Consider the following 281,602-nt stretch of genomic DNA (forward strand, 5'->3'; position numbering starts at 1 on the left):
GAAATTTCATTTTACATCAGAATTATTCTGTTCACAGAGAACTTGCCTCATGCAGGTTCTTTTTGTATATTCCTAATTCAAATCCAGGCTCTGGGCTTTATCTCAGATGTGAGGTGATAAGAAAACACCTCAACTGCAGTTAAACAGGGGAGGTAAGAGCCAGGCTAACCCACACTGTCCCATCCCTTCTCCAGTTTCCCAAGAAGGGCAGTGCTTATACCTCTTTTTCCTATGAATATGCAATATAATTCAGATATTTAAATGCCTTGGGCTCCTCTGAATCACAGCATTATCAGCAGGCTTCAAAATCTGTCTTAATAAAATAAATCTTTTGTCTGTTTGGGTTTGTTGGGGATTTTTTTAATCATCCTTGTTGTGCAATGTGGCGAAACGTCTGAATTCCCAGCATTTCTTCTGAAGTACTTTCTTCCTGGGAAGGAGCATAAGAGGTGAAAGAATGGGAAGAGCTGTAGGATCTCTGCTCACTGTGTGCTCTGAAGGCCTCAGGAGTGCACATGTTGTCTGTAACCAGATGGCTGCAGGCTGCCAAAACATTCCCATCTCCAGCACTGCCAATATTGCAGTGACTCCTGCTTCTCTCAGCAGTGCCTCTGGCTGCTCTGTGTCCCTGCTTTTATCAAGTGTCCCATACCAAGCTGCACAGTGGTTTCCAACCTTTCCAAACCTTCCTGCCCTTCACACCTCATCCCCACATCCCCAGCTCTGCACCAGTTCCAGCTTTCCCCACACTTGGTTACAAACCTTCTCATGGACACAGTTTTGCTGGTAGGAAAGGGTTTAATTACATCATCATCTTAATGAGCAAACCCAGCACAGAAGTGTCAGGGTTCAAAAATGATCTGCACAGCTTTAAACACAGAATCTTTTATAACTCAGAGCACAGCAGGGATGTTAGGGGAGTTCTAACAGATTTAATGTATTTAATAATTTAACTAACATATGGATTTAATAAATAACTGTTTCAGGTTGAAAGGGTGTTGAAGCTGGGTGTGTGTTCTATCACCATCTGTCAGAGCTGGGCAGTTCTCTGCTGTTCACTGGGCAGTTTTTTCTTTGTCTCTCCCACAGCCAATCCTCCCTCCAGGAGATCTCTGCTGTCCATGGGCCATTAATTATTAATTATCTTCTGTTCATGGGCCATTAATTATTAATTATCTTCTGTTCATGGCCACTGAGTGTCCCTGCATGGCTGAGAAAATTCCATCATCCCATGGGGAGATGCTCTGCCCAGGGTGAGGAGCCAAGCATTCCTACCTGGATACAATCTGAGGCTTTGGGACACCACAGCAGCCTTTGCCCACTGCATTCCCAGAGGAGCAGCTTTCTGCCCCACTGCATTCCCAGAGGAGCAGCTTTCTGCCCCACTGCATTCCCAGAGGGAGCCCAGGCCCATCTCCAGCAGCCCTGGAGCTTCAGAGGAAAACTCCAGCCTTGTCCAGGATCCTGCTCCAGCAGAAGCACAGCTGGCACTGCAGGAGGGCTGAGCCCCCATGGAATGGCACTGCTGCCACCACCCTGACCCACAGCCTGCCAGGGCCTGCTCTGACTCTGCCAGGGGTTTGTTTCCTTTTTTTGTACTATTGCATTTATTTTTTTTTTAATTTTCCTAGTAAAGAACTGTTATTCCTATTCCCATATCTTTCCCTGAGAGCCCCTTAATTTCAAAATAATAATAATTTGGAGAGAAGGGGTTTACATTTCCCATTCAAAGGAAGGCTCCTGCCTTCCTTAGCAGACACCTGGCTTTTCAGGAAAACAATAGCACTGTAAGATATGAAAGGGTTGTGATGTCCAACGTGCAAGGGCAGACCTACAAAGAAGCCCCGCTGTCCCAGTGCCCCAGCCTGCCCCACTGCACCCAAATTCCTGCTTCCCACACCTCCTGCACCCCTTCCAGCCAGCCCCACTCCTGCTCCACCACCTCCTCAGCTCTGGCTCTCAGATCCCTCTCCCACTTCTCCTCATTTCCCATCTATTTCAAATTATTTCATCGCTTCCAAGACCCACCCTGGGCAGAAGTTTCCTGGGAGTTTGGTCATTTTTGGAGTGCCATCACACTGATAAACAGAAGCTTGCAAGGTCATATCAGTTTGTCACATCCTGGCTGATGGAATTATTCATTGCAGAGGACAAATTCTGTGTGAGAGCCTCCGTTATCCAACATAATTCCATGGGACAATCCATGACAGGTCTCAGCCTCCTCTGGAAGGTGGAAATCATCCAATTCCAGCCAGTTGAAAGGGACTGAATCGTTTCTCTGATTGCCCACATCTCCCACAGAAAGCACTGGGCAGAAAAGGTGATTAGCATTCCAGTTAACAGAGCCCAAAGCTATTAGTAATAAATCCATTAGAACTTTTAATTAAAACCCCGAAACTCATCAGGCAAAATGCATGCCATACAATAAAATAAATTTATAATATCAGTAATAATTAGCAATGCATCCTGTAGGATTAAAAATCATTAAAATAATTACATTTTGAAGTATTTTTAAATAGGTAATAGACTGCTTCAAAGACACTAATAAAATTATATTCAGAACCTGTAGGCTACTGTCCAGGCAGGATATACTCTGAGCATAGTCTAAAATAATGAACTTTCAAGTAATTAACAAGTAGCAGGCACTGGATAATTATTTTTAATGATCTTGCCTTCCTTCTTGAAGATAACAAAGATTTGGGGCCCCTTTGAGCAAAATTTGGAGACAGTCACACTTTGTGTGTTGCCCAACATCCAAAAAGAAACAGGCTCTAAGTATTCCAAGATTACAGGGGCACACAAATAGTCTGGAGCCCAAAATTCCTATTGAGGAAAATCAAAAGTAAATTCAACTATCATTTGTCCAGGGTGATAAGAACTGGTTTTACCAGCAATTGCCAAAATTCAAGTTGTGTTATATAAAGGCTCAATGGGCTTGGTCGATATTGGTCTAAAGCCACAGGGAAAATGAGTCTGCAGGATGAATTCCTGAGCTGGTTGGAAGTTTAGGGGATTTTCCTTGTTCTCCGCTTCCAGAATTTTTGCAGAAAATATGCAAAAGGCTGAAGGAAGGGAAGAGAATGATACAGCTTCTATGCAATGAAAGGTTAGGGGTCAGAGCTCCACATTTCCAAAGCAGCTCCACTCCACTCTGGCTCCTTCCCAACCTTGAGCTGAGCAGGATTTCTGGAAACTCCTGGGATCTCAACTGCTCCACCCAGCCCCAGTCTGCCAGACTGGTCCATAAACAACTCCAGGCAGAGATGGATGGGGCTGCATGACAGCTCCAGCCTAAAAACCTCCCAGTAGGAAAAAACTTCCTGGGAAAATGGTCAGGTGCAGAGGAGTGGAAGTAGCTTATCAAAATTAAAGCTTAATTAAAATATGAGGAACAGACCAACATTAAATGGATAAGCTGGACCTTTAGTACAAACTTAGATGAAATGGTACCACTTTGAAACCCTCTTTGTGCAGCACTAAATCTCCAAAATTCAAAGCCCAGAAGCAATGCATTACCTTGCCCAAAATAAAGATTTGTCTCAAGATTCAATTTGGGGTTGAAAGGGAGCTACTAAATTCTAAATTTCCATTAAAAATTCCAGAATAATGCAACAGCACTGCCAAAGCTGAGCATGGCCAAGCATCCTCAGGTGTTTCTCAATATCCCCTTATCATTTAGACTATCTGCAAGCAGAACACCAGGTGAGATTGGCAGATGTTTGGGGCTGAGGTGCTGACAACAGCTCAAAAATGCACAGCCAGAATTGTCCTCAGCAAGGAGAATTTGGATAATAAAGCACCTGAAAGACATCAGCAGGTGGCTCCTCCTCCCCTGTTTAATGTGATCAATGGGAATTTGCCTGTTCCTGAAGACATTTGTCTGATTTAACCTTTTTTTGTTATCCCAGAATCATGGAATGGTTTGGGACATGTTTCACCATCCCAGGCTGCTCCAAGCCCGGTCCAACCTAGCCTTGGACATTTCCAGGGATCCAGGAGCAGCCACAGTTTCTTGAGAACCTGTGCATCACCACCCTTCCAGCCAGGAATTCCTTCCCAAGTGCTAAACTATATTCCAATCAACAACTGGGCCAAAAATCCAAATTTTTCCACACCATCATTGGTGTTTCCGGGATATCCATCCAACACCAAGGCTGCACATCCACACAGAGACTGAAAATCAACAGGCAGTGCTAATAAGAAGAATGCAAAACAGTCATTAAAGGCAAATGTAATGAACTGTTACGTCTAGACTATTCCACAAAGACTGGCAATAGGCTGGATTTTGAGCTCTTTTATGGTGTGTTCTGGAAGAAAAAGTAACCAATATAAAAATGAAGTCTAAGAAAAAAAAAATCCCTCAGAAGTTGTTGCAATTTTAAGGAAGAATGATAAAAAGTGTTTTAAAGAGGAATAAGAGAGAAAGCAAACTGATAGAACGGGGTGGAAAAAAAGAAAAACTAAAAAGAAATTTATCTGAAATGCTTCCCCATGAGAAAAGTAAAATAAATAAAAGCTAGTCATGAAGGTAGTGCTGAAGAGCAGCTCTGTGAGTGAGAACTGAGCTTGGCAGGAAAATAAAACTGAAGTGATACAAACTTGCATATGCTGAGACTCCAACTGAGAATTGTCATTACCACAAAGATTCAAATTAATGACAGGAGATTTGTGGAAGAATAATAAAAAATTTAAGTGAGCAGGAACAAATAAGAAATCATTAAAATTTTGAAAAAACCTCAGATGTAGATGGCATAGCTTAACACAACTCTGAAAAATTGGGGCAAAATGAGTTCTGCCTATTCATTTTTCAATGGGATAAATATTAGTGCTGCAATTGTATTTCACTCCCTGGAGTTCTGTTGTTGGTTTTATGGGGCAATGACTTGACTTAGAAGCGGGAAGGGAGAAATTTAATGTACAGTCAGAAAGCAGCTTCAAGTTTGACTTGTTTAATCAGAGGCAGTGGGGTATTTTGACCTGCAAAGGCCATGTAAAGGAAATTGTGGAGTTCAGCATGTGGTGCTTCCAAGGGCCTGGAAAACAGCCTGGCAAAGGCATGGCAGGTGCAGTCCTGCCCTGTCAGCTGAGCTCAGTGCTCTCAGCAAACCTCTGGGGCTGGGAAATTCTCCAGTTCTCTGCAATAAAGTTCCATAGATTGAACTTGAATATATTGAATAGATTCAATTTTTTTATTTTTTTTTCTGCAAAGTTCAATAGATTGTCCAGAGCCAAAGTTGGTACCCACCAGCACTAATTCTAAAAATGATCCCAGCCCAGCACAGCCTCTGTGCCCTTGTCCATCCCTTCTCTGTACTCCTCTGGCTCTGAGTTCAGGTTCAGTTTCCATCTCCTCCTGCCTGGTTGGGATTGAGCAGAATGAGACAGCAACACTGTTATTCAAACTACACACTTGTCATCTCAGTGCTGTTAATCAATTTTGGAAGCTTTCTCTATGGCCTCAGGTCAAATTTAGTATTCTCTTGTGGGTCTGTGCCCTTCATAACAGTAAGTTTAAAATTCTCAGCATCCAGGGTTCCAACACCTGGGACAAACTGATGGAAACTTGTGGGCTCTGCAGAGCTCTGTAAGATCCCAGCCTTTTGTTGGGACATCACAGCAGAGAAATCATTGGAAAAGAACTCCAAGATCATGGAGTCCAACGCGTGACAATTCCCACTTTGTCACCCAGCCCAGAGCACTGAGCGCCAAATCCAGCCATTCCTTTAGACCTCATGGTGCACAGGCCTGCAAGGGAATAATGGCCAAATTCCTGTCCCTAATTCCTCTTTTTCAACAGAGAAGCTCATTTAGAAAGTGAGATCTCTGGGATGATGTTGGGTATGAATGTGCTGTCACCCCAAAATGAGCAGCAGTCCCTGATGATGGAAAGTCTCCCCTGGCCCCCAGAGGACGTGAGCAGGGGGAAAGCAGCACTGCAGAGGCAAACTGGGCCCAAGTGGGAGCTTTGGAGGAGCCTCAAGCACTTGCCAGGACTCAGGCCCAAAGCTGGAAGGGCTCCCCTGACAAACACACCCAGAGCTGAGCCCTGCAGAGCTGTCACTGCGTGTAGAGCTCCAGGATGTTTCCTGGAGCACAATAATTCCTCTTTCCAGCCACTCCTGCCATTGGATCAAGTCTGGCCAGTTGAGGGACTGGAGAAAAACAGGCAGTAATCGAGCTCAGTGTGGGATTTTTGCACTTAAAGCAGAATTATATGGACTTACATCACCTCTCCACCTGAAGCAGGCTCATATTTACCAGGGTGGTGTGAAAGACCCCTGGCCATCTGGGATTTTTATTGAAAGAAAAGACCAAGCCTAAGAAGCAGCTAATACTCACTGCAGCAGCTGTGCTCTGTCTCCAAGGAGAATTATGGGACAGGCATTGCATGCGTGGCATTGCTTTGGGAGGATCTGATTAGACACACTTTGGTGAGGAGAAAAATGTTCTCCATCAAATAAACAGTTGGAGAAGGGAATTCTGGACGCATCCTCACACATTTTCCTCTGTTGCAAATACAGGGTGATTCCAGAATCTCCTTTGTTGGTTTTTGTAGAAGATAATTAAATCTGGCTATAGAATAGGCAGTGGAGCTAATTACAGATGGAAAGTATCTATAAAATGAATTAAAATTCACAAGCAAACATTGCTAAAGGAGTTGACCATTTATTTTTAATGCTTTTAGGAGCATCTACACTTGCAATGAGGAGCATAACAGCATCCAGCAAAAACTTCTCTTTTGAAGAATATAATTCCAAAAAGTGAAACACACAGTGTGAGTGAATTTAAGATGTTATCTTACACGTTCTCAAGCTACTCCTGACACATATGGTACAAATTCTGTTGTCTTTGAAGTCATAAGCTGACTGTGACACTAGAAATACACTGAGGATTTAGTTAAATTCTACTTCTACCTACATAAAGCTGTAGAAAATACCAATTACTTCTAAATTTTGTTAATTATTTATATCTACCTAAGATGTCTGAACTGAAAATAAATAAATTCTGTTGCTGAAATACAATTCTCAATTTCTGCAGGCACCACAATTAACTCCTGCACAAATATTGCAGCTGTAAAATTGTGTTACACCCCTTGTGATACAGCTGAAAACCCCAATTATTTAGTATCTGACACAATCTCCACATTCTGAATTTCTCTAATGCACAAAACCTTTTTCTGATGTAATGTTTTAAACACCTGTAAAACTTAATGAATGGACCCCATATATTGTGCATAAATCCTCATTCCTTTCTGTCAGTAGAAGGAAAGGATTTTTCTGTGGGATCGAGTCTCCAGGTTTTTGAGAACTGCTCTAACAGACAGATCCCAGCATGGAAGAATTAAGGATGCCAAGGTTTGTTGTTTTAATCCCAGCAGAAATGAGAAAAATAATAGCAATTCTCATTTATGTAATTGTTTTGTACATGAGGGTGCCTGGTGCTTACAAATGATCTTGGATGGTAGTTTTTGTTCACGTGGCACTTTTCTAAAATTGAAGAATGAACAAATGGGAACAAACAACCTGCAATAAACAAGTGGCTGCTCTTTTCTTCCAAAGATTTTATACATCAGTGGCTTGAAATAATATGGATGCTATTTCCAGCCACTTAAAAATAACTCCTAGTGCAGTATTTTCTTGTTACTATTGAGGGTGGGAGCAAGAATAGCTTTCCAAAAGAATATTTGGCATAGGAGCAGTGTGCTATATTTTTTTTAATAAAAGATCTCATGACACAAAGGCATCTGCGACTCAAGGACATGGAAATTCAACTGGAACCCTCACATGAAAAATGCACCTTATATCCCCCAAAATTCTTGATTGGTAAAGAATCATTATAAATAATGATGTGGGATTGGAAATACTACATGGACTGCAATAATTTGATTTATGGTAGCAAATAAAAACATACAGGCTGTTAACACGCTACTCAGTGTAGTGTTTACTACGCAAGTGTAAATAAATTTCTTCCAGTAGCTCTTTATTGGGACCTGCCAGTCTATTTCCACTTGAGACTCAGCTGGTTAGATCCTGACCTGGTGCAAAATAAAATAATTGACAGGATTTCTTTACAGTGAACTTAGAGAATTAAAAATAAAACAAACTGCACTGGCATTAATTCCTTTGTGGATGATTAATTAAGAAGTGCTTTCTGCCACTCTTCATTCTTAGCCCAGCACTGGATTCTTCCCAAGAATGTCAGCAAGTCCCTGCTGAGCCCCCTGATCGCCCACAAAGCTAAAAGTGTTGTGCAGGGTTAGCAGGATGCCTGCAGGGACCCTGGGCACACCAGCACCCGCCAGTGACTCCCTAAGGACAGCCCGGCTTAAAAAAGAGCCCAAAAGAAATAGGAAACTGCAGCAAGCCCCAAAAGGCTGCAGTGATCTCACCCCGCATTTCAAGAGTCTCTGGAGGAGCAGGAAAGAGAATATTGGGACTATTTTGGCCCCAGCTATGCACAGGGGGTTGGTTTGCTGTCTGCAGGGAAATCTGGGCTGTGGGAATGGCTTTGGAGTGACCCGGTGCCACAAGGAGCAGCTACAGCGCTCAGTGGGCTCAGAGAGCTGAGACAGGAGCAGGGCACCTCCCAAAATCCAGCCTGGAGATCATTGCAATGGTTCAGAGATCTCACAGGAGATCCTCCAACAATCTGACCTGGAGAACATTGCAATGGTTCAGAGATCTCACAGGAGAACCTCCCAAAATCTGACCTGGAGATCATTGCAATGGTTCAGAGATCTCACAGGAGCACCTCCCAAAATCTGACCTGGAGATCATTGCAATGGTTCAGAGATCTCACAGGAGCACCTCCCAAAATCCAACCTGGAGATCATTGCAATGGTTCAGAGATCTCACAGGAGAACCTCCCAAAATCTGACCTGGAGATCACTGCAATGGTTCAGAGATCTCACAGGAGAACCTCCAACAATCTGACCTGGAGAACATTGCAATGGTTCAGAGATCTCACAGGAGAACCTCCCAAAATCTGACCTGCAGATCATTGCAATGGTTCAGAGATCTCACAGGAGAACCTCCAACAATCTGACCTGGAGATCACTGCAATGGTTCAGAGATCTCACAGGAGCACCTCCCAAAATCCGACCTGGAGATCATTGCAATGGTTCAGAGATCTCACAAGAGCACCTCCCAAAATCCAACCTGGAGATCATTGCAATGGTTCAGAGATCTCACAGGAGAACCTCCCAAAATCCAACCTGGAGATCATTGCAATGGTTCAGAGATCTCACAGGAGAACCTCCCAAAATCTGACCTGGAGAACATTGCAATGGTTCAGAGATCTCACAGGAGCACCTCCAGCAATCTCACCTGGAAATCATTGTATGAAACCACTGAACAGTTTAAAAACTGCAACAAAGCAGCTCTGGCTGCAGTTCAATCTGGCTGTAGTTCCCCGCTCTGTCCTGTACACAGCCATTTGTCATTTCAGTACATCACCAGGTACCATTTCTCATGGAATTCCTGCCTTCTCCAGCTAAATTTCAGTACAAAAACTGTGAAATGTTTAATTTGTACCTGTGCTGGGAACCAGTTCAGTGGGATTGGTGGAGCTGAGCAGGATGGAGGCAGGAAAGAAACACTTCCATTACTCTGCCAAGGTGAATCCCACTGGAACCCTGACTCAGGGGGCTCCAAGGTAGAATCATGGAATTGTTAAGGTTGGGAAACACCTGTGAGATCAAATCCAGCCATCACCAGTGTCCACCACAATCCATGTCCTCAAGTGCCACATCCACACATTTTCTGAACACTTCCAGGGATGGGGACTCCACCACCTCCCTGAGCTGTTCCAATGTTTTAAAACCCTTTCCTTGAAGGAATTTTTCCTAATATCCAATTTAAACCTTCCCTGATACAACTTGAGGCCATTTCCTCAATTATTACCTTTGGGAAAAAATTACTTTGGAAAAAAAATTGCTTTGGAAACAAAACTGATGCTGTGGATTTTGATTTTCTTATATCAAAAGACAGCTCTTGACTTCATATTCTATTGTTAACCCTAGTTTAATAATCCAGAATATTTCTATTATTAAATAGTTATTCATAACAATCATGCTGACTCTCAATTATTCAAAGACATTTTCCTATTTAACTATTTGCATTCTGTATCTAATAATTATCAATTTTAGTGATCCTAAATACCTCATTGAAAAACAACTGGACAGAAATTGCATGGAAAAGAACATAAATTACATCAACTGATAGAATTCAGACAGAAGAGACAGATTTTGGGACCCTTCCTCAGGAGCAAAAGTATCATAGAACTTTTTATAGTGCTACAAGTGTGTTTTTCTGATTTATGGTATTTAAGATGAGATTTTGAACTGTAAATGTTGATAAATCACTTGTCAGGTATGACAATATCTGCTGTAAAGAGATAAAAGGGGAGGGCAAAACTGGGATCTCAGTGTGATTAGTAAAGTACTACAGGGAGCAAACCCCCAAGGAGTGCACACTGCCAGCAGTTCCTGTGCTAAGATGTTTGGAAGTAACAAAAAACATGGACAGGCAGGAAAATTGAAATTCAGGTCTCCCAGCTCTGAATTCAAAATTGTATCAATGGACCTGGATTGATTATTCAGACACAGCAGCCAAAAATCACTTAGCAGGGATCAGAATCTAGTGGAACATTCCTGCAGCAGCCTTTGGAATCTTTTCTCCATGGACCAAAAAAACTTCCCATTTCAAGAGCTTGTGAGAAAGACAGTTGGCCACTATTCTATTTTCTTAAGTTTTGGAATAATGAGACAATTTCTTGCCTAGAAGCAAAGAAAGGGCATTTTTATGGCAAATCATTTGATGTAAATCTGTGTGAAAAAAAGGTCTTTCATTGAACTCAGATTGCCAGCAAAAGCCCAGGGATATATCAAAACCTCTCCTCAAAAGCAGGGATTTTAATCCTGATTTATAGGATTTCTCAAGGCACAAAGCCTTAATCATTTCTTTTAATATCCCAAAAAATGGAGAATTCTTGTGAAATACATGAGGTAGAGTGTGTGGACACAGCAAACACAAGTTCAGCCCCCACCCTTAACCTACAAGACTCAGACACAAGAAAGAAATTAAGGCATGAAGCAAATGTTTCTGTCAATCCATCCCCAGGATGGATCCTGAAGGATGTTGATGTCAGCAACAGAAGTGCATAAACCAACAGAAAAAATACTGAATTTGCCACAAATTTTAAACAAAAAACTAGATTTTTTTTTTGGTGCAATTATTAATAATCAGGGGTTGTAGAGAGCTTATGGATTACTAAACTCTCACCATCCAAGCAATGGCAGATTTCAGCATTAATGGATGGAGAGAATGGATTCCCCAGTAATTTCAAGGGCAGCAGAACCCCAGCTTGAACTGTTACCCAGCCTCTGCTCTCAGTGCCAAAGGTGGTGAACTCCAGCATCCCCAGAGTGAGTCAGAGTTTGCACAATCAGGAAAACTCTTGGGATGAAAAGGAGTGGACAAGTCATTCCCAGCACCACGAGTGCTCCAGGGCTGGAATTGCATGGAAAAATTCCCTCTTACTGAAAAAACAAAGGATGCCTGTGGAGCATTTGGCTCCACATCCCAGCTCTCCCTCCACCTGTTATCTCTGTTATTTTTGGCAGCAGTGCTGGGGGAGTCCAGTTGAAGTGTGGATTTCACTGCTCAACCTGTTGGCAAATTCCATCAAGGGGGGTTTCTCCATGCCTGGTGTCATGGGCAGGGAAGTGCAACCCATAAGAAAACAGGAAAATCAGAGGTGTGAGCCCCTGTGGTGGCATTCCCTCCCAGGGTAATGTGGAACTGGGAGGAGGAAGCCACTGGGTGAATTCTGCAGTGCTGTTTGTGTGTCTCTGATCTCTCCCAGTTTGTTGCTGCTGCTCTGGGGTCATTTCCCTTTGGATGCTGTTAAGATGGCTTAAAATGAGAATAAAACCCCTGAGCTGAAGACCAAGGTAGATTTTTTTTGCACTACGGACTGATATCAATGAAATTCAATTTCTAAATGGTTCTAGTGATGCCAGCAAAGGGAAACCACGAAGTGAATATGGCCCTGACAAAATCCCTAATTGGGGCTGAATAATGTTCATCACCTCATTCTGCTGGCTGGGGATGTCACCAAGGCCTGTAACACCTCCAGCTCCTGCAATCAGCCCTTTAGGATCTTCCTGAACAGGAGTCTGTACCCTGAGCAGTGGTTTTGTGTGTGTTTTTAGGGTTTTTGTTTCACTTCAATAGCCACTGATGGTGATTTAAAAATCTATTCATGCTTTTGGCCTCCGCAATCTCCTGCGGCAGCGCATTCCAAAATTTAATTCCGTGCTATTTAAGAACACTCCACGTTTGCATACTGCCTGTTTCTTGTATATGAAAAAGGATGAAAAATGATGTTCTGTGCACCTTTCCCACACTATTCATGAATTCAGAGGCTCCCTCCATAACTCTGCATTTCGTGTTCTCATTGCAGAGTGGAAAAATCCTGAAGAATTCAATCTCTCCTCACAGAGCAGTTGCTCCATAATTTTGATCACTGTGTGTGCTCACTGTGACATCTCAAGTTACTGTCTAAGCTTTGCAAGACCACGGGGTTTAAATAAACCACAGCTTTGCTGAAAATCAGAGGTGCAGTTAAAAAGCAAATTGCAATCACAGCTAAAAACACGGTTAAAAGTTGTCCCTTTTACAAATACAGGGAAAAAGCAACACTCACAAGTGAGTAACAGTGCTGTCGTGTGAGATGTTGGTCCAAATGTCTCTCATAGAAAAGTCTAAGTTATAAAAAGACTTTTTATGGTACAAAAAGTTATAAAAAGATGCTCTCTCACACATGAGAAGGATTCTGCCCTTGTCTGTAACTAGGGAAAAGCAGCAGCTCCAGACAGGTAAACTCTGGGCAGTGGGAGGGTAGAAATTCCCGGTGGAGAAATACCCCAGGGAGCACGTGGGGCAGTAAATCAGCCCCTGGGCCTGAGGAATTCTCAGACAGGCAAAAAGCAGCAAGCTGGAACAGCTGTGCCCCAGGAAAAGCAGAACAAATGGATTTGCCACCTCCTGACTCCAGGGATCCCAATACCTCTGGAGAGAACAGCAGGGCCAAGCAGGGAAATTGGGAATTGTAATTGGATTTGCTAAACAAGTTAGAAATATCCAAAATGCCGCTTCATTTCAGTGCTAAATGTGTTTTGCTCAGAAAGGGGAGTAGAGATGACTGAAATTAACAGAACTCTGAATTGGGCTGTGTTTCACACAGGTGTCCCAGACCTGGCACTGACCATTCTCAGCAAATCCCACAGGATCTGCCTTTCCATACTTTTATTTACCACAGAGTGCAGCTCAGAGGGACACCCCAGACTCTGATGGGGTCCTGGTTTTGTGTGACACAGAGAGCAGGGCAGGTCCTTAATGCTGTGCAGCTGCTCAGAGGGACCCAAACCTCTGAGAAAACCCAAACCCAGCCCCAGAGAAACACCAGGACCCCAGTGCAGCCATGGAAAAGGTGCCCAGGCACTGGGAGGGACTGGGAAAGGAGGCAGTCACCATCTCTGGATGAGCAAGAGCTGCACGCAGCTCTTGCTGAAAATGGGGCTGATGCCAGGTTGGACTCGATGCTCTGGGAGGTCATGTCCAAGCTGGATGCTCTGGGACGCTGCTGGCAGGGCTGGAGTGTGGATCTGGGCAGCTCAGAGCAGCACTGCAGCACCTGCCACGAGACATCCTCTGCTCCCAGGGGGTCTCTGCAAAATGAAATAGGTAGGATGGGTCTTTAGCATGGAGTTGGAAGGTAAGAGGTGCTGAGCAGAGCAATTCCTACAGGGATGATGAGCTGACCGTGGCCAGTGCACGTCCTGCAGCACCCAGGGCAAATTCCACTGGAACTGTGCTGGGAGCAGAACGGGGCTGAGAATTCAGACTGCCCACATTACAGCCCATAATAAGATACATTTTGGGTTCAGCTGACTGAATGGATTAAAAGATCACTGCCTGGCTGGAGGTGTCTGCATTGCCAACTTTATTGTCCCTAAAACCTGTCACAACCTCTGTGTCACATGACTTCCCAGGTAAATGGTCTCTGATCCATCCCTATCAAAGATCCAAGTTCCCATATCAATGGGAATGATATCAATTCTATTATTGGGAATTATATCAATGATATAATCAATCAATATACTTCCAATATGTCCATAATTCACTTTGACCTCAGCAGTTTGACAGAACTGCATTAAGAAACTCCATGTGAAGCTTTGTCATGAGCTTTCAGTTGTTAATGTCTCCTTCTGTGTAACTCAAGGCCAAAACTGGCTTTTTTTTTTTTTTTTTTGTTAAATTCAAACTTCTCTTCATTCCAAAAAAGATTTTTCTTGAAAAGCTACTTAGAGTTCGGGGAAAAAAAAAAATTATGTTTTTCAAATTAAGACACAAAAGACTCAAAAATCCCTGAACAGTTCAAATTCATAAACTGAAGTAAACTTTGAAAATGCACAGAGGGGTTTATTCCAGATTGGCACATATGTTAGAGAAAATTAAGATTTATTTATAATGGTATTAGTATAAAAAAAATAGCAAGAGGAAAGAAAAGGAATCTGTACTAAATTTACTGACATTTGACTAAGATATTTTTCAAAGTGTTCTCACATAAACATCAAGTTTCAATCAATTTTACTGCAACTGTTCTCACGAAGGATGTTTGATGAGTGTTTAGACACCAAAATTATTTATTTTCATGTTTATCAAAACCAATAGTCAGGATTTAACAAGTCTCTAAAATAGTAGAGTCAGTTAAGTAATAAAATTGATCATAACAGTTTATTAATTTGCAGTTGTGATCAGGAAATGGGATTTAAATGAACCAGCTTAAATTAATTTCAAAATCTTCTCTTGCCCAACCATTAAATAAATTTTTAATGTGTCTAAAAGACTTTAAGTATTAAGATATGGCAAAAAAATTCAAGCTGAGCATTTCTGTCTCCAGCAGTACATATTTCAGAATTGAAATTCTCCTTTCCTCTTCTATTCACCCATTTTAAGCAGAAATCACAGCTGAAAACAGCTGAGTCAAATATATTTTATTTGGTCTGTAATGAGCATGTTTAAATGCTTCTCTGACTGTTCCCAATAAATTACTTTGTAATTAGACCACTGAATTTGGAGGTGATTTGCCGATATCTGTGTGGATCACAGGACATTGTGGTTTTTATCAAAATTGCCCGAGATAAGGAGCACAGCAGGTTTCCCTTGCTGTGTCTGCTGAATTCAGGTGAGGTGGAACCCTTAAACGTTATCAAAGCACTCCCAGTTTGCTTTGAAATCCAAGCAACCTAAAAATAGGCTGAAAGAGTTTCTGGAAGAAGGAAAGTGTGGAGTAAACTTATTTCAAAACAGAGTTTTCCCAGCAGAACAAATAATCTCTAAGGCAGGAGATAAGTGATGTGAAAAAGGGAGATGTGCCATTAAAAAATCTTTATTTTATACTAAACAAGGTGTCTTGTAAAAGTATCCTTTTTCTCTTAGAAAAAACACAGGGATTAAAAATAATCAGTTCTGCCAATGATAACCTAATCTTAAATTCTATTTACTTGCTGTGTATGCCATCATTGTTTACTTGAAGTGGCTTATAACAAAAATTAGCATTATAATATTAAATTAGTAATTGATCAGCAGACACATGGGATTTTCTTCTCCTCAGATCACCATTGACTTTGGGCCAGATGAAGTTGTACTGGATTTATTACAGGAAAGATTGTGGGAACGCTGAGGTTCCAGAAAACTCCCAATAGGGGAAGTTCTGTGTCCCATGTCCCATTACCTGCTGGGTGCATCAGTTTTGTGCATCCAAAGGATCCGTTCTCCTCCATGTCAGTTCAGTGGGATACTGAGATGACCCCATCCCATTACTTCCACTTGCTCTTCCTCATTTTTGGGCTGAGGATGACTCCTGTGCTTCCCAGGCAGTGCTAATAGTCCCTTCCTAAATAATCCCACGGAGGCAGATGAGGAGAGGAGAAGCAGCATTAATCAGAGGGAGCTGAAATGAGTAGAATTAGCACAAAATAGTCCAAAATAGAAAAGCTCTAGACCACAAGATGAGACTTGTTTCATTAGCTATAAGTAGCACCATGTGTAGGAGCACATAAAGTGTGGCTACATTTCAAATATAAAAATATTACCATGAGGCTTCTCCCTCCCACTCTATTATACTCTCCAAGAGAAAAGAGAGTAGGTAGACAATGAAATTCTTAGTTCACTGCCAAGAATTCCAGTGCAAACAAATTATCAAGAGAATCAGGTAAGAATAATGATGTGATATTGATAGAGAAAGCAGGAGCTCTGTATAAATTAAAGTTTAAAATAAACTGTAGGAGTGACAGAAGGAAAAGGTAAAAAGGCAGGCAGAGAGAAAGCTCAGTATTTGGACAGAGGAAAGGGATGGACACAGCAGGAATGCACAGTGCAGCCTCTCTCCTCCTTGGATAACAGGAGCAGCAGCAACACAAGCCTCTCCTAATGGAAAAAAAAAAAAAAAAAAAAAAAAAAAAAACAGAAATTTTAGCAGAAAGCACTTCCTGATTGCCAAAATCAGCCTTTGGAAAAGAGTCTCTACTATTATCTTCACTAAGCAGTGGAGAGCAGAGAGGTGACTGCGCTGTTTCCCAGGAAGTTTGGGATTTGAGCAGCTCAGTCCATTTCCCGTGGCTCCTGGGAACATTCCTGTTGGCTCCTGAGCTGAACACAGCAGCAGAGGTATTTTTACCCTGCCTGGCTTACTTTCCTTCCCAAGGTTATGCAGTGTGAAGTGATCAGGGCTGAAATCCCAACTCTGCTCCTTGAGCAGTCTCAGGGATCGTTGGCACTGACCTACTTTTCCTGCTCCTGGATGCTCCTGTGCCTTCCTCGCTGGATGGGATCTAAATCCCCAGGGAATTCCCAGGAAATGCAGCTCCTCTCACCCACAAAGATTTCCTTCTTCTGCTGGAAACCTACCTAGGAAGAAACTTGATCCTTCCCACAAAGAGAGAAAGGCAAAATGTGCCAAATTATAAATTATGGGATGATTTTGTTTGGTCATAAATTCAAATCTCATCGGTTCCCTGAATTTGTAAAAGTGTTGGACAGAATCACATTGAATCCATTTAATGCCAATTGGATCAGGAAACCAAAAGAGTTCCAAAGAATCATTGTTGAAAGTGAAAATAATGGCAAGAAAATGAAAAAATTACAGAAGAATATGTTTACCAACACACTGAATGTGCTCCCACTTAAAGATGCTCCAATAGGAAAAGTCAAGCACTTGAATAAAAAATTTCATTCAGACTCCTAAAGATGTGAACAGAACGGATCCAAATATTTTATATTATTTTCCCACACAAAAGAAAAGTCTGCCTGTAGAAATGTTCTGCTTTCCAGCTCTACAGATGGTTTTTCATACAGAGAAAAGCAAAATTGTAAAATAAAAGTAAAATAAAAAAGTAAAAGTTTAGCACTGGCCTTCATTCTTATCAAGAGGAATGACTGGAAGTGAAGTTGAGCCATAAATGTGGATAATTCTTAAAGGAAAAAAAAAGGAAAATATTTTTTAAAATTACTTTGTGCATATGTAAGTATGGGTCTATATGTACATGAAATGAATCACATGTAAATTAATGGAAAAAAAACACACATTATAACCAGAGGAAAAAATGTTCTAAAATTCTGATGACTTCCACATTTTACACACCTTAACATGATTATGTAGACATTGCTAGTTCACAAAACTAAAATTTTTGTAATTCAAAGAAGACCTGGACTAGATTTCCTAATATCAGGAGGGTTTTTGTTAAGTTTTCTTCCCTCTGTTTTACTTTGTATATGTTATTTTATTGTATATTGGGGCAGCATAACTGTTTCTCAAATAAAACAAAACTAAAGATTAAAACGCCTTAATCCCTTGAGTCAGCAATCAATAATATCAATAATTTTGATACAAATGTCCTAGAACTCAGTGCCTTAATCCCCTGTGTCAGCAGTCAATAAAATCAATAATTTTGATAAAAATGTCCTAGAATTCAGTGCCTTAATCCCCTGTGTCAGCAGTCAATAAAATCAATAATTTTGATACAAATGTCTTAGAACTCAGTGTCTTAATCCCCTGTGTCAGCAGTCAATAAAATCAATAATTTTGATACAAATGTCTTAGAACTCATGGAAATTAATGCTATAAAGAGTCTTCCTAAGCAGAGGCTGCACAATAATAAAGTTACATGGATTTGCCTAAATGGATTCTTGAGCATTTAGCATATAATTACCCTTTTCCAAATAAAAATGCCCCATATTATTAATGCTTTACACCTCTGTCCTACCATGCAATTAGAGAGCACTGCAAGACTGCACAAGATTTCTTGAACAGCCCCAGAAATGGGAGGTTTTCTGGGAGTGTCCTCCTGCCAGGGAGGGATGTTCAGGTGAGGTTTTCCCCGCTGTGTCCGTGGTTTGTTTTGGAGGAGTTACATTCTGTGATTCTTTAAGCTCTTTACAACTCCCTCATCTCATTTGCACTGCTGGAGATCTTTAAAGCCACTCTCTTCATAGTTCAAAACAACATAACAAGATTAGGCTGGGAGCCAAGGAAATCAACCCTGTGCCAAGCAGGCCTGGAATTCTAATTAGAGCATCGTTTGCATTAACCTGCATTTTCCACCAGAAGGACAATATTCTCCATATTCTTAATAGTCTCAATATTCTCAATAGTCTCAATATTCTCAATCTTCTCAATATTCTCAATATTCCCAATAGTCTCAATATTCTCAATATTCTTAATAGTCTCAATATTCTCAATAGTCTCAATAGTCTCAATATTCTCAATATTCTTAATAGTCTCAATATTCTCAATAGTCTCAATATTCTCAATATTCTCAATATTCCCAATAGTCTCAATATTCTCAATATTCTCAATATTCTTAATAGTCTCAATATTCTCAATAGTCTCAATATTCTCAATCTTCTCAATATTCTCAATATTCCCAATAGTCTCAATATTCTCAATATTCTTAATAGTCTCAATATTCTCAATATTCTCAATATTCCCAATAGTCTCAATAGTCTCAATATTCTCAATATTCCCAATATTCTCAATAGTCTCAATCTTCTCAATCTTCTCAATCTTCTCAATAGTCTCAATATTCTCAATATTCTCAATACTAAGGACAATATTCTCACCTCTGTGATTGCAGCAGGGCAGGAATTATCCATTCCAGTCGTGGATTGCAAGAGAGAAACCAGAAAATGTAATCTGAACATTTCAGGTTAGGATTAATAGGGAGGTTGTTCAGACAAAATATATATTATATAAATTAATTTAAATATATCTTAATATATATTACATATATATATATAAATTATATTATATATTATATATATTATAATTAGGGAAGAAATTCAAGTAGAAGTAGGGAAGTAATTCAAACAGACAAATTCAATAAGACAAATATATTAATTAATTATAAAATATATTCATTAATAAGGAGGTCATTAAAACAAAAATATATATTAATTAATTAAAAATATGTATTAATTAATAGAGAGTTATTCAGACAAATATATATATTTTTAATCTAAAAATGCTTCATAGAAACGATAAAATATAATCCTAACAGCACAGCTTGGGGGAGGTTATTCAGAAAAAATATTAATTAATTAATTAAAATATATATTAATTAATAGGGAGGTTATTCAGACAGAAATATATATTCATCTAAAAATGCTTGACAGAAAAGTAAAAAGGAGAGAGCCATTCTTTAGCAAGAAGGATTTGATAAACAGGAGTGTGCACAAGGGTATTGATGTCCTAATCTGGTAAAAGTCTTTCAATGGCCTTGGGATTTGGCATTTGGTGAAATGTTCAGGTTTAAATTTCACACCATCATGTGAGCCAGAGCAGTGAGGCATTAAGTAAAGGAATTTTTAGGAAAAGGGAATTTTGCAGAAGGATGTTATTTGGTGAGTGATCTCTCCAAAGCCCAACAAGTTACAAACCAGAACACTTTTTCATTTAAAAGAATACATTTTAAAGCCAAATTTTATGAGAATTTGAATACCCTAATGAACTTCCAAGACAATTCTGTGACTGAAATCACAGGTACTGTATCACTCTCTTGTATTGGGCAGTTTGAAAAGCACAAACAAATAAATATTAAAAATACACTTACAGCCCTAATTCAACCAACTACAACCAGTGAAATTCAAATGACATTCATATTTCAAATAGAAAATTGCTTAAATATCAGTATTATCAATGCCTGGGTATCCTCACTGAAACCTCGTCATTCTTTGCAAAATAAATTTAATATAAACCCAACAAAACTGGGGATGTGTGCAATGGATGTGTTTATCCCAATCTATTTACCACAGCAGAATCAGATATGAACATGAATCTCCAAGTGTGAAAACACTTATGGTGCATGTTCTAGCAGTTGTTTTGCAATGGAGATGCTATTTTTGTTTCCATATAGAGACAAACACAAGAAATGAAATTATAAAAACCCTTTGAAGTTCACTATCCTAAAAAAAAAAATCAGCTAAGCTTCAAAACTTGCATGAGATTATTAATTGTGCCTTGAGTGATGGGTGTGGAGGTCAAATCATATTTCTATGTGACAAAAAACTGCCTGAAAAAACAATGAAGTTTTTCATAGGATATCTTGAAATTATTTCTCATCTGTGAGAATTTAAGAACTTTTCTTCTCTGTTACAGAGCAGGTTAAAAAATTTTGTGCAAGGAAGAGAGTTCCTATAAAAACAGCCATGAAAATATTGTTGAGTATTTTAAGAACTCATTTCTGTCCCATGGCCCAGGCCATGCTGGATGGGGTTTGGAGCAGCCTGGAAAGTGTCCTTACCCCTGGGAGGGAATGGGAATGGGAATGGGAATGGGAATGGGAATGGGAATGGGATGGGGGATGGGGAATGGGAAAGGGAAAAGGAAAAGGGAAAGGGAAAGGAAAAGGAAAAGGAAAAGGAAAAGGAAAAGGAAAAGGAAAAGGAAAAGGAAAAGGAAAAGGAAAAGGAAAAGGAAAAGGAGATGGGGATGAGAAAGGGAATGGGAAAGGGAAAAGGGATGGAATGGAATGGAATGGAATGGAATGGAATGGAATGGAATGGAATGGAATGGGATGGGATGGGATGGGATGGGATGGGATGGGATGGGATGGGATGGGATGGGATGGAACAGAATGAGCTTTAAGGTCTCTTTTTTTCAGGTTCCTATGCAGAACTTCCCAAGTTCTGGCAGCCAAGTGGGAAATGCAGATGGGAACTTGGTGCTTTAGGCTTAAGTCAAGCTCAGCTGTAACAAAACCTTTTTCAATTATTTTTCAAGCCTTTCAGACTTTATAAAGCTTTGGCTGGTGTTTTACAAGTCACTGGGCTCAGTTTCTTTTAAGAAGTTAATTTCTACTTTGGAATCATCTGGAAGAAAACCATCTGAGAGGAACTTGATTCTCCCCAGAAGTTTCTTGCCTCTGCAGCTCTTGTGAACACTGAGCAGAGCAATCTTACATTTTAATGCCTTCAGAACTAGGAAAGTTCCTTCCCTGGGAAAATATGATTGATTGTTACAATGACAGTAATTGCATTTTAGTAAAAGTAACCATTATGGTAATTTTCCTCCAGAAAGAGACATTTAACTAACTTAAGTAACTTGTTACTTTTCAACACATTAACTTTGACAAATTTAACATTACAAACGTACAGAGTTCACAGCCACAACAACGTGCATCACTTAGGGAGTGTGCACACTTTTTATTTCTATATATCAAGCAGTGTTTCCAAATAGGAGATGCTAAAAAAACTGTGCATACATAACACAGCATTAATTAAACTGTTAAGAGCAGCTCTAGCACATCCCGTGCCAAGTCTCCTGTTGAAAAATCCTGCCTTCCAAGCAGGAAATTTCTATCAGAATTTCATTTCAGGGACGCTTCCCAAGCACCTCTTGAATCCCAACCTCACCCCCTGAACTCTCTGCACCATGAGAGAGCTCCTGCATTTTCTCCATCCTGTTATTTATAAATATTTCATGCCACTCAGGTTGCAATAACTTATTGAAAGTGTAGTTTCTATAATTTAATCACCCAGAGCTTGTTTCATACAACTTCACATGAGTTAAAATAAAAATGCTCTGCATTTGCTTGAAAGATAATAATCATTCCTTGTGCTTTAAAGGGATTCTAAGCTGGAACTCAGTGAATTTCCATACTATGAACACTTTTACGCTAGAAAAGAACTGAAATTAATCTGGATTCAAACTTTGTTTTTAAGAAATTTCCTTTAAATGGAAATATCAAAAATTTGAATTTCAATCCAACAGATTTAAGATTTTCACTTCACTTTTCCAACTTCTTTGAAGGAACTGATTAAGTATTTAGTGGAACAGTCAATGGGTTTACCTTGTTCTTATTTAAAGATCACAGGCACGTTTTTAAGGAAATTAACACAGATGCTGTAAGATGGAGGAGAGACCAAAGATTACAGAGGGGTAAGAAATAAAAAGAATATTAATCTGTATTATCTCAAAGTCTGCTGAACTGCTTTTTCAGCAGCAGCCTTCCAGATAATTTTAAAAAACCCTTCATTTTTCTTTTTTATTATTTTTTAACTTTTAAGAACTTAAACCTGTAAATTGGTTGATGATTTTCTTGGCTCTTAGAACCAAAAGTAACTCTTAGGTTGCAAACTCTTCCTGAAAGAAAAGCCAGAATGGATGGGAAATTCACACAGCTGAAGGAACCTTTAATTCCAGTGTTCTCAGGATGTGCTGGAGTCCCCATCCCTGGAGAGAGTGAAGAGCTCTGTGGATGTGGCACGCAGGGACATGTGGCAGTGGTGGCCTTGGCAGGGTTATTCCAGCTTAAACAATTCTGTGATTTTATAAGATTAAAATCTTTCCACTCTGGCTCATCATCGACTCCATGACAGTGACAGAATCTTCGAGAAAACCTCAAAATTGCTTTGGTTGTTCAAAGCTGAAGTGAAATCAGGGATAACTCAGTGGAACAGCCAGGACCCAGGACACACATTAGGAGCTGACTGCCATCCCACCATGGAATTTTGTGAGATTATTTTTGTAACACAGTGTCCTAGTTACTGTTGAGAAGAGGAGGAAACTTCCAGTTTAGACAGAATTGGCAGTCGACCTCTATAATTAGTCCTTTATCTTTCCCGTGTCTCCTGAATGACACGAGGCAAGCTCCACACCTGAATTTTGCTTGGCAGGGTGCAGAGTTAATTCTGCAATATTAGCTAGGAAATAGAGATTTGGTGGTGTCCTTGCAGGTGCAAAGGTGATGTTTTACTCAGTAAAACTCAGTCTCCATCTTTGATTTAATGATTAAAAAACCCCACAAACAAAGCATCAGCCAGTGGTGTAGTGTCACTGTTCCTGCCCATGCCCACAAACTGCCTGTTCCCTGCAAAGAAAGTTCTGTGCTTCTTTGTCTAATAACAAAATAAATGTAATTTGGGATGAGCAAACCTCTGTAAATCCTCATAATACAAGGATAAACCACTTGTGAAACTCACAGATTATTTTAGCAGAGTTTTGGAGAAAATGAGCTGCTCCAAGTGTCAGATTTTAACACTGATAAGTCACTCAAGTCCTGTATTTTCTTTCCATTGTTTTGTTGCATAAATACTGACTGAAACTACCTAATACAGAAAGTATCTGCTGTGAGAGGATAGAAAAATATTTCAGAGGGTGTGGGAATGTGCTTGCTTAGAGACAGCTTGGATCACAGAAGATACAACTTGATGTTTTTAAGAGAAAATTAGTTAAAGGCAGGCAGGTGATGGAGACAAAATCAGTCCAGAGTCACACCCTGGGTTCTCTCCAAGGTGTGCCTTGGGAGTCAGGGCATAAAAATAAGACCATTAATCCTCTTGTAGAATATCTGGCTGTTTAACAAGGAGCCACAATTTAAACTGCAAATCTTCAAGCCCTTTAAAAACCAGCCCTTGTAACAAAAAAGCAGCTCCTGGTTTTCTGCACACACTTGTTGTGGTCTCAGCCCCGGGAAGGTGCAGACCTTCAAGCCAGCATAAATATTGGAGAGGCTGGGGAGGAGCTGAGTTCAGAAATGAGTTTAAAGCTGATGTTTTTGGCTTCTTGGCTGGGCTGGTTTTAACCCAAATCAGCTCCCCAATCAATTAAATGTGCAGCTGCAAGAACATTTGTGCAGGGCAGGGCAGCATCTCTGGCTTATGCTGGCTTAAAGTGTTTGTGGAAGTGCAGCAGGAGTGTAACTGAAGAGCTGCTATAGTCTAACATTGCCAATAATCCACAAATGCCATTCCTCGACACAGGAATAGTTAAAGCATATAAATGGCCTGGCCATGTGCTTGGCAGTGGGGCCTGACAGAGGAGAGCTTGGAAATGGCTGTAACAGCTTGAAAAATATCTGAGTTTGGAGGTAACTGCTTGTTCCAAGAGCAAGGACAAACCTCTGCTTCCCAGAGTGCATCACAGGGTGGTGGATGAGAAATGTGCCCAGCAGAAGGCACAGAGCAGCTCCTGGGAGCAGCTGGGACTCACCTGGGCCATTGTCCCCACCTCCCTCAGCCCAGCCTGTGCTGCCATCACAGGATCCTCTCCCAGCCTGGCTCTGCCGCTTGCCTTCTCTTCATCAGCCACTCTGAAACCTTTCTGCTTAAAATTCCCAGTAATGATCCAAAAGTAGCAGAGAATCCAGCGGAGGGAACAGCAGCAGCACCAGGAGAATCCATCTGGAAATGACACTCCCATTTTCCATTACCACTTTGTTATAATATCAACACAAACCACAGACACTCTGATAGCTGCTTTTGTGTAATTTCACAAAAAGTTGGACTGGACATGTGCAGATCCATATTTGTTTTCTTAACCTGGAAACTCGAGCTCAGTGCCTCAGTAAATTCTACATTTTCTACTCTGTCTGAACACTATCTTCATTTCTATATTGACATAGAAATCCTACCATTAGTATTATTCCAAATATTTGAAGCTATTTATAATGGAAAATAATGTAATTGCATTCTAGTTAACTTAAAAACAAAACAAAACAAAACAACAAACTTCAGCAGAAAAGCACATCTTTATCTGGTACAAATTTCAAGTAGAATTTAACTAAACCAATAATGTAGAAGAAAAATCACCTTTAACATCTGACAGACATATGTTCTACATTGTGGTCATCCCACTGAGTTTTCTCAGATAATAGCTTTTATAGATAACAGCATGCTGGGATTTTAAAATAATAGTATTTTTAATAGGTATTTCAATATTTTGAAGCTTGTTAAACATTTGGCAATAAATTTTCAATGCAGACAGGATTCTTCCAGATAATGCCAGGTAATATGGATGGAACATCCAACCACATCTTAGTCTTCCCCTCCAGCAGCACAAAACACACATGGCTCAGGGAACTGCCTCAAATTTTATCGATAATAAAACTTGGAAACCAATCTAGATTGGGACTATTGGTTGTAAGAGGTCATTAAAATAGGAATATTAACCAAAAAGGAAAAACCTGCCTGTTTCTTTTCACTTGCCTTGGCTTGAGAACTCCCATGGCAGTGTCCATTAAACCTGGCAAGGGATCTTGTCTGAGCTTTCCCAAATCTGAAAAACTCAGCAGGACCTGAGAAGTCAAACTTGGAGCATCCTCAACAAAAAAAACAAAAAAAACAAAAACAAAAAAAAAAAAAAAAAAAAAAAAAAAAAAAAAAAAAAAAAAAAAGTCTAAACTAAGCAGTGCCATGCACAATTCCAGAAGAAAACCTGATCTTTCAACCCAAATTGCAGCCAAGCAACTGTTCCAGAGGAATAAGCCTTCAAACCCATGGGAATGTCTCTCCTGGGAGCTGTTTAAGCTTCCTTAATGCTCTTAATCCACCTTGATATCGAACTGCCAGACACTCTGGCACCCACCTTCCCACTTCCACATAGCTGCTCAAGTGCTGCAGCATTTCTTTTCCCTCTCTGGAGATCCTGGCAGCTCTAGGACACAAACTGACCAAGATTTCCCCCACTGTGTTTGTGGCCTTCCACCTCACAGGAAGTGAAAACCTCTGGTGAACTTTGAGAAAAAACAAACCATGTTTTAGGGCAGGTTAAAAACTCCAGGATCCATGTGTGTGTCCTTCAGCTTCCCTAACTCTCCACATGAAACAAAAATACTTTTCCCCTTGCAGTTTCATGAAAGTTAATTAGTTGATATTACTAAAACTGGGTGCATGCACTAGGTATCACTACAAAATTAGAAGTACATTTTCATTGCCTAAAGAATTTCAAGGCAAAAAAAAAAAAAAAAAAAGAGCCTTTATATCAGAAAGGTTGATGCTGTGTACAAAATTTTCTAAGTAAATGGAAAAAAATGTTTAAATTTTGTTCATTTAAAACAGCCTGAGCTGAAAAAACTTCTCACTCTAGGGGGTAAACAGAATTTTGCCTCAGATATTATCATTATCTGTTCAATGTCTGAATTGGAATTATTATAGAATTATTTGCAGATGAATTAACTCCAAAACTATTCAGCAGCAGAAGCTGGAGCAGGATTTAGCTCCCCAGTGGTCTGAACAATGGGTAAGAGCACCAGGCTGGGATGTTCTGCTGGTTGCAGAAGAAAGATTCTGGGTTTGAATTTTCAGGATTTAAAATCCCTGGAATGGCTCAGCCCATCCATCTTGTCAGAGCACAATCACCAGAGAGAAATCTTCCAACTGGATTGTGCTCATGAAAAAAGAAATGGGCAGCTATTAGGGGTTCCCTGAGAGACTTTCAAGCCTAGAAACTTGTCCTTCTTAAAACCTGAAATAGGTCAAATTTGGGAATCTTCCACACTTTTTCCTATGAAACCTGTAATGTGCCAGATTTTCAGGAATTACAGCACTTGGGGAGAGGAATTATTTCCGTCACAGTGAGCAGGAACAAAGGGGTGCCAGAGCTGCTGTTGGCAGGATTCTTTTAATGCTACTTAAATTCTGTACAGAAATTATGAAATCCCTAAATCAGGGATTATGGGCTGCAACCAAAACACATCGACTTAGAGCAATTCACAGCCATTGTCCCAGAGTCACACCTGTGACTTCATCGGGATTCCTGCTCCATTCCCACATAACTCCTCTAACAAAGGGTTCAGATAACAGCAGCAACAGCAGCAGCTGCATTTCTCTTAAGGAAGTGGGCCTCAAATCTTATTTCAATCATTTTCCTTTTCAGAAAGGCTTTATTAGCCTGAACCTGCTGCCTCTGGAAGCAGGACAACTGCTTGTGTCGTGTCATGTGTTTGTAAGGGTTAATTCTGCACTCCCCAGTTATCAGCAATAAAAACTATAAAATTATGAGCACTTTGTCCATTACCATGGATCTTCACCTTCCTTCTGTAAAATTCCAAATGGTAAATTGTCAGCTGCAACACCCATGGATGATTTGATAAACACTTGACTCCCTGTTCCCATCCCTTTCTGAAGCCAATTAGTCACATTCTGAATTCTCAACTTGTTAGCTTTTAGCAAAACCAGTAACTAATATTTGAGTCCCAGAATCCTCCAATCCATCTGAACCTTCCAGAATTCCACTTCCCATTATCATTCCATATCAATACTGCAGGAAACTTTATTATTATCTGTTGAAGCAAAAACTGGCATTCATTTGTCTTCCCCAGCACTCATCTTCTCTGTGACATCGATCTGAACCAAAAAAAAATTTCCAGGAATGTTCTCCTTACTGAGGTTTTAAATTACCAAAGCATCAGCCAGCTCTCCTGACCCCACCCTTCAGAAAACTTGTAGGATATTTTGAATGACACCATAAGTAATTACAGCTATTCATGTATTTGTATTCCAAAACAACCAGGAGTCATATTGACACAATAATTCTAAAGAGCACACAACTGAATACTCTGAAGATCTAACAATCTCTCCACACTTGGCCACTTCACACTCCTACTTCTTATGACTATTTAATTACAAATTGTTGGCCTAAAATATTTAAATCTCTATCAACAAATATATGTATCAATCCTTTCAAAGGCAGTGCAAAAGATCTTTAAAATCTGCTATCACTGTCAGGACGCTGTAGCAAAAAAACAACAAACACTTGTCACATATTTTAAGAATCCTTCAAAAATAACGTTGAAAACATGACAATGTTGCAGAACTTTTGCATTCTGTGATGAACACAGAGTCAGTTTGTAACTGAGTAATAAATTATGGTGTGTTCTGAGAAGGGAGATCTCTACACAGACCCACAGAATCTCATTTTCGTAGCACAGACTGGGATTTTAGGAATTCAGCTTGGACTCTTCATGGCACTCACAAAAAAAAGGATTCTACAGCACAAATGAGAACTTGAGGAAAATATCCAGAAAATGCAATTTTGCTGTGAAATATGGATGAAATCATAGCTGATAAATGCCACAGTGGTAAAACCCTGTGACACAACCAAGTGCCCCTAAGAGACAAGGGAGTGTCTGAAAGCAACCAGAAGCTCCAGTGGGATGGTCTCTTCTGACAAGACTGCAAATCCTAGAAGGAAACTTCCCAAATAGGTTAGGTAGTTTGGAATCCCTGTTTTAAGGAAGAAAAAGTCTGCCTAACAGGTCAAAAAGGAAAATAATCCTTGGTTTAAATGTAGCTTTTGTGGAAACAACTTGATGAAGCATGTATCAAAGTTAATTTCTGTGATATTTTGTATCTTTCTTTTTAAACCTGAGGCAGGGAAAAATCCCTGGTGGTGTGGGGTCTACAGGCTCCAGGTGTTTAATTGCAAAGGGAATTTGTTGCACACAAACTCACTACAAAAACAGCTTTACACAACAGGATCCAGGCCAAGTCCTGTCACTGCTCACGTGAATAAAATGATCTCACTTTAGCCCTACAGCAAAGCAGGGCTGTGATTTCAGCCTGTATTTGAATTTGTGGATGCTCAGCTGGATTCAACAACTGCATCTAAAATGTGTAAGTTTGATTTAAAACATTAAAGGAGAACATTTTGATGGTCACCTATGTTGCCCCAACCCAAAAGCATTGCAGAGGCAAGCTTTGGATTTCATTTCAGCTCGTCAGCAGTATTTAAAACATTAATTAATTCCACATTCTCTCGTGTTTTCAAGTTGTGCTACTCATATAGCTGTAAAGTATCTTAATAGTTTTGGAACAGAGTAAAAAAGTGCAAAATAATTAATAATTTGTAGGAATTTTATTATTTCTCCACAGCAAGAGAACTGAAAATTTGTATTAAAACTCTTTTGGAATATGGTGAGTTTCACATAAGTCATGCATATGAAAGTAAAAATACTTTAAGGCAGTTATTTACCTTTTCAAAAATAAAATAATTTAGGCTGTCATCCAGCACTTTTTCCCAAAGGAAAATGAAGCTGGCTGGTAAAGAGGGCAACCCTGGGGGAGATTAATTTCTTGCCATTTTGGTCTTTTTTTTTTTTTTTTTTTTTTTTTTGGTTATATAAGGACAGTGTCTGAATGGGGTCTTCTCTTCCTCCAGAGTTTCAAAGGGGGGATGACTTAGACCACAAGGAAAGATGAAAGAGATAATGACAAGGATTCTCTCTGTTGGTGTCACTCCTGATGTTATAAACCCCATGGTTCCCATTTTGCATTCAGAAATGCTTCTCTAGGTGCTCTGAATGAGTTCTGCACAAAAACTCCATTCCTACCACGTTGGGTTTTGTGTTGATTCACTGCTAAGAGTGGGAATAGCAAAGGCACAGCTGAAATCCTCAATTCCTAGCAGTGCTCCAGAGAGAAAAATGAGACATTGCTGGGTTTTAACTCTCCTCATTATTCCCTAGAAGGAAAAGTTATATTTGTGCTGCCTCTAGGCAAAGTCCCATCCCACATGAACAAAAGACTGAAGCTAAGATCACATCCATTTCATCTCCTCCTGCTCTCCACAGATGCTTAGGTCCCTGACACTGTGTCTTCAGTGCTCATATGTCACAGTAAATGATTCATTAAAAATGCAGAGACAGATTGATCTTGGAAGGGGGAAAAAAAAGATCTGGAGTTTAAGGCGAAAGGAAAATAGAAATGAGGAGCCAAAAGGTGAAAAAAGGGAAACACCCCCAAAATTCACATGAGAAAGACATTTAAAAATAAAGAGGAGACAGCAACTGTGCTGACATTTAATGTGTCTGCTTGGGATAAAACTCATCCTTTTACTAGCAATAAAACAACAGCCTAGCCCAAAGCCCTTGAAGCATTTTGCATCAAATACCTCATAAAAATGGCTGGCAATTTCTCCTAAGGTCTGTACAATATCTACACCAAACTCTGTAATTTTTTTTTAGTGTAATTAAATGGGATCAAATCCCCAGTGCAGGTAGGGAGGGCTCCCTGATCCCAGCCACCAACACTCATCCTCATCCCCAGACCTCTGGCCATGCTCAAAAGTGGCAAGGAAAGGGCAGGAATGAGCTCTGCTTGTGGTGCTGATAACCAGGTGATTGACAAGGCTAACCCCACAGAATGGCTGTGTTTGCAATATTCCCTGGATGGCCAGAAGGATTTGCTCTGCCAGAGGAATCCTGCAAGCAAAAAACAACCCCTGCCTAAGGATAAAAAGCTCCTTGAGTAAGAGACACCTCCTTGCTGTGTTATCCATGCAAATTCTCTTATATAGGTGACACATTTATTCTATTTTTATCAAAAACAACTGGTAAAATAGAAATATGGACCACAATTCACATTCTTTCAGCAAAAAAAAAAAACCCTGACAACTAAACCAAATCCCTGCAATGGGAAGTACATATATAAATATATATTCACACACACACACCAGCAATATTTTTAGCTGTGATTTCCTACTCATGTGGCAACATGACCAGTGTTCTGAAGAAGCTGAGCCAAGTGAAAACACAACCTGCAGAACAGGTCACGTTTAAATATTCTGCTATTGAAGAATATTAAAAACTACAGATTAAGTAGGAGTGTTGTAACACTTAACATTAATTAACGCTTGTAAATCATTCTGAAATACTTGGATAAAAGATGGTATAAAAGGTGTTGCCACATGTCTTGATGCTTCTAGATGTGCACAAGCCCTGACATCTTATTTTGTGTTTGGGATGTTTCAAATCATAAAAAAAAATATGGTCACTGGATGAATTTAATGTTGGGAAGTGTTGGGACATGACAGAGAAACACCAATGTTGTCTGATTAAGAGCTCAAGCAGACATCTCAATGTAAAAAAACTGAAAAAGATCATTTCTTGGATCCTGGTGGATCACCAGGTCTAGTTACTGATCTGTGAGTTACAGCTTGGCAGTGTTGCTAAGCCTTGACTTGGTTGTATATTCATGTATGTCAAATACAGATAATTTTCCTTCCAGTCTAAGAACACCAACTATTCACATCCCAAAAAAACCCCTTAGTCCATGCCACCAAACAGTGAAAAGGAATCTGGGAGCACTTAACACCTGTCTGGGGTTGGTGAACAGCATAACCAGTTCTCAAAGAGCTTGGTACTTGTTGCTTGTGCACCTACAGATCTTTATAGAATACATAAATTAAAGGCCAGCACTAAGGCTCTTGTGCTTTCCCACACAGATCTCCAGATCTAAGAGCCATGGCTTCCTTTTTTATCCAGAGACAAGAGATGTATTTTATGGCATCCAGTTTAAAAAAAAAAAAAAAAAAAAGTGTAAGGAGTGACACCAAACTCATGAAGGAGCAGAGCCAATTAGTCAATTAATGACCTGGACAGGACACACTGGGGAGGTACAGGCAGCTGTTAATGGCACATCTCACCTGGAGCCGGGGCCACAAACACACTCCAGGTGCCTTCCAGCACCTCGGGGGAGCCCACCAGAAAATGGAGAGAACAGCACCGAGTCACAGGGCAACTGGGAGGGATTGCAACTTAAAAGAGGGCAGGTTTCAATCAGATGGGATATTGGGAAGGGATTGTTCTCTCTGAGGGTGGGGAGGCTCCAGCACAGGGTGCTCAGAGAAGCTGCGGCTGCCCCTGGAGCCCTGCAAGTGTCCAAGGCCAGGTTTGATAGGGCTTGGAGCAGCCTGGGATGGTGGAAGGTGTCCCTGCCCATGGCAGGGGGTTGGAAATTAATGACTTTTAAAGGTTCTTTTCAACCCAAACTCTTCTGTGACTCTGATTCTATGCTGTGGCAGCAGTGATGCTCCTGAGGAACGTGCCCACAGCACAGACCACCACAGCCGTAGCTCTCACCCGGACTACCCGTAGGACATTTTCGAGCTGGGGTGGGGATGAGGCAGAAGACCAGGCCAACATTTAACCCCAGTGCCAGCTGCCCCAGCCTCACACCGCTGTGTACACGTTACACCGTTGTGACCCCTCCCAGCTAGGTCCCACCGCGTGGCTGCCGGCAGCGTTTTGCCTCCATCACCCGAGCCCGGGAGCATAGCACAGCCCCCCCAACACCTCGAAGGAGCCCCGCGGAGGTGAGTTACCGACACCGTGGGGGGGTCGGGGCGGAGCGGGGCGAGGGGCGCCTGAGGGGCCGCGCCCTGAGGGGCGGGAAGGGCGGGCAGGAGCGCGCCCGTGAGGCGGCGCGCGCGGGCCGCGAGGGGCGGGGCCAGCGCGGGGGAGCGCGCCCCGCCCCGCCGCCGATAGGAGGGGCGATGGGGGGTGGGCGGGGCTAAGGCACAAACCCCGCGTTGTGATTGGGTGGCGTGGCTGTCAATCCGGGGCGGCCGCCGCGGCCGTGGGGAAGGAGGGGGAGGCGGAGAGGAAACAAAAACAATCGCCCGGGCGCCGCCATCTTGGGCCGGTTCTCCACACGCCACACGGGTGAATGGGTAGATATGAGATTACCACGGGGGAGCAGCGGCAGCAGGGCACCGAGGGCTGTTCCGCGCTGCCAGCGACACTCGGCGGGCTCTAGGCACGGCCGCCGCCGCCCGGAGAGAATCCCCCGGCTCGGCCTTTTCGCCTCGCCAGCCCCTAAGCTGCACTGCTGGAGGGACAAAGTTGGGCTGAGCCGCGCTGCCTCCGCCGCCCGGGAGACCGGAGAGTTGAGCCGGGGTCAGAGTTAGGAGAGAGGGTGACGAGGGGATCGCTCCCCGCTCCGCCGTGTGGGAGGCGCGGGGAGAAGGCTCTGCCTCCCCGCCCCTGCCGTCTCCTGCTGCTCGCTCCTAGGAGGAAAAGAAAAAAGAGGAAAAGAAAAAAAAAAAAAAAAGGCAAGAACTGGATTGAGCTCGGAGGGGTGGATTTTGTGGAGTCTCCGTGTGAGCAGCGGCGGGGCGGCGAGGAGGAGATGTGTCCGTGAGGAGGGAGAGGAGCGTGGATCCATCCAGGAGCCGTGAGGAGCGAGAGGAGCCTGGATCCATCCAGCCCCAGCCCGCCGTGAGGCACAGCCGCCTCCCTTCCAAAGAAGCCCAGTTCCCCTGGAAGCACGGCACTCAGCAAAGGATCTGCCACAAAGAATATACCACCCTCCTCCCCAGCGCCTGGATACTGCATTTTATTTTTTAATTTTTTTTTTTTTTTTTGGTACCCCCTCCCCAGCCACTCTTGTGTGTTTAAATACCAAATATAGCCTCTCGCGGGGGGAGGGGATGGAAATCTCCTAGAAGAATTGGAAATCTTGCTGGGATTCGGGAGTGCTGGTGCTGGAGAAGGGCGGCGAAGGCGGGGGGGATGCACTGCTCTCGCTGCCTGGCCAAGGACTAGAGATTTGCCACTTCTCGGGAAGCCCGAAGGTTTGTTTGTTCCCAGACTGTTGTTTCCCCCCTTTCCCTCTCCTGGGCTACGCTTAAATCCCTCAGCATTTATTAAAGAAACCCCACGTGTAGCTGGTGGCTGGTTTTTAAGGTAGTTTTTCATCGACAAATTGACAAAAAAAAAAAAAAAAAAACTTCCTCTCTTCGCCCCGAGGTTCGGAACTGGAATGGAGCTGCTTTTCTCCCAAACACTACGCGAGGTGTGAAGGGGGGGAGGCAGGACGAAAACATCGCCTTGGACTGATCCCGATCCGACCCCCCGACACTCGCACCCACGAGGGATGATCCTTCACGGCGCCTGATGTGGAAAACACTTGGAGACTCAGAGACTTCGTCGCGCTCAGCAGCTTAGTCGTTGACTTACTTTGTTTTGGTTTTTATTTTTTTTTTAAGTGGATTCGTAGCATTACTTTTATGAATTGAATTTTGCCACCGTTTGTACAGAAGCCAAATGACACGTGTGTTTTGAAACACGGTTCCAAATATATTTATCCCTCCCTCAACCCGGATTCTCTCTAGAAAGAGCCGCGGGGAGGTCGTCAGTGTCTAAACAAACCTGATTTTTAGTGTTTTATGAACACTAAAACTAAACACTAAACTAAAACACTACCTGCTGCAGAAATGTTGCTATAAATTGCTTTATAACGGTTCAGCAAGAAGGGAGATTTTTTTTTTCCAGCTTGCAGGACCCAGAAAACTGGATACTTAAAGTCACTTAAATGTTTTAACAGCATTGGAAAATGGGAGCTGCTACTAAGTTGGCGTTCGCTGTTTTTCTTATCTCTTGTTCATCAGGTAAGTGAATGTTCCTGGATTTGTCACTTTAAACTGAGGGCTTTGGGGTCAGCACTTGAAAACTTGGGCTGGCTCTGTATGAATGAGAAGAAATCTTATTTTTTTCAGGTGGCAAATATTTGTGGATGGCAGCGACTGTAAAGGCAGAAGCTGCTTTCGTGTTTATTCTTAAAAATATATAACGTGAGCACTTGAAACGCTCGCAGCGCTTGGATTTGAGATCAATTGTGTGGAATAAATGTGGAGATATAACCACCTAGTGTCACATAAGTAACCTGGCAGCGCAGCTATCGGTGTTGGATGCTGGTTTTAAATAAGAATTACCCAGCTGAAATGCTCTTTGCTTCACTTTGATCTCTCTTACCCCGGACTATTCACTGGTGAATAGCGACCTTCGTTAATGCTTCATTAATTTAGAATAGGTGCCGCTCTGAAAGGCTGGGCTCGTCCTTTGGTTGATAGCGAGGGGTGTGTGCGTGTAGAGATGTACCAACAGAATTGGGGTGAAAAGCCAGGCTTGCAGTTTCTAAAGAATCATTTGTAACCATTTGTGTTTTGCTATTCCTTATGTCACTGTCTTGCAGTGCAGGAAAAAAAAAAATCTACTAATTTTCTCTGTAAAACAGCAGAATTGGGGGTTTAAACGCCAGCTCTGAGTCCTGGGAAGCGAGCGGGGTGTGAGGACTTGCCCACGCTTTTCCAAGAGGAAAATTGTTATGGCAGCAACCAGTGGTTGGGCAACTGTTGGTCCGTTCGTGCTTGGAGCTCCATCAGTCTCACAAAAACCCCTCTTACGAGCTGAGTGAGGATCTAACGCGAGTTTACAAGCCAGCCTGGCGCTCTGTGCCCGCTTTTGGAACGTGTCTTTAGTGCTCTGGCTCGGTTTTTAGCATCCTTGCAGGGTGTGCAAAGCTACACTTGTTTATCAGGCTAAAAGCTCCCAGACAAGTGCTCAGCCTCCCCGTGTGACCGAGAGAAGGGAGTAATGAGATCCCTGTAAGGATGCCTTTTAAATTTCCAGCTCCTAACGCTGGAGGATTTTGCTGAAGAGGCCGTTTTGCTGTGGTTAGTAAATGGATAAGTCTCGTCTTGTGTCTGTAGTGCTATCGATCCGCTCTGTGTGCGCTAAATGTGCTGTGAAATGGCGAGCGCTGCCAGGAGAAACCCAAAAACCCTGCCTGTGCTAACCAGGGAAACGGCACAGCGGCTTAAGGACAGCCAGAAGGGTGTTCGGGGTGTTTAATTTTTATCCTTCTTTTGAAACAAATCATGATTTCTGACAGCTTTTGCCTTGCAGTAACGACGTGTGTGTCGTCTCTTCCTAATGCCTGATTTTTCAGCTCAGCAGCGTTCCTCTTAATTCAGCAATATGTTTTGTAGGGAAACTTTTTTTCCCCCTCTCACTAACAGTTTCTGAAAGACTTGCTGCCATCTGCTCTCCGTGTCTGTCTCTCTTCCACGTCCACCTCTAAGATCCTTTTGCCTAGAGCACAGAATAGTGGTTTTTGTTGACATTACCTATCAGGCTTAATAAAAAAAGAACAGCTAAGCAATAAAGAACGTCTTTTTTCTTTAACGTTTCTCGCTCGGGTTGTCCTTGGTAAGGTGAAAAGAATGTTCCTCTTGCCTGTGAAGAATTAATCTTGGCTAAATGAGCAGGAAACTGCCTGCAATCCGGGCTGCTTCTCATGTTAATGACATTGTTTTGGTGGTTATTCCAGTATTACACATTAAGTGTTCCGGTACTTAACAATTATTATACTATTTTCTACTCACACCAGGACTGCAGACACTCTAAAATTTTAGGCAAGTCTAAAAATAAATAAACTCAACACTAAACTGCTGGGTTTTTGATGAGAACTACAAGATTATGTAAGATTTTAAGTTTGAAGTGCAGGCGTTTTAATGAGTAGTGTTTCTTAACTGACTTATTTCAGTTTAAAACCCTACCTGATGGATTGGTTCTAACATCATCACCAGAATTTTCTTTTTCAGTCTTTAGTGTGAAAATCAATCTGCCCAGGTTCTATATTTTGAAATACTGGCGATGGTTGAGAAATCCTGGAGTTCAGGTGTGGAGATGCCTCTCTCTGGTGTGCAGCTCCAGCTCCTCTCAGGCTCTTTCAGCGACTGGGGGGTTGGTTTGCTGTATTTGTTCATTTATTTTTAAATACAGCTATTTTCTGCAGATGTTTACATGGCCAATTAATACTGGGGTTCTTTTAATAGGTGAAAATGTTGTGGTTTTTTTCTGCGTGGTGGGTGTGGAAATGCTATTTACGTTCAAAGTGATTTATTTTATTCCCTGTAAACTACACTATGAAACGCTGTAAATGTACGACTACAAATGGACAGGAATTTCCAGTGAGTTTAATCATCTTTGTTAAGAGAGTGAAAATATTTCCCCGTTCTGACTAAGATATTTGAGAAAGAGCATCTGTGTTGTTATTAGGCTTTAAAATATTTGTAGATGCTTGGATAAAAGTGGGTGTAGGTTTGCACCCAGCTGTAGGAACTCCAGAGGCTGAGATGAATGCACATTAACTAAACAAGAAAACAAAGTGCCCTGGTCAAGGTTCTCCATGTGCCCTCTAATATACTTCTTAGATAAACCTGTGTGCATGTTTGATTTCAGAAGGAGCAGAAGATCCTGAAGTAATAATAAAATACTTCAGAACAAGCTTCCTGTGCCTCTGCTGTAGGTGAGGCGAGATTGGAGGGGAGCTTCACAGGAAAACTTGTGACTGAAGCAGCTTGTTCATCAAAGAAGGCTCTCTGCAGATGTTATCTGGGTGCTCCCCTCCCCAGGGAAGTGTGGCTGTGTTCTGGTGGTTTTGTGATTGCTGAGCTACACTTCAGAGCATTTCAGGAACAGAGAATGGGCACTTCCATAATTTTCTGAGCTTCCTTTGAAACAATACACCCCGTGCAGCTGAAAGTGTGGGAGATGCTGGAGGAGTGGATTTTCCTCACCTATAATCTTAGTTTAAAATCTCATCGTTCCTTTTGTTACTCACAAACTCCTCATTTCCCAACCCATCATCTCTTCTCAGATACCTGCCCTGCCTGGGTGGTCCCAAATCAAAGTAGCTCTGCAGTCTCCTACAGGGAACAAGACCCGGATTTTTTAGAACTGAAGCTAAAATCAAGCTAAAAATCACCTAAGCAGAAAGAACCATACCAGAAAAGTGTTGGTCCTCTCTATTTCTCCTAATGCCACATCATTCCCAAGCCACCCAGAAGGTCTTGAGTGATTTAGATGAAGGTACTGGCATGTCAAAGACACTTTTGTAGTTGAAGTAGTATTTTCACTGCATGGAGGATGTTTTATTCTCTGGTTTTTAATTTTTTTTTTTCCTGTCTCACTGTGATTATCAGAGAAATTATTTTTTAAATGGTATCTTAGCCCCCCCCCCCAAAAAAAAAAAATCTATTGAGACCTGCTTTCCATGGTATGACTTTACAAGCTGAATGGTTGGGTGTCCTTGGAATTGAGGGGGGACATGAGACTTTTTCTTTGATTTTACTTGTGTAATGTTTCTTTTTTTACTATTCTTTCATTATTAACTTGGTAACCCTGGAAAATCCTGCCCCAGGTTTGGGAATGTTTGTGAAATTGTTTCTGCTGATGTGTTCCTTGCGAGCTGTCCATGATTGTGGTTGGACTCTAATCACTTTATTCACTTTATTGCAGGGTTATAAACCACTTCAGAATTAGTGCTGCTTTAAAAGTAAAGATTCCTTTATTTTATCAGAGTGTACAGGTTGTTATATTAAATGTGTTTCCACTGGGCACTCCTAATGTTGCTGTTAAGAGCAGGATTTGTTTCATTAAATAAACCTATTTAATACTGTTTTCAATCATGCACTGAGTTATGGAGAGCTTGATGTTATAAATGATTACAGCTCAAAAATCTGTTAACTATTTCTAAGTAATCTGTTAATACTTAACAGTTATAAACCCTAAATCTTCTGGGCTCTGAAGAGAGCTGTAACTGTGCTGTGAGCATCGTTCTGGTGGAACTCTGCTCTCCAAACATTTCTGGAGAGATGCTGCTGTCATGAGTTTATTTGCATCTCTACCCTTCACACACAAGGCTTTGCTGAAGAAAAGGTTTCAATAAGTTTGTTTGCATGTGCTGGGTGTGAGTTGAGGGGCAGGTGTTCTGTGTGAGGGGAAAAAAGCTCTTTTCTGCAAGCAGAGAATCACTGTTTGCAGGAATAATGGTTTTCATCTGGGTTTCATGGAGAGTATTTGAATGGTTGTCTTATTTTTCCCTTTCCCACCTTTCTGGAAATTGAGAGTAGAATCCCTTAGGTGATGAGTTTGGCTGATTAGCAAATGAGGACAGACAAATACTTTTTTTTTTCTTCTCTGTTTAACCACAGACAATAATTTTTGTCATATCATTAATTCTAGGGAAGGGGGAAAAATAACAGCACCTCCAATGTTTTTCATTCCTATTCATTCCATCTTTTCTTCCAACCTTCTCCACTTGTAGTTTTTCCAGGCTGTAAAAAGAGAGAGGTTGACAAGGAATCTGATTGTGGAAGGGGTTTCTTGGTGTAGGAGAGATGCATTTTCACCACTTAATTAACTGAAAGCAACTTAATGCAAATGCCTGCTTGAACTGCTTGGTAGCATCCATGAGCTGTTAGCTCTCTGATGTTCCTGAAAATGAAAACTCCCTAAAAAGATCAAGAAAATTACGGATTTTACAGCCAAGTTCTTGTGTGATGAAATCTTAATGTGTTTTTGTTGCCTTGGTGCTTAAAATTCGGCACATCTTATTTCCTGTTATTTCCATATGGAATTGAAGTGATATTGGATGCCAGTGACTTTATGTGGCATCTCTTGTCTTCTCTCCCTGCACTGTCTGTGTGGTGGTGGAGGGGTTTTTTCTTAGAAACAGTTTGTGACTGCAGTGCCAAACAGCAGAGCATATTTAGGCTTAATCCCACAGAAAATGAATATTTACTGCCATGTTGTTTACGTTGCATATCTCTGTGGCCAGGAATCCCAAATGTAGATTAGATACATCAAATCCTTCAGTTGTTGGTGCAAAGAGAGCAGGGAAGGGTTTTTCCATTGCATAATTATCATCATGGTTTCACAATAATTTAATTCTTGATGAGGAAAATCAACATTTATGGTTTTCTTCAGAATTTCCTAGTTAAAGCTGTAACTGGAAACAAGAAAAACAGACAATTCACGTACTAACTGGAGCCATAAATCTTTGGTTATGTGGTTAGAGATACTAGAAAAACCCTTGGACAGGAGGGAAGCTTTTGTGGGAACGCTGCTTGTTCCTGCAGCCAGGAGCAGCTGGAGGCAGCCCTGGTGGTGTTGGGGTGGGATCAGCTCAGACTGGGAGGTGTGAGGTCCTGCTGGTGACAGCACCTCAGCACAGCTGCGTGCAGAAAGCTGGGCTCTTTCTGCAGAAGTTCAGTGGAAAAATGTGCCTCTCTTTCCCAGCTCCTGTTCCCCATCTCTCCCAGATTAATTACTCCTGTTTGCAGGCACGCAGTCAGAGGAGGATGAGCAGGATGGAGCCTTCACCTCTGTGCTGGTGGGACTTTTTGTGAGCTTCTCCTCATGAACTGTGCTGGGATTCCTTCATGGAGCAGCTTCGTTAGGGACAGAGTGAGCAAGGGACACCCTTGTGTTGTGTTGGCAGCAGAGGTCTGAGGGGTGGCTGTGTCACCCCAGATCCCGGGGACTTCACAGCGAGACCCTGCAGCAACAGCAGCACTTGTGGGGTTGGCACCTCTGTGTTTTGTTTGGAAGGGAAATTATGTTTCCAAATTCTAAAAACACCTTGTGAAAGGCTTGGTCAGGTCGTGTTCTGCTGGTGTTTCTGGTTAAAGTGGTGCAGGATAATCTGTTTTGCTCAGGATGCAGTCAGTACAAAATTGTAATTAATTTTGGTGTTATTCTTGAGTTACTCACCACAGTGGCTGGTTGGGAACTGTTAAACTGCACTGCTTAGCCCTGATGGGATGTTGGGGACTGTTACTTGGCAAGAGGGCTCCGAGTTCTTCAATGAATTTAAATGGTTCCATATCACCTTTGGAGATTCCTTACTTTGTTAAAGCAGAACTTCTTTTTCTAAGGATTTATATGGATCTGTAATTAGGTGGTAATTCAATACAAAATGCTGAAATGACAATGTAATTAAAAGCAACCCCCTATGTACTCTTAACTGTGATGGGCATGTAAGAAATGCCAAGATGCATTTCTCTGCTTTTATAACTCTTTAATTACATGAGGGAAACATTGTCTACAGTTAGAGAATAGATTATGAAGATGAATGTTGTATCTTGGCCAAAAAGAGTATTTCTCAAATTCTTTTGCTTCCTGAACTTTGAGATATTGATCTGCCTCATTAAAACTAAGAATTAAGATTGTATTTTGCATTTACAGCAAAATTGTATGTTGTAATTACAATACAATTTAGGCATTGCTGGCTGATCTGGTTTTGGTTTTTGCCTAAATGAGGCAGTTGCCACACTTGGGAAGATTTCCACTTTCTCTAATGATGGCAGCAAATGAGTTAAGTTTTGCTGGTTTAATTCTGAAAATTGACACTGTTAAAGCTGATACCCGAGAAGTTACTGAAGATGTTTAACCTGAAAGTTCTGTTAGAAAGTATCTGTATAATTATTTTGAAAATGCTAAGCATCTGTATAGCTCAGAATTGTGTTACTTTTTAAATAGCTTTAAATCTTTGTGTGTCTTTTATCCCTAAATGGGATGCACATAAGAAAACCAAGTTATTTTTCTAACAAATTGCAGAGGTTCTTGTGGCAGATTGACTTTTCAAGTTGGATGCTAAATCCGTCCTTTTTAGAAATGCAGGAGGGAGACAGTGCTCAAAAACATTTAGGATATGATTTGTGTATTTTCTGAAAGATACCAAACTTTTTATGAGAGCAAAACATGCAGGTTTGGTTTAGTTTTGTTTCTGCTTGTTTGGTTTGGGATTTTCTTGTTTGTTTTTTCTGGGAAAAAAAAAAATGGAAACGGTAAAGTAACTCAGTGATTGTTTTGAAATTTTTTGGTATGACTGACTGTGGATGTGAAGAATGTTTTAGGGACGATCCGTGGCTGGTCTCTTTTGCCTGTTTCTGGAATTCCCAGTGAAATGAGGCTGCGGGGGAACACAAGCCCTGCTCAGCTCCCAGTGCAGCCCTGATAGTGTTGTAGCTGGTGCCAAGTGGTGTCTAATGAGATGACACAAAGCACGGTCTGAGGGCAGTGCCAGGAGGCAGCACAGGCAGGGCTGAACCAGAATTCCTGCAGCTTCAGCACTTCAGAGTTCCCTCGTGTCCTGCCTGAGAGCTGCAGTGTGTGCCATCAGTGTGCTGTGAAAACATTGGCATCATTTACTGCCTTCCAGCTCAGCCCTGGCTTCAACTGGGAGCTGTCCCACTTAGAGAACAGCCAGCACCTGCTCTGGGACAGGGCAGCATTCCATGGAGCCCTGAGCAGGGATATCTGTGCTCCAGGGTGGCAGGGGCTGCATGGGCTCACTGGGATCAGTGGTCTGAGGGGAGGGAACAGTCTTTGGGCCAGCTGTGATCTGAGGTGTAGATGGATACATTTCTTTCCTTCAGTTATTTATTCCGTTTTCCCTTCAAGTTATCTATTTCATATTTAAAGGTGATTCCTGTTGGAGATGAGCATTGGCAGTTTGGATGCAGGCCCTGTGCAGTTGCTTTCTGTAATCTGCTGCCTGCCTGCTTTTAATGTCACTTCTTAGATGTCACTTCTTTGTCACAGCTCTGAGTAGAAATGGTCATTTCCTCTTCAAAATGACTTTTTAGTGTGGTGCCCACCAAACCTCCAGGTTGTTTTCAGCAGAGCTGGCACCCATGCTGGCAGTCCCCACTTGTACTGGTGCTGTGTCCCAGGGCTCAGGACACCACATTTGTCCTTGTGGAATTCCATGAAATTCCCATTTGCCTGGAGTGCCATCCCTGCCCCTGGCAGTGTCTGCAGACCCCTGAGCTGTTCCCCCGGATCCAGAAAGGTCTGAACCAGGCAGGGTCCCAGGGGAGCCCCCGAGGGTCCCTGTGGTGCTCCTCATCCTCCTCCAGAGCGTTCCCCACAGGAGCAGCTCTGTCCCATCCCAGGCTGGCTCTGTCTGCAGATCTCTGAGCTGATTTAGCTGGGTTTCAGCAGCTTCCTGCCTTTTGGTGCCTCACCAACTTGTGATTTAGAGGTGCCTTTTATTTAAAACTGAAGCCTGACCTTATTTTTTCAGGTTGAGAGCTCTTATCTCACCTAGATAACACTAATCTCCATTCCTTAAATGCTGCCTAAAAATTGGAGTGGTCTTCATTCTTTCAGCTGGATTTTGAATTCTTGGATTTCAATATCAGCACATAAATGGAAATTTGATCTGGTTTTGAAAGCTATTTTTAAATATGACCAATCATTTTATCAAGCCTTCTAGTATGAAAAACTGTTTCCTTCTAGGAATTTCCACATAAACAGGGAAGTGGTTTAATTTTGTTGTTGAGTTACAGTGTTGAGTGTACAAGACAAAATTAAACTTTGCAGTAACTGTTAATTTTAGAAATTTTTGCTAGTGTTTGTCAGCAGAGGGTACAGCTAGTTCTCTTTAGCTCACAGCAATTACATGATGGGAGAGTTTTCTTTAAATATTTCCATGTTTCAGGGTTGAAAAACATTTAGGCTGTGAAAGTTGCAAAATGGCACACAATTGTTTGAATTATTGTACTTTTTATAAAGAATTAGGTGATTTATTTTTCATCATTTGTTTATAAAGCTCCTTTAAAGTAGTGTAGGAAACACCACTGGTAAAATATTTTAATTTTAACTCTATGATCTTAAATTTTGGAAAGGATCTGTTTTGCAAGTTGTCCCTGGGGATAATTGAATTTTATTAAATTTAACACAAAGCCCGTTAAAAATATGATCTGCAATGGCTTTGAAAAATTGTATCAGCTCAGTTACATTTTATTTAATTTCACCTTGTGTCACGGGGACAGACCCCAACAAATGAAGGCTCACCTGACCTCGCCCATTCGGGTGATAAAGATCAGAAGTGAGCTCTTGATGAGATTTCATGTGCTGTGCTTGTACTAAAACCCGGCTCTGAAACCTTGATTAATTTGTGAGGAGGTGATTTCAAACCACAAGATGGCTTTTTCTCCATTCCTGCCCCAAACTCAGCATTTAGCACTTTTCTGGGAAAGCACCCATGGAAACAGAGCTTTCAGGTGAAAGTTTTCTTTTCCTGTTCAGCCGACAGAGTTCTGAATCACATCTTCTTGGTCAGAGGCTTCCAGGGAAGCCAGGAGAGCACAGATCCCACTTTTCATTCCAGTAGAAATGGAGTGGATCCCTCCTGAGAAATCCTGATGCTCCAGAGTGCAGCTGGACTTTTCCAGTGGCTTTAAAGTATTCTGATGGATGGCAAATCAAGCAAAATTAATTTCCTGGAACCTTGTTTGCAAAAATATTGCTCTGAAATGTAATAATCTCAGAAATTTTCCTCTTGATGTCACAAATACTTTGGTGTTGGGAGCTCTTTCATTCAAAGTGAAGATGGGAGAGAGGAGGTAAATTATGAGTCCCCATTTCTCTCATGTATAAGAGTAAAAAATGTGTGTTGGAATTTGGTTTTGATGAATTTGGGATATGTACATGCTGACAAAGTGTATTCTGGAGGAGCTTCTGTTGCCCATCTGAACTCTTTTCCCCACTGTCTTCCTTGATTCTGAAAGAGAGGTTCAGTAATGCAAAAATTTTAGAAGCAAGCTCACAACATCAACGATTTTTAGTTGTTCCTCCAGCAGTTCAGCCAGCTTCAAAAACCTGTTAATCACCTTCTTGTCCAAAAAGGTTGTTTTAATTGTAGGATATTTAAGAAAAGCTGCTGGGAGAACAGTGAGACTGAGAGTTCCTCTTCTTTGTATGTGATTCCTCCCCCACATCCCCATTTTGTCCCTCCTCACTCCAGCTCAGCCCTCGTGGCTGCTGGGTTTGGGCTGGGCTGATCCAATCTGCTTCAGCAGCAGAAATTACTGAAAAAACAGCACAGAGCTTTCTGCACTCAGGATCTGTTGGATTATGGTTTTTTTTTTGATTAGAGATGGGGTAACATAGGTGTTCTAAAAACTTTCATTACATTTTCAGTCTCATGAGAAGGTGAGACAATACAGATGTTGTAATTCATGCCATCACAATCAGAAGTGAGCTATTTATTAATTACAATACATTATAAGTGTTTCTTGGCCTATCAGCTTTTGCCACACCATGCTGTAAATGCCTTAAAGCCAATAATCCAAAATTACCCCTTGTGGGTCCCACTACAATGCATCTTTCATAGCTCTATTCCTCTAAAGTATCCAGTCTTATTTACAAGACCATCCTTTAAAACTTGTTTCTAGTTCCATTTCTCTCTTAAAAATCTCTATCCTATTCCATGGCATTTCTAAGTCAACATTTCTTATCTCAAAGTTCACACACAGATACACACTATGTGAACCTTCTGTCAAGCTTTAAGAATTTTCTACAAATCCATTTCCCACAAGGATCAAAGGCAAGAGCTGGGTGAAAGATGATGGAGCAAGGAGAGGGATGGATGGAATAAGGACTGCCTGCATTGTCCTAGGAAGGGAATTATCAAGGGAAACCAACTCAGTGTTGGTGAACGGAGCTGTTCTGTGCATGTATTGGGTGAGAAAGGGAAAACAGCACAATTCAGTATCATTTTTAATAACCTCCATCTTCAGAAAGCATTTCTTTCTCTTTTTCAGCATTCTTCTGAGGATCTCAGTACAGGCTTGTTCTCACAGGTTTTTTTTTTTTCCTCTTCCCTTGCTTTTAAAATTATCTTCATATCACATTTTTCTCTAGGGGCTCTAGACTCAAGATTTCCAGGCAGAACAGCAGAGGGGCCTGGCACAGGCTCCCAGAGAAGCTGGGGCTGCCCCTGGATCCCTGGAAGTTTCCAAGGCCAGGTTGGAGCACCCTGGGATAGTGGAAGGTGTCTCTGCCCATGGCAGGGGCATGGAATGAGGTGAGCTTTAAAGCCCCTTCCAACTCAAAATGTTCTGTGATTCTGTCATTCTAAGGAATAGGTGATAAAATTCTCTCCTATCTTGTGGGTTCTCTGGTAACAATGAGGTGAGAACTATATAAAAGATTCAGACTGACACAATCACAGAATGGCTGATACAGTGATCAGTAAAATCCAGTTATATCCCAGATTTAAGAAAACTGTTTGGAAAGACTATTTGCAGCATAATCTTAGCAGTATCTAATTTATGTTACTCAGATTTTGGCTGCAGATGTCCTTAGACATTTATTCTGAGCAGGTGGGCATCAAATTTTGTGCTAAAATCAGGCCCAAGAAGAGAACAGACAGCACTAACAGGTCTGGAAATGATGGGGGGAGAATGAGGGGATGTCCTTTAAACGTGGAACCCTGACTGATAATGCCTGAATGTACTGAATCAAAACACTTAACACAGCATCAGGAATCCCATTTACAAACAGGGGATGGTCTGGTGAATGTTGCAGATCAGCTGGACAGCCATGATTCCTGAGAGGTCTCAATCCCAGGAGCATCTTCCAGTTGCCAGGTGAGTGTGTAAGAACCTGGGCACCTGTCAGGAGCTTGTCAGTCATGAATTGACTAAAGCCATGAAGCAGGGCACCCTTCTGGAAAGAAAAGCTCTGGATGAGTTTGTGGTGCTGAGAGTTGAGCTGTTAACCAAGTCTTTGGGACAGCACCTGAGCTCTCAGCCTTTGTTACAGGCAGGGTGAAGTCAGCCTCGGGCTGTTGTTGGGCTTTGTTCAGAGTCCTGTTACTGTTAATCTTCCCTGAAATTCTACATGAGGACAACTTCTGTGCTGAAATCCAAGCCTGGGCATTGAAATGGAGATGAATTGGTCTCTAGTAGCAGTGTTTTGAAATGCTGCATAGAGTGTGACTGGAAGTCAAATCAGTTTAAAAGCACAGGGGAATCTTACCTGAGTTATTATCCCAACCATGGTCTCTCCCATCTCATCGTCCCTTGTAGGGAAGAGAGAAGCCAGTGTTCCAAAGCCCAGGCTGCTGTTTCCATCATCCTCTTCCTTTTTCAGTTAGCTGTGATATTTAAGTTGCTTTTTAATTAAAGCAGAATGTTTAAACCCTTCTTTGAGGTGGTGGCTTCTGTGGAGGGACAGTGCCACCACTGGGGAGCAGAGGCCTGCCTGTACATTGATTTCTTTTGTGCCCACCTTCCCTCCAGCAAGGCTGATCGTTCTTGGCATCCATATCCTGGGAATATAACGTTAAAGCTTTTCTGTGGAATTTCCAGTAGGTGCCTTTTGCTGGAGAGCACGTGTGTGGAGTCCTTAAAAAAGTTACTGGTGATCTAAGCAGGTGGCCTCAATCCTGGGACAGGGTTGTATAGATAAGTAATGTGATAGTTGGCTTTCAGAATTAAGAGATAGATATTATATAGATTATAGTAATGTTATTATGTCATTCCATAGTCCTCTTTCCCTCCCTCCCTTGTAGCCTTAGTAGCCAAGACATTTAGAGGAGGCTGGCTTGCTACCAGGAGGCACAGCAGAACACCTGGCCTCCAGTCAAGGTGGCAGAAGTGATCTCCACCAGTGGACAGCAGAGAAGGAGTTGACTGACAAAACTTTCAGAGGGGCTGAGGGTGTAAAAGGCAGAGCATCCATTTTGTAGATGAGCCACGTGGCTGATAGTCACGGGGGCTCCCAGCACTGTAATTTTTCTTTATTTAGTCCTTTGTTGTAGTTTTGTTAAAGTTTAATAAAATCAAACTTTAACAGTTTAGCTTGAACTTAAAATGAAACTTTAGCAGACGTTTCTCACAGGGTGGCTGGATGGAAGCATTGAGTCTAGAAATGTAATTGCTGTGGGCAGGAGTTGGTGTGTGCTCTGTGCTCCCTTCTGAGTGCCCAGGGCAGCTCCACACTCTGTGCTCAGGAGTCCTGGATTTCTGCTGTGGCTGCACAGGGAAGTGGGATACCAGAGTTCAGGGCATTACTGACCTTGGTATCTCTGCATAAGTAATGCTGTGCTTAAATAAACATCCTGAGAGGAGAGGCTGAGGCAGCTGCAATGTGCCATCCACCTGAGCTGTGGGACTGCTGCTGACTGCATCCAGCGTGGAGGGAGGTGGCAGGCTCTGCCTCTGTTGGGTTTTCAAGGAAGGGAGCTCAGGGAAGCCTGGCATTCCTGGTGTGGGCTCCATAAGACCAGCCTTGTTCTGATAGGACAGAGTAAACCACTCCTGAGGGTGCTCCACCGAAAGTTGAGTCATTGTTGCTGTTTGGCCAGTGATTTATTAAATATCTGTTGCTGTGTTGGCTGTCTAGAGGTAATCATTGTCCTGGGGGAAAAAACCCAAACAACAAAAGCCAGCCAACTGAACAACAAAAAAATCCAAAGGAAAAACCAGACAATTTTTCCTCTCCTTTGCAAAGGCAAATTCTCCTTATTGATCTTACTGATAGAACTGTTTGTGTTCACGTTCAAACACTCATCGACTACCACAGGATAAACACCTGGAGCAGGCAAGACATGAGAATTCTCCCATAAATTTTTTTGTTGCATTTGTGAAGCTTTGGTGTTCTTCTGGCCTGCCAGGAGGATTTATTGCTGAGTGAATTCCTCAGCTGTGACAAGAGGAACACCTGTTTCTGTGTGAGCACAAGCACTTCTCCATCAAACACAACATCTGGCAGTAGAAGCCCTTAAACTTGTGTTTATGACTACTTTGGGTAAGAAACTCCAAATACAACTTGGGAATTTCTCTGGAGAAAGTCAGCAATCCCCGTGACACTGATGTTTCCTATCTTAAGGGAAGTAAAGCCGTAAAAATACATTATTCTGTCCCTTCATACCTGAAAACTTTTCATTTTTCTACTAATGAAATGCATTCTTTTGGATGCATTTGTTATTTCTTTATCCCCAATAGCTAAGAATAAAGGTTCCATATGAGCACATATATAACTAAATATAAACAACTTGAAATCTGCTGAGTTATTTTCTGTTCTAAAAATTCCCAGCATCAAACTTGAAGGATTTCCTTTTAAGCCTTATTCTGGATTAAATCAGGTTGGGAATTGGAAGTGAATAACCCAGATACTGCTAAATACCTGTGATTTCTCCATCCCAATCCATGCCAACATCCTACCTTTGTGTGATCACCAGGGAAATGCATTTCAGGATGTTTCTGGGGCTGAGTACCTTGCTAACTTGTCTTTTCTTCCTGCTCAGCCTGTTGGCCAGCTGCTTCACATCAAATCCACCCAAATGATTGATGAAGGTACTTTAAACAGAAAAAGTACATCTACTAATGATGGGTAATTAAACTGTAGAACTCAATGTTTCAGAACATGTGGAAATATAAAATGATCTCACAGATGCACAAATTCAGGGAGGAATAGTTTGTTCAGAGGTGATTAAACTTGGGTCTGGATGGAACTTCCAGATCAAACAAATGCTGAATGCTGCTGCCAAAAGCCTTTAGTTCACCTTACAGTTCATATTGTCTGATGCTTTCGAAATTCTCCTCAAAAGGAGAATCCAGATTAAAATTAGGCCTCAAACCTTCTGTTTGTGCTTTCCAACACTGTGTGTGTTCAGACACATTTGTTTCCTCATCTCTTCCAAGCAGTTGTAGCCTCGGAGTTTGTGCTGTTGAGGAGCTTTCCAGAGCCCGCATTAACGCCGTGTCCCTTGCCCTGGAGATTCCCTGCTCCCTGTCCCTGGATTTCTCTGGAAGGGAGCGGCCCCTCCCCTCCCTAGGCCGGCTTTTCCTCGGGCTGGAGCCGCTGTGGGGAGGGAGGGGGCGGATCAGCCCTGGTGAGCCCGTGCAAAGTTCACTCAGCTCGGTCACCGGCTGGTTTTGTAGAGCTCAGCTGTAGCTGTGCTTGTGATTCCCTGGCCCTTCGCATTGTCCTCGGGGAGGATCCTGCAGGGCATGGAGGGGGTGAGCAGTGCAGTCTGAGAGGGGTTAGGGGGTCAGTCTGTCCCTGTGAGTTTGTGTGATCCATCCCATGGCTGAATTCTCTTCACACTCAGCGAGCCCCAAAGGTCCCTGTCAGCACATTCGGGGCTGCTGGCTCTCAGCTGCCTCCTCTGGGTGACTTTAGGCACAGTGGGACATGGCAGTGATATGGGCTAATCCAAACTGAGTGGCCTGGGCTCTGCTCAGTTGCTTTCATCTCTTGAATCCTCTCCTGCTGCTTCTTTATCAGCAGTGCTGCTTGAGCAAAACAGATCAAAATTAGTTTATGTGATTTGTACTCCTGGACTCAAATACAGATTTTTTTATTTCCCCTGGTATTAAGACTCATACATTGATAACTTCTAAGGTAAAATTCTGAATTTGTAGTTCCTACACCCTGGCCTGAAAAGTATCTTCATCTTTTTACTTATTTAAGAACTACTTGAACAGCTGCTTTCTCAAGCCTCGCTTAACACAGGGTACTCCAGGCTGGTCTGATCTTCCAAAATGCTGTAAAATCCAAAATTCATCATATTTAGTGAGTGTTAGCCCACGGGAGATTCCATGAAGAGATCTTCTTTGCCTCTTACTCACCTGCCTCCACGTGCAGTGGGTGGAATGCTATTTCTAGGGAATCCTGCATGTTGTAAGCAGCCACTTCACTTCTGGGGAATTCATACTTATCAGAGAATGGCATTAATAGTCAGAATTGTAGCTTAAATGTCTTTTTTGTAATCTTTCATGCAGCATAGCTTAAAAGTTGTCATTTTCCTCTCTCACTGATGTTCTGGTTATTTCCTAGAAGTGTTTTTGGAGACGTGTTAGCAGCTCACCTGTCTGGCAGGTCTCTCCCAAATAAACTAATGCAATATATCCACAGTCATCTTTGTCCTCTTATCTTTGAGAGGCAGGAGAGATTCACCCCATTGCCTCTGGGCACGGGGAGTTCCTGTGAAAAACGTGTTTAGGGAACCCTCTTGAGCCTTTTATTGCCGTGGAACTTGGAGTTTCAGTCATCAAATTAAGGCTGTTACTTTGTCAAAGTGTCAAGAGGCTTTTAAATGGAGTAACAGCATTCATATTCTGGCTTTAAATGTGTTCTTGAATAAGAACTAGAAGGTCAAAATCATATCCTAAAGTGCCTTCCAGATTTCAGGTCACTAGATAACATTTTCTTAATTGTTATCTAAATTTAGAAGACAAATTATCTTGTAGGTGCAAGTGCAGTGCTTTTGCCCTAAAGCTTTTGTTTGTGGTGTTGTTTTCTTGGGTCACGTACCTGAGACTCCCTAATTCATCCCTGGACTTTGGAATTCTGGTCTCTACTGGAAGTTCAGTGAGAACTGTCAGAACCTGCCTTGTCTTTAAATAGCCACAGTGTTATTTCTCCTAGGCCACGTGGTTCATTCCATGAGATGAGATAATAAAAATTGAAGTTCATGTAGCTGGAGTTAGGATTGAAACTAAATTTTATTTGCTATTTTAAAAGCAGCTGTCTAGTTCTAGTTATACTATCAAATTTACCTCATTAAAATTTTGCAGCCCAAACCAATCCCAGGGTTTTGAAGATAAATAGCCAAGCTCTGAGCAAGCCTCTGCATTATCCTACAGCACTTTAACATTTCCTGCTTTACCTAAATACTTGTAATTTGTTTTAACTTAAAGAATTATGCTGATATTGATCACAAATTGAAAATTGGCCAGAAAATAGATTGCCTTGCTGTGGCTCTGTGAGATGCCCAGTTAAATAACAAAATAACACCAAGAAATGAACTGAAATCATAGTATATGAGGGTATTTCTCCAAGCATTCCAATTTCCACAGGTGTAGGAGTCTCAGAAGGTGTGCAGAGTCTCCCTTTGTTCAACTGCTTTTTGTGGGAGGTTAAAGTTACATGAAAAAAATAAAAAAAGTGTTGTCAGTAGGCCTAAAGATAGGAAATTCTTTAAATAGCTTAGGCAGATGAACTCCAGCACTCCAGGAACGCTGCAGAGCTTCAGGAGGATGCTGCTGCCTGAGCAGGAAAATAAACCAGGTGCTTTTCCACAGAAATTCAGTGAGATCTCCACTGTGCAGGGTGGGATAGACTGGGGCATTGCTGCTGCAAAACCTCTGTTCTGGAGCTGAGAGCTGGAGCAGCAAGGTGGACAGATTGGGGAGGATGTGGGGGAAAAGGCATTCAGGAATTATCTTTTTGTCCATAAATTTGTGGAGAGACTGAGGAATCGCACACAGGAGCAGCGGGATGGCCAGCAGTGCCTGCAAAGAGTTCTCCAAAAGGGATCTGCAAAGGCATCTCCAACTGAAAGGTATCAGTAGAAATCCTAAAAATCCCTATTTTCAGTGAATCCTGCTGCAGGGGAGGCTGCACACTCTGGCTCTTCTGAACTGAGGAATTTAACACCCAGATTTTTGAATAAGACTCATAAATTTTGGATTTGCTGCTGCATTTCTCGAGCTCTCCTGTGGGATGTGGGGCTGCTGGAGAAGCTGAGTTTAGTGCAGAAATTCCCAGTTTTGTTCTTTGCCTCTGTGGGTTTATAATGTTGTAAATTGTCACAGCTGTTGCCTCAGGGTTGTAAGATGATGGAATTTTTTGGTGGGTTTGTCTCTGCCAGGCTCTTGTTGAAGGGTAGATTGTATGAAAACCTTGGCAGAGGGGAAAACTTTAATGCAAGGCACTTCTAATAAAAGAAATTAAATGATTGCTAGTGAGTAAGCAAAATCATAAGGGAGAATGGACCAGAATATAAGCAAAATAAACCAAGGTAAACAAAGAATAAATTGCTTTTGTATAGAAAGATGTATATTATCACATAAATACTCTAAATGTAGATATGCACCATCTCTCCATTTTTTTAATTCTCCACTAAAGTGCAGGAGCAAGATAAATTTTTTTATAGAAAGAAAATTGAAAGAAAGCTGATTATTTATATTCTCAAGTTATTTTCCAAAGCTAAAGAAAACTGAAGAGAACAATCTTTCACTTTATTTCTGCCTGCTGAGTTGTGGTCTGAAATGCAGAGGAGCAAATCAGAACTTAATTCAATATTTCAAGAATTCCCACTCTATACCAGCCATGTAAAATAATTGCTACTGTTCACCAGGCTTCCTTACCAATACTTTATTCCATTCTTTGTCCAGGGAGCTCTGCAAGTGTATTTCAAATTACATCAGCTTATTTCAAAGTGAACAGAACAGCTTTATAATCAGTGATAAATATCTAATTTAAAGATAATTAAAAATGCTTGTCACATAGAAGCATATGACTTTTAAGTAAAAGTTGTTTCTGCTTGCTTGGGAGGTGATAAGATTGTGGACTAAATGTGATTAATGTTCTTTGCAGATGTTGCTTTATATGCTTAGGCTTTCAAAGTAAAGCAGTCTAGACTGTCTGTCTGCATTCTCCTGCAGCTTTGATCTTGATTAAAACTGGTTGTATTACATTTATCATTTCCTTTCTCGAATGCCAGAAAGTCTCTTAACTGGCTTTTTGTATCTGTATTTGTTTGTAGAGAAAGAGACTGAGTATCTTCTCTAACTGCTAGAAAAATGACACATTTGGATACCTTCAGCAAGTGGCAAAAATGGGTATTTTGTATCTTGAAAGAGTTTAACGAGTCCTTTGGGTTATTTCAGATGCAGCAAATGTGATTCCAAACGTTAAACTGGCAGGGAGTGAGCCAGGTGAGCCCTGAGTGGGTTTTCCCCTGCTGCTGGATGCAGATCTGAGGGAGGGTGGAGGATGCTTTGATCTGGATTTGTGGCACTCTGATACTGGTGATAGCCGCTGCTTTCTGCTCCTGCGAGATTTTTCTGCCCGATTTTCCACCCTCCCAGCTCCGGGGGATGGAGCTGGATTGCTTCAGGCTCCTGGAAAGGGTCAAAGGCAGCAAAGTACCCAAATAAAGCACATTTTAGTGGAGTGCAATTTCAATTCTGCGAGGCAGCAGAAGGGCTGAAGGATGGGAGTTGCTCAGATCTCTGTTTGGGGGTTAAATCTGTGCCTGCTTAGGGACATGAGCTGCTCCTCATTTGTGTGCACCAAGTGCAACCGAAGAGATTCCTCCAAGATCTGAAATATTCACATTTGCTGTTTGTTCCCTTCTTTATTCCTTCAGGTTGTTTAGGGCCAGTTTGAGAACTTGATGTATTTTATGGGGAAGCTTGAAATGAAGGCAAACCTTTAATACTCAAACAATTTGTTGGTCGGTCAGTAAAACATTTTGGGGAGTTCTCTTCGATAAATATTCAAGTTGGATGGGGTTTGTTTTCTATTTCAATTTTTGTTGGTGCCTCCACTGAGTGCTTTATTCCAGTCTGTTGGTTAGAGATTAAAAAATATTTGTAGATTCTAGACCACAGAAGTGTCTTAAATCCAGGTTTGGGAATAGGGCTCCATGAGCTCATCCAATCCACAAAACGATGGAGAAGTTGCCAGACAATAAGTTAAATAATATTTAGCTGTCAAAAACCACTTGGAAATCCATTACAGGAGGCAGTGAGTTGTGCATTGCTCTGTATTTGGTCATTACTTAATTTTTTTTAATGAATTGTAAAACTGTTCTGGCTTTGTTGTGACTTAGCAGTGATGTGTGATTTTTAAAATTTGTTTTTCTTTAGTTCTATTATATAGTTTATTTAGTTTATTTATTTTTGCATCCAAAAATAATATTTTTATGTTACAACAGGGTTATCATTCTGGAGATCTGTAATCTTGCCTGAGTGTTGATGCAGCATGGGGGGGAAAATGAATTAAAAGAAAATATTTTAATGCAAGTCTCAGCCAGCAGACCTGGATTGCCCCTGTTTTAAAAGCATCACCCAGTACAGAACTGATGGACTGGTTGAACTGGAGTTGCTGTTCTAAATATAGATCCTGGTGTGGTTGGGATCTGTGCAGGGCCTCCTGAGAGTCAGTTCCTAACAAAATTCCTGTAAATTTTCTTAACATTCCAAACCAGCACATTGGGAAGTGAGCACTGCAGGTTTGGTACAACGTTTTTGTAACAAATGGGTTTTTAAAGCTTTCTTGCCAGGTGAAATGAAGCAAACCTGGCTCAGCTGAACACTTGAAGGCACTTTTTTCATTGATGTGCAAGCTATAAACTGAAATAGTTTGGGATCATTGTGCTGTGTCAGGTGTGGGCTGTGGGATCAGGAGGTATTTTACCAAAATTCAAATATCCAGTAGCAGTTTTTAGTTTTGGATACTTTTCCTAACAAACAGTGATGCTCCTGTTGACTTGCATTCCCCATAGCTTGTGTGAATGGCTCCTAAATGAGATTACATTAAATTAATTAATTTTTAAATGTTTAGATGCTTAAAACCTTTAAAATGTGGCTTAATTTTTTTTCATACTTAGAGATAATTATAGCAATAACCCTGAGTTTCTAAAAGGTATTTTTGTGCTGTTAAATTAGATGGTGGAGATTGACATCAAATTTGTTGTTACTCATACAGAACCAGAAATAAGAATATATGGTCTTTTTTTTCTTAGTTGGATTTTTTCCTCAATTACTTGATGTTAGAAAGTTATATATATATATAGTTATATATATTTATTTATTTATTTTAAATCCTCCAAATTTTTATTTTAAGGAATAGGGAGATCATTTACAGGTTACTAGAATTGAACTGCAATTCTTTTTAATAAGGTGTTTTCTTAAGAAGAGCACCAAACATGGAAATTTAAACCATTTTTAAGTGCTTCAGGCAGGTAAGAGAAATAAACCCCACTGTCCTGGATTACTTTTGTATTGATTTGATTCTCATGTTAGATCAGGGCTGATTTATTTAAAGCAGGTGTTGCTGAAGTGGCTGAATTTACTGTTTTAATGACAGTAAATGTGCTGGCTGGCCAATATGTAACATATTTTAAAGTCCTTACTACAGATTTATGGTCTGAAAAGAGTTTTAAAATGGTAATTTTAAATTGCTCCCCTTTCCAGTCAGTTGTCCTTAAAGCTCTGATAAGAAATACAAAAAGAGTTAAGTTCTAATATGTATTATGCTGACTTTAATAACCTCCTTCTGATCTTGAAATGCTTCTTTTTTGGATTTGTTCTTTTGGGTGTCGATCTTGCTTTTCTGGATAAAAGTAGTAATAACATTTTTTTAAAAGAGGATGAGTGGATAGCAAAATCAGCTTCATGAGAATCCATAAAGACTGGAAAAATTGAACAGAAAAATAGGTTGTTTTATTGAGGTGCATGAGGAACTTGCTTTGATGTTCCATTGCTGTTTTCTTCTTCTAAATCTTAAATAAATTATATTTTTTCTAGTTTACTTGTCACTTAGATCCAAATTTGTTCTCTGTAAAAACAGTCCTAATAGTGACTTTTAGTGAAATTTGTCAGTTCTCATTCCTGAGGGAAAGCTCACTTGGAGTGGCTTTGGAGCATGGCAAGGTGATGATGGGGCTTAAAAATGCTGAGTATTTAAATTATGAGTGAAAACACTGACTTAATGAAGACTCCATCAGGTAGTTGCACTGGATTTCCCTTCACCTATTGAAAACAAGTCCAGAATAAGAAACTTGAGACAAAAAAAAGTCTTAATCCTCTTTTCTTCCCTCCCTCAGAGGTCCCAGATCTGCTGCTAAGGCTGAGCTTCGCTGAGCCCTGCTGTTGTGTTTGGAGCTGGGGCCTGCAGAGCTGCCTCTGGGGAGGATGTGCTGGCCCTGCCAGCAGTGCTCCTGTCTGGAAACGTGGCTCTTTCGGGCTCTAGAAATGGGATTTTTCACTTAATCTTCAGATTACAGTCTGGCACAGGGAGCAAAATGAGGCAGCCTCAGAGGGGACAAAGAAAATCCATCTCAAGTGACAGCCACTTCAGCTGGAGGTAAAGAGGCAGTTGTGCTGGATTCTTAAATATAATCAACACTGATTTCAGAGCATGAGGACACAGATTTTAAAACTCTTTCAGTGTAAGCAAGGTTTGGAACTTGATCTCAACAGGAGTGGACAGTAGACATGAATAGGAATGGAATGAGTAGGAATGAAAGAGACCCAGTGAAGTTTGAGGTTATGTGGATGTTTTGCTTTAGGAAGAGAGTTCAAAAGTCACAAACATATTAGCATTTTTGTGCTGATAGGTATTTACTCAGATGTGTAGTGCTGCAGCCTGACATTTATTTAAGTTTAGTGGCTGAAGGAAGGAATTACTTCCACTCCTTGTGCCAGTTCAGCTGTTTGAGGCTGCACAGCTCAGTTGGATTTTTGATTGTGCTACAGCTCCAAAATGCTTTTCAAACTTGGCTCCTGCATCAGAGCAGCCAGTGTCATCCTTTAGTGATGCAGCTGATCCCAAAATGCTTCTGCAGGAGTATTTCCTGACAAACAAACCCAATATCCATCCAGGAGAAAGCCTTGGGAATGGCTGAAGTCCTGACTGGAGTTCTGGCCAAATGTGTGAGCAGGATGAACTTGGGAAGTCCTGGTGGGATGAGGTGGGGGAATGGAAATGAAAATACAAAATCCTGGGATCATGGGCTGTGTGGAACCAAGCCTGAAGCTCAGTGGGACAATTCTCCATAAATCAGCTGGAGAGTTGGAAGAGGGAGGGGCAAGGAAGGTTCCCAGCTCAGTGGAGTAGGAACATTGAAAGGTTTTGAATTTTTCAGCACTGGGTTCTGCCTTTTCCCCTCCACTTATCCTGTTTGCCTGCAGCTCCCAGGTAATCCCTCTGTGTGTTTACACACTGTGGGACCTGTCTCTCCTCCTTTTAGCTGCCATCTGGACAGGGGCAGCTGGAGCTTGTCTGGGTGTGCACTGACCATCCAGCCTCTGCCCATGAGCTCAGCACTTGGGAATTTTGCTGGGCCAGCTTGAAGGAAAAAGATACAGCTGATGCTTTAAAAATTAAAATAAATAATTAAAAAGAAAAACCAAAAACAAACAACAAAACTCGTTGTAAGTATGTTTAGGCTGGAGTTTTGGTTGTAACCACAGAAAAAAAAGAGAAGTATAGCGATGGCTAAAGAATTAGAATGTAAATAAGAAGCTTGATCAGCACATGTAGGAGAACTGGGTGGTGTTTTTGCTTGCAATAGCACCGAGTGGGACATGACACCCACAGAGAGATTTGTTGGAGAGCTGAGTTGAAGGCAGAATCACACTGGTCCTGTTGTCTTTTAAATAGTTACATAAGGTCCTGTAAGACAGAAAAAGAAGTGGGGGTTGGATATATCATGTGGAGGAAACATCAAATGTGGAGTTGGATGCTTGCCTCTTAGATGTCTTGACTGTGTTTTTGTTTGACTTGGTGTGTGGTTCTGTTTGCTTTGCACTCAAACTGTTACATTTGCATTGTGCTTGACTGATTTGGGAGGCAAAAGGTAGAATAATTTCTTGTAATTAGCCTGAATGAACTCTCCTGTGTGTGTTTTTGAGGGGTCAGGATGGAGTCTGTGAAGAGGAGACTCCTTCTTTGTCTTTATAAATGCAGGTGAAATATTGACACTGATCCTATTGAACAGCCCCTGGAAGGTGTGTGAAACAAAGAGTACAGGAGGAGGGCTGGAGAAAATATCATTTTCTGATCCTCTCTTACAGCCTAAGCAGAGAAGGAAATTTGAAGACAGCTAAAATTGATAGCTAAAATGAAGCTTTCTCAATGCTTTTTAATTGATTAATATGTTCAAATTTCCCATCTTCATGAGGCTGCAGGAATTTTAACCCTCCATTGGAGGAAATTCTAAATGTTTCCTAGCTCACAACTGGGAAGTTCTCAGGAAGTTTTGTAGCTCAGAGAAGAACTTCCACAAACACCAACCCCAAAAAGGATCATTTTGATCCAAAATCCTTTGGGATTCCCAGCTGGGTGTCAGTGAGAGGAGCTCCCATATCTGATGAGCTGCAGGATTGTCCTGGTTTGGGATTCTCAGATCAGAGGAACAGCTCTGACAGGTATCTGAGATCATTCCTGGGAAACTCCCTGGCAGGTCCCAAAATAGAAATGCTGCTGGTTGCCACCACCAGCATGAGACTCATCCCTGAGAAGGATTCATAATTCCTGATGCAGTCTGCGTGTCCTTAGGTGGTTTATTTAGGTGCTTAATTGGTGCCTTAATGCTGAAGGGCCTCTTTTTGAGTTTAATAACAGCATTCCAAGACTCTGGGTGGAAATGGTGTCACTCCTGTGTGCAGTGGGAGAGAATCCCTGGCTCCTTCCTGGGCAGCTGCTTCCCTGAGCTTCCTCCAGAGGCAGGAGGAGGTGATCCCTCCTGGATAATCAGGGTGCAAGTTTTAATGTCAACAAATGATTCGAGGTTTCTCCTTTATTATTGTTATTATTATTTTGTGTTTGGGGTTTTGCACTGGGGAGAGGAGGATAATCCAAATTGGGAAGTGGGTATTTCTACCCAGTGCCTGTTGTTTGATTATTCTTAGTTTTTAGAGATGGGGCAACTGAGAGGCATTTTAAATTATCAGATGAAGAGTGAGACATAAGGGATTCTGTCAGAAGCCAACTTATTTCTTGGTTGCTGTTTGCCCCTATTCTATTTTTTTCCAACATCTGAATCTTGTAGAATTGAAACTTTTCAGTTTTGAGCCCTGTGTTACTATACTGGAACATTTTAACCATCTGGTCATCATGTCAGGAAGGGGACATTGAACCAGCAGTGACTAAAAGCCACCAACGCCTGAGATGAGTGCAGCCCCAAGGCTGTGCCTCAAATCAAACAATTTCTAGGATCTTTGGAGCTTTTTTCCCCTACAAAAATCATCAGGCAGTGGCTGGGAGGTGTTTGTGCTGTGTGCTGCTCGCACCTCGCAGTGACAGCAGTGGCATGTTTGAACTTGAAAACATCAGCCTGTGTTTTACTGTGTTCCCTTGAAGTCAGGGAGTGTGAAAAATAACACTTAGCTCAAGTCTCTGGAGATTCCCAAAGGATGACAATCTTTATCTCGGGGCCAACAGCTCTTTGTGGCACTTTAATTTCTACCCAAAGAACAGAGATGGCCACTGAGCCTTTTTCTCCTTTTTCTGCTTTGCTCTGAAAGGATTCTGGAAAACTTGGGCACCAAGAGATCTGGGGGTTTTCCCACTTCCTGAAATCTAGGCTTAAATAAGATATTTGGAAGTAGAAGGCAGAAAATGGAAGTTCTCTACAAAATCCCATTACAGCATTATTAATTTCTTCTATCAGTGGCACAAACTGCTGGGAGGGACTGAGGGAACACACTGGAAAAATAATCCCAGCTTTTTTTTTTCCTTCAGCAAGAGCACCATGCAAATAAACCCAAGATATATCTATATATGTAAAATAACATCATCAAGTGGTTAGAGCAGCTGATTTATTTTCCATACTGTAAGTCTAGAAGACTCAGGGTAAAAAAAAATTGGTGTTTTTTTTTTTTTTTTTTTTTTTTTTTTGCTACTGTCCACCAAGCAAACCAGGGACTGCAAGGGTTTTTTTTTAACAACACAGATATTATTCCTCTCACCTTCCCCCTCTTCACTCTCAGTTCTATTCCCTGGTTTTAGGTGACATCATCCTCCATAGTTTCTACTCTACTGTAGAGCCTTTGGCTTGATCATCCTTCAGTTTTCTAGCACTGGATTCTTCTCTCCTCCTTTTTCAGAAGTGTTATCTCAGCTACAGAATTTCATACTTCCATGGCAGGCTCATCCCTACAAATTTTCCATTTTGAAAAGGTGTGAATTGCAAAAAAATTGAAATATTTTCCGGGTATATGATGAGATATCTTAGCAAATACAGATTTCCTGTTGCCCCCCTCACTCTAATCCTGGAAAAAAATGCAGCTCATGCTATACAAAACTACACTGAAGCTTACCAAGTTTACCCCTGTTCAAGCTGCTAACTCATTTATTTTTAAAGAGTATTTTAGAAAAAGAAAGCAGCTTTCTGGACCATCAGGTTAATCTTTACATTTTGCATATTCACAGGGCAGGGTGGCAGCAGTGCAGGTGATTTGTTACTTCACTGCCTTGTTTATCTTTTTTGCAGTTCTTGCCTTGCCCGAGTTAATTGCTGCTGTGTTTGGATTTAATGAATGTACTTTGGCTCAGCTCATCTGAAGTACAGTCCTTGTTTGACCTGGGAGCACTGAGAACAGTGATAATAGGACTAATATTAGGCTAAAAATCAACAAAATAAGTTTGGGGACATCGTGGCATGTAAAAGGAGGACAGAATCCTTGCTCTTGGAACTCAGTTTGCTTTATTAGGTTGGAAATAACTTCTTTCTTCTTCCTTTGAGAAACATTCCCCTGGGTGTTATCAGAAAAAAATAGAGAATGATAAAACCCTGCTTCCTGCTCGCAGGAACATCAAAGCTGGGCTTTTTTAGTCTATATTTGTAGTCTGTTCTTAGATATATTTGTAGGGCTAGAAACTGTTTGAGATCACTGTGGAAACAAATAGAATAACACACATGGGCAAGTACTTGAAAAAGGTACCTGTGCAGCAGCTGAAGGTTTTTTGTCTAACGTGTTAATTCTATTTATGCTGCATTTTCTGTTCTTTTCTGCTCCTCTAGAACAGCCTGTTACAATTTTGGTATTTTGGTGAATGGGCCATTCTGTCTATAAGTTACTCAGTCCCTGTGGTGCTTCTCTGCTGGTTTATTCTAATAAACTGCTCCATTTTTTGTATTTCAGTACTCAAAGAGTTCAAATTCATCTCAAATATAACACAATTTAAGTAACCTTTCTGTTACAGGCAGACTGAACCTCACCCTTTAGTTCTTTTATATATTGTAAGTTTTCTAGGGAATAGCCAAAAAAAAAAAAAGTGTCCTTGGCATCATTAAACTAATCTTTGCAGGCTTTCCATCAATTTTCATGACTTCAGCTTGAAAATGTTGTTACATTTCATAAAGCAGTGAGAGATCACAGATTCAGTTCCCTTTGCCCTTTGTGTCTTTCCATGGTGTCACCAACTAATCACGCAGCAAAAGCAGGATTTGGAATGAGGGTAGCACGTGGGAAGTGTTGAAGCATTCCCTGGAAAGGGAGGGACATGATCATTATCACATCTCAGATAAAGTATCAGGAAACCATTCCTGCAGTACAGACCCATGGGCTTGTGCTGCTCAGTTTTAGGTTTAGTGGATAAAGTTGGATGATGAACTCCCAGGAGATTTTTTTTTTTAGTGATACCTGTAAGAGACAATTCCTATTCCATCCAGCACCTTTCCCAGTGATCCCTTCCTGAGCTAAGGCCATGCAAGTCCTTAGGAGCTGTGCAGTGTTTGCCCCTTTTTAATTAAAAAACTGGTAGATTTTTTTAGTCCTTCAGTCTCTGTTTGAGAAATGGCAGCCAGTGCTTCCAGCTCCTCCTGAGGTGAGGTTTTCCAGGCTGCACTTGAACTGTCTGATGGAATTGCTCCCAGGTCTGCTGTTTCCTGTATTAAGAGTGGTTCAGAAGTTCAAATGTTGGTTTTGTTCCCCAGTGCAGCTGTGGTGGATGGGCAGGAGTGTGAGGGATAGAGCAGCACTGGAATGGGAATACACAGATATCCAATGGGATCTGGCTTAATGTGCCCAAACTAAACTCTGCTCTGTACTTAATGCCCTTTGCTTTCCCAGTGTGTTTTCCCCCTGAGCTTTCAGACCTCATGTTCTGTCCACTGCTGGAGCTTGGCTCGTGGCTTCTTCCAGCAGCACCATTTTGCCTTTTGATTCAGGAATTGGTTTCTGAGGACCTGGCAATTCCATGTGCACTCAGAATGGGTACAGAAGTTCCATTAGAGACCTGCTCTGCCTGATAAATTCATTTTATTGTAAATGCCAGCTGCCCTTGTCCCCTGGGAGCTCCGTCCCTGTGGAGGGGGTGGCAGAGCTGCTTGGAAGCAGATGGGCTCAGGGCTGCCTTCTTTGTGTGGTTCCCCTTCTCCTCTTGCCTTTCTTCCACCACGTTCCTGCTTTTGTGCTTTGAAGGATTAATCCAGGATTGTCCTGGTCTGCCCAAGCCTGGGTTAGTCTGGCCAGACCCATGGCAGGTGCCTGCTCAGGTGAGAAGCCCCAGCCAGATCCAAGGTCATTAAACCAACAGCGACTGCTGCCAGTCACTGATGAATTAAAAAATAGATGGATAAGAAAACATGACTAGAAAGAAGACAGGAATAAGGAGAATATTTATGCAAAGTTAGTTTTACTGCAGTTGCTGAATTTTATAAAATTCAGCTTGTCTGTGGTCCTTCAAAGCTGGGCTTGGCAGCAGGAGAAAAGCAATGGCACGTGTGAGAGAAATCCAGGACTTCTGCTTTATTGCACTGACAGAACCAAATTGTTCAATCTGTTGCCTCATCTGTTTCTTGCCATAGCTGAGAGCTGTAAAGGTCAGGCCATGGCAGCACAAGGAATTTAATGGTTCCCAGGCTGCCCCTCGCAGCGTTCCCAGCTGGCTCCTGCCCCTCTCCCATTGATCCTCCAGCTCCTGCCTATTTTGGGAACACTGGCAGAACTTTGGGAAGGAGCAAGGTGGGATGCTCAGGATGGGCAGTGCTGGGCTCTGCTCTGGTTTCCTGGGCTGCTCTCCCAAGGCTCAGGTGGGAATAATGCTCATTCTCAGGAATGGCTGCTTGGTCACATTTATTGTGGATAAATGTGGATAAAGGAGGTAGTGAGTGATGCAAATAAATATGTCAAAAACTGCTGTGGGAAACCTTTTCTCTTCCAGTCTGATCTTTAGCCTGCTGGGCAATGTAATGTCTTAAAAATGCTAAATGTATAGATAAATACAGGCAAAGTGCTTTGGCATCCTCCTGAGCCTTCCTCAGTGGATCCTCTGGTTCTCCAGCTCCTCCATCTCCATTTCCCCATGGTTTTGATACATGCTAAATGGTGGAGCTTCCATGGAGATTAATGGCACGCTCTGGGCAGTGTCTGACAAGAGAAAAAACAGAAGTAAAAGGCAGTTCTTGCTCCCTTCCTGTCTTTTGTTAACAGTCTTGCTTCCCAACAACCCTTCACCTTCACAGGAGGCAGGCTGGTGCTTTACATCCCATTAACTCTGAAGTGATCTCCACCCTAATCCCAGAAGGGTTTCCTAGATGGTCACTAAATGGTCTTTAAGGTCCTTTCCAGCCCACACCATTCTGGCATTCTGTAACACTTCCCCCATAACACTTCTTGGCTTTTTTGGGGTTTCTGAGATGAACTCCCTGCTCTTTTGGCTCCTGTAACAAGAAGCACAAATGCCTTTTGGTGAATTTTCCTGGCTAAAGCTTGGTTTGGCGAATATTGTAATTAAATCTTCACTGCTCAGCATTCTAAATTTTCTCTGCTATTGCTATTCATGGAGAAGTATTGCCATGACTTGTTCTTCATTTCTGCAAATCTTGCTAAGTTATGCAAGTCACTGTTTGACTTCACAGAAGATCTTTGTTTTATGTTTCAACACTTGGAATGCTGCTGAACTTTCCGTGTTTTCTCTCTTTATTAAAAAGAGGGCAGAGAGGGCACATTGGTACAAGCAGTAAATGATATTTTTATACAGCCTGAGTTTGTTCATATGCCTGATCCTGCAGAATTCCATTGAATTGTGCTTCCCATCCCTCCCAGGTGCCATCCTGGGCAGATCAGAAACACAGGAGTGCATCTACTACAACGCTAACTGGGAGAAGGACAAAACCAATCGCAGTGGGATCGAGCCCTGCTATGGTGATAAAGATAAAAGGAGACACTGCTTTGCTACATGGAAGAATATTTCTGGATCAATTGAAATCGTGAAGCAAGGCTGCTGGCTGGATGACATCAATTGTTATGACAGGTGAGTTTTCCTAGGAATTTTTGAAATTGATTTGTCACTGTAAACTCTTTTGCCTCTCCATAATTTCTACGTCATCCCCTCCACAAGCATGGCTTGAGACGAGTGAGTCTGGGAATAATTATCTTATTTTTAGATGCTTGCTTGTATTTAGGGACCAGATTCCAGGTGAGTACATTGCCTTGTTTGCAGAATACTGTGTTTTACCTTCTTAAATGAACTCAGGTATTTCATTTATTCATTTTTAGTCCATTAATAAGAGATTCTTGTTAATGCCCAACAGTGCAAATATAATTATTGCATCCAGGATGCAAAATTCTCTCATTGATTTTTCCAAAGTCTTTAGAGTTGGAAAGTCAGCACTTTGTGTCTGCAATTTACCAGATCATGGAAGTATTTTGGCAGTTTATTAATAAGCTCAATGGCAGCTCTAAGAATACTCTAAACTTCCAGTTATTTTGTTGATAACAGATGGTCCAGAAAGAACCCACAAGCAGTAACAGCAGGACTTGGGGTTTGTTAGATGCTGACTGAATAAAGGTCATGACTCTCTTAAGCAATGGTGTTGCAGTTTTTGAAATACTCTACTGGGTTTTATTGGCCCAAAACATTTATTCTTTGGGAAGGCAGAGAATTAAGAAATAGATCCACAGTGGATCATCATTAAAAAGTATTGAGGAATTATTTCAGCAATTTTTACTAAAGTCTTTTTTTGTATTTCTTAAAAGTTGAATTTTTCGAAGAAAGCCTTGCAGTCCTCTCTCCCAAATCAAGTTGTCCCCCAGCCCAGGCTGTTTTCTGCTTTAATGACAGTTTAAAGCTCAGTCCCACAATCTAAAAAAAAAAATCCTAAAATCATGAGATTAAATCCTCCCTTGAGCAAAGAAAAGAAATTGGAAGAAGAAATCAAACACAGGAAGGACTGTAAGGAAGGAGCTGGAAACTGAGTGACTGTAAGTGCTCATTAAGTGACTTGTGCTAATGACACCCAGTGCTGTGTTTGTCCAGAACAGCCCAAATCTTATCTCTGGAGCGTGGGGTGCCTTTGCTGCTCTGGGAGCTGTGGGGGTGACTCCAAACAGCAGCAGATTCAGGACATCAAAGAGAAAATGACCCCTGGAGGTCACAGGGCAAGGTGACAGCCAGAGCTGGCTCTAGGGAATAACCCCAAGTTTTGAAGATGAGCCCAAAACCTCCTTGACAATCTTCAGCTGTGTTTAAAATCCTTCAATATTTCTTCAGCCGTTTCCAGTTCTGCTGTCAGGTTGGCTCCTGGTTGCTGCTTTTCCTTTCCTCGTGGAAATAGTTTCAGCTTTTTTGTTAGCAGAATATTAATAAAGAAGCCATTCCTGTAGTTAATTCAGGGAATGAAATAAACCCTGTCCCTGAGGAGATTGTAGAAATTTTATCATTTCTTTCTACAAATATAATAAAATGTAAAAAATCTCCTTCTCACTTATCTCCAGCCTTGTTTGATCACTTGCTTGTCCTGTTTAAATCTAGCTTGTGAATTGTTCCTCAATCTGGTGGTGGTTTTCTTTAACTTTGTCTTAAAAATGACAAAAATATGTTTCTGTTTTAATAAAATTTCATTGCAGTATAAAATATCAAAATCTAATTTATTTCATTAGATTTAGCTGTTACTTTGGTCACGGTCGATTTAATAAAGTTCACTTTGGAAATCTGAAAGCTGGGCACTTTTTTTTTTTTTTTTTTTTTTTTTTGAACAAAGACAAGCCAGCTGGAGATGAATGAACTTTTTCCTCTTCTCCCTTGCAGGAATGATTGCATAGAGAAGAAGGACAGCCCTGAGGTGTTTTTCTGTTGCTGTGAGGGCAACATGTGCAACGAGCGCTTCTTCTACTTCCCGGAGATGGAGGTCACGCAGCGTAAGTTCCTCCTGACAGCAATGTTCCACATCCTGCTTTTTCAGCAGCTCAGACTTTCCCAAAAGTCCTGCCTTTCCTGCCACAGGGTTCTGGTAGAGCTCTGTGCAGTGCCAGTTCATTTATTCCACTTGGAAAGGTGCTTTCCTGTAAAATCAATAAAAAATACTTCAGCTCTTTCCAAGGGTGGGAAGGAAGGATAATCTGAAATAATTGCCTGGTTTAAGATATAGAAGTCAAATCTTACCTTAATTACATGGTTAAGCTCCTCTAAGGGTGTAAATTGTTGGGCCAAAAGCTTTCTCATGCCTGTATCCCTGTGCCAGCCTGGGGATGCTCCTTTTCTTCAATAAATCCTCTTTATCCCTCCTGGACCTTCTGAATTTCTCTGTAAATGGACACAGTGACATCTAAAAAGGGGAAAAGAATTTCCTCCCAGATCACAGGATCCTTGTGAGTTCTTCCACTCAGCATATTCTGTGGTTCTGAAAGACAATCAAATTAGCCAGACTTAACAAATAATTATTTTAAAAAAACAACAGCTGAAAGGTGATTTGATTTTTCTTGCCTGTCTTCTTCCAGTCAGGAATCTGCTGGAAAACCAAGCGATATTAATAACATGAGCAAATGTCTCATGTACCAAATAGCCAGAGGAAGTTGTTTATGAAATGAAAGAACATTTTCTGTGAGATTAAAATAGCCTTTGTTGACCCAGGAGATATTGTTGTCATTTTTGTCAGTGATGCTGCTAAGGCAATAATTGACATTCTTCCCTCTCCTGCCCCAGGGGGCTGTGGCTGCCTTGGAAGCAGCTCCTGCTTCTGCAGAGCCTTTTTTGAGGTCATGTGGAAACGTCTTCACCTGGAGAGCTCCTCCTTCCAGCCAGGCACAGAAGTGCTGGCAGGTTGTTGCCAAATCTCTGTATTGGCTGGTTTCAGTTCATCGGGTGATGAATTTTTGCAATCCCCTGGGAATACAAACACCCCTTGGCCCCTGTAGGCTGCTGGGGGTTGGAGGCCCAGAATTGCACTGAGTGTGGCTCTGGGGTCTGAGCTATTCCCCTGCTTTCCAAAGTGCTGCCTTTTAACCAGGTGTTAGTTTGTGCTGGCTAATCAGGTACTGGGAGCCTGCTGTGATGATGGCAGCAGCTGTTAGAAAATCAGGCTGCTGCACATTTCAAACACTGCCTGGTTTTGTTCCTTAAAAGCTGTGTCTTTTTTCTTTTCCCTTCAGCAACTTCCAATCCTGTTACACCGAAGCCACCTCTGTTCAACACCTTGCTCTACTCCTTGGTGCCTATCATGGGAATTGCAGTGATTGTGCTCTTCTCCTTCTGGATGTACAGACATCACAAGCTGGCCTATCCTCCAGTGCTTGTTCCCACCCAGGTGAGCCCCTGCTGCAGGATTTGGGGTTTTTTTTAAGGGCCAAACCATTCCTTAAGGGGATCTGTCTCATGGCTGGTCCCTCTGTTCCCCTCCTGATTTCTAGGTCCTAACGCTTGCTCTCCCCTAAAGCAGAGAATTAAGCTTTACTTAAACAGCCTTATTAATTATTCTTTGATGAATAGATGAGCAACTGCTTCATGTTTTTATGCATCTCTTTGTTTGGGAGGAGAAAAACTGAACACAGAGGGCAAAGACACAGTGAAGGCATGCTGAGGGCTGGGCTGTAATGCTTAGCTGGAAACAAAAAAAGAGTTGCCAGTTCATCTTGGCCATTTAAGGTGTTCAGAAAATAGCAGCTAAGAGAGGATGAGCTGGTTTTAAGGAAGCCTGGAACTGGGATACTGGTGTAGGGAATGTTAAGAAAATCTTCATAGCTCAGCTCATGCATTGTGATGATTCTTGTAATCTTTTTCCTCTTGTTTATGTATTTTCTGTTTTGTCTTGAAGCGTTTCAGTTTTAGGGGTGTTTGTGTTTTATGTCAAAAGGATGAGGTTGAGGGCTCTACACTTGAATGTAACCTGGCCATTGTGCATCCAGACAAACCTTCTGGGGCTCCTGTGTGTGCAATTCCTGCTGTTGGGAGGCTCCAGCTGATCCTGGAGCTGTAATTAGTGCTAACACTGGAATTCCTTCAGTTACATCTGGAGATCCAACTGAGATTAGGAGGCTTTTATGGAAAGAGTTAAAACAGGAAAATCTGTTTTAGAAAAGATGAAGAAAATGTGGTTGTGCAAATGAAGAGAGAAATGATTTGGATTTTTGCAGTAGGAATTAACTGGAGCTTCTAACTCAGTGCAGTGACCAGAATACATGACCTGTCCTACAGTGATGATATTTATGATTAAAATGAAAACTCTTGTTATTTTGGGTAGGATTGCCAAGGATTGATCTCTGTGTGCTCCAGCTCCTGGGATATTTCCAGTGCTGCTGCTTGACAGGAGGGTGCTGCAGGAAGCAGCATTGCCTGGGGTTGATAACTCAAGTGTTTTGGTTTCAGTTTCTCAGTAATAGATAAGAGGAATTTGGGGAGAGGCAGTGGCCATATGTTGTTGCCAAATGAAAAGAACATAATTTAGAGGAAAAAAGTCTGTTTGCTGTCCTTGCAGAGAGGATTGCAGCTCCTCAGACTCCCTGCAATCTGTCAGCATAATTAGTTCATCCAGCTCCCATTTTATGGATTTGGGACTTTACATCAACCCAGTGGTCTTTGCTGGGAGAGCAAATTCCTAACTGCTAATTGTGGGGATAATTCCAGCATAGGATTGAAGAAATCAATCCCTTCCTGAAGAAATCAAGTCATGGATAAAGCCATGGAAAAGCAAATGAATGCTAAATATGTGTGGGGTATCAAGAACTTGAATTCTGATTCTCCCTCCTTTTGCTGCAGTTTTTTCCTTGGCTTGTGTTTGGGGCAGGATGGACACCTACACTTTTAATAAACAGGATAATCAGCTGTTGTGTTCCTGCTCAGATTGTATCTTTGGGATAAATGTACCTTGGTGCTTGTGGGGCAACAACATTTTCCTATCTTGTGGTGAACAGGCATTAAGGCTCATGTGGAAAGTCAGGAAAAGCCACTTGTGCCTGAAAAACTACCCAGAATTATTATGTAAATCCAATGTATAAACATTCTCCCTTATGCAGCAGAGCTGTGGTTCCCACTTGAAATTTAATTACAGCTGGTTGGAACAGGAGACAGGGGAAGCAGGAAAGGAGGGAAAGTCTTGGGAACTTTATAACCACAAATAAACTCTGAAATATTTGTGCAATTAATCTGTTAATAGTATATTTAATAATTGGGGCATGAGTGGAGTTTGTTGGCGAATGGATTTGGTTTAATTCTTTGTGTAGCAGTGGTGGAATGGACAGGTCAGGTGTACAGCAGGAAAAACAGAGATTGCTCCATGTGAGTTATCCCTTTTTCCTTGGTTTATTCCCAGAAACAAGGGGAATACTGAGCTGGTACCAGAGTTCCAGGAAAAAATGAAAGGATGGATGAGGAATCAGCAAAAGATAAAAATGAAGAAAAATAAGCAAAAGATAAACATGAAGAATGAGAAATGGTGAAAGAATTTGGTGATAAGCAAAAGATTAGACAGCAAAGGGAAAGAAATAGTTTGGAATATTTAAAAAGAAAAAAAAGCAAGAAATACACTGTAAGAAATGTTTGAACCGGTAATGAGACATAAAGGACGATTAGTCTTGGCTTGTTTGTGCTGCTCACTGTGCCTCACTGCTGTGTGGGGAAGTACCCAGTGAAAGCTGTCAAATTCCATCAAATCTGTCACTTTCTGTGTTCTCCAGTGAGTTATTAACAAATCCATGTTTGCTGAATACATCTGTGTGTATGGAAAACACTTAGGAACTGTTCTGTCTCCTTATTTCTATTTGATTCAGCAAACATAAATCCATCATCTGATAAAATTCATCCAAAGGATCAGATTGCTGTTTTAAATATCTGAATGTGTGCAGAAAGAGGTGCTGGGGCCCGGTTCCTTTCCACTGGGGGACACTGGGTCTGGAGTTAGGTGCAATCCAGGTTTCTCCCCAAACATTCCCAGCAAAACTGGAGTGAGGGTGGCAGGGAGCTGCTCTGTGGTGCTCCCTTCCTCCTGACGAGCCTTGAGCTGGGGCCAGAGCTGTCAGTGCAGGTTCCAAGGGGCAGCTGATGGGTGCCACTGTCACCCCTCCCACAGAGCTGCCACCAGCCCCACTTGGGTTTGGCAGCTCCCCCCGTGTCCCAGCCCCCAGGAACAGGGAATCCTTCACCTCTTGGACTTCTCTGCGTGCCCAGCTTGGCAGGATTTTACTGCATCACGGTTGTTTCTTTGGCTTTGGGATGGTTTTGAAGTAGTAATTGTGTTGAGAGGCTTGAGAAAAGGTTTTGCAGATTCACTTCTTGGCTTTGTGACCTGTGTTGGGGATTTCTTCTGAAATGGTCGAACTCTCTGGGGTCAAAGAGAGAATTTCTGACCACAGGACACAGGAATTCCTAAATCTACCTGATGCACTTGAAATTTCTGGGATGATCTTTCCACCCTGGGAAAATCCCAGTTTCCTGCTGAAGAAGGAAGAATTAAATCAGCTGTTCAGGTTTTTCCCATTTTGGTCTTCCAAAAGCCACTTTTTTTTTCTCTCTTTTTGTTGTTACAGATATTTTAATATTAACATTTCAACACTAGAAAAATGCAAGGGAGAGGTGTTTTTTTTTTTTTTTTCAAGGATTGAATCCAAACCTGGGAAGATTAATGGCTACTTGAAAACACACACAGGGAGAAGCCAGGTTATAGAAAATGGGAAAAGAGATTGGAAAGTTACTGCAAATCAGGAGCCCTGAATGTGTAGTGGGTGAGGAGCTTGAAACTGGATCCTTTTTTTTATTTTTCCAAATAGGATCCATGGGCTTTTACAAGTTAAAATCTATAACAGAGGGAAAAAATTGTGTGAAAACACCCAAAAGCCACATGCAGCTTTTACAGATCAGAAAATGGTTGTGGGTAGCCCGAATTTTGGGAAAAAACCCACACTACTTAGGGTTTTATTGGTCTAATTGGTTCTAAATATTGTAATAGACCCATTAGAGTTGGTTTTCAGGCAGCATAAACAGCAGTGAGTGTGTTTATGTACATTTGTGTGGGTGACAGGGGTTCTGAGGGGGGTTAACTGCTCCCAGTTTTTGTTTATCAGAGGGAATTCCTGACATAAATCTCAGATTTGCATTTCTTTTGTAGCCTGATACCCTTTAGCTGGTGCCTCCTGGATTTCTGCTGGGAGCCTGAGGTGATGCTCTGTGGGCTGAAGGGGAGGACACTGGTTTATAATCCAGAGGTGTTAATGAGCATAAATACATCCTTGTAAAGTTTCCATGTGTGTGGAATTTATCAGAGTGTGGGGGAAGCTGATCCCTCGAGGGAGGGGTGAGAGGTTTGGGACAGGGCTCATTTCTCAGAGCTTCATTTTTGCAGTTTCTCATTATGGTCAGAGCACAAAGGTTGAATTCATACATATTTCTGCTTATTGCTGAGGAATTTCCATAATTCTCCAGAGCTGGAGAACTTTAATAATGAATAGGCCTGCTAAAAAAAAGACTTTCAGCCCCTTGGGGTGGGTTTTGCTCTGCTCTGGAGCTGCCCTGACCGATGGTGGAGGAGATTCTGTTGGATCCCAGTGCTCAGAGTTCTGTTACAGGTTTATGGAATGAATCCTCCTGGATTAATTATTGGTATTAATCTGGTATGAATTATTTGGAGAAAAGGAAGTTTGTGCTCAGCACTCTCCAGGCACAGGGAAAGGCTCCCGATGGCCCTGTGCTCTGGAGCATCCTGAGGGTTGTGAATGCACAGGGGGAGAAGGGGAAGGCAGCTGGAGACGGGGGCTTGAATTCCCCCTCTTCCAACATCCATCCCATCCGGGTGTAAAGGAGAAAGGAGATGGCTCAGGTGAGTCACAGCACCCTGGAACAGTTTGGGTTGGATGGAAACTCAAAACTCATCCCATCCCACCCCTGCCATGGGCAGGGACGCCTTCCACCGCCCCAGGGACACTTCCATCACCCCAGGGACACCTTCCACTATCCCAGGCTGCCCCAAGGCTCATCCAGGCTGGACTGAGACTCTTCCAGGGATCCAGGGGCAGCCCCAGCTTTTCTGGGAATGCTGTGCCAGGGCCTCCAGTCCAAAGTGCAGGAGGAGGAACGGAGGCATCTCCACGGAGGTTGCTCAGCAGAAGGGATGAAAGCAGCACGAACAGGGGGTCAGTGAAATCCTGGGACGAGCCTTTATCCTGGAGCTTGTTCCACACTATGAACTCCTCCCACCATTCTTGGAAGGAATCTTCAGCATTGGGACCTGCTGCGTGCAGAGTGTTGCAGTTCCCCTCTCCCTGGGGATGTATCCATCAGGTTTGGTGCTGGAGCCGAGCTCCGGTGCCGTTCATTGATCCGCTCTGGTGCCGTTCGTTGATCCGCTCCGGTGCCGTTCATTGATCAGCTCCGGTGCCGTTCATTGATCCGCTCCGGTGCCGTTCGTTGATCCGCTCCGGTGCCGTTCATTGATCAGCTCCGGTGCCGTTCATTGATCCGCTCTGGTGCCGTTCATTGATCCGCTCCGGTGCCGTTCATTGATCAGCTCCGGTGCCGTTCATTGATCAGCTCCGGTGCCGGTCGTTGATCCGCTCCGGTGCCGGTCGTTGATCCGCTCCGGTGCCGTTCATTGATCCTCTCCGGTGCCGTTCATTGATCAGCTCCGGTGCCGGTCACTGATCAGCTCCGGTGCCGGTCATTGATCCGCTCCGGTGCCGGTCATTGATCCACTCCGGTGCCGATCATTGATCCGCTCCGGTGCCGTTCATTGATCCGCTCCGGTGCCGGTCATTGATCCGCTCCGGTGCCGGTCATTGATCCGCTCCGGTGCCGTTCATTGATCCGCTCCGGTGCCGTTCACTGATCCGCTCCGGTGCCGGTCATTGATCAGCTGCGGTGCCGGTCACTGATCAGCTCCGGTGCCGGTCATTGATCCGCTCCGGTGCCGGTCATTGATCCGGTCTGGTGCCGGTCATTGATCAGTCCCGGTGCCATTCATTGATCCGCTCCGGTGCCGGTCACTGATCAGCTCCGGTGCCGTTCATTGATCCGCTCCGGTGCCGTTCATTGATCAGCTCCGGTGCCGTTCATTGATCAGCTCCGGTGCCGTTCATTGATCCGCTCCAGTGCCGGTCATTGATCCGCTCCGGTGCCGTTCATTGATCAGCTCCGGTGCCGTTCATTGATCCGCTCCGGTGCCGTTCATTGATCCGCTCCGGTGCCGTTCATTGATCAGTCCCGGTGCCGGTCATTGATCCGCTCCGGTGCCGGTCATTGATCAGTCCCGGTGCCGGTCACTGATCCGCTCCGGTTCCCGCCGGGCCATTGGCGGTCCCGTTCCCAGGGCCGGGGATTTCCCTGGTGCGGCGCTGCCCCCTGGCGGGCAGCGGGAGCACTGCAGGGAGTGGGTTCCCGTGCCGGCTCTGGAATTTCGCCTTTGGAAGTTCGCGTGTCTCTGTGCTGGTTGCACTAACGCGGCTCCTTACACCTGCAATGGGCGTTTCTCCATGCAATTAGAAAATAATTCCGTTAATTTTCTATGGAATAAGCTTGTTTTCCTCGTTTTCCTTTACTAACAACACTGCATTTCTTTGTTGTTTTAAATTACGTATTTCTGGTGTGGGAAAGTTCTGCTGTCCCCGTGAACATTCCTGTCATTAACTCACAAATAATTGACTTTGTCTCCTCTAAGCTGTTTTTGCATCCCATTCCTGGTGTAAATAGTAATTTCTCTTGCCTGTGTTTTTTCCCTCTCTGCAAGCACGCCTTTCATATAATGATTGAGGTAAGAGGATGTTTGTTCCTGGCTCTGGGGCTTTCTGGGGATGTGGGAGACGTTGTTTGCTCTGAATTGTGATTTCTCAGTATTTTGGACAAGCCATCTGTCAGCATGTGTGGTTTAAAAATGCACCTTTAGCCTGTGGTTCGTGGATCTCCTAAAATTCCCTGGAGTTCCTGATGTGCACTCAGGGATGGATCCTGGAGCACAGGGCCAGGGGGATCCATCAGCCCAGCACAGGGATTTCCCTGGAAGCAAAGGGCACATCCCTTTCTTCCCACTCCCCCTCCCCATCTCCCCCCTGGGACAAATCCTTTGGAGCTCTGGGGTCTCCACGTGCTCATCTGGGATTTTGTGTGATGCAGGAACTCACAAAAATGGATCATCTGGAGAAAAATAAAAATATCTGCTCAGCACTCAGTCTTTTCATTTTTCCCACTGACCAGGAGATATTTATATTTATATTTATATTTATATTTATATTTATATTTATATTTATATTTATATTTATATTTATATTCATTATAACTTCAAGTCACTGGGACCCCTTAATTCACAAATTGGGTCATTCCTGCTCAGCTTTTTAATGGAATATTGAAAACAATGAGATTTGAGGTGTAATAAAAATGCTCAATTCCTGTCATCATTAAAGTTCTTTAATTAATGCCTGAAATACCTTGGAAATGCAGTTTAGAAGAAAATCTAATGGTTTCAATATATTAAAAAGTTAAATATTTGGATATTTTCCTGAATGTTGTGCCTGTGTAAAGAGTTCCCAGAGTTCCTTGGATCTCTGTTCCATGTTTGGCCTCCTTGTCCCAGTCAGGGGTGCAGGGCTCTGCCTCCAAGGAGCTGCTGTTCATGGGTTTGAGTTCCACAATTGCTGAGCTGCTCTCTGATCTCCAGACCCATTTTTGAGGACACTTTTTGAGGAACCCCATTCCTGGAAGTCACCCTTCCTTAAGGAAGATTTCCCCCCAATGACTCAGTCCAAGGGGAGGGGCAGGAAAAGGGAATTGGGCCCTGGATTTTTGGACAGCTGGGAAATTTGGGAGTGCAGTTTATCCCCCTGCCATCCCTGCTGGCACTGTGGCCTTGGCACCACAGAGATCAGCCCCAAAGCCACACAGGAATAATGGGGTTTCTGGAGCATTGAACAGTTTTCCTTGGAAATATTGTCAGGGAATGTTTCTGTGTAAAATCAGTCCCTGGAGCTGCAGAGTTTGGAGTTAGATTTTAACCAAGGTGTTTAGAAAAAATCAGGGAAAAAAAAAAAAAAAAGGAAAACTTTTCTTTGCAGTTGTGTTAACAGCAGGAATTCTGCTTCCCACGTGGAAAGGCCGTGGCAGGTGCTGGGAATGTGGTGAGGAGAGCCAGGGATTTCCAGGAAATAGGGAATTTGGTGTATGGGAAGTGGTGTGGTCTTATGGGGAATTAGGAAAGCACCAGGTTTCCCTGCCACTTTCACTTCCAGCTCTTGGCAGAGATGCTGGAATTGGGTTCAGCAAATCTTGGAGGTGTTTGGTTTTCCTGGTGGTTGGGGAAGAATTCAGGCACCAAGTGCTTCCAAATCCCAGCAGTTTATTGGGAGGAGGGCATGGGAAGGAAGGGGAATCCAAGCCACCAGAGCAAAGGGGGATTTGGGGTAATTTCCCACCAATTCCTCTGCTTCAGCCAAGGCAGGAGGTTCTGAACTTGAACAGTTCATTAAATCAGGGTTGTCTTTGGGGGATAAATCTGAGCATCTCATTCCCACTTCCTCTTCTAACAACAACAAACTGGATTTACAAATATTTATTTAGTACAGTTTGTATTTTACAAATTGAGGGCACTGCTTTCCCTGGTGCCTGGAATATTCCAAGAGGGCTCTGGCAGGGAATGAAAGGCACCAAGGGAGGGAAATCTTCACTCTCAAACTTGGTTTTCTGTGCTGCAAATGTTGATGCCACAGCTTCAAGCGCCTGTCGCTGTCACATTGACAAAAGGATTTCCTCCTTTTTGGGGACAGTGTTGCAGTGTGTCTCTAATTTGAATTTCAAATGCTATTTATTCTTTTTCTGGTTAGTAATTTGTGCAGTGAGGTTGCTCTGAATCTTTCTCTGGAACTTGTTCTTTTTAATTTATTTGTTGCTGTAGAGAGTGGATGTTTATTCCTGCACTGAAACTATCAGGACTTGTATTCTCAGCACTTGTCTCCATTCTCCCCATAGGAAAGGGTTCTTAACCCCACAGTTTGTCACAAAATGTGTCTTTAACCTGCACAGGATTTTATGGTTTTGATGGAAGTGCTCAAACATTTAACTCTCTATTGAGCGCTCTCCTCTCTCTTGTAGAAGCGACTCCTCTGGTGGTTTTCATTCTCTTGAAAACAGCTTTTCTCTTTGGGGAAAAGAGAGGGGAAAGGGGGTGTTTTGGAGGGTTTTTGGGGTTGGTTGTTGGGGTTTTTATAGAGAGACAAGCTAATCCCACCTGGAGGGAAAGGGCCAGCCCAGAAGGAAGCAGAGCTTTGGCAATAAAATTGAGAATCTGCTGGTTCTGTTCAGATGATGTGACACAGCAAAACAGAAAATCCAGGGTGTGCAGTAAACTGTCCCCTCCCCTTTCCCAGGAAGGAGAATGGTCCCAGGCTGTAGTGTGGGATCTGGGAATGGGGTTATGGGTCCATGGATTGCCTTTGGGAGCTCTGTCTCACCTCCAGTTGTACAAATCCTGCAGCACAGGAGCAGATCACCTCTGCAATGTCATTCCAGCTCATTTCTGGGCGCTGGGATTTCAGGAACTCACTGGAAAAGTTGGGAGCAGGGAAATGGGGCAGGAGGGGCTGACCCCAGGTGTGCATCTGCAGGGTTCAGAGGTCCCACTCTTCAGATAAACACCAAAACCTTCAGAGCATCCATGGGGCTCATTGCAATTCCAGCTCTCAAAAATATAACAAGTAAAGCTTGATTATCTTTGTTCCTTATTTTTTGCTGAGCTTTCTTCCCACCTGATTAGACTAATCCTTAATTTCCGCTGTGCTTTCCCACCTGATTCCATTATTCCTTATTTTCTGCTGTCTTTTCTCACCTGATTCCATTATTCCCTAATTGCTGCTGTGCTTTCCCACATGATCACATTATCCCCTAACTTCTGCCTTGCTTTCCCACCTGATTCCATTATTCCCTAATTTCTGCCTTGCTTTCCTACCTGATTCCATTATTCCCTAATTTCTGCTGTCCTTTCTCACCTGATTCCATTATTCCCTAATTTCTGCTGTCCTTTCTCACCTGATTCCATTATTCTCTAATTCCTGCCTTGCCTTCCCAGCTGATTCCATTATTCCCTGATTTCTGCTGTCCTTCCCTGCTGAGCAGGTGGTTCCCTGGCTCCTGCTGTGCTGCCCATCCCTGTGGCACATCCCTGCTGAGCATGTCTCCAACCCCATTTCCCATCCCGTGCAGCAGGGCTGCCCTTTGTGCCTGGGTGTTTGGGACTTGCTGCAGTGGGCTTTGGCTGGGTGATCCCAGGCTCTTTCCATTTACAATCCTTTATCTGTAGTGCTGTCAGGGGTGATGTGAATGAATGCCATTAACAAGAGCAGCGTTAATTAATGGTCTCTCCTGATTGCAGGATCCTGGGCCTCCCCCGCCGTCTCCCCTGATGGGTCTGAAGCCGCTGCAGCTCCTGGAGATCAAAGCCAGGGGGAGATTTGGGTGTGTGTGGAAAGCTCAGCTGCTCAATGAATATGTTGCAGTCAAAATATTCCCCATCCAGGTGAGCAGAACTCTTGGGGTCCTGGATTTTTCCTCAAACTAAGCAACTTTTCTTGGCCCAATAATTCTGTAAATCCAAGTGGAAATGGCCTTGAGGTGTAAAAGATGCAGGGAGAGTTTTAGTGATTTAAAGTAAGTATTTTACTGCAGTCAACACATTACTGAAGCATAAACCCTGTGAAATGTGGGTTTCTAGTCCAAAAAATATTCTGCATCTGTAGTTTTAAGCAGCTCTCACCCAGCTCTTGACCAGTTAATAATCAAATTAAATTGTACTTAGAAGGAATGTCCTGAAATGCAAAGCCTGGAGTGATTGTTCCAATTAACCATGCCTCAATTAAGTGCCACAGCACTCATTGCCCAGCAAGTGCCCTCGCAAAGCCATGGCTTGCACTAAATGGGTTGAAGAATTTGGAGAGCACAGAGTGATGCAGGATGGTGATACTGGGATGGGTTTTACATTGATTAAAGCACCTCCTGCTGCTCGAGGTGCAGGAATTTGTTCCCTCACAGTGATCCAGGGGCTGCCTTGCAGAATAAACACTGCAGGCTCTCGTTATTTCACAAGAAACTCCACGTACTTTTTGACCGACCATTCCCAAACTCTGGTAGCAAACTCCCCCCAGGGCCAGCCCCTGATATCCCATTTTTTTGCTGGCTAACTGGGCCTGTGCTGCTGTGCTTGCAGGACAAGCAGTCGTGGCAGAACGAGTACGAGATCTACAGCCTGCCCGGGATGAAGCACGACAACATCCTGCAGTTCATCGGCGCCGAGAAGCGCGGCTCCAGCATCGACGTCGACCTGTGGCTCATCACTGCCTTCCACGAGAAGGTGGGGCTGGCCTGGCTGGGGCAGGGGACAGCAGCCCCAGGAAAGGGTCACACACCCTCAGTGCAGCTGAGGCAGTAAAGGGAGCACACTGGAAGCAGCTCTCCCTTTGCTGCCCGCTTTTCGCTGGATGTGAACTCACTGCAGTTCGTTTGCAGACAGCTGAGAAAGTTGTCGTCAGGTTTTACTGATAGAGGAGTTGTTTTAGGAGACAAACAAAAATTAATTCTGCCCTTTTTTTGGCTTTTTAGAATAGACATATTCTAATCTAAATATCCCCAATCTAAATTTGGGGATATTCTAATATCCCCAATCTAAACCTGCCTAAAATACAGAACCTCCCATCTTGCAGAGATTTTTTGGGGGATTATTTTTGGTTCACTTGTTGGTTGATAAGAATAAAAATGAAGTGATACAGATGGATTCTATTGTGACAGCAAAAGGAAGAAACACAAATACAATTAATTAAGAGTACATTCAGTTTTAAGTTGAATAATTTTAATTTCTTTATATTTGGTCAGAGTGTGTTTCACTCTGAAAATCTCTTTAGATTTGTTTAGAGTGTGTGTTTCACTCTGAAAATATTTTTAGATTTGTTCAGAGTGCATGTTTCACTCTGAAAATCTCTTCAGATTTGTTCAGAATGTGTGTTTCACTCTGAAAATCTCTTTAGATTTGTTCAGAGTGTGTTTCACTCTGAAACTGTGGTGTTGAATGATTTAATCTCTGTTTATTCAGAGTATTTCACTCTGAAACTGCTGTTGGTCCATAAAGAAGGACAACCAAAGGTCCTGCAGATGTGAATTGCAGGTTTTCCCTGGAGGAGCGAGGCTGAGCTGGGTGTGTGGCTGTTTTTCTGCAGGGGTCCCTGACAGATTTCCTGAAGGCCAACGTGGTGTCGTGGAACGAGCTGTGCCACATCGCCCAGACCATGGCCCGGGGCCTGGCCTACCTGCACGAGGACATCCCGGGGCTCAAGGATGGCCACAAGCCAGCCATCTCCCACAGGTACTGCCCTGGGAATGCAGGGACTCATGGCAATCCTGCAGGCAGCCCATCACCACCTTTTGGTCCTGCAGGAATTCCTGCATCTCCCCTCCAAGGCGCTTTTTTCCCCTGCGTTATTGGATTGCAACATTCTCATTCCATCTCTGTATCCCACATGCATCATCCATATCCATATCTCTGTGTATCCCTACATCCCCATATCCATCATACAGCTGTATTTATTTTAAAAACAAACACAGAAATGCAGTTCCAATTACTGTCTCATTCCCATAAAGATCTGCAAGGGCACTCCAAGGTTTTATGATTATTATTTTGTTGTTTAACTTACCTGTTTATTTATCATTTTCTTGCCTTTCATACAATGATGTTTCTTGTTTTATGCTGTTCCTTTTTCCTTAGAGTTTTATCTGTATTACGTGTTCTAGATCTCTAATTTGTGGTTTTTTTTCTTGAACTTGAAAGGGACATCAAAAGCAAGAATGTGCTGCTGAAAAACAACCTCACGGCTTGTATTGCTGATTTCGGTCTAGCTTTAAAGTTTGAGGCTGGAAAGTCTGCAGGAGACACCCATGGACAGGTAAATCCTGAGTTATTTCCAGGAATGATCCAGCTCTTACCTGGATGTGAATGGCAATTCCCCCCTCAAGCTCTTTGCATGGCCTATCCCCCCTTTTATCCTAACTGGACAATTTGGACAAGAACTTTAATTTCGTAATATTTTATAAATTATTTAATTACTATTCAGAAACTGAGGGACGAAACTTCCAAGGTTCAGTCCTGAGGCAGGAACAACCACGACCGCATTTAACCTGGGACAAAGCAGGGATTTTATGTGGCAGCAGGCAGGGTGGTGCCCGTGCTGGGGATGGCTCTGGGCACAACCGTGGGTGTTTTGGTGCCCTTGCAGGTGGGCACCCGCAGGTACATGGCTCCCGAGGTGCTCGAAGGTGCTATCAACTTCCAGAGGGACGCGTTCCTGAGGATAGACATGTACGCCATGGGACTGGTGCTCTGGGAGCTGGCCTCGCGCTGCACGGCCGCCGACGGTGAGCGACCTTCCCCGGGGGACTGCCCTGGCCAGCTGCAGCTCCCTGCCCTTCTGGGAGGTGCCCAGCTCATGGCAGGGTGGGACTGGACGGGCTCTAAATCCCTTCCAGCCCAAACCACTCTGGCATTCTGATCACGGCCGACATTGCCAGCATGGCAATCTTCCCTTTCCCTCTTCCCTTCCCCGTTGAACTCGTGTTTCCCTCTGCAGGCCCCGTGGATGAGTACATGCTGCCTTTCGAGGAGGAGATTGGCCAGCACCCCTCCCTGGAGGACATGCAGGAAGTTGTGGTGCACAAAAAGAAGAGGCCTGTCCTAAGGGAGTGTTGGCAGAAACATTCTGTAAGTGTGACCCAGCAGACTTTGAATCCCACGTTCTGTCCATGCCGTGTTGTGTCCATCACACTGGGGTTTGGGAGAGGTTTCATAATTCCAGTAGCAGTTAAATGGACTTAAATGTTCCTCATCTTAGACTGCTCTTTTTCAGTATTAGAAAGTGAGGGATTTTTCCATTTTTTGTGGAAGAAGAGATCCTGGAGTTATTTTGCAGTGAAGTCCCATTTGGTGGCTGAGGGATTCAGCTTTCTGAAACACGGGGAGGCTCCAGCAGTGCAGGGAAGGGTTCGCCCCTGTTGTTGTTGAACCGTTTTTGTTCAGTAGTGCAGAACAAAGCAGAGCTGAGGCCCCACGGGACACTCCAGGTTCACACCAAACATCCTGTGGGACGCAAAGGTTCCCATTTGCCAGGTGTCCCTTGAAATGCCCTTTTTGATGGGGGATGTTTCCCTGGCTGCTCTCCCGCAGGGAATGGCGATGCTGTGCGAGACCATCGAGGAGTGCTGGGATCACGACGCCGAGGCGCGGCTGTCCGCGGGCTGCGTGGAGGAGAGGATCATCCAGATGCAAAAACTCACTAACATTATAACAACAGAGGACATCGTGACTGTGGTCACAATGGTGACAAACGTTGACTTTCCTCCCAAAGAATCCAGTCTATGATAGTTGCACTGGTCATGGAAGTGACCACAGGACTCTTCACTGGAGCTGCTACAGCGCACGGACTGCTGGCGTCACTGCTGTTCCGGGTGGCAAGAACGGATGGTAAGTCTCTCTGGAACATCACCAAGAGGTGTTTCTCCTTTGTTTTCCCCCTCCTCCTCCTCCCCAACGTGGATCCATGAGACTTTCTGCATTCCCTGCTTACACCTGAAGGACGTGACTGAGAACCCCTCACGTGCTGATAAGGAACTTACAATGAAGAATCCGGACCTGAACGGGCTAATGAGCATTTTAAACACTGACATCCGATTTCTTAATCCCTGTCAGAAGAGACTAATTCCTTTAAATGAACTACTGTTATTTTTTTTAAATCAAAAACATTTCATTTCAGATTTAAAAACAACAAAAAAAAAAAAAGGGTAACTTGTTTTTATTGCATTCGTTGTTGTTTATAAAATGACTATTGTAATGCGACTACGACACAGCTTGTGAATGTTCCGTGTGCTGCTGTTCCGTGTACAGAAACAAGAGTAATCAATGGGATAGAGCAAAGAGGCTTCCAAGTATTACTTAACCTCCCTCAACCAGGTATACCTCAGTTCCACCTCGCTAAATTATGATTGACAACACTAATTGGAATAATAAACCGCTCCGTGTTTTGTAAATGATGTATTCCCAATTCCCTGTGTTATTTAAGAAGGGGAAAGCTTCATGCCCCCAGGAAGTGGCCATTCCTAGAGCCGTGTTTTTAGCCTTTTCTTGTACTCGCTTGTTGTGTATAAAAAAAAGAGAAAGTGCTGTTTATTGAAAGAAAATTTTCCTTCCTCTTTTAGTTGAAAGCTTTTCCCTCCATTTCCCAGAGTATCTCACCCATTTATTTAACTGAATACTATTTAGGTTTGCTGTGTCTGAGGAATATTTGAAACCTTAAGCATGAATTTTTTTTCTTTTTTTTTTTTTTTAATTTTCTCTGAGCTGTGACACTGGAAAGCTCTGAATTCTTGTTGTTGTTTTGTTTTTTTTTTTGAAAAAGAGTCTTTTTCCTATTTATGTTTGTGCCGAGGTCGCTGCGCGTTCCCTGTCCCGCCAGGCAGTGGGGGCTGTGTCACTGTTTCAGGATCACCTCAGGAAGCTCAGTTCCCCCAATTCCTCACCCTCTGCTTGGAGATTTGGAGATTTGCAGCTTCCCTCCACTCAAAGCTCGGTGCCATGGGAGGGGAGTGCAGCTCACTGCCCGTGAGCCACAGGTTGAGCCTGGAGTCACACACAAGGTTCTAGCCACAGATTGCAGATCCTAAACGTTACAAATTTCAGGGATAACCTAGTTCTGCTCACAATATGCAATGACCATTCCGAGGTAACGAAAGGAATTTCAATGTCCAGAGCACAGACTCACAGAAAACGAGGCAAAACATGGAAATTCACAACTCCAGCACTGGAGTTCAGGATGTCAAGCCTTGTGCTGGAATTACAGTGACTGGTAGCTGGGTGCCAAAGTGCTTCTCCCAAATCCTGTCCCACTGCATTGATTGGATCCTTCACACCAAATTCCAAGGAAAATAAATGTTGTAACCCCCTGGAGCGCAGCGCCAGCAGCGGCCTGTGGTGTGCTGTGTCCTTGTCTCCGTGTGTCCACACCCAGTGTCTCTGGAAAGCAGCAGGTGGGAGCTCCTGAAGGCTGCCTGGAACCTGGATCTGGGAACTTCATCCCTGGGAGCAGTGGGATGTGATGGATGAAGCAGAGCCAGCTCTGGGCAGGGAGGGAGGAAGGGCTGACACCAGCCTGGGCTGTGCCACTGTGGTCACAGCCGTGCCCATGGATCCTGCTCCAAGGGGCCGTTGGAGAAGGGAAAGGAATCCAGTTTGTAGGGTCCTCTTGGCTGGACACTTCCCTTTGGCTTCCATTTGTGCTCCACTTTTAATTAAACTTCACACAGAGCGGGACAGGACCGGAGTTCTGAACAAATCCCAACCCCGTCCTTCTCCATGGACTCCTCGGGGCTTCTGACCCTTCCCTGGCAAAACCGGAGCCACGGGCTGGTTTCATTCGTGCTCCTGGAAATCTGGTGCAAAAATTGAAGCTGTATCCAAGTCCCTCCTTGTGTGTGACCCTTCCCAAGGAGCTGCTGCAGGCTCGGGGCTGGCTCCTACCTTTGGGCTGTCCCTGCTCAGTTCCTGTTCCACTCCCAGCGTCCTGGGATTTACCAGCATCATGTAGCATCCCTGAGGAAAGGCTGCTCCTTCCCAAAGCTTTTAAATGGGTCAGAATGACGTCCCTGAGCTGCTCTGCCCCCAGGGCTTGGGAACGAATTCCTGTTTCCCTTGAGAGCATTCAGTGAGTTGAGCTGGGAGCAGCAAGGGCAGGATCTGGAATGCGGTGCTAGGGAGGATTCTGGCATTGTTTGGGCAGTGCCCTTTGTCCCCTCTGGCCTGGCCTCGCCGGGTGTGACTCTTGAGGGTGACAAGTTCCTGTCCCACATCCTCAGAGCTGCTGGAAGGGGCTGAACCAGCGCTGCCCTTCCTGGGCTATTCCCAAACTCCCCCCCGAGCATGGAATCACCCAGGAACCGCAGCGGTGCAGTTCTCAAACCTCACCTGCAACCAGTGCTGAGACTCGTCCTGCTCCCATCAGCATCCACACAATCAGCCATCACCCCCTCTCCTCTCTTCCAGCTTTTTGAACCTTTTTAAGGACATTTCTGTTGATCAGGAACACTTGGTACAAAACACAGGAAGCTGCAATACACGTCCCTGGGCAAAAGGACTCCAGTAGCATCCTTGATGGAACATCTGTTACCTCAGATACTCAACCAGCAGGACTGCTTTGCTTTCTCCCTCCAGTTTGTTTTTTTCAGTCCATCTCCTCTTCGTTACCTCTCGAGTTTGGTGAGCGATTACTTTAACTTTCCTCTCTTTGTATTTGTCAGTGTTTTGGGCACAGGTTGTTGTACTACTGTTAAAAGGCACTTGCTGCTTTTCTGCAAGTGCCAAAAAACCAACCAACCCCCCCCCCGCCCTCAATAAAGTGATTGTTAAATATTGTACAAATACAAATGTATACTCTGCCCTCTTCCCCAGCGGGAAAATAAAAAATGTGACTACTCTGACTTGCAAATGCTTCTTTGAAAACTTTATTTTAAAACAAACACATGGGGCTGGTCCTACAGCAGCTCTTGAGCCAAACTCTTGAGTTTTGCTCCAAAAAATTGGGTATGGGAAGATGTTACCTTGTACTTGGCACAAAATAGCCCTTGCGGCTGAAGCCTGTTGGATGAAACATTTAATGAAGTAAATTCAGTTGTGATTAAAGATTTAATTGGGTCAATTTTCCATGTCAAGTCAGATTTGACCTGATGGCGCTGCAGAAGGGGAGCCAGGAGGGCAGCATGGCCTGAGCCAGGATCCAGAGCCCTCAGCCACAGGGAGACACTCCAGAGCTTGGATTTCTCCAAGTGGGAACTGAGTGTGAGAGCAGGAATTGGCACTGAGCTGAGCTAAAGCACCTGGGCTGTGAGTGAGGCACAGTTCTGGCTGCTGGAAGGCAACAGCAGCACCGTTCTGCCTAGGAAACCCCAAATGAATCAGCAAAGAAAGCTGCTTCCAAAAACCCATTGATCTGAGCGCCTTCCTGCGGGTGAACATTCCCTGTGATGGGAGCTCAGAGCCAGCTGAGGGAGGAGGCTGCCCACTGCTTGACATCCGTGGGGCAGTTGGGGTACACCTGCAGGGCGTCCATGATCTGGCTGCTGTCCAGCAGCAGCTTCATCAGCACATACTCGCGCTGCGCCCGCACCGACGGCCGCTCCAGGGGCTTCACCAGCTCCAGCTGCAGCAGGTGCTCAAAGGCCTTGGGGAAGGCAAAGGGGGAGTGGAAGGGAACATCATTCCTGCCCCAAAACACCCCACTCCCTTCTAGGGCTGTCTGACCACCCCAGTCTGTGCTCTGGAACTAAAACCAAAGTATTTTACAACTCGAAAAGAAAAAGCGTTTCAGGCTCACCTTCATGACAACTGGCTTCTCGAAGTTGTACATAGAATGTGCCTTCCTCTGGATGAACTTCTGGAATTCTGCAGCAGTAGGGGAAGAAAAGGGGCACTTAGAAGGAAGTGCGTGGTGTAGGGTTTGTGAAGCTCAGGCATTGCTCTCACCATTGTAAACCATCTGGAAGTTGAATGGTTCTCCATCATAGACCTCAGTCAGGTGTTTCATGGCTATGATGAGGCAGATTTCCAGCACAGACAAACCTGCAGGGAAAGACAAGAATCCCGAGTATTTCCCTTGAGCACATCACAAACACAGGCAGTTCACCCACTCCGTTTATTCCTCTACTTTTATATGCTCTGGGCCTCACCCATTGGTGTTCCGTATCTTTATTATGTAAAGAAATTCCAGAGTTCAAAGTCTTAGAGAATTCACAGAATCACTGGGTTGGAAGAGACCTCCAAGATCATCGAGTCCAACCCAGCCCCAACCCCTCAGCCAAACCCTGGCACCCAGTGCCACACCCAGGCTTTGTTAAACACACCCAGGGATGGGGACTCCACCACCTCCCTGGGCAGCCATTCCAGAACTTTATCACTCTGTCCATCAAAAACTTTTCCCTAATATCCAACTTCTATTTCCCTTGGTGCAGCTTGAGACTGGAGAGGATTGATAGGAGAACATTTGTTTGCTGTCTATTTGAAGCAGAAATGTTCAGGATTGGGCTGTTCCCAGCAAAAAGCAAGAACTGGAAGTATCCAAGTTGGCATTGTTGGACCCACAGGCAGGTGTGACTCAGAGCAGACTCCACGGGCAATGCCTGTGCAGCTCACACCCACAGGGAACACTCCCTACACAGCATCTCCTGCACCAGGAGAATTCCAGGGAGGGACTTGACACCTCCCCTGCTTCCAGAACAGCTCTAGGGAGGAGCTGGGCTTTACCATGGACAATGTTGGCCTTGGAGTCAGTGCTGTGCTGCCTGCTGGCCTCCTGCAGGTCTGCAGCCGTGAGCAGGGGGTGGTGCACGGTCACTGCGCTGCCAGCCAGCATCTGCAACACAGACACAGCTCAGCCCATTCCTGCTGGGAATGGACACAACTCCCTGAGGAACCCTGGAACAGCCACGGGTAAAGCCCACACACACTGCAGCTTCACACTGGAAACCTTGCAAATAGCTGGCACTTCAATCTCATCTTGCCAGGAAAGTTTTCCAGGCTCAAAACCTTCAAGCCTCCTGATTCCAGGAGATGAATCCTCATGAACCCGTTTATATCCATGTCAATGGATCAGCACCTCAGAGGCTGCTGCAGGAATGACTTACAGCTGTTCTGCACCTGCTTTTGTACCCAGGGACACCTCCCACTGTCCCAGCTGCTCCAAGCCCCATCCAACCTGGCCTTGGACACTGCCAGGCATCCAGGGGCGGCCACAGCTGCTCTGTGCCAGGGCCTCACCACTCTCCCAGCCAGGAATTCCCAATTCCCAATCTCCCAGCCATCCCTGCCCTCTGGCAGTGGGAGCCATTCCCTGGCTCCTGTCCCTCCATCCCTTGTCCCCAGTCCCTTCTCCAGCTCTCCTGGAGCCCCTTCAGGCCCTGCAAGGGCTCCAAGGTCTCCCCAGAATCTTCTCTTCTCCACATTTTGTCCAGGAACTCCTCACTCATCCCTCCAGAATCTGTATTATGTGCTTTTCTTGGGAAGTTGACTCCAGAACAAAAGGTCTCTTTCCAAAGGAAGAACTCAGCACATGCTGCAGAGAACAATGGGCAAGCTGAGCCTCAGCTCTTACCTGCTCTCAGGGAGGCTCTCGGTTGCCAGCAGCTCCTTTGCTGGCCTCCAGTGCAGCCACAGGGACAGATTTGGGTGCCCTGCTCTAGGAATAATCTGCAGTCTTGTAACCAACTCCAGTACCCAGAGCACCAGCAAGAAGAGGGCTCGGCTCTGGTTCTCAGGGTGGCTCTGAGCACTGCAGGAGCAGCTGGGAGCACTGGAGCCAGCCCAGGGGCAGGGACAGCCAGGGGGCTTTTCACACTGACACAAGCACAGGGATAGTTTAGGATGGTTAAATAAGTGTTATTTATCCCCTGAAAAACTGTCAGTGCATTTATATGAGCTGTGTTCAAAAGCAGAATTGGGGAGGCAGCTTAAATTTAAAAAAGAACCTCCAAGAGAGCTGCAGCTCCTGTGTGGTAATGGAAGTTCAAGCAGAAAAAACAGGTTTCAATGTGAGATGTCAGGATTCACCAGGAACCAAAAAGAATCTCAGAAAGGAAAAAGTAGTTTTGAAGGGCTTCACCTACAGTTTTGTTTTCTTAAATGGAAAGGCCTGGAGAAAGTTAAACAGCAAAAGCTCAGCCCCATCTGAACTGAACAGCCCATCCTCACAGGGTAACTGCTGCAGAACTGGAGCTACCCCACTCACTGACACAGCACAGGCTGACACAGCCTGCAAGGAGCCAGCCCTGGCTGAAGTTAATAAAATGCTGTTTCAGGCAAGGCTCAGCTAAATGGCCTGAAAACGACGAGAGCTGCTCATGAGTTACTGCAAGGAGGTGTTTCATAAATACCCAAATACACACCAGGAGTGAGTGCAGCGAGCGCAGGTCTTTGCTGTGGTGGAAGAGGTTCTGCAGCATGTCCTGCACAGTTTTATCCTCTGAGAGATGCTGCAAGAAACAATAAAGTGATATTTTAACCATCTCACACTCACTTTTAATAATTTCATACTCACCTGGAAAAATAACAGGGAAATATATTTTTTTAAGAGCTCAGCTTACACCTGACAATACAATTTTCATGTCCAACCTCAACCTTCTGGTGTTTCCTGTGACAATTTTACCTCCAGACTTCAATGAGCAAAGATTCTCTATAGTAATTTAATTTATTCCATATCACACTCAGCCAGTGAAAGGAAATGCCAATTTTAGGTAAAAGCTTTACACTTTTACTGGTAAAGGCTATGTGTATACAGTAAAGCAGCTTTACACTGCTCTCACTTTAGAATTTTTCCTAAAATGAAGTATAAAATGCTTTAAGTACCTGAACATTATTATTCCATTTTTGTGCAAAAGACTCATCGGGAAATTCAGCAGGAAGAGAAAGCTGATTCTTGAATATCTTAATGTATTGTTTAAAATCAAAGGAATTCATCAAATATATCTGTCTGTGGGAGAACCTTGACTTTACTCTCTTCTCCAGGAGCTCCAGGATATCCTTGATGGGAAAAAAAAATAAAAGGAAAAACAGTAATTAAAAAAGCAGATGAATTTGGTGATTTCTTTGCTACAGCACAGACAAATCACTGAAGTGTGCTGAAAAATGAAAGAATTACTGAATTCTCAGGCTTAAAATGTTGTAACATAAGTTAAATGTTCTAACAAGCCTTTTGCTGATGATTTTAATTGATGTGCCTTGCAATGCCACCAACCATCCCAGCCCACGTGATGCTCCACATCACACAGGATCATTTGTTGCTAGGAAACCCAGCAAAATGTCTCCATAGATGATGGAAATATTTCAGCTACTTGAGGCTGAATCAAACCTTGCAGCCTATCAGGGCTCTGGACAAGTTGTTGTGTGCTCACACTGGGGCTGGCAGCTGACAGGCCACGTGCTTTCTGTCAGCCTGAGAGAATACAGCTTAAAAATCCCAAAAAATACTTAAGAGCCAAAAAAAAACCCTCGGAAACAGTGGCTGTCACTCTGGAGATACTTCCTGAATTACAGTCCAAACAGGGGATAAAAGCTTCTAAATAATGGGTGAGGAGCACGCCAGACTCAGGACAGTGATGATGCAAAAGGAAAGATTGTAATTTATTAAATCAACAATTAACTTTTCTATTAACTTCCAGAAATTTGCCCAGCTAATCCCAGTCAAACCCAGAATCAGGCTTTGATAAGAGATTTTAATTCTTCTTCCTGTCACAACTCAACTATCTCCAGCACCACCAGTTCATTGTGAAAACAGGATCACTTTTATCAAGTTTCCACAGTGGAATTACTTCACAGTGTACACACAACCTGCCCACAATTCAACATAATGCCATTGTAAAATCACAGCAAATTGAACAGGGATCCTGAACTCATTTTCTAGCAGAAGTGCCCTACTGAAGTGGTTTCTTGAAAAGAAAAAGAGATTTAAACACAGTTACTACAATTCTGTCCTTGCCAACTGCCAACCAAGAAATTCAGGAGCCCCTCCAAAGAGTGAACCACGGTCTAACATTGAATGTGTGTCCTTAGAAACGTTGGTTTGCTCCTTTAGCAGTGAGCCTGAAGGCTTTGGGCATCTTCAATTTGCTCCCAGCACAATTTTTTTTTTTTTTTTTTTTTTTACATCCCTATTCCCAATTCAAAAGTTAGAAAAATGGATAATTGAGAAAAGTCTCTTAGGAAATTAAGGTTCCAGGGAAGGAGAAGTCATTCCAAGTAAACCAAGTCACTTTAAAACTTGGAAATGCCATTTCTTACCTGCCTGCAGGTGAGCCCAATAACTGTCACTGGGGTCTGTGCAGACTGGGAGATGTCAAAGAGGTTGTACAGCAGCGTCTGATTCTTGTGGTGGACAAACAAATCAAATTCATCCAGGACAAACAAAATTGGGCAGCTGCTGGTTCGGTCTCCTGAGAGAAATTTGGAGAGTTAGCAGGGCAACTTCAGCATTAGACTTCATTGCTGCAGCTTTCTTTGATAATGGGGTTTAAAAATGCACAGATTTTCTTTCAGCTTTTCACTAAGCCCTCCTTTCCTACAGGTCCAACAGCAAAAAGGAAAATACATGGAAAAACTGGGAAGGTTTTGTACTGTTCTGCCAAAGAGCATTTCTGGCTGCAAAAAAGACAGACTTGGCCAATTTTATTTTAAAAACAACATTTTTAATAGCTCCTATCTGGATAAAAGAATCTGTCCTTCACAGCTAACATCACATGCAAGCCTTAAAAGGTATATACCAGTAGCAGGTGTATATAATATATTCAGAGAGTAATCAGTATGAACTATTTTTTATATTATTTTGTAACCATGACACATTCTTGGGCTAAGTTTCTTCATTCCACCTGTAAAGCAGAATAAAAAACTCCATTTTCCAGTCAAGTGACCCAGAGTTTCAGTTTTTAGTGTTTACCTAAGTAGTTTTCTGTAGGGGTTTTTAGTGTTTACCTTTCCTCAGAGCTTCAAGGAGGAAGGCAAGGTTCTCAGCAAAACTGCCCTAGACAGAGAATAAAGAAGTTTCAGGATAGATTTGCAGTGTCATTCTCAGAATTGTCTAATTACAGCAAATCCAGACATTCACTGGAGGCCAGTTCCTTCCAAAAGTCTGCTTTCAAAAATGTCCAGTGGTACTTCATGCTGTAGAATCACAAACTCCTCAGGACAAGAACAGTGATGGATAACTCTACATTCACCCACTTTTTCCCAGTCTGAAATCCCCAAACTGCCTCAGACAGGCAAAACCAGGAGAATGCCTGCAGTCAGCTAAATTCACAGGCAGCTCCAGCCTTCCTGAAATAGCTGTTGCATCCTCATTTTCCAGGCACACACATGGAAAAAGTGCCACCTAACGTGTTCCACTGAGAGGGAGCAGGGTTTAATGGGCAACTTTATTGAACAGATGGAAGCATCAAACACTTCTGAAAAAAAAAAAACACTGAATGGCTGTGCCCATCCTGGTCCAGTTACACAAATCCTCCCACCCTGCAGCACTCCAGGTGTGAGATGAGAAATAATGAACTGAAGAGCACAAGCCCTGTCACAGGGGGGCAGAAAAGCCAATTTAACCTCTGGATGCGAGTTACAGACAATGAGGGAAATTTATTTTCAAGCACTTTGGTCACTCTCTTTAGGACTGTCTTCAGAACTAATGTAAATCAGTTTATCTGTGGGAAAAGGGATGTAGCAGCAAATATTTGAATTGAAATTCCATGGAAAATGAGAGCTCTAGGAAGCCTGGATAGACTTCCTTTTTGGCTAGACCAAAAAAGGTTGATAATATATTAAAGATCCTGATTTTTGGTTGAATTCTTTGTTTTGAAATGTTAAAAACAACATTTCCAAATTCCCCACCCCTCTGAAGTATTTCACTGGAATACTTAAGTTTGGAATACTTTGGAATACTTAAGGAATACTATTAATAATAAATACTTAAGGAATACTTAAGTTTGTTTTTCTAGGGCTTATGAAGACAGATTTCCCTTTTTCCCTCCTTTAAGGCACAAGTTGATGTGTTTTTAAAAAATAATAAGGAACCCCAGCTCCTGTGTGGAGCTGCTGGCAGTCACAGCCCCTGCAGTTCCTGCAGCTCCACCCCACAAAGCCCCAGTGTCCCAGGAAAGGGTTTTGGAGGGGTGAGTGAAGTTACTCACAAAAACTTTGTCCCCAACCACATTTTCCAGCTGCAGCTGCCTGGTGATCTCCTTCAGGGCCACTTTATCATTTGTCTGCAGAAGCCCTGAAAGAAAAGGACTCTTCATGAAGAACTGGCAGTTGTCCTTCACTCCCACCAGACACTTAACCAGCAGCTTCTCTCCCTTTCCAGCCTTACAGAGCTTTTTGCCTTTTTAAATATCAGACTGGACCTGACAAGTGACTTAATTCTGTCACTGAGAGCACAGAAGTCCCCTCCACATAAAGAAATACAAAGAGAGGCACTTTGGAACTCACAGACAAACATGTCCATAATTCAGGCTGGACTAAGTTGCTGAAAGCAAAAATTTCACTCAGTACATTGAAAATACAGAAGTGAATATAACAGAACCCTGGATCAATGATGTTTTACTTGCCATTCAGATGGACTTCCAACAGGTTCTCTCTCACTTGTTTCATTTCCCTGAGGTCTTTTAAGACATGATTCAATAACTAGGAAAGGAAAAATACAGAATTTCTGTGAGAAGATTAATTTTTAACAGCAAGGAAAGTGTAATTACAGATATTAAAATGTAGGAAAGTGTGTGAGGTTTCATTAGGGAACATGTTTCAGACTAAAATGACAACTTTGCATTCACTAGCATGACTGTGGCAGTTACATTTGTTCATTCTGCTGAACTAGGAGGGAAAGGAAAATAACTCTGGTATTTCAGTCACTGATTTTTTTGGGGTAATATCTAGGGCTTTTGCCATAATCAAAAAGCTTTATGAATTTGAGATGTGAGAGAATTTGACTCTTGAGTTGGTGCCATATTCAGCTTCATGGCTTCTTTGGATGCTGTAGAAAGAAACTCTGCTTATTCTTTTCTTCTGGAAGACAAAATTAAAACTGCACATGATTTCACTAACTGCTGCTCAAAAAACTCCCAGATTTGCTGTCCATCAAGAACTTGTTTCTAGTAAAAGCTTGTATTAAAATATCTGTAAGTAGTGGAAATGTTAAATTTAAAAATTAAGAAGTTACTATTTGCTTTGGCTTCTTCAGAGGAGGATTTGTAGCTCCCACCTATGTGTAAGTATAAATATAAAAATATACACACACATGATTTTCTTTACTCCAGCATCTTTCACTTGATATATAAAAAGGAAAAATTTCATTCTGCATAGGTGATTTTGCTAACTTATATTCTGTCTGAAAGGACCACAAATTCTCATCACATCAATTAATGTAAACATTAAAGACTTGAGTGAATGCTGTTGAAGTATTAAACACTTAAGTTAGAGGTCCTCCCCTCATGTGCCTCAGCTAAGGGGAATTCCCTTAAAACACAAAACCTGCACTTATAAACCACAACCACCCAACAATATTCTGCTCCATGGCAGGTAACAATATTCCTGACCATTCCCTGCATGCACACAGCTGTGGAGAAACCCACTCCTCAGGCTACTCCTTTTAGAGCTTTTGGATGCCTTTTCATCATCTTTACAGTGAAGGTTAATTAAAGAGTAATCAGAGCATGGCTTTAATTGCAAAGACAAGTGTTAGGAACAGATTTCTCCATGCTGTTCCTGAACAGAATTTCCACAGAAAGTCCTGGAATGCTTTGAATTTCTATGCAAACCATTAGCAATTCTCTCTGTAAAACCAGGCAGAGCTGAAAAGGGAGCTGCAAAGGCTCCCAGGACTTCAGCGAGGCTCTGCTGGAGCCACACAAAGCTCCAGGAGCTGCTCCTACCGCAGTTTTCCCGGATCCCCGGGGGCCGATAATGAGGGCGGAATTGCTCTCCCCATGCACCGTGGTTCTTTTCAGCAGCTCCAGCAAATGTCTGTGTTGAAAACAGAAATAGGCTGAAAACCTCAAAGATGACAACATCCCCCAAACCCAGGGAAAATTCAAAGAATAAAACTCGATCCACTTCAGCTTGCTCTGAGAGTCAGCACTCAGGGCATGCAAAATGTAATACAATAAAGCACAAAGGGCTCAGTGATCAGAGCTCTTAAAATACTTTAAAATATTAAAACATGCAGAAGTTGAGAGTATCACTAATTCATAAAGTTCTGCAATTCTCTGCCGTGAAAGGAGAGACCTCAATAATTATTTCTTTCTTTAAGAAATAGATTGCTTTCTGTGCTACCACTATTCCTCACCAGCTCTAAATTACCTGCAGATAGACTCATCACCTCAAAGCACATTTAAAGTGCTTACAGCAACCTCTGACACCTGCAATTCCCAAATGCTTACGCATCAATAATGTGCTTTTGGAATGTGGGATACTGACATCCTGCTACTGCTTCTGAAGGGCTGAGGGAGTCCTCATGGAACAGCTGAAGCCAGCACGTGTGGGTTTGGTCACTGTTTGAGAGCCAACCCCAGCCAAGAGCCCTGACACATCTTGGGAAGGAAAAATCAGAGCTGAGGAGTTCACTGTGTTTTCCCTCCAGGATAATTCACTACCAGGGGCACATTGATAGGACACAGCCTGTAAATTGCTTTTCAGAATTCCAGTATAAATAGGGGAGGCTTGTTTTGTACAACTGACATAACAGAACTACATTTCCTCACAACAGCAATAAAATGCCTACGTGAGCTCTGCATGTACAGTACACTGTTTTAATAAATGGTTTTGTCCCTCTTGTAATGAAAAGTTGTGCTCACATCAGGTGATTCCACTTACATAAATCAGCCTTGGAAAAATTAATTCTTTAAATACATGTTTGTTATCTGCAGAATTTGACCTGCATCTGTCCCAGTACTGATTATTTTACAGTGTTACTGTCCCACTAAATTACTTCTTCCTAACCCTAAATTCCCCATCTGGATGGCTCCAGAAGAAGGTTTAAATATGGGTCTCTACTTCAACAAACAAGACGTTGGCACAGAAATTTTAAGATTTACTTCTATCACAGTTCACCAACAAACAGGAGAAAATCTGAAGTAAAAATAAAGTATCACAGCAAGAGAATGTAACTTCTTGCTTTGCCAGGCCATTACACAGAGTCTTAGAACATGCACTGAAAGTATCAAAAAGAAAAGTGCTTCAAGAATGAGAGATGCGAAACAGGGACAAGAAATCCAAAACTCAGAGCCTGACAAAACCAGCAGGGAACAGCTGTATAAAAACTGTCAAGATCTGAAGCAAATCATTTTTAGAAGCACTGGGTTGGAAGTAAACCTGTATAATTTAGTAAAACAGAGAGGCAGAAAATTCTGACTTCACCAGACTATTTTACTACTGCAGTTAAATTAGAAATCACTGAATCCTAGAGCCTGCTCACTCACCTGTACTGCTGCTCCATCCCAAAGAGTTTTCCAGCAGCACAGTGGTGACAGAATCTTTCACGTAAGATTTTTTGCACCTAGGGATGTAACACAGCACAGGAAAAATGTCTGGGGCTCCAAACACCAGAATTTACCAATAATGTAACTACAGCAATAAAATAACAGTAAATTAGGCACTTTTGTGGTGTTACAAATATTCTGTAATACATAAATTTTTACTGATATCAAGGATAGAAGGGTCTTGAAAGTAAGAAGAAAGTTGCAGGAGGCAGAATATTGTATAAATATTATATAAGGGAGAAAAAGCAATTAGAAGAGATTAAAACATATAGGAAATCACTGATCCAGGGGTAATTCCTTGCAAGATGCACTACAGTTTTTAACCAGCAACTTCGGGAAAACAGGAGAATAAAGGTTTAAAAAAACCAAACAAATGAAAAACTGATTTGGCAGCTGCTGTCCTGCTGCTGAAAAACTCACCTGGGTTCCAATTCATCCTACAAACTGGAAGATAAAAAACCCTAAATGAATGAAAATAGATTTATGCAAATCTGTTGCCACAAACAGTTGCAAAAGCACAAGATCATCCTTTAAGTTTTTTGCTGCATTATGACTGTAACACTTGAAGCAAGCAACAGGTGGGAAGCTGAAAGAAATACAGATACAAAAACCATTTAGTGCCCTAATAACTGTATCCTGTATCTGTACAAGGCTTTGTAACTGGCCTAGGAAAACAAAAAAATATGATATGAATGGCACAGGGTGGAAAAGTTCCACAACTTGAAAAGAAAGTAATGAATAAAAATGTATGTTACTGACCTGGGAAATGCTCTCAGCACTTTCTGCACTGCTCTCCTTCAACTTTCGCTTGCTCATCGCAGAAGGTTTCATCTTTGGAGAGGAGAAAATAGAGATTTTATTTAATAGCATTGCTTTCCAAACAATCCCAGTCAGAAACTGCACTTAGATGTTGATCATTTTTAAGTACTGTAATGAACATCTGTTCTTAACTAATAAAGATGCAGCAGTTCACCTCCCTAGTGAAAAAGAGCCAAAACACTGAAATAATTTTAAATTTATTCCTGATAAACCCATGTTGACACACATCTCCCAAAGACACTGGCTTTAGGATGCTTTAGAGAGTTTAAAATAATGTCCTTATGTTTGCAGCTGGAACAAGCTACAAGCACACGGGAACACACTAAGACACAACAATTAAGTTTTTACAGGAATAATTACAGGCCATCCTTATTTACAATGTGCAGCTTATAACAATAACCACAGCATCTCTCTGGACAAGCTGGCTCTGAAGGGGACCTGACTAAGGGGATTGGGGGTCTCTAAAGAGATTTGGGTAGATTCAGAGGGGGTTTGGGGGAAAATCTTTAGGGATTGGGTGTCCTTCAGGGGGATCATGATGGGATTGAGAAGTTTGAGTGGGTTCTGAGGGGGATTTAAGAGGGCCTGAGGGAAGCTCTAAGGGGGATTTGGGGGGGAATTACAGGTCTTGAGGGGGACTTAAACCTGGGAAAGGTTTAGGGGTGGTCCTGAGAGATTTGGGGTGAGGAATTTATGGGGGCTAGGAGGGTCTGGGAATGCTCTGAAAAGGAATGGGGTGGGGGGAAGAGTGTCCAGGAGGGAGTTGGGGAAGGGCTGTGGGAATGGGGAAGGTGGGGGGGGGTCTGAGGGGGTTGATATTTCGGGTATGGGAGAGTCTGTGACGACCCTGATGAGGGAACGGAGAGGCCTCAAAGAGCTTGGGAGGGTCAATGAGGGGCTGTGAGGACGCTGAGGACGGGTTTTGGGAGGACCTTGAAGGGGCCCAGGAGGAAATGGGGGGAGGCCCTATAGGGCTTGGAGGGTCCCGGGGTACTGTCCTGGTCTCACCTGTCCGTCCCCCCACCTCCCCTCACGACGTGTCCCGCCTCTTCTCCATCACCTGAGGGCGGCCACCGCCGCTCGCACGCTCCCCTCAGCCCTCAACTCACCCCCGCACGGCAGCCAAGACCCCTCCCCAGCAGCCATTCATCCCCTCAGAAACCGATCCCCCAGCGCCCGTTACCCTCCTCACAGGCTGCATCCGCGGCTCCCTCAGAGACGCCGGAGCCCGAGCAGATGAAGGGCGGGCGGGATGGCGCATCCTCCGCTGCTCGGCACGTCCCGCCCGGCTGAGGCTGAGGCTGAGGCTGAGGCTGAGGCTGAGGCTGAGGCTCCCCCGCCGCCCTCACCTGCCGGCGCTGCCCTCACGGCGCTTTCCCGCCTCTCCTCCCTCACCTGAGGGCGGGACCCGCCGCGCGCGCGCGCTCCCACCGGCCCCCGCGCGCGCCGCCCCCTCACGTCACCGCGCGCTCCCCGCTCCCCTCCCTTCCCCTTCTCCTCCCCTCCCCTCCTCTCCCGTCACTTCCTCCCCGTCCATTTCCCCCTTCCCCTCCTTTCCTCCTCCTCATCCACTTCCTTCCTCCCTGTCCCGGATCCGTTTCCGGGAGCGGCGCGCGCGGCGCTGTGGGAAGTCGTCGCCCGTCCCCCCCCCCCCCGTTTCCCCCCCCCCTTCCTCCCCGCGGCCTCCCGAGCTCCCCCGGGGCGCATGCGCGGTGGCGGCCGCCGCTGCTGCCTCCCCTCCTCTTCCTCCTCCTCCTCCTCCTCCTTCTCCTCCTCCTCCTCCTCCTTCCCGACAGCGGCGGCGGCGATGAGGAGGAGCGCGGGGGGGGGGCGGCGGCGGGACGGCCGGTTGTTCGCGCCGCTGAAGGGACACGAAGCAGCGCCGCGCCGAGGCGGGGGCGGGGGGCCCCGAGTCGCTGCCCCCCCGCAGCCCCGCCGGGGAGTTTCTTCCACATCCCCCCCCCCCCAAACACACCGAGACCCCCCCCCCCCCGTCCCTCGGGGGCGGCCCCGCGGAGCGCCGCTCCCTCCTCCTCCTCCCCCTTTATTACCCTTTGTGTGCGTCTCCGCCTTCCTCCCTGCGCCCGGGGGCCCTGAGGTGAGTGCGGGGGGAGCGGCGGGGCGGGGGGGTTGTTTGTTTACCCCGTGTTTACCCCGGGGGGGGCACCGCCTGTCACTTCGGGCCCCTTCCCCGCGCCCCCCGCCCCAGCTTTGTTGTCGGGGGATGCTCCGGGGATGCTCCTTCGGGCCCCTCCGGAGCGGCAGGGGAAGGGGGGTGATGGTGGCGGGGGCGCCGGGCAAAGTTCGGGGTGGTGCGGTGGGTGCTGAGCCCCGGCCGAGTCCCGAAAGTGTTGTTTTCCTGGGATAACAGGGAGCCCCGGCGTTGCCCCCCAGGTTCCAGGCCGTTGTTTGACTTATTGTTTGAGTTATTAAACCCCTGCGGTGGTGAAGGTACAAAGACCACTTGTACAAAGACCCTTTCCCGAGCTGAACTTCCAGGGATAGACAGTCCAGGAGCTGGACTCGGTGTTTGCAGGGTTGGGATGTGGTTTGGTAGCAGCCCCTGGTTATCGGTGGTGCCCGGCTATATTTGGTCAATGGTTTGTTCAGATATATATGTCGGGATGTGTTTTTCCATGGCTTTCTGCTGGGAAGGCCAAGTGTCTCCATCCACGCTCACGGTGTTGGTCAGGTGCTGCTGGTGGACTGACCTGACCATGTTTTCTGCTGGTTCGAGGGAAACTTACGTGTTCAAACATCTGAAATGGGTTAAAATGTAATGGCTTTAAATGTCAGACTAAATTCTGGACTCGAGGAAATGTTGGGAGAAGCCCTCTAGATGTTTGCAAGGATCCAGAAGTAAGAGCTGGGGCATTAACACCGAGTTGAAATGAGAGAGTCCCCTACACAAGTAGGATGTTTATACTGAAATTGCTGTTGTCTGCTTATTTCTGGAGCTTAATTATGTCCTCTGTAATTTCCAAAAGACGGTTGGAGTGCTTTGGTTTATTTTGGGCTTATTATTTTTGGTTTATTAAGTGCTGAGTGCAGAGCCACGGAGTAGGCCATGAGTGTGTGTTGCAGAGGGGCATCCCAGTTAAATGGTGGTCAGCAGAGAGTGTGTGTCACTGTGCCTCACGCTGAAGGATGCCCACAAGAAAGAGCTCCCCTGACATGCTGGGCTGTCTCCCATTTCCAGTTTGTACCCACGTGTCTGGTGTGAAGCAGCAGTTTTGGGTCAGGCTGGGAAGAGTTTGCGAGAGCCGTAATTCAATGGGGTTCAAGGAACGGGAGAAGACCAGAGCTGGGTTGATACTGGACAATGTTGTGATGGAGAATTGGAGGCAGCAGCCATAACTGTAGTTCTTTCTAGTAGTTTGCTGTTAGTTTTCTTTTTGCTTGTAATAACTTTGGGTTTAAACGTGCGGGGGGAAAACCTCAACGGCGACAATCCCCAAAATCAGCAGATCTGTGTGTAAACACCCATGATTTAAACAAGTTATTAGCCTTTTAGTTTGCTACAGGTAGGAACTGGACAGCAAAAGCCTGTCCAAGAGTGAAGGACATAATTTCATGATTTTATTTCATGACAGTGCTGCTTTTCTCAGCCTGAGATCCCATTGATCTGCTTCCCTCTGTACATGGAAGCCTAGAGTGGCTGCAGGATTACATTCCCCGTGTCTGTAGAGCTGCAGCTCTGCCCCCAACTTCCACATCCTACAGTGATGTGATACAGTAATTATTACAGGGATTTAACCATCTCCTTGTGTTTTGGGCTTTAAAGTACCTATGGTTTGGTTTAATATGGTTACACAGTAAAAATTGAACAGGATTCTGAAGCTGGGCAGAATAATTCAGGGTTTTTTCTTGCTTTAAGTCCTAGAGATAAAATTACTGATAAACCTTCATTTCCATAGGCCTCCAGTCCTGCAGCCACTTCTGTGCTGGAGGGAGAGCTGTGGGATTGGGGTGGGAAGGGCCCTCTGAAGGAAGCACTGGTGGGACTGGGATTCTGGGTGGCAATTCTGCAGGCTTGGCACAAAGGGGTCTCAGGCTAATTTGGGGCTTCTGGCTTCTGTCACAACATTCCAAGAACTGAGGGAATTGAACCTTTCAACTTGTGCTAGGAAAGATTGTGAATTATCAACAGCTGTAACTAAAAGGCAACACACTTTCCTTTTCTTTGGGTTCCTAAGCTCTTTTTGCTGCCATCATCGAGATATTTACAGGTGCTGATGGCTTTTAGGAAAACTTGGTGCAGATTTTCCAGTTCTTTATCTTCAGAGACAGAATTAATAATTATTTTGCTGCATTCTGGGTCAGGGCTTCCTGGGCTCTAAGGGCAGATAGTTTGGAATTGGCAAGGACCTGCCATGGCTGTGCTGAGCATAACGATGCTGTTTAGGCCTGACTTTAATAATGTTTCTGTGGAGTTTGCTGCTGTACCTTCCTTCCTTTGTGGACACATGAGTTGGTCTCTGTTTGGATTAGGGAGGCGGATGTTTGATGAGAATCTTTATGATGCAATACCTTCAATAATTGAACTTTTCTTGTACAACTTGCAGTCATTTCATTCTTGGGCTGTGGAGGGATCAGTGTTTCTCTTTGTTCAAAAGCACTGGAGATCCTGGCATCAGCCACAGGCCTCTCCAAGGTGGAATGCCTTGGGATTCAGCTGGCTTATTTCATTTGCTTTGTCAGTGGATTTATTTTCTTTTTTTCCCTACTATTCCTCATGGTTATTCCTTCTCTGTGGAAGATCAGTGGCTGGAATACAGTCTGTTAGTCCACCATGAGTTTGTGGATCAGCAGGCAGTGCTCCCTGTGGATGCTCCCTGTGGAAAGCAGCAGGCCAGGGGGGAGGTCCCTCGTGCCCATCTGGAGCCCCACTAATGTCCCAGTGTCTCTCTGTGGGCTTAAGAGGCCACGTGCACAAAGCAGTTCACTCTCATCTGTTCATGGCCAGGGACACAAATTTTTGAAAGTGGTTGAGCTTCCTTTGCGAAAATCCTGTCAAAACTTTGGGAAAGTGGGGAATTCTGTTTGTTCTTTCTGGCTTGTTGGGTTGTCTGAGGGTTTAGTTTTGTTTGGTTTCCCTGTGTTGGTTCTTGTTCTGTCCTGGTGGAAATCAGAATTACCATTGATTTCAAAAATAAAAAGATAACAGGATACATTTATTTCCTTTTTAATGCTCTTATGTCATTAAGGACCTGCTTATTCTTTTAAAGAGTTACTCGAACGTTGGAAACCACAGGCTCTCATTGGCTCTTCTTTGTATTTATTTTTGGAACTATTAGGTGGAATAATACTGCTCAATCAGTTTCAAATGGGCCTGCACAGGAACCAAGGCTGGTTAGGGGTGAACTTTTGGAAGAGCATTGGAAATATCTTTCAGGATGCTTTAATCTTTCTTTGCATATCTGGAGCGAAATGAAGAGGGAGTAAAACAAAAAGCAGCAGTTAAGAAACTGAGAAGTGCTGACTTCTTCTCTTGAATTTCAAGTTCTTTATTATAGCAATTCCTATTTTCTAGATGAATTGTCTAGAAGGGAATTCAGACTTGGTACTATTTTTAAATCAAGGTAAAATTTGTCAAGATCACTTGGACTGCAATTTTAAAAAGTGTATGAGTACACATGCAAATGAGTTTAGCTGCATACACAAATACACATATATATAAAAATATATAAATGAGCATCTACAAGAAGTAGTAAAAACCAGCTAATCTGAACTTTTCAGTGCTGCTTTAAGGTCCCTGTGGCTCCCAGGATCTGCATTGTGAGCCCCTCAGCCCAGGCTGGCAGCAGGAATCAGTGAGAGCCCTGCCATGGCTATTCATAGAGCTTTGTGAAATGAGTTGGTCATCTGGGTTTATCTGCAGCCTGACAGGTGTTCCCAGCCCCAAAATCTCCAATGGGAATGACTGAGGAACAAATCCTGCACTGGGTTCAATTGTTGGTTCTTTAGGCAGGAGCTGGAGATGCCCAAGATAACGTTTCTTGTTTGTTTGAGGTTTTTTGGGGTTTTTTTGTTTTTTTTTTTTTTTCTGAAATATTCTGTTTCAGGAGCTTTAAATGTGCTTAAAAATGAAGTGGTAAAATGCTTGAAAATTCTTTTTTATGTTTCTAAGCAAACCTTTATTCTTTCATTTATTACTCTGGTTAAATTCAATGTGTTGTTTATTTTATATATTTTTATTTTCCAGAAAATGTTTTAAAGTAAGCGAGCAATATTTTAAAAATTCTTATCCTGCCACAATATCTGATAACCAAAACCTATTGAAGCAATATATTAATTCATTACTTTGCTATGAGGTAAAACTGAAGCTCGGGCTAAAATATATATTTATATTGTCATAATTTTTGCTTAGTGTCCATTTTCAGTGGCATTAAATGCAGAATTATTTTGGTGTGTGAGTAATCTGAAATGTAAATAGCATCTGAAATATGAGGGCCCTTCGTTTGCAGCATCAGTGGCGTGGCCTCGCTCAGGAAAATTCCCAAGTGAGGGAAGCAGAACAGTTGTCAATTGTTTGCACAACAAATCCTGCTGGATCAAATGGTGATATTCCCAACGTTTAGATCAAGGAAGGCACGAGATAATGTTGCCTTGTACCCCACTGCCAAAGGAAACAAACCCAGCCTAAGTTAGGAGAAAATTTGGCCAGCTAGAACCTGGGCCTACATATCAGAACTACAGATAGTCAGAATTTTCCATTCATGCTGCCTGATGGTTGAAAAACATGGAAATTCAATTGCACTTGGCCAATTTTAGACTTGGTTTTTAAGCTCTGGTAGATCATTGCCAACATGGTATTAAGGATTATCTGTTGTGACAAATTAAAGGCTTGATCAAAATCCATGAAATGTTTGGGTTTGGCTTCATCTTTGAAGCTTTTACCTGTCTACCTCATGTATATTTATATATATATATATATATACACACATATAGGTGACTAGGCCCACCAGAATGAGCACAAATTTCATATGTTTTGGCAAGACTGATGCTGTAGCTTCAGTCTAACCAAAACACCAAAAAATAATGAAAATTATAAACATAGCCTTATATTTTTGGTTGTGTTTCTCCCTAATCTATTTAATTTAATTTAATTTTTTTTTTTTTACTTTTAAGACTGATGCAATGAAGCTTTATGCATCTATTTATTTTTTTTTAATATAAGCACACTGTCAATTTAAGGAGATAATTTTTATTTATTTTAACTGTGTGTAGAAGAGAAGCACAAAAAAAATATGCTGTTTCCTCTCATCCAAACTCTAGATAAGAATAATTTTTTTAGTATCTGCTATTTTTGGAAGAAAACACTGCAAAAGTGAACAAATGAGATCATTGATTCAAGAAACAAAGTAGTCAGGAATCTGTAGTGAGCTGTTTTTTTAGAACAGAACTTCCTTTTGTCTTTTAGGGCTTGGGGGCAGGAGAGGGATACGTTGTTCCCTCGTAATCTTTATGGGGAAGAGGCTTGGATCAGATTTCAGAGGTGGATGTGTTGGTGATGCAATGTGGTGTTGTCTTGTTGTTCCTGAACGTGCCTGCCTGGAATGGCAAATATTGTAAAGTTTTCTGGCTTTTTAGTTGTTTCTGGAAGGCCCATCCCATGTTTCTCAAGGAGTAGATCCCTTTGAAAGCAGCGATTTTGCTCAGAAAATATGAATTTTCCCCATTTATACTGTGCTAGGAAAGGTTTGGTTTTTGGAGATGCTGTTTAAAATGACTTCTCCTCCTACATTTTGCCCCAGGGGAGTTGCTGGGTTTGGGAGCTGGAGCCCAGTGGAAGGGTTTGTTTGTGCTGAGGACCTTGGAGCCCCCTGCTCTTGGCAGGCAAACCTCAGCGGGAGCTGAACCTTCTCTGGCCTCAAATCAGCCTGGCCAGGGAGCTGCAGCAAGGGTCCCAGCCAAGCAGTGGCCTGTGATTCCCTCCAGACATTCCTTTCACTGCTTCCTTGCACTGGGAGGGTCTGGGATCTGTGTTTGGGATTGTGGCTCTCCAAGGTTTGCAGTGGAAGTTTTGTCCTAAATAAGGGCTAAGTGTGAGAGCAGGTATCAAAATCCTAGCACAACCCTTGTGTTGTCCAAACTCAAAGCACTGTTGGCTTTTTCCTGCTAAGATAACTTAAACACTTGAGAGCTGGGAGATCCCACCTGCTCGGGGTAGCCATAATGGACAACAAAATGAACCAAAAACTAAACCCAAAAATTCCATGTAATGCTTGAAACTTGGGAACAATGTTTGAGTTTAAGGACCATGTCCTTAAAAATCTGTGAGTTGTTGGAGCCTTTTAAAACACACGTGGCTCCCCTTGAAGTTGCCTGGGTGTTATTAAGTAATAAAGCAGGGCTGTGTCTGTGGGCCAGCTGAAGCAAACCATATCTGGGCTGGAGGCTATTGGTTCCTCACCTCTGTTTTAAAATTAGTCCAATCATTTGCAGCGTGATTCATTTCTAAAAATGACTTGTCCATCTGTGCAGGGTGCCCTGGCTGGAGCGTTGCAGTGCTGCTGGGGCTTTGCTGGAAGTTGTGTTACTCTCAGGACATCATGGAGCTGCTGTATCCCACTTTTCTTTGATAAATATGTTAATTCAGGCATTAAGCTGGGTATTAAAAACTGTGGTGTGGGTGATTTTAATTTTTGGAAATAGCTGTCCAATGTTTCTACTCTTGAGACTCTACTAGTAAAAATGTAGATATGAAATCTTCAAGGGGGGGAAAATATAGTAATAAAGTCTATTCTGTTTTCACTGCTAAAATATTTATCAACTTTTTAGGTGCTGGATCAAGCCCTAAATCTGAATTTTTATGAGTTGTAATTTCACAAAGGATTTGGGAACCCTAATGCTCCCCCCAAAGCTGGGCAGCTCCTCCATCAGCTGCCCTGTGTGTTCCTGGGGATCACCTTCCACCTGGAGCTTTCTTCCCAGAGCTCTGGGGATTCCTGGGCTTTTCCCCGCGCTGCTTTCCCTGGAAACTTCACAGTTATGAATCAGTTCTTAATAATCTCCTGAAACTCAGGTCCTCTGGTGGAAGAGTCCTGCTAAGGATCTGCAGGCACATGGGGGGGTAGAATTTAGGAGCATGTCCCTGGAACTTAAAAATCAACAGAAAATCAAGACAATAGTTTTAATTTTAATTTTTATTTTAAAGGAACATACATGCCAGTAAAAGTATTCCCATGTGTAAGAGCAGCATGATTTTTCTCTAAGTAATAATTATCAGACTAATAACTTTGCTTTGTCAGAGAAAGAATATATAAACTTTGGAGAGCCTGTTGTTACATTTTTTTTAATTTTCAAAGAAAAAAAAAGTAAAAAAGAATTGATCAACTTTTCTCCAAATATTGATTTATGCTAAATAAAACTAAGTTTAACTTTATTCAGGGTTTTTTTTTTTATGTTATGGATTTGATACAACAGCCTGAGACACATTTATCCCATAGATGAACAGTTGGAAGTAGATTATTCTCATTTTTAATGTTACTGCATTAAAAAAAAAAAAAAGTAAAAAACTGTTAATATTCAGCTTTTGCTAATTATTGCAAATAATTATAATACTTTGTGTGGAATTTATTGATGGTATTTGTGAGTCTGGAATGTTTCTGTGCAATTATAGAAAAAATGAAATGCTTTTTAGTTTGTGTTTTGGTAGATAGTGGTCAAATGCATTTGTAATATAGGAGAATGTTCTGTACAATGGTGGTGAATGTAAACTGAATTGCTGCTGATGGTGAACCTTAAATTGAGGATATTTTAAAGCATCTCCAGTTGTTGTCTTGAGAGAAAGCTCTTTATAGAGGTTTTTATTGAATGTCCCAGTGCTGGGAGTTGGTTGTCCTGTGCTCCAGAGGTCTTCACAGGCAGGTGGGATTTTGGGATTAGGTTCTGTGAACCTGGATATTCATCAAAAATTCCCAAATAATTACTGTATTTTTTTTTTTTTTAATCTCTGCATTAATCCTGTCCGGTGTAATCCGTAATTATTCTGTCCTCAATTTGCATGGACTCTCCTGTTGTTTACTCGTGCTTTACTCACCACTTTATTGTGCCCCAATAGACATTCCTGACAAGTTACTAACTCTGAGCTTCCCTGGGAATTGTCTGCGTGTTTTTGGGGCAGCAAGTTTATCACCCCACAAAAAAAAAAAAACCCATCAAACTTCAGGGAATGCATCCACTAGGCCGAAATATTTTGATTTTTGTGCACAGGATGGTGAAGCTGCTTCAGGGCAGGGGGAGTTCCGTGGAGCTGCAAGGTGCAGCCTGTGGATAAGCCTTGCTGCTGGTCTCTGTGGCTTTGGGGTTAGGGAGCAGGGCTCTGCTCCCGGGAGGGCAGGGCTGGAACTGAAGCTGCTGCACGGGCCTGGGGGCAGGAGGAGGAAGGAAGCGAGCGGGGAAACGTTCGGAAGAGGCAGAGGCTGGGGAGAGGGGTTGGTGGTCAGGAGCAGTGAAGGGGGATGTGGATGGCAGCACGGAGGGAAGGGGATGAGGCAAAGCTGGAGTTTGGGGCACAGTTTGAAAATGGCTGTAATGAAAATGAGGGGAATCTGGGGAGCAGGGGGCTGTGGGTGTGTGTAAATTGTTTGCATTGGCAGAGGGGAGCAGGTCAGAGAACCACGGAGTGGTTTGGGTTGGAAGGCAGCCTAAAGCTCATCCCATTTCATGCTTGGGTCATCCAGTCTGGCCTTGGACACTTCCAGGGATCCAGGGGCAGCCACAGCTTCTCTGGGCACCCTGTGCCAGGGCTTCCCCACCCTCATAGGCAAGAGTTTCTTCCCAATCTCCCACACATCCCTGCCCTCTGGCAGTGGGAGCCATTCCCTGGCTCCTGTCCCTCCATCCCTTGTCCCCAGTCCCTCTCCAGCTCTCCTGGAGCCCCTTCAGGCCCTGCAAGGGGCTCTGAGCTCTGCCTGGATCCTTCCCTTCTCCAGGGGAACATTCCCAGGGCTCTGAGCTCTGCCTGGATCCTTCCCTTCTCCAGGGGAACATTCCCAGCTCTCCCAACCTGGCTCCAGAGCAGAGGGGCTCCAACCCTGGGGTCCACAATATGGAAGGGGAGCTGGTGGCTCTTGTTGGGAAAACCCCCCTGGCAGCCTTGCTAAAGCCACAAGTATCAAGAATATTTTCACACAGTATTAACCAGAAAGTGCTGCTTAATCACAGCCTTTACATCCAGCAGCCTCAGAATGATTTGAAAAGGGAAGTAAACAGGCCTGTGAGTGTATAAATAATTCCATAATATTGCCACTGTTGCTGCCTCAACTTGGAAGAGCTGGGTGTTGCTGCTGAGCGGGCCTGGCTGGGCAGCCAGCCCTGCTGCTCTCAGACCAGTGATGCCTTATGAAGGCTGACCTAGAACAGAGGCTGGACAGAGCTAAAGAATAAAATAGGGATTTATCAAGAGGCCTCAACGGATCCACCTTGGGCAGCACAACCCAAAATGGTCCCAAAATGCACGAGCGCTCCCGGGGGCTCTCACTGGGATCAGCTCTGCTCCATTTGCACCTTGCAGTTCATTGGCCACTTCCAGCTTGAGGTGATCAAGTCCCATCCTGCTTGTTTTTCTTTCTCCAGCCCACGCTGTTTGTGCTCCTGGGCCTGAGCTTTGGATCATTTGTCCTTGGTGCCCAGCTGGAGAAGGAATTGTTTTGCTCCCTGCTCTGTGCAGAGAGCTCACCATCCCCTAATATGAAGCCTAGACTTAGACACTAAGGCAGCACAGAATCTTAAAAATATAAAAGCTAAAACCTGAGACATCATCAGGACCTGTATCAGTGCCCCAGAAATGCTTTCACATCTTGGAGGACTTTGGCCTGGGTGTTTGGGTTTCCAGGAGGGAAATCTCCAGGAGTTCAGTCCTTGACTGGAGCTGGCTTCTCCTTTGCCCCACCGTGGTTCTGCTCTGCTCCCAGCTCTCCTGGGCAGCTCATCCATGGCTGAGTTTTCCCTAGGAAAGCATCCCACTCTGGAGAGGATGGCTGGAATGCTGTGCATGCCTTGCCTGTGTTGTGTTTACTTTGACTTTATTCTCCTTGCTCGTCCCCTGAGTAAACAATCCTAATCCAGTGCTGCACATCCAAGGCAGCTCTGCTGGATCTTGCAGAACCTCCCTGTGTTTCTGTGCCTCCTTTTGCCATCAGACACGGTATTCCTAGGCAGGGAAAACCACTGATTTATATGGATTATTCTAATCCAACATCATGCAAGCAAAATCAAAAAATAGTTTGACTACCTAATGATTCAGAAATGCAGACGTGTTGCCAAAAATTTTAGCATTTGTTAGCTTTACACTTGAGCAAATGCATTCTGGTAGAGAATTGAACTTCTTTATTTTAACTCTTATCTGCAGAGTTTTAAGGCTTAGGAATTTATTCCACAAAAAAAAAAAAAAACCAACATAATTTATAATTCTAACAAATATGAAAATTAGTCTTTAAATTTCTTGTATCTTCCTCTTATTTGGAATAAATGTTTCTGAACTTATATATACAGGGACAAACATTTTTTCCAGGAAATGCAGCCAGAAAAGTTTCTTCTTTTGTGAAAGAGGAGCTCTAATATGATTTAGCATTTTCTACTTTGAGATAATGGGTTGAAGCGGGGCTTTAATGAAATAAATTCAGTGTAGCTTAGTGAGGAGAGGGAGTTTCTCTTGAATAACTCAGTTTCTTTCCAGTGCTTAAGTATTTCAATAAAAACAGGAACTAAATTTTTGGAGGAGCCTCAGCAGAAGAAGGAGCCAGATGTGTTGATTTTGTAAACATTAAACAATCTGCATTCTAAGAATTATTCTCTGATCCCTTTGAACTCAAGGACTGACTGAATGATTTTTGTGTCTCTCTGTTGGACAGGGTTTTTCTGTGCATTTGCCAATCATAACCAGAGCCTTGATATTATTGTCATGTATAAAATATCAGGAACAATGTGGGATTTTAATTTCTTGTCACTGTCTTCTGTAAAAATCATTTTGGACCTAATACATTCATCGTTCCATAAAGAATTTTTAAAAAGTGATAATTCAGGATGAGCAGACCTTTTATCAGTGCAGAAACTTGATTTCTGAATTTAATTTCTATTGGATAACTTAAACTCAAAGTACTGATACTATTAGCTTCTGGTTAGCTGGAGCTTACTAAAAATTAACTTTTTTTTTTTTTTCCTGTTCTACCTGAAAAAAAAATCCAAAACCCAAACCTGTCCCAAAATACTGGTTTTTTTCTCTAAATTACCACAGCTGTGTATTTTAAATAAATATTCTCCTGTAGTTCTGTCACAAGCAAGAAAAAGGGATTTGTTCAATCAGCTGAAATGAAATTCTGTGCAAACCAGCAATGAGTTCCTTATGCATTTTCCCCATGATTCACTGTCTGATGAAAAATATGTTAATATTTGTTATAATTTTTAAACCAGATTTGAGAGGATTTGGGGTTTTATTTAGGTTTTTATATAGTAACACACAAGTCAATTGAGTTTTTGACATCAGACAGGCTGGGAGGGACTTGAACCAAGTGAAATTACCTGTTCTGCATGAATCTTGCTCGTTACAAGTTTTTCTCACTACTCTAAACCACAAAAATTTAAAATCAAAATAAAATGTTTTGGATAAAAGTGAGGAAAATAAAAAATTCCTGCAACATTCCAGTATAAAATATTAAATTGGAAATACATTGAGTTATTCAGTGTTTAAAAGTGCTGCTTTTGTTTTCATTCATAGCCAGGGAGCTTTGCATTACTTTTACATGATTTTTACTTTATTTTATATTTTTATGTAGAAAAGTGATACATACTTTCATTTTTTTTAGTATTATTTCCTATAATTTGGTGCTGCCATAAATAATACCAAATATTAATAACATGGTTTGGGTACAAAAAGTTTTAATTAATGTGTGGGCAGAGCACTGTGTGTTTCTGGGGAGCAATCTATTCAGGTTTAGGGGGGCAGTTATTTTTTCTGTGTGCTTTTTGGGGTTTTGGGGTTGTTATCCCATAGGCACCACTTCCCTCTGGGCTGGATGGGGCTGCTGCCTCTCCCAGAGGTCAGCTGATGTTTCATACTGGAGTGCAGCATATTTTTCTCTGTGCAATGAAAAAAGGAGTTTTATGACCTGAGCAAAACACTTTCCCCATTTCTGGAGAGACTTTTAGTGTCCAAAAGCTTTTCATAAATACAGCTATAGAATACCTAAGGCTATTCAATTCATCTTCTCAAGGGCAAAGGATTTTTTTTTTTTTCCTTTTTTGATTAAATTTTTTGGAGAAAGGAAGCTGTCAGAACAGACTTTATAGTTTTGCCTTTGTTGAATTGACACTCTATAAAATTTTATTTTAGCAGATTCGATACGAGAGGGAGGCAAACGATAGACTCCAAGTAGGGCAGGGAAGAAAGTTGTAGGTTATTAAATCTTTTCAAGGAGAAAAGGAAGTAGTTCAGTGTGCTCACAGAGGTTCCTGTGTCAGCAACTGGGAAGCCTGGCAGAGATTATCTCCAGGCAGCAGCAGGTTAAGGAGGACAGGGTGGGAAGGGGACACTGAACTTCCAGCAAGAAGGAAATTGAGATATTTAACCTGATTCAGAGCTGGGTTTGCTTCAGATCTCGTTTTACTCTGCAGTGTGAGAGAAGTTGGAGCACGCAGGTTAAAAAGTGAATTTCAGTGTGTTGAAATAGACATCTTAATAGAATTGTTATTTTTTTTAGAATGAATGTGTCATTAAGGAACAATGATAGCAACACAACAGATAAATTGAAGTAATTTAACATTTAACACACGGGTTGGGTTTTGGGGGAGGGAGGGTTTGCAGCCCACCCTGCTCTCCATGGACATCCATCCACAGGGGGAAGGGTTTCCACCCCACCCTGCTCTCCATGGGGAAGAGTTTCCACCCCATCCTGTTCTCCGTGGACATCCATCCACAGGGAAGGGTTTCCACCCCACCTTGCTCTCCATGGACACCCATGAAAGTTTTGTTGGGAGCTGGCCCCTGTCCTAAGGAGCCGGGCAGGATTAGTGGGATTATTTTGGGGTTGGTCGGCCCCAGGGTGCGTGCCATGCTCTGTCAGCTCCGTTCTTTGTGCCAGGTGAGTTGGGTGTTTGGGGGTGAGCTCAGTGAGCCCCCTCAGGTGGGTGTGTGCCCAAGGCACAGCAGCATTCCCAGCAGGATCCCGGGGCTGTGCTGCCATGCCTGGAGCTGGCAGTGCCTCTGGAACGCGCCGGAGCCAGCGGGGTGTGGGTGGGAGGTGGAGCCAGGTGAGCCGTGGAGGCTCTCGGAGCAGTCGTGTCCCTGCCAGTTGGGACTTGTGGGAGACTGGCAGGCATCAGGAGCACAGCCCTTCACTCCTGTGTCATTCTCACAGAAAATTGCTTCTTGTTTTAGGGCATTGGCCTGGCTGCTGCTTGATACCGACTGTGGTAGGGAGGGGAAATCAGAGAGATAAGATCCAAGAGAAATTTTTATATAGTCCTACATGGGACTTCACTGGGAGATTTGCACTTGTCCTGTGTCTAGGCAGGGCAATGAGAAATATTCCAGCAGCCTGACAGCAGGTGAACGTTATCCAGACTGCAGCAGTTTGGGAATCAGACCTTCTGTTTTGGGAAGTTGTCATTTCTGCAGTCATGGAGACGCTCATTAGACATCTCACATTCAATATGCAGCTTATTGAGCAGGTGGCTGAGAAACGATGAGCAGAACAATTGCATCTTGAGGGAAAGCTGCCTTTGGAGAGGATGGGCTTCCCTGGGTTAATCATGGACTTGTAATTGTTAAGATTTTTGAAATTAATCCGAAGATGCTGCTGGACATGGACACTTTTCTGATGGGATGGGGTAGGTCCAGGTGATTTAGGGTCGTGCTTTTGCTTTGTGTGAAGATCTAGAAGGAGCAAACCCAGTGTGGTGGCGAGGATGTAACCTATGAGTAAATTTATTTTTCATATGCTGGTGTTAGAAACCCTGAGACCCTTCAATAAGGTGCAGGTGAGATGGGTGCAGTTCCCTGATTCATCTTCCAAAACTTAAAATGACATTGCGTTAAGAAATAAATGGAAAACAGAGCATGAAACCAACCAAAAGTACATGGGATAACACTCTGGTTTCTTCTTCACTGATAAGTTCATAGTTAAAATAGTGAAAAGAAAAACTGATGTAAAATTGTACCCTTGGACACGTTCTACTAAGGGTGCAGAACAGTCACTTTTTATGCACTGAGACTTCCACTAAATTCACACATTCTACAGCTCGCCTAGCACAGATAAAGGGGCCTGGATCAATGATATAATTTACCAATTTAGACCTTAGTTTCTATTTTTAAGTAAGTGATATCTAATATTTGGTAGGGGGCTGGGAGCATCTTGTGAAGAAACATTTATCTCTAACCATTCTGGATTCTAAGGACAGAAAGAATTTGGGAGAGCAGACCGAATTTACAAAATATCAGTCTGAGCACAACAAAAGGACTGGGGCTTCTTTTCTTTGAGGTGGTTTTTTTTTGGTGGGGTTTTTTTTTTCGTGTTTTTTTTTTTTTCTTTTTATCTCCTAACTGAAAAATACTCCAGTTCTTCCCCACCCCCAAGTGAAAGAAGAATTGGAGTGCCCTAAGACACGGAGAGAAGCAGAAAAGGTGAAAAGCCCCGAGCAGCAGGGCAGACACAGAGGAGGCCATAAAGGGTTTGTTGTGTGGTACACAGGTTGTTAATGCTGTTAATGATTGAGCTGTTTATGGGGGATTACAAAGGGATAGGAAACGACTGCTCAGGAATTCCACTGAACCCCAGAGACAGGAACAAAAGTTTAGCAGGATGCTGGACTGGGACTGGGCTTTGCCAGCAGAAGCTCCCCAGAGCTGGTGAGGAGCACAAGTGGCTGCAGGGTCATCCTGCTTTGATGGGACACCGGACGTGTCCCCAAGCCAGAGGCTCCTGGGACACCAAGGAGTCCCTGGCACTATTGAGTTACGGCGTGGTAGGGTTACAGGAGCTGGGAGCTCACAGAAATATGCTGTCATACTTGCTAGACCTGTACATCAAGTTTGGGGGTTGGGCATTTTGGGGGTTTGTTTTCTAGGGGGTTTTAATAAATGCAAACTTCCTGAACCCCACTGATAAGTAGATATTTGTTATTTGCTCTGTTGGGAGTTCGTTTTTGTTGTTAAAGATCAGGAACATAGTTTTACTACTGGTTTTACAAATACTTTGGACATCCAGCTTGTTTCCTCAGAAGTGTAATGTTATGTTATGGTTTATAAACTGGAATTCCCTTCTCCTATTTTCCCCCATCATAATCAAGTTCACAGCAGCTCTGGCTGTTTCTCTTCTGGTTGTGTTTCAGGCTCGATGACTCGGGTTCTTGGGCTGTGTCCCCATGGGTGGTGACCTTAGGGAGGGCTCTGAGGAGTGCTGGGACTTGCCCTGTGTTGTGCTGTTGCAGTCTGAAGTCATCCTGTCCTGCTCACAAGCCCATCACGCAGAGTCTGATCACCAGGTCTATATTTAGAAATCAAGGAGGAACCTTTCCAGCTCCTCGTAGTAGAGATGGGAAGAGGAGGAGTAGCCACTCGTCATTTCCCTGCAGAAGAGGCTCCTCAGTTTCTAGAAACATTTCTGGTGGTGTTGAGTGGTTTGATCAGCCTCTAGCTGTGATTTCAGTAAAAAATGCATCTTTTTGATGTTTCTCCCAAAGCCATAGACTTGTCTTTACCCTTATTAGTTCTTGGGCACATTATGATGATTGTTGTAGATGGTGCAAAGTGGTGAAAATGCTCCTTTGAGCAGTGCTAGGTTTTAGCATTAGAAGGTTCAGGGAATACTGAGCAGAGAGAAAAGCTGGAACATCCTGGCCATTGTAGTACTCTAACATATCAAGTTACACACACAAAGCCCCCATTTGTGCAGAAATCATTAATCCAAACCACCTGTTTGTTGTACATGATTCTACTTCACCTTTTGATGATACCAGGTCTGGGGTGAGACATCTGTGGGAGTGAAACTCCTGACATATTCCAAATGGGAATCCAACTGTGAGCCATGGATCAGGTTAGCACCATTTACATGAATTAGCAAAATCCATCAGCTGCCAACCAAACTGCTGCAAGCTGCACTTCTGGCTGGAAGTTCAGGCTTACTGGGGCTAAGCTGGGTGTAGGAACTCGAGTGCAGTGGCTGCTGCAGCAATTTGAGCTGGCTCTGGCTGGGAAGGGAAGCACTGGCTCGCAAGGAAGCTCCCAATCCTCAGAAGTTGTTCCTGCAGCAAACTGTGGCTGTGTTTTGGTGTGCAGGCTCCCTGCTCCTGGCATGCTGTCTGCTGGCTCTTCATAACCTATGAAATACAGAGTGCAGGGATACAGGGATGAATCCATCAGTTTGGGATAAATGGCACTGGTATGGGGGTTTTTCTCAGAAGTTGTTCAAAACTGGGTGTAAAATGTTGCATTAAACCTTGGCAGGCAGCAATGCGCCACTTTGCTATTTAAGTTTGGGTTCATCTGTGAAGGGGATTTTGGAGAAATAATACTGATCTTTTCCCTTCCTCCAGAGAAAACAAAAACGTGCTGCTAAAAACTGGTGATCTTTTTACAGCTGATTTGGACACTGGGGAGAAGGGGCAGTGGATGTGTCTGAATTCTCTCTGGAGTATTTCAGAGTATCATTTAGGAATATTTCACCATACAGTTGTGTTCTGCCGAAGTCACAGGATCCATACTCATAAATAATTTGTGCTTTTTGTGAACTGCCCTCCTTTAGAGCCTGCTCTGTTCAGCAGCAAGTGCAGAATGAAGCCTCACGTGATGCACGTGGGTTTAGCAGTTGATGAGCAGCTAATTAAAGGCTGCTCTGGACCTGGAAGGAGGTGCTGTGGAAGTGTGTATCCAGGAAAACAGACCTTAGGCCACCCAAAAAATCTCCTGGACTTCTGGGATGGAGCTGGAAAGAATTTCCCACTTGTCCCAGTCAAGGAATGAGTGATAGTATCACGTTTGCTATTTTATGTGTGGATTATTTACAGACAGATTATTCATCTCTGCCTTTTTCTCCCCAGTACAGGAAGTTTTGCTGCCATTTAAGTAGCTTGTCTCGATTTGGTTTGTTTTTTTTTTTCTTCCTTCTAAAACCCAGAGCTTTTCACTGCAAAAGAAACCGAAGGGAAAAGTTCTCTGAAACCAGGATGTGTGTGCAGAATGATGGCTGGGTGTCCACCCACAGATTAAAACATTCCTGCCAAGGGTAGCTCTGTTCAGATACAGCAAAATAGTTGTGTGGGGATTGTAAGTGGTAGAAAGTTGCTGTTGCCTGTTCTGAGAAAGTACAGAAGAGAACAAAAATCTGACTTTAGTTTAGAACTTGAATTAGAAACCACAGAGAAGCAGGATGGAAATCGTCCAGCCTGCAGTGGCATCTATTGCCCAGGATACAGATTTGTGTTTTTCCCTTTAAGAAGCTCTGCAGGACTGTTTGTGTCTGAAGTTCTGTACCTGTTACAAGTTTTTGATGTTGCTGCTGGAGGATGAAGTGGGTTCTCTTGTAAGTTCATAGCTAAAGCAGGCTGAGCTCTCCTTGTCACTTCCTGTGTCTGCCAGGCCTGGCAAAGGTGTTGGGAAAATCCTCTCACCTGCAGGTTGGGAATTGCAGGCAGCTGCTCCAGCTGAGAGAGGAGCAGGGCTGCAGGTCAGGGGAGGGGATTGTCACTCTCTGCCCCCATCAGGTGAGACCCCACCTGCAGAGCTGCCTCCAGCCCTGGGCCCAGCACAGGAGGGACCTGGAGCTGCTGGAGAGAGCCCAGAGGAGCCACGGAGCTGCTGCAGGGCTGGAGCCCCTCTGGAGCCAGCCTGGCAGAGCTGGGGGTGCTCACCTGGAGAGGAGAAGGCTCCAGGCAGAGCTCAGAGCCCTGGGAATGTTCCCCTGGAGAAGGGAAGGATCCAGGCAGAGCTCAGAGCCCTGGGAATGTTCCCCTGGAGAAGGGAAGGCTCCAGGCAGAGCTCAGAGCTCCTTGCAGGGCCTGAAGGGGCTCCAGGAGAGCTGGAGAGGGACTGGGGACAAGGGATGGAGGGACAGGAGCCAGGGAATGGCTCCCACTGCCAGAGGGCAGGGATGGGTGGGAGATTGGGAATTCCTGGCTGGCAGGGTGGGCAGGCCCTGGCACAGGGTGCCCAGAGCAGCTGTGGCTGCCCCTGGATTCCTGGCAGTGTCCAAGGCCAGGTTGGAGCAGCCTGGGACAGTGGGAGGTGTCCCTGCCCATGGCAGGGGGTGGATCAGGATGGGCTTTAATGACCCTTCCAACCCAGTTCCATGACTTTTTACCTCCTGGGTGCTGCCCAGGATCCTGCCCTTACCTGTGCAGGTGTCACAGGGCTGGCATGCAGCCTCCTCCTCCCTCCCTTTGCCAGCAAAGCCCAGGTGCAAAAATGACACAGATTTTTTTGAGGTTGGTGCAGAGCCTGCCCTGTCAACACCTCCAGTCACAAATTAATAATTCCTACCAAGATCCATTTGGATCCTACCAAGACTTTTCAGTCACCAGTTGTGTGTTCAGTGCTCTGTAACACAGAAATACAAATTTCTCACAACCCCCCAACAATTTGGAAAGGAAAGGGACACTGCAGGTGTAGCTGGAAGCTGAGTTTGTAAACCCAGAGAAGCTTTGTGCCAGAACCTTTTCTGAAACTCAAGGTGTGGCGGCTGCTTTTTAATACCTGGTGTGTCTGATTGGAAACCATCACCATACTATTAATTAAGGAAATTAAAAGGGGGTGGTTGGGATCATGTTGTAGTCCCTTTGGAAGCTGGAAAAGTGCCACTGGATACAGACTTGAGTTAGAGCAGCTAACTCAAGGTGGAGATGCAGAATCTCCAAGAACCTGAGCAGGTTGTTCTTGGCTCTGCAGTGATGTCTCTGATGGAAACAGGGACTCATTTTGGGGTTTTTCACATCAGCATTAAGATGACAGAACAGGTGAACTGGGAGAGCTTTGTCTCAATGATGTCTTCAGGAACAGTGAAGTTTGCATTTTTCCCCATATAAACTTCCCAAATTTTAAAGGGAGAAGAGAGTGTTTCATCCTTCCTTATCTTTCCCTCCCCTTGCCTTTTCTGGCCCAGGCACTTTAATATTTTAAGGAAAGGGCTTCAGCATTTTGGCATTTTTAAGGACACAATCCTTCAGTGGGAAATTGCACTTAGGTGTGGGATCATTGTTGGGAATGGGAGAGAAGAAGAAAATGAAAAAGCTGCCAGTCAGTTTTGCTTTTTCATGGAGAGCAGAGCCAGGTCTCCAAAGGAAATGGGCAGAGAGGAGCTCTGTCATGAGCCTTTGGGAGACATCTCTTCATCTCAGTGCTCAAGTGGCTCTGCAAGGAGTGCTGGTCTGGAAATGGCCAGAAATTCACCTCTGCTGGCTTCCAGCAGTCACTGGGGTTCCTTCAGTGCTCCTGGAGCAGGCTGAGCTACAAAAAGCCCCAAAGCTGCAGAGGGACAGGCTGGGACACGCTGGAGCCGCTCGCTCTGCGCTGCCTCTGCCGGGCTGGGGACAGGGAATCTGGGTCATGTCTGTCTGTCCATCCCTCAGAATTGCAGCCTTGGCTCAGCCAGCCACACCTGAGAAAGGGATTTCCTCCTTCCTCTTTTCTTCCCCAGCCACCCCAGAGCAGGGACAGGACAGGGGGATGCAGTGTTTGACCAGAGGAAAAGGCTCTTTGGCTGTTTTGGTGACACACGAGGGGTTTGTTGCTGTGAGTGCTCCTGGGAAGCAGCACTTCCCTGGCTTTAGGAACTGGAAAATGAGCGTGGATGCCTATGTTCATCAAATATTGAATTACAGCACGTCGGTGGTGCCATTACCTGAGCATAGGTGAGTGGCTGAAAGCCTGAGCTGGGCTCTTCTCTGTGGCCAGGATCCTCACATCCCTGCCTGGCCTCCTCCCCAGTGCCATTCCCAAGCAATTTCTCATGCCCACGTGTCTAATCCACAGTCATTCCAGGCTATGGTCATTATGTCCTAAAAAGAGAAAACATTTCTAGTCCAAAATAACCAAGGTTTACTGAAGTCATTCATATTCACCCTGGCAAATATCCAAACATCTTTCTTTTTGCCTACTTCCTTTCCCATCCTCCAGCCTGCATGGGTTCTTTTCCTTAAAGAAAATAAACTTTCACATCTAGATTTTAATGCATTTTATCGCTGTAAATCTCAAAATAGGAAGGGAAAAGACCTTCAGGTGAAAATCAGAATTTAAAAGCTAATTCTGTCCTGGCTGGGACATTCGTTCCTTATTTGTATCTTCAGTTTTAAATATGCAAATTTATTTATTTTTATCCTACTGAAGCTGCTTCACAGAGGCAGTGTCAGAGTGGTGGTTTATACCTGAAGAGAGGTTTTTGTGTATGGGATTCCTGGAGCTGTGAGATATGTTGTAATCAGATAGGAATTTGGGAAATGTATAGGTCTTTCAGGAATGCATAGCTCGTGTTGTCATCATTTTTCAGCTCTCCACCATCCAAACTTTGCTTTAGCTAATGCAAGCCAGATGGGTTATTGCTATTTTATACACTAATATTTGTATTTAGGGTTTTTTAATGGTCTCTGCTAATACTGCTGAGGTAGTATGAATTGTATAATCATGATTAAGGAAATTTTTTTTTTTACTTCAGTTGTTTTGTTTGTGTCTTGCTGCTGGTTATGGATCAGGTATTGCAGAGATTTGATTATTTTATGTTTCACTAGGGGGGAAAAAAGGTTGCTTAAAGATAGATTTCTGGTCTGCTTTGGGAGAAAGAAACAGAGTGGTTTACACAAATGCAATAAATAAATAAATAACTCTGGGAAAAAAAAAAAACCCTGCATGTGAGTACAATACTGCAGGAAACATGAGACAGCAGAAAACCAGCCTTCCTTGCAGAAATACTTGATCAAGCATTCTTCTCCCCTGAAGTGAAATTCAGATTAATAATGGTGACAGTTGTCAACTTCAAACCACCATCAGTTTTATAAGCTCAATTGCAATCTATTTTCTTTGGAGATAATAATTCCAGATAAATATCGCTAAAAGCAAGCCTGAGCTGAGGAGACAAAGCAATTAAATCCCACATTAATTTGTTTACCAGTGTCACACGGAATAAATCGACTGTAAGTTTTCATAAATGATCTGGAGGTGCTGGGGAGAGCCTTTCTGTGGAATATTGGAGAGGGGGAATGTGGATTCTTTGCTGGAGTCACGTGCTTAATTAGGCATTATGTAAATGATACTTTACATGACAAAAATAATCTTGGCTGAGTTCTGTGGTGGTGCCAGGGCTGCCTTGGCCATGGGAAGGTAAAAAATGGGAGGAGGGAAGGAGACAAGTGGGCAGAGCTCTGTGAACAGAATTTCAACACCAGCACTTGCTCATTCTCTCTTTTTAAACAGTGCAACATCAGCCCCGTCCATGCAGGAGTACATTTTAGCTTGAAAAGATCAATTTTGAACTCTTTTGGTTTTAAAGATAACCTTTCAAAGGAGTGCCAGAGCAGCCTGGAGTTCCAGGAATACAAACAGAATCAGTGCTTCTGCCTCAAACCTCCCCGAATGGCAAAGCAGCAGCAGGAAAAAAAATTGTAAGGTTGTTTTTTTGGGTTTGATTTTTCTTTTTTTTTCCTTCAGGCAATGTGAACATTAAGACAAACATCTCGATTTTTATACTGTTTGGGAAAATCTGTGAGTAGGAAGGGAAGCTTCACTTCTGAATATCCTTAGGTTGTTATTCTTTGCTGTAATTATTTTATGATACCTTCAGAGCACCTGATTTGGTTTTTATCTTTTGTGGTACTTTGGGGCTTTTTTTGGTTTTTTTCTTTGAATGATTTCAAGGCTGTCTCTATTGCTGCATCCTCATAGTACTTAAGAGGCAAAGAAAAAATATGTCATTTGCCAAGTGGCAGCTGAGAGAGAGATTAAATAACTTGCTCAAGTCAGTGTCAGAGTTGGGATTAGAAAACTGTTCCTGCTGTGGTCTCTGAAAATAAGATTATGTTACTTCTGCCCTAAATTATAGTCAAATAAAAGAGATTTTAGAACCTTCTGTAGTAGGCGTGTCCTGTTGCCATTTGTCAAGTCTGAGTCATAAATAGGAATTTATAGATGAATTTAGTGGGAATTTTGAAATGGATTCAGGAGGTAGCAGGATTATACCTGTGCTGGTTTGTGGGTTCATCATATTTTTAAATCATGGATGAAATGTTAAATTCACCATGTGAAATTACCTGGTCAGAGCTAAAAGTACAAACAGGGATTGGTCTGATAAAGGGCAGGGGGAATTAAGAATTTAGGCAATAATTAAGCACCATCATTATGCTCATGAGAGGAATTAACAGCAAAAAATAATAAAGGAAACTTCTGCTGCTCTTTGGCATTTTTGTGCTACAAATGGAGTAAGGAAGGACAATTCAGGAGATGTTTTTAATGACTGGGATCTAAATCTAAGGAAAATACTTTCAAAGCAGAATGTTTTTCATGGTTGTCACCGTGCTGTCTAAATAATATCAGGTATCAACAGGGTAATCAAAAAATTAGTCTCAAATAGGATTATTTAGCATTTCTAGAAATTAATGTTTTAGTGAAAACTTGTTTGGTGCTCAAGATACTGAATTAGACTGATTTTTTTATTTTAACATCTTTTAAATTTTGGTTTTTGAGTAAAAGTAAATTGGACATAAACATGTATAACTCAGTTAAAAAGATGAAAATGGGGAGTCAACAGTCTCAAAACACAGGTTTGTCAAAAATAAGTGGCCCAAATATCCCTTCACTTTTCCAATGGACAAAGAATTGGTAATTTTTTAGTGGAATTTGAGCTTGTCAGAAGAGTGAATGGTGCTCAGGTGAAGAACTTGAGTCTGCCCAGGTTTGACAGCTGTGCTAATTATTGCCTTGCAGGAGATAATAAAACATATCTGGGCTTTAAAAAGGAAAAAAGCCATATTTTTCTGTCTCTTCTTCAAATCATCAGAGTCAGCTCATCCTTTACAAATATCCCTGATTTGTGTTTCCTCTCTGGACAGGTAACTATGGTGCATTCTTATCTTAGTGTGAGAACAGCTTTTCTCAAAAAAAAAAAAAAAAAAAATCAAAATTTGTCATCAGAATCTGCAATATCTGTGCCTCACCTGGAGGGCTCTGGATCCCTGACACATCTCCAGGACTTTTTGGGAGTTGTGGATCCTTTGGAGAAGGATGGAAGTTCTTTCTCTTTGGTTTTTATTATTTGCAAACAGCTTTTCCTTTCTTTGTGGTGCTTCGTGATGTCCCAGTGGGCAGGAGGAGCAAATGCTGCGGTCTCAGAGGAATGACTGGGAGTGATAACCCTGCAAATTCCTTCCCAGCATTGGCCTCCATGGTAGAAGAACAGATTCAGGATCATTTAGGTTGGAAAAGCCCCCTCAGAGCATTGATCCAACCATTCCCAGCGCTTCCAAAGCCACCAAGTGCCACCTCCCCACGGCTTTTAAATCCCTCCAGGGATGGGGACTCCACCAGTGCCCTGGGCAGCTATGCCAGGGCTGGACTTCTTTCAGTGGAGTCATTTTTCCTAATTCCCAGTCTAAACCTCGCAGCACTGCTGCATCCCACGTGTTGGAGGGGATCTGGCAGAAGTGGGAGCTGTTTTTTTGAGCTCGCAGCCCTTTCCCTCGGCGCGTCATTAACAGGCACCGGGGGTCTGCGAGCACTCTGCCATGTTTGCGTGGCTAATTGAAAAAAGGAGGTGTGTTTGGAGCAGTCTGGCTCAACAAAACGAGTGTGGGAAAAGGTTGTCTGGTTGTTAAGGACGTGTTGGGATGCCAGGGGAGCATATGGTCCGTGGTGAAAGGTCCGGGGCGCGCGCGGCTCAGCCGGATTCCCAGCGCTCTCACTTCCTTCCCCTGTGCTCCCGACCTGATCCCAGCCTCCCGCATCTGTGCCTGAAAAAGTGACTGATGGCAGCCCTGCGTCACTCTGAATATTATAATGTGAAATTTATTCCTGTTGGGAGAGGGCTCGGCATTACAGCAACTGAGCGCAGGCAGAGGCTGCGAGCGAGCCTTCCTGACACGGGTTTGTGGTGGTGTAATTTCCAAGTCGCTCGGTGAAATTTCAGCCATGTAAATTATGTCTGACTCACGCTCGCAAGGATTCAAAGTCAGCTTTTAAAAGACACTTTTTGAAGTTTTCAGTGTTGCAGACGCACGGCTGAGGCAAAGAGCAGAACATGCGAGCAATAAACAGAAGATCAGCAGGCTCGGAGCTTTCTTGGCAGTTGTATAACACCAATATAAATTTGCATTCCTTTATTTTGTTTTGCTTTTAAGTGGCCTTTGCATGATATCTTTACTTTTCCCATTTATAATGAGGAAAAAATTGACTGCTATCAGAGCTGAGACGTGCCAAAAAGGGTGGGAGCTTATCACTTGTGAACTTGCAGAATGATTTTCTGTCATACTCCGTGTGTATCGCAGGAGTTCATCATTGCAAGTATTGAAAATGTCACAGGAGAAATTTCATGTTTGATTTTGTAATTAGAGAAGTTCCAACATGATTTGTTTGGGGTTTGTTGGGGCGGATTTTTTTTTTTTTTAGATGAAAGGAAGACAAGGCTCAGCGCTACGTGCAGTGCCTTGTTTGACATGAACAGTTCAGATTTGTCTTCCAGCTCTGCATAACTTTGTAAGGAATAAAGTGTCTAAGTCATAGAATTCTTGTAGGATCATGGAATGGTTTGGGTTGGAAGGGATCTTAGAGATCATCTTATTCCAGCCCCCTCTAGGGATACCTTCCACTATCCCAGGCTGTTCCAAGCCCAGTCCAGCCAGGCCTTGGACACTTCCAGGGATGGAGCAGCCATGGAGGAACTTGTGCCAGGGCCTGCCCACCCTGCCAGCCAGGAATTCCCAATGTCCCACCCATCCCTGCCCTCTGGCAGTGGGAGCCATTCCCTGGCTCCTGTCCCTCCATCCCTTGTCCCCAGTCCCTCTCCAGCTCTCCTGGAGCCCCTTCAGGCCCTGCAAGGGGCTCTGAGCTCTGCCTGGAGCCTTCCCTTCTCCAGGGGAACATTCCCAGGGCTCTGAGCTCTGCCTGGAGCCTTCCCTTCTCCAGGGGAACATTCCCAAGGCTCTGAGCTCTGCCTGGAGCCTTCCCCTCTCCAGGTGAGCATCCCCAGCTCTGCCAGCCTGGCTCCAGAGGGGCTCCAGCCCTGCAGCAGCTCCGTGGCTCCTCTGGGCTCTCTCCAGCAGCTCCAGGTCCCTCCTGTGCTGGGCCCAGGGCTGGAGGCAGCTCTGCAGGTGGGGTCTCACCTGATGGGGGCAGAGAGTGACAATCCCCTCCCCTGACCTGCAGCCCTGCTCCTCTCTCAGCTGGAGCAGCTGCCTGCAATTCCCAACCTGCAGGTGAGAGGATTTTCCCAACACCTTTGCCAGGCCTGACAGACACAGGAAGTGACAAGGAGAGCTCAGCCTGCTTTAGCTATGAACTTACAAGAGAACCCACTTCATCCTCCAGCAGCAACATCAAAAACTCCAGAGCAGAGGAGCTCCAGCCTTGGGAGCATCCCCATGACCCCAACCTGGAGCAGAGCCCTGTGTCCCTTATCCTGGGAAGACCTTTGAGCACTGCAGGAATATTTCTGTGCCCAGCACCCCCCCTGTGTGCCCCTGGCCGTGCCAGGTGGCTCCTGGCCATGGTGACACAGCCCTGGGAGCCCCGGGGGCCTTTTGGTGTGGCAGCAGCAGATGTGAGCAGAAAGGGCCTCGCTCGGGGCCATATGGTTTATAGGGACGTGGGGGTGCTGCTGGGCTGGCAGCTGGTGGCAGCTCAGGGATTAAATGCAGAACGGAGCTTTCACTGAATTCTCTGTGAAGCAACGTGAAGAAAAACATGCTTGAGCCTTAGAAGTGCCCAGACAGCCCTGTTAGAGCATACAGAGAGAAATGCTCATTTAAACTTCCTTTCGTGCCATCTTGAAGACTTTTAGTGCTAAATTTAAGGATTTTAATGTTGTATTTAAGGATTTTAATGTTGTATTTAAGGATTTTAATGCCATATTCAAAAATTTCCAGCGCCCGAACTTCTTCTCTAACGTAGCACTCAGGACTTTGGCTAAGATGGCTCATTCTCGTTGTGTATTGTATTTTTTTGGGAATAGTGGTGGATTTAAGAAAAGGAAAAAGTAAGAATATCCTGAAATTCTATGTGTTTATAGTCAGCAAGTTGAATCAAGGAGAAAGAAAACCCTTTTTTTTTCTGATTTAAGAAACCACACTATTGCAGGTGAAAATATGTAGTAAAAAGTGTTACACAATTAAGCGTGTAGCCCAAACAGTTATTTTTGTAGTTCTATCTATCACTGATGATAAAGCATCATTAAAAATGGGTTTTTTCCCTTCCATTTTGAGGCCACTCACCTTTCTATGCAGCTTTAATTGGGCAGCTCTAAAAGGGACGTGGGAATTTAGTATGGGAAATTGAAATGGGATCCTGTTTAGATTGAGTAGAATTGGAACAGCCCTCAGAATTTAGAAAGTTTTTTTTTCCTGTAATTAAAGGATAGATGTATAAATCAACGTTCCCTTTAAAGAACCCCATCAGTTCTTCATGGAGGCAGCAATTGTGGGACCAATACCAATTTAAGGCATCTGCTGCAGGTGTCTGAGATGGACCTCAAGTCTGAAACCAGATTTTTCCTATTGCTTAAATTCTCAACCAATAGGATGGGGTAAAACAAAAATTAAAGGGAGAGGGGAACAAAACACACACCAGCGGCATTGAGATTGTTTTTGTTGTCATTTTTGCCCATGGTAAATGTAGAGACCCCACCCGTTTCTGTGATGTGGTCCATAGTTGTGGAACACAAGTTGAGTGATGGGTGCTGGGCTTTTCCCTCCTCATTGTCCAGCAGGGAGTCCAGGATCCTTGCTGGGGAGGTGCTGCTGCAACCCGAAGTCAACAGCAGCAAAAATAATGTGCAAAAAAATGATGTGCAGTCACTGGCCCTTCTTGTCTTGAATTTTTCTTCCAGCTTCTCCCCAGCAAGCTTGGGCAAATTAAAATGGGGCATTTTCCAGGACTCCTTGATGATTTAATCCAACCTGTTGGGATACACCTTCGCAGAATGAGGATCCATCCCAGCTCAGGGCAGACAGCCCAGTCAGCACTCAGCAGGCCAAGAGAGATTTAGCCTACAGATATCACCTCAGTTCTGCTGCTCAACTGTCTGTTAAAAGTAATTAAAACACTCAGTGATAGAAGAAGAATCTGTGATTAAAATCCTAGGGCTTCATCCAGCTGTCTCCAAGGCAGAACCACTGAGGTCCTTCCGTTTCCTCCTATAAAACTGTTAATTGGGGAGCAGGGAGTTCTGGACAGTGGTTGAGTTTTGACCCATAGTGTTGTGATGGGATAATTTTAGCCTCATCCTTTCCAAGATAAAAAAATAAACATTGAGATTTTGATGAAGGTTGCTCTGGTTCATAGAGCTGAATGATTTGAATTATGGTTTAATATCAAAATGAACGGTACATGATGCATCTGCATGAACATTCCCATTTTTATAGATCTGAATCAGTGTTTGCTGTCTAAAATCAATGTGCCCTTAATTCCTCACACAGGGTGACATTTGACAAGTGGCAATGTTAGAGAATGTTGGAGCAATCTCATAAAAGGTGGATGTTGGTCTCTGCTTCCAAGGAACAAGAGGGAATGGCCTCGAGTTGGTCCAGGGAAAGTTTAGGTTGGATATTGAGGAAAATTCCTTCATGGAAGGGGTTGTCCAGCCCCATCCCTGGATTTAAAAACCACGTGGATGTGGCTTTGGGGACATGGGACAGTGGTGGCAATGGATGATCTGAAAGCTCTTTTCCAACCCCAACAATTCTGGGATTTTATGAAAAGGTATTGGGTATCTAAGTATGTTCTGATAGCTTTGTCCATACTTTAAAAAATGATATAAGTTCACAAAGCAAACAAACCCAACCCTTTCACTGCCAACTTTTGTATTCCAAACATTTGTATTTGGAAGTTAAACTAAATATTGTGTTCATGGAATTGAAGGTGTGGTGGTGCAGAACAGAGAACGTCCAGGGCAGCATCCTGAAAACTGACACCGTTTCTCAGTAGCTTTTGAAAAGAATTCCTGCAGAATGGAAATAAGGTTTTGCCAATCACAAATAGATTGCCAGATTTCAAATATTTACTTAGAAGAAATCTAAGTTAATTTCATTACATTTTTCATTGGCTAAAATCAAGAATTCTTGGTCAACTAAAGCATTTTTAGATTAATTTTTGAGTTCTGTAATTTAATAAGCTTTAGACACGAAGTAATTCCCTATATTGCATTATCTTTTCTGTTGGGTTACAATGTGCTGATACAAATGAGGATATTCTGATGTTTGGTGCTGTGAGAGGTTGCATTTAAGTGAAGTGCAATTTAGATCAAGTGCATCTGCTCTGGCTATAGATTGGCCTTCTCTCTCCCTTTATTATTCCCTCCACAAGTAAATGATGCCATGTGAGATTCCTGATAGATCCTCCATAAACTCACCAGCAAACAAGGAATATTTGCTGAATATTACTATTATTAATCCTGATTATTTTTTAATGAAAATCTTCATCTTTTTCTAAACAACTGCAGACTCTCGAGCTGGCTAGGTCAGGAATTCTCAGACAGTTTAGTGCAGGAAAAGGCTGAGCTGTGACGCTGGACACTGGGAACGGTCGATGAGTGAGATTCTCCAGTGTCCTTGCTGGAGGTGCCATTCCCAGATGGGTTTTCCCTTTGTGCAGAGTTGGATGAGCTGTTGTGGAGCTCAGCCTCGTTGGAGCTGTAATTCATGAACTCCCCTGAAAGCCCTGCTCTGCTCCCCCGACGTCTCCACGTGATCCCAACCACAGAATCCGTAGCTCCGGTGGGATCGCGGCCGCCCGGATGCGTTTGTGTCATCAGAGGGTCCCCAGTGGAAGGATCTCCACAAGATCAAATTCCTCCTGTCCCATGAGCCATTCCTGGGGCTCTGCTGCGTCGTTTTGGGTGTCTCCTGCTGGAATTTCCATGGAGTGTGACTCCAAGGATGTAACTCCTTTGGAATGGTGGTGGAAGGGCAGCGGAAGTTGCGCTTTGTCATTTCTTGACGTTCTCGTTAAAGAAACTCTCTCTTCTTCATGTGTGGTTGTTGTCCATGGGGGTTTGTCCCTGGAGCTCATGGTTTGGAATCTCCTCAGTTCTTCTGAAGAACAATTCTGAGTTTTCAGCAGCTTTTTAGCAGCTGATGAATGACATGAATGACTGCTCCGTGCTCTGGGTTTAGGGAATGTTTGCCTTTTTCCTGGTGTTTCCTTTCCTGCCTCACCTGTTCTTGCAGCGTTTTATGGAACTGCTTTGGTCACTTTGCTGCACTTTCTTATTAAAAGCCCATTTTTAAGATACCTGGGGCCTACGGAGAATCTCCCTTTAGTCTTTGGACGTTTTATAAATATTCTAAATAGTTACTTTGTCTAGACTTGTAACTCATTTGGGTTTCTACCCTCAACTCAATATGCCTGCTAGATAATCTTTTTTGTTGCCTCTTTGTTACCTCATTTATTTAATGTTCTGCTCTCACTTTGTGCCCAAAGCCTTGACATTGAACACACTTTGCCATTTTTTCAACACTATAGTTATTTTTTACCTGTTTTTTTGATATACCAGATAATACCAATAAATATATATTGTCTTTATTTCCATTAATTTCCTTTCTTATTTGCAAGTTCAAGCACAAATTTACAATCTGCATATTCACGTATTTTAAAGAACTCCAAGATATATCATCACTCAAAAAGTAAATAATGCAGTTATCAGTCCCCATAATTGCCCTAAAAGTTGTAGTAAATAATTTCTTTGTTATCTTTAGACATTGTGGATTCTAATTTATGTGTATACCAGACCTTGCCTTAGTGTTCACTACTCATGTTGATTTTAAATGCTCATGGAAAGGGAGTTTCTTTTCCCAAAGCAGCAGCAGTTCGTGACTTCTTCAGCAAAGGAAACCCAAAAAAGAGGGATCTTGGAAATATTAAGTTTAAAATAGTCCCTGTGGGATCTAAACTTCGTGTTGACTTTTCTCTGTTGTGTTTTGGGAATTTTTTGTCTTCCTTAAAGGCTGTTGGAGTTTAACTGAGGACACAGTCCAGAATTTAAAATCTAGTAGTTCAAATACACAGAGGTTAAAGATTGTGACTCCATCTCAAATCATGCTTTGAGTGAAGCTTTGCACAGGAATGGTTTTGCCACACAAATATTTTACTTGAGTTGAACATTTTTTTTTACTCTTTACACTTATGCAATTGTAAAATTTAGATTGAAAATTGTCTCCTGTTTGTTGCTCTGTTTTAGTGAGAGCCCAGTGCCTGTTTGATCCAAGCTTGCCCACAATTCCATGGAAGGAAATAAATGCTGGCTGTGCAGGAGTAGGGATGGAGCACATTTCAGCTTTTCCACCTGTGGCACAGCTGGATCAGTGAGAGAAGATGAAAGCCAGAAGATCAAATCAGTTTGGACAGGAGAACTCAAAGTGCAGGAGGTCAGGAGGTTCCTCATGTGAGGAATTATTACCAGGCTAAAATGAGAGAGTTGTAGTTTTAGTTTATAAGATTCTTATTGACATAAATAAGAAAATAAGGGATGATGAGGAGAACTCACACCAATGGAGGGAATACAGAGGGGAAGATTAATGTGATTTAATTTGGGGGATGAAGAAATTTCAGGAGCCCAAACTCTGCTCAGAAAGAAGAGATAGATTTAGGGCTGCAGAGCAAAGCTTGAAGAGGGAGGTGAGGGGGAGAAAAGTCATAAAAATTAATTAATAGGGCTTCATAATTTTCAGATAAAAATCTGTCTCATATTGTTGGGCTTTGTGTCTGGCACCTTCCACTATCCCAGATTGCTCCAAGCCCTGTCCAACCTGGCCTTGGACTCTTCCAGGGATGGGGAATCCACAACCACTCTGGGCAAGTCACTGCCCTTGAGACACTGAGGAAATACCTGATGGAAAAGGTTGGGAAAGGAGCCTGGGGGAGGATTTAGGGAGCCTGAAGTGGCTTATTCAGGGAGCCTGGAGTGGGTTCAGTGTGAGCTGGGGATGTGGAAGGAGGCAGATGAGAGCAGCCAAGGAGACAGATCAGAGATTTCCATCTTGGAGCTATTTTAGACTCCCTTGTTTTCCATGGGGAATTCCCATTCAGCAAGGAACAGTGCCATTCTTGTGGAGTAATTCAGTGAATCTTTGTGATAGAATCTTACATTAGAAACTTGTTAAACTGTAGAAAATACTCCAAAAATTATCCATTCTCATCAAAGCTTTTAAAAATAAATGAGTGTTGCAGAGAAGGGGTAGCACAAAGTTAACCCAGGAAGCCACTACCTCCTAACCACATTAAACCCAAAGATTAAAATGATTAAATTATAGCATTATTTATACTAAGTGAAAGAATTCCTAAGAAATCCATGAAATCTGTGCCTTTTCCTAGCAGAAAGCAGTGACTCAACAAGAAACTGACACTGTGACCTCAGCTGCCTAAAAGGACTCAACTTGCTTTGAAAAATATTTCCTTATGTTTCAAAAGAAAGAAAGAAAATCTTGCTGAGGTATTAAGATTTGTTGGCAGTATCTCTTGCTCCTACAGTAGGCAAAATTCAGAATATCTCAGGCCTTGACAACCAAGAAATGAAAAGTTATGGGACAAGAAAATCCAGATTTAAATCTTCCCCTGCTGAGCTGGCAGTTTGGCTGAAAATTGTTTGCATGCTAAGGTGGAGTTGCTGCGAGTAGGGGAAGGAGCAGTTGAAATGTCTAAATGGAGCTGTTGATTGGATTTCAGGAGATTTATTAAACTTTCCCTGTTCACCTCTTGGACAGTCTTTCTGCATGTTTATGTTTCATTTCCATGGTAAATGGGGCCCGTTTTCTATCAGAAAGATGAATGTGAAGCAGAGGTGTGGGTTTAGTGATACTCAGGGTACAGAGCTGCTTGTCATCCAGGGAGGGGCAATCACAAAAGTGCATTTCTTCCTGGAGGGTGTGGAAAAGGCAGAGACAGACATGTCCTGGAGGTGCACAGGGAGAGGCATGGGACACAGCTTGGGAAAAAGGAGATTCCAGTTAGGTACAAGGAAAATAAAAACTCTGGAGAAGTTGTAAAATCGGTGTCTTTGTAGGAATGTGAGACTGGATTGATAATGGCCTGAACATCCTGATCGAGTTGGACCTCCCTGGAGCAAGAGGTTGGGTTGGAGCCCTCCAGAGCTCCTTTCCAGCTGGTGTATTTTGTGATCCCAACCCATAGGAAATGGAGATTTTCTGTGGAATAAAGGAGTCACGAGGCTGTAGGGCAGGAATCCTGCCCTAGGTCAGCACAGGGGGGTCGCTCTGGCCTGGGAGCACTCCAGGATTTACAGGGCCCCACCTCTGTCCTGCCTTTTGGCCTCGGTGTGTTAGCAAAAGTTAATTCAGGTTATAATTAGTACAGCAAGAAATCAGGTGTGAGGCTCAGCTCCTGGTGGTGTGAGTGCTGGGAGGGGCGAGGTGCAGGGCAGGAACAGGAGTGAATGTGAAAATGCAGCAATCTGGGATCAGTTTCTGATTGATCATAAAGTTACATTTACTCTGTGCTAATTATTTTTTTCCTCCATCTAACCATTGGATTTCTTGCCATCACACTGGTTTTGGATGGCAGGATTATCTGCAAACACATAAACATTTATCTAGCTTGATTTCCTATAAAACCATATAATTCTATATTAACTTTACACAGCAAAAACCATTTTGGACTTTCTGTGAAGAGGATTTTGCTATGAGATTTTTGTCCTGCTGATATCCAATGTGTATTTTTATATTTGATTATTTAGTGTGTATTCCTGCTTTCATTATTTGCTGTAGACAGGCTACCAAAATCAGAGATTTCAGGAAATACCTGGCTTTTCTCACAATTTCAGTACCAGAGGCTCATAGATCACAGGGTGAGTGCTGGACACAAAAATCCCATTTTAGGAGCTCGGTGCAATGCCCTGGAAGGATGTAACTGGTTTATGACTTATGGCCATGTCTGCATGGACACTCACTCCAAGGGATTCCAGCCACATGATTTAGGATTCCTACTTCAGGGCTAAAATGCTGCTTTGCCTTATTTATCAAAGACACCTGAACGTGCCTTTGTCCGGTCTCTTAAGGAATAATGGCATGGAAAGAGGAAGAGAGGGGAATTGCAGGACAAGGTTTAACAGCCTCCGTGGATCTGACACTGTAAACAAGGGAAGATAACGGGGAAATGCTCAGGCTGGAGAGCTGGAAATAAAGAGTGAAATGGAGAAAGAGAAGATTAAGACTAAATGTCATGGAAGAGCATTCAACAACACTCGTGGCTTTTTACATGATTCTTCCAAAGAAAGCAAGTTAAAAAACTGTTTTGAGACAAAGGCCCTTCTTTTTTTCTTTTTTTTTCTTTTTTTTTTGTTTGTTTGCTTTTTCATTTTTTTCCTGGTTCTTTCCTTCAGCTTAACCACTCAGTGTAAAAGAATCTCATCTGGATATACAAAAGAATGCATTAAATTGTTGAGGCATGGCTGTGGATCTCAGCATCCCTGGGATTGCTGTGGTGATGCCACGGAGCTCCAGCGAGCCGGAGGCGCCGGCTGGGCCGTGGGGATCTGGGCGTGTTGGACACCTGGAGCAGCTCCAGGCACTGGGGCTGGGTGTTCCACAGGGTCCTGGCAGGGAGCTTAAAGCCCACCCCATTCCATGGACACCTCCCACTGTCCCAGGTGCTCCAAGCCCTGTCCAGCCTGGCCTTGGGCACTGCCAGGGATCCAGGGACAGCCACAGCTGTGCCAGGGCCTGCCCACCCTCCCAGGGAAGGATTGATTTTCCATAGTAAAGAGTTCTGCTGTTTAATTCTCCGTGGCAAAGAGTTCTATTTATAGTGAAGAAATTTCTTTTGTAGTGAAGAATTTCCTTCACTGATTTCAGTGGGACTTGGTAGGAACAGAGAGATTGGAGTAGTTCAGGATTTAGTTTTAGGTGAGTTGAAAAACATAAGAGTAAAAACTAAGCTGAGGTTGAGATGAAGAGAGGAAGATGGGAAGAAATTAAGCTTTTATAGGAGTGTTCTGCTTTTTTAGTTTGCTTTTAATGCCTGTAAATGCTGTTGCTTTATTTACCACGAGAAGGACCTGCATGTGGAGTTGACTATTTAATTGATTATTTAATTTGAGATTAGAACCATTCTATAAGAGCAAAAGGAGTGTGTATATTTATGGGGTGACAAAAAAACCACCCAAACTTAAACTTTTAAATGGGTCAAATAGTTGAAAGTTTTGAACAATATCATTATCCTTGGCTAAGCTTTCGATCTCTTTCCTTGAAAACTTCTGGTATTATCTCTGGTGGCATAAAATCCTTGCAGATCAAAATTGCTTTGGTGGTTTAAACTGATGAATTAAACTGGTGACACCTCCCTGAAAAGGATAATTTGCCTTTTTCTCCAGCAGCCAAACTGTTGGACAGAGTTCTGCCCACTTCCTCTTGCCCATTTATTTCTTCTCCACACCTCCTCTTTCTGTGGTGGTGTCTCTGTGGGCTAAAGAAACGGAGCAGCTAAAAGAGATTTTTGTGTGTTTTTATTGGGAGGGATGATTTAGATGGATTCTACAAAATCTCCTCCAATAGGTTCAGGTTTTGGGGGGAGTTGTTTGTTTTACTTGGACCTTTGCATTTTTCTTTTTCCCACATGTGTATTTCCAGTCTTCTACCTATCCCAAATAACCAATAGAAACTAAAAGATTTTGAAACATGAAGTACTTTGAAGAAACTTTTAAACTTAAACCACAATTTTATCTTTGGGCTCAAACTCCTCCTTGCTGTCCCAAGAGGTTTTATGGCAACGCAGACACTCCAAATTTCCTTTTCTTGGAGAGCAGCCTGTGTTATCCATTAATTCCATGACCCAGCATGATCCAAGCAGCTTTTCCACAGTAGGGCTGGGAAGAGGCAAACTGGAGAGAGGCAAAAATCAGACAAATCCTCTGATCCATGGGGATCCTGAGGGAGTGAAGCCAGCACAGCCCTGGTGGTTCCTCCTGGTGACACAAACAGGGATGTGACAATTGTGGCTCTGCAGGGAAATGGCTGGAAAAATTAACAAGGTCATTTTCTCTCCCAAAAAAATTCCAACCCTCATTTCAGCCAGGCAGGAAGGAATTCTGCTGTTATCTGCTGCTGGTTTAATTGTCCACGTGGCTGTTGTGGAGATGTCTGGGGTGATAGTGGTGCCTCTCCCAGCCCCCAGAGGAGCAGGCAGTTTCCCTGGAAGGTTTTCTTTTTAGTAAAGATAAGATGGAAAGTGTAATGATGGAGACAAAACTGATAAGGGCAGGAATATCAGAAAGAATGGCTGAGTAAAGGCAGAGCTTTGACTGAATGTGCCTAAACCAGGGATTTGTGCCGGTGGGAATCCTTGTGGCTTCCTGAGCTTTGGAAAGCACAGATTGCTGAGAAAAAAAATCATGAAATCCACCCAGAATAATGTTTTTCCTTTTTTTAATAAAAAAAATTAAGACTTTTTCTTTAATATGCCTAAACCCTCTGCTTTTCCAGCAGGCAGCACAGTGAGCTGTGAGGGAATAGGATTTTATCTTTATTTCACAAGGAAGGAATACAGGCATGGCTTCAAATAAATTTGCTATTAAGAAAAAGTCCATTATTACATTTAAGGGGTGTTGTGAAGTTTCCAGGAGTGATTTGCAGGGGCTGATCTGTATGAGCTGCACACGCAGCTGAAAAGGGAGATAAATTCCTTTCTGCTAGTAACACAATCATCTCTCAAGGTATTTTTTATTAAATTAGATTGGTGTAACTAAAGTGCTCCTGATGTCATTTGTGGATGCTCTTAAATCATCAGCTAAAGAGCAGCTGATCTAAGTTTGGCCAAAGGAAGGAATGAAGTTTTGGAAGATTATATTCCTTGTTCCTGATTCCAATCAATCAGAATTTGATATTTGTGTACGGGCTTGTTTTAAAAGCATTGTAATTATGGCAGTGCTATAAATCTGATGTTAATGGAGAAGGAAAAAAATATTAAATGTGACCCATACTTTAAACTTAAATATTCAGTGGATGCTCCTTAGGAAATTAGGATGAAGGGGAAGCAGGTGAAGTAATAGGTCTGGGTGAATGTAGGCCTGGAACAGTGGGATACATGGATTAAAAACATTTTAATTTTACATTAAGTCTTTTCCTAGATTTCAGTTTGATGCTGAACATGCCCTGATATATAAAGAAGTATTCCTCTGTTAAATCTTGGGGGATTTGGAGGCACTTATGAATTAATTTGTTTCCAGGAGTTCCATCAAAAGAGAAATCCTTTGTAAAACTGCAGGTGTTAAAATACAGACCAAAAAAACATTTCTTGGTCTGGGAAATTAGACACAATCCTTAGATGAATATTGAAATTAAAATGCAGAAAAAAAACCTGAAACCTGTTAATTATTACTCTCAGATTACAGAGAAGTACTTTTCTAGGCTTACTTTCAGGATTCTTTCCTTTAAAATAAAAAAGATATTTGTGATTTCATAGAAACCCTTCCAATGACACCAAAATTTATTGTTTAAACATTGATAGCTGTTAAATAAATTAAAATATCCAGAAGAGAAGGGAGCAGTGCAGAGCCAGGGCAGCCCCAGCCATGGCAGTGCCCAAAACCAGGCAGAAACTGCTTGAAACGTGGTATAAAACTCTGCATTTTGTGCTGAATAATTATAATTCAGTGAAAAGAACAGGAAAATACTGTTGAATGGAAATTGTCATAAGATCAGCCAATTAACACAATTTTTCTGTTGCATTTGATTGCCTTTTCTGTCCTTGGAAGAAGCCAGAAAATAAACCAAGAGATGTATCTGAAGAGATGCATTTTTTTCTTTTGGCTGCGTAACCACAGATTGATACTTTCATAAATTTACAACATTTTGGGCTTCTGAATGTTTCTAATTTCATTTTGGAGGAGAGGAATATTTCTTCAAACAACTGAGGCTCAACACTGCCATTTTTTTCCTTTTTAAAAGGAAGTCTCTGAAGAGATGTCAGTGTTTTATCTGCAGAGAAGTGTCCTCTTTTCAGGTTTTGATTCCATGTCATCATTCCTGGTACCCAGTATTTGAAAGCACAGGAGCATTAATTATTTTATAATAGTAAATGTCAGTGTGCAGTTGTCTCAAAACCCACCAAAAACAGAACTTTTAGCCCAACTTGCACCATCTTTGCAGCTTTTAAATGCGAGCACTGCTGGGAAATAACCATCCAGAAATGAAAGCTTTGTTTCCACAGTTGTTTAATTCATCCCCTTCAGTTTTTAGCTCTAAGTTTAGCAAAATGGGAGTGTGGCATCAGTTGCCTGTGCAGATTTGTTACAGACACAGCCTGCCCTGGAGGCAGCAAACGCTGTCAGGGTGACAGCCACTGCCACAAACCAGAGAGGAATATTTTTGGAACCATCCAAACAGCAGAGGAAGAACATCCTGCTATAAACACACTGATACTAGCATGGCTGCAAAAATATTATTCTCTTTTCTTCCTCAAACACAAAAAAAAAATAAACAACAGGGAGTGTTCTTACCCTTCCATTCATTTTTCTGGGTTTCACATTTTTGGGAGAAGCCTGGCTCTTCACAGGGTTGGAGCTGACAGGAGTTTTGTGTTTCCCTTCCAACTGTGTCACCAGCATAGCAGGGATTTGAGGAGGTCACTCAAACTCCCTGTGCCACCACGGTTTTGTGGGAGTGGAGTAAGGCTCTGTCACCTCCACGTGACTTGGGAAGGGAATTACTCTTGGGAGGGTATTTTTGGATACAGGAGATGTTTGGGTGAACAGCAGTGAAGATGCAAAGGGTTTTTTTTTTTTATACCTAGAAATCATAAAAAGCCAAAATCCTTTTTTTTTTTTTTTTTTGAGATTGTTGAGTTTGCTGCTGCGTCACCGGCGAGGTGAGGGACGTGTGAGTGGTCACTTGGTGGTTTTTTTAATGAGTCTGAATGCAGAGAGCACTTGGGTGGAATATGAGTAAATCTCATTACTCTGACAGTGGTTGCCTGACTACAAAGAAAGTTTATATTTAGTAAACTACTCACTCCTGTGACCTAGTTTGCCGGGGATGATAATTTCTTAGTGTGGCACTGAGCTTACTTTTCCCTGCTCAATTTCCATGAATGGGGGATTCTTCCCATCTCTAAATTCTCTTGGAAGTGAGCTCAGCCCAGGAATTCCTTCCCAATATCCTGCCCAGATCTCCTCTTTCCCACTGGGAGCCATTCCCTGGCTCCTGTCCCTCCATCCCTTGTCCCCAGTCCCTCTCCAGCTCTCCTGGAGCCCCTTCAGGTCCTGGAAGGGCTCTGAGCTCTGCCTGGAGCCTTCCCTTCTCCAGGGGAACATTCCCAGGGCTCTGAGCTCTGCCTGGAGCCTTCCCTTCTCCAGGGGAACATTCCCAGGGATTGCTCTGAGCTCTGCCTGGATCCTTCCCTTCTCCAGGGGAACATTCCCAGGGCTCTGAGCTCTGCCTGGATCCTTCCCTTCTCCAGGGGAACATTCCCAGGGCTCTGAGCTCTGCCTGGAGCCTTCCCTTCTCCAGGGGAACATTCCCAGGGCTCTGAGCTCTGCCTGGAGCCTTCCCTTCTCCAGGGGAACATTCCCAAGGCTCTGAGCTCTCCTTGGATTCTTCCCTTCTCCAGGGGAACATTCCCAGGGCTCTGAGCTCTGCCTGGAGCCTTCCCTTCTCCAGGGGAACATTCCCAGGGCTCTGAGCTCTGCCTGGAGCCTTCCCTTCTCCAGGGGAACATTCCCAGGGCTCTGAGCTCTGCCTGGAGCCTTCCCTTCTCCAGGGGAACATTCCCAGGGCTCTGAGCTCTGCCTGGATCCTTCCCTTCTCCAGGGGAACATTCCCAGGGCTCTGAGCTCTGCCTGGATCCTTCCCTTCTCCCTTCTTCACCCCCAGCTCTCCCAGCCCGTGGCCTCTTCTGTGCTCCTTCCTCTGCTCAGCTCTGAAGAGAGATGAGCTGCTAAAAAAGCGTTTCGAAGTCATGCAGAAAGGAAGAAAATGCAGATATTCGTGTTTGGAAGATAAATGGGATTTCTTTCTAATGGAGTTTGTGTCTTGTTGAAGGCTGGGGGATTTATTTCTTCCAGAAATATTTTGGTTCTCAGAAATTTTGGTAGCGCTGGGATTCTGCCTGTAGTAAAAAATAAAGTATCTACTGTTTTTACATATAGAGAAAACACATTTTTTTATTCTATATACTTATATAGTACATATAATACTTATGTATATTATAGGAGTTAGACTTAAATATTAAATTTATATATTAAATTCTGGTAAGGCTGGGATTTTGGCTATAATAGAAAATAAAGTATGTGTTTTCTATATACATGAGAAAACACTTTTTAAAAGTGTTTATACTTATGTATAAACATAAAATTCTATATACTTATGTGCATATAATACTTAAATATAATATGTGAGTTAGACTTAAATATTAAATTTATATTTTAAATTTTGGTAGGGCTGGGATTTTGCCAGTAGTAAAAAAATAAAAAAAATAAAGTATCTAGTCTTTATATACATAGAGAAAACACATTTTTGTATTCTGTATACTTACGTACATACAATACTTATGTATAATATGTGAGTTAGACTTAAATATGAAATTTATATATTAAATTCTGGTAGTGCTAGGATTTTGCCAGTATTTTGCCTGTAGTAAAAAATAAAGTATTTGTTGTCTGTTTACATGGAGACAACACATTTTTTTATTCTATATTCTTATATAATTATAATATTTAAATATAACATGTGAGTTAGACTTAAATATGAAATTTATATATTAAATTCTGGTAGTGCTAGGATTTTGCCAGCATTTTGCCTGTAGTGAAAAATAAAGTATTTGTTGTCTGTTTACATGGAGACAACACATTTTTTTATTCTATATTCTTATATAGTTATAATATTTAAATATAACATGTGAGTTAGACTTAAATATGAAATTTATATATTAAATTTTGGTAGTGCTGGGATTTTGCCAGCATTTTGCCTGTAGTGAAAAATAAAGTATTTGTTGTCTGTTTACATGGAGACAACACATTTTTTTATTCTATATACTTATATAGTTATAATATTTAAATATATATGTGAGTTAGACTTAAATATATGAATATAAGACAAGTATCTGAATACAGCACAGCATCCCCAAAACTGCCCTTCACCCGAATACCATGAAATTTATAAAATTAGTGAGGCTCTCCTACTTTCAGTTAAAATATCTTCTTGTTTTCTGGTGGTAATGAGAAAATTCTGTTCTCTGGGTGTCAGTAAAATGGTGAATAGCTGTTAAAAGCAGGATGGAATTCTTCCTCAGGACAGTCTTGGAGTAGACTCATCTGTCATGTGATCCCATTAGTCCTCGCTCATCTCTGACTAAAACAATCTGACCCTCTTTGTTTATTTCTCACTTCAAACTATTAATTTAAAAGAAAGTCTGAGGCAGTCTTTTCAGCGTTTCTGTGCAATAAAAAAAGGAAAACACTCGTGTTTTCCTGCTCGTTCCTCTCCAGATGTGGCCTTTGGAACTGAGCTGGATTCTGAGCTCCGAGGAGAATCCAGCCCTGCTCATTCCTGCATTTTCCTGCTCCTGCACTGCACCCTCAGGTGTGAAACACAAAGATCCCTTCAGTGTTTTCCCAATCTGCTGCTCCTTTACCTTTGCCACTACAAAGAAAGAAAAAAAAAAAAAAAAAAAAAAAAAGAAAAAAAAAAAGGAAATCTTTTCCTAACTCTGTGTGCAGCTATTGTGTTATGCATCGAAAATTTCTGCTGTTTCCTGCGTGCATTTATCTTGCTGTGGAATAATTTTCATGTGACTGGAAGGATTTTTTTTTTTCTCACAAACAAGAAAAACACCTCCCAGAGGCAACGACTGATGGAAATTGCAGAGGCTTTGGAGTGTTTGGAGTGTTTCTGTGGTGGTGCATCCCAAATATTCCCTTATCTACCAGAAAATGATGGGAGATTTTGCACCTCTCTGAGCTGATGGGTTTCTTTTTATTCCTAAACGTCTCTAGGAAGCTCAGGCATGTTTGTCACCAATGAGACTGAAGAATTATCATGGAATCCTGGAATGGGTTGGGTTGGGAAGGAACTCAAAGCCCGTCCAGTGCCACCCCTGCCATGGGCAGGGACACCTTCCACTGTCCCAGGCTGCTCCAAGCCCCATCCAGCCTGGCCTTGGGCACTGCCAGGAATCCAGGGGCAGCCAGAACCTCTCTGGGAAATCCATTCCAGGGCTTCACCTCCCTCCCAATCAGGAATTTCTAAGTTAATTTGATTTTTGATTTAGTAATGAATTTTTGAACATTTAAATAATTCCTGTCACGTATTCAGACAGTTCAGCTTCTTCAAAGTTGTCGCATGGGAATAAATGAACAAAAAATTTATAGGAAATTCCGTATCTCAGAAGATAATAAATGTTGAGTTGTATCTAAAGAAATGTTTTGTCCCCAGTCCAGGAAGAAATTTGAAAAAAAAAAGAGGAATCAAAACAGATTCTTCCATTTGAGCAGAGACATATGTTTGGTGGGTTGGCACCAGACTAGGATGCAGAATCCTGTAGAACCAACTCTTCATACTCTGGGATATTTAGAGGAACAACATTCAAAATAAAGTGCTGGAGAACAGAAGAAAAAGAGAAGAATTTAAAAAAGAAGAACGGGGAGCACCTGAAGAGCAGCACAGAAGAACTCCAGGCACTGCTGGGCTGTGGTGACCAGGAAAGGGTGTTCAGGATCCACAGGGATCTGTTGGGTGGGGTTTGGAGCAACCTGGGATGAAGGAAGGTGTCCCTGCCCATGGCAGGGGTGGCACTGGATGGGCTTTAAGGTCCCTTCCAACCCAACCCATCCTGGGGTTCTCTGTCTCCTTTGTGTATCAGATGTCTTAGAGGAATCGACGCCGTAAATCACAGAAAATATTTCATTTCATCCAAAAATTCCCATTAATTGGAGGTGAGGTCGTAGTGACTCCTCCTGGTCTTAGGGTGATGATCATAAAATAAAATAAATAAAATAAAATCATATTTAGAAAAAATGAAGCTCTCGGGTGCCATTCAGCAAAATTAACAGGTCCCAAGAAATTCAGCAGATTCCCTTGAAAGATGTGGTTAAACACAGAAGAAATTTCTTCCCAGAGCTGTGGCTCTCCAAGCCCTTGGAGAAGGCTTAGAGGTTTTGAGAACAAAATTAATGATAGCCTTACAATTATTGCAGTTGTTCTGTTTGAGAGTGATGATTAAATCTGATCAGAAATAACATCTGCAGTGGGAGCAGAGTTTAAATATCTGGATTGTGGCTGTGCAGTTCACAAAGAAAATAGAAAATATCATCTATTAACACAAAAGGCAACGTGAGAATGATTTACTTGTCAGGCAAAAAAAAAAAATAAAATACAGATCTTTTCATGGCACTGAAAAAAATCTGGGGAGATTAAGGACTGAATGGGAAATCTGAAGTATGGTTGATAGAAAACCTCAGCACCAAATTATGTGAACAAAGTCACTTTAAGGGGAGACTCAGAACCACTTTGGAGACTCCAAACAAAATCTGTTTAAAATGGCACAATGAAATATTTCATCATCATCCCAGAGTTGCTCCATATTATGCATTCTCCCTTTAAAATGCCATTTTTCACTCCAATTCTCAATCCGTTTCCCAGCTTCTTGCAGGTGGGATTTCCTCTTTGGAGCCACTGATCCAAACTTGTGTGCTGGACTCGTTAAAGGAATCAGTTGTTGGATCCTGCCTGGGCTTCTGTACCAGTTTATTCCTTGGACTTTGTTGGGTTGGGCTTAGGGTTTGGATTAGGGTTGGGTTAGAGACCAAATAAAGGAAACAGAGCTGTCAAAAAGTGCTGGTTGAACTTGGTGATCTCAGAGGCTTTTCCCAACCTTATCTACCCCTGACTCTAAGGGGCTGTAGGTTTTGGCTGCACAAGGCGTGGATTTAAAGGTGATTGGGTTGGGTTTAGTGGTTTTGGGGCTGGAAAAGCCCTCCAAGGTCATGGAGTCCAAGCTGTGGCCATCCCCACCTTGTCACCAGAGCCCTGAGTGCCACCTCCAGGCCTTCTTGGATCTCACCAACCTTTGGTGTCCTGGATTGGGTTCTTCAGTGATGCTGAGCTCATCACCAGATCTTCTCCTCCTGTTTCACAGAAACTTCTGTGACTTCCAGGTCTTCCTTGAGCCTTCAGTTATGAAAAAAGCATTTTTCCATTCCTCTCCTGCCCCTCCACCCCACCTTGAACCATATCTGGACGTTCCTCACCAATCTGTGGGTTGCTTCCAGCAGCTTTTTAGGAGTTCCGTGGCTCATGTGGTGTCTGGAATGTTTTCCCCAGGCTGACCCATCCATCCTCAGCTGGGCAGGCCTGGAGGTGCAGGGACAGCCAGTTCCTTTCTCAGGTCTCCATGAGAAAGAGAGGGAACAGAATCGTGGGCAGTTCTGTTCCAGGCACTGATGGGAGTTATTTCCTCCACGAGGATTTGACATTTTTGGAAGCTCTAGAAAGAGCAGTGTCCATGTAGGGATTCCATAACTTGCTGGTTTGTGGGAGAAGTTGGTTTGAAAGGACTTTTTTTCTCAGGAGGCTTTTCCTTTGCTTAGACTTGGGTTCCTCCATGCTCTTAGAAAGTCTAAACCAAGTGGAACTGACTGAGTAAAAACCAAAAATTGTTTATGAGACAAAAACTTTTAGGCCTGATGAGTTTTCTAGCGATTGAATTTTTTATATTTATCTTTCCATAGCTACAGAGAGATGAAAGCAGCACTAACAAATGATGCCCTGGGGTTATATTGTTGAATAATTTTATTTTTTAAACTCCTAACTGGCATTTACAGTGACCTTGTCTTAAAGTTACCTTTAATTTCAGCCTAGGGAGGTGGTTTAACTTTTCATAATCTATTAGTGCTTATAATATGTCACATTTCAATACTAATTTGTAATTTTATTTAATTGAAATTTTAACTCATGGGACCCTTGCTGTTGTTATTTTGGTATAACAGTGAATTCCCCAAGTTAGATATATTTTTAAATATACTAATGCAGAATTCTCATATTCCTCAAGCAGATCAATCCCTTCCCATGTAGTGACTGTTTATTTTTAACAGCAGCTCCTAAATTCACGTGTTGCATGAAATTGTGCCTTTGGAATAAAAAAATGAAGCAGTGTTTAGCTCTCCTGGCTGATTTCCTGCTCTGCTGTTGTTCTGCAGATCCTTGTTGACGATGGTGGTCGCTGGAGGCAGCACTGTTGAAGATTATATCATTTACAGACAAGATCTCTGAAATCTCTTTCCTTCAGCCAGCAAAGGTAACTCAAATAATCCACATTATGCATTTGTCTCGAAGTAATAAATTCGTTGTTCACCTCCAAAACTCAACAGCAGCTGAAGTTTGCGAGTCTGACCGCTCTGCCGAGTTTTAACCCCCTTTTTAATAATAATTTTTATTTATTCTGAAGTGAAAAAGAATAAATACCCATGGAAAGAGCTCCATTTCTTCTCCTCTTTTTAGTTACAGGAATATCTGTCCTTCCTTAGCTTCTCTTTTTTTTTTTTCCTGCACTTAATGTTTTTCTTTATTCTTCTTTTCTCATGAGTGTTTTGACCTGCAGATCAGTTGCAATATTTTTGTGGTACTGATGAGAAGCAGCACTGCCTTAAAATCTAAAGAGTAATTGAGGATGTTCAAAAAGACAAAAATTAGGTGAAAAAAGGGTAAAACAGTACGACTTCTTTAAATTAAATATTGAAAGCACAAATCTGATGTGTCCTGTGCCATTTATTTTCTCTGCTTGTATTATTTATTATCAATAAATGATCCAAGTAAATGTGAGGATATTCAGGAGAGTTTTGTTTATGGATCATTTTTTCCTATTTTGAAACTAACTCCCTATAAACACCGTAGGTAATATGGGACTTTTTTTTTTTTTTTTTTTTTTTATTATGGAAATAGAGCTAATTTTCCCACTCATTATCTGCTGTTAATTTAATGTGTGGCAATATCTGAAATTTAGTGCTGATTATGGCAGTAGATTTTTGGTTAGCAGTACAGCACATCTATGAGCAAACCAATTAAGACATCATTTCAGAATATAATTGAGCTCCTAATGGGGCACTTGAATTCACTGGGAATTTACATATTTGCTTTTCTTTGCTTTAGCAGAGAGGTCCAAAATGAGGCTGCAACTTCAGTTTTGAACTTCTGGAGGCACCAACTCGAGCTGGGGCTTTTCAAAGTGAAGCCTGTAAAATGCTCTGGAGCAAGGGCAGGGATAAATTCATGGCTAAGCTCCTTAATTCTGAAATCTGAACTTTGGATGGCTCTTAGGAGGTGGGAATTTGAGGAGCACAACCTCCACTGTTCTTAGGATGCTGAGGCCCAGGTGATGCTCTGGTGCAGCACACTTAAAACTGATTTAAATACAAAGTTTGCTCAGTGTTTGTAATTCATTTTCTTCTTTTAGTCAAATCAGGATCTGCTGGGAAAGGCTCATTCTGCAAAGCTTTATAATACATATCTTTCTATACATATATAATATATACATATATAATCTCTGTTTTCAAGTAGTATCAATAGAGAATTCTTGGAAGTGCTTTGTTAGCCCACACAAATTAAGTGTCTCATTTATGGAGTCTTTGAAAATGAAGGGAAGAAATGAAGGCAGTTCTCTTCCCTTTTCATTTTCCCTTCCAAAGTTTGGGGACTTTTTTGACCCTCAGAAGGAAGAATTTTCCATTTAAAAGACAATCAGAGCTGAGAGAGTTTATTTATGCCTCTGCCTTATTGAGGGGTTGGTTTGTGTTGTTGTAACTCTTCCCTTCCAGGGTAGACCTTTGCATGTTTTCATTTGTTCTAAAATGGGAATCTGCACCATTTGGAAAACCAAATGTTTTGGGGGAATAATTATCAAAGTCTGTGTTTGGGTTCTGAAAACCCTTTTTTTTTTTCTATGTGAAAAACTAGGGCAGGGAAAGTAGTTTTCTCTGTAAGGTTCATGTTGTACTGGTTATTTCCTGAAAGTTTTAATATGTACATGTGGATAAACCTCAGGATGCTCCAGTGAACTCCAAGAAAACATTTAGTTCTCATTCTCAGCAGCTTAACTTGTATTTTGTACTCTTTTTTTTTTTTTCCCCCCACTAAAGTGCTCACAGCTGTGCAGGTATTGCAGCCACTGCTGCTGTTCCATTTGATCTATTTTTAAAAGCAGGGGCTCTCTGGATGGAATCCACATTCCTGTGTAGTCCAATACTCCCAAACCTTCCTGACCCTGCCTCACCCACTCAGACCTCGTGCATTATCTTTAATTATATGATAACATTGCAATTTCCCTGCATAGAAACCCTTCCATTAAATAAATGGAATTTAACCAGCAATCCACTGCCTTTAATTGTTCAATCCTTCCTTCCTCAGAAATGTTCAGGCCTTTCCCTGCAGATGAAATTCACAATTTGTGCTTTCTTGCACCTTTAACAACAGGTTTTGGAGAATCCCACACTGGTTTGGGTTGGAAGGGACATTAAAATTCATCCAGTTCCATGGCAGGGACACCTCCCACTGTCCCAGGCTGCTCCAGCCTGGCCTTGGGCACTGCCAGGGATCCAGGGGCAGACACAGCTGCTCTGGGAATTCCAGCCCAGCCAGGAATTCCCAATTCCCAATCTCCCAGCCATCCCTGCCCTCTGGCAGTGGGAGCCATTCCCTGGCTCCTGTCCCTCCATCCCTTGTCCCCAGTCCCTCTCCAGCTCTCCTGGAGCCCCTTCAGGCCCTGCAAGGGGCTCTGAGCTCTGCCTGGAGCCTTCCCTTCTCCAGGGGAACATTCCCAGGGCTCTGAGCTCTGCCTGGAGCCTTCCCTTCTCCAGGGGAACATTCCCAGGGCTCTGAGCTCTGCCTGGATCCTTCCCTTCTCCAGGGGAACATTCCCAGGGCTCTGAGCTCTGCCTGGATCCTTCCCTTCTCCAGGGGAACATTCCCAGGGCTCTGAGCTCTCCCTGGATCCTTCCCTTCTCCAGGGGAACATTCCCAGGGCTCTGAGCTCTCCCTGGATCCTTCCCTTCTCCAGGGGAACATTCCCAGGGCTCTGAGCTCTGCCTGGAGCCTTCCCTTCTCCAGGGGAACATTCCCAGGGCTCTGAGCTCTGCCTGGATCCTTCTCCTCTCCAGGTGAGCATCCCCAGCTCTCCCAGGCTGGCTCCAGAGGGGCTCCAGCCCTGCAGCAGCTCCGTGGCTCCTCTGGGCTCTGCAGCAGCTCCAGGTTTTCCTTGTTTTGGAGGCAAATCCAACATTAAAAACACAGAAACCTGGGACTGCACACCTGGGAGGAGCAGTGGGTTTTGCACCTGCTCATCTTTTTCAACGTGGCAAATTCCAGATGGAATTGGAAGGAATTTGTTGCTGTGCACTGGCAGCCACATCCAGTGCCCTGTGCCATGCCCAGCTCCAAGCCTTCTAGTTCATCAGGAGCACAGATCCCAGTGAATTTTCCACGGCAGCAGGAATCTGTCTGAGGTGTTTGTTGTCTCTGAGGCATTCCTGAGCACACTGCAGGCTGCAGAGTTGCATTCCCCTGCAGAGTTCCACTGCCCTGCACTCAGAGCCGTGGCTGTGCTCCCACTGCTCTCTGCAGGGCCTGGCTCTCACCCCTGGCCTTCCCTGCTTTGGGTTTGGCTTATCCTAAGCCAGGCTTGACTCCCAGCAGTTTTCTCCTCAGCCTTGTTTTTCCTGAATTGTCATTAAAAGCAAGGAGCCCACTTCCCTTTTCTGAAGCCCTGATGTTTTGCTGAGAACAATCAAATTTCTGTCTCGCTCTTCTTTCCATATGAAAGGCTTGGAGTTTTGTGAAATCCCAAGGTGCTCTCTCTAAAGCAAGGTATAAACGAATTCTACCTTCTTAAATGTAATAAAAGGAAACCTACTTCATTTGAATTTTCTTTTTCTACAGAAATTATTTTAAGGATTTGGGTTAAAAAAAAAGACATTTTCCTAATGTTGCTCTTTAATATCACAACTTTTAGGAGCATTTTAGAGCCAAATTTTCAAAGTACATTTGAAATCAAATAGGTTTGATAAGTTGTTCTCTGCCTGAGCAGAAATTTTTGTACCATTTCTGCCAAGTTTTTGCAAGAAGTTTGATTTCCATGTTCCCCATTTCTCTTGCAGCTGCTCCTTCTGAAACTGAATTCTGGGCTGGTGTTTTGAATTTTTCGTTACACAGATATTGTAAATAAAACCAACTACAAAGGCTTTTCAATTTGAAAAATAGGAGCAGCAGGCTCCTGAACAAAAGGAAATGTTCCCAACACTTCTTTAATTGTAAGCAAATTAATCAAGCTCAGAGATTTAGTTGTAATTTGAAAGTTAAATGTTTAAGTAATGCAAAACTTTTTAATCCTGCAGTGCCTCTCTCTTTAGAATTCTTAACAAAATGGCAAAATTGCTACAGTTATTTTTTTTAATAATTAATTTTTCTTAGCAAAGCTAAAGATTGGCTTCCTACAACCCCAGGAACCTGGATACCTCCAGAAAGTTTCAAGGTTCTTGGGATATCTCCAGAAAATGTTGAGGGTTTGGATTATTTCAGTCTGTGGTATTAGAAAAAGTTACATATCTCCATCCTTAGGTTTTCCTGAAATATCACAAGAAATTTCTGTGAAGTGGAAGCCACATCTTTTTGCTGAAAGGGCTGCTGGTTTAAAATAATAGATAGGAGCTCCTGTCATTATTTATTAATTATAAATGATATTTAAAAGAAGAATGTATAGTGTAGTACTTAAGATAAACCATATTATTCTTTTCTGTTGAACCACCAAACCAAACTCAGATCATTGATTTTTGTTTTAATAATTCCTTCTGAAAAAAAAAGGAAGCTGAAGGGCAGCAAATTTAAAATGTAACTGTTAATGAAAACCTAAAAAAAGTTGCTTTTTTTATGTGAAGGTGGCCTGAAAGGTTGTGAAGGGATTCTTTGTTTCATTTTGAGCTTCAATTTTGTTTTCTTTTCCCCTTCCTATCAATTCACATCCTTGGAGGGCCACTCTGTGGTGAAAAATGTATTGAAATGCTTTAGGAAGGCATCATCACTTTGGAGATTCTCAACTGGCCTTTTCCTAGAAGGATCCTAGTCCAGGGAAATGCTTGAAAATTAAAACCTGGGATGCTTTGAAAATCAAACACACCAAGTTTCTGAAGAAAAGAGCCTCTCTTCCTCTCCAAAGCCGTGGTGATCCTCCCAAGCTGCACACAAAAAGAGTTATTTTTATTTTTTACCACATTCCTGAAAAATATTCCTGAGAGGTGAAGCTTCTCACCAAGGTGGGGCAGTAATTGCCACGGTTGGCTTTGGCTCAGCCTCCCAAACTAAGTTTGGATCACTTCAAAGGATTCATCACATTTCTTGGAGGTTTCAGCTCAGAATCAGGGAATCATTTGGGTTGGAAAAGACCTTTAAGGTCACAGAGTGCAACCATTAACCCAACCCAATCCACCCTCAGTTCATTGGTGCCATCCTGGGAGTGGGGGCAAAACAGCTGAATTTAGGGAAAGGGAAGATGAACTCGAGTTTCTGTTTAAAAACTCATCAAAAGTTAAAATATCTCCTCTTTTTTGATCAGTCCTTAATCCAGGAGCTAAAGCTGCTCAGGACACAGATCCCAGTGTGAATTTTCCATGGCAGCAGGAATCTGTTTGAGGTGCTTGTTGTTTAGATGTTAGAAAACAAAACGCTCTTGTTTCTGTACCACAGAAATGGGAGTGTTCACTGGTGAATCTTGGTGTGATTTGATAACAAATAGTTCATCAGGAAGTAGCTCCAGGAGTGAATTCTTGGTTCATTCCTGTCCCAGCAAGGGAACAACAAAACTGGCCACAGGTGTCCTTTCAATAAAAGGCAACAGAGGAAAATCCATAAATATTATAGGTATTATAATGTATATTTGACCTTCCCAAGATAATTCCAACACCATTTTTTTTATGCTGCTAATTCTTACTTGGAAGTTTTATACCTTTGCCAGTGCAGACATTTATGTTGGTTCAGGCCTATATATTTTTTTTTTTCCCCTTAAGTTTTCTTTTTATCTGCAGCAGAATTTCAGCATTTGAGTGGCAGCAAGTGACATTTGCAGAGGACAGATCCTGCAGGCAAATGAGCAGGTGACAGGAGGCACAATGGCACTCAGGAATAGTCTGACACGTGGGTGTTCCGACTGGAGGATCCTCTTTGTGTTCAATGAAGTTCTCATGGAGCAGCTTTCAGCTGATATTGTATTCTCAGAGTGTAGAATTCAATGTATCCCCATCACACACAGCCTTCAGCTGGGGTTCTTTACACCATTCTACCTTACAGCAGCACTTCAAGTGCAGAAAGCTGAGTAAACTGCCTCTGAGTGTTGTACCAGAATGATACCCACATGCCTTCATCAGGTTAATATTTATTACTCACTTGATTGTGATCCTTGGAAAACAGTTCTTGGGAACTGCTGATGGGAGAGAAAGAGCTTTGTTCCTGTAAAGGGCACTTCAAAACTCTCTGGAAACTACAAAATTTTTATCTTCCAGTGAAGCAAGTTAGCAAATCCCTGCTTCAGGTGATTAAAAACTGCTCTTCAGGCTATTTCAAACCAATAAAGGCATATTATCAATATTTGGCTGATTTTTCCATGTCAGGGGTGTTATCAAGGCTGTGGGCAGCCCTGTTGTGCAGCCCTGCAATCCAATAAAATCCAGCTCTTTTACAAAGTCTCCTCTTGGAAAGGATTGGGAGGGTTTAAAGGTGAGCCAGGCACCTCCCTGAGCACAAGGGTATAAAATCTGGGCGTTCCCACCAAATGGTTTTCCATAATTCAGTTGGTTTTTTTTCTTACTTAAAACACTTTTTTCTAATGCCTTTTCAGTGGAAATTATGATTATGAACTAGTCCTTACGTAAAACTGATTTTTCTGATTTATCTTAAATTGCATTTCCTTGATGATCTGAAATCTAAAATACATTTCAAGCTTTTAAAAATAGACCACAGAAGGGGACAAGTCCCTGCTTTGACACAGATGTTTCTGCAGGAGGGCCAATGCCCTCAGATTATCATGATGGTCCCATCTAAACATATTTAAAATACAAAATTACACATTCTCCATGAATAGTTTTGATTTGGGCTGCAGGAATGTGGAGCTAAAATTCCACTTAAAGATGGTTTATAATTAGGAAGGACCAGCCAGGCTGCAGCTGCAGGGACAGGGATAAGGACAAGCTGCTGAGACCAAAGCAGGAGATGGGAATGACACACCTGAGCCCTGGAAAAACAGATTCTGGGAGCCCAGGTTTAATGCCCAGAGTTAGGTTGATGCCTTGAGGCTGCCCCAGAGCAGAGGCTGGGCAGAGTGACAGAATAAAGCAGGGATGCATGAAAAGGATCTCCTCCATGGATCCACCTTGGGCAGCACCAGAGCCCAGCCAGGGCTGCAGCCAAGAGGAACCAAAATGGTCCCAAAATGCACGAGCGCTCCCGGGGGCTCTCACTGGGATCAGCTCTGCTCCATTTGCACCTTGCAGTTCATTGGCCACTTCCAGCTTGAGGTGATCGAGTCCCATCCTGCTTGTTTTTCTCTCTGCAGCCCACGCTGTTTGTGCTCCTGGGCCTGAGCTTTGGATCATTTGTCCTTGGTGCCCAGCTGGAGAAGGAATTGTTTTGTCTCCCTGCTCTGTGCAGAGAGCTCAGCAACACTTCATGTGAAGCTCAGAGCTGCACACCAAAGCAGCACAGAGCCTGAAACATAGAAAAGCCAAACCTGAGGCTTCAATATTCGAGTGCTTTTGTGAAGAGGGGAATGTGGCTCATCCATGAGAAAGTCCTTCAAACCAGGAATCCTTCTTGGGAAACCTGTCCTGGAGTGAAGAGGGGATTGAGGCCCTCACGGGGCATGGCTTGTGTGGTTGTGTCTGGCATCTCTGGATCTGGTCCCTGCAGGATTTCATTTCCTGCCCCAGACAGATCCTTTTGCTTTTCTAGGCATCCAGGGGTGAGTAAGGAAGGGCTCTGTGTTGACTTTCCAGTTCCTAAAAGGGCTTCAGGAGAGCTGGAGAGTGACTGGGGACAAGGGATGGAGGGACAGGAGCCAGGGAATGGCTCCCACTGCCAGAGGGCAGGGATGGGTGGGAGATTGGGAAGGAATTCCTGGCTGTGAAGATGGTCAGGCCCTGGCACAGGGTGCCCAGAGCAGCTGTGGCTGCCCCTGGATCCCTGGCAGTGCCCAAAGCCAGGCTGGACAGGGTTTGGAGCAGCCTGGGACAGAGGAAGCTGTCCCTGCCCATGGCAGGGGTGGCTCTGGATGAGCTTCCAAGCCCATTCCCTCTGGGATTGTGTGAATTTCAGAAGCCAGAAGCCAGCCCAGTGACTGTTCCCAGCCTTCCTGCAGCTCCCAGGCTATCACCTTTCACAGACCCTGCTCACAGCTCCCTGATCTTGTTTCAGAGCCTGGAACTGACAGTGAGCTCAGCACAGCACCTAGAAAACTGTTTCCATATTAATGACCCATAACAGTAACAAAGTGCATTTTCTGTAAAATTATTCCTACCTCTCACCTGGAAGGTCTTGGAAATCTTTTCCAACTTTAACCATTCTGTCATCTGGACTGAGGTATTTTCTGTGTTTTATACATACTAAATCCTGCCTAACTGTATTTTTGCTTCTTGTTGTTGCAGTCCATTATTCCTTGTGCACCTCCCTCAGCTGTGCTTGTGCTTCAGCCTTTTCTTGCTCTTCTTGCAGAAAGGAAAAACGATGCCAGTTGGGAGAAGTTTGTGCGAGGCATTTATGTGGAAATGATCTCCCAACCAGGAGCTGAGGAGCCCAGCCCAGTGTCCTGCTCTGGCTCTGTGGCATAAATTTGTTTTAGAGAGTGCTACATTTGTGTCTGCACTCCTGATGTGTCTTGTTTTGTATCCCCTAAATTACTGATAGGCACAATGTGGTAGGTTTTAAACAGAGATTTTTTTTTCAGAGGCTGAAACATTTGTTAAGGTAAGGCTTGTGCTGTCCCAAATAAACAGTTACACGCCAAATTCTGAGGGAGATAAAATGGCATTGCTGTGTATTCAGAGCCTGCACTCCAGGCATGGAGGGACAGAATTCCAGGGTCTGTCCTCTCCCACTGTGGAGAAACACAGGAGGAAGAGCTAAAACCATAAGTGATTTTTGGGTTCAGGTCACGGGGATTACATTGCTGGCTGGAAGGAAAGAAGGGTCTGCTTCCTCCTCTGTGATCAATCCCTAAATCCAGAAGGATGTAAGAAGCTGAAAGCAGTTTAGCCCCTCAGGGAAGTGAACTTGAAAAGTGGCATGAAGGGAAGGGGGGCAAGGAGAGCTTGCAAGGATTACAGCCTCTTCCTTCCTCGTTGGAATAGCAGGGCTGTGCTCCTTGGAGTAAATTCTAGCTTAGATTCAAGTTCATGGAATATTTATATTTACAATAATAGGAAATATTCACTGAAAAGGGAGGGAAAAAACCCCAAACCACAGCACACAAAAGGTCTGCTGGGCTGGCACAATGGTAAATTATTTGTTTAGGTGGAAATAGGAATTTATAAAATATGAATCTAGGATTGAACTGTGTGTTCTAGCAGTGAACTAAACGTGATTTAGTGATGATAAAAAGGTGATTTTAAAGCAGACAGGTTGAGGATTGTCCAGCTGGAATTGCTGAATCCTGGAGTCCTGATTCTTGATGGCAGAGCTGAGAAAACAATTCAGCTACAGAATCACAAACACAGCTCTGTAATGACTGAATTTCACTGTTCCATTCCTGAATTTCAGTGTCCTATTCCTGAATTTCAATGTCCTATTCCTGAATTTCACTGTTCCATTCCTGAATTTCATTGTCCTATTCCTGAATTTCAAGTGTCTTATTCCTGAATTTCACTGTTCCATTCCTGAATTTCACTGCTCTATTCCTGAATTTCAGTGTCCTATTCCTGAATTTCAGTGTCCTATTCCTGAATTTCACTGTTCCATTCTTGAATTTCATTGTTCTATTCCTGAATTTCATTGTCCTATTCCTGAATTTCAGTGTTCCATTCCTGAATTTCATTTTTCCATTCCTGCATTCTGGAAGGGCCTCTCATTCCAATACCTGACCCTTCTGCTTTGCAGACATTTAGGTAACTCTGCATCAGGTTTTGCAAGATGAGCTCTAGGACAGAGATTCCAAACCTGTTAAATTTCTTCTTACCTGTCTTTGAACTCATCTAGAAACACTGTCAATGCTGACCCCATCCCTGTTGTTAATTTCCATCATTCTATAGCTCCCATAAAAGGTAAAAAAATAAAGATTTTGGAGAAGTATTGAAGGTGTTTCTGATGAGGTTTTCTTGTGAAGGTCTAGAGAAAATAAATATGAATTCTTCTATCAGAAGATCTTGCCATAACATCTGCACCTTGATTATTTAAGTTTTAATAAATTACTAAATTCAGGGTTTGGCCAACAAAACCTGTGGCACATCTGGATTTGTCCAAATGGATCTGGAGTTTGTCCTTGTCCACAGCAGCTCAAGGCCTGACAGTAAAAGAAAACAGAATATTTCTGAAAGGCTGAGTTGATGCTTTCAAGACTAGAAAGTAAATAATACAAGAAACCAAAAACCTCATCTGTGCTTCTAAAGAAAATGCACTAAAATAGCTGAAAACCTGCAACACCTTCAAGACACCCTTTGAACATTAGAAAAACTTCTATTTTATCTCCTTTTCAGCCAAAGGTGTGGTTTTAGATGCAGAGGTTGGTGATCTCCAGGGCCTGGGTGCTTTTTCCTTTGGACATTTCCTAAGCATGATAAAGAGTGGGAGGCCTTGCTGGCTGCCTCGTTAGGGTGATTTAATTTTTTAACAGCTTTCAGTAGGTGTCACATATGGATGGATTCTGACAGGAGTACAAGACTGAAGGCCTCTGGCTTGGCAGGAACCAAACTGTCTCTTCAGCTGTTGTTGTTTCAGTGGTTCACCAGAACCAGCCCAGGAATGGCTTCAGGGATTTGGGAGGTGGGAGCAGAGCTTTCCTCCTGTCCCTTAAGTCCCTTGGGGTCCCCCTGAGCTGTGCTGCTGCCTGGTGGCTCCCCAGGAGGTTTCCCTTCAGTGGGAAGTTCTGTGTGGATATTTGGGAGCAGGACACCAACGTGTGCCTTCACCATGGCCACTGGCAGGGTGTGGGCAGTGATTCCCAAAGCTTCACATGCCAGGCTGTCACGGGATCGTGGAATGGGTTGGGCTGGAAAGGACATGAAATCATCCCAATCCACGGGCAGGGACACCTCCAGCTATCCCAGGCTGCTCCAAGCCCACCCAACCTGGTCTTGGGCACTTCATGGATCCAGGAGCTGCTCTGGGAATTCCATCAGCCCCTCCCCACCCTCCCAGAGAAGATGCCAAGGCTCCCAACAGGTGATTTTCCAGGAGGAGTCACCCCTGAGGGAATCGGCCTGGGAAAACTCATTAGGTGGTTAAAAGCACCAGGATTTGCAGTGTTCCAGAGAACACTTCCAGAAGGAAGTTTAGTAGCTGATAAATTCCCAATTAACATTCCAGAAAGCTCTCTGGCATCTCTGGGAATGCACCTGAGCAGCAATATTACTTTTTGCTTAAAAAAATAGAAGAATATGTTAAATTGCATTGATGTTACACCAAAAGCTACCAAAAATAAATGGGATGTTTGTTCCATTTTGTCCCTTCCAAAGAACAAAAACTAAGCCTAGAGTTAAGTTCTGTCCCTGGCACTTTATTATATTTAAAAAGAGGAAAGAAGACACATTGGCCCTGTTAGACCTTCCAGTGGTTTGAGAATGAAAAAGTCATTTTTTAATGGAAAGTTGCTTTGAGTGCTGGAAGCCCAACAGTTAAAAACACAAGAAATCTTTTACTATTGCAAATCCTGCTCAGTTAAAGGGAACGTGGCAATTCTGAATCATCTGTCCCAGGGAATCGGCGCTGGTTTGAAATGTGTACAAACTGAAAACAGTCTATGCCAGAACTCCTTGTGCTAGTGCCAGCTAAAAGCAAGAAAGAAAGGGGGAAAAAATCAAATTGATGGGTTTCAAAGCTGATAATTGTGCTTGAGTGCTGTGGCTGTAAATCACTGAGTGGCTTTTCCTTGGATACAACAGTCACTGCATGTAAATGTACACATGTTGCTTTGCAGTAGTACAAAATACCTGAAATCCTCAATTCCAGTTATTAAAATACAACCTGATGCAACATTTCACCATTTGCCTTAACCTGAGATGATTCCATGAATGACAAATACCATAATGCTGAGGGAAATCAAAATTCATGCACAACGTGATGGCAGAATGTGTGACCTTAACTTCAGAGCAGCACAACGTGTTAAATTATCTTGCTGTAGTTCCAAAAAGCTTCATGGATTAAGTTTTTTAGAGTGTTACTCTTGAAGAGTGGGAAGTTTTAAAAACAATTTTCAATTCCGTGTGAAGAGACTTTTCAGTTTGGCTCAGCTTCTCCAAAATCATCTCTCAAGTCCCTGCCTGTGCCTGCAATCATTTTGGGCAGAGAAAATCATTGCTCTGCAGGTGTGTTGGATCTGTTCCTCAGGGTGACTCCACACCCCTGCTTACATCCATGGCCCTTCCCAAATCATCTCCTGCTGCTGATCTCACAAAAATTTGAAAGTAAATGTTAAAACAAGATTCCGTTCCTCTTTATTGGTTTTATGTCTTCTGTATTCAGGAAGAGCAGCTGGAAAACGAACGACAAAAATGGATTCTTATCAAACTTACTGATAGAATTTATCCAGAGGTACAGAAATCGTGCTGAATTTCACAGAAATTCATGGAATCACAGGATGGTTTGGGTTGGGAGGACCTTAAAGCTCACCCCAATGTACCCCTGCCATGAGCAGGGACAGCTCCCACTGTCCCAGGCTGCTCCAAGCCCCTTCCAGCCTGGCCTGGGACACTGCCAGGGATCCAGGGAACCCTCACACAGGCCACCACAAATGTGGATTCTTTGGTTTCTTTTTTGTTAAGGTTGGGATTACGTAGTGAGATGATATTTTCTGTTTGGACTCAGATGTTTATTAGTTCTTATTTATATTGTAGTCTCACAGAGTGTGAGTTCTACAGCACTTCACTCTAAAACTAAAAATGGAGCCGTGTCTCTCTCTCTAGAAGGTCTTTTAAGGATAAACCGTTTAATTAAGAAATGACACAAATTATTTTTACTTTTAACTCAATAACTAACTACTCATGTCTTGTAATGTAGACTTTTTTATCTAATTACACAATACTACCTAAATCTAGAAAGAAGAAGGTAAAAAAGAAGGACTTGCTTCTGCTCTAAAACCTCCATCTTGCTTTATACGTATTATTATATTCTAAAGCATTAAGTTTTCCACCATGTGATGTTACAAATTTCTATTCAAACTCCACACCCACAATCCCAGTTCTGCCATTCCATTTTGGAACCTTCTCCACAGCCTCAGGTCAGTGCAGTGTTCTCCTGGGGGTCAGTGCCTGGCAGCACAGAAAATCTGGAATTCTCAGCAGCCAGGGCTCCAGCACAGGGGCAGCCACAGCTTCTCTGGCACCCTGTGCCAGCCTTTGAGACTTTTTTTTTTTTGCAAAGCCCAGGCTGCCATTCGTGGTGTGGTTGCAACAAATTTAGAGCTTGTTGTGGGTTTGGGGTTTAGACCAAGACAATTAATTCAATTAATAAAGCAGAAGGGATGCTTGTGCTGTCACATTAATTGTGCCACAAAATGACGTGGTTACATCGAGTGGGGACAAACACTGCTGTAAAAAATTTTGGTAAATAGGTACAATAATAGCCCTTGATGATAATTTGGAGGATGTGAGAGTACAGTGTTACTGCAGGTCAATTCATATTTTCTGTATTTTACGTTTCTTTGGACAAATAAACCAAAAGTCTGTTAGGGGAAAAACCTTGGTTAAGCTGCTCGTTTTTATCTGCTGCCTAAAATACTTGAAGGTGCTCAGGAACAAACTTTTTTACCCTCCTGTGTTCACCATCATGTGCTCAGTTGGGCTGACCTGCAGCACTAAAAGCCAAATTATTTGGTGTGTCCATCCAAGACATTTCCATGTGTGATTTAGGATAAATTCTTACCTTGAGTAAGTTTACACCACTTTGTAGTGAAGCCCTAGTATGCAAAATGAGCATCTGCCTGCACGAGTAGATTCTTAATTCTGGTGGTTTAGCAGAGGACATGTTTATAGTTCAGAAAATAAATAATTCAGGAGCCTGTTTCTGCCTTGTGTTGACTCTTTGTAACCTTACTTGAGATTTACTAATTCAGTCCTTCTACTTAGTACCAGTTAACTGTTACCTGCAAGGACCTGAGCTGAGCAAAGACCTGGGCACTGTTATTTGAAGCTGCTAATGGAAAATACCAGTAATAATAATAATAACAAAATTATATATACTATATTTTATATTATATAGCATATGTATTATGAGGCTGCTGAAAGCTTTGGATGGTGCCACGGAGCAGGAAACTGAACTGATGTAAAATCTGATCACTAATGATGTTAAAAGAGCCCCAACAGGTGCACAGGTCTCACTTCATGGAAAATTAAAGATGCTCTTACTGGTTTTCAAGCTATCTTGATATTAAGGAGAAATACTGAGTTATCAAGGAATAATTCTTGTTGTCCAAACGAAATGTTTCCATCTGTTCTCTGCAACTGAGCAGGAGCTAAAACAGGCATTTTCTGTGCTCTGGTGCCATTTACAGAATGGCTTCATTTTGTCTTTATGCTCAAAACCATGTTTTGCTGGCATTCTCTAAGACTTTGGCTGCTCAAATGAAGGTCCTGTTCATCACACTTGCTGATCACATTCATCCAAAGAGAGGGCAAAAGTAGAATTTCAGTTTGAGGTTATTTTAGGTCCCAGTTTTGTTTAGGTTTGGTTGCCACTTTTGCACATTCACACATTGCAACAAAGCAGATTGAAGTTTTCTCCCCTGGCGCAGCGCTGCCATCCCTTGAAAGGTGCTTTTAAAATCCCACCAAGTTCTTTGTGTATGGAATTACTTTCAGCCTTGAACTTTTTGAAAGTGACGGGACCATTCAGATCCTTTAAATTGGGCTTGATTTGGATCTGCTCACAAAACAGAGCCCAAAAATACTGAAATATGGGAGAGGCTGATTGGAGGAGCAGCAGCTCACAGGGCTTGTAAGGTAAAGAAGAAGTTTCTGGGTGAAGCCATGTCCAGATATTGTATTCCTGTTTTCTGGTGTGGAAGACAGATCCCAATACTTGGGTGACATTCCCAATGTTCCTGCCCCTCAAGGTCCTGGCAGATCACATCCAACTACCTGGAGCTGGCATGTCCACCTTGTTACACATCACACCGAGGCTGCTGCCCAGAATTTGGGAAGAGTTCTCTCAGAGCTGCAGCCTGAACTCAGCTTTGCAGTGATCCCTCAGGTTTAGATTTTCTATTTTCCAGGCTCTGTGCTGCTTTGGTGTGCAGCTCTGAGCTTCACATGAAGTGTTGCTGAGCTCTCTGCACAGAGCAGGGAGACAAAACAATTCCTTCTCCAGCTGGGCACCAAGGACAAATGATCCAAAGCTCAGGCCCAGGAGCACAAACAGCGTGGGCTGGAGAGAGAAAAACAAGCAGGATGGGACTTGATCACCTCAAGCTGGAAGTGGCCAATGAACTGCAAGGTGCAAATGGAGCAGAGCTGATCCCAGTGAGAGCCCCCGGGAGCGCTCGTGCATTTTGGGACCATTTTGGTTCCTCTTGGCTGCAGCCCTGGCTGGGCTCTGGTGCTGCCCAAGGTGGATCCATGGAGGAGATCCTTTTCATGCATCCCTGCTTTGTTCTGTCACTCTGCCCAGCCTCTGCTCCAGGGCAGGCATCAGCAGGAAGCTGGGGGATCCTCACTCTCAGCTCTCTGTTGCTGCTGGAGCTCTGGGATGGAGGAGGAATCTTCTCATCTCCCACATCGCTGTTGCCGCAGGATCTCATTGTCCATCGCTTCCAATCTGATGGAATTCTGTCTTGGAACCCTGGTCACTGAGAATTTTAGACTTCCTGTTTTAACAGACACTAACCCCCAAGAAAACACTACATTTAGCCTAAAGCTGTTGAAAAACCTTCCAAAATTAAATAGTAAAACTAAAATGATAACTATGTAGTTTAAATAAAAATATGCAATATCGCATAGTAGCAAACTTCAAATTTAAAGTTTCAAAATACAGTAATATAGATATAAAACAAAATAAAAGTTTTAAACCAAAAACTAATCCTTCTTCTTCATAAGTAGTATTATATAATTAAATAATAAAGTCCCCATTACAAACCACAAATAATTACTAAGTTAAAAGTACTTTAAGTATCATTTCTTAATTAAACAATTCATATTAAAAAACCTTATTAAAAAATACAACTCCATTTTTTAGTTTGTTAACAAAAAATTCTATTGAACTCACTGTTTATTAACCTCTAATATAAATAAAAACTAATAAACATCTACATCCAAACAAAAAATATAATGCCACACATTTAATCCCAACCCTAACAAAAAAAAAAAAAAAAAAAAGAAAAAAAAAAAGCCCACAAAATAAATAAAAAAAACCCCTAAACATCAATTCTGGAGGAATTTCAAGTTTTTCTCCCTGTCTCAGCCTCTCCTTGGGAGATGGAGTCTCTCATCTGGAAGCTCCCCTTAGCTCCATCCTGCCAGACCTTTGAATTAGGGAAGTTTTGCAGGTACAGGAGAGGAAACAAAAGCTTCAGGGGTCAGAAACTTCATTTTTATTACGCCTGAAGCCAGAAAGTGTAAAAAAACAGGCTGAGAATGAAGGAACTGGGACACTTTAATTGTGGTTTCTGTGAAGAAGAAAAAATTCAGTCATTAAATTGACATTTTGCAGTTTGCTCTTCTTAGAGCTGTACAAAATTGCAAGGCTGTAATGCTACTAGACTTATATTTTAATTATTAAATTAATGTTACTTTAATTATTTTAATTATTAAATTAATTTTATTCAGTTCTTAAGCTAACCTAAGAAAAGCAATTAAAATTGTTCAACTTCTTGTATATTAGAAGTTCCTTTAGCTTAAAAAGGTTTTTTTTTTTTGGTCATAGAGAAATCATTAATGAAAATTAAATTTTCATATACAATCATGAAATAAAAAGGCAAATTTAGGTTTAACCAAGTTGTCTGTTGACTGCTACTGAAAATCTTGTTCTCGGATCCTTTTCCTATGTGTGTGTGCTCTGCTGATAGGAAAATCCTTCAATTTAACTTTAAAAATCTGGAATTTAGTTATTCCTGTTGGTGCTTTGCTGTCAAACACCTTGACACCTTTAAATCCTTGTTTTTACTGTGCTTTTCCCCAGTGACATTTGGTACATTTCTCATTAATAATATTTAACATTTCTTTTTGGCCTCAGTGCTGTTGTGATACATATTTCTACAAATCAGAGGAATATTTGATTATTTAGTTGCATACCTTAAAACCAGACTTTATCAAATCTCTCAAAGCCTTCTGATAACTCATTCAGTCCTGGGCTAAATTTTTTATAGAATTTTGAGCTCTATTTCTGAGTAAATAAGATGGGTATTTTTGAAATGATCAAACAGATTGAAAGAGCAGGGCATTTTTCTATAACTGTAGACTCAGGAGTGATCCAATGTGAATTATTTGAACTCCCTGGGGAACCATCCATTAACCTTAGCAAGAATAGAATCAGAATTCCAGAAACTGAATTGTGCTTTAGGAGCCCTTGTGCCTGGGGATTCTTCAAATACCTTCCTGATACTTTTATCAATGCATTGGACAATTAGTTGTGCTAATTAATTAGCATCACTTTGGAATACCTACTTGGAGGAAGAGGAGTGACAATGACAGAGCAGGCAGGGATGGAACTGGGATGGAATTTCTTCTCTGTGGAAATTAATTTTGAATTTTCTCAGCCATTCCACTTTCAGGATAATTTCAGTTGGAGCAGAGTCTGGATGGCAGCATCTGCCCTGCAAGAGAGTTTAAAATAATCAAGATTTGCCAGTTAGGGAGATTTGTGCCAAGAATTTTGAAGTAAAAAGTAACACAGTTTAGAGAAGTTTATGTTATTTTCTATGGGGAGGATTGAATTTTAAACAATGGCATAATGTCATGTCTAAAAGAAGACACTTTATTATGTGATGATAAAGTGTCATGAGGAAAAAATATAAACTGTTGGTGTGCTTGCTGCATGAAATTTCTTCTCTCCTAATGAGCTTGGGGCTTCGGGAGAAGAGATTCCTCTGGAAGTCCAGGAATCCTTTTCTTCTCCTCGTGCTGCGGGTGGGTTTATCCAGGTATTGTGGAGTTGTGTACCTTGTGGAGAAATGGAAAAAGTTCTGATTGTGGGGTCAACACAAATACATTTATATGAAATAATCTGTGTTAGGAGATAGAAATGAAGATATTCTGGTGGGTTGAGTTAACTTTTCCTGTGGAGGAAGTGTTCCAGTGATGCCTCAGGTTTTGGCTTTTCTATGTTTCAGGCTCTGTGCTGCTTTGGTGTGCAGCTCTGAGCTTCACATGAAGTGTTGCCGAGCTCTCTGCACAGAGCAGGGAGACAAAACAATTCCTTCTCCAGCTGGGCACCAAGGACAAATGATCCAAAGCTCAGGCCCAGGAGCACAAACAGCGTGGGCTGCAGAGAGAAAAACAAGCAGGATGGGACTTGATCACCTCAAGCTGGAAGTGGCCAATGAACTGCAAGGTGCAAATGGAGCAGAGCTGATCCCAGTGAGAGCCCCCGGGAGCGCTCGTGCATTTTGGGACCATTTTGGTTCCTCTTGGCTGCAGCCCTGGCTGGGCTCTGGTGCTGCCCAAGGTGGATCCATGGAGGAGATCCTTTTCATGCATCCCTGCTTTATTCTGTCACTCTGCTCTGGGGCAGCCTGCTCAAGGTGTCACCAGCAGTGTGGAAGCACAGGAGCAGCTGGAGGAGCAGGAGGAAAGAGTGGACACTGGGGTGGGAGACAAATGTGACAGTTGTTCCTCTCTCCTGTTTGGGTTGTTTTACCAAATGTCTTCGCTTTTGGGGGGATATTTGTGTTTTGTATGATAAGGATGAGGTAGAGACCCCTGAAGAGAGAACCTGAGCATCCTGGCCCATGGCAGGTGGCCCTGGCCATGGAAGGGGGTGGGACTGGATGGGATTTCAGGTCCCTTCCAACCCAAACTTTCTGGGGTTCTGGGATTAAAAAAAATCAATTGTTTGTAAGTATGGAGTAGTAAGAACTGAATTTTTACTCACTCACTCTTTTGTACTTTTAGCAACATAGGAGAAGTAGGAGAAAAGACAAATTGGCATTATACAGACCTTAAATTCTTTGTTTATCTTCTCAGCTCTCATCAGTTTCTCAGTTATCTCTATATTAAATTAAAGATCAGTGAAGGGGAAAAGTTGATTACATTTCCATTGTGAGCCAGAAAACAGCAATGCTTGTACACCAGGTATGCAAAGGGGCTGAGGGAAACAAATCAGGTTTTCAAAGTGCTGTGTTACAGATGAATGAAAATAATTTGTAAATTATTCATCAAATTTAATTATGAGATGTTTTGAGAAAACCAAAATAAATTGGGACGTGTGATCGTTGGAGAGACCTTTATTCTCCAGCCTTTGTGGGTCTAAATCTTGAGTATGAACTTCATCAAGATGTGGAGAATATCCAAACTGCAGGGAGAGATATCAGCTACTCAGGATTTATAGGATTGAAATATTGACTAAACTGATGTCTGATTTTTTTTCCTCTTGCAAATTAAAACTCCTTTTTTTATTTTTTTTTTTCTCCCATAACTGGAGACACAAAAAAATAGATAATATCCCTTCTTACATCTTGTGTGCTCAAAGCAACCTCCACTCAAAGGACAGCGTTGCCAAACCTTTGAAAAATGTTACTTATATCTGTATATCACATTTGGAAAGTAAACATGTCAGTATGTTAGCCATATACATATATATATATAAAAATATATATATATATCTCACATACCTAAAGGAAATATAGCAGTGTGTTATATTTATAACCATGTATCACGTAATTTTAAGAAATGTGATAGTGTGTTGGCCTTCCAGCTGATTTCTGAATTCACTTCTCAGGAAGACCTGCCTGGTTTTTGGTATTTCTTTGAGCTTCCCTGTTTTTCACGTGGTCCATGGTGTTGTTAGGCAGTTACAGTTCATTTCTGAAGTTCTGTTCATCTGGCCAACTTGTTGTCGTACACAAGCCCAGGAAAAGGCCATATGTTCCTGCAAAGGTAGCCTTGGAAGGTGGCATAGCTGCTTCTTCTTTTCCTTCTGCCATCTGTTCTGCTTTAACTTCATTTTCTCCAGATACCGTGTCGAGCAAATATTCAGATAATAGATGGGAATTCTCATCAGTATGGAAGCAAGATTGTTGTTGCCAGCAACAGTCAGGTATTCCGATTTTTTTAGACATTTCCCGTGCTCTTTGGCGTTGTAACAGTTAAAATTTAGAATTAGGAAGCTGTAAGTAGATAAACATTATTTTTATTTAAACCACAAATACACAAGAGATGCTCCCGTGAACACAGACGAGATCTTCAGCTCTGCAGGCCTCAGAAATAAAAAGAGCAAACATCCTGGATTTCTCCAAGTGCCTGCTGCTCTTCCCACTTGGAGTTTCTCACTGCTGTCCGTGTGCCACCCCTTGCTGGTCCAGCCCAAGCATTCCTGCAGCCACGGGGATTAGGGAAGGATCTGGGTTAAGACTAATCCAGCAGAAATACACAAATCCTGGCCTGATCCAGGAAGGAACAGAGGGATGAGTTGTTCCCTCTGACAGAGTGAGGGACTACACCTCAGGAATTCCCTCCTCAGGAATTCCTTCCTCAGGAATTCCCTGCAACTCCAGGAAAATGGAGGAGTAAGGAAAAAAAAGTCAGAGTTTTCAGGTTTTCTGCTAAGCAGACAGCAGAGCCCTCATTTAGGCCAGACCTGGCTTGAGTCTGAATTAGGAAAACTTGAAAATCCTGCGAGCCCTCCAGGCATGATCATGGACATATAATGTGTATTTTCACCCACTTTTTTATGCTGCTTATAGGAATAAAATTAAATACAAGGCCGTGCTTAGGCCGAGGTCATGATTTGCCATCACTTGTCCAAGTCACAGAATTCTGCTTGGTTTAGGGGGAAGATCTACAAAGCATTTGGGAAAAAAAAAAAAAGTCTACAAGTCTGTAACCTACTTTCAAGGGTTCTAAACTACTTTGGGGGTTTTTATATTAATTTTTAGAAATGTCCATGTGTGTGAGTGTATATAAAAAGAGATGTGTATATAAATAAACAAAACTGGGCGTCTTTTTGCTATTTTAGTTCTCTGAAATTTTGTGGTGGATCCTCTCAAGAATATCTCATTTTGAAGTCCTTTTCTCCATTCTCCAGCTGTGTGGGCTCAGTTTTTACAGCCCTAAATTCTCTACAAGTGTAAAGCAGGGGAGGATATGGCCAGACCTGGACCCTGCCTGGACTGTGGGGAACTCTGCTGGTCCTGTGTGCATGGGCAGTGAAGTCAGAGATCCTTCCAGAGGGAATTTAGGAATAATTTCCCTTTCTGCAAATCTCCCTTTGATACAACATGTCTTTTATTGCAGGAAGAAGAGGCTTTATAGCAACAAAACGGGCAAAAACCACAAAGACTTGAAGAAACAGCACTTCTCTAATTCTTCCCAAAAGCTCCCAGAACCACCAAATCCTAAAGGATTACACCCACCAGTCTTCCTGATTTCAGGTAGGTGAATCCTCTCCTTGCCTCTCTTTCTGACAGCCCAGGGAAGCTGAGGATTCCCATTCCCTGGAATGTCCAGGGCTGGGTTGGACAGGGCTTGGAGCAGCCTGGGACAGTGGGAGGTGTCCCCATGGCAGGGGGTGGATGGGATTTAAGGTCCCTCCCTATTATTTTTGTATTGGAGGCTGTGGGATTTTAGGGGATTTTAGAGAAGTAAGTAGTTGGTTATAGTTTAAAGTAGTTGTAGGTTTTTTTGTTATAAGGTAATACATAACTTTCTAGTTTAATGACCAGTTCTTACAAGGTGTATTTTGTTTTTTTAACTTATTATTTGCACTTATTTTTCACTTATTGCTTATTTTTACTGCATTGTGGGTATTTTTACTCAATGGATTGTTTTTTTTTTTTTTACTTTTGTAATGCCCAAGGCTGGGTTGGACAGGGCTTGGAGCAGCCTGGAGCAGTGGGAGGTGTCCCCATGGCAGGGGGGTGGATGGGATTTAAGGTCCCCTCCCTATTGTTGTAGTCTTGGAGTTTGTGGGATTTTAGGGGATTGTAGAGAAGTAAGTAGTTGGTTATAATTTAAAGTAGTTGTAGGTTTTTTTGTTATAAGGTAATATATAACTTTCTAGTTTAATGAACAGTTCTTACAAGGTGTATTTTGGTTTTTTTAACTTATTACTTGTACTTATTTTTAACTTATTGCTATTACTTATTTGTACTGCATTGTGGGTATTTTTACTCAATGAGTTTTTTTACTTTTGTACACATATACTTCAATTACAACTTCTAGTTTAGTCTTGGAGGTTGTGGGATTTTAGGGGATTGTAGAGGAGTAAGTAGTTGGTTATAGTTTAAAGTAGTAAGTTTTTTTTGTTATAAGGTAATACATAACTTTCTAGTTTAATGACCAGTTCTTACAAGGTGTATTTTGGTTTTTTAACTTATTATTTGCACTTATTTTTCACTTATTGCTTATTTTTACTGCATTGTGGGTATTTTTACTCAATGGATTTTTTTTTTTTTTACTTTTGTAATGTCCAAGGCTGGGTTGGACAGGGCTTGGAGCAGCCTGGAGCAGTGGGAGGTGTCCCCATGGCAGGGGGGTGGATGGGATTTAAGGCCCCTTCCTATTATTGTTGTAGTCTTGGAGGTTGTGGGATTTTAGGGGATTTTAGAGGAGTAAGTAGCTGGTTATAGTTTAAGGTAATTTAAAGTTACAAAGTAATTGATAACTTTCTAGTTTAATGAACAGTTCTTACAAGGTGTATTTTGGTTTTTTAACTTATTACTTGCACTTATTTGTCACTTACTGCTATTACTTATTTTTACTGCCTTGTGGATATTTTTACTCAATGGGTTTTTGTTACTTTTGTACACATATACTTCAATTATAACTTCTAAACACTTAACTTACTTAATTGTAATTACAATTACTGTAATTGTCCATACAACCACACCCCTACATGATAAACCCTTCACCATCTTATCCATAGTTTCTCACTTACTTCAGGTATATTTTTTCTTACAACTATAGAAACATAAGTTTATGATTTTCCTGCTTAATGTCTGTGTATTGTATTTTTACATCAATCCAAGCTTCTTCTAAGGTTGTAGATCAAACTCTTCAGTGTCTGTGGAAGTTTCTGTTTTTCTGATTCCCACACCCAAACCAGTCTGGGATTCTCTGATTTCTCTGAAATGAAAGAGATTAATAAATATATTAAAAATTAATATATTGAGATACAAATATAAAGATTAATAAATATATAAAAATTAATAAGTATAATTTTATGTGACTTTTTCCCTTAACAAAATAACAAATACTGTAAAGAAAATCAGACAGAACTGAATGCTCCCAAACAAAAGCTGCTGCTGTTATTTTCCAGCATGGAGCTCATGGCTCTAATTTGGAATTAATGGGTTTGGAGGAGAGGTTTTCAGTTATGCCACAGAGTAAATAAGAAAAATAACCTGAGAAACAGCCAATAATCAAGTTGTTTGATTTAGAAGAAATGCATTTTAAATCCAGCTAAAGTAAAAAGAAAACTGGCTGACTGCCACCCTCTTTTTTACTCATTTGTGACAGCACACAATTAAAAAGTTCAGTTTGTTGCTCTTACAGGAATAACAGTTTTTGGCATTTTTCATGTTTGCTCATAAAAAGTATCTTTAATTTTAGATCCTCCAAATACTGTAGTTGTAAGAATATTGTTTGTATCTGGAGAGATTAGATGGGGACAGGATTTTTTTAATCTGTTAGCACAGATTTGTTATGTAAATAGGAAGCTCACAAAGGAAGGAGACAGCAAAAGGCTCTGAAAAAAACAGATGTGTCTCCCTCAGAAATAAAGTCACCACTGCATTCCTGCAACTTTTTGGGAAGTTTATTGTTAGGGATGTGCATGGAATAAAAAAAAAACCCCAAATTCTGTAGTCACTGTGTGAGTCCATTTCCATACGCTCAGTACAGGTAATTTTATCATGAACTTATTGTTGCTATTTAATTTTGATCAATTCAAAATCAGATTATTCATTTAAATGAATTCTTATGATGCCTTGCTGTTGATTTCTCGAGGCTCCTTTCCCTGCTGCTCCTCCAGTCCTTAGCACTGGCCATGTGACCCAGATTTTTTAAGCCCTTCTATGACTTTAGGTTTTATTCCTGGGCTCTTTCATCCCTCTCTTGGAATTGTTTCCAGTAAATTAGAGTTTTGCAGTGGTTGCTGTGATTAGCATTCTATGCTCATGGGGAATTCTGCATAAAAATGTCTCTGATCAATACCTTTCAATGTATTTAAACATTAATATATGATTTTATATGAAGAATGTTACATTCATAGTAGAATTATGATCTAAAATACATTTTTATGCAAATTCTTTAATGGTAGGTTATACCATCTTTCTGTCTGTTTTTGTTACTGTGAAGATAAATTATAATTATATGAATAACTTGCATAAAATGGTCGTGTTTTGAAATCCTTCCATTCAGTAATATCTGTATATTCAATAATATCTATGGACTGAATATTCCTTGTTAATACAGGGTATTAAAAACAGGTAAACCCTCTATAGAACCTAAACATTGGCATTTTCTAGTGCCCCAGTGCTTAAGAAAATCTAAATATGTATTCAGAATTTATAAGGTGTCACTTATGAAGTCATATTGGTTGGGGAAGAACTTTACAGAGCTAATAATTTTTATTTTAAGTAATTTGCATGTGAAAAAAACCCGTTCCTGAATGGCTCTGCCAGGTTGGCAAATGCACTTTGAGACAACCAAGAGTCATTAATGCCCATTTTTACAGAATGCTGGGCCCTAATTTTGCACTTAAATTGGGAAGATCAATTGAAAACTCAGTTAAACTGGGGATACTGGTGAAATCAGTGAAGCCAAAGTGCAGGGTTTGCTTCCAAACCTCACTGAGATATTTAAATAATCATGGGAAATGCTGTATTTGGTTTCACAGCCAGTGCACTTTGTGACTTCTCTTGTCACAGGGTGGTGTTACAACCTGTTTGTTTGGCTTACCTGAAATTTTTTCATTCCCATTTTCTAGCAGGGTTTTCTGTGACAGGAGAAGGCTTTAACAACAACCCAGACCTTCACTGTGATGATAAATGGCTTTAAAAGAGATTCCAAAAGTCAGAATCTGAAAGTCAGAACTCATTCTTCCCATTTGCTGAAGGATTCAAAAATCATTGATGCTGCATTTGGGTTTAATGAAGATTTATTTGGGGAAAAATGTGAAATGCCCAATTCTTGTGAATTTGATGCCCAACTGTGCCTGAGCCAGAGTCCTCAGGCTCTGGGATCTGAGGGTTTCAAGGCCCCATTAACCCTTTGGGATGTGCCTTTGACCTGATGAGCTCCAATCCATTTCACCTCTGCAAGAATCCCATTAATTGAGTCCAGTCCTGGGCAGGCTGCTCTGGGGTCAGAGGGATTCCAGCAGGGAATCAGTGCTGGGGGCACCGAGCCTCTGGAGCAGCACAGGGAGGATGGAAAGGGCTCAGGAGCAGGCAGGTGTTAGGGAATCAGGAGCCATCCCCTATATTCCCATAGGGAATCAGGAGCCATCCCCTATATTCCTGTAGGGAATCAGGAGCCATCCCCTATATTCCCATAGGGAATCAGGAGCCATCCCCTATATTCCTACAGGGAATCAGGAGCCATTCCCTATATTCCTACAGGGAATCAGGAGCCATCCCCTATATTCCTGTAGGGAATCAGGAGCCATTCCCTATATTCCTACAGGGAATCAGGAGCCATCCCCTATATTCCTGTAGGGAATCAGGAGCCATCCCCTATATTCCTGTAGGGAATCATGAGCCAAGGCCAGCTTGGATGGGGCTTGGAGCAAGCTGGACTAGGGGAAGGTGTCCCTGCCCATGGCAGGAGCTGGGATCAGCTGGTCTTTAATGTCCCTTCCATCCCAAACTGCTGGAATGTGAACATCTGAGCTCCTCAGAGAGATGAAGCCAGGGGTTCAATTAAAGCCTTTAGAGAAATTAAGATTTATTAAGCCACACAGATATGAAGTAGAAGTGTAGGTTTAAGTTTTAAGTAACTGCAAGTGGAAGTTGTCGTTTGAAGTAAGTAGAAATACATTTTAAGTGCCTTGAGAAACTGTGTTGGCTAGTAAAGGCCCTAAAGCTCAGTTTAAAGTTCAATAACTTAGTTCCAGACTTAACAAGAACATAGCAGGACTTTGCTTGGGGCTCTAGAACTGATAGAATTATGTACATAAACCAAACCATCCTGGGATTCTGTGGTCCAGCAGCTTCTGTTTCAACTGGGGATTCACCAATGTCCTGTACCTGAGCCAAGACTCATTTATAGCTCATCATTTATAGCTCATCATTTATAGCTCATCAGTGGATTCCTGCAACTTTTTGGGAAGTTTATTGTGCATGGAATAAAAAAAAAAAAACAAATTCTATAGTCACTGTGTGAGTCCATCTCCATACGCTCAGTACAGATGATTTTATCATTAGTTTATTGTTGCTATTTAATTTTGACCAATTCCAAATCAGATTATTCATTTAAATGAGTTCTTATGATGCTTTGCTGTCAAGTTCTCAAGGCCTTTAGAGGAAGCTTCTTTCTTTCTGGTGGTGGAACTTCTGCATTGGTTTGAAAAGCCAGGTGTCTGCTAAGGAAGGCAGAGCCTCTCTTGAAATGGAAAATGTAAACCCTCTCCCTACAAATTATTATTATTATTATTATTTTGAAATTAAGGGGCTCTCAGGCAAAGATGCAGGAGTAGGAATAACAGTTCTTTACTAGGAAAACTAAAAATACAAATGCAATAGTACAAAAAAAGGAAACAAACCCCTGGCAGAGTGAGAGCAGGCCCTGGCAGCCTGTGGGTCAGGGTGGTGGCAGCAGTGCCATTCCATGGGGGCTCAGCCCTCCTGCAGTGCCAGCTGTGCTTCTGCTGGAGCAGGATCCTGGACAAGGCTGGAGTTTTCCTCTGGAGCTCCAGGGCTGCTGGAGATGGGCCTGGGCTCCCTCTGGGAATGCGGTGGGGCAGAAAGCTGCTCCTGTGGGAATGCAGTGGGGCAGAAAGCTGCTCCTCTGGGAATGCAGTGGGGCAGAAAGCTGCTCCTGTGGGAATGCAGTGGGGCAGAAAGCTGCTCCTCTGGGAATGCAGTGGGGCAGAAAGCTGCTCCTCTGGGAATGCAGTGGGGAAGAAAGCTGCTCCTGTGGGAATGCAGTGGGGCAGAAAGCTGCTCCTCTGGGAATGCAGTGGGTCAGAAAGCTGCTCCTCTGGGAATGCAGTGGGGCAGAAAGCTGCTCCTGTGGGAATGCAGTGGGGCAAAGGCTGCTGTGGTATCCCAAAGCCTCAGATTGTATCCAGGTAGGAATGCTCGGCTCCTCCCCCCATGGGATGATGGAATTTTCTCAGCTGTGCAGGGACACTCACTGGCCATGAACAGAAGATAATTAATAATTAATGGCCCATGAACAGAAGATAATTAATAATTAATGGCCCATGAACAGCAGAGATCTCCTGGAGGAAGGATTGGCTGTGGGAGAGACAAAGAAAAAGCTGCCCCATGAACAGCAGAGAACTGCCCCAGCTCTGACAGATGGAGATAGAACACACACCCCCAGTCCAAGACAACCTTCTACCTCACCAAGGCCTTTTGCAGCACCACAGCTCCAAAACCCAGATTTTTGTCTTCAGCTGGAGGTTTTTGTGTGGCTCAGTACAACTCCAAAGGCATCTTCAGTTCCAGTCAAAGCCATTCCTTAGAAACAAATCTTACTTTGCTTATACTACAAAGCAATTGTGTAGGGGCTTACAAAGCAGTCACGAAAAGAGGAATTAAAACCTTTGGCTCATTGTTTTAATTGAAACCCTGTGATTGTCTCAGCAGATGTAAGTGGGGTGCAGGAGTTCCTCACATGAGGGGTGGAGGGAGGCAAGGAGCCGGCCCCAATGGACATAGCCCATCATCGAGAGCACCACAGGAGACTGTCTAGAGCAAAGCTCAAAGTGCAGCAGCAATTCTAAAAAGCCTAAAAGATCCCCAAGATAACTTGAAGCAAGACCATGAGAAGCAATGTAGGTGAGTATTCTAAGGAAACTTTGGAATTTTTGGGTTTTTTTGGTAGTTCTACGCTGCGGCGGCCTAGTTTTAAGACAACGTATTTGAGGCAACATTAAAAAAAAACAAACAGAAAATCAGGCATTTTGAGCATTTTATGGTGCTGGAGTAGACAAGTAAACAGTTCAGCAGTTCATGCCTTGGTGGAAGGTAGACAGTGCACCCAAACATGGACTTTTTGATAAGAGAACAAAAATAAAAAAAACTTTCCTGACCTGAGTTTAGGAGATTATCCAGCCAGCTTGTGAGGCACAGCGTTTTAATGGGGGAAACCCACCATTTTGTGCTGCTGTGATTCAGAGGGAGCATTAGTCATAATTGGGAGTAATATATTTTGACATAATCAAACAATAGAACTCCAGTTCTCTGTTGGAAAATCTGCAGCACCATTCCTGCCCTGGATGGTGTTGGAGGAGCAAAGTGGAGCTGCCTGAGGTGGAGCCAGACCTCTCCAGCACAAAAATCAAATCAAATGCTCTTATTCTTCTAGATTTTCCCTAATCAAAATTCAAGGTTACACCATGTCAACAACCAGCAGATGGGGAAAAGGAACGTCCTAGGAAGCTCAGAGAACACGCTTGGAAACGGAGCTATAAATACCAGGCTAATTCCATAGCTTTAAGATTTCTCCAAAGCTTTTTTAAATCCCTCCAGAAAAGGCTGAAGAGATCCCTAATCTTGAGTGGCCCAGTTGAAGGAATGTGTGTGGTTTTATTTTTAAGTAAAGTTACATCTACAGTAGTGTTTGGCGTCTTAGTGAGTCACTGTACAATATTTGTTGGATCAAAATAAGGATTTTAAACACATTTCCATTCTTACCAGGACTTTTTTTCTTCAGAGGAAATGTGGAATTCTGTCTGATCCCCTCTGAACTGGTGTGTGCAGCATTCCCACAGAATCATTGATGGTCACAACTCATTTGGAATCTTTTTTTTTTCGAGAGCTGTCCCTGATTAGGGAGAGCTGACGCAAGAGCTCCCAAAATTCCTTGGTGGAATTTTATGTAAATCTCTTCTTCCCTGTGAGGGTGGTGAGGCCCTGGCACAGGGTTCCCAAAGAAGTTGTGGATTCCTCATCCCTGGAAGTGTCCAAGGCCAGGATGGAGGAACCTGGGGTAGTGGAAGGTGTCCCTGCCCATGGGACACCTGGATGATCCAACCTTTCTGGGATTCTCCTTCCATTGGAATCTCTTTATTCCTTAAAAATATCCCAGATTTTCTTGGTGTGTGTTTGTGAGATCAAAGGCAGGAGGTGTTTTGCAATATTGGACCTACCTGTATAATTTTTTTAAATAATATGATAAAAAATAATATTAAAAAATATTTAAATATTTCTTCTTTATTTATTCTAAAAATAATTTTTGATGTCTATTTATTGAATTTTAAGAAATAAATTTCATTTAAGTTGGTATTAGCCGGAGGAATGCAAAACAGAGCAAGCAGCCCGTGCCAGATTTAGAAATCAGGGCTCTTAAAGAACAGCTGAAAGGGTTGGGTTTGTTTATTGTAGGAAAAAAGGGAACACTGTAGGATGGGCAGAAAAAAGAGATAAGAGGGTTTTATCAAAGCAGTGGTGGGGGTTGCTGTGTAGATTTAAAAAAACCCCAAAAACTAAAAAAGCAAGTTCTGGTTGCACCAAGTGTAATTTAGGAGGGATGGAAAGAGAAAACTGGCCAAGGGTTTTTTTTTTTGTTTTACCTCATATCTGACTGCAAATATGGATGGAAAACTGGGATATTTTACCTATCACTGTCAGGAAACTTTAAAAAACACACAAAGAAGGAGCTTCCAGAGAAAATTTCAGTAATTTTGACCCTCTCCAATGGCCATGGGCTGAGCATTGTGCTCTCCCTCTTCATTCACATCCTCAGTTTCATTCTGTCTCCTTAATTTTGGGATTAAATTTGTATCATTTCCATGCAATCCTTTTCCATGCATGGCAGCACCTTTCACTTGCAGGTGTGCAGTAAAAATGAGCCAAAGGACCTTTGTTTTCTTAAATAAAATGCTTTGAAAAGTCTAATTTCAAACAGAGGGAAATTTGGGTTCAGCAGCCTTTGGAAGTTGGAGTGCAGGAGCTGCTGCAGAGGAACATGAGAAATAAATACCTGCAGCACAGAAGTTAAATATGTTGTGATGAAGAACTGCCTGAGTGGTTCTTTGCCCACATTTCCCCCAATAATTCACTTCTTTGGAGCAGAACCTCCTCAATATCTGCGTTAGGCAATTCCAGAGCTGTGTTTTGGGGCACTTTCAGAGAGTAAAGAACTGTGTGAGCTGTGAGTTGGGATACATCTTGTCCTTCAGCTGGGATGAAGCAGTGCATTTTCTTATCTTTTTTGGAGCTTTGTTCTCAACTCTTGGATGTGCTGCATCCTTAAAGGCCACATGGTTTTAATTTCTGGGTGCTTTACTCTCATTTTTTTTTTCCTGCTTTGATGAGCTGGTGGAATTCTCTTATTCTTGACTGTGATTCACCCTTTTGTTTCGCTCCTTCTGAAGAGAACCAAACTTTTTCTGTCTGCTTTGGGGGTGTTCCTCGTGCAGGAAAATCAGATTTCTCAGAGCAAAGCCAGGGATACCTGGCAGGGCAGAGCTGAGCATCACCAGCAGGTACCACCTTGCTGAGCATTAAAAATAAATTTGCAATGTTTGGGTGGCAAATCCCCTGCAAGGAATGTTTCACCAGCCCTGCTCTGAAGCTGATTTTATCCTAAAATCAACTGGTTCATTTCCCAGGAGCCAGGCTCCCCTCCTCACACTTCACTGGCCAAGGAAATTGATCCTTATCAAGGTGATGGTGTGAACAGCTCTGATCATTGTGATGTAAGAATTCATCCCAAAATACACAGGCACCAACTTGGAGGCACTTTGCTCCCTTTAGTGGGCTAAAAATACCTTGGCTTGCTGAAAAGTAAATCTGAGTGAAGGGGTTGGGGCAGCCAGACACTCCTGAAGCACAAAATTTTATTTAAAAGTAGTGGGGGGGGGGGGGGTGTGTACAGGCAAGAATTTTGATCATTTGTGTTGCCAGAATTCAGATTAAATGGAGTGAGGCTGATTTTGTAAAAAGAAATTGTCCATTGGCAGTTTTTTAAATATTAGATTCTTTTTTTTCCATGCTGGGAGGTTTGATAGAAATGAAATGTGTACAAAACAAGAAGTGGAAATAGTTATTCCATCATTTATCCTGAGAAACTTTTCTAAGTGTTTCTAAATATGAAGAAATAATTAAGAGTCATTTAATGTTGGAATCTTAATGTCCTTAGTTGGGTGTGTTGCTCACTGTTGCTTATTTTTTGTTTTTAACTGATTATTTTCCAGCTTGGAGTGAACAAGATGAACAGTCCCACCTTCAATCTAATGCTTAATGAGGAAAAAGGTCAGGATTTTTTCATTTTCATTTCAATCCCCTGTCCTGCTCTTAATTAATACATTAAAAATTACTTTCTGTGGGCCTTGCTGGTTTCAAAGGTTTTAAATGCCAAAACAAAGGTGATGTTTTGATGGCAGGGTGAGCAAGAATATTTTTAAATCAAACGGGGAACTCAGGGAAGAGCTGCCTCAGAGCAGTGTGAGTAGGAAAAGGGGCTGGAGAAGGAAAGGTCATGTATACAAATCTTCATTGAGATTGATTTAAAAATGATTAAACTCCTAACTAATAAATCTCTGCTACAGCAAGAAGGAAACATTTGGCATTTAAAAGAATTAACATCACTTTAAAAAAAAAAATATCCTTGAACTTCTGCATCTTTTTTTTTTTTTTTAGAAAACAGAGAAAACTCTCTCAAATAAAACAGTGGGGCCAAATTCTCCAAATACTTCTACATTCAATTAGTAAGTAATTATCTGCTAATGGAGAGATTAATCAGATTTTCAGGGTCCAGAGGCAGTCCAGCCTCTCCAATATTATTCCATTTATGCCAGATAAGGCAGGAAGGTTTGCACTGAGGTGTCTGAAGAGCTGATTTTTATTGTTCCCATATATTTTTTAATACCTTAAGTGTATTTTCATCAGGGAAATTGCTGAGCAGAGCTACGTAATTCAATAAACAGTTGAAAAAGGGGCACTTGGAGAAAAAATTCCAAAGGTCTAAAAATAGTACAGTCACATGATTACTACTTTGGCACAAAAGCATAATTTATGGGTTTAATTTGCAATCTTGATACAGTTCTGACATTCTCCTGCACAGGAACTCGGGCTGAATAATTCAAAATATTGAAATATTGCTCCATCCTCAACTTCAGGTGTCTGATACAAAGGAGGTTGGTATTGTTTATTGAGACCTCTGCACTGAAAATATGGGAGGCTGGGTTTCATTTTTGCCATTTATTGCTTCATTTTTGGTCTCAGAATTCATGGAGATTTGGGGCTATTCAAAAATTGTTATTGCAGAGCTCGGAGCCTTTCCCCAGATTTCCAGGAATCTTGATTTTTTTTCTCCTGTTTTTCAGTTGTTTGGCTAAAATCTAATTGAATTTCCATGGTCATTTTTTTGAAAGAGTTCTATTCAAATATATTTTTTTTTCTTTTAAATTAAATCTTTCTTTTCCCAAATTTCCATTTCCCTGGCAACCTCTAAAGTCAATAATGTACAGCAGAGCCAAACACTTACAAATAGTTATTTCCTCCTCAATTTCTTCAGCTGTTTGTTCTGAACATTCTCTATCAAAGATTCCTGAAATTCATATAATCTTCATTATAAAAGCATTGCAGAACTATGCTGAATAATATCAGCTTTTTGGAAGGCTGAAACATGAGAACTGAAAGAAAATCCCTCATTTCTTTATCCAAACTCCCCTAAAATAAAGTGGATGTGAAGTTTCTCCAGTCTCATTAACATATTGCTCAGGAATATTCCATTTAGTGATATTCCCTAGGAAAGGTTTGGATGACAGTGACATCATTCTTAGCTGATTTCTGGTGTACACCAAATATTAACCTTAATTTTGACAAAAATCTGAGTGCTGCCATCATGCTGACACAAAGTAGGTCTGGGTCACATGCACAGACCTGTTCCTATGAAAAGAAAAAAAAAAATCCACGTGGTGGAAAGCCTGGAAAAGCATCCTGGGTGGACTTAATAAATATGTTATTAAATGAGAAATAAATATTAATAAATTCATAGTGAACAGCCAGGGATGAGCATTAAAAACAAAATCCTTTTCTTTCCTGCCCTTTTCTTTTGGCTTTTTCTTTTTTTTTTTTTTGTGCAAAAGCCTTTCAGAGGTCTCTGTATCTTGGGAGGATGGACTTCATCCATTCTTTCATTGGAAGTGACAGCCTCAGTTGTTCCCAACTTTGGGAATTGCACAGAAAAATGGGTTAAAAGAAGATTTTAGGGAAAAGATTTATGTCCATAAAGGAATCCTGCTCCTTCCCAGCTCAGCCCAGTTGTCCATTGCCTTGGATGACTTTACAGGCACAATTAAATCCCCAAAATTGAGGGTATTCTGATTATTCCCTGGTGGGAAGGTATCAGATTTCTATCTGATTACTGATACCAGATTTATATCTGATTGCTGATATCAGATTTCTATCTGATTACTGATACCAGATTTATATCTGATCACTTAACAGCACCCTGATCCAAAATGCTCCAAGGAAAGAGATTTATGTGACATGCACTTAAAGATCAGCTGGATTTCATGCACATAAATCACTTTTTTCTCCATGAAAATAATTTTCATGTTGTTTTATTAGTGCAGGGCTGAAGTGGCTGCTTTGGAGGCTTGGGAAAATAAATTTCCCATCCATGTGCTGGGAGAACAGGCTGAGAGCTGGGGAACATCCAGGGGGCTCCTGGGTCTGGAGAATTCCAGGGGCCTGGAATCCTCCTGGATTTTTTTTGTTATTTATGGATATTTATGGATTTTTTTTTATTTATTAATTCATCCAAATGGTTGTCAGGGAATCATCCAGGTTGGAAAAGGCTTCCAAAACTGAGTGCAACCTGTGGCCAGTCCCACCTTGTCACCAGCCCAGGGCACCTCCAGGGAATTATTTTATTGAGTGGTTAAATTCCAATCCTAAAAAAAACTCCACAGCATCAAGAGTGGTATAAAAAAAGAGAATATAAACCTTGTTATGGATAAAAAAATGCTTTAAAAGTTAGAAATAACTCAGTGTCAGAGCTGCTTGGACTGGTGTGAAGTGAGCTGGCACTGGGGCAATTTAAAATGCTCATTTTCATGAAGTCATTCAGTGCAGAGCAATTCTCTGGTTGTGGCAAAATATTCTGAATGCTCTGTATGTACAAGTGAGATGTGTTTTCGAGATATATCACGAGTATATCACTTTTATCATGAGTAAACCATGAGTAAATCTTGTGTAGAGCTGTGCCATGGCCCTGGACACCACCCCAAGGAAAAGAATCCTGAAGGATTCAGGGTTTCCTTCCTACTTCAGGCACTTTTGTTTGTTGAATCACTGCCCTAAAAATAGGCCCTCATGAAGTATTCACCACTGATGTAATTAGTCAGGAGAATGCTGCTTTTCAAACTGGGAAAGCATTCCCAAAAAATGATGCAACATTGGTATCTAATTAGGTGATCCAGGAGAATCCTGGCTAATTGCTTTGATAGACTTTCACAGATTAATAATGTGCAAGTGGTAAGGAAATAAAAACTCCTTTTCACCGAGTGCTTTGAAAGTGATGCTTTTTAAGAAGCTAAAATTCCTTATTAGTTCTGAAGCCCCAGGACTGTGATTTGAGAGCATTTCTCATTTTGGAGGTTTTTTTCAGTGCTAGAAAGGGAAAATCTCAACAATGAGATTGTAATTTGTGTCTCTGAGCAGTGTTTGGTGTTTGCTTGAAATGTCTGCAAAGTTTTATATCCAAAATGTGGCCATTGCCCAGGTGGGGATTGGGATTTGTGCCTCAGAGAGCCAGGCAGGGATTGTGGAGCCCCTTTGTGATCCATGCCATTGTTGGGCACTTCAAAGTTCAGGTAAGAAAGAAGTAATGGAGCACCAAAAGTATTTGGAGGACAAGGGAGAGATTTAGATTATATCTGAATAGGAAAAAAAATTATTACTCAGAGGGTTGGAGCAACCTGGGATAGTGGAAGCTGTGATAGGGGAACAAAATGGGCTTTAAGGTCTTTCCAACCCAAACCATTCCATGATTTGCAATATCAGCCTGTCAAAATTTGTCTTAATTGGCTCAACATCAACAAAATAAATATTATTCATATCATATGTAACAGATTGGAATCCAGACAATTAATATCTAATTTAAATTACTTTTTACATCCTGTCGAGTCTTCTATTTTTCCCCACTTGACTCAAAAATTGTTTAAAGTAAATATTAACAGCTGAGTGTGCAAAGAGGCTGCCTGAAATCCAACATTTCAAAAAAAAGGGAGAGAGTCCCATTAAAAATTGAAACCATGCTTGCAGCAGATGCAAATGCAGGAGAAATTTTCCGTGTGGGGAAGGGGATGAGGGGGCTAAAGGGGGAAGGAATTCTGTGTAGTTTTGCATAGTTCTCCAGTGAAATCTTCTGATGGCTATCCTAATGAAACTGGACTGCAAAACAAATCTAAACACGATGTGCTGGCACAGGGCAGAAAGCAGTCACTGGGTTGGATGTGGGACGTTGTGGTGAGATAACAGGGTTTGTCTGGAGCTGCCAGGAGATGACTGAGGAGAGGGATTTATTCCATGGCTGATGGAAATCAGCCCTTTGGATTCGTTCCAGTGTCCAGGATCCTTTGGGTTTGGTCCAAAATCCAACTTCTTTGCATCCCAGTCCAAAATACTTCGGAGAGTGCTGGGATGGGGAAGGGGTGAGTGGTGCATCAGGAGTGGGGGGCTCTGCAGTCACAGAATCCCAGGATCCCTGAGGCTGGAAAAGCCCTCAGGACCATGGAGTGCCAGCAGTGCCCAGTGCCCACCCTGTGCCCACCCAGAGCCCTGAGTGCCACCTCCAGGAATTCCTGGGACACCTCCAAAGCTCCCTGGGCAGCCCCTGCCGAGGCCTGAGCACCCTTGCCAGGAAGAATTTTCCCCCAAAATGCAAAAATGGGACTGAAAGGACTTTCAGGGCTCCTTTTCTGTTGTTGGTGTGAGGAGTTTGGAGCTGTGGGGGAGCACAAAATGTTCCCTGCCAGAAGGGGCTGGGGCAGGGACACCTCTGCTGCTGGGGTGGGATTGCATGGATATTCCCTTCTGGGAAAAGCCCTGGGGACTCTGGTGCTCAGGATCCCAGAAATGAGGTTGGAAAAGAGCTCTGAGGTCCCAAAATCCCAGCAGTGCCCCATGCCCACCCTGTGCCCACCCAGAGCCCTGAGTGCCACCTCCAGAATTCCTGGGACACTCCAGGGATGGGCACTCCAAACCTCCCTGGGCGGTTCCAATCCCTGAGCCCCCTTTCCATGGGGAAATTCCTGCTGATGGAACACACACAGAGGTTCCAGTTCCAAGCCAGCTCCTGGTGAAAACCTCCTGGGATTTGCCCAATTCCGTGTTTCCATCTCACTTTACAATTCCCACAGGGATTTCCATTTACACTGAGTGCCACCTCCAGAATTCCTGGGACACCTCCAGGGATGGGCACTCCAAACTTCCCTGGGCACTTCCAATCCCTGAGCCCCCTTTCCACGGGGAAATTCCTGCTGCTGCCCACCCTGAGCTCCCCTGGGTGTTCCCTCTTGTCGTGTTGTTGTAAATCTCTGCTCCAGTAAAGCTTTGAGTTGTGTGGTGTTATTAATTAATTAAATCAAAGAACACCCAGGAACTTCCCACGTGTGGCTTATGATGCATGGAATTTCAGCATGGAATTTCAGCATGGAAAATATGGATGGGGGCAGCTCTTACCTGTGCCATTTGTGCCTAGAGCAACATGCAGGGCTTTACTTTGTGGAAATCCACATGGAACTGTGCTGGAATTTAGGGAAAAACCATCTCACTTCCATGAGCATTTCCTATAAAACATGGATTATGTGGGGGGGGGGGGGGGCTTTACTTTGTGGAAATCCACATGGAACTGTGCTGGAATTTAGGAACAAAACATCTCACTTCCATGAGCATTTCCTATAAAACACAGATTATGTGTGTGGGAAAACGTGGATTTCCACATGGAACTGTGCTGGAATTTAGGAACAAAACATCTCACTTCCATGAGCATTTCCTATAAAACATGGATTATGTGTGTGGGAAAATGTGGATTTCCATATGGAACTGTGCTGGAATTTAGGAACAAAACATCTCACTTCCATGAGCATTTCCTATAAAACATGGATTATGTGTGTGGGAAAATGTGGATTTCCATATGGAACTGTGCTGGAATTTAGGAACAAAACATCTCACTTCCATGAGCATTTCCTATAAATCATGGAATATGTGTGAATTGGAAGCTCCCAGGCAGCCTCAGCCCAGTTTCCTGCATCTCACCACACCCAGGCACCTCGGGGTGTCCTCCCAGCACAGAAAATTGCACAGAAAAGTCAAATTTGGGAGCTGGGAATAGCTCTGGTCACTGCTCCTGCTTAGGGGAGTGTGGGGGTTGAAGTGTTTTTGTACCTGGAGGAGAATAGAATGTAGAACCATGGAATTCCAGCGTGGTTTGGGATGGAAGGGACCTTAAAGATTCTCTAATCCTCACCTTCCACCATCCCAGGCTGCTCCAAAACCCCATCCAGCCTGGCCTGGGACACTTCCAGGGATCCAGGGCCTCCCCACCCTCCCAGGGAACAACTCCTCCCCAATATCCCACCTAACCCTGCTCTTTTTCCTAAAAAGATTTAAATACTTTCCACTGATTAAACAGTTCAGTTATTTTTAAAGCTTTTTTTCAGTCCTGTTTCTCCCCAGGTGCAGTCCAAAGTTTATCTGATTAGATGGTGAGAATCCTGTGGTGGGAGCTGAGGCAGGACCCTGCAGAACCTGTAGAAATAAAAGGTTATTTTGAGGTGTCTCTTGCAAAAATCAGCAATTGCTGGGTGTTATTTGCTCATAATGGCCCTAAACAGCAACATGAGCCACAGCAGGGCTGGGCTGAGGCATGAGCAACTTCCCCTGCCCCGGGGGCCCCCAGTATTTGATACATTTTCTGATTTTATTGTATTACAGAAGGTTAATTCTCAATTAATCCAGAATAACAGGGACATTTTTTTACCTGTTTTAGACTTCCATGGGACCTACAGTAAAAATTCCACTGCAGCTTTCAGCAATAAGGGAAACTCTGGCCTGCTTTTGAGGAAACCTCATCTGCTCCCTCCTTAATCAGGATAAAACCACTCAAACCCCCAAATTTCTGAACTGAAAACCTGAGCGAGCCCTGAACTGTTGCCAAGAGCTCTCCAAATCCTATTTCTGTGTTGCAGCCTGAGAGATTAAAGGGTGGATTGTCTTGACAGGAGACATGGCAAGGTGTCCATGGGACATCCTGGGTGACCTTGGCGGGGCAGGAGCTCACCAGGCCCTTGTCCCTTCCCCACCCAGGGCTGGCCAGGGATTGCATCCCTTGGGATGCTGGGGAGAGTGGAACCAGGTCCCTGCAGAGCAGTGCCAGCCCATTCCAGCAGCCTCCATCCTGCAGAAAAGCTGAAATCACACACTCATTAAGGCTGGGAAAAGCCTCCAAGCTGGGAATAAACCCCACGGACTCCATTTCCTTCATGGTGGAAAAAGCCCCTTCTTTATTCACAGAACTCCTTTTTATGCAGTGCTACAGAGCTCGTGTGGGGCTCCAGCTGGTCAGGAGCTTTCTTGCCAGTTCCTTTATTGGTCAGTAACAATTATTATTCTGTACTGAGTGGTCACTCAGGCTCCTGATGCAGGAGAAGTTGTTTGTGAGAGTTTTCATGTTTCTGTCCAAGGGTGCCAAAGCAGTTTATACAGGTGTAAGTTGATTTTCACCCAGCAATTAACAAAACCACTTTATACAGGTGTAAGTTGATTTTCACCCAGCAATAAGCACAACCACTTTATACAGGTGTAAGTTGATTTTCACCCAGCAATTAACAAAACCACTTTATACAGGTGTAAGTTGATTTTCACCCAGCAATAAGCACAACCACTTTATACAGGTGTAAGTTGATTTTCACCCAGCAATAAGCACAACCACTTTATACAGGTGTAAGTTGATTTTCACCCAGCAATAAGCACAACCACTTTATACAGGTGTAAGTTGATTTTCACCCAGCAATTAACAAAACCACTTTATACAGGTGTAAGTTGATTTTCACCCAGCAATTAACAAAACCACTTTATACAGGTGTAAGTTGATTTTCACCCAGCAATAAGCACAACCAGTTTATACAGGTGTAAGTTGACTTTCACCCAGCAGTAGATTGTTGTGTTAACAACCTGCTCACACCAGGATTGCTTTCAGGTGGGAGCCTGCAAAGTGCTGGCTTTCCTTAGAGGCAATGACAGGCCAGCTACTGCTAGAACAGGTTTGATTTTATAAAGCCTTTTTTATTATTTTTCTACCTTACTTCAACATCCAAGTTTCCAGCCTTTGGCCACTTCCCTGTTCTTCAGATCCCAGCCCCTCAGTCGAGGGGGTCTGTCCAACCAGCTCCTTTTATCCACAGCCTTCTTGGAAATACCCTGGTGAGGTTTTTTTATTTTTATTTTTGGAGCATTTGGAACTTTACATTTCTAAGCAGCACTTCTAAAGGGAATGTTCTGCATGAGGGTACTTAAGGGAATATTTTCCAGGACTATATTTATGCCTCTGTAGTCTTCCTTTAGTGGTCTTGAAGGAAGGAGCTGTTATTACTGTTAAATATAGATGTAATGTGGTGTTATTGCAGAAATGTCTTTATGTTCCATTTCTGGCTTAAAAAAAAACCCTTTTCTTATTAAAATCAGTCAGGTCTATAACATTTATTATGTTTTAACGTGTTGGCATAATGTTAGTGTTGGGAATAAGGCAGGATTGACACCTGATTCCAGATAAAATCTCCTAATGGTGTTGCTACAGCAGTCATCCTATATTTGAATTTAGGATTGTTGCTTTTTTTTTCTGGTGTACTTACTATTTAAATCCCAAATTCCACGTTTGTCTCACCTTAATAAAATGTCCAGTCTCGAGTGTTAAGTCTCACCTGGTCATCTTGAAAAAACTATTTTGGGGGGAATGACTCAACTTCTGTCATGAGAGAAAATCTCTGAGGGGAATTATTCCTGAGGATATTCAGATTGTTTCAGAGGTATTCAGAGATCAGTCACTGCTGCTGGCTTTTCCCTTTTTATTACCCAATTTTTTGGTGGGATGATTATTTTAATTCAATCGAAATGCAGGTTTGCATTTTTATGGATATTACCAAAGCCTAGAAGCAGCTTCCTTCACATGAAATTCATTCAGTTTTCTAAACAGTTTTTAAAGGGCATTAATTTAGTCATCTGCTGATAGTTCTGAACAGAAGCATATGTGAAAATATTCAGTGAAAAGATGCATCCCTTAATTCACCCAAACTCCACATCAACTATTTAACAGCGCTTGCACTCTTGTAGCTTTTAAGATGTAGCTCAATTACATCCACGTATAAATAGAAAATGCTGGCAGGGTTCTCTTTGCTCTGAGCCTTATTTTGATGGTTCCATTGACATTTAAAACTTTGATTTGAAGCTCTGGAAATGGCTGCAGCTGTAAACATCTCCCTGAGTTACTGCCCCGGGCTGAAAGGCTGGAGAGGATGGCTCACGTGTTTCCCACATCTGTATCTTTCAGGCTGTTTGATTGGAGCCAAGGAGTCAGCAAAGAACCTCAGCAAGACAACTTGGATCATGACCAGAAGATAAAGAGAAAACAAAAAGAATGTGGCATATAAAGGGTGTAATACCTGGAGGTATTGGATCTGACTCATGTTTATAAAAATGAGACGAGCTTTCACAAAACACAAGTTATCTTAGACAGTCATCAAGCTTGGAGCCATCATGCTGTTGAACTAGAAATTCTCCTTTTCCCCATTCTCCTTTCTGACAGGTAACAAAGGATTGGTGAATTATGATTTTCCCAAGTTGGAAGCACTAATTTTTATCTATATAGTTCATCCTTATGAATATATAAGGAGTTAAACATTGCATATTTAATGTGGATTATAATGGGAAAGTGACTCATTAACCAAAATGGCCACTTTTAAGGACTTGGTTTCAAACTGAGCTGGAGCCTCCCGATGCACTTTGTAGGATCTGGGGAAAGCTGTGCTGCAGGGCCTGCTTTGGGAGGCCAGGATGACATGTAGTAAAAGGATATCACCTTACTGTTGATATCTCTGAAGACTCATAACCAGAAACAGGAAAATGAATGGTGGGAAGGAGTGTGACGGAGGGGACACGGATGGAGGGCCACCAGCAGTGCAAGTTCCCGTTGGTTGGCAGCGGAGGGTGGACCAAAGTGGAGTTCTCTACATCAGGTAAGGTCACCTCAGGGGCTGGGCTGGTGTTTGGTGGAGTTTGGCCAGAATGTGCTGGAAATTCCTGACTCGGCTCCTTCCTTCTGCTCAAAGCCTTCAAGGAGTTGTTCCTCAAGTGCAAGATCGTCTCGGAAGCTGAAGGAGGGGAGATTTAGGTGGGGTATTGGGAAGGAATTCCGGGCTGGGATGGAGTTCCCAGAGCAGCTGGGGCTGCCCCTGGATCCCTGGAAGTGTCCCAGGCCAGGCTGGATGGGGCTTGGAGCAGCCTGGGACAGTGGGAGCTGTCCCTGGGCAGGGGTTGGAACTGGAAGAGCTTTAGATCCCTTCCAACCCAAACCATTCAGGATTTTGTGGTTCTTTTCCAAGTTAATTTAAGTCCAAATTTAGCTCCAAACCCATTTTTATGCCCGTGAAGTTTCTGTGTTCACTATCACTGATGTTCTCCAGCTTTTATGGATCCCTCACATTTCTCATGTGGGGAAAAAACCCAAGAACATAAACCTAAATCCAAAGCTTTAGACACTTTATTTGTTTATTTTCTTTGCTTATTGGATTTTTTTTTTTGCTTCCCCCTGGAATGGTCACAAAGAAATGCATTGAAATTGCTATGAAATAAATGTGTTCAGACAAAGAGAGCCTAAATTAAATGTTATTGGAAAACATATCAAAGTTAGCTTTATAAAATGTGGGGACGCTGGGTTTGCATCACACAAATTTGTGATTATCGCTCCGTTATTTGCTTGAATTTCTTCCACTGTTCTGAGATTAAAATAACCACTTCTCCCAACATTTTGTGCATTCCCAACACAAAAGTCTTTAACGAGCCAGAGCACTGCAGTTTCACACTAAACTACCATGAAGGATCAGAGGCATTGCAGGATTTCTTGTTTGTGTTCTCCATCAGCAGAACCAAACCCAGTCCATGTCAGTGACACCCATGGCACAGAGAAACCACCCTGCCCTTGTATTTCTCAGCACAGCTCTGAATCCCTGGGCCTCTGCCTCATTTACAGATCAATGGGAAAGGAAAAGTTGTGGATTAGGGGTTTTTTTCCCAATAATCTCTATATCCAGACATCAGGAAAATAATGCTTTGATGGTTTTGTGTACCTATTGTCCCACTCAGCTTTTGAACTTCATTTCCACAGCCCTAACAAGTTTTACACAACAGCTTTCTGGCAGCTCATGTTATTCGTGCCCTCTTCCCAGGTTTTCCAATGTATTTTTTTATTCTTTGGTGATTTTTCTCATAGTTTTATGTACCTGATGATCCCACTCAGCTTTTGAATTTCATTTCCTACAGCCCTAAAAAGTTTTACACAACAGCTTGGGGGAAGCTCATGTTATTCCTGCCCTCTTCCCAAGTTTTCCAGTGTATTTTTTTTTATTCTTTGAATGCCATGACTTTGTAGCAGTTTCTTAAAATTTTCTGAATAGTGAATTTTCTGGTAGTTTATGTACCTGATGATCCCACTCAGCTTTTGAATTTCATTTCCTACAGCCCTAAAAAGTTTTACACAACAGCTTGGGGGAAGCTCATGTTATTCCTGCCCTCTTCCCAAGTTTTCCAATCTATTTTTTTTATTCCTTGGTGGATTTTCTGGTCCCCTTCTCTGAGTGGTTCTGATGAATGAAAGTATTTTACACTCCTGTGGTGCAAGGCCCAGAGCAGGACGTGTTGGTTGGAAGGGTGGAAGTCCAATAATCCAATCTCCTGCCTGACATGGAGCATCCACAGGGCTCTGAGGGCAGCTGAATCCTCCAGGATTGAGTTTCCACAACCTCCTCACTGCCCTGCCAGCATGCACAGCGTTCCTGGAGGCAAGGAAAGGTCAAACAATATTGACTCCACAGCCATCCCAGGGAAAAATTAGTGGATATATTAAGATCTGACATGATTCAAGTGGAATAGATGATCCCAGCTGAATAAAGACTCTCTGTTTGTGCCTCCTTGGAAAGCACAGATGCTTTCCTGTCAGCTGTCAGCAGTTGCTTTGGATTAAATCAAGATTAAATCCATTCATTAACTGGTTTTCATTACCTGGTAGAAGCACTGAGTTGACTCTCAGGGCTTTTCTTAGCAAAACAGAGCTGCTAAGTAGGGCCTAAATCATCCCTGGAAGTGTCCAGGGCCAGGCTGGACAAGGCTTGGAGCAGCCTGGGATGGTGGAAAGTGATTCCAGGGCTGGAATCAGCTGAGCCTCAGCTCCCTCCCAACCCAGAGCAGGCTGGAATTCCATGATTTTGTGGCAGTTTCTTCCAAAGCAAGCTGTGGATTATCCTTTGTGTTACAGAGTGTCAATAACTTAGTGCACACAAAAGAGACTTTGCAGTTAGAGCCGTGCCCAGGATCAAGGCAGAAACAGGGGGAAAAGGGCCCTTTTTGAAATTGAGTTGGGTTTTGTGGACAAATAACCCTGCCTGTGTGTGCAGTGGGAATGCTGGGTCCCACATCTCACAGATTCAGTGCGTTGCCCTTCCTTCCCACTCCCTGATTGTCAGCACACTCCTTTTTACTCCTGGAGCCTGCACTGGTTGTGTGTGCCCAGGCAAACAGCACACCAAGGTTATTTAAAACAGCTTTTTTTCTAAAAATAGCCCAGGAAAAGTAGCCTTTTTTAGCCAAGGCAAATAAAACAGCATCCTCACTGCAAGAGCATATTCCCAGGAATGCCTTTCAACAGGAGATTTTAAGGATCACAGGAATTGTCTGGAGAGATTTTGGGTGTAGATGGGGTGGTCCAGAGCAAATGTCAGTCTGGGATTCTCCCTTGGGAAGCTGTCCCATCCTCCAGTGTGGAGTTTGGGCTGAGCATGATCAGGACAGGTGGGAACATCCAAAGGGATCAGCCAGGATCCTGCTTTAATGAAAATAAATAAAAGCAAAGAGCAGTTTCCCCCTGCTCCCCGAGGATTTCAGACAGGGAAGGTTTGACTCCTGACCAGTCACCAGACCTGGACCTTTATTTTTAGATTGCTCTTTCATCTTCCTCACCCTCCAAACTGTCACTGCTACACAGATTCAACCTGAGCACTTCTCCCAAAAATAACTATTTCAGGGCATGCCTGGCAAAGAAATGACTTATTTAAACTGTCAGCAGAACTTTAAATGTCACTTGCAGATGTTGCCTTAGATGTGACTCGTGCAGGATGAGGTGTTTATGTGTTGGATTCTAAGTACCAAAGCTCGTCACAGCTTGGAATTTTGAGCCAGAAGTGTTTTCATGATCCAAACTATTCCACTTGAGCTGTTTTTGTTTGAATTAGGGCTATTTACAGCTGCCATTAATAACCAGGGTTTTATTCCAGATAAACAGTTCAGCTGGCCCAGCAATAAAGAGCAATCTGCAAGTTACAGGCTGGGGGCACGAGGAGGTTTTTTCATATTATGAATTAGTGATTTTGCTGTAACAGAGTTCCCAGTGCCCTATTTTGGGAAGTGGAGATAATGATTTTCTGGTGGGAGTTGGAGAAATCCAAGTGCAGTTTATCAGGAGCTGGCTGGCCTGGCTCCTTGGTGTAATATTTCTTACTTTCAGTGAGAAGGTCAAAATTTTAGCTGAATGAAACCAAACGTTGTGCAACAAAGAGACCCAGCTGCAACAGTTTTGTTTCCTTTAAAATATGTTTGGGTTGTTTGTTTTTTTTTTTTTTTTTGTAAGATCTCAATTCTTGAATAAAAACAAGTGCTGTGAGAAAAAAAAAAATATGAAATGTGATTTTACCCACTGTTCTTGTGAGCAGATACAAGCCCTGACCTATGCAAGAGCTCGTATTCATCATTTCTGTTCCTTTGCAGTCCCAGTGGGTCTTTATTATCCTGCTTGGAGCAGGTGAAGACTTACTTGCTGACTGATGGAACGTGCAAGTGTGGCCTAGAATGTCCTCTTGTTCTTCCCAAGGTAAAGCACAGCATCATTTTGGAGCTAGCTGCAATAATATTTATGAGCTACCCATGCTGGTGACTCAAACTCTGTTCAGATCATCTCTAAAATAAGTGGTGTCCACCCAAAGTCAGACCTTAAAATATAAAATTCAGCTCCCCTCAGCCTTAGCCCCTCTTGCAGAGGATCTGACTCACTTATTAGAAATATATTCATTTTTTTATTTGTTGTTCCCAAACATCCTGTCAAGGAATCCCTTGGGCAGTATAGGAGCAGTCAGGAACAGAGGAGAATTCCTCTATACTCCATATAAAATTCCTAATTGATGTGACTTTGGTGACTTTGCTGCCTGTAGTCATTCTTTTAAATGCTGGAATTTTCACTGCCAGGTCTTTAATTTTGATCCTGGAGCTGCTGTGAAGCAGAGAACTGCTGAAGATGTTAAAGCGGACGAAGATGTCACCAAACTATGCATTCACAAAAGGAAAATTATTGCTGTGGCTACACTTCATAAAAGCATGGAAGCACCACATCCTTCACTGGTTCTAACTAGTCCTGGTGGTGGAACAAGTGAGTAAAATGAAATCATGCAGAATCACGTAATAATCTGATTTTTATACACACAATTACTGTGCAAAACCACCCCAAAAGTCTGACTACGAGTGCAAAAATAAGCAGATTGAAGGAATAAATAAAGGGAGTAGTCAGAGATGGAGGTAGATAGAAAATGAGTCTAAAAGCAGGTCAGCCCAGACTAAAAGCATGATTTTCTTGGAAAAGATATCAGATTGTTCTAGACAAAGAAAATACATTAGCTCTCATCTTTTGGAACTGTAGTAGTATGTCTGATATTCTGTCACATGGGAAATTAGAGGAGCAGAATAAAGTGATTATGAAGGGATTAGGATGTGGCTAAGGACTTGGCTAAATGGGAAATTGTATTGTAAAGGAGAATAGACAGCAAGAGGAGATCTCCGCTGTCATTTCTCAAGGATTATTTTTGGCCACCAACCTGGATTAGCATTTTAATTATCCCCATCAATAAAAAAAAGAGTGAGGAAATTTGTTGGTGGCTGAAGTTGATAGTTACTCTCCAAACAAAGGTTGTAAAACCAGGGGGGCTCCCCGAGGCCTGGAGTGAAAGCAAAGTTAGCACTGAAACAGCTCCAAACCCAGAAATTCACCCAAAATGAGGGACTTTGTAAGGATCACAAGAACAGGTTGTGAAGAGAATTACAGATCCCACTGGGCAGGACAAAGGAGGGAAAGGGCTGAATTTATATTTCTGTGCCCTGGGGTTGCAGCTCCTGGGAAAAGGCCTGAGCTCTCTGCACCCCTCATTGCTGTGAGAGCACCTGGCCAGCTGCTCTTCCCACTTCAAAGCAGAAAAATTATAAGAAAACCAAGAAACAATGAGTTTTAGAGAAGTGCCAGTGCTAAGAGACCCATGCTGTTCATAGTACTGATGTGCCCCTGCCTTTTCCCATTGAAATTTAGGATTTAAAACCTTTCCTGAAAATTCTCTTCAGTGTAATTTCCCAAGTTTCTGTGCATTTCCCTGCTTAATTTTTTCAATTAGTAGTATTTAAATTACATTCCTGTTTTCAAAAAATCAGCAAAATTAAGGAGGTAATTTATATATTTATGTGCTCTTACTTTCTCTGTGGTTAAAATTTTGTGCATAAGCAAAGAAGAAAATTCCCCAATAAATCCCCCCGTAAACAAAATTTTTGCACATTTATATGTGACCATTTGCTTATTTCCAGCACTCAAGGTGAGGCCTCTCATAATTATTTTATTTTGCAGTTCAGCCTTTAGTTTTATTCCCTAAATGAGACTTTGGTTGTATTTTGGGACAGGGGAAATGTTTGTTTCTCTCACATTGGAGCAAATAGGATGAAGGCAGGATTGTCAGTGCTGTCTGACCAGGCTGAAGGAAAGATGAGTAGAGGAATTTCAAGGCAACCCTGAGTTCATTTGAACACAGAATTTTTAGCTCCCAATTCGAGTTGAATTTTGCATATCCAGAGTCTGCATGCCAAGCACTGCAAGCTGAATTGCAAATTCCCAGAGCTGCAAAACTGGCAAGAAAGTGCCCCAGACTTGGAGCTGCTTTGCTTCTAGTCTGGAAGTAAAACACCAGGAAAAAAAATCTCTTTAAATAAAGATAGAAAGTGGTCTTGTGTTTGATGGAAGGTGTAGCCTCAAAAGTGGGATTTACAGGGAATTTTTCCATCACATGCAAATATCCCCAGGGCTTTTATCCTGAAAACAAACTGAAGGCATTCAGGATGCCTCATCAGGGACAGCATTTGGGACATTTCTGTGGGAATTGAGTCTGAGTCCTGGATGGGCTTTGTTCCTCCTGTCCTCAATAGATGGTGCCAGAGGCTCCTTTTCCCTGCCACAGCCATCCCGCTCCTCCTGCCAGAGAGGGGATGCTGGAGGTGCAGGAGGCTGGAGGGGGTGCTTGGAAAAGGCAAAAGGCAAGGAAAAGGGTTTCAAATGATCCATATTTCTATGGGATATGGAATTACAACTGTGTAGTTCAGAGCAGGCACCGTTCCAGCAGCCGCTCTATGATTGAGGGTTTATTTCTGCTGAAGCAAAAGTTTAGCCAAAGGCTCCCTGAGCTTTTGGGAATATTTTCACTCTCAGTAGCTTTGCCCTGAAACGTGGGACACCGGATTTGCAACCAGTAGTAACTGTTGTGTGTTTTCCACGCCAGGTGCAACGCCAGTAGTTCCCACTCGAGCAGCAACTCCAAGGTCGATGAGGAATAAATCACATGAAGGAATTACAAATTCTGTGATGCCGGAATGTAAGACTCCTTTCAAGTTGATGATGGGGGCATCTAATGCCATGGGTAGGCTTTATGTGCAAGAAATGGCTGGAAGCCAGCAAGCAGAGCTCCATCCTGCCTATCCCAGGCAGAGATTGGGGAGCAATGAACTGGGGCAGAAGTCTCCGTACCGCGGCAGTCACGGGGGGATGCCCAGCCCGGCGTCCTCGGGATCGCAGATCTACGGGGACGGCTCCATCTCCCCCAGGACTGACCCGCTCGGAAGCCCCGACGTCTTCACGAGGAACAATCCCAGTTTTCACGGAGCGCCCAACTCCAGTCCTATCCACATGACCAGGACGCCTCTGTCCCCGCCGTCAGTCATGCTCCACGGCTCTCCCATACAGTCATCCTGTGCAATGGCTGGAAGGACTAATATACCTCTTTCCCCCACCCTGACCACCAAGAGCCCGGTCATGAAAAAACCCCTGTGTAACTTTTCAGCTGGTATGGAAATACCACGAGCAATGTTCCACCATAAACCCCCCCAAGGCCCACCCCCACCTCCTCCACCGCCTTCTTGTGCTCTTCAGAAAAAGCCATTAACATCCGAGAAGGATCCGCTTGGCATACTGGACCCAATTCCCAGCAAACCGGTGAACCAGAACCCCGTGATCATGAACCCCACCACTTTCCACTCGAGTGTCCACTCTCAGGTACCCGTGATGAATGTAAGCATGCCCCCCGCCGTGGTGCCCCTGCCCAGCAACCTGCCCCTGCCCACCGTCAAACCCGCCCACATCAACCATGGCACTCACGTCCAAAGGGTTCAGCACTCGGCTTCGACGTCCCTGTCCCCCTCGCCGGTGACGTCCCCCGTTCACGTGATGGCGCCCGGCATCGGAAGGATCGAGGCTTCTCCCCAAAGATCGCGTTCTTCTTCCACCTCGTCCGATCACGGAAACTTCCTGCTGCCTCCAGTAGGGCCGCAGTCGTCCTGTAGCGGTATCAAAGTCCCTCCCAGGTCCCCGAGGTCAACCATAGGGTCACCGAGGCCATCCATGCCATCCAGCCCTTCCACCAAGCACGATGGACTTAGTCAATACAAGGACATCCCTAACCCGTTAATTGCTGGAATGAGTAATGTATTAAATCCTCCCAACAATGCAGTTTTTCCCGCTGCATCGGCCGGAAGCGGTTCCTTGAAGAGTCAGCCTGGTTTGCTGGGAATGCCTTTAAATCAGATCTTGAACCAGCACAACGCTGCCTCTTTTCCAGCAAGCAGTTTACTCTCAGCAGCAGCCAAAGCACAGCTAGCAAATCAAAATAAACTTGCTGGTAACAACAATAACAGCAGTAGCAATTCTGGACCTGTTGCCAGCGGCGGCAGCACCGAAGGACACAGCACTTTAAATCCCATGTTCCCTCCCGCTGCCAACGTGCTCCTCCCCACCACGGAAGGGCAGAGCGGCCGGGCAGCGCTGAGAGATAAATTGATGTCTCAGCAAAAGGATCCTCTGAGGAAAAGGAAGCAGCCCACCACCACGGTGCTGAGCTTGCTGAGACAGTCTCAGCTGGACAGCTCTGGGCTTCCCAAAGCTGGGTCTGATTTGATAAGAAAGCCAAGTCAAAGCTCCTTCCCCATCAGCTCCATGTCGCAGCTCCTGCAGTCCATGAGTTGTCAGAGCTCCCACGGGAGCAGCAATAGTTCCTCGGGCTGCGGGAGCTCCAGCGGCGCCCTGCCCTGCGCCGGCACCCAGCTGCACCTGGCGGAGCCCGCGCTGGGCCCCGCCGGCGTCGTGGCCCCGCTGGCCCCGGGGCTGCCCCTGCGTGGGGAGGGGCTGCCCTGCCCCAACCCCAACCCCGGCTTCGGCCCCGCCGCTGGTCCACCCCCCTCCAACCACCTGGCGGGGCTCCTCAACCAGATGCAGGCCAGCGGGAGCTGCGGGATGCTCCCCCAGGCAGGAATGGCCTTAGGGAACTCCTTACATCCCAGCCCGGCCCAGGCCAGGCTCCAGGCACCCTCCACGCCAGGGATCCCCAACAGCATCGGGAGCAGCTGTAATCAGACCAGTCCTGAAGCAGGTACGTGGCCTCCCCAAGGGATTGTCCCAGGTTTCCATCCCTGGGAATCCCTGGTGGCTGGTTTTAAATGTTCGTCTCGGTTTGAAAAGCCAGGTGTCTGCTGAGGAAGGCAGGAGCCTCCCCTGAAACGGAAAATGTAAACCCTCTCCCTACAAATTATTATTATTTTGAAATTAAGGGGCTCTCAGGGAAAGATATGGGAATAGGAATAACTGTTCTTTACTAGGAAAACTAAAAATACAAATGCAATAGTACAAAAAAGGAAACAAACCCCTGGCAGAGTGAGAGCAGGCCCTGGCAGCCTGTGGGTCAGGGTGGTGGCAGCAGTGCCATTCCATGGGGGCTCAGCCCTCCTGCAGTGCCAGCTGTGCTTCTGCTGGAGCAGGATCCTGGACAAGGCTGGAGTTTTCCTCTGGAGCTCCAGGGGTGCTGGAGATGGGCCTGGGCTCCCTCTGGGAATGCAGTGGAGAAGAAAGCTGCTCCTCTGGGAATGCAGTGGGGCAGAAAGCTGCTCCTCTGGGAATGCAGTGGGGCAGAAAGCTGCTCCTCTGGGAATGCAGTGGGCAAAGGCTGCTGTGGTGTCCCAGAGTCTCAGATTGTATCCAGGTAGGAATGCTTGGCTCCTCACCCTGGGCAGAGCCTCTCCCCATGGGATGATGGAATTTTCTCAGCCGTGCAGGGACACTCACTGGCCATGAACAGAAGATAATTAATAATTAATGGCCCATGAACAGAAGATAATTAATAATTAATGGCCCATGGACAGCAGAGATCTCCTGGAGGGAGGATTGGTTGTGGGAGAGACAAAGAAAAAACTGCCCCATGAACAGCAGAGAACTGCCCCAGCTCTGACAGATGGTGATAGAATGCACACATATCTTACAGCCCAGGACATTATTCCTTGTTAAACTTGGGTTCATCTCAGTGAAAAGTGCACCTGGTTCATGCTGAAAGTCACATACTCAAAAAATAAAACAGAGAGGAAAAAAAAAAAAAAACAAACAGTGGTAAATTAAAACATGTCTCCCTTTTTCTGGACAAAACCATCCTGGCCAGCTTCCTGTGACAACTCTTGCTTCTGCTAATGTTCACACACTCTGCATGAATAAAATCCATTCACTTCTGGACATTCCCACACCTCTTTTGTCACTTCTCCAAATAAATTGGAGTTGTTTTGCAGCCTGCCCTGCTCCAAGCCCAGAGGGTTGTGGCTCACCTGGCAGTGCATGTCCAGGTGATCCATGAGTTCTTTCCTGCTGGAATTGAAGAGGTGGTGTCAGAGATTGGAGCAGATCCTGGGAGTACCAAAATGTCCAAAATCACCCTTCTCAGGGCCAGCAGGAGGGAATGCCAGGCCTGTGTTTGCTTTTATTGAGGTAATTTTACTAAGATGGTAATTAAATGGTTGAATAAACAGTTGGAGGAGTGTAGGGAGAGATTTCCTGGTTTGTTCATCAGGGACGATTTGGAGAGGAAATGGGTTATCATCTCTGGGGGTTTAAAGAGAAGAAGCAATCAGCTCAAAAATGTGAATTTTATTGACTGTTACTGGTTGAACAGAGTATTAGAAGATGGCAGTGGTGTAAATTTCTGAAGTGCAATGAAAACCCAAGTCTCCCCAAAGTGTTCAAGTGGCCTCTCATTAACCCAAGCAAGAACCTGCTCTTCATTCCACAGCTTCCTCCTTCAAAGTGGAATAGAATTCTAGAAAAGCTGAATTATAGTCAAATAATGTTCTACTATTGCTCTGCTCGTGCTTCCTGATGACTTTTAAGGGTTTCTCCCCATCCCTGGCATAAAAAGATTTCATTTTTCTTGCCTGGAGTGGTCACAACAAGCAGCTCTCAGTTCTTGCTTGGCTCGTTTGCCTTGTCATGCTGGCACAGGGGCATTTCCTGCTGCAGCTTCTGAGACTTTGCCCTGAACAAAGGTGTGGGATGGCCTTGGGAATTCACTCCCTGTCCCCCTGAGCACAGGACACAACCCCTGGGGCAGGAACCCTTTGCTCCCCACCTTGGCTGGGCTTTCCGCCGCTCCCAAAGGCTCCCGTGGTGTTCATCAGAGCCTGTGCTTGTAACTCCACTCAGCTCCAAGCTGAATTTCCCCCCAGAAATGCAAATGTAACAGAACAAATGGGTCAGAGCCCTGAAGGAAGGTTCCAGCATCAGCTGGGTTCTCATCCCTGTAGGAACAGGACTTGGGGCATAACCCCACCTGGAGACTCCTCCTGCCATTCCCCCCACCAGGGATGGCTCAGAGGGTTGGAGGCACAGAATTCCAAAGCTTCAAGTGACACTTTTCCCCTTTATCTAAAAGATAAAAGGTAATTCCATGTATTATTGTTATTATTACTGTTCAGAAAAATAGGACTTGATACTTAGTGATCATTGATGCCTAGGCAAAGGCTGGAAAATTGGGAAATGTTCCATTCTCTGCTGCTGAAGGAGTTGTTCCTTTAGTTTGGTGCTTGCAGAATACACAGCCTGCATTTAATTATTTACTGACTATCTGTGGGGAAAATAGTAAAGGTAAAAAGGCTGAGATACATTCCTTAAACTTTACTACAACATCAATCTCATTACATAGTTAAAACAATTAAAAAATAACAACTCACGTCTTACCAACAACAACCCAATATTTCTTTGTTACAAAACATTTTAAAAACTTTCTAACCAATAGCATATTACTAAAACTTACAGATAGTTACTCTAGCCAATATTATTATTATATTATATATTAATATATAATTATATATTAATATTTTATTATTATTATTATTATACAATATTATTCTAGTCAATCACTAAGAACACACACTTATTTAAAACAATACTTACATACTTTCTACTAACAATACACAGTACTCCACTATTAAACTTAAAACCTTCTATCTTAAACATATTTTTCTGCAATCATAAAATCTATCTTAACCAAACCTAAAACTATTATTTCATGTCCTTACTTACTGTACCATTACAACTTTGCTACTTTCAAACTTCTCAACTAACTAGAAATTCTTTACTCTTCCTTTTTCCAAAACCTACTTCCACAACTTTCTGAATAACTTTTTACCTCCATTTTCCCCACAAATATCTATGATAAAGCCTGGAGAATGTTTTCTTCTTTAAGGAGGTTGTGTTATTTTTGTTTTATTCCCTAAAACCTTCACTGAGCCTCTTGCTGAGCCCTCCCAGCAGCACAGGGCTCAGGGGTGAGCTTTAATCCAGAGAGGGGAATTCTGTTGGATTTCCAGGAGAATGGGAATGTTCTTTCCATGAGACTCATGTGAAATGTTGAGTGGTTTGTGGTATAATAATATTTTTTAAAAACAAAAGTGAGTTGCCAGCCTGCATCCAGCTCTGTAACAAAACTGGGGAGAGGAATATTGGGATTTGTGCTCTGTTAGTTTTGGGGCTGGAGCTGGTGAAAGCCCCTGTACACTGAATTTCCAAGAGCAGTTCAGCAGAGGAAGATGTCTAAAGGAACCTCTCACATTCCTATTTCAGTTTGTGGCTTGTTTTTTTTTCCCTTTGTTTTGAAGTATTTTAATTGCTAAATCTCTTTCCTGTGTCTGTGCCAGCAATTCAGAACAGCTCCTCCTCAGAAATAGCTCCTGAGAGAAAAAACCCTGTGAATCCCCACAATTAGCTGGTTATTGCCCAAGCTTTTAATTATATTTTAACCACATGGACCAAGTTTTGGTATTCCAGCTCTTGTTTTCTTCTTCCACAGATAATATCTTTAGTTCCCAGGTAATTTTCAGGGTGTGTGTGGTGGAATTTGTTCTTTTCATAGGTTGGAACTGCATCTCTGGGTGATGGATTTGATTGTAGGGTTTTATTTATTTACCTTTTTCTTGCTGGTAACGTGTGGTTCACGGGGTAGAAAATCTGTGTTTGAGTGTTGAACATTCAACATCCAAATCCTGCTAAGAAAGGATTATAAATATCCATAAATATCTATATCCATGTCTATAAATATCATAAATATCTATATCCATGAATATCCATAAATAATGGGATGGATGGAAATGAGTGAAAATATTTGGGAATAAAAGCTCTGGACTGCTGAGAAGGGAAATTAAGGCAGCCTCAATAACCACAGCAATTAAAGATATCAGTGGTGTCAAATATTAACATTATAAAATAGGGGAAACTCTGGGTCTAGAAGTTAAGAAGTAACAAAAAATTGGCAGATTTGGAAAAAAAAAGGCTGTAATTCCTTCCCTGAAATGGGAATTTTTCCTGGTGAAATGCACAGAATAGAAATAGTAAAATAGAATTAAACGGGGAGGAGCACAACACCAATCACTGAGGGTGAGGAGAGGAATTTGTGTTAATACAGCCAAGAAAATTGGGGATGGAACATGGTGCTGGAAAACAAAAACCCCAAAAGAAGGGGCTTGGGAGGCTTTGATTTAATCACCTCAGTGCCAACTGTTGAAAACACAAATCAAACAAAAAAACTCTGCATTTGCTTCCCAAAATTACTTTATATAGCCTAGAATTACCAAATCAGAAGAACTTGTGGACTCCAGGGTCAGAAGAGCATCTGACAACTTTTTGGAACTTGTTGTGTCTGAGAAAAAAATTCTTATTAAACTGGAATCACCCCTGGACAGGATGGCAAAAACCTCCTTTTCTAATTATAAAGCAAATTTAAATATCCCATTGATTTGGGGTTCATAGAAACATCCAGAGGGACTATAAGGATTATAAGGAATCACATACTTAAAACTATTATTTAAATTTAAAAATTAACTTAAATTTAAATTAAAGTTACTTCAATTTCCAACTTCTGTTTCCCATTCTTATTTCTAAATCGTAACTTATTTTCCATTGTTATTATTTTGGGGAGAGGAAAGTGATTTTTTTTCTCCTCAGGTAAGAACTGTGAAGAAATAAGGGAAATGTTCACTCCTTGCTTGGACACAGCTTGGGGTTTTCTGGTGTTGTTTTACCTCTTAAAATTTGAATTTGCCAACAGTTGACAATCTTTCAGTTACCTGATTGATGTTTTAACTGCCATGCAACTTTCTAGGATTTTATAGAGATAAAAATCAGGGAGTTTGTAAAAAATAATAACAAATTAATGTAGAAAGATGAGTCTTATTAAAGATATTATTGCAAAGAAAACCCGAATTAATTCTGTGGGATTTCCCACACATATTTAGCTGAAAATGGAACCAGTGGGCAGCTCCAGCTTTTGCTAGAGGGAGGAGTGGAATTATTGGAGGAAATAATGCTTTTTACTGAATTTTTAACTTCCCAAATTCGCAGTGGAGTGTTTTCCTTCATTTGCAATGCATCTGCCACAGCTGTGAGTGGGAAAATCCTGAATTCCTGCTCCTGCACTCATGTGCTGTTGTCTTGACACTTTTCTGCTCAAACGCTGCTCTGCTGACAGCTGAGCACATCCCCACAGTTTTCCTCCAAGTCATTTCCAACCCAGCAGTGCTGGGAAAATGCAGAAGTCACAGGAGATGTGACTGGGGCAGGTATCAAATTCTAAAAATTAAATTTAAAAAAAACTAATTTTATTAAATTTTTTAAAACCCTAATTTTATCAAATTTTTAAAAACCCTTAATTTTATTAAATTTTTAAAAACTCTTAATTTTATTAAAATTGTGAAATCCTAATTTTATGGACTTCTGTTGTCATATAAATAGTTCTGGGCTTTTTACCCTTCCCCCAAAATTTTAGGGGCCAAGATTTCAGCTTTGTTGTAAATGCAAACCCCCCCTCGTGATCGTGGAGCGTGGTGCACAGGAATTATGGGCAGGCAGGTGAATATTTCCCAGCAGAGCACATTCCATGGCCGGGGCAGTTCAGGATTTTAACAGGTTCTGATGGGGATATTTGATTTCTTGGGCCATTTTTGGTGATTTCTGGGCTGTCTCAGGGCACTGCAGGATCTCCAGAAGGAGAACGAGTGACAGCAGTTTGTGCTTGGCTGCTGAATTATGGTTTCTTTGGAATTGGAGGCAGTGTAAGAAAGGAGATATCAGATAAAGATCTTAAATGTTTTCCATTCCAGAAAGAAAAGGGGGAATAGAATTGTCAAAGTGTGTAACTGCTGGCTCCAGGTGTGCAGGGGAGGGGTGGAATAGGGACTTAGAGCAAGAACTCCTGGTCTGGATCTCTCAGGACTCTGAGGCTGTGTTTTCCATCAGCACTTCCACTGGGAAGGGAAGGCTCTGGAAATCCCTGATTGAACAATCTCCCCAAATGCAAACTCTGAGGGTTGATCTCTAATTTGGGATTCCTTCCAATTTCACCCCCCTGTGGCAGCAGCTCTGGGACACCTCGGGCGTGGCTGGGTGAGCCCAGGAGGTGTCACAACCTCTTGGAGCTGTGGTGGTAATTAAAATGCCTTTAATTGTTCAATTTTAAGTGATCTTCTGTGCTCTCACACCCTCCTGATCTCAGGGTCAGCTCTGTTCACCCCCGCTGGGGGTTTTGAGAGGATCCTGCAGATTTCTGCTGCCTGAGCTGGGCAGGTGCACCAGGAGGTGCTGAGAGTTGAGTGAGGAGTTCCTGAATGACCAAGGAGAGGAAAGGGAGATTCCAACAGGGGTTTCCAAAGCTCAGAAAGTTCAAAATTAGAAAAGCAGCCAAGAAAATATCCAATCTAAGCAAAGCTGGCTGTGGTTTTCATGGATGTGCAGAGAGAGATTATTTACAAAGGAGGGACAGGACACAGGGAACGGCTTCCCATGGGATGGGAATTTTGGGATGGAATTCCTGGCTGGGAGGGGCTGGGCTGGAATTCCCAGAGCAGCTGGGGCTGCCCCTGGATCCCTGGAGGTGTCCAAGGCCAGGTTGGATGGGGCTTGGAGCAACCTGGGACAGTGGGAGGTGTCCCTGTCCATGGCAGGGGTGGCACTGGATGGGATTTAAGGTCCCTCCCAACCCAAACCAGTCTGGGATTCTGTGAAAAGCAAGAACTGAGAGGGTGGAATTGATACCATTCATTTGTGCTCAGTTCTAAAAATGTTTCAGGTGGTAATGGCTGATGAGCAAGTTCTGCACTTCCATTTCTCTCCACACACCTCTTTTAGTGAGTATTTTTTCCCCACAAATTCCAGCACTGTGTTTTTGAGACTATTTAAATATTGGGATGTGTAATGGAGAGTTTCTCACAGGGAAAAGAGTTATAAAACAGCACTTGAAATATTCTTCTCTAATTAATACACTCTAAGTGCAATCCTTTTGGAAAATCATCTATAGTTAGAAAGAACAATTCTGAGATATTAATGATGAAAATCTTCCTCTCTGATTTCTTTATTTTAAGTGAATCTTCTTGAACACAAATTGATTCCCTAATACCCATTTATTTTCTTGTCCTTGCTTAAGAACACCTGTCAAGCAGTGCTTTAAGAAAAGGAACACAGCTAAAATCCACACAGGAAAATGAACCTGCTCTGAAAAGAAAGTAGAATTAAAAATGCTCATAAATAAAGTCAGTAATAATTTAAAAAAATTATATGCTATTTATTTACTCCCAAAACATTTCTTTGACCCAGTAAGGAAACAACAGCTCTGCTTTTTCTGCATTCTGGATATTTCTTCTTTCCACTGTGTTGCAGAGAGTTCATTTTTCTCAACAAGTGGCAGAAGAACCTTTGGCAGAGTGTGGCTGCAGGAGCTGGGCTTGCCCTGGGCTTTTATGGCTTTTAGTCTGGCTCCTTCATCCTTTTCATTCTGATTGTTAAGGACTCTTTGCTGAACTCACACATGCTTGTGTTCCCTGCATCCCAAATATCCCATTTTTGTGGAACTGGGAATTCAAGTTGGGGTTTCCTTTTGGTGTTCAACTCCTGTTTGTATTTCTCATCCAAAACTTCCCAAGTGTCATTGTAGAGCTGGGGGTAGGCACAGAAAATCCTTGGGTGGTGGAGGTTTGGGGTTTTGGAGTTTTAGGGGTTTTGGGATTTTGGAGCTTTTGGGGTTTTGGAGTTTTAGAGGTTTGGGGGTTTTGGAGCTTTGGGGGTTGGGGTTTTGGAGTTTGGGGGTTTTGGAGTTTCAGGGCTTTTGGAGTTTGGGGGTTATTGTCATCATTCTGTCCTTTGGTCTGGGATCAGACATTGGGAAGCTCTCACAGCTCCAGATTCCAGTGAAAATGACTGCATGGATGCCCTCATAATTGAATATTGACTTGTTGGGATGGTTTCTTGATCTCTGGTGCCACAGAGAAATTTGTCCCCAGCTGCAGCTGTAAATTCTGTAAACACACCCAGTCCAGGACTCTTCCAGCCCAATTCCTGCTGTGCCAGGTTGGACAGAAGCTGGGGGGGAATATTTATTTGTGTTTTATTTTCCTGCTGAAGTCTGGCTGCTCATCCCCTCTCTGACTCCCAGTCTGGATTGAAATAAGGACACATTTTCTGCCTCCTACTCAGTATCCATCAAGACTTCTTTTCTCCTCAGGAACAATTAATTAATTAATTAATCTGGAAAAAGGTGTTGAATGCACTTGGGACCTCTCAGAAGATGGGGGTGAGAAAACAGAGCCATTTCTCCCCAAAACCTGGCAGCAATTTTCCAACTTTGAGATTTGCTGCACAGCAAACCCTCTTGCATGGGGTCAGAATGGGAAACAGGAGCAGGAATAAATTACAAACAGAGATGAGGAAAATACCCAAACCAGATTTGCTATTCAGGAGAGTTCTCTTGAATAATTTCCTCATGCCTGAATTAAAAATCTCTCCATGTGCTCTTTAACACATCCAAGGGGGAGTGGTACAACTGATTCTTCCATTGGGAATTTCTTAAATCTGCAGGTTGGTCTTTGGGACTTCTCATGATTTTTTAAATCCTTGGGGCATTAGTTCTAAATACTATTTCTAAAATTTGATTTTTATTTTTTCTATTTATTTTTTTTTTTATTTCTAAAAATAAACGAATAAAATTAGCTTCTTGTGAAGATGCAGGGTTTTGACCCTCTCACCCAGAGTGGGATTTGCTCTGCTCTACAACTGCACTTTGCTCTCACCTCACCTCACCTTTTGTTACTTCGTTATTTCATTTCTGCTCTGAAACATGATAATGGCACTGGGAGAGAGGGGTGAGATTTGTTCTCTTGAGTTCAGGGCAGTGCAAAGTGTTCTGTGTTCATTTTGTACCTCTTGGAGTTGTCACAATGTTACAGCAGTTAAAAATGGTAATTTTAGTTTAAAGTGATGTGAAAGATTGGCTCAGTTCTTATCAGAGTGTGCTGGCAAATCCCTTTCTAAAGAGTATTTGTTCAGAAAAATGGGAATTGATATTTTGTGATCATTGATTCCTTTCAGTCTCTCATCCTAAGAGCTATATGAGTGACCACTGTCAATTCAAAACTGCCTCAAGTAGAAAAATAATAATAATTTCTATTTCAGTTTTGCTAAAAGGGTATAAAGATACCTACATAAACATTTTTACTCTTTCTTTGTAGCCTTCTCATGATAAATTTTGCCCTTTCTTTTCATCCCAAGTGACGGATTTTACACCACCCCAATTTACATTTTTCTTCTGCAAATTGTGAATTACCACTGACCTGGAACAGTCTCATCATACCATGTATTTTCTTTTTAATTCAGGACTCCAGAACAATGCCTTAAATATTAATCTAAAATCCAAAACCCTGTGAATGAATTGAAACTGGAAGGGGATCATGGACTCAGTGTTTCACCCAACATCATTCCTGTGATCCTTCTTCCTGGTGGTCAATTCCAGCCTGGTCCATGACTAATTCTATTGAGCCGTGGTTGGGTTTGGGTTTATGCTGTTGAAAATCTGTGAGTTTATGTGAATTAATGCTGTTAAAACCTCTCACCAAGAACTTTAAGGGATGTATAAATGCCATAATCTCCAAGGGGATGTGGCACAGAGTGTCTGGAGCATCTCATGGCAGATCCATTGCTATTTTTCGAGTGCTCCAGTCTGGATCCCCCAACCCCTTTTTCCCGTGGCTGGTTGGGCTGAGCCTGGTGCTGTGTGCCCTGCAGGTGTCTCCCAGCAGGCAGCACCCCGTTGATATTCCTGCTTTTCCCATTCCAGGGGGTTTGGGCCCGTCGTCATCGATAGCCATCGCTGGCACCAGCCAAGCTGCCATCACCAAGACCACGTCTGTGCTCCAGGACGGTGTCATTGTCACCACTGCAGCTGGGACCCCTCTGCAGCAGGGCCAGCTGCCCATGGGGGGCGAGTTCCCCTTCGCTGGCCACGAACACTCGCTCCACTTCCCGCAGAACAGCTCTTCAAACAACAACCTGCCACATCCTCTGAATCAAAACCTCCTCAATTCCCTGCCTCTCTCTCTGCCGGTGAATCAGCAACATCTCCTAAACCAGAACCTCTTGAACATCCTCCAGCCTTCAGCAGGAGAAGGCAAGTCTGAGGTGAACCTCAACCCTCTGGGTTTTCTGAACCCGAACGTCAATGCTGCTTTAGCGTTCCTCTCCGGCGACGTGGACGGGCAGGTTCTGCAGCCCGTGCACTTCCAGCTGCTGGCAGCCCTGCTCCAGAACCAGGCCCAGGCAGCTGCCATGCTCCCCGTGCCATCCTTCAACGTGACCATCTCCGACCTGCTGCAGCAGCAGAACGCCCCCGCGGCCCCGGTCACGCAGCTGCCGGCGCCCCCCGAGCCCCTGCCCGAGGGCAGCAGGGTGGAGAACCTGCTGCCCGCCCCCGTGCCCGGCTTCCCGGGCACCGACCCCGCTCCCAACCCCCTGCTCCTGCCCGCCGCCTCCGGGGCCTCGGCGCTCATGGCCCTGAACCCGCAGCTGGTGGGGGGCGTGCTGAGCTCGGGCGGCCACCCCGAGGTGGCCATCGCCACCTCCTCGCAGGCCACCACCACCACCACCACCACGTCGTCGGCGGTGGCCGCGCTGTCGGTGTCGGCGCTGGGCGGGGGCACGGCCGTGGTGTCCATGGCAGAAACGCTCCTGAACATCTCCGGCGGCGCCGCCGGCGCGCCGGGGCCCGCCAAGCTCAACAGCAGCTCCGTGGTGCCGCAGCTCCTGAACCCTCTCCTGGGCACAGGCCTGCTGGGTAAGTGCAGTTTCTTGGGAAAAATCAAACCCGAGCACGTGTGGGGAGGGAGAATTCACAGAATCACCAGGTTGGAAGAGACCTTCAGGATCATCGAGTCCAGCCCAGCCCCAACCCCTCAGCCAAACCCTGGCACCCAGTGCCACATCCAGGCTTTGTTAAACACACCCAGGGATGGGGACTCCACCACCTCCCTGGGCAGAACATTCCAGAACTTTATCACCTTTCTGTAAAAAACTTCTTCCTCATATCCAACCTCTATTTCCCTTGAGGCTGTGACCTCTGGTTCTGTCAGTTCCTGGAGAAAGAGCCCAACCCCAGCTGAGCACAGCCACCTTTCAGGGAGTGTAGAGAGTGCTGACCTCACCCCTGAGCCTCCTTTTCTCCAGGCTGAGCACCCCCAGCTCCCTCAGTGGTTCCTCACAGAGTTTGTGTTCCCAGCCCCTCTCCAGCCTCGTTGCCTCCTCTGGAGGCATTCGAGCATCTCAAGGTCCTTCCCAAACTGAGGGCCCAGAACTGGACACAGTATTTTCAGATTCAGAATTTCAGATTCTGGTTTTACCTTCCTTTCTTTTCTTGGTGTTGTTGGAGCTTGCTCGTTGAGCAAACGCAATCGTTCTTGTAAGAAATTAAAATGGCGTTCTGCTTTCATTCCTTAATGTCTAATATTGATCTTGGAAATTATTAATTCTGCCACCTAAACCTGCTAAATCCACCTGAAAATTGTGTGAGCAACCGGATTTATTTCATTGTTCAAGGAGTGGCAGCTCAGGAGCATCCCTGGGTCAGCTGGGAGTGCCTGTGGCAGCGCAGGGTTAGCAGGAGTAGCTGTGCTGGAGATGACAAACAATCAACATGACAAAGCAATTGATGAAAAACCCTTTAAATACAAAGTTTTTCCCTCCTGGGTGATGATTTTTCAGTTATTTTTACCGAAAACATATAATAGAGTCAGTGCTCCTCTGTTGGTAATCTACTCCTGGTGAGAATTAAATAATAATTAAATAATACCTCACCCCGACCTAAATGGCCACAGTGAGCTCAACCTACTTGGCACTTTCCATACAAAATACATCTAACAATGACTTTTCAAATGGGAATTTTAAAGAAAACACAAGATACAAATTTTAAAAAAAAGAAACAAACTAGAAAATGGATGCATTTTAAGCTTTATTATTTCATAAAGTCAGGTTCGACAGTGTGGTTTGGTTTTTTTTTTAAGAGGTAAGACATGCATGTAAAGTGAAATTTTCATGTAATAAAAAATGTTAATTCAACTTTTACTCTAGAATGTAAAAAAAAAAAAAAGAGTTCTTTAGAGTGTTGTGTGACATGGCTGAGCCAAAAAGCCTTTTCTCCTTCACAGCTGGTGAAGAACTCCTTTTGTTTGGGGTTTAAATGTTTGTCTCATTCTCTCCCTCTCCCCTCCTCATCCCCCTCCCCACCCGTGTTCCAGTGAGATTCCAAGGCCTGGAATTTCCACAGAAGCTCCTCCTGCCATCCCTGCTGTCCCAGAATTCAGGAGAGGTGGCACAAAAGAGCCAGCACTGGAGAATTTAAGGGCAGGAGAGCCCCATTCCCAGAGGATGGAGGGAGCAGGGTCGTTTTCCAGAGGTTTTTTGGCACTCAGGGAATTGCTGAGTGGTGTTTGCCTGTGCTTGCCTTGCAGGGGAAATGTCATCTCTGAACACTGCTCTGAACAACCATCAGCTCAGCCACCTCCAGTCACTCCTCAGCAACAATCAGATGTTTCCTTCAAATCAGCAGCAGCAGCAGCAGCAGCAGCAGCAGCACCTTCTCCAGGGCTACCAGAACGTGCAGGGCTTTCAAGGCCAGCCCCAAATTCCTGGCCCAGCCAACAACCCAAACCCCATGGCGTGTCTGTTCCAAAATTTCCAGGTAGAAAACAAAATTAAATCAATATTCAAGCGAGTGTGCAGCTCTCAGGAGGTAAAATTCCATCCTCCAGACTTTGGTGGTTTTTTTTTTTTTGTTTTTTTTTTTCCTGATTAAGACAATATCATTTATATAATTACATTAATATAAATACATTTATTACATGCAATATATTCTTTCAGTAGCTGATGGGTTTTGCAAATCAGGAACATTTGTTACTGAAATTTTATCCCTTTCTCCTTAGGAATTTGGTTTAGTTGCTTTGGAAAAGTTATGGTGCATGTATTGAAAAAAAGTTCCTCTATATGCTGACAATCACTGTAGAATTTTAACAAAACTCTTTTCCATCCCATAAAAACAATCCTAAATTCCTGTTCAGCCCATTCTGATAATTCAGCAGCGAGAAATAAATACTGATAGCACTTTGCAGTAATTAGAACGAGTAATTAGTAATTAATAAGTTGTTCTAAGTGACTGTGTGCACCAGTCCTCTGGTATTCCCACTGAAATGGGATGGAAGAGCTGTGATGGGGATTGTGCAGCCTGGAAAAACAGGGATGGGAGTGAATAAACAATGACAAACTGAGCAAAAACGAGACTTGCCCGCTCTCCACGTAACACAATTATTCCTAATTCAGGTTGGGTATCAACAGAGCAAAACCAGGTGACAAACCCAGGTAGGAATTCCTCAGTATTGCTGGAGAAGTGCAGGTGTGAGAAGGGAATGCAGGGGGGCAGGAGGAAAAAGGAGCTGGGGAGAAGTTTCCCTGGAAAATCTCAGTACTCAGCCTGTTCCCTCTCTTGTAGGAATTCTGGTCGCTTTAGCCCAGTATTTATTTTTTTTTGTGTCACATTTCCAGTTATATAAATAGTCACAATAAGTAGTTAAAGGGCTTTTGGAATATTTTCCCTGTGGATTTTACAGTTTTTGTTGGAGTGCTCTTGTTGACATCGTGTTCCCTGCCTGTGGATGTGACAAGGAGTAGGAAGAGCTCAGGTGGTTGAATCTGGAGGTGCCAGTTTGCTGTGGCTTAGTGTTGGTTTTCTTAGTTTTAGCTTTCAAAATCTTTTAAAAGATTTTATTCTATTATTAGTCTCAATAAATAATAAAATACAAAAAATATAAATCTCAACACTATTCTATTAAAAAACAACTTATTTCTTATTTACAATACATTATAAATATGTTTTAACTTACTAACTTTTACTACACAATATTACTATTATTTCTAACACTAATCACATTTTCCCACATTTTCTTACTACCATACGTCTTTCACAATTCTAATTCTCTAAAATATCTAATCTTTTTACAAAACCATATATTAAAACTTATTCCTAATTCAATCTTTCTCCCAACAATATCATCTCTATTCCATAGACAATGATCTTAAATCAACACACCTTATCTCAGTATTTACATACAAATATACAAAACTGCATAAACTTTCTATCAAATTTTTATTCTCTATAAATCCATTTCTGGGGACTGGAGATCCCATGGGAAAGGCAGACAGCAAAGGGAAAAATAGGATTGTGGACCAATTCCAAAAGCACGGTGGTGGCATTCAGGAATTCATTGAGGAGCACACAGGGACAGAAGCAATGCTGGGGTCTGGGAAGGAAAGAAAAGGAATTGAGAGCTGGAATCAGAGGTTGTGGAGTTGAGGTCTCTCCTCCTCTGGAGATGCACAGACCCCACCTGGATGTGATCCTGTGCTCCAGCAGGATTAGATCAGCTCAGCTGGAGAAGAGAAGGCTCCTGGGAGGCCTCAGAGCATCTTCCAGGGGCTGGAGGGACAGGACAAGGAGGGATGGGTTCAAACTGCCGGAGGGGAGATTTAGGTGGAATGTTGGGAAGGAATTCCTGGCTGAAAGGGTGGGCAGGCCCTGGCACGGGGTGCCCAGAGAAGCTGGGGCTACCTCTGGATCTCTGGAAGTGCCCAAGGCCAGGCTGGACGGGGCTTGGAGCAGCTTGGGACAGTGGAAAGTGTCCCTGCCTGTGGCAGGGGTGGCTCTGGGTGGGCTTTGAGGTCCCTTCCCACCCAAACCATCCCTGTGCCTCTGTATCAGAAATACTGACCTCGGTGAAGTCCTTTAGGACTTGAGAGAAAACAGGAGCCTGCTGACACAAAGCCTGGGACAGAGTCTTGTTTTCCTCTGAATCAGGCCTTTAATTGTCTCTCTACCTTGTTCAGTTTGTACCTGGTGTATAACAAAAAGAAATGTGCTGTAGTGAGCAACCACAGAGTTTATCTGCTGAAATCCAGCTGGAGTTCAAACAGCAATTCCCATCTTGTCCCTCCTTTCCCCAGGTGAGGATGCAGGAAGACGCCGCCGTCCTCAACAAAAGAATGATCACCCAGATGGGAATGGCGCCGGTTCCCGAGAGCTCCAACACTCTCCTTCCTCCCTTCCAGGAGCCCCCCTGCGACCTGCAGCAGAGACCTGACCCATCCCTGGGCCAGCAGGCCAAGGACAACCCCAACGCCGCCGCCGCCGCCGGCGACGCCTCGGTGGACGCCATCTACAAGGCGGTGGTGGACGCCGCCAGCAAGGGGGTGCCGGTGGTGATCACCACGGCCGGCTCCAGCTCCACGCAGCCGAGCCCCATCCCCGCCCTGAGTGCCATGAGTGCCTTCACAGCCTCCATCGGGGACCCCCTGAACCTGTCCAGCGCCGTCAGCGCCGTCATCCACGGCCGCGGCGCCGAGCACGAGGGGCGCGGCCGCGGCGGCCGCGGCGCGCGGGGCCCGAAGAACTCGGAGCACGGCAAGAGTTCCGGTGAGGGGGACGGCTACGAGTATTACAAATCAGCCACTTGTAACACGCCCAAAAAGCAGTGGGAAGGGGAGCAGAGCCCCGTGGGGGAGATCAGCAGGTGGAAATGTGAGGAGTTCCTGGAGCACTCCGCCCATCTCCACAGCAGCCCGTGCCACGAGAGGCCCAACAACGTCTCGGCGCTGCCGCTGCTGCAGGGGGAGCAGCACCAGGCCCTGCTGGCACAGCGGAACTGTCAGAGCGAGAAAATGCTGGAGGAGAATTTCAGGTATAACAATTACAAAAGAACTATGATGAGTTTCAAGGAAAGACTGGAGAACACTGTGGAACGATGTGCACACATCAACGGGAACCGCCCGCAGCCCAACAGGGCCTTCGGGGAGTTGCTCAACACTTCCAAACAAGACCTGATCCTGGAAGAGCAATCTCCCAGCTCCTCCAATAGCTTGGAGAGTTCCTTAGTGAAAGACTACATCCATTACAATGGAGATTTTAATGCCAAAAGCATTAACGGGTGCGTGCCCAGCCCCTCGGATGCTAAGAGCATCAGCAGCGAGGAGGACCTGCGGAACCCCGAGTCGCCCTCGTCCCACGAGCTCATCCACTACAGGCCGAGGACGTTTAACGTGGGCGACTTGGTCTGGGGCCAGATCAAAGGACTGACTTCCTGGCCTGGCAAACTTGGCAGAGAAGAAGAGGTTCACAATTCATGCCAACAGAACGCTGAGGAGGGGAAGGTATATTTCTGTCTCTATGCACATCTCTCTCTCTCTCTCTCTCCCCCCCCACCGGCGCACAAATCAAAATTTTGTCTTTATTTTGTCCCTTTAGCAGCACAAATGGCTTTTTTTCTTCCTAGCTGTAGCTTGTAGAGCTGAATTTCCCCTTCATTTCCTGCCAGGGCCATGAGACAGGTTAGATTTGGGCTTTGCTAAATGATTTTTTTTTTTTTTTTTGGTGTTAACAAAAAGTGGTTCTCACTTACGTGGTGTGTTCAGACAAATTCCTGGCTGTGTCCAAAGCATCTGATGCGGAAATGCCTGAAAGTGCTGAAACTGCAGAAAGGAGAAGTGGCCTCATCAGATTGAGGAATCTTTAATGAGTGAAATCTTGCTGATTGACACACACTTCTCACAGGAAATGCACACACATTTCCAACTCTAAAGGAGGTTTTGATCATCATTTAGTAATAAGGAAAGTGTTCCAATTTTCTCTTTCATACTAGAATTCTTCTTTTGTGTCAACAAATCATGTGCTTGTTGGGGAATATACAGGAAATGCAGTTATCAAGGAGTTATTGGTAATTTTATTATGAAAAAGTATTCCCAAATCTGGTCTCCACTGCTTGTGTAACATTTTATCTTTGTAGTTCTTAAAAAATGCTGCATATCTTCCACCTATAAATATTAAAAATTTTAAAAATGCCTAAGCAGAAGGGGGAGAGTTAAGGAAATAGGGGTTTGTCAGTGACACAAAGAAATCAAATCACTTAAAACTGAGGAGAGTGGGTTGGACCAAAGTGTTCTTTCCCCAAAATTCAGCCAGGAGCAGATACCCAGAGGAGAGAAGGGACAAGAAACTCATCCCATCCCACCCCTGCCATGGGCAGAGACACCTCCCACTGTCCCAGGCTGCTCCAAGCCCTGTCCAGCCTGGCCTTGGGCACTTCCAGGGGTCCAGGGGCAGCCCCAGCCTCTCTGGGAATCTGCCAGTCCCTCCCCACGGAGCTGTAAATCCTGGGTGTTCCTCCACTGTGGTTTCACCCCCAGAGCAAGAGAACTTCAGTCTCCCTTGGCAGGTGAGAGTGCTGAATATTCCAGAGCTTTCCATGGTTTAATCCATCCCAGCCCAAACCAGGAGAGCGTTTCAGAGCTCATCCCTCAGGAAGCTCAGACCCCTGAGTTACAAGTCAGGTTAGGAAGTGGAGGCACAGGAGAAGATCACAAACTTCTAGGGATGAAACAAAACTGGAAGAATTCCATGTTCAATATCCCTGTCTGAGTCAGGAGCACAGGAACAACATTGCCATTCCCAGTGTGCTTTTATGGATTAACAGAATCTGTGTGTCCAGGTCTCTGTGAACGTTTAATAGAAATGAAAGGTTTCTTTTTTTCTAACTTGTGTAAAGAGGGGAATTTTCTCACCTTTTGCATTCCTGAGCAACTTCATGTTTCCTCCCTAATCTGGGGATACCAGAATGTGCTGTTGGTTTCGTGCAAACCTCCTTTGCTGTGGTGGGATTTCTGTGCATTGTATGGGAACTGTGGGATGTAAAATCCAGCGGCACTCTTTTTACTGGATACTGAACACAAAACCAGGGAAGCAGATCCTTGGAATGCTCACAGCAAGGTGGAGACCACTCCAAGTTCTCCGTGAGGGATTCCCACATCATGGATCACCTCTGGCATCAGATCACCTTGAATTAATCATTTTAAATTTAAATATGAAAATATGAAAGAAATGCATCTAATTCCTTCATCAAGAAGTGTGGGGTGAACAGCCATTCCAAAGGGCAGGAGTTGAGGGTGGAAGGGGGGATACACAGGGAAAAACCCACACCAGACCAGAAGAAATCACCTGGAAAACCACAAAGAAACACCCTTGGAATCCACAAAGGAACACTCTTGGAAACCAAATGTTCTTCAGGAATTCTGCACCAGCCCATGGTGGGAGTGACCTGCAGCACTTGGGAAAATTCCTTCTTTTTCTCTGGAAAATGTCTTTTAAAGTCTTTGTGTAACCAAATGTGACCCTCCTGTGTTACATTAATTTGCTGTTGGGATTTGTACATTCTCTGGTCTTTAGATTGTTTATTACTTGATTTTTGTTTCCATTGAAAAGACTTTGGGTATTTAATGGGATAATGGATCTGTCTGGGGGATCCAGACAGGAGAAGGAGGAATATTGCATTTCCTTTCCTTGTTTTTTGGCTACTGGAAATTAGAGGAGCCCAAGGAAGTGCAGCAGAAATTTCTGGGAAGAAAAGGAGCAAGCCTGAGTCTAATCCCAAACCAGAGGAGTTGTCTCTCATTAAGCAATTAATTTGATTATTACCCACCTTGGTTATTATTCATCACCTAAGCACGACCAGGGCAATCAAAGGTTTTGTGGGAGCTTTTCATGGTGAATTTTACCAGGGCAAATCCTGCTCTCAATGTGACTTTCCAGGAGTTAAACTGGGCTGGTTAAACTGGGCTTTTCTGGTGCTGCAGGTAGAACAGGGAGGATTCCTCCCATGTGTGTGATCTTGTGTTGATATTGATGATTATTAATTGTTATTTCTGTTGGAGTTGCTTTCCATACCCTGTTTTGTAGCAATTTGATACTTCTTACCAAAAACCCAACTGTTTTTTAATGTATAACCATCACAAAATGCCAATAATGAAGATTTTTTTTTTTGTTACTTTAAGAGGTCCTTTGCTTCCCAAACATGATATTAATTCTTGATAACATTATTGACATTGAACTTTGCAATTTCTCTCCTGGCAGCCCTTGGCAGTTTAGATAAACATTTCTATCACAGATAGGGATAATTCCTTTTTTCTCATGTTTGTCCTTAGAAAAGCTCCCCAGGTGCTGAATTTCTTTTCAGTTTGTCTTCTTCCAAAATCCATTGAGGGGAGGGGTTATTGGAAATATTTGCATTAAAAGTGAGCAGGTTTTGAGGGAAAAACACTACAATTTGTGGCACAATTGAATTTATTTCATAAAAATTGAAATCTCAGCTCCTCAAGTGCAGATTTCTCCATTAATGACTCCTGGAAGTGCCTGGATCAGCACATTCCCAATTTCTTTAGCACAGGTGTGACTTCAAGACATTGAAATCTGGTCTGAATGTGTAAGTTTGGGCCTTATTTCGAGAGATTTTGGCAACTGCTCACTCTTTACCTCCACCTTGTTGTGTCCACACGTCGGATCTGTGGTGAATATAAATTATTCAGGAATTGGAAGGCTGAACTTGGAGGGAATTTGCATTCCCACTTCATTTCCAGGTTGTGTATAGGCACACACTCCATACATTTGTATTTATGGAAGATGTCAAGGAAGATGTAGCAAAGAAACAGGAACTGAACCATTTCTTTTCTTTATGTTGATGTGTTCTGAATATCTGATTTTGTTGTTTTTACCAGCAGGAATGACTGAGCCAGGTCAAAATATTAGAGTGATGTGGCTTCATGTTTTGAGATACAAATGATGAAATTATAGAGATGTTATAATTAATTTTCTGCTTGTATTGTTTACACTGGGACTTACTGGTGCCCACACAGTGGTTGAAATTGCTTCAATTTAAAATATGCAAGATTTAAATTCCCAGTTCTCTTGAGCACGTGCCCAAATTCATCCCTGATCGCTAGAGACAAATACAAAATAATTAAAATAACTGATTTTAAGACAAATAAGTAAAGCTTTGTGAAGATTCCTGGATTCAGAAGGATTTCCTTCTGGAATGGGAATGAATTTGGCCGTGCCATGAGTTGAGCAGAGACCTGGAATTCCTCAGGAGCTGGCAGTGATGGGAACACTTTGGTGTAAAAATGAGATCATCAGTCCCAGGCACTCAGAATTCCAGGTGTGCATTCCAAGTGTAAAATCCATGTGGGAAAGCAAGTGCAGAGTGAGACACTCTACCAGCACTGCCAAGGAAGATCTTTAAAAGATTCTTCTCCTCAGTTTTGTGCCATGAATGTCCCGAATTTGCGTTTCTGTTGCCGCTGGTGAGAAATTGCAGTAATGGATAAATGTGGGAGGGGTGGGCAGCTCCAGGTGCTGTTCCTGCCCTGCTGGAGGGGGATCCCAGGGCTTGGCAGAGCAGGAAAGGTGGGATTTGCTGCTCTGGGTAACGAGGTTTGGTGTCCATCCCTTCCCCAGGTGGAGCCGGAGAAGCTGAAGACACTAACGGAGGGGCTGGAGGCGTTCAGCCGCGCCAGGAAAAGGAACAGGAAGTGAGTCCATCCTGCTTCCCCACCAAATTCCAGTCATTCCCTTCCTCTGCTGCCCTTCTGGGGCAGCTCAGCCAAACTGAGGGGTTCATTCCTTGGCATTCCTCATGTTGGGTCTGGAATCTGAGGGCGTTTCGAGTGCATCTCCTCTGTGAAACATCCAAGTGGGAGCTTCTGGTGGCATAAAAGCAGCAAAAAGGTCATCCCATCAAAATTACCCTGCCCAAACCAGACTTTTTAACCAGACCTGGCCTCCTTCCTTCTCCACGTGACAGCTGAGCACAGGGTTATCCTGAGAAATCCCCTTTATTCCCACTGCTGAGAAGGGTTGCAGGATTTGTGGCTGAGCTCTGGCTCACACCTGTGTCAGCTGCTGGGCTTTGTCCAACTTCCACCTTTTAGTGATAAATACCAGCATAGAAAAACTCAAACAGCAAATATTGGGCCATGAAGCATCAGGATGGGCAGAAAGAGGAAAATTACTGATTTTTTTTAGGGAAAAAAACTCCTCTGGATATCTTTAAAGGAATGACAGAGTAGGAGCTGTGCTGTGATTGGGTTTGTTCTATGTTGGTGCTTGTCTACTGTCATTGGGAAAATACATTCTTAAACCTGTGAGAATTTAAACTCAGCTCTGAGTGACCACAGGCTGAAAGGGATTAAATAATTCCCTCTCTTCCCCTCCTTTAAAGGGGTGAGCTTTGCTTTTATTTCTGTGTCCCACGGGGCCAAAGAGAAGGAATTTTTATACCAGCAAGACACTGGTGGTGGCTGTTTTTTCCAAAATCATCCCCAAAATGCCTTCCTGGATTTTAAGGGAACACAGAAGGGCTTTTGGCCACTTCCCAGTTATTTATTCACGTCCCTGAAGTGAAATCAGTGACTCAAGGACAGCAGGAGCAGATTTAAAGTGGTTAAAGCTGACATAAACTGCTGCTTTACAGCCCTTACAGAGGTTTTTCTCCATATTTCAATTTACTTCCTGGTTTGAATCCTTTGGTGGACATTTCCTGGTTTCCCCATATCCTGCTGTAGATTTATCTGGCAAAGTTCATGGGTTTCTGTCTGGTTTGTGATGTACCACTGGCTTTTTATCCAGGTTTTTTAACCATTTAGTGTTAAATACAATTGCTGCTCGTCACACAGGCCCAGGGTTGGTTCAGCAGAGCAGGATTGGTCTCCGAGCCCTTGAAATGACATCCACATTCCACAGCTCCATGAATTCTTCATGTCTCAGTTCCATCTCAGCCCTTCCTTCCCTGCTGGAGCCACGTCCCTGCTTTGCTCCCCAGGCCATGGCACAGCTTCCTGAGCTCTCCAGCTCAGGAATTGATCCTTGACTGATCCTTTCATTGTGGAGCCTTCCCTTCCCTTCCTCACCTGCTCCAGCTTTGCCTTGCCAGGCTCTGGAGCGATCCCTGCTCCGCTGAGCGCGAGCGTTCCCGGTGCTGCTGCACACAGAGCATCTCCAGGGGCCCTCCCCCAATCCCAGCTCCTTCTCCTGGGCTTTGCTGCTCCTCTGGGTGTTCCCCATCTTTCTCTTCAGTCAGGAATGTGCCACTTCCCATCCCCTCCTTGCCATCCCCCCCTGTCCTGCTCGGTTATGCCAGGTTGAAGTCCCATCTCCTGCTGGACACGTGCCATGGGCAGGGTTGGACTGAGGTCCAGGAAAGGAAGAGCTGGTGGGAAGCTTCCACTGCCTTCCCAGCTTCCAGGGTTGATATAAATTGGATTTTGGGAAGGAATTCCTGGCTGGGAGGGTGGGCAGGCCCTGGCACAGGGTGCTCAGAGAAGCTGGGGCTGCCCCTGGATCCCTGGGAGTGTCCAAGGCCAGGCTGGAGCAGCCTGGGACAGGGGAAGGTGTCCCTGCCCATGGCAGGGGGTGGATGGGATGGGCTTTAAGGTCCCTTCCAACCCAAACCAGTCCAGGATTCTGTAAATAAAAGGAAAGGTTTTCATAGGAAATCTCCCTGTGAGGGACAGGCCTGGTGTCCCAGCAGGGGACAAGGTGCTTCCTTACCTGTCTGTGCCATCACCTTCCCTCGTGACAGACATGGCTCTGCTCATCCTCCATCTCCTCATCTCCAAAGCAGGGCCTGTCACCATGTCCAAGTGGGAAAAGTCCTTCAGAACAAAGAGACCCCGTGGAATGGTCTCTGTGAAATGCAGTGTGCCTGGAGCTGCCCCATGACCTGGGGTAACGCGGGGTTGGAAGAAGGAAACCTTCACCCCACCTCTCCCTCAGCCTGTGGGGTGCTGCCATTCCAGGGTAAAACTGGGAATGTTGGAGATAATTAATGCAGTTCATTGAAAGTTAGAAGGATATTTAGCTTTCCTTCTGTAATCCCAACACAAACCTTGCCTTTCCATGATATTGTAACAGGCTTGGTCTTCCTCCTTGTGCTCCCAACCTGGGAGGCTCTGGGGTCAGAACATTCCCAATGAATTCATGTGTTTGTTACTCACTTTTCTCAAGTCTCCTTTCTGTCCTTAAGAATTGCTGATGCCTTTCATCTTTTCTCCCTAGAAGTGGAAAGCTAAATAACCATTTAGAAGCTGCTATACACGAGGCCATGAGTGAACTAGACAAAATGTCTGGGAATGTAAGTTCCTTTTCCTTGGGAATATTCTCCTTTTCCATGTTTCTGCATGTGTGTCCATTGGAGGGAGGCTTGGTTTGGGTGGCTTTCTAACAAAGTCTGGGTTTATTTTCTGGAATAATGAGGAATTTTCAATATTTCCCCTGCATTAAAAACTGTTTGCAAAAGTCTGATGGTTCTGAAAAATGGGAGAAGTTGTAGGATTTTGAGTGCAAAACTCTTGGAATTCAGTTTTCCCCATAAGAAATGAAAATTATTGTCATGAAAGGTAAGTTTAAAAAAAACCAAAGAATATTTCTAATATCACACCCAAGAGTGGTTTTTCCACACTAATTACACTGTTATGGTGTAACTCCAGCATCTTTCCAATAACAAGTTTGGTTTATAAAATATCCTCATTTTTCTTTCTAAAACATGGCTGTAATTTCCACCTAAAAATAAAAAACAAGTCTCTCACAGCACATGTAACCTCCCACATCTTCTATTTGGTCATTAATTATTCAAATTATTAATTATAAAATGTTTGAACACAGGGGAACAAAGGTTTTTTTGCTGATATTCAGTGCTCAGGGCTGAAGATGTGCAGGCTTGGAATTTACAGTAACACTTTTGGAGCTTCTGGAGTATAAAAAAGGGAATATTTTTATATTTATTTATATATTTGAAGAACTGAAGGCTTAGAAGTGATTGCAGACCCAACAAGAAATATTTAAAAAGTTATTGAGTAGCTTTTAAGTAAGAACCCAATCAAATCTTTTGTTAAAACTCAATTTAACAAACTGAGATTTGAGCTTTGATTTAAAGCAACGTTGCTGTGTTTCCCTCTTTTGGAAGGACAAGGAAAACAGGAGGTGATTGTTGGTCTGTAACAAATAAATTTGGGATGGGTGTTTGGGCTGGCCCATGCTGCTGCCACCTTTTCCCACCCATAAATCCAGGAATATCAAAAGCTGCCTGCTCTGGGCACTGGGAGCAGCAGGAAGTGCTCGGTTGGATTTGCTGCTCTGGTTCTTCTGGCACCAAACTGCACCCGCAGTGCCTCGACTGATCCTTTCATTATTGTGGGCACAAATTTGGGATCATAAGGATCATCATTCCTAGAAGCACTCCCAGGGAATCAGCAGCTCTTTTTAGTGACTTGCAGCTTTTGCTGCTCCTGCTGCTCAGCCCCAGCCGTGGTGAGAGGGGAAACATGTGCATCACCAGCTCCAGCAGGGAGTTCTGGCAGGAGCCAGTGGGGGCAGGAATGTCGAGGCTGGAGAGCTCAGGAGGGAGCCCAGGCAGTGCCGAGGATTGGTTCCTGTGCTGGGAGCTGCAGCTGCTGCCGACAGATGGTGGTGGAATTCCACACCAGCTCAGCCTTCCTCCTCCTCCTCTCTCTCCTCCTGCTTCTCCCTGAGCAGCCAGCGATGCCAAATTTTGGCTCTCAAATCCGTCCAGCATTAGCTGGGAATTGAATGATTCCTTTTAGACACAAAAGAGTTTCCTGGACATCCCTCATTCCTTAATAACAGCCCTGAGCTGGACTTCTCCAATTTTCCCATTACCAGCATTTTCTCACCATCTTCTCCCCATGTTTTAATCACTCTGGTCACTGGAACGGGTGAAGGTTTGTCACTCAATTTGCCATTATTGCAGTTTGGGATCAGTCCCCAGTTAGGGGGCTTTAGTCCCTGATTTGGGAGGTTTAGTCCCTGATTTGGGGGTTTCAGTCTCTGATTTGAGGGTTTCAGTCTCTGATTAAGGGGGTTTAGTCCCTGATTTGGGGGTTTCAGTCCCTGATTTGGGAGGTTTAGTCCCTGATTTGGGGGTTTCAGTCTCTGATTAAGGGGTTTCAGTCCCTGATTTGGGGGTTTTAGTCCCTGATTTGGGGGTTTTAGTCCCTGATTTGGGGGTTTCAGTCCCTCATTTGGGGGTTTCAGTCCCTCATTTGGGGGTTTCAGTCCCTGATTAAGGGGTTGTTTCCCAGCCACTGCAGCTGCTGTCTCTCCCCAAGGTTTGGGATGCACAGGTTATGGAATGAACCTTTTCCTCCCGGTTTCTCCAAGCTGTTGAAGTCCCTTTATTCTGTGTAGCTGTGAAATGCCCAGAGCTGGTTCCTGGCAGCCCCTCGAGCCCTCCTGCAGCTCCTCGATGCCCCTGAGCGCTGTCCTTTGCTAACTTGTGAATATACTTATTTTTAGGTCCACCAAATCCCGCAGGGAGACAGACAAGTGAAGCCTCCAAAACTCAAGAGGAGGAAGATCTCTAGATAACATTGAATGTCTTTGTTACTGGTCCAGTCCTTATCACAGTGAACGTGCACATGAGTCTATCTGTAGGTGTTGATCCAGACGTGGCTCTGTCAGTATTTCTGTGGAGACAGCTCGCTGCCGTCGCAGGGCACCACGAGGAGCAGTGGTACCAGATTTTGGATGATTAGGAGGGATAGAGGTTGCTGGATAAGCCAATCAGAAATCTTGAAAGGTTGCAGTAACAAATGTCAGATGATTACTGATTTTTTTTTTTTTTTTTCTATAATACTAAAAATTGTGATTATAAGAAATAGTCCAAATGTTTCTGAGAAATTTTCATTGTGTATATAGATAATACAGAATTTCATGGTGATATCTGAACTGTAAATATTGTACAATATTGTCATGTACAAGCGTACCTAATGCACACTTTATCTTTTATTGTACAAAAAATAGTGTACAAAATTCTTTGGTTTCTATTGAGTACACATACAAGAGACTACCAGTGTAAAGTGATAAATAAAAATACAGCCTAAATGCTTTTATATGATAATGTAAAAGATGCTGTTTTTGTATTTAACAGCAGAGAGAAGGCATGATTATGTAATACCTTAATTATGACATCCACTTCACGCCACTGAGTGTTCATTGCTCTGTCTGTTTGGAATGAACCTTGCCTGGAAGTGCTGTACTCCAGTTCAGGCCTTTAGGAGAGCGCAGCCTCGCAGATTCCCAGCGGGATGTGGGATCCCAGCTCTAATTAACAATTCAAAGGCTGCAACCCCTCGGTTGCGTTTTTATTTACTTAGCTTTGAACGTAGAACGCTGTAGATTTGATTAAAAAGGACAAAAAAAAAAAAAAATAAGAGTAGAGGGACTATTTGAGTCAACCATTTCTGTAGGAGAAGTTTCAGAGCCACCTGAGGAACTAAAGAGTCGATCCCCCCGTAACGTTGAGCCCCTCCAACCACCCCCTAGATTAATTAGCTTCAATTATCTAACGTCATTAACACGGTGTTTCCTCGGAAGGGGGCAGAGGCCCTGCTTTCAGGAGTGATCAGGATTGATTGCTGTTGATTACCTTTGGTTTGGCAGTAGGATGAAAGGGCAACGCTCCGCAGCGTCCGGGAAAAGCAATCCCAGCATCCATCTCTCAGTATTAAAACAGCAAAAAAGTTAAGGGTGGCTTACAAAACTATTAGCAACAGTAATTTTTATCAGTATTATGTAACATATCAGATTTATTTTATTTAAAAAGAATTATTTATACCATTAACAGATTCTTATATATATTAATGTGGCTGAAATGCGCAGGTTAAATCTATTAACCAAATTATTTATGTTATATTAAGTGAGAAATGTGAAACATATGTAGAAAAAAAAAAAATTAATACACTACAGATTTAAAAGTCTAAAGCTATGAGCCATTATAAAATTAACGAACGGAAGTGTAGCACAACATTCTTTCCATTTGATTTCATTTTCCTTTTTCACACGGCCGGTGGCGATGGTGGCGGAAGCCGTGGCATGCTCGAGGCTTCCCGAGAGAACTCCAGGCACCATTCCCAGCCCCGGGAGGAGCTTCACCTCCCCCCTGGGGCCGGGACCACCGCTTACCTCAGAGCTCCTGTGCCCCGAGTCCCGCCTGTCGCTCTCTGGCTAAGGACTGGCAGTGATCAGCACCCCGGGCAGCGCAGGATCCCGAGGATCCCGAGGATCCCGAGGATCGTGGCTCCTTCTCCTCTTGCCCGAGTCCCGCCCGTGGGCGCCGCGGGGCTCGGTGCCCGGGCACGCAGCTACCTCGGGGCTCCCGGGCTGGCTCCCGTCCCGGGCGGGTCCCGTTCCACGGGCAGGTTCATTTGTCTCTCCTCGTCCACGCGGAGCTGTGCCGGGGGCCGCCAGCTCCCGTTGTCCCCGTGGCGCGTGGCCGCGTCCTGGCGGCCCTTGGCTCTTCCCATCGCCTTCCGTGCGCGTGGGCGAGCGCTGGAGCTCCTCTCCCTCGGGGTTCCCTTTGCCTCCTCCCTCTGCTTCATGCCCCAGAGCTGAGTTTGTGTCTCCTTTGGCCCTTAGGTCTGTGCTCCCTCCCCGCTGTTTTACTTTACATCCCTAAGATTTTGTAAAGTATTCTCGTGCACTTGATTTCCTCGGTTAATAATGGCATTGATGTGGGTGCTAGGAGTAGTTTGTTTCAGTCCATACCAATTTTTTTTTTTTTTTTTTTTTCTCTTTTAGAGTTTTTTATGGTTTCATGTAAGCAGTTAATGTAAATATTGTGAGCGTTACAGGTCATGCAGTGTTGTAACATTTTAAGAAATGTTGCACCGACTTTACGATTAAAAAACTGGTCACTCATACTTGAATTTTGCCCATAGAGCCATTTCTTTCTCTTTGCATTAAAGCATAATCTACTTTTTTGATGGAGGCCCAACCCTTCTTTCTACCTTATTATTTTTTTGTTTAATAAATCTCTATTTTTTCTAATAGAAGACTTAAAAATGAAAATTTAAAAAAAAAAAATACTTTTTGCCTACTTTCTAATTTAAGAGAGAATTCCTATATTTAAAAGGTGGAGAAAAAGAAAAAAAAAAAAAAAGACAAAAAAACACACAAAAAAAAATACTCCATTGTGGAAAGTGGAACACCACTGGATTTGTCATTAACATGGCACAATCACCCGAAAGTGGCTGAGTACAGCGAGCCCACAACGCCGATCAGGACCTCGGTAGATTTAGGGAACGCCGTGATTCCTTGAGGATGTAAAGTGTTGCATATTCTTGTCTATTTATTTATTTATTTATTATGCTTTCTTTTGCTTAAGTGGGTGACAATGTGGTTGAGTCATTCAGATGACATTCAAATTAAAGGAAATATTCCTCTTTCTATTATGGTGCGTTGTGTGAACACCATAAACGAAACGAAACGAAAATATTTTCATTTCTTTCGATGGATTTTCTTCTTCATGTATTTTCAACTTCCTGGCTGGTATCAGCTGCAAAAACAAACAAAAAAAAAAAATCCACATAGTTTAAAAATAATTTTAAAAAAAGAAAAAAAAAAAAACAACCAAACCCACCCCACCTCTGATGTCCCAGGTCTGTTATCCTCACAGTCTAAGGTTTTAGGGGTTAAGAGAAACTTCAAATTCCAAGGTCTTTCCGAAATCATCTTTGCAGAAGGTTTATAAGTCATGTGAAATCCTTTTGGAGTCCCTGAGTTTGATGGTCTAGAGATATTAGAGGGCTCGTGGTGGACTGAATTACCTTAGGACTGAATTACCTTTCTTAGCTACAGTTTGTATTTTGCTATGTAGGGTTGTAATGTGAGAATTCCAGAAGAGCCGTAGCATAAAAGTGCTTTTCTATTTTTTAAAAAAACCCATTCTAGTCTTACTAAGAATTAGAGAATTTTTTTAATATCAGTTTTGTAATTTTTGATAAAGTTGTCAATATTATGATTAAATCACCAGAAAAAACAGTTCCTGTGCTGTTCTCTTCGGGGCAGGGACTTTGTCTTCCGACGGATTATTCGATGCCACGATGGGATGCCCACTCTTAAACGGGGCCACGGGCACCGCCGTGGAATTAAAATAGCAACCCACAGCCGTGAGGTTGAGTTAAATCCATGAGAGCCAAGAGAATTCCCAGTGCAGCCTGCAGATCCCACTGCCTGTGCACGGTCTGTGTGCTCCGGGAAGGCCTCGGCGTCGGCGCCGCGGGTAAGTCCAGGGAGCCGGCGGCTCGCGAGGCTCCTGCTCACAGCAGCCAGGATCTCATCCCAGGCATTGCCATCCACCCCGTCCCACCCCTCTGAGCGAGCAGCTGCTCCTCCAGGGGCCAGCATTCCCCCCCAAAACACCCAGTGCTCCGAGCAGGAGATTCCAGGAATCCCAAACACCGAACAGATCCTTCAGCTCGATACTCGCCATTCACACCGGGGTCCAGTCAGTGATGGAAAAACCCCTGGAGGCTAAAAACCAAAAAATATCCTACAAAAAATATAATTGTTCTATCCCCAGGTGACCAGCCTGGGAGCTGCAGGGACTCCCAAGCCCACAGGCACCCCTCCAAGCATTCCTACCCTGCTCCTGGTGTCTGGTTATCCTCGTGCTCCCAAGGATAAAGAGCGATTCCGTGCTCTTGTATGATGTCCTTAAATGTTGCTCAGCCTCAGGCTGGGTTGGTGGTGATGCCATAAACGAGTGGACAGCTCCCAGAAATTCCCACCAGCCTGGTGTGATCCTGCATTACAACCTCTCCTTCAGCCTGGAATGGAATGGTGACACTTTTGTGTTGTATAAAACTCAGCACTGGGAGCTCAGAGCCCTCATTTGCCTCTGCCAGCTCTTGGCTGTGAACGCTTCAAAGCAATTTTTTGTTGTTCTGTTAAAAAAAAAAAAATAATTAAAAAATCCCAGATTTGATTTGGAATCCCCCCTGTGAAAGAAGATTCCATCTCCCACGTTTTTACCTGCTGCAGGATAAGGGTTTGTCTGTAATTAAGTGTAATGTCATCCCAAAGGGAGATAAGGGGTAGGATTTAGAACTGGAAAAAAACATATATTTGGAGCAGTTGTGTCTGGAAATTCCTGCTTTGGGAAAGATCTGGGAAGTGGGAAGGGTTTTGACTGGCACTGGATGAAGCGGGGCAGGGAAGGAAGAGCAGGAGCATCCTGAGGAATTCCTGGGGGAAATCCCAGGGAGGCACTGGCACAGGCTGGCACAGGCTGAAGAGTTCCAAAATTGCAGGCAGGAATTGATGGCAGTGAGTGATGCTGGGCCGAGCTATGGGGTGGTGAACCAGGCTTTTCCTGGTGCAGGTAAGTGCAAAGCCCTTCACTGATGATTCCCTAAATGTCTGAGGAATCAATTCTTTGGGTCACAAAACCACAGAAGTTCTGCCCAGCTGGCTTCTGCTTCACTTGGACCCACAGCAGGTGATCAGGGGGGCTGCAGGGTCTGTGCTGAGAGGAGCCAAATTTCCAGGCACCAAGCAGGATTCCAGAGCAGACATTCTCTTCATCCCACTTCAGAAGTTTCTGTCTCATCAAGCCACAATCGTTTGAGGCCTCTTTGAAGGAGAAGCAATTCTGAACTCCCAGCAGAAATACAGCTCATTTTCACTTCCAGGAAAATAAGTCCTTGCTTCTCTTGATGATTCTTCTCTAGAGAGAGAAAAAGTCATAAAAATAACAATGTTTTGGGGGTTGTCATTGTCTGTTCTCAGTCATGGGATTGAGCTCTCTGCTTCTGGGGAAAAAGGGAGGATTTACATCTGAATAAAACTTTATTCCTCCCTTTCCCTTTCCCTTTCCCTTTCCCTTTCCCTTTCCCTTTCCCTTTCCCTTTCCCTTTCCCTTTCCCTTTCCCTTTCCCTCATTTGTTTAATTGGGATCAAAAGGAGAATCTGTAGTTCCCAGACTTGGCTTTAAGAGTTTCATGACCCAAAGTAACAAACAGGAGATAACAAATGGGGTATTGGGAAGGAATAAACCTTTGTCATTTACAACTTGGTTATGACAACAAATAACAAAGTGTTAGACAAGAAATCAATAAACACAATATAATTTTTAATTTTTTTTTTTTTTTTTAATTTTGGAGAAACTTTTGGAGATTAATGGAAGTACAGGTGTGGTTTTTGCCACCCTAAAACCAGCAAGGGGACAACAGCTTTCATAGAATTGCCCACAAAGTCCTGTTTTAGCAGCCACCTTGCCACGTTTCTGTCCAGATGTTGGGTCCAGGTGTGGCTCCCAACACCTTTTATCCTCGGATCAGGAGTGTCCTCAGCTGCATCCATGCAGAGGGTGAGGTGGAAGGAGTTTGTCCTGATGTGAGGCATGGAAACACATGTCCAAGGCACATGTGATCCTTGTTAAAATACTTGGAATGCCTGTGGGGGAATTAGGCTGAAGCCCGGTAATGGTGCAAATCAAATCTGTGACAGGCAAGGAGTCCTCACCAGGGCAGATTTGAGCCGGGTTTAGCTAAAAAGAGTCAAGCTTTGGGAGTAACAACAGAATAGCTGCATCTGCTGGAACTGATTGGCTTTGCTGAGAGCAGAGCTGATATCACTGAGGAATAAAAGAAAGGCAACAAAGCCCAGCAAGCAGCAAACGATGAATTATTCAATGCAAATGTCAACTTTTAGTAGTGACTGTGGCTGTAAATCTTTTTTTTTGCAAGGCTGAGCATTGCCATTAAGCAACTCCATATGACACTACATCTGTCAGATTTCTTTTATATCATTTTATTTTTATGGATGCCGGGGAAAAGTATTGGGAATATCCACATTCAAATTTTATTAACATCATTTCCCCACCTTCTGTCGTCCGCTGATTTAATGTTTGGTTGATTTTTCTGGCAAGGGTTAAATCCATGCCCACTTCAGTAACATCCCAAGCCGTGAGTCTTCAAATGAAAATCGGCTTTTGCTGAGAAATTTTAATTTTTCTGTGCCTTGAACCCGAGTTGATTTCCTTGGGAAGATGGGGAATGGTGAGGGGGTGCCCATTGCTGTGCGAGTGCCGGGGGACTCCCATCACATCCATATCATCAATCTGCCCAAGGATTGCTGCAGCTCCCATTATCCCCCGTGCCTCCAGGATAAGAGGCTGGGAACAATTGCCCATTGTCAGTTTATGAAGGAACTTTTTCATCTTCCTTCCCCAAAGACTCAATTCTTAATTAAGTAAATTAAAATTAATTATGGAATGTGTACAACAAGATGTTATCAGGGCTGCGGCCCGAGCTGGGCTGTGTGTGCTGTGCCTGCTCTGCATCCTGCGTGTCACACCAACAGGGGTGGAGGGGACACGGGCCATGCCTTCAAACTCAGGGCTGGCTGGGAGATTGGGAACTGGGAATTCCTGGCTGGGAGGGCGGGCAGGCCCTGGCACAGGGTGCCCAGAGCAGCTGTGGCTGCCCCTGGATCCCTGGCAGTGCCCAAGGCCAGGCTGGAGCAGCCTGGGGCAGTGGGAGGTGTCCCTGCCACGGCAGGAACGTTCCCATCACCTGGCTGGGGCCTCAGCCTTGTGAAAACCTCTCTGTGCATTTAAAGCCAAGCTCCGTGGAACACTGTGGGAGATTAAAAACACCTTCCAGCCCTGAGGCTCAAAGAGTTTCATTTGTTGAAAGATAATTTAATATTAAGCAATTCCTAACTATCCAAAGGACAAAGGACGTTTCCTAACAAACCCCAAAGCATCCCTGCATATTTTGTAATGATTTCTTGTTCTTTGTTAGCCAGAGCTTTGAACTGAGCCACATTCCAAAGGATGGGAATGCTGCACTTCCATGAACTAATTTCCAGGGGAAGATGCTGCCATTAGCTATTGACAGGGATCCTCTTATTAACTGCCTGATAAGGGTGACTTAAGTATCTCATAAAATCATGGATTAAACAGCAAGAGTGAGTGAAGTGTATCCCGAGGATCCTTGGACCTGCAGCAAAATGAGCACAATTATTTACTCAGTGAAAGTGGAATAGGTTATTGATTTGCATCCTAAAACTTTTAGGAGATGAACATCTCAGAGATGTCAAGTGTTTTCAGAAGAGCAAATTTCCCTGTTCCAGAGCTGGTCAGAGCCAGGAGACTCCTCAGTGTGAGCTGGGCCAGGCCAAGGAGGGACCATTCCCACCCTGGGAAAGGGGGAAAAGAAAAGATGGGGTTTGTGCTCCCTTCCTGCAGCCCCACCTGTTCCCACTGACAGGAAAGTTGGGTTCTCCCTTCCTCCCTGAGTGCAGCTTTTGGGGCACCATTCAGCTGATTTGAATGAACAACATTCAGTGTCTTCCCAAATGTGGTTAATGACGTGTTGCAGAGCTGTAACTAATTAGGTGCCCTTTAGTTATCAGGTCCATGGAGTGGTTCATGGGTATTTTAATGATCCTTAAAAGATGGAATGAGACTTCTTAAAAATTTCCCTCAGTTAGAGACCTCCCTAATTTCTGACTCTTAATCCTCAAAGAAGTTTATTTCTACTTCTTTCTTCAATAAAACCAAGCCCGGGTAAGGCACAGCTGATCAGAAGTTCATGTTCCCTTCTACTTGTTTCTGGAACCAAAGAAAGAGTAAAATGGCTCAAAGTTTCTGCTTCTCAGAAAAAGGAAAGTTAAAAAGCAAGGCTGTTTTCAATCAGCTGCTGGTGATGCTGCAGAAGGGCATCAAGACCCATCATACCAGGGAAATAGCCATGAACTGAGAGCTTTCTTGTCTCAGAAATTGCTGCTGTTAACTCCAGTTGCACGCTCTCTTTTTTGTTTGAAATCTGAGAGAACTCCTCCTTCAGCCCTGCAGACAATTGCACCTATTCAACTTCTGGGAGAGTTCAGAAACACGGGGGTGTTTGGAAGCTTTTCTAGAGCACCTCCTCAGCGGAGTGTGAGAGGCACAGTCTGATCTCCAAACAAACCCAGCTAAATTTACGCTGCTCCCACCCACCCTGGCGAGGACTCTTGCCACAGTTCCCTGCTCACACGTCTGGGTCAGGGCTTCAATGCTCCGTGAAAATTGGATTGCCATTCCACAAAGCCTTCCAAAGACATTTGGAAATTTATTTCTCCCTTCAATCTCACTGCTCTGCTTTTCCCAATTGCTCCACAGCTCTGGCTCCCCGTGCCAGGAGGAGACCCTGCTTGTTTTCTGCATCATTGAGGCTAAAATGTTTTGCCTAAATCCAAAAATTCCAGCCCCAAAATAGTGCTGCAAGGGCTGTGCCTGTGGGGAAGCCTCAGCAGAGCATTGAATAATCCTTGAAAGTTTTTAATCTCCATCAGAGCATGCTTGAGTTTTTCCTCCTGTTGTTCTGATTGTGATATCACCCCACAGCAGCAATTGTCTCCTGATTTCCAACCTCAGCGTTGGTTTTCATCTGCTCTGAGAGCTGTTCAGCCTCTCCCTCTGGATGTGTGACCAGTGCTGCCTCTCCAGCCAGCAAGCACTTCCCTCTCAGCCTTCGTTCCATCCGAGCGGGCCAGGCACTCTCCTCTCCTCTCCTCTCCTCTCCTCTCCTCTCCTCTCCTCTCCTCTCCTCTCCTCTCCTCTCCTCTCCTCTCCTCTCCTCTCCTCTCCTCTCCTCTCCTCTCCTCTCCTCTCCTCTCCTCTCCTCTCCTCTCCTCTCCTCTCCTCTCCTCTCCTCTCCTCTCCTCTCCTCTCCTCTCCTCTCCTCTCCTCTCCTCTCCTCTCCTCTCCTCTCCTCTCTCCCCCTGCAACTGTTCCTCCAATCCTTGGTCACTTGGGCAGCCACACTGGGGGATTTGTCACCCCTGGAGTTTGAGGAGGAGCAGCTGCACGTCTCAGCAGTCTCAGCAGGACGTGGCTGCTTCTCTCCTAAATCCCTTTAGATCATCTGAGCCACGCTTGGAGCTTGTGCTCCTGTTGGAATCAGCTGAAGTGTGTAGATGTTTGCTGGTTGTTCCCAGTCAATCAGATTTGATTTTATTTTCAGGACGTTTAAATTAAGAAGTAGAATTAGTATGTGGCACTGGATTTCAAAATAAAAAGTGTTGATCTAAAAGGAAGGAAGATAAAATTAATGTTGCTGTACAAGAAGACACGTAAGGTTTGTGCCCTGATGGAGGAATGGCCGGATGGGGATTGACTTCCCTGGGCCATTTGGATTTCCAGGTGAGAACCCTGCCAGCTGCTGCAGGAATGTGCCCCTCACTGAGGGTGGGACTTTGCCACGGAAGTCAGAGAAGTGGATTTGCAGGCATTTGCAGAACTCCGAAGAGCAGCTCCAGCTGCTTCCTGAACAACCTGGGGGGGGGGGGGTGGAATAACGTGGCACGTCTATTTCCTCACATTTCCCATCTTTTGAGGCCTTTGAGTCTCTTTTTGTTCTGAAAGCATCTTTTCCACGCCACCCTGATCCATGACTTAGGGAAGCTGTGGCTGCCCCGGGTCCCTGGCAGAGTTCCAGGCCAGGTTGGACAGGGCTTGGAGCCACCTGGGATCGTGGAAGGCGTCCCCATGGCAGGGCTGGGAAGGGGATGGGATTTAAGGTCCCGCTCTGCCATCCGGCACTTTCCCAATAGGAGCTTTCCTGCACTGCTTCCCCTAAAGCAGGAATTTCTCATTGTGTTTGAACATCTCATCAACACCCATTCTGGTCCATCTGGCACTGAGGAACTCCCGGCAAAAGATCACACTCAACTTGTGCAAGGAAGGATCACAGAATCCCAGGATCACTGAGGCTGGAGAAGATCTCCAAGACTGAGCCCAGCCTCTGACTGATCCCCTCCTTGCCAACTAACGAGATGACCCAGTGTCATTTTCCATTTCTCCTCTTTGTTTGCTTGTTAATTCCCAGCTAAATCCTCTTTATAGTGGGAGATCCTAATAATCTTCAGTTATAGGAGCTTATAAACTATTGGAGAAGAGTAGGATGTCCTAAGGTGGTAGGATTTACAAATCCACAGAGGATTTTCTGGTCAATAAAAGAAATAAAAGTACAGAACTATCTGGTTTGTTTTTTTTTTTCATCTTCTGGCCTGCAGAAGTTTTGAATATCACATTAAAATATTGCCTAAATCCCTCTTTTAATTTCCAGAGGACCTCACATCTGGCAGCAACTTGCAAAACATTGCAGAACGTTCTGGAAAAAAAAATGAAAGTCTGTCAAAGCTTCATCTTCTGCTAGGGTGGGACTTAGCAGAACTCTTCTGTAACAGACTGAGTTATGTTTTCTTCGAGCAAGTAATTGTCTTCGTGTCTCATAACGTGAAGCACTGCAAATGATGTTCCTCCCCTGGATCCAGAGGCAGCTCACATTTATATCCCAATAAGCTCCTAATACTGAAGAAATGTGTCAGATTCCACGTCTTGCATGGCAGCTGCAGCTCTCTCAATCATTGTTATTAAAGAATATTTGCACACATTGCCATCCCTGTCAGTTTAGACAATTTTATTTTTGCGATTTTGCAAAACAATTTCCCTCCCTGGGTCTCTTTCCTGAGTCGGAAAGGCTGGGCTGATTGAGCTCAGCAAGTGGCACTTTTGGACTGCCTGTTTCTTCTTGGTAAATCAGCCTGGGCAGGGGCTTCACAGAAAATTAGGGGCTTTGTTTTAAGAAAGTTCCTTGTTCCCGGAGCCCTGCTCTCTTTTATTTCAGACAAACAAACGTTCCCTGCTTTGCTGGGATCGATGAGTGAGGGGATATATTGGGAAGTGGTGTGGGCTTGAAGTGGGATTTGCTTTGATATTTCTGTGCAAATCCATGTGATGGCTCACTGACTCATACAGCTGAAAATAGGTGGTGATATCAAGCCCAGAATTCTTTACAGATTTTTTTTTTCCCCCCCTTTTCTTGCTTAGCTAGCTGCTCTTCCAAAAAAATTCAGGTCATTATTCAAATCCGTGCTTAGATTAAAACTCCAGATAGCATCACTCTTACTCATTGATGAATCACACTGGAGCAAATTTTGATCCTACTGAACTCACTCTGTGTTGCCTTAGTCATAAGTTTGTTTGGCAAATCACATGTTATGCTCGAATTAAGCACTTGCTTAAATAAGATACTTTTAAAATACATTCAGGAAAGTTTGCACATACGATTTATATAGATAAGATTTATATTGCAAACTTGTCAAAGCAAAACTAGAGAATGAAAAATTCTGTTAATTCTGAGTTAAAACACGGATTTATGTTGTCAGCAACAGATCTAAAGGGATTGCTGGATATACATGAAATTAAACTTGTTTTCTGAAGTCTATATATAAATTAATTTTAAATATTGGCTTTTGGGAGGCTCTGGAGTAGCAAACTCCCCCTGGATGTAGTGATGCCACCACCACCCACAGGGCTCAGTGTCACCACAGCCTCTGCTCTGCTGCTGCTGACACCAACTTGACCTTTCCCAAAGATTTTTTTTATATTGCATGATTCCTATGCCAATATCAAATTTGCACTGAATCTTTTCAACTGACACCATATGGCTCTTTACATTAACAGGGCCATTTTTTCCCTGAATGAGGAGAAGAGGAATTTACTGGAATTATAATTTAAAATCTAAACACAAAATAGACAATGTAAATAAAACAGTTTCCAAAAACAGTTAGGAAAAAAAAAATCTGTGAAATTATATTGAAAGGAAGAGCAGGAACTGAGGTGGGGATGGTTATAATAAATTATAGGTTATCAATCTCATGGCAGATGGAAACAGGGTTTGGTTGGATGCATCCATAGCTCCAGCTTCCTTCCTCGTGCAGGAACATCCCAGTGAAATGAGCCCTGTAAGCACTGACAAGTTACAGGTATGGCTAAAACAGGGGGAAAAAAATGGAATTCAATATATTCCAGGCATGCTCTGAATGATGATGTGTCCACAGGAACAGGCCAGGTGTGGAAATGAGATTGGCAAATTGCAATTTGGCAAATTGCAGCCAGACCACAGCAGGATCCTTGGGGAAAGTGATCATCCAATCCCTGATGCTGCAGCAGCCAAGGGCTCCCCTCCCACCCCGAGCTGGGGAGAAGGAAAAGCTCCGGAGGTGCTGCTCAAACAGCACCAAGCCTCTCCCACAGGAGTGGAGACCTGAGAGCTGCTCCTCAGGAAATCCATAACTCCACGGTGTGCCAAGAGCCACGGCTCCCTGTTGTGGCTGTCCTGTCACGGGGAGAAGCTGCTCCCTCTCCAGCTGGAAATGGAGCAGAACACAACCTGTTATTAAAGAGGTGCCAGCAGCAAAGGAAAGCTGGGCATGGAACCACAGCTTCCCAAGCTGGAATATTTTCATGTGTCCCACTGCTTGCTTGGTCCCTTACAAGTGGATAATGCAGGCAGGTTGGGATTGCACCTCCTCGCAGCTTTATGGATCATTTTTCCTCAAAAGGATTAACCTGTGACTTCAGGAAAAGCTCACAAAATATCTGCGTGTTTAAAAGCAAGAGAATCGTGCAAAGAAATTAATTAACACCCAACCACCAAATACTTGGGGGAAAAGGGAATGGATTCATTTGGGCTCCTTGAAAAGCTACCTATTGGACTGGCTTGTTTTTTAATTGAAGAATGAAACTCTGATGCAACTTTCCTATTATATGATGGCATTATTTTCCACTCCTTTATTTCTCCTTTGTTTCCAGGAATGATTAATTAGTGACACAACCCAGGTACCTGCAGGAACATTACCAAACCCAGCCATTCTTTTGTCTTGGAAGATTTTTTCCCTATACCTGGAGTAGCCAGAAGCACCAAAGTCCTTTTTTGTAATCTCACAGGATTATTTAGGATTTCAGGGTTAGAAATTCCCAGCACGCCTGTGACATTCCCTGATTTTCCTATGGGAAAAGTCTGTGCAGGTTCCACAGGAATGGTCCCACATGGTTTGGGGCACCTGTTCAGATCTCTTTGAAGTTCCAGCTGCTCCTGCTCTTCTCTGCATTGGCTCCCCCATGGATCCTGCCTCTTCCCAAGGACCTGGCCTTCTGGAAGCTGGGTGTTTGCAGTGCCCTGAGAGTCACAAATATTCCACAATTATTCCAGAATCACACAATTTGATTGGAAAAGACCTCTGAGACCTTTGAGTCCAACCCATGACTGATCACCACCTTGTCAATTGTCACGTCCAGTCTTTCCTCAACACCTCCAGGGATGGGGTCTCCAAACCTCCCCAAGCAGCCTCTTACAACATTCAATCACCCTTTTTGTGAAGAAATTCCTCCTCATGTCCAGCTAAACCTCCCATGGCACAGCTTAAAATTTTGTCCTCTCATCCTGTCACTACCTTGAGTAATCCGTGATTTTAATTTTCAAGCTTCCAAGGCTCACATGTGAAAACTGATTTAAAGGAATCTCCATTCCCTCACTTTCACCAGTGCCCTCTTGCCCTGCCTGCTCTACCCCGTGGTCACAATTCACTTCCCACTTCTTCCTCTTTTCTTCCTTTTTTTCTTAGTGAAGTTCAGAGGAATTTTATGAGCAGGCCTTGCTCTCTCTGTGCTCCAGACTGCTCTGGGACACAAGGAACACACAATTCCAGGGATCCAGAGGCAATGTCTGCCAGGCCCTCCCCACCCTCACAGGGAACAATTCCTTCCCAATATCCCCCCATCCCTGCCCTGTGGAAAGTGGGAAGCCATTCCCTGTGCCCTGTCACTCCGGGGACTTCATCCAAAGTCCTTCTCCAGCTTCCAAAATAAACTCACTGCTCCCCCTTCCACGGAGTTTTTTAACCAAAAGCACAAGAGTGAAGTAGCTGGATGTGCCAAGGGGCAAAGCTGTCCCCTCTTTCCAGGGAGCACTGTGGAGTCTTTAGTCTTTATTTGAGAAGAAACTCCTGAGCTGAGCAGGGCTCCTGAGGAAGGAGGAGCTGCTGTGAAGGTGAGCCTCTCCTGGAGCAGCTCCTCAGAGCATTTGTGTGTTTATGAAATCTGGCTGTACCTGGAGCAGCACATCTCCCTGGACGGGGTGAATGGCAGCTGGAAGTGGGAATGCTGCAGCAGCTTTGCTGGCACTGCTGTCTGCACTGTGGAAGTGTCTTGTTTAAAGCTATTTTCTTAAAAAAAAACCCTTTGACAAGGAAGTACAGCTAATGAAGCTTGACTACGTCTTTAAATCTTATGCATGTTGATTGCATAACTCCCCAGGACAGCTCCAGACTTCCTTTTGTTATTACAAATGTGAGCACAGAGCACTGCAAACATTGTCCCCAGTCCTCACTGCCAACCAAACACTTTCATTTTCCTTTTGACTCTTCTAGCAGCCCAGCAAATATTTGTGTTTCTTGATGCACAGCAACGTTGAGAGAGATTCTGGTTTTGCTGTGGAGGCTTTCAGGTCCATTTTGCAGGAAAATGGGGGAAGTAGAGAGCACAGGTGGCCCTGATCCCATACAAGTGACAAGAAGCTTCCCTCTGATTTGCATCCCAGTTCAGATAAAAGTAAAATTTTCCTTTTGAGGGAAACATCCCCTGACTCCAATTGGCACCAGCAATTTGGGACAGGGGAATTGCTTCCAGAAGAGACACCTGGGTTATTTCTGCACAGCAGGAAATGGTTCTCACCGTGGCTCTACCCCAGCTGGGGAGATTTTTGGGGTTTTCAGGGTTTTCTCTGCATGGAACATGAAACATTCCCAGTCCAGTGGGTGCTGCCACTCCAGATGAGCACAAAGCAATCGACCTCAGAGCAAGGTGGGTAGGGAAAATGTTGCCATTGTGAATCGGAAAGAAAAATTGTAATATCCAGGCCATTAATCCAGAAGACAGCAATTGTCAAGGAGGGTTTGTTGGGGTTTTGTAGGTAAGCTTTTAGGTGGGTTTTATTTTTATGAAAGGTACACTTGGTGTATTTCCTAATTTCTTGCTTTTATCTAGTGGAAGGTGTTCCAGCCCATGGAATGAGAGGACCTTTAGGTCCCTTCCAACCCAAACCATTCTGGGACTCTGTGATTTTATGATTTTCCAGTTGCCTGAAAATTTGTTTCTACCCTGGTGCTGAAATCCAGCAGAACTGCAGAGCTCTGAGGAGGAAAGGGAGCATCTCTTACTTCTGGGACAGAGTTTTCCCGAGTCCCCTTTATGGCAAGTCCTTCAGTCTGGCTTCTGAAGTCTGAATAAAAATAAAAACAGTTTTCAATGCTCCACGAGTCTTACTTTATTGATATTTTAAGTTGCAGGATGGGGGTTGCTGTAATTTTTTGATACAAGCTGGGGAGCTCCCAGCTCCTCAAAATGCACTGATTAAAAAAAAAAAAAAAAAAAAAAGAGAGAGAGAGAATTAGATAATTATCTAGTGTTTGCCTTCTGAGGTGTGAGATTTTGAGATAAATTTGTACACATTTGTAACCTTGGTTTTCATGATTTTTCTCTGCTATGTTTTTCTGAGTAACAGTGGAGTAAATCTCTCTACTCTTATTTTCCAAAGTTGAAGGGCACAAACACCATCCTTATTAGGTACTGATTTTAATAATACTTCTCTAGTTCCAGTCATAATCATTGCTTTCTTCACTGGTCCCTGCTTTGTAAAGTTACCTCTTTCCTGGTGGTAAAACCCCAGATTTCTGGGGGTTTGAGCTGCACTCCTGTGGGTGCCCAATGGTTTTACTGGATAATTCCAAACCAAATTCCTCTGGTTTCATATCTGCATTATTGTTAACTCACTTGTTGAATTGGGCTGTAAAAGAGCCCAGTCAAGAGTAGATTTATCTTTTGAGTCAGAATCCAAGATTTTATACCACAGGAAACAGCTGCAGCAGGTTCCTTTAAAGAGCTCCCGATGCCTGTGGTAACTTCCACACACAAAGCACAATTCCCTTTCATTTTAAACCTATTTCTTGACACAAATAGTTTTGATATAAATCTCTCAAATCATGAGCTTCCTGCTGCTTTTCATCATTGTCCCTTCCTGCTGTAATTTGGGGGATCTGCTATTTTCATAGCTGCCCTTTTATTTCGTTTCATTTGGCGTTGGGCTTGAGATTTTAACTCCATTTTCAACTTTTATAATTTTCATTCAGAGCTTTAAATCTCCCAGGAAGCTATTCTATACTGGATTTCAGGGTTTGGCTGACAGGTTTGGGTGACCTTCGAGGGGAAAATGCACAGGCTGCCACTTCCCTAAACCCTTGGAATAATTGGAAATAGAAATGGTTGGGAATGATACATTAACTCTGAGCATTAGGCACTAAGCATGCTTGCTGGCTACTTTGATCAAGCTCTTTTTTTCCTGACAAAAACCCCTTTGAAATGAATAGGACAGAGGTTCCTTTCACTTCAATCAGAGTTCTCAGACACAGGGAGAAAGAAGGACTTCATAACCTTTAAAAAGACTCCCCTCGTCCATTCATGGATCTCCTGGAAAGCTCAGCACTTTCCCTTGTGCTGGAGTTACTAAGCCAGCTCCTGGATAATTTCAGGCTTCCTTCGAGTGAGGATTTGCTTAAACATGAGATCAAACCCCTCTGAAAAGAGCTGGAATCTGGGATTTACAAATATTTGGTGATGTGGACTGTCAGCATGGCTTTCCTGCTTGCACCTTCTGAGCCCGTACCTGGCACGTTGCAGGAGATGATTCTTTGTACACTTCATATCCTGATTATTTGTGTGTGTTTGCAGCCAGGTCAGCAGCACCCTAAAAATTCCAGGTCTCTTTTACACCTTGAATGAAGGTTTTGGACACCCAGCACCTTGGCAGGAGGCATTACCAGTTCTGGAATCTCTGTTTCTGCACTCTTTGAGCTTTTTGGGTTTTTTTACTACTTTTTGTACTTAGAAGGTAACACACGGAGTAAAGAAGTAGTACTGTGAGATATGAAGTATTAGGGGGAAAAACAAACGGGATAAATCTGCAAAAAATCTGCAGAAATACGCCAGGCTTTAGGCAGCTACAGTGAGAACAAGGATTCCTTGTGTTAAGTGTCACTATGGAGAAGCAGAACCAAAAGCAAGGATGTGATGAAGCCCCTGAGCCTATACAGCTCTGACATTTCCACTGATATATCTGTTTAAATAAAATTTGAGGATTTTTGGTCAATCCAGTGTTCAAATGTGCATATTCAATTCCATTATCTCCATGAAGATGAGTCAGACTTCAGCTATTGAACAAATAATTTCGTTTGAGACATTGCTTCCTTGATTTGTGCTTGAAAAGTAAATTATTTTATCTACAGGTGAGTTACAGCTCCTAATATTTTTACAGCTACAATTCTTCAGAAAACCTATAATATTTTACAACAGGAAGAGATCAGATTATGTGCTTAAAAGATGGATGGTTCTGGCTTAAAGCTAAACTAATGCAAGCTGAAACTTTAGTTCTGCCCGTGTTCAGCTCTGTGCAATGGCTTTTTTGACTACATAAAAAAACCCTTCTGTACCCTACAGGGCATCATTTAAAAAAAATTGCTTTGCTTGTGGAAATAAAATAATGGGATGAGTTTAGGACTAAGAGCCACCTGGAGGGTAAATATGTTTCATTTTTGTATTTTTTTTTTTAAATTTAAGTAGTGAAAAAGAGCAGAACACGCACACAAAGGGAAAAGGTTGTTATTATCTATTGTTCAGCTGTGCTGACTGAAAGGGGGAAAAGTCTTCCAGCAGTGTGTAAAATGCCTGTTTCTTGCAGAAGCAGAAAGAGGAAAGTCGTGGTGTCTTTGAAGTGCAGGAGGAAGTGCTTGAGGAGGAGCTGCCTGCTCCTCTCCCGGGATGTCCCCTGTGCAGCTGGGCTCCCAGCTCCCAGCTGATGGCATCCAGGTGGGAAATACAGCTCCTGCAGGACGTGTCACCATCACCCCCGAAATGCCAGCCCCCCTCTGCTGCCAGCTCATCCCCGACTGCTTCAGGGGCACCAAACCCATCTGGGGCGTGGGAAGTTTGGCTGCTTCTACAGCGGTGCTGAATTATAAATTCTAAGCTGAACGATATCAATTTTAAATATTTACCTGTTAATTCTAATCAAAGGCAAGAATTGCCTATCATACGAAATAAAAATACTCTAAGGGAATTATAAATAAGTGCACAGTTTGGTTCTCTGTTCCTTTTCTCATGCTTTTAAAGCTTCATTTGCTCACATGACTGAACTCTTACCTGATGCTTTCATAGCAGCAGTTAATATAATTTCCAGATCTCTTTCCCAAGCTAATTTGTGTCTGTGTTTGATGAACACAATGTTCTTGCTGCTTCTGTTTCCCTCCTGTGTATTCCTGTGCTTGTTTCATCTTCCTTCTCTCTCTCTCTTTCTCTAGCTGACACAATTCTTTATTCTTCATTTTGTAAATCATGTGTTTGTCACGAACAGCAGTTGTATTTGCTATACAAAACCATGTAAATAAAAAGCACAGCAGCTAACTAAAAATAAAAGGCAATTCAGAGACTGAACTTATTTTTTTCAAATTAAAAAAAAAAAAAAAATTAGGTACAGTTGGCACAGTGATCCAAACAGTGAAGTTTTGAGTAAGAGTTTCAGTTTATTTCAGAAGGTAACACTGACAACTCCTGTGAGAGCTCTAAGGTGGAGGTGAGAGAAGCAGCTGCTTGGTCTCGGGGTGTCAAAAGTAAATGGAAGTGAGGAGAGATTTGAGGTACTAAGGGTCTTTGATGAAGGGTTTTGCAGACTAATGTCAACTCATGCAGGAAGCCCTGGATGGGCAGAGGACTGAGGCTCTGTCCAGGTGAGAATTTGGGGTTACTCAGCTCCAAATTGCAGGACATTGTTATTGATGTGATGAAGGAGTTTAGTAAACTAAAACACGAGGAGTTCCACCTCAGCATGAGGAAGAATTTTCCGTGAGGGTGGCAGAGGATGGGAACAGGTTCCCAGGGAGAGCGTGGTGTCTCCAGAGTCATCCTAAACCCACCTGCCTCAGGTGACCCTGGCTGCACGGGATGGTTTCCAGAGCTCCCTTCCAACCCTAAATATTCCGTGAGTCTCTGGAAAGAAAAAAATAATTGCCCAGGCACAAGTTTGTTTCTGAAGTGTTGGTTTGTGTCAACCCTCCTGACATTTTCATGGAACTCTTTTAAGTCCACACTGACCAACATGCTGAGGAGACAAACCTGCTGGTTTGTCCAGAGAGTGGGGACACTGTGGGGACACTGTGGGGGACACTATGGGGACACGGCAGGGACACTGTGGGGGATATGGGGGGACACTGTGGGGACATGGCAGGGACAATGTGGGACACTGTGGGGACACTGTGGGGGACACTATGGGGACATGGCAGGGACAATGTGGGGGATATGGGGGGACACTGTGGGGACATGGCAGGGACACTGTGGGACACTGTGGGGGATTCAGGGGGACACTATGGGGACACGGCAGGGACAATGTGGGACACTGTGGGGGATTCAGGGGGACACTATGGGGACATAGCAGGGACAATGTGGGACACTGTGGGGGATTCAGGGGGACACTATGGGGACATGGCAGGGACACTGTGGGGGATTCAGGGGGACACTATGGGGACATGGCAGGGACACTGTGGGGGATATGGGGGGACACTATGGGGACACGGCAGGGACACTGTGGGACACTGTGAGGACACAGTGGGGGACACTACGGGGATAAGGCAGGGACACTGTGGGGGATACGGGGGGACACTATGGGGACACTGTGAGGAGACAGTGGGGACCCAGCCGGGACACTGCGGGGATCACAGTGTGGAGACATTGGGAAGAGACTGTGGGGACAATACAGGGACACTGTGGAGAGCCAGTGGAGAAACTGTGGGGACACCGCGGGGGCACGGCACGGACACAGCGGAGGCACTGCGGGGACACTGCAGGCACACTGTGGGCACCGGGAGGGGACACAGCAGGGACACTGCGGGCAGCCGGCGGGGACGCTGCAGGGACACTGCGGGGACGCTTTGGGCAGCGGCGGGGACACCGCGGGCTCCCCGCTCGGGACGCTCGGCGCGCTCGGCTCCCGCCCGGTCCCGCCGCCCCCCTCAGGCTCCCTGAGGCTCCCTCAGCCTCCCGCCCTCGGCTGCGCGCGCAGCGCCGCTCCCGCCGCGCGGGCTGCCGGGAGGGCCGAGCGGCTGTGGTTAATGTCCGCCATGTTTGCCATGGCGCAGGGAGCGGACCGAGCGAGCCCGGCGCGGATCTAGGGCTGCGGGGCGTGCGCTGCGGGCTACGGGCGGCCCCGCCGGGAGCTGCGCCGGGGCGGCGGGACCCTCCATGGTGGCGCGGGCGCGGCGCGGGAGCGGCTGGGAGGCGGCGGCGAGGCCGCACTGAAGGCCCCCCCCCCCCCCCCCCCCCCGCCCGCCCGGCCCCGGGGTGTTATTGTGAGGGGGAGACAATGAGCAAACTCTCCTTCCGCGCCCGGGCGCTAGACGCCGCCAAACCGCTGCCCATCTACCGCGGCAAGGACATGCCCGACCTCAACGACTGCGTCTCCATCAACCGGGCCGTGCCGCAGATGCCCACGGGGATGGAGAAGGAGGAAGAATCGGTAAGGCAGCGCGGCGCAGGGGGGGCACCATTGTTTACAGGCACCCCCCGCACGGGGAACCGGCCGCCGGTATTCACCAAGCGCGCTACGCTCGCTCCGCCGCGGGGCGCTCGGGGCGCTGCGCAAACGGCGCAGCGTAAGCCGCGGTCCGGCGCCGCGAGCGGGCCCTGCCGCCGTCCGCCATCTTCTGCTGCGCGTCCCGGGCGCGGGTGAGCGGGGGGGGCTCGGCGTGAGGGCGGCGGGACGGGCCGGCGGCGGCGCGGAGCGGAGCGGGGTGTCGCGGCGGCGGAGCGCGGCGCCGGCCCGGCGGAGCGGGGCGGGCTGCCGGACAGGCTCCGGCTGCCGGAGCGGCTCGGGATGTCAGAGCGCCGGAGCGTGCGGCGCGGCGTGCCGGAGCCGGCTCGGGGTGTCACTTCGGGTTGTCAGCTTGGGATGGCGGAGACGACTCGGGATGTCCGTGCCGGCTCGCCGTGCCGGAGCGGCGGAGCGCGGTGTCGGAGCGGAGTGTCGGAGCCGGGCTGCCGGAGCGGCGGCTCGGGGATGCCGGAGCGGGCTCGGGCTGTGCCGGTGCGGGGTGCACGGGATGCCGGAGCAGCTGGGGATGCCGGGCTGCTGCAGCGGGCTCGGGATGCCGGCCCGGTGGAGCGGCTCGGGGCGCTCGGCGCGTTGTGGACTAAAGCTGATACTACTCCTGCCAGCCCTGTTGTGAGCGGCTGTCAAGTCGCTCGGGCTGGAGCCGGGGAGGCGGCGGCGGCGTGAAAGTGCTGGGTGCTGTGCTGAGCCACTCCGCAGGGAACGAGCGGGTCCGGGCCAGCTTCTGCCTTTCCGGGGGACAGCGGGACGCGCTGTCCCTCTCCTCCGGCCGGGTGTCCCCGAGCCCGGCGGCAGCTCCGTGTCGCGGTTTGGGCCGCTGTCAGTCCCTGCGCTTGGTGCAGACGCTGTGCATATGTGGGGCTGAGGGCACACACACACACACACTGTGCACATGTGGGGCTGAGGGCACACACACACACACTGTGCACATGTGGGGCTGAGGGCACACACACACACACACTGTGCACATGTGGGGCTGAGGGCACACACACACACACTGTGCACATGTGGGGCTGAGGGCACACACACACACACACTGTGCACATGTGGGGCTGAGGGCACACACACAGTGCGCATGTGGGGCTGAGGGCACACACACACACACAGTGCACATGTGGGGCTGAGGGCACACACACACACACACTGTGCACATGTGGGGCTGAGGGCACACACACACACACACTGTGCACATGTGGGGCTGAGGGCACACACACACACACACACTGTGCACATGTGGGGCTGAGGGCACACACACACACACTGTGCACATGTGGGGCTGAGGGCACACACACACACACACTGTGCACATGTGGGGCTGAGGGCACACACACACACACACACTGTGCACATGTGGGGCTGAGGGCACACACACACACACACTGTGCACATGTGGGGCTGAGGGCACACACACACACACTGTGCACATGTGGGGCTGAGGGCACACACACACACACACTGTGCATATGTGGGGCTGAGGGCACACACACACACACACTGTGCACATGTGGGGCTGCAGGGACGCACAGCAGCTTTGGCTCCCGGTGCGGGACAGTGTCTGTGTTCCTGCAGCCACCCCCGGTGCTGCTCGGAGTTATTTAACACCGATGGTTTTTGCTGCTGCTCGGTGTGCATCGCATGGCAGAGGCGTCAGCTGGACGCGTTTTGTGAAGCGTTGGAGCTTTCATGTTATTTCCAAATCAGCCAGCCGGTGTTCAGCGTGGACGTGTGATGTGTGTTCTGCTCGTAGTGTTAAAGGGTGGAAAAGCTTTTGTGCGCTGAGGTAAACATAAGTTTCTGGGGGTTTTGGTGGGCAGCAGGACAGCTTTGAAAACGCTTGCCTGCAGTTCTGGTGTCGTCTGAACGTACTGCTTTGTCGTGCTGATCTTCAAACACTCTTCTGTAAGAGTAAGGTTTATTTTCTGCTCCTGGGAGTTGTGTAAGCTCAGACAGAGGCTGTCGCCTGATGTGTCTGTACTTGCAGAGCCGATAGTAAATGCACCCTCCAGAATTTCCTCAATGAATCGGTGTCTCCGCCTCAGCCAAACCTCTGTGCCTGTGGATTGGCTTTTCCGAGGTTACAGCTGTCAAAGGAGGCTTCCGTGCTTTCCTCCTTGCTTTTTCTCACCTGACTGTTGGTATTAAAAGAAATCCTTTGTCTTATCTTGGTGAGCTTTTATTTTTTTAATTTACTGTGTACAATACATTGTGATCAAAACTTCAGGAATTCCCCAAGAGTAATGCTGCTGGAAGCTGGGATTGTAGTTAAAAGGAATAGCACTGGGGTTCTAATGAAGCAATATTGGAGACTAATTTGGTTTTCTCAGCCTTGAAAGTCTGTCTTGCAGTGCTGTGCTCACATTTAATATTTAAATTAATTCTTTAAAATTGCTGTTATTTTGATAAATCGTGTTTGAAATAAAGTTGTTAATGGAAAATTGCTGTAAGAGTTCAAGCAAACAAGCTGCTTATGGGCTGCTTAAATGATTGAGAAGATTAGAATTATACTTCAATAAAACTACTTCAGTGTTGCCCTAAAAAGTTGTTTTTCTGTGCGAGTGAGGTTTTTTTTCTCAGCCCTGACATGTGGCTCTGTTTGATATATTATGTAATAGTCTCAAAATGAAATGACTGAAGCAATACATAAACATAGTGCGAGATGCATCAGCCAGGCAAGATTATAAACTGCTATTCTTAGATTGTTCAGATTATTGCCGTGTGGTGATGGTTTCATTCATGGCTTGTCCTTCTCCCAGTGTAGCACAGATAATTCTTAATTGTACTTTTAAAGAAAATGTTATGAAATCCTTTCTAGGAACCGCTGTTGTGGGTGACAGTAGTTAAATATTTGACAGATACCTAAGCAGCTTTAATTCATAGCATGTACTGCTGTGATCGATTTGATGTATTTGGGAGGGGACTTTTTGAAGGGAGAGAGAAATCTCTGCACACTCATTTCTGCCCTCTCAATTTCTACGGCGTCTCACGGCCTTTTTCCCCGAGTGAAAGTTGTTTGCAGCCTCGGGGTGGCTGCTGTTCTCCATCTGCTGCTCAGCGCCACAAACCTCGTGTTCCTCTGGCCCCAGGACGCCGCTCTCCTCCCGATGCCACCCTCTGGGAAGCCTTGGTGGCACCAGAAAGGTCTCGTAGCGCAGGGTGTCACGGGGTCACACAGCACTTTCCGGGATATATTCCACTGGAAATCATCATTATTTACAGATTTGCAGGATTTCAAACGCTTGGGTGACGTGTCTGCCCTGTTCTTTACAACCCAGCCTCGCTGGTGCAGGCATGTGGTTTAATTAGTTGGTGATTGATCTTTTGTACATACAGAAGTGCAGATTTTGGTCCATTTATTCTTGATGAATATTCTGGAACTGTTTCTGTATGAGTATCTCAGAGATTTATATCCACTCGCAGCATTTCACAAATCAGCAGCTCATTTCTCTCACTTGGAGATTCCAGCTGTGAAAGAATTAGGTTTCTCTTCTGTAGCATGTTTATGTTACAAATGTTTATCATTTGCTCTGAATTAAACCTGAGGAAGAAAGTTGTGTGGGTTTGTTTTTAACCTCACGTGAGAGAGCGTCGCTGTTAACCAGAAGCGGGAAAGTTTCCTTTTGGGAGTTCAGAAACTGAGCAGGGACACTTTGTTTTTTTCCTGATGAGTAAGACTCGTATTTCCTAATGCTAATGAATTGTTTTGACTGGAAAGGGAGAAAGTTGCAGAATAGATAAGCCCTGGGTTTGTTTCTTACCACATAACTGTGTTTTTGTTTGAACGCCTGTTACTGGCGATTGCCGAGTGGCACATTGTGAGGTGAAATCCTGCTTGGTAATGAGGCACATTCACACGGGAGGCTCTGGGAAGTGAATTTACCTGAGGTGTGAGGAATCTGAAAATGTGATGGTAATGGGTGATCCCGGCATTGCCTGGTCAGAGCTATCTGAGCCTTCATCTCAATGCTTGTTTGCACATCCGTTCATTTGCACTTCAGCTTGGCACGGCGTCACAGGCCTGAGGGTAGAGAGCAAAAGTGCAGGAATGGCAACTTAAGGACGTGCTTTGGCGCTGCAGAAATGCTGACACCGTACCCGTGGGAAGGGACTTTCCTTCCCAGCCCTTCAGGGATCACCTCGGGATGAGCCTTCTCTGATGATTAAATACAAAATTCAGTTCTGATTATTTCGATAGGAAGTCGTTAACTTGAAAAACTTTTTTCTTTCTTTTTTTTTTTTTTTTCTTAGTTCATTCAGTTTCTTTTCTGATGCTGGAACTTGAAGTGCTCATCAACGGGCTTTTAGGTGTCCTGGAGCTGGTGATGCTCCTGGAACAGCTTTTTTAGTCTCTTTTCAAAGCAGGAAGCTTTAGCTTTGCACAAGTCCTGGTTTTGCTGTTAAACTGTATCAGCAGAAATATCCATAATGAATATTTCCCTCTGCCACAAGGAACTGAGAGAGTATAAAATGTGTGAGGATTTACTTAAGCTGCTGCTCAGAAGTACCTGCCTGCTGCTGTCTGATGCACTCAGGTGTGGGCTTAAAAACACAAATACACATAAATCACTGCCCACATGGACAGAACCTGCTCTTAACTGGATGTTTGTGTGTGGGCTGTGCGCTCATAACCTGTGGTTGAACCCTCGAAGTTCTTACAAATGAGAGGCTTTGTAGAACAAAGAAGCCCAGACAGCAGTGAGTAAAACTGGAGGCCAACAGAGGATAACTTCAGCTCCAACCATGCAGATATTCTGTAAGACAGAAATCCCTCGGAAAGACTGCATGGGAATCTAGTGAGAAACTCCAAGGATTGTATTTCCATGCAAAACCAGCTGAAATCAAGAGCATGCTTTGCTTAGGAAAGGAATTGGATTTGACTAAAATCAGCCAGGTTATCTGCTGGGGAAGTAAAATTCCCAGTGTAAGTTATTCCTCAGTTAAATTAAGCACCTGTATTTATTTACTTACTTGGGGAGTATTTGGAGGCTGCTGAGATTACTGAAATATGTTTGGCATTAGGCAGCGAAATGCTGCGTTGTGATTTTTCACAGAATTTTGAACTTCAGTTTTGTTTGAGATCTTTCCCTGCCTTCATCTCCTGTACTTTGCTCCCTCCCTCCGAGTCCCATCGCCCTGTGCAGTGACATTCCTCCCAAGTGCACATTTTGGTTCTATTTCCCAGGCATTATTTCGGTTTTCAGCTCTGATCCTTTATCCTTGCTGTGCTGTCACCCGCACAATCTCCGGGCCGTGTTTAATGTCCCGTTTGATAGCGGTGAATCAGAATTAACCTCCATCAGCTGAGCTCTGGAGAGCTCTTAAACTGAGGAGCTCCACGTTTAATTTGTTGTGGCTGAAGTTAAACACCACCAAGATTTGCTCTTAGTCTCCACCTCACGAGCAGTTTATTAGGGCTTATCACATTAACACCTATCAGCAAACCTGTCACAAGTGCTTGGGATATCAGCTTAGCCCGGGACAAATGTCATTGATCTCCGAGTGTGCTTTTACGATGGAGCTGAGCCAGAGGAACCGACCTGCAGCTAGAGGGGACATTCTGCTTTTTGGGGTCTTGATCAAGGGTGCTGACAGCCAGCGTGGGACAGAGGATGGTCCTTCCTTTCAGCGGGAGCCCGTGGGGATAGGGGTGGGAATGGAGCAGCGGTGTCGTGCCGAGGTGAGGTGGGTTCAGCCCTATCTTAGCACCGCACGGCTAATTGAGATAAAGCTGAATTCTTGCTGCAGGCCAGAGGCTGCGCGGGGTCAGCGGGCAGGGCTGGGAGAGCTGCCCGGGCGGGTTTGGGTGCCCGTGGCCCTGGAGCACAATGGGAGCTGGTAATTGAGTCACACCTCGGGTCATTATGCAGGAACTTTCCCTGGTGGGAAGGGCTGCTCGGCAGGAGGTGGAATTCCATAACAAAAGCTGAGGAGAGCGCTTGGGAATCGGCCTCGCCGAGCTGAATGGCTCAGCCCTGGGACGTCTCAAACGCAGGGAGCACTACTTCCTTTTCCTTCTCCTTCAATTTAAGAAAGCCTTGGAAAGAAATCGCTCCGGCTTCCTTGGATTTACAGAGTGCCAGACTTCACAGTGCGCCTGCTTGGCAAAACTGAGCAGGAAGCAGCTTGGTACAATTTCTGTTTTGACTGAAACCAGTTGAAATGTCCTGCTTGAACAATTTGGATCAACAGACATTAAATCTGCTTATGGTAACCTCTGTTCTTAATTATTTTTCATAAGAAAGATCATTTTGACTGATGCTAGATGTTCAAAAGGTTATTTGTAATTTATTTTGCCAACAAGGCTAATAAACAATGCCTTGTTTATGCCAGAGCACATTTATCATTCTAACACTTCAGCTTTTGGAAAGGTAAATAACTCACTTAATATTTACATAAACCTTGGGTGTCCTAAAAGCCAGTGGAGGTGAAGATCAATTGTAGAACTGAAGTTTCTATAACAAGTAAAGAAGAATAGAACTAGAACTGAATTCCTGTATGTAAAAGGGTGTAAGAGGTAGGAAAAATAATTTTGCGAGACTAAAAGTATTACCAGGATGGACTGTCATAATTTTGACATAATTTTGAAAGTACTATTGACTAGTTCTGAGTCAAAGTAATAAAGTATTTGAGAATGTACTATTTAAAAGCTTTGATTTTTGGTCCATTTTGCTAATTCCTACTTGTTAATGTATAATAATCACAGTGTAGTGGGGCTGAAATGGATTAAAATACTCTCCCTGTCCATGGCAGGTGAAGTGCTGCAAATGTAAGGGAGCAGAAAGCTGCAGCAAAAATTTCTTAATTTCCCTGATTTCCTTTGTACAATTCTAATTGTGATTAATACATTTCCACCTCTGGTCTCTCACGTTTGGGTGCTCAGCTCTTCCCCACTGGCAGAATTCTTCAGTGTGAGATGTTTTTGTGTCATCTTCAGTTGGAGATTTGTTCAGCTTCTCCTGGCGGCTCTCCCCCGCTGGTGATGCCATTTTCCCATCAGATTTCTGTATCAGTGGAATCCTCTGTGCTGGTGATGCCATTTTCCCATCAGATTTCTGTATCAGTGAGCTCTGTGATGGTGATGCCATTTTTCCATCAGATTTCTGTATCAGTGAACTCTGTTGGTGATGCCATTTTTCCATCAGATTTCTGTATCAGTGAACTCTGTTGGTGATGCCATTTTCCCACCAGATTTCCATATCAGTGAACTCAGAGCTGTTTGTTGGTGATGCCATTTTTCCATCAGATTTCCATATCTGTGAGCTCCTCTGTGCTGGTGATGCCATTTTTCCATCAGATTTCTGTATCAGTGGACTCCTCTGTGCTGGTGATGCCATTTTCCCATCAGATTTCTGTATCAGTGGACTCCTCTGTGCTGGTGATGCCATTTTCCCATCAGATTTCTGTATCAGTGGAATCCTCTGTGCTGGTGATGCCATTTTCCCATCAGATTTCTGTATCAGTGAACTCTGTGTTGGTGATGCCATTTTCCCATCAGATTTCTGTATCAGTGAACTCTGTTGGTGATGCCATTTTTTCCATCAGATTTCTGTATCAGTGAGCTCTGTGATGGTGATGCCATTTTCCCATCAGATTTCTGTATCAGTGAGCTCCTCTGTGTTGGTGATGCCATTTTTTCCACCAGATTTCTGTATCAGTGAACTCTGTGATGGTGATGCCATTTTTCCATCAGATTTCTGTATCAGTGAGCTCCTCTGTGTTGGTGATGCCATTTTCCCATCAGATTTCTGTATCAGTGAACTCTGTGCTGGTGATGCCATTTTTCCATCAGATTTCTGTATCAGTGAGCTCCTCTGTGTTGGTGATGCCATTTTTCCATCAGATTTCTGTATCAGTGAGCTCCTCTGTGTTGGTGATGCCATTTTTTCCACCAGATTTCTGTATCAGTGAACTCTGTGTTGGTGATGCCATTTTCCCATCAGATTTCTGTATCAGTGAGCTCTGTGCTGGTGATGCCATTTTCCCATCAGATTTCCATATCAGTGAACTCAGAGCTCTTTGTTGGTGATGCCATTTTTCCATCAGATTTCCTTATCAGCGAGCTCCTCTGTGCTCCTGTCCCCCGGGACACACGGATCACTTCTCAGCCAGCTCCCTTTCCTCCCCCTTTCTGGAGTTGTTTGCTGTTGTTTACATTGGAATTTATAATTTGTTTTTCTCAGCTTTGTGCCGTTTCTCTGGCTGCAGCTCACACTTGGTGGATCTTAGACCAGTGTGTGTTGCATAAAACAAACTGTTTCTACTTTGAAGCATCCCGGTGATGTCGGATTCCCTGTGCCAGACTTGGATGTAAACAAACCACTCTGTCTGCAGTGGTATCCAGAGACTGGATAATTAAGGGAGATGCTGATACTACAGAATGTCAAAAAAATAATAATTCATGTTTCTTGAGTTCAAGTATTTGGTTTAAGATGGAATTTTGTAGTTAATTTTTAATAATTTTGATTTCTATCAATTACTATATGTGTATTTTAATTTCTCTAACCTTTTCCTAAGTTGTCCAAATTGTAGAACCAATCTCTGACATTGTTTTTAATTATAAAATGAGGGATTTCCGTGTGGTTCCTCGGGTCTCCAGCACTCCAGGTAGCATCACTTTGGCGATGAAAACACCATTTGTTTAAAACTCTGTAAAATCCAAATTCCCTGCCGTAGGTGCGTGTGCCTCAGTTAAATAAAAACTCAGGATATGAATGCTGGGGTGAAGATGTTCCCCACAGGCTGAGGTTAAATGCAGAGTGCAGAGGAGAGGGAGAGGTGCTGTGGTCTCCTGGCAGCTCCTGCAGGAGGATTTCCAGCTCTCCCTCCTGGTGACTCTCGCTGCTGCTGCTGCAGGGAGCGTTCTGTGACTCAGTCACGTGGAGGTGTTGGTGAGAGCAGCCAGCATCACACACAGTTTGGGTTCCGTGGGTAATATTTGGTTTAATGTAGGCCAGAGCTCCTTGCTGGGGAGTCTCAGCCTTTAAAAATGAACTGTGGGGTTCATGGCATGAAAAATGAGGGAATATTTCTCCAGGTCAGGGCCTTGCCATCCTGCTTGGACTGGGATAATCAAGATTCCTAAAGGAATGATTTTTGACCTTGGGAGTGGTACCAGTGTATCCCAAGGAGCTCTTTGGACTACATGTTACATTATTTGTAACAACTTTTTCATAAAACATTCTTTGCAAAAAAATCCCACCCCTCAGTAAATACAAATTTCTCTTCTAGTACCACAAACAACTTTTCCAAAAGGATTTTTTAATAATTCAATTAATTGTTATAGCAATAATTTGATTTTTAATAATTTGTTTATATTCATGTTTTGGTAGATTGGGAGCTTGTGTAAATAATTGTAGCTTTAAAATAGAGAGTTTTAGCTGCTGTGAGGTTTTTGACATTTCATAGACAGTGACAGTTGTGTGTCCATATGTTCATAAATAGTGAGTAATCATTATTTACAGGGATGAGGGATTGCTCATGTTCTCAGACATGTTGCACTTGGGATGATATTTGGGATATCTCCCAGTTGTTTCATGTCCAATTTGACACGGAATGGTTGAAATGGCATTGTTTCCTTTTTCTGAATTAAAGTTATTTAGAGAAATGTTTACTCCTTCTTTTCTGTTGGCTGCTGCAGAAGGAAACACACCAATGGTTGTGATGTGTGCTCATGTCCCTGTCCCTTGCTCAGGCTCTGTGGGCTGATTGCCACCCTCATGTCCTGAAGTGCTTCACTTGGACCCCAGAGGGGGAAGAAAGGCATTCCTGGGCATTGTTTGGGACAAACTGGAGTTTTCCTCTTTTAGATTCACATTTTCTCTCTGGAGACATCTTCACCTGGACAGGAGGTGTCACCCAGGGCTGCTGAGGTGTCACCCAGGGCTGCAGGGCTCGGGAGTGTTGGGGACCCTTCCTTGGGTCCATCCAACATCCAGAGATGCCTTCAGGGGCTGGGCTGTAATCCCAGGATTTGGGGGTGAAGAAGTCCCAGATTGGCTTGGCTTTGGTGCTGCCTTGGGAAGTTGCAGTTGTTAAACAACTGGGAAAGGGAAGAAAGTGATGGAAAACTCAGTGAATCCCAGACTGGTTTGGGTTGGAAGGGACTTAAAGCCCATCCAGTGCCACCCCTGCCATGGCAGAGACACCTCCCACTGTCCCAGGCTGCTCCAAGCCCTGTCCAGCCTGGCCTTGGGCACTGCCAGGGATCCAGGGGCAGCCACAGCTGTGCCAGGGCCTGCCCACCTTCACAGGGAAGGATTTCACCCATTCCAGGCACCTGTGTGAATTTTTAGGATGGAGCAGCCCCATTTGAGTCACTTTCCCCTGCTTCCCCTCACTGAGTCAGTAAGAGCAGCCAACCCTTAGGACATTTTTTGGCCTGTAGTCACAGTTCAGCAGTCTGGAAGGCAAGTGTGAGGCAGGTGGTTCTTGTGATTATTTCTTTTTTTTAAGAAAGGGTGGGGGGTATCATGTTGGAAAAACTTGATATGGCCAAAAGTGAAACTGAGAAGTGGTTCCACGAGCCCTTGTGGTTGTGGGTTTCCTCCAGGTGCCTTCCACTGAGTGTTGGAACCTCCTTAGGGAAACTGAGTGCAGTTGTCCTCGAAAGCCTTGGTTTGGGTGTGTTGGTTTCCACTCAATATTTGGATTTTTATGGTCTTCCCAGTGCCCTGCATTACTTGATAATTAATCTAGTGTTTTAAGGGGACACTCTATGCAAGAGGAAACAGCTCTGATTCCTGACTAGATTAAGTCTTTATCAAATCAGCAGAAAAATGCATATTATCAACTTTGCTAATGACTGAAGTGCTTGTTTTTCAAAATAAATTGGAAATGAAGCAGTGGGTTTCAGCTCTCAAGGGTGGGAATTCTTGTGGTGCACACTCTGATTCCCTGCTGTGTGTGACCCCTTGTTTCACTTGTCCTCTGTCCATCCCAGAGCAGAGGGAGGGGAAGAGAGGGAAACAGCTCTGTAGGACTGAAAGGGTTAACTGCACAAGAAAACAAAAGCTGCTGCTTGAGTTTACACTTTTGCTCTTGGGAATCTTATCTAAAAAAAGTGTTTGTGTGCAGAGAGGGAGGAGATGGGGCTGAGCTTTCCAAGGCAGGGAGGCTCCTGACCAAATTAGCTTTTGAGCTTTCTGACACTTTTTTCTGGAAGTGCTGTCAAGAGGTGTTACTCGCTGTGCTTGAGACTTTGCAAGATGAGTCTGCACATTCCCACTGCAATTCTCTACTTTCAGCTTCTGAATCTCAATATTAAAGATAAAAATGTCCTTTTTTTTTAAAAAAATCCCAATTTGAATAGAATGTTTAACAAGTGAAGTATTTAAACTTTAGTGCATTTTAATTGTTTTCTTACTTTTAATTCTGTTCTTGGCGCAGGTAGATTGGAAGGCTGACTCCAGGTTGGCCTAGAAATAACTTACTTTGAGTAGGAAAAATGGACAAATTTGTTGATGAATTCACTTTTCCATCCTACTTGTATGGAGAGCTATGGGGTTAAAGCAGTGAAACAACCTAAGGAGGTGTAGCTTTGCTTGAATGGTGTAAGGAATGAAGATGGGAACAGGTACATTTAATCCGAAAGCTTTGTTGTCTAGGAGTTTGTATCCAATATGGAATTGCTCACTGGAGTTTGGTATTTAAGATGAACTTTTCAGTGTGTGAAGATGATGTTCAGCCATGGGCATCTCCAACCATACTCAACCAAAAAACTTGCAGTTATTCAAAGTTTAATCAACTCTGTTTCTTAGAGATTACTTGGGGGTGGCAGCAGGGGACTCAAAGATTAAGGAAAACCCAGCCTGGTCTGTAGAGTCCAGGTGCTCTGGTTTGTGGGATAAAAGGAAGTAGGAGCAGTTTGGGACATCCCTGCTCATGGCAGGGGATGGAAGGAGATGATTTCAACCCAAGCCATTCTGTGATTCCATGATATTGGTAAAAAATATGTAAAAAGTACCATTCAGTATTGAGCACTGTTTGCCTTAAAGCTTGACAAAAATAACTGCAGGGTAAGAGGATCAATACCTGTTGATTTATTACTGATGTTTGCCTCTGTTTTGTAGTGAAGAAATTCCCAGCTAGGAAGATGAGAGGGAACATGAAATCTGTGGGGTTTCAGGGATGAAGGGAATGGCAGTGGAGGTACCTTGCTCTCAGCTGGACTTGGAGCCTTGTCTGCAACCAAAACTGAGTATTTTAGATACCAGGATTGAAAGAATTTTAGGGTTTTTTTTCCTTCTGAGGAGAAACAGAAGCAAGGATTGTGGTGTCTTAGAGGGGTTCAGAGAGCAGTTCTGGTTTAATGTGTAAATGTACCAGGATTGCAGGAATTTTAGGGATTTTTTTCCCTCCTGAGGAGGAATGGAAGCAAGGATTGTGGTGTCTTAGAGGGGTTCAGAGAGTAGTTCTGGTTTAATGTGTAAATGTGCTCAGGCAGCAGTGTTACACACACTAAATATTTACATCTCTCTAATGCTGCTGGTTGAAGAAATAGCCCAGTCTAAGCTGTGTTTGTTTGAAATTTTGTCTTCATACTGGAGAGAAAGGTCTGGATGTGCTTTTTAAGGAATTAATGGGGAATCACTCTTTGTCAGGGGCTCCTTTTTATTCCCATGGCAGCACGTTCTGTTTGCTGTCATCACTGGTTCTCTAATGCCCCTTTATTTTGTGTAGGAACTTTGCATCTGCCCTACTGCAGAACAAAGTGTGAGCTTAAAATATTGTATGTCTTTCAAAACCATCAGAAGAAAGTGAACACTAGACCAAAAGTTGTGTTGGTAATAAATCTGTCTGTAAAAACACTACTTCAGTGGTTAATTAATGCATTTAATTAGCCCAGCTTTTCTTTCAAAATCATCATAGTTTGTTTAAACAGAATTGTTTCAGGAGTTAAAGCTTAAATTTTCCTGTACTTGATGCTCGGCAGAAAGATTTGAGGTTTTCCCCCTAAATTTTAAAATCTACGTAGCTTATCTATCTGTTTTGGAGCTCTGCTGTTTGAGGAGTGACAGCAGCAGTGCTGAAAGCTGAAATCTCTGTTTGAAAGCTGTGCTCTGCTCCAAGGCTTTTTATAGTGAAATGAGTACTAACACCTATTGGCAGCCTTGCTTGGGAACTCCAACCTGAATTCCTCATCTCAGTTACCCTTCAGTGGGCTGCAGAACCAAAAGGTGTTCTGAATTTTGGACAGATCAAGCCCTTCCTTAGAGCAGTTCTGTGCTCTGGGCTGTTGGTACACAGCTCCAGGGACAGCAGCTGAAAGCAGCCCCGTAATGAAACCATTTCTGTGTAGTTGAATTACTCAGCACTGCCAAGCTCTCCAAGACACGTTTTAATGGTGGAGTGACAGATTTACTCAGTGTGGAGTAACTCAGGCAGATCACAGCAGCTATTGGATTGCATGCTTGTCTTAATTCTAATAGCACTCACTTGGGAGCCTGATTGATTTAAGGTTGCTTCATGTGCTGCAGGAGATTCCCAAAGCTGCTCTGCTTTTGCAGGAACTGCATTACTTGTGTTTCTGTAAATCTTAACATTTCAAAGGGGATCATTTATTAAGTATCATTTACATATTTTAAAAGGGTTTTCTTTCACTCCCTCTTTTTAAAAATACCATTCTGTAGAATTAAAGAGGAAGAAGTTTTGTTCTTGAGAGAATTTCCAAGTGGGTAGCAGAGTGTGTGAGTGCCAGACTGCCGTGAGTGCCAGGCTGCAGTGCCAGCCAGGCATTGGAATGCTGGCACCTTCCCATTCCTGGTGTTGATCCTGGCCTCTTGGGAGTGTTAACCGTGGGGAGGGGCACCCTGGAAAGCCCGAGGGAGGAACAGAGAGCAGCAAACCTTTTTTTTTGTGTGTGTGTGTTTTCCCTGCTCAAACAATGCTGTTCCTGGCAGTGGGGTATGTGGGAATGGCTGGGGACAACCTGCAGCCCCTGGAACAGGCAAAGTAAGGTCCCATGGATCTGTGACAAAGCTGAGCTTGGATTTCCAGTTGATATTCTGCTCACCCTCCCTCCCCTCAAATCTGGGAGACTTTGGGGAAGAACAGTAAAAGCAGAATGAAACATTCACTCCAGGTTCCACTCCTGGTTCATCTGCTGGGAGGTTGCACTTGGTTTATACTGGCTTTGGAGAACTTGGTACTTCACTTTTCCCAAGGGCTGTGAGGATCTGAGGTCCATCACTCCCCTGGACACACAGAAGGCAGCCTTGGTGTCTTAGCCTGAGACATTTTTTAGTGGTTTAAATTTTAACATGAAAAATCTTTCAAGAGGGAAGTTACAGCTTAGCTCTGACTCACAACAGTAGATGGTTGTCAGCGAGTTAACTAATAAATTAACCAATAAAATTATGTGGGGAAAAAAATCTATGAACTGCTACATTTATTGTGATCTCTGTTTCACCTGAAGTGATTCTGTGGGATTTGTGACTTTTGTCCCATAAGAGTAAAATGAAGTGATACCTGTTTGGGGAGTCCTTGCTTTTCAGGTGTTATTCTGTGAGAACTCTTCTTCCTGTTGCTCTTAACTTGCTAAACTTCTAACAGCAGGCCAGTAAGGATTGCTGGGTAGACAGGAATGATGAAAATTGATGAAAATCAAAATTCTTTTGACTTTAAAGGCCTGATCTTGCATACTTTTTCTTTCTGACAGGTTTGGGTGGGTTTGGCTTTCCCCAGCCCTGATTTTCTGCTGAGGTTATTTTGTGAATTTTGAGTGTTTGTCTTTTTCCCAGTCTGGTGGAAGGTGTGGGCTGTGTCTGAACAAAGGGTTCTCTGCTTGTAGTTCATTTGCTGCAGTTTTAAGATTCCCATCAGTTAGGAGCCCTAAAAGATGGAGAACACACCTGGGAACAAGCATCCTGCTGGCCTCTAAAACCCAGCAAAGCCTCCACTCTGTTATCCTGTAGGAAAACAGTGGGAGAAGAGGCTGGCTGTCTTTATATGCACTTTGTACAGATACTGAAATGAACTCTGCCCTTTTCCCCTTGCAGGAACATCATTTGCAACGGGCCATCTCAGCACAGCAAGTTTTCAGAGAAAAGAAGGAGAGCATGGTTATCCCAGTCCCTGAAGCAGAGAGCAATGTCAACTACTACAATCGTCTCTACAAAGGAGAGTTCAAGCAACCAAAGCAGTTCATCCACATCCAACGTGAGTTCCAGACATTGGGATTGCTGTGGGGTCTGTTCAGCCCCTCATTATTTAACCTGAGGAACCTTTGTCTTGAGGTCAGAGCTGCTACAGTGCTCAGAGATCCATTTAGAGATGTAAATTCCAGTATCTTCTCCAGTTCTGGAAGAACTGAGTTGCTGGTGGAGGTGGGGTTTTGCTGCTGGGTTTGGCTCTGGCTCTGTGCTGATGCTCTGTCCGTGTGCAGCAGCTGCTGGGCCTCATCCTGGCTCTTGGGCCAGTATTCTAATCCAGCCTCACTCTGGTGGTTTTGTCCTTCCTAGCCCTGAGAAGGATAACTGAAGCTGCCTGGCTGTCTCCTGGTGCTTATACTGATGCAGGGAGCAGGAGAGAGGTTGCCTTGCTCACCTGTTAACTCCAAAGTTCTCTGTAAGTGCAGATCCATAAACCAGAAGAGTTTTTGTGATGAACTCAGCCTTTGTCCTGCTGCTCATAACAGAGTTCTGGCAGGGCAGGGCAGCCATGCACTGGGGTTCAGGCTGTTCAGGGTAACAGTCACTTCTCTCTGAGTTTGGCTGGAACTGAGCAATTCCATTTCAGCAGGGAACTCTGAGTTTATTTTATAGATAAAACTAAATATTCTACATGAACTTGGCTTACAAGACCTCATTAATCTAAGCTTGTGAGCTGTGGATGAATTTTCCCACTTCTTTTGGTTGATGTTCTGTTGACAAGTGACACACTTGCAGTTCAGTTGTTCCTTGGCACACAGTTCATGTTTGTCCTTTGCAGGATGTGGTTCAGGGGGTTATTTGGGCACTTGGATTCCTCCCAGCAGTTACCTTTTGTAGCAAAACCTTTGATTCAATTATTGCATCATTTCTCACCAGCGTGGTGAAGTGTCCAATTTTTTCCATTTATTTACAAAACAGGAGATTTTGGAAATAATGTACTCAGGGTTCTCTGTGATGCAGTAGAGACCATAGAGGTGATGGAGAAAAAACAACTAAAAGGAATTGTTTCTCTCCTTAATAAAAGAAACAAACTTGGAAGCAAGGCAGGCTGAATGAACTGAAACCAAGCTGCTGGTGGAGGAATATATTTTATTCTGTTCTTTGTTGGACACTGCCAGAAACACTGTGAATGCTGTAATAAACATGTCTAAAAATGTTAAATATATTATGCCAAAGTTTTCTTTGTCTTGTTAAGACTCACAGTCTTTCTGGACAGAATTACACAAGGTATTTGAGCTGAAGATAAATATTAGATACTGCTCCAAGATAATTTTTCCCACATATTCTGGATGGACTAGGTGTGTAGCTTTATGCTACATAAACTGCTTAGAAATTCTGTTTTAATACTTAAAGCACAAATAGCAGCAATACCCACTTTGGCCAGAGAAGTTATGTAAACTGATAGAAAATGCCAGGAGGACACATACTATAATCCATACTTACTGGTGGGTATTTCTGGCAAATTATGTTTTGCTGGGATTCTGGTAGCCTAAGATTTTAATATTTTTTACATTTGTTTATTTAGATCAGTGGTTCCAAGCAGAGAAAAGTTAATTTATTTGTAAAGTTTGGAATTTGTGAATAAGCAAAGTTCCAGGTATTAGTCAACCTCAGTGGCGCCAACACAGGTGATGCTGAGTTGAATGTAAAGAAAAAACCTTGAACCATGAAACCTATTCTAATTATTCCAGCATGCTTCATAATTTCCCAAGAATATTTGTAGCATCAATAACATGGAGATGCATTTTAAGTTATTGATAATTAGCAAAGAGATTAAGTTGGTAAACTTGGACCTAAATTAGAGCTATGGGGATGGAAGATGAGTCAGAAACAAAGAAACAATGTTCATTAAGTGGAGAATGAACTCCAGTCATCCTTGAAAGGAACTTTTTGGCAGGAAGTTTCTCTTTCATTTTCTGGTTGGGTGACCCTCAGTGTTTATCAATTTGCTGCCTTGGCTCAGGCCTGGTTGCTGCTGTTGGCACAAGAGCATGGCAGGGCTGTGGTTTGCTGGGGAGGGAAGGCACTGGAAGCACTGGTTGCAGTGGGAACTCGTGCCTGTGGCAGCTTCATGAGTGTGTAAGCACAGCCTCAGTTCAGTTAGCTAAATGAAATGAGTTAATGTAGTGAAGTTAAACCCAGCTCAGTGTAACTTCACTGAGAAACAAATTGCATTTGTGTGAGTTGGGATAAACTGGGTCCTAGGGGAGCTCGAGTAAACAAAAAAAGCAAATCCCTCTGGCAGGTACTGCTGGGAGTGGGTGGAGTGGCAGAGGGTGGCAACTGGATGTTGTGTTTGCAGCAGCAGTGAGCAAACCAGCAAGTCCTGAGCATCCCTGGAGAAACCTCCCAGGTGGGATCACTGGGATGTTGTGTTTGCAACAGTAGTGAGCAAACCAGCAAGTCCTGAGCATCCCTGGAGAAACCTCCCAGGTGGGATCACTGGGATGTTGTGTTTGCAGCAGCAAACCAGCAGCAAGTCCTGAGCATTCCTGGAGAAACTTCCCAGGTGGGATCACTGGGGCCTGTCTGACAGTGCCCTGTAGAAATGCAGATGTTCTGGAGGAGAAAGACTGGATTCATTCTGAGTCAGGAGAATGTCCCAGGATTTAGGAGGAGGTGTCCATATGGGCTGGTTGTCCTGCAGGAGCAGCTCTCCCAGCTGCCCTGGCAGGGGCAGGAACAGGGAGTGATGGATGGTTCCATCCATGGCACACAAACGCCTGGGTCTTGTGGTGGCTTTGGAAGCCAGGGAGCTGCCATGCTGCAGGCTGGCTCCAGGGTGAAACATGGCTTTTTCTGGAACAATTTCAGTTCACTCAGTGCTTGGGGAAGGAAGAAAACTGGTAATAAGGATGTTGCTGAAGGTGGGTAAATGAACATCGGGGAGGAGGACACTTCCATGGGTGTCCCAGTGCTGGGACAAGCCAGCTTTGGGCTGATGAACTCCAAAGGAGAAGTGGTAGCCATTAGTTGGAGTAGGCCCTTTTCTGACTTAGAGATGGGGTAACTGAGAGGTGTTTTTAAAGCTTTTGTTCTATTTTCAGTCTCATGGGAAGGGTGAGACAATACAGATGTTGTAATTCATGCCATCACAATCAGAAGTCAACTATTTCCTAATTACAATACGTTGTAAGTGTTTCTCTGCTTCAAGAATTCTCTACAAATCCATTTCCCACATTCTTGCATTTCCTGAGGCCCTCACACCTCCCCAGGCTGCTGGAAGCTTGTGGCCACCCACTGAAACACGTGGTGCTTCCATCCCTGCAGTGTCATTAACCTGCACCCCATGTAAACCCCCCTCTTTGAATGGGAACTGCACTGATAAACACAGGACACACCAAACAGCATTGCTGATGGCAGAAAAGCCATGGGAAGTGGGATGTGTGACATGGGCTACTGCTGTTCTCACAGCAGTGATGGGGGTTGTTTGGGAAAATGGGGCTGGATTTGTTTGATTGCAAGTACCTGTTGGATGCTTTTTATCTTATCTTGAATATTTACCAAAATAGTGAGCAGAGATAGGGAGGGACCCCCTGCTTCCAGCTGAGGTGCACCACGGGGTCACTGGAGGTGCTGGGAGTGACCTGCCTTCCCTCCTGGAGACCCATCACTAATACCCACAGCGTGCTCCTGAGGGTGACTGGTGGTTTAAGGTACTTCTTGATTGAATGGTTGGGCTTTTTCTTTTCTTTTTGCTTCTCTTGGTGTCTCCTGGTTGCCTCTCACTTGATCCTGGTTTTATTGTGGATGGTTCATGACCTTTTAGTGACTCTTCTTTTCCCATTGTGGAAATGAAAGGAAGTTTCCCGGCGCTGCTCACAATTTACAGGTGAACAACGTGACATCTTCTGTCACAGATCCTCCTGCTCACTGATACTCTGGCTTGGAAAAACTGGCTGGAAACGTTTTGTCCACAGGGGATTATTGAATTATCTACTGACAGGCAATCTACTGACATCTTTTCTGATGTGAGACCAACATCTGCCTGGGGGCAAACAAGCTTTTTGTGGCCTTTCATGCTTTTCAGTCCACATGTGAGCAGTGATCTGCTGGAGAGGCAGATGTGATGTGGAAAGCTGCAGCTGAAGTCTCATGCACAGTTAATTGTTGGAGAGCTCTTGGTCATATGCCCAGTGACAGTGTCTTAAATAAACTTGCCATGCAACTTGTATTACTGAATTAATATTGCCAGCAGTTCTTGACACACCGTTACAGCCTGTTATTATTTTCTCCTCAAATAAATTGTTACAGTGTGTGGTAGGTCAGAGAACTCTTCTGGCCAAGTGCTGTTGGCACAGTTGGGCAGTGTCTCCTTTGAGAGGTACCAACTTGAGCTGAAGATGCTGAGGAGCTGCTTTTTAGCCCTTCCCTGGCTGAGTTTCTGTGCCTAAATAAATAAATAAACACTGGTAGTGGTTTAGCTCGTTTATTGCACTGGATCACAGAGAGAGTGGTCTTGGGCAAGGCTGAGATGTGGAAGGACACTGCTGCCCACCTGCCTGTGGCAGGGAGAGTACTGGGATTTGTTCTAAAGGCTTTTTTCAGGGCTTTCTTTTGCTCCTGGTTTTCCAGGTTTTTGTTTCAAGGTGCTCTCAAAGCACACAGGGCAGCTCAGTAGCAGAGGTTTATAAATTAGCATTTGGTATAGCCACAAGTTAAGGGCAGAGATAAGATAGTGCTGTTTGTCTATTAAGAATGGAATATGTTTCATCAGGCCTATTAACTGCTGTTATTGCAGTGCTGATTGAATTACTGAGAGTGTTCTACCTGGTGTGTCACCCCTTCAAGGTTTTATTAGGTGTACAATTAATGTTTCTATTAACAGTTCTTACTGTCATGTGCAATTTGCTCATATTTGTTGTAAAATTTTATTTCTGCTGTGTTATCTGAATGGTAAGTTCCTTCTGCTTTTAGTAGCACCAGGAACTTCATCAAGTGAGGAAGCTAATTAGCACAATTAGTAATAAAGACATGAGCTTTGCTGAGAAGTTGAGAACTGACTATTTAGAGTGCCTGAAGGAATTGTCAGGCTTTATATCCACAGCTGAGGTGGTTTTGGAGAAGAAGGAACAATCCCCATAGGATTGGTCTAGGATCTCTACAGTTACATAAAACCAGAAACGGTTTAGTCTGTTAAATATTTTAACACTTTAGGTTTGGTGTACTGTTTAAAAATGGACAACAGAAATTTTTACTGGAATTTCAGTGTAAATGCTTTTTCTCCAAATCTGGAATTTGATTGAAAAATGTCTTAATTCTTATTATCTTACCATGATATTCTGGAGGAGCTGTCTTGTATCAGTACTGTCAAGTGTCTTTGCTCTTGTTTTGCAAAGATACATCAAAGTTTCTGTGCCTATCACTCCTTCAGGTCACTTCAAATGAAACTTCTTGGATTCCTTTCATATTGGAAGTTGGAGACAAGCAACTGTGTGTTACATGGGGAAACTTTTCAGTATAAAAAAGTGTTCTGGCAGAGAAGTGCTGGGCTGGAATTTGCTCGGTCATTTTTGGTTTGATTGCAGATGTGTGCCCAGAGTGTGTTACTTACCCAGCATTTCAATTTCTTGTGTTCCAGCCTTTAATCTGGACAATGAACAGCCAGATTATGATATGGACTCTGAGGATGAGACCCTTCTGAACAGGCTGAACAGGAAGATGGAGATCAAGCCACTGCAGTTTGAAATAATGGTTGACAGACTCGAAAAAGCCAGTTCTAGTCAGGTATGGTGTGAAGAAATCACTGGGAGGTTTTGCTGTCCTGGGGGGTGGTTCTGGGTGCTTGGTTTTATTTCCTGCTACAGGAGAAGTGTGTTTGTGTGAGTCTGCAGTTTCACAGAAATCACATTGCTGTCTCCTGTGTCAATATTGGTAACTTCAGATAAAACAGGTGGGGAAGGAGCTTTTGGGGCTGCAGGGATTGATTTTAAATTTTAATTCCTGACCACGGTGTGTCAGACACACACAGCTTGTTTTTACCACTGTTGGCATGGAATAAGCTTGTGCTGATCAGTAGGTGTAGAAAGGGCTATAAACATATGAGAATCCAAATTCTGTTACACTTGTTTCTGCTGGACATGGTCTTTGGTTGGTTTTTGAGGGTTGGAAGCACAGACAGTGAATTAACTTGTACCAGTGTTAAATCAGATCCTGAGGTGCTCCAGGAGGGCAGTGTCTGGAGGAGGGTCTTCCAGCCCAAAATATTTACTCCAAAACTACACCTGAGGGATCAGTTTGTGCAAGTCAAGTTTGAGCAGCTGCAGTTATTTCCCAGTGAGATGAGGCTTTGTGGGAGGGAAAAATCCTTTGTGGGATCCATGGCTCTGCCTCAGTTCCTTAACCTGATTTATTGCTGTCTGTTAGAAGGCCAAAATACTGAATTTTTCTCTTAGAGCAACTTCAGAAAGGCAGAGATCTCTTACTATGCTAAGAAAATGGGAATGAAAGGAAAAACAGGGAATACATTGGATGGTACTTGTTGAACATGTACTTGGGTTTGTTGGAGCTTTGATCAAGACACCCCTGTTTTGGCTTTCAGTTGAGGCTGTTCTGGTGATCACTTTTCATGATCAGTATTCATCCTTCTGACACTGGTTTCACCTTTCTTTGCTGGGAGTAATGAAGTTCAATTTAAGATTTGAAGATGCTTTTCAAAAATTAAGTGTTATAAGAACACAGGTTTTTCTCTGTAGACACAAGCTGCTCTTGCAGGTTGTTGGAGCCTGGGAAGGGTTTGAGTGCTGCCTCCCAATTCCCAGTTGACATGCCTGATCCCTGGAATATTAAACTGAGGATGTTGCTGGGAATGCCTTCCCTGCCCAGGAAGGGTTCCAGGCTTTCCTCCTGGCCATTCTGGTTTGAGCAGGGAATACAAGGACAAACACAGGCTCAGCTTCACTTTCCCAGCTGTGCACTCAAGGCAGAGGCGATTTATTTTTGATAAGAAATATGTTAATGGAAAAAAGGGAGCAAAAGACAAAAAAAAAAACTGAAGTGATTTCTCTGCAATACTTTTCCCTTTTTTTGAAAAACAGTTCAGTGCTTTTTAAATTCTACCACAGATTGCAAAGGTTTTATTCTGCTTGGGCTGGAATTAACACTTGCAGAGTAGCCATGGTTACACTTAGGATTTCCTTAATTTTCCAAAATGTGTTGTTTCCTTTTTTTGCTTCTCCTAATGTAGGGACAAGATTAAAGTTTGACACGTTGCAAAAGTGCAAATGAAGTTGTTCAGTTGATATTTTTCAAATTATGGGGCAAATGCTTTTTAAGTAATACTAGGTACTGTTTTCTTTTTATTTAATGAATGGGTTGAAGATTATATGAGCCTGTTAAACTAATGTACTGTTTAGTGATACTTTTGCATTTATTTAGAGTCTAATTTCCATATAAAAAGCTGAACAGAACACAGATTTAATTTTTAATCTTTAAATTATCTGTGTAGAACTACCACCTAGTGAAATAACTTAGCAAACAAGTGAGCATCTTTGTGTCTCCAGGCTGGAATAAACAGGGATGGGCATTGTCTTGTTCTGTCACAAAGTAAACATCTGGGGGGAAAAAATGAAGTAGTAAATTCTCTTCTAGGGGAATCAACATTCAACTGCAGAGAATTACACATTAATAAAGGTTAACCAATAAGAAACTTTTTTTGTTTGTGATTCCCAAATCATGACCTGCAGACTGAGTAAGTTCTCTCTGTCCTGTGCGTGTAGTTGTTTCAAAGTGTTTTCAGATTCCATGAAAGACTGAAGGGGTTCTAGACCATTGGAGGAAAGAGATGCTGCTGGTTCAGAAAAATTGGGAACTCTAACTTGGGAAGAACAGCTGGTGGCTTCAATTTCCATCAGTATTTTTTCATCCCTTTACTCTGGTGCTGGAAAATAACGAAGTTTATCCAGAATGTGCACAGTTGGTGTGATTGTGGTGACTTCCCCTGCAGCCCCATCTGACCTGGACCTTGTCCCTGTTCCCCTGCAGCTTGTAACCCTTCAGGAGGCCAAACTGCTGCTCAACGAGGACGATTACCTGATCAAGGCTGTCTATGACTACTGGGTGAGGAAGCGCAAGAACTGCCGGGGGCCCTCCCTCATCCCCCAGATCAAGCAGGAGAAGAGGGATGGCTCCACCAACAACGACCCCTACGTGGCCTTCCGGAGGAGGACTGAGAAGATGCAGACCAGAAAGGTGACTTGGCAGACCCTGCTGTTGGAATTGTGCATTTCTCCTTTGGTAGGGGATCATTTGGATCCCTGTCCAGCATCTTGCAGGGGACAATTTACTGTCCATCCATTTTTTGAGCTGAAACTCAGAGCAATGCCTGGCACACAAACAACCTGCTGGGTTGGAAGCTTTCCTTTCTGTGGGAAAAGGAGAGACAATTTCCCAGTTTTTGTATTTATAGCATGGAATGATTTGAACCAGGAAATCTGTAATCACCCAGCATTTTGCTTTGTACACATGCACAGCCTTACTGTGTGGGGAAAGTGTTGTAGACTTGAATTCCTTGTTCTGACCAACTTCCACTGGGTTCTTCTCAAAGTTCTTTGCAAAGTTCTTCTCAGTTTACTCTTAAAACTGGGTTTGTTTGCTTTTTGTGGCTCTGTTTGCCAAGTAGGATCTGCTTTAAGAAAAGCTGCTTTGGAGTGTCCTCATGAGCCTCGTTTACAGCAGCATTATATAACTTTATATTTGCAGTTTGTGCCTCACGGCTTTTGCTTTTGACTAAAAATTTGTTTCATCTCTCAACAGAACCGAAAGAACGATGAAGCATCTTATGAGAAGATGTTGAAATTAAGGAGGGAGTTTAGCAGAGCCATTACAATTTTGGAGATGATTAAGAGGAGAGAGAAAACAAAACGGGAGCTGTTGCATTTAACATTGGAAGTTGTGGAGAAAAGGTAAAATTCCAGACTATAAAAACCAAGGTTTTAAATTTTCATTAAATGGCTTTGAAATAATCTCTCATAATTTATTTATTGTAGCAGCATAAACTTCAAAAACTAAAAGAAAGAGGGGTTTGTGTAGACAGTTGGAAGACACTGGTTTGTGGCTTTCAGACATTTCTCAGTAGAAATGCAACCCTATAGTTTTAGTCCTCCTTTTTCAGGTACCATTTGGGTGATTATGGAGGTGAAATCCTCAATGAAGTGAAGCTGAACAGACCTGAAAAAGACATGGGCACAACTCCATCATCTCTCCACAATGGGAACCACCACAAAGTTCAAGAATGTAAAGTTAAGGTAAGAATTTTTTCCCTGCTTTGAGTCTCTTGTTCCTGGGATCATCGTCCCTTTGGATATGCTTTGAATTCAGACCTGTCCCTGAAGAAATAACCTGAAATTTTAGGAGTTCAAATGCTTGGGGGTGAGGCTGAGAGCTGAAGACCTCTAGAAATTTGTATTTAGCACCTGCGACACCTAGTGGTCCCAGAATTCCACACAAAGCCCGGGATGCCTGGTTCTCCAGGAATTTTGGCATTCCTCGTGTTCCTCCTCTGCTTCCCAAGCTGAGCTCCATTACTGGAGTTCGTTTCAGTCAGGCTGTTATTGGTGAATGTTAATCCAGGGTAAATTTCAACACTTTTTATGCCTGCACTCCTTCAAATGGAGAATTTTGCAAGTGAAATAATCTTTTCAAATGGGAGCTTTGAAGTTTAATAACATTTGTGTTCAAGTGGACAGTTCAGTATCGACGGAATAATTGCTCACTGCAGAGGGCTTATGTGAGAAAAATCTTAAATAGCCAGCCCAAATACCATCACATCTGTTCCAAAGTGTCAGCTCTGTGAGAAACAGGAAACAAATTAAATAGTTTCTTTTGAACATGTCCGAGCAGTTCAGAAAATTGAAAATGCTGGGGAAAAATGAGATCTCAGAAAATAATTGGAAGAGGAATTTCAATGACAGTACACTGAGTGCAGTGCAGAGTGAGGAGCCTCTCAGGCAGTGACGTGGCTTGAGAGCTCTCTGATTATTAATAAATACCTATAAAAACAATCAGAGGAAAGGTTCTGGGGTTTAATGTGTTCAGTGAATTTTGCACGATGTGTCTCAAATACCTGCAGAGCCTTTGGAAGACAAACAGCCTGTCCTGAGTAATGAAATTTGCTCATGCTTGTGGTTTTAGAATTTTCTGTTTGTTTTCCCCGAGCAGCATCCTCACCACTCCTCTCTGAAGGAGGAGGTGTCCGATGTGGTCCGTCAGAAGAAGAAGTACCTGAAGAAGCCCAAGCTGGAGTGTGTGGTGACCCCTCAGCCCCTGGCTGAGCCCTTGCCTGTGCTCAGCAAGAGTGACATCAAACAGTACGACTTCCACAGCTCCGATGAGGACGAGTTCCCACAGGTAACCCCCACAATCTCAGTGTACACAGGGCAGAGATTCCTGTTAGCTGCCATTTGGTCACTCTGGCTCGTCCCAACTCTGACTATATTGAAAAGCTCCTTGTGTAAATGGAGTTTTCCTTCCAAGCCATGATAAACATGGCAGTTCTCATTTTATAAACACAAACATTTTAAATTAATACAGTTATACAGATGGGGCAGCTGGGAGAATGACATTGTTTTCTGGTCTAGGTACCCTCACCAGTGTCAGAAGCAGAAGAAGAAAATGATCCTGATGGACCTTGTGCTTTCAGGAGACGAGCAGGATGCCAGTATTATGCTGTAAGAATGAGCAGTATTACGCTGTGCTGTTGGGTTTAGTGGTGGTTTCTTTAAATTCAGGTTGGCATAGTGCCAGCGTTAGAGTTCTGTTCCACTCTCACCACCAAAGCTTTGATGCTTTGGTGAGTCCAGAGACAGCTGCAGGAACATCTCCTTTTCTGCTTGGCTCTGAAGGGTCCGAGCTGAACTTCCCACTTGCTTAGAATTCACCCTCCTTCCTTTTTTCCCTTAGCCTGTGAGTTAATTCCTTTGCCAAAAGTTGTTGAGATGACTGAGAACTTTTATTTTCATTTTCTCCAACTTTTCCATTGCTGTTAGATGCAGAGTATTTAACAGCCTAAATATTAGAGTTTATTTTTTAACTACTGAAGCTTTTATTGGTTAACTCAACATAAACCACATGTTCTGTCCTGAAGCCTGTGCCTGATACCCAGCAGTGCCCTAATCAAAGCACCCTTGGAGTATAAAATTGCCTTTTCTTTCTCCACAGCCTCGTTTGGACCAAACGAATTCTTCGTACGAAAGCCCCGAATTGGCAGAGTTGGACAAACTGAGGTTCAGGCATTGCCTTACAACCCTCACAATCCCAAGGAGATGTATAGGGTTTGCAAGGAGGAGGATTGGCAGGGGTGGAAGGTACAGTTGGGTTCTTTTGAATTCTTCATTCCCCTTCAAAGGATAAAAGTATTAAAGAGAGATCCTGAAGCTCATGATTCTCCTCCTCCTCTTTCATCAGGGTTATCATGGACCGAATATCCACAGAACACGATCCTGTCTTGAGGCAGATTGACCCGGAAATGCTGAGCAGTTTTTCAAGCTCTTCCCAGACTTTAGACTTTTCTTCTAATTTTTCACGGACCAATGCTTCCAATAAACCTTGTGAAAACAGACTGTCCCTTCCTGAAATCCTAAGCAATATCAGATCATGTCGACTGCAGTGTTTCCAGCCCAGGCTACTCAATCTCCAGGACAGTGATAGCGAAGAATGTACCTCAAGGAAAGCAGGGCAGACTGTGAATAATAAAAGAGTCTCTGCAGCATCTGTAGCTTTATTGAACACCAGCAAGAATGGCATATCAGGTAGGCAAGGATTTGGCTTTTTCTGGGATTTAAAATACTGAATTTTGGGGTTTTTTTTGTGGCTGGACTGATGGGATCTTCAGCACTGGTGTGGACCTGACCACAGCTACAACCTGACATCCAGAAACTTCCCACAAACACTTCTTCCTCCTGCTTTGCTTCCATTAGAATTTGAAGTGCTGGATTCAGACATTATTCAAAGCAGGGATTCTGCTCATATGAAGAATTGTTTAGGTCTAATTAAATCTTAATGGCACTAATTGGCCTAACCTTGTTTAAGGCTAGAAGGATGTTCATTATGAATGCAAAACAAATCTGGTGGTTTCTTAGGGAGGGTGGGTGCGGCTCATTTTTGTTGGCAGTTTTCATTTTTGACTCAGACAATTGTAGGAAGTTCCTAAGTGCCCTGAGCAGGTGTGAAAAGGCCTGAAAATGGTAAAAATGTTGATAGTGGAAGCATCCAGTGATGAAAAAATTGCTTTAAGCTTAAGTTGAGCAGTGTTTGCATCACTTACTTCATGAGCTGGAGTTGTAATGGCTCAAGTTGTAACACTGTCACTTTATAATTAGGAAAGAATCATAATCATTGATACTTCAAAAATCTGACAGATTGGAGATCCAGCAAATGAAGTCTCCTACCACAGCAAGCAGCTGAATATATCCCTCCTCCATCCTGCTCTGTAGGCCAGGATAATTAAATAATAGAATAGACTGACTCTGAATTCTCTAATTTCTGTGGTTGAGGAATGTCCCATCTCTCTCAAAGCTGCAGGAATGGATATTTATTCTCCAATAACATATCTCTAGAATTCCTGGGTACTGTTAAATTGTTCTGACAGAGGCACAGAATATTTATTCCATCCCAGTACTTCCCCAGCTTCTCAGTATGGTCACTGTAACCTTTAGATTGTTCTCTGCCATGAAAAGATTGGCACAGGAGCATTTTCCTGCTGCATGAAAAAAACAGATACAATGTATTATGTATTCTCTATAATAATTTTTTGAAAGAACTTGAAGGCCTGAGGAATCACAGTTGGGGCAGAAAGGGGCAGTTCAGTGTGAGGAAATTATTGATAAATACCAAGAGCTGGTAGAGAAATAGCTGAGAAATGAATAAAACCAAATCTGATGGATCGAAGCCATTTTTTGGAGGAATAGTAATAAACTCGTGGTATAATTTTAGAAATCATCTGAGGAATAAATTTAAATTAAATGGAAATCCCTCAGTAGCTGAAGTACATTATGCATGGAATTTATGGCTGGGGAGGACCTTTTTTGTCACAGATTTAAATTACAAACCAGATCCTGCAGTTGTGGAACAGGATCAGACACAATAGACACCAGAATTCTTCCCCAAATAACTGAACCAGCAAGAGGCACTGCTGATGGGTTTTCTCACTAGTAAATAGGGAATAAATTTTAAAAGGGCTGGTCAGATTCTGGTTGTGCATTAAATGAGCACAGGCATTGTGACTGCATTTATTGAAGTCATTCTCTTTGGGAAGTGATTGTTGAAATCAGTTATTTTTACAGCTGCTTTGATACTCTTTCCAGAGGAAGTGGTGTCAGTACTTAAAATGATTTTTTTTATTTTTTATTATTTTATTTTAGAGAGAACTGGGGAGATCCTTTGATTTTTGGTACACAAGAATATTTAAAATTACCTCTGTTATATTTTTCCCTGTACTAGTAAAGCAACTCTGATATTCCTTCAAATGGATTGTATAGACAATTTTTTTTTTTATTTTAAAAGCCTGTGACTAGACTTTTCTTCAAAATACCTAATGAATGCATGAACTCTCTTCCAAGGAGAGAGGAGCCTGGAAGTGAAAGCTGAAGTGACTTTTTTCCCCTTTTGTAGTGCAGTTTTTCAGCCCAGTCAGGCTCTGATAAAATAAAACCCCCTGAAGCTGCAGAGCTCTTAAGCCTGCTCAGAGCTCTGCCTTGGGACATGGTCAAAGTTTGCTCTTTTTTCCTCCAGGACCCTCCAGGTGGATAAATACCTGAAATTCAGGCACATACAGGTAGAGTAAGGGAATATTGAATTCTGGATTACCTTCCCTGTATCCTGTAAGAGAGTATTCCATGACTTTGTGGTCTGTGACAAACTGGGAAGGAGAGGAGATTGAAAACGTGAATTCTCACCTTGCTCTTAAACAGCTTTCTATAAAACAAAACACATTTTCTGGGACTTGTTACCTCAGAACTTAAAAATAGAAATACATGTAATATTCCAGAATGCTGTTCTTGGCCCTGGTGCCTTCAGCAATGCCGTGTGTTTTGTCAGGGAATGTAGCAAGTTGAGCTGATTTAACTTGGAATTAAATTCTAGGTAAGAATCTGCAAGAGGAACAAAGTAAAGCTAAATGCAAAATAAACTCAGGTTGGAAATTATAATATTGCTAGAGTTTAAGAGGAGTAATTTTTAAATAATTGGACTTCTAAGTGCTCTCCTAATATGGTTGAAACCTGCTTTAATAATGTTGCAGTAAAGAAGTTTCAGTTCTAATTTCTAAGCAATCCTGATTCTGGTATTTTTTCCCAATGGAATTTCAGGAGAACCCTGAGTACTAAAAGTGGTAAATGGAAGAGGCAAACCCTGCAAGATGGATAAAACTCTGTTTAAATGTTAGCTCAGTGTCCCTGGATAGGAGGATGTTCCTGAGAATCCAGGTGTTTGAGGTGCAGCACAGCTTCAGTCCTGCAAAAACAGAGTTGAGGATAAAGTGTTGAAATGCATTCATGGGAATCTTTGAGAAGTGAATTCCCTCTTCTCTTGCTCCCCAGAGAATCAGTTCCTGGGTTAACTGCACACAGCTCAGCTTTTAGCATCAAACCCCTGTCAGTACTTTCAGTTTACCAAGTGTGCAAATTCTCCAGGGGGAGAATATTAAAACCAGCTTTTCTAACTTCATTCCCTTCATGTGTTGGGCCTGTGAGATTACTGGGGTGGCATTAACCTGGTTCTCAAAAATAAACTTATTGTGGCACCCCTAAGCTCTTAGTGCATTTAAAACAAGAATTGGCAGAGAAAATCCCCCATGCCAGATGTGTGCTTCCCTCAGGGTCCTTTCTGCTGTTGGCAAAGGGCCACAAGGGGCTGTGGGAAGGGAGATTGTCCAGGAATCTGCCAGTGTTCACTGGGAGAGAAGGCACCCAGCTCAGCCCAGGGTGCTTTGTCCTCAGCTCTGATTTTTAGGCTGTGCTTCTTTCCTGAAAGCCAGGAAAATCATTTCTCTTGAGCTTTTGCCTAAAGCTCAAGGGGGATAAAACCACCAAAGATAGAAACTGCTTAAAAGCAACAAAAGCTCTGAATTCTTTTGTTACAAATCAATTCCATGAAAGAGCCCAACAAACAAACACAGCTTGACCTCTCCTTTACATAATCTGTGAAGATTCTGGGTGCATCTGACACGATTTCTGTCATCTTCAGCCACCTTAGCTGCACTCCTGCCTTTTCCACGTGTGTTTTGTGTAACTGTGGCTCCTTTCTTTCCCGTAGTCACAGGGGGCATCACAGAGGAGCAGTTCCAGACACACCAACAGCAGTTAGTGCAGATGCAGAGGCAGCAGCTGGCCCAGCTGCAGCAGAAGCAGCAATCTCAGCATTCCTCCCAACAGCCACATCTGAAAGCACAGGTACTGCTCCCACCCTGCATGTTCCTTTTGTTCTCTTACCAACCAAATGTGACACCCCAGCAAGTGGGGGCTGGTTTAGAGGGAATTTAAAACACTTTGCTCGGGGGTTTTTTAACAAGTTGGCTGCATTTTACCAGTTGAGGATGAGACTTTGTAGCTGAATGTGTTACCTGCATCCACAGAGTTACCAGTGTGAAAATGCTCTCAACTCTCTCTGTTTTCACTGGTTTTGTCCTCCTGCCTGTAAGTGCTCTGAAGAGACTTTATTAAAATTAACCTTCTGAGGTAATGTGTTCTGTTATGAACAGATATTCAGCAAGCACTAAAAATTGGTACCTCTGAGAGGAAAAAGAGAGTTTTGCATATTCTGGCTTCTAAAAGAATCCCATTTTTCCTCTGGAATCCCTTGCAAGGAAAAAAAGTTTTTCCATTGCACTTAGTTTTCTGTTAGCTTCTTCCCAATAAAGTATAAAAGCTGTTGCTATTGTCTATTACTAGGAAATTGTGTATTATTTTGGGCATTTTATATCTAATTGCTTGTGCTGGTTGTCCCTTCCCCTCAGTGTTTTCTACTTCAATTAATCAGGGATTCTGTGTTGGCAGATACTGATGACATTTTTTGTAAGTGTAAAGAAACGATGCCAAAATATTTAAACAAAACAAATGAATTTTGGCTCTTTAAAGCACTTCAAGCTTCTGTGCAAAGTCATTTTCTTAGTTCATATAAATTGAAATTGCAGAATTAATGTTCTTTCCAGTAAGAATGGTGAGTCTTTCCAGTAGGAACTGGACTAACAGAGTGGGATTCCAGAATGTGCTGAGCAGTTATTCTGTGGCACAATGGAGGTACCACAAATCCTGAGCATCCCTGAGATTTGCAGCTGCCTGGAGACAGAACAGAGAAGGTTTAAGACATGGTTGTTTTCTTAGAGGAAACATCTCCAAACATAGGGAATCCTGTGTGGTTTGGGTTGGAAGGGACCTCAAAGCCCATCCAGTTCTCCCAGGGATTCCTCCCACTGTCCCAGGCTGCTCCAAGCCCCATCCAGCCTGGCCTTGGGCACTGCCAGGGATCCAGGGGCAGCCACAGCTGCTCTGGGCACCTGTGCCAGGGCTTGCCCACCCTCCCAGCCAGGAATTCCCAACTCCCAATCTCCCAGCCATCCCTGCCCTCTGGCAGTGGGAGCCATTCCCTGGCTCCTGTCCCTCCATCCCTTGTCCCCAGCCCCTCTGCAGCTCTCCTGGAGCCCCTTCAGGCCCTGCAAGGGGCTCTGAGCTCTGCCCAGAACCTTTCCCTCTCCAGGCTGAGCAGCACACAACCCAAGTGATCTGTTCTGCTGAGATCTGGCCTGGCTGCATTGGGCAGCAGTTGTTCAGCCCTCATCTGGACACTGATTCCCAACTTCTCATCACTCTGGTGGCATAGAAATATTCCATGTTGTGGAGCATTAGGTCACACCTCGAGGCTGTGTTTATTTATGTGCTTTACTTGTGCGCTGTAGCAATCCTAAGGCATATTTCCTTTTGTACTTGGATGATTGAGAACCACCTTTTCCTCTTCCTGCAGGGCTCCAGCACCTCTGACTGTATGTCCAAAACCCTGGATTCAGCCAGTGCCCACTTTGCTGCCTCTGCAGTGGTCAGTGCCCCGGGCCCCGGGCGCAGCGAGGGAGCCAAGGAGCAGAACACCAGCCACAACAATATCAACGGTGTTGTCCAGCCTTCAGGTGAGGAGTCCTGGAAAATCCTGGCCTGGAATGAGCTGAGAATGTCAGCTGCTCTGAATTATCATCTGATCTTATTGCTGATTTCTAAAATATTAGGAAATAACAACAAAAAAAATCAAATATCTTAGTTGTGATTGTTTTAAATATTCTTCTCTGAAGTGCTTTGGAGCAGTGGTTTGAATCGTGGAATATCCTGAGTTGGAAGAGTCCCACAAGGATGATCAAAGTCCAACTCCTTGCTTTGTACAGGACAGCCCCAAGAATCCCACCCTGTGCCTGAGAGCCTTGTCCAATAGATGTCGTTAAAATGGATAGAAACCCACCAAGTGCTCTTTACCTTAGAAGAGCACTGTTTGCTTTTCCTTTGCTAGTCTTTATCCTCTAATAATCTGTTCAGATCAAAAGTCTAAATGACAGCATTTTAAAACCAGTGTGAATGTGTCATGAAAGAATAAATCAACTGCTTAAAGCATTAAAGTCCTTTGAGAAGGAAATGGAGAAGTTGATTCATTATTTGGTTGTTACCTCACTTGTATATTCAGCCAAAAAATGTACTAACCAACCTTTACTGGCAATTCTTCTGACATCACTGTTAGCCTCAGGTTTCACTGCATTTAGGATTTGTCCCAAAAAGTGCAGCCATGGGCACTCAGTGCCCCCTCCCAGCCCTCCTCCTGTGGTGCTGCTTGTGCTGGTGCCATCTCCACGGTGCCAAGAGGCAAATGGGATTTGGGCTGCCAAGACAAAGAAGAGGCTTTTAAAGTAATTTGTTGTTTTAGCTGCTAATGATGTGATTAGTTTTATAGACCTTCTGCCAGGCTGGGTTAATGATAATATGAAATGAATAGAGGGAGAAAAAACACTGAATAAAATCAATAAACTGGAGCAGTTCCAGCAAAGAGGGAGAGAGAGATCTCTGTGTAATTCTCTGAGTTCATATCCAAGAGGGCAGTGCTTTGAGGCTGGAAGATCAGGCAATGGTGATGCCTTGGAGTGGCTACCTGGAACAGAGGCTAGACAAGATTAAGAGAATAAAAGTGGGTATTTATTAAAGGCCTTCAATAGCTGCACCTTGGGCAGTCAGAAGCCTCCAAGAGGTTACACCCAAAATGGACAATGGTCACGAGTGTTTCAGATATAATTAAAAGTTTGGTCCATTTGCATATCAGGGGTTAATCCTCCAATTAAATTTTCAGGTAATGCAATCACATACCCCCAGTTTGCTCCCCCCAAATCACTTCTGTTTATACTTTTTGGGACCTGAGACAGTGAAATGTCTGAGTTTCAGGCCTAGAGGAATTGTTTTGTCTGAGTAAAACAGGAGAACAGCAGCTAACAGGCTATGGAGTTTTAGAGTTATACCCTGAAGCAGTACAGGATCTGAAAAATATTACAAAAATATATATAAAAGCTAAATCCTAAGGCATCAATGGCAATGTGCCCTGCTGCCACTTTTCCCATTTTGTGAATCTGTAAAATATGGACATTAATGACTTACACACTCAAAGCATTGCCCTTGAGGTTAAGCTTTGGCTTTTCATCTAAGAAATGTCACGTTTTTAACACCCACCACTTATTCTGCCTAACAGGAAATTCCAGAACTTTGTACTCCACCAACATGGCTTTATCATCCAGCCCAGGGATCTCAACTGTACAGCTTGTAAGGACAGTTGGCCACAGCACCACAAACCACTTAATCCCAGCCTTGTGCACGAGCAGCCCTCAGCCTCTCCCCATGAACAATTCCTGCCTGCCCAGCGCCGTGCACCTCAACAACGTCAGTGTTGTGTCTCCAGTCAATGTTCATATCAATACACGGACTTCAGCGCCCTCGCCAACAGCCTTAAAACTTGCCACAGTTGCTGCCAGCATGGACAGAGTGCCAAAGGTAACTCCCAGCAGTGCCATCAGCAGTATAGCAAGGTGAGTGGGGACAGGGCAGCAGCAGCTCCCACTTGTGCTTGGAATCGTGGAATTGTTTGGGTTGGAATCACCAAAGTCGGCGTCCAACCCGGGGCTCACCCTCACCTCATCAGAGCAGAGCGCTGCGTGCCACCTGAGCAGTGCCTCCCTCAGCTCCCTGGGCAGCTCCAGTGCTTGACAGCCCTTTCCATGGAGGAATCCTTCCTGATGTCCCACCCGACCCTCCCCTGGGGCAGCTTCAGCCTGTGTCCTCTCCATGGTCGTGCCCGGCTCTGTTCCACCTCCGAGAGGCCTCTCAGCACCTTCAGCATGGCCATGGCAAACCACAAGAGCTGATTGTGCAAATTCACCCCTCAAATAACCTGCCCTGCCTTTAGGCACCTGTACTTTTAGTCAGCTTCTGCTGTGTTTGAATTTTAACCATTTCATTTGTCCCTTCTCATGCAGCATTTTCAGGTAGAGTCTGTCAAATTCCCTTCGTGTTCCCTTTAAGTCATTGTGTAGCAATATTGTAATTGCTGGCACATGTATTTTTATATTTACATGTGGATATATGTGTTACATATTTATGTAAAACACACAGCAGAAAAGTGGCAACCCGTATCTTACATATAAAATCATAATTCATAATTGTTTAGGTTGGAAAAGACCTTTAAGATCATCAAGTCCAACCATGAAGGTATTTATTCTCACAGAACAGCAGCACTGCTATTTCAGGATACTTAGATGATGTTTCATAGGGAGTGGCAGAAGCTTTGCAATTGGCAGATTGTTCTGAAAATGGCAATATTTGGGCTTTGTTGGAAGTCTCTCCTGGATTATATGGTGTTTCAAAAAACAAAGTCATGTTTGTCAGTTGGAAAAGTAAAAAATGGGTATTAGTAAAGGAGTAAAAAATTGGTGCTAAAGCAGAATGGGCAGGGAATTACAACACTTGGTGCATTACCAGAATAACTGATGCTGAGTTATCATATCTTGACTTTGTTCTTTCAGAAGAGCTTTTAGGGATTTAATCCATAATTTAGGCTGGAAATGGACAGTTAAATGCAATAATCTTGCAGAAGGGACTGCACTGTTGAATAAGAGCAGCTGTTGAATGCCAATATTTACTTCCAAATCACATTTGCAGTGTGTGTGTGTTAAGGTTCCTGCCTGTTCCAGCTAAGAGCTGTGTGAAAATACAAAAGCAATGCCTGAAAGTGTGTGAGAATCTGCTCTGACTGTGGGCTCCTCCTTCCCTTGCAGAGAGAACCATGAGCCAGAGCGCCTGGGCTTGAACGGCATCGCAGAGACCACAGTGGCCATGGAAGTGACATAACCTCCAGGCAGTGTCCCCAGCTGGGTCATGGTGTGCTCCTTCCTATTCCAGCTGAATGCAAACACAGCACTCTGTGGGTCACAGAGAGCTCACACAGACCTGAATGGACTCCGTTATATCGTGTATTAAGTCGATATATAATGTAAATTTTGTAAAATTGGGAAAATCACTACCTTGTAAAATAGTTTATTTGTATCATCAATATTATTTCTGTTACTTGAATAGTAGATATTCATCATCATGCTTTTGCACTTGAATTTGCAACTGAATGGATTAAAAAATAATTCTTTAATGGGATCATGAGCATGACATGGGATCCTGCATCACTTGTTTAAACTATTTATTTTGCCATGTTTACATTTTGTATCTTGTACAAATAAATGCAACTTTGTGTCTAAAAAAAAAAAAAGTTAAAGATTCATAGCTAGGAAACAAAATTCTTGTAATTTTTTTCTAAAGGAAATGTAAAGTTTTCACTTGGTTCATTTTGTTTCACAATTTGACTAGATGGACTTTTTGGTAAATACTTTAGTGGCATTTCACTGTCAAATATGAAGTTCAAGGCAAAATAGTATTTTCTATTACTGTGCAGGGGAAAGGGATGGATCGATACATGCAAATTTAATGTAGTAACTCACTTTTCCATATATTTTGAATGTATATTTCTATTTATAATACCAGTTTATAAAAAATAATTACACAGGAGAGGAAAAAAAATAAACTGACTAGGAAAATTATGCATCTGGCACATGTCCAAATGTGCAGATCTGAGAAAATTTTCACCTTGATGCCATTTTATCCGAAGACTGCGTATTTTAACCGGCTTTCAAACTGTACCACACCACATTAAAGGATATTTTACCAGGTATGTATTGCATTCTATATCATTGCAATAATTCATTATTGGATGTCTAGCTATCGAGCCATCCCAGGTGGTGGGGGAGGGCGGGGCGGGGGGGGGGGAGGGAGGGTTGTGGCAAGATTGTCTTTTCAATTTTGGAGAGTTTTCCTGTGGCTACAAGGCAAGTAACGGGTTGGAAAAAGTCTGACTGTAAGCGTTGGACACCTTCGTAGTGTAGTGTTTTAGTGACTTTTTTTATACGGTTCTTGTACATTAGATACGTGTAGTGGTGTTTCCGAATGTTTGTTTATGCACTAGTTCAGACAACTTTCCCTGTTACTTGTTCTTGATAAGTGAAAACTGCAGGGAAATAAAAATACATATCAAAACCTGGCCATGGTGCATATGTGGTTATTTCACAGTGTGCAAGCAGGGACAGCAGCAGCTCTGGAGGCTGCTCAGGGACTCTGGTCCTTTGATCCCAGCATATGCACTTACTTGCAGATAATGTGATAATTCTGTGCTAGGGGAGGGAGGGGATGGGACCTGAGGCCTGGGGAGATGGGGAATGAGAGTTTCGTGCCCTGCCAAAGAAATGGGGTGAATTTCTGCTGTTTTGTTCTCCTCGTTTGGGTGTTTCTGTATTAACAAATCCCGGGATCACTGAGGTTGGAGGGAACCTGGAGATGTTGTTTAGTCCAGACTCACCCTCCCAGGAAAATCTTGCCTATGTCATGCAGTCAGTGTATTTTCCATCTTAGCTTCCTATATAAAGAACTGTTTTTAATCCAAGCTGTGTTCAAAGCTGTTTTGTCTTACATTGTGCGAGTTAAAAGTCCTGGCAGCTAAAAACACTTGCAGAGCTTTAAATCCTGGGAGCTCATCACAAACTCAGGTGGCTGAAATTACCTGGTTTTTGCTTAACTGATGCTCTATTTTTATTCCACGTGATGTCTGCAGGGAGAGGCGAGGCTAGATTATTCCTGTTGGGAATAGAGGAACCCAAGACACCTGCCTTGGTCAGGTGAGGGGTGGTGGCAGCTTTGGGGGGCACCTGTGACTTCACTGGGATTGCTGCTCCCTGAAAATTCCACTTTATCTGATCCTTCCAGGCTTTCTGTAGAGCTGGGCTCATTTCAGGGAATGGCTGATAGTCTGAAGTATAAATTATTTCTTTTTTTTTTTTTTTTTTTTTTGAAAGAATTGTTGAAAATCTGAGTGTGTAAAAGAAAAAAAAACTACTCTCCTTGATATCTAGGAATAACCTTGCTTCACTACCACCCCCAAAACCCTTTGGAGGCTTAATGAAAATGGGAAGTAATTTCCTCTGCAGATTGAAAGCTGTACACTTAGCATGGCCTCTTCTCACTACAAAGATCATTTTCAGTGGATCATTTTCAGGGAAAATTGGCCAGAAGATGTCTGTGAGATTGCTGTGTATCTCTGATTTCGTGTAGTCTAATCCTCATCTAATTACTTAAAAAACCTTTAGCTGGAGCTTCAAACTTTTGATGGATTCTGGGAATATGTGAGGTGCAGAGAAGGACTCCATAAACTCCCGAGGCTCTGATGGTAAGTGCCAGATGTGGAATGGCTTTCATTTAAAGGATTAGTGGTGATGAAACCTTCTGTGAAGCAGAACTGCAACAGTCCTTGCAGAGTCTCTGTGTGCCTCAAGTGCAGGAAAAGGGGAGGAGTGGTGGATGAATGCTGCAGGCCGTGGAAATCTTCATTAAAAAGAAGAAAAAGAAGAGGGGGAGGGATTAGTGCTAGAAAATCCTTTGTCCAGCAGGGATTGCCACTGACTGAGGTGGTTTTGTGCTCTTTAAACGTGTTGAGGATATGATGGGAATTCAGTTTGGATTCCCTTACTTGTGCATCTCTGCAGCAGGATTGGAATAGGGATTTCTGTTCTGTTGTGTGTTGGGAATATCTTTCAGGTAAGATTGTGGAGTCCTGGCTTATCTAAGCAATTTATGCTGGACTTCATGCCAGGTGCAGAGTTTTAAATGTCAGGAACTAGAAAATGCTGGTTCTTTCTCCAATAAGATTTATATTTATTTATGGATTGACTGGAGTTTTGGTGTGTGTTTGTCATCCCAACAGGCTCCCTGGATTTGCCTGCGGAGAAACTGTTTCAAAGCTCACTTCCATGCTTCTGCTACTTTGAGGGTTTGCAACATTCACCCTTTAATTGGACAGGCTGGGAATAACCTTGGTAAATTAAAGCCAGCAAAGTGCTGCTTGGGAAAGGAGGAAGATGAGGGAGGGGCAGTTTTTCCTAAGTTGGGTGAGCTGTGAAGACCCAAGTGTTTCCATCTGAACAGAGGAACATGGGGGATAATTACTGCTGGTCCAAGCAGCCAGTTATGTAGGAAACATTGGATGTGTTCTTGCAGGACCCAGCAGCAGTGGGGGGATGTGGAGGCCCCTCCTCTGGTTGGGTTGTGCCACCCTGCTGCAGTGACAGGGCCCAAAATGTCACTCCCTGATGCCAGAGCTGAACAGAGCATTTGTTCCTGAAGTGCCTCCCAGGAGGAAAAGGGAGTTTCAGGATACATTCCCTGTTTTCTCAGTGGCTTGCTTGTCTCTCACTCACCTGCTCCGTGTCTAAATGCAACCTCTGTGTCCTTTAGATGGCTTTTAATGGTTTAATCTCAAAAACATTAATAAGCACCCATGTAAGTTGTATTTTGCTATGAATTTAACTCAGTTAATCAGTCTGTATTGTAACTTAGTAACTCCAGTTTAAATAAAAATAAAGAAATTAAAGTAGGTTAAATAGGAGTAAAATCTGAAACTAACACGGAGTGACGCTGAAGTAACCCAAATCACTTTTGGAATCCTTGGATCTCAGAACGGTTTTTGTTGAAAGGAACCTTAAAACTCATCTGTGCTTACAGCCAGGGACATCTTCCACTGTCCCAGGCTGCTCCAAGCCCCATCCAGCCTGGCCTGGGATCCAGGGGCAGCCCCAGCTTCTCTGGGAATTCCATTCCAGGGCCTCCCCACCCTCCCAGCCTGATGAATTTCCTGAAGTTAGGATTTTTTCTATGACTAAGAATAGTAAAATCCGTTTAGTCCAGTCTGCCTTCAATCCAAGAGATTCTGGTATAACTCCAACACAAGCGGAATTACCCAGGGAGGATGATGGAGGAGGATCACAGCAAGGAGCAGAGGAAAGAGGGAGGCAATAACCGAGACAGATTACAGAGAATTTGTAACAGATAAAAAGATTCGGGCTGATTTATCTGGCGGGAGGGCACGAGTCTGCCTGCCCCCACTCCGTCCCCGTGCGCGGTGGTGTCAGTTTGGGCGATCACCGTGCCGGGTGAGCGATCCCCTGCCAGGGCGGCAGCAGCAAACGGAGCCCAGAGCGGCAGGGCACGGCCCAGCTGCGCTTCCCAAAGCTCGGCAGCGCCTCGGGCTCATCTGTGACACAGCCGGAGCTGCCCGGTGTCCCCTCTGCTGCCACCCCCGCAGGGCCGGGCTGGTGGCAGGGGCTGGCTGTGCCACCGCGGCTCGGAACGCTCCTGCGTCCCCGCAAGTGGGCACCGACAGCCCGGTCACACAGGGAAAGCCAGATAAACTTTCCCAGGAATTGTTCTGGGGAGTTTGGGAAGGCTGAGAGAAAGAGTTAAAAACAATCTGCAGCTGGTGTCTTGAACAGTTGTGTCTCACGATAAGGTGTTTACCAAAGGATGGTTTCCTAATTAACCAATGGGTGACAGGTGTCATTAAGAACCAATCAGGTTCTGGGTGAACGATGTTGGTTATAAACATCGGGAGATTGGGATAAAGTAAGCCTTTTATGCCTTCTGAAAATCCATGTTGCCTTTCTTCCCGTTCCTGACTCAGCGGTGACACCGCACTCACTGAGCCCCGCCCGGGGGAAAAGAACAACACAAACTGCAGCGCTCCCTGCTGATCCTGAACCTGATCCTGATCCTGAACCTGATCCTGATCCTGCCCTGGGGGCAAGGATACCTCAAACAGCAGCGCTCCCTCCTGACCCTGATCCTGAATCCTGCCCTGGGGGCAAGGACACCGCAAACAGCAGCGCTGATCCTGATCCTGGTCCTGAATCTGATCCTGAGCCCTGCCCGGGGGGGGAAAAACAACACAAACAGCAGCGCTCCCTCCTCCTGATCCTGAACCTGCTCCTGATCCTGATCCTGAATCCTGCCCTGGGGGCAAAGACACCGCAAACAGCAGTGCTCCCTCCTGATGCTGATCCTGGTCCTGAACCTGATCCTGATCCCGAGCCCTACCCGTGGGGAAAAAACATCACAAACAGCAGCCCTGATCCTGATTCTGAACCCAATCCTGAACCTGAATCCTGTCCTGGGGGCAAGGATACCGCAAACAGCAGCACTGATCCTGATCCTAAACCTGATCCTGATCCTGCCCTGGGGGCAAGGATACCGCAAACAGCAGCGCTGATCCTGATCCTGCTCCTGATCCTGATCCTGATCCTGATCCTGATCCTGCTCTGGGGGCAAGGACACCGCAAATGGCAGCGCTCCCTCCTGATCCTGATCCTGATCCTGAATCCTGCTCTGGGGGAAAGGACCCTGAAAACATCAGCGCTCCCTCCTCCTGATCCTGATCCCGAACCTTGCCCTGGGGCAAAGCACACCCCAAAACCATCAGCGCTCCCTCCTCCTGATGCTGATCCTGAGCGCTGTCCTGGGGGAAAGAACACTGAAAACAGCAGCGTTCCCCCTCCTGATGCTGATCCTGATCCTGAATCCTGCCCTGGGGGAAAGAACACTGAAAACAGCAGCGCTCCCTCCTCCTCCCCTGATGCTGATCCTGATCCTGAATCCTGCCCTGGGGGAAAAAACACTGAAAACAGCAGCGTCCCCCCTCCTGATGCTGATCCTGATCCTGAATCCTGCCCTGGGGGAAAGAACACTGAAAACAGCAGCGCTCCCTCCTCCTCCCCTGACGCTGATCCTGATCCCGAGCCCTGCCCTGGGGCAAAGCACACCCCAAACAGCAGCGCTCTCCTCCTGATGCTGATCCGACCCGACTCGGCACAGGGGGGTTTAAATCACGGCTGTAAGTGACACCAGAAGATGGCATCAGCTGCCTGCGATGCTCCTTAACTCTTTCTGCATCTCCGCGGAGCCTCTGTGCTTTGGGATTGGGTGTTTTTAGTGCTTTCCTGCCCATTCGGTATTTTTATGGTTGCTTTATAACTTCCTATAATGTAAAGACAACAAGTTTTTTTCCGAGTTACAGCCCTTTTATTTAGGTGATTTATTAACCCAAATGTAAAGATGGTAACTTGGAAAAAATGTTTTGTGTACTCAATAATGACCTGAAACGTTTTGCTGTTTTGTACAGTGGTAAAATCGATTTATTTATTTTGAGCAAACCCATTTTTTTTTTTAGGTGGGCTAACACGAAATATATGACTGTGCATAACGTGAATAATTTATACGGATATTGAGATTTATGTGTGTACTTTACATTTTTTAAAGTAAGCATATATTGAAGTGTCTTGCAAATGAGAAACAATCCCTGCCAGCACAGCCCCAAGCACTTTCTCATGGAGCATCTTTGGAGTGCCAGTGCTCCATTTGCACATCCAAACTCCTGTGGAGGTCTGAGAAAGGAACCCCCGTGGCCCTGACCCCAAAGAAATCCTCACCTGTCTGGTCCAAGGAGATGTTGGGTCTGGGAAAATCATCCTGAGGGTGTCAGTGGTGCAGATCCTGTTCCTTTTGCTGTGGAATTTTTCCCCTGCCTGGCCAAACGTTCCTGTAGCCCAGTCCCTCCTGAGCTGTGGATGTGTGTCCGTGCTTTTGATGATCCCTGGGGATGCAGATCACATAATTCCTGACCCTCAGCTCCTCCTGGCTGCCTCCTCAGCACTTTCCAGCTCACTTCTGCCTGTTCTCCAGCCTGCCTCTATTTATTTTTATTCCTGCTAAACATTTTCATGCTCTGCCTTTGCAAACATTCCCTGGTGCACTCTCAGTGTCCGCGGAACATTAACTCCGGGTGACATTTAAAATTGCCTTTTGTCACGGGGATCCCACCCGTTTGCTCCCTCCTGGGAGAAATCC

At 43.6% G+C, this 281,602-nt stretch overlaps 4 protein-coding genes and 1 long non-coding RNA gene across 16 annotated transcripts; 3 read left to right on the plus strand and 2 right to left on the minus strand.

The window, feature by feature from the left end:
• The first annotated feature begins 31,963 nt into the window (after positions 1–31,963).
• Positions 31,964–84,703, plus strand: ACVR2A (activin A receptor type 2A). 3 transcript variants are annotated; one of them, XM_053981841.1, is made up of 13 exons: positions 31,964–32,436; positions 33,872–34,512; positions 64,063–64,270; positions 66,047–66,156; positions 67,387–67,541; positions 73,944–73,967; positions 77,571–77,714; positions 78,402–78,545; positions 79,405–79,550; positions 80,013–80,127; positions 80,458–80,596; positions 80,809–80,939; positions 81,402–84,703. In XM_053981841.1, the coding sequence occupies exons 2-13, from the start codon at positions 34,458–34,460 to the stop codon at positions 81,594–81,596; spliced, it is 1,566 nt and encodes a 521-aa protein (XP_053837816.1). In that variant the 5' UTR covers positions 31,964–32,436; positions 33,872–34,457; the 3' UTR covers positions 81,597–84,703. The 3 variants fall into 3 exon arrangements, with proteins under 3 accessions (XP_053837816.1, XP_053837818.1, XP_053837819.1); XM_053981843.1 differs by lacking the exon at positions 31,964–32,436 and adding an exon at positions 32,699–33,696; XM_053981844.1 differs by lacking the exons at positions 31,964–32,436; positions 73,944–73,967 and having other exon boundaries at positions 32,699–34,512.
• Positions 84,704–84,711: 8 nt separating this feature from the next.
• ORC4 (origin recognition complex subunit 4) lies at positions 84,712–97,516 on the minus strand. The gene is made up of 14 exons (XM_053981845.1): positions 97,284–97,516; positions 96,041–96,112; positions 95,222–95,298; positions 93,677–93,767; positions 92,357–92,432; positions 91,940–92,025; positions 90,738–90,786; positions 90,051–90,202; positions 88,620–88,793; positions 88,160–88,246; positions 86,523–86,631; positions 85,746–85,841; positions 85,597–85,664; positions 84,712–85,443 (listed from the first exon to the last, which is right to left on the minus strand). Exons 1-14 carry the CDS (start codon positions 97,359–97,361, stop codon positions 85,255–85,257), a joined length of 1,404 nt encoding a protein of 467 aa, XP_053837820.1. The 5' UTR covers positions 97,362–97,516; the 3' UTR covers positions 84,712–85,254.
• Positions 97,517–97,791: 275 nt separating this feature from the next.
• MBD5 (methyl-CpG binding domain protein 5) lies at positions 97,792–218,751 on the plus strand. 8 transcript variants are annotated; one of them, XM_053982139.1, is made up of 17 exons: positions 97,792–98,198; positions 128,467–128,653; positions 129,603–129,717; positions 142,429–142,526; positions 163,852–163,988; positions 170,373–170,564; positions 173,927–173,984; positions 183,289–183,973; positions 187,773–187,875; positions 188,247–188,427; positions 190,586–192,724; positions 202,763–203,755; positions 205,425–205,654; positions 207,967–209,169; positions 213,302–213,375; positions 215,900–215,975; positions 218,156–218,751. In XM_053982139.1, the coding sequence occupies exons 8-17, from the start codon at positions 183,861–183,863 to the stop codon at positions 218,225–218,227; spliced, it is 5,184 nt and encodes a 1,727-aa protein (XP_053838114.1). In that variant the 5' UTR covers positions 97,792–98,198; positions 128,467–128,653; positions 129,603–129,717; positions 142,429–142,526; positions 163,852–163,988; positions 170,373–170,564; positions 173,927–173,984; positions 183,289–183,860; the 3' UTR covers positions 218,228–218,751. The 8 variants fall into 8 exon arrangements, with proteins under 8 accessions (XP_053838114.1, XP_053838112.1, XP_053838115.1 ...); XM_053982137.1 differs by lacking the exon at positions 129,603–129,717; XM_053982140.1 differs by lacking the exons at positions 128,467–128,653; positions 129,603–129,717 and adding an exon at positions 174,372–174,439.
• A 12,513-nt stretch (positions 218,752–231,264) lies between these two features.
• On the minus strand, positions 231,265–239,110 carry LOC128810049 (uncharacterized). Of its 3 annotated transcripts, none has more exons than XR_008437918.1 (4): positions 239,020–239,110; positions 237,497–237,569; positions 236,727–236,949; positions 231,265–231,654 (listed from the first exon to the last, which is right to left on the minus strand). It is a non-coding gene; the product is annotated as an uncharacterized LOC128810049 (long non-coding RNA). The 3 variants fall into 3 exon arrangements; XR_008437917.1 differs by lacking the exon at positions 231,265–231,654 and adding an exon at positions 233,788–233,881; XR_008437919.1 differs by lacking the exon at positions 231,265–231,654 and adding an exon at positions 236,210–236,409.
• On the plus strand, positions 238,920–275,629 carry EPC2 (enhancer of polycomb homolog 2). The gene is made up of 14 exons (XM_053982572.1): positions 238,920–239,091; positions 254,178–254,337; positions 259,912–260,057; positions 262,314–262,520; positions 263,085–263,233; positions 263,443–263,575; positions 264,489–264,677; positions 264,908–264,997; positions 265,488–265,633; positions 265,734–266,077; positions 269,580–269,716; positions 271,284–271,443; positions 273,033–273,366; positions 274,612–275,629. Exons 1-14 carry the CDS (start codon positions 238,939–238,941, stop codon positions 274,682–274,684), a joined length of 2,421 nt encoding a protein of 806 aa, XP_053838547.1. The 5' UTR covers positions 238,920–238,938; the 3' UTR covers positions 274,685–275,629.
• Positions 275,630–281,602: the final 5,973 nt, after the last annotated feature.

This window comes from Vidua macroura, chromosome 7 (genome assembly GCF_024509145.1).
Source record: "Vidua macroura isolate BioBank_ID:100142 chromosome 7, ASM2450914v1, whole genome shotgun sequence".
NCBI classification, from domain to species: domain Eukaryota; kingdom Metazoa; phylum Chordata; class Aves; order Passeriformes; family Viduidae; genus Vidua; species Vidua macroura.

Bases quoted from the DNA above. Each gene is read 5' to 3' on its own strand.
- ORC4 (XM_053981845.1), bottom strand. From the start codon at position 97,361: ATGCGCCATCCCGCCCGCCCTTCATCTGCTCGGGCTCCGGCGTCTCTG. The intron at 92,026-92,356 runs GCAAGTAAAACA...CTTTTCTTTCAG, and splicing joins GTTGGAAGTCCATCTGAATG to GGCTTCTGCAGACAAATGAT. The intron at 85,444-85,596 runs GTGAGCCTGAAA...GCCTTCCCCAAG, and splicing joins AGAAGCCAGTTGTCATGAAG to GCCTTTGAGCACCTGCTGCA.
- EPC2 (XM_053982572.1), top strand. From the start codon at position 238,939: ATGAGCAAACTCTCCTTCCGCGCCCGGGCGCTAGACGCCGCCAAACCG. The intron at 263,576-264,488 runs GTAAGAATTTTT...TTCCCCGAGCAG, and splicing joins TTCAAGAATGTAAAGTTAAG to CATCCTCACCACTCCTCTCT. The intron at 266,078-269,579 runs GTAGGCAAGGAT...TCTTTCCCGTAG, and splicing joins CAGCAAGAATGGCATATCAG to TCACAGGGGGCATCACAGAG.
- ACVR2A (XM_053981841.1), top strand. From the start codon at position 34,458: ATGGGAGCTGCTACTAAGTTGGCGTTCGCTGTTTTTCTTATCTCTTGT. The intron at 77,715-78,401 runs GTGAGCAGAACT...CTGTGCTTGCAG, and splicing joins TCAAAATATTCCCCATCCAG to GACAAGCAGTCGTGGCAGAA. The intron at 79,551-80,012 runs GTACTGCCCTGG...TGAACTTGAAAG, and splicing joins AAGCCAGCCATCTCCCACAG to GGACATCAAAAGCAAGAATG.
- MBD5 (XM_053982139.1), top strand. From the start codon at position 183,861: ATGAATGGTGGGAAGGAGTGTGACGGAGGGGACACGGATGGAGGGCCA. The intron at 183,974-187,772 runs GTAAGGTCACCT...GTTCCTTTGCAG, and splicing joins AGTGGAGTTCTCTACATCAG to TCCCAGTGGGTCTTTATTAT. The intron at 213,376-215,899 runs GTGAGTCCATCC...TTTTCTCCCTAG, and splicing joins GCCAGGAAAAGGAACAGGAA to AAGTGGAAAGCTAAATAACC.